A 252,187-nucleotide genomic window follows, 5' to 3' on the forward strand; every position below is an offset into this window, starting at 1 on the left:
CTCATTATTATTATTGTTAAAATAATTGACCCTTAATAAAGCCCAAATTTATTATTGTTATTGTCATTATTATTATAAAAAACCTAGAACATAGCAAGCAGGACTAGTGTAGGAATCTAGGTTTACTCAGTCCTTGCTGCACTTTCCTAGTATGTTCAATTAGCCATGCTTTCTATACTTTATGCATGTTACCTTAGCAGTAATGAGCCATATACTTAATTTTTTTGCTGTTTTGTGTTTTATCTAAATTTATCAAGAAATAATTCACAAAATATTGTATTAGTTTAAGGTTCATGATTTAATGCTTTCATACATGTATATGTTGCAGAATAATTACCACAGCAAATTTAGTTTAATCAATCACCTCACATAGTTACAATTTTCTTTCTTCTGATGAGAATTTTCAAGATGTACTCTCTCAGCAACTCATAGGTGTATAATACAGTGCTGTTAACTATCATCATCATCTTGTATATTACTTCCTCAGAAATATTTATCCTATAAGTTTGTACTTTTTCATTTACCATTTTCCCCACTCCCCCCCCAACTCAGCTGATCACCATTTGTTCTCTGTTCCTCCAAGTTTAGTTATTTTAGATTCCTCATAGAAGTGAGATCATACAGTATTTGCCTTTCTCTGATTTATTCCTCCTAGCATAATGCCTTTGAGGTCCACTATGTTGTCACAAATGGTAAAATTTCATTTTTTATGGCTAAACAATGTTCTATTGTGCATGTATTTTTATGTAAATACCACATTTTCTTTAACTGTTCATCCATTGATAGACACACTTAGGTTGTTTCAATGTGTTGGCTAAAGTAAATAGTGCTGCAATGATCTTGGGACAGCTATCTCTTTAAGACAGTGATTTCCTTTCCTTAGAACATTTACCCAGAAGTGGAGTTACTGGGTCATATGTTAATATTAGGTGTAATTTTTTTGAGCACCTCCATACTGTTTTCTACAGTCATTCATTGATTTATATTCCCACTAGCAGTGTTCAAGGGTTCCTTCCTCTCCATATCCTCACCAACACTTATCTCCTGCTTTTGATGAGAGTCATTGTAACAGGTATGAAGTGATCCCACTGCGGTTTTGACTTGTAGTTCCCTTGTGATTAGTGATACTGACTACCTTTTCACGTACCTGTTGGTCATCTGTATGTCTACTTTGGAAAATTGTCTATTCACTTCCTCTGCCCATTTTTTTTAATCAGATTGGTAGCATTTTCCTTTTGAGTTCTGTGAGCCCCTTATAAGTTTCGAATGTTAACCCTTTACCAGATATCTAATTTGCAAATAGCTTTTCCCATTTCATAGACCTCCTATCATTGTGCTGATGGAATGATTCCTTTGCTGTGCAGTTTTTTAGTTTGATATAGTTCCTCTCGCTAATTTTTGCTTTTATTGTTTTTTCCCTTTTGTTGTCAAATTCAAGAAATCATTGCCAAGACCAACATCAAAGAGATTATCCCTTAGAATTTCTTCCAGGAGCTTTTTCTTTCAGGTCTTACATTCAAATCTATCATCTATTTTGAGTTGATTTTTGAGTTTAGTATAAGATGAGGGTCCAATTTTATTATTTTGCTTGTGAATATCCAGTTTTCCCAATATCATTTATTGAAGAAACTATTTTGTCCCTGTTGTGCATTCTTGGTTCTTTGTTAAAAATTAATTGATGAGTGGCGCGGCGCGGCGGAAGAGGTTTTGGTATGAACAGGATTCGGATTCACGTCTTGCCGACCAGTCAAGGGAGGATCACCCCAGTGCCCAGATCTCAGGAGCCCCTGTCTTGTTCGTTTACTCATCGTCCATGTTCGCAGCCTCGTCTGGAGGGGCAGGAATTTTGCATTAAGCATATCCTTGAAGACAAGAATGCGCCTTTCAAGCAGTGTAGCTATGTATCGACGAAGAACGGAAAAAGATGTCCCAGTGCTGCCCCAAAGCCTGAGAAGAAAGATGGGGTATCCTTCTGTGCTGAACATGCTCGTAGGAATGCCCTGGCACTTCATGCGCAAATGAAAAAGACCAATCCAGGGCCTGTGGGTGAAACACTCTTGTGCCAGCTGAGCTCATACGCTAAGACAGAGCTGGGGTCTCAGACTCCAGAAAGTAGCCGCAGTGAAGCCAGCCGAATTCTGGATGAAGACAGCTGGAGTGATGGGGAGCAGGAACCCATTACTGTGGATCAGACATGGAGAGGTGACCCTGACAGTGAAGCTGATAGCATAGACAGTGATCAAGAAGATCCCCTAAAACATGCTGGTGTCTACACAGCAGAAGAAGTGGCCCTGATTATGCGTGAGAAGCTTATTCGTTTGCAGTCTTTGTACATTGATCAGTTTAAACGACTTCAGCATCTGCTCAAAGAGAAGAAGCGACGTTACTTACACAATCGCAAAGTGGAACATGAAGCTCTAGGTAGTAGTCTCCTGACTGGCCCAGAGGGACTTCTGGCCAAAGAACGAGAAAACTTAAAGCGTCTAAAATGTCTTCGGCGGTATCGTCAGCGCTATGGAGTGGAAGCCTTACTACACAGGCAGCTGAAGGAGCGCAGAATGCTGGCCACAGATGGTGCCGCCCAACAGGCCCACACCACTCGTTCCAGTCAGAGGTGCTTGGCCTTTGTGGATGATGTTCGTTGTTCCAATCAGTCTCTTCCAATGACCAGACACTGCCTTACCCAGAAAGATGCGACTGCCATTGGTGACCTGTTAACTCTTTACTCTGGTCTAATGGAGACAGCCCTGGACTGAAAGTGAAGGACCCAGTCTCTAGTTATATTTGTCAGGACACGAATCAGGTTCTCTTCAAATGCTGCCAGGGATCTGAAGAGGTACCCTGCAACAAACCAGTTCCTGTAAGCCTTTCTGAGGATCCTTGCTGCCCACTGCACTTCCAGTTGCCTCCTCAGATGTATAAGCCCGAGCAGGTACTGTCTGTGCCAGACGATCTGGAAGCCGGCCCCATGGATCTGTACTTGAGTGCTGCCGAGCTTCAACCCACTGAGAGTTTACCTCTGGAGTTCAGTGATGTAAGTTAGAGAAGCTCTGCTCTGGTTGGCCCTTGAGGCAAGGCCTTATTTATTAATGGTGAGACTAGGTTAGTCATTTGTGGTTTAAAAAAGAAAAAAACTGATAAATTTTTTGAAATGATATGTATGGTTGTGTTTGTATGTTAACATTCATTTAGAGACAGTTTAAATTTACAGAAGTTTTTCTGAGGGCCTGATAAGGCAAATTATAAACTAAGAGAAGTTGGAGGGAAGTTTCTTTGTGATTGGATTTATGTAGCTGGGAAATTTGGTGCCCATTCACAAGGTAATTCACTAGAATCTTAACATATATAAATGAATTCTGATATCTGTTCAGCAATGCAAAGTGTTTTGGTTGTGTAGTCAGGGTTATCATTTTTAGATTAATGTGTCACTCCCAAAAAACAGCCCTAAACTTAGCTCTGCCTATTGTTTTTCATTTTTGATAATTGTTAAAAGATTCTTTTGTGAAAGGACTCAGATATCAGTGAACTCTAAATATTTACTGTGACAACCTTCCAAGTGTACACTTCATTGCTTTTTTCAGCCTGCTCCTCAACTGGTCCCAGCTCTTAAGCGCATCTCTGATTGTATTTGCTTCCCTAATTAGCACTACCCTACTGTGTCATTCACTTTAGGGATCAATTGACGTTCCTTCTCTTTTGGCACTTGCCTTAATCTTTAGCTTTCTGAATAAAGGTTTTCATTATTTATTATGAAGATAAATCTGAATTTAATAAATAAGATGTCTTGTATATAACCGTGGCATATTTAAAGTGACAAATCTAAATAGAAAATTTAGTAAAGGTTGCAGTATTGTTTATGTAGGGGTAGAAGCAGTATTTGGATGGCCTACAGTGTTGCTCACTAAAAAGATACATCAGGAAAGGCTAATATCTTAAAAAGCGGTACTGATTCAGTAAACTGATTCAGTGAATCAATAAGCTGATTTCACGGAATTCCGTGGAGGTCCAGTGGTTCAGACTGGGTGCTTTGACTGCTGTGGCCTGGGTTCATTGCCTGGTTGGGGAGCTAAGTTTGCACAAGCCAAGTGGTGTGGCCCCAAAAGAAGAGTTAACTGAATAAATTTCCTTCCCCTCTCTTTTGATTGTATACTGTCTGTAGGCTTTTTTAAAAACAACCTGATCAAGTACTACGTTGCCAGATTCCCTTCACATAATAATGTATATATGTAGAAATTAGCACGTGTTTTATTTAGATGTACGAGATTATTGTTAATTTTTATTTCATGTGATTGTTAATTTCTAGAGCCATTTCTGTTTTGACCCTTTTGTTTCCCCTTTCACTTGTTTTTGTCGTTAATTTTAAAGAGTTCTCTCTCAAACTTTTGATGATTTAGATCTGAGAAAATGTGACTCTTTTTGTTGAAGATTATATTGTTTGCTTTTCAGAGAATAATAACACAGAATGTTAGCGATTATGAGATGTGAAAGAATGTATGAGAAGTAACTTTATTTTTGAGAATCTAATGAGTTTTTAAGAGGGACCTTTGTTGTTAGAGGCTTAAAAGTGATAATTAGCTATTTGTACTTGATCATCTATTATGTCTGTATTAATGTACTTTAGATGAACCACATTAGTCGTTTAAAAAGTAGTTTTATTCTTTGGAGGTAAAAAGTCTCCAGAAAATGTTGAAACACATTCAAATTCAGTTTTATAAAAGAATTTTTGTCCTCCCGTAAATTCTGAATATACTAGTCTTCTGGGAAAAAATAGTTTCTTTATGTGAATTCCACCCAGCAATCTACCTATGTTCTTTCTTAGATATCATTTCTGTAACTTAATAATAATTTCTGGTAACTTGTGGGAGGACCAGGTATCAGACATTAATACTTGCCTGTTTTCTGTCCTTTGATGTAGGAATATTTGACAAATAATAATTTAATACCTTAATCCTAAAAAAAAAAAAAAAATTAATTGATGACATATGCATGAGTTTATTTCTGGATTCTCTATTGTGTTCTATTTGTGTCTTTTTATGCCAATGCCATACTGTTTTGATTACTATGGTTTGTAATATAGCTTGAAATCAGGAAGTGTGGTTCCTCTAGCTTTGCTCTTGTTGATCGGGATTGCCAAGACCACACTTTTCTCAGAGTTGAATATTGAACAAGGATCTATCCATCTCTGATCCATGAGGATAACTCCAGTAGACAATCCAGAGCTCCCTGTTGGGGTAAGAAGACTTTACCAGGTCTCCTTGGCTGTTGGGGTTTATTCCTGCCCAGTCTTGTTTCAGCAATTTTTATTTTCCAGATGTTTGCACTCCTAACTCCATTTCAGTATCTGCTACCTAGAAAAGCCAGGGAACACAGATAGTACTCAAAGAAGTTAGCAAAAGGAGACCATAAAATAGGATTTGGTAACTGAATCTTACCATCTGATGGGTCTTATAGTTCCCATTCATTTTGTTATGTGAAATATGGACATCTCCTGGCACAACTGAGAAGTTCAGTAGTAAAAGCTTTCAGATGGTGACCAGGAAATAATGTAGCCCTGGTGGGAAAAGTCTGGATAGTGAAATGATTCAGGTATTGAAAGGTAGGAAGGAAGATGGGTTGATAAATCAAAGAATAATAGAATTATACAGTTGTTACTATATTACTTTGATCCCTGCAGATAGATAACAAAAAGGTGACCACAGTCAACACCATAGAAAACTAAGTATGAGAACCAAAGAGTCTTTCAGAACTTCACAAGAACCCTCATCTCTTGCTGTGGCTAAGCAGAAAAAGCTAAATCAAATCCAGGGATTTAAATGGCTAGACTTCAAAGACAGTTGAATGCTTAATCAAGAAATGTCTGTTGTGCCAAGGTTGGAGTTGGAATTGGAAAAAATCTAAGAGTTTGACATATGGATGGGAAATCTGGATAGATGTCTCCAAGGACTTTCCCTCCAAGATATCTCTGAACCTTCTGATGATTGAGAACTTGCCAATCCCTCCCCATTAAGAGCAGGAAGACTACATAAGGTAGATTCAGGAAGATAATCATGAATTACCTTCATCTCTGCTCTAGGAATCCAGGCCTATTAATACAGTTAAGTCATATAAACCCAGTCAGAGACACTAGACCAGATAATGAAAAAAGAGGCTGTATCACAAAGGAACTGCAAGATCTAGCTGGCCTATACCAATGGAGGTCAGAAAAACCCATGGTACTGGAGCCTGAGGGTACTGGATCAGGTGGCTAGTACTGTACATTAGACTGGAGAAGGAGAGTTTGTTGCCTTGGACTGCAAAGAAAAGAAAGAAAGTTTGGCAGTAAGGAGATCTAAGATTGATACATGTAGATGGACATATAGAGTAGGCATGAAGTGTGATGATCCTTGTGTCCTACATTAACATCCAATCAAGTAGATTAAATGATTCAGCCAGCTTCTGTTGGCAACAGCCAAGTGATGGCCTATATGCATGCATGAGTGTGTGTGTGTGTGTGTGTGTGTGTGTGTGTGTGTATCTGAAGGATATAGGTCTCTAACAAGGTCTCTGAACACATATGTTTAGTTGACTGTCCGCCTGGGGAGCCAGCTTTGAACCCAAAGAGAATGTAGATGGCTCCCCTGAATGCTACAATAGTGCACAGACTACTCTGAAAGTCAAACAGTTCCCATAAGGAGAGGAATTCAAGAAGACGTGAAACTACTGCTTGTTATGTTTATTACAGGGGAAGTCAAACATCACATTTATGATCAATCTAGACAGCATGTTAAAAAGCAGAGACGTTATTTTGCCAACAAATGTCCATCTAGTCAAGGCTATGGTTTTTCCAGTAGTCATGTATGGATGTGAGAGTTGGACTATAAAGAAAGCTGAGCACTGAAGAATTGATGCTTTTGAACTGTGGTGTTGGAGAAGACTCTTGAGAGTCCCTTGGACAGAAAGGATATCCAACCAGTCCATCCTAAAGGAAATCAGTCCTGAATATTCGCTGGAAGGACTGATGTTGAAGCTGAAACTCCAATACTTTGGCCACCTGATGTGAAGAACTGACTCACTGGAAAAGACCCTGATGCTGAGAAAGATTGAAGGCAGGAGGAGAAGGGGATGACAGAGGATGAGATGGTTGGATGGCATCACCGACTCAATGGACGTGAGTTTGAGTAAACTCCGGGAGTTGGCGATGGACAGGGAGGCCTGGAGTGCAGCAGTCCATGGAGTCACAAAGAGTTGGACACAACTGAGCGACTGAACTGAACTGAACTGAAACATCACATACTCTCTGAGATATTTAAGATGATCTTTGTTCTGAGATACTGAAACTTGTGACAGATGTGTCATATTTGAAGTCAGAGAAAAGTGAACATCCCCTATAACTGGCTACACCAACATGTCAAGAGATTCCTAATATCTTGTGAGTCCCCTGATCCAATCATTTTATTGACATGGACTATATCATGAAAGAGCTGAATACAACAGAGCATTCTAGGCAACTTGGGCATGGATTTTTGAAAAAACAGTTTATTGAACAATCTCTTCCACCCAGATCCCTCTTCCCCTCAGATCCCTCCTAAGATTTCCTCTCAGGGACTGTTCTACTACCAGCTCCTGCTTAACTCTTGTGCCTGTCCCGTCCTCTAGGTCTGCTCCAGGACTTGAGACTAACATCTTACCTCAGATTGCCATATTCTTATCAGTTAGAAAAGTATTATTTAGCACTTATTCTATCCCAGGCCCTGTATGAAGCAACTGGAACACAGGGGTGAAGAAATTCATATAGTCACTACCCTTGGAAAGCTTGTATTATGGAGGGTAGCAACCAAACAGTACAGAGATCACACATTTATTAATAATTATATAAGGAAAACTCAAGCTAATAAGATCCTTATAATGGAAATGAGAGAAGTAGAATCTACAAAACGTATCTAAAATCAGCCAGGCAACTGTAAATTCAGAAGCAGAAAGAATATTAATCCTGTCTTTTACTACAGTTTCAAGTTACCTATGTCAAAGTGATACAAAGCCCACAAGAGGAAAGACTCAGCAGCATCTCCTCTAAAGTCTCTAAGCCACGTGTGTGGGTCACATGCTAGCCTCTCAGGGGACACTTCATAGTCAACCCTGCGGTCATCAGAGAGACCTGTTAGACCCTCATCCATAAGATGTTATCCCAGTATAGGTACTTTTCTTCATCCTCCATGTTTTCTCTGCTTCCCACTGTTGGGGAAGGAAGGCAAGTGGAACTCTTCAGAGGTAAGGGGGATGAGGATGATCTGTCTTTAGAATAAAATGTGAAAAAAAAAACAGATTTTATGCTGTGAAGATTAACTTCTTTGAAGCATTTGTCTTACATTAATCCAATTAAGCTAAGAATATCTGCTCTTCCTCACCTGTGTCACGTTATAGACGTTTCTGACTGTTCTCTTGGCAACCAGGTGCAACTTATCATGAGGAAAATAAAATCCCATTTTGATGCATTAAATAAAATTTAATAAAGGACTATGAGGGGAAGGACAGGATGTTCGAAAGGTGAGTAATGTGGGTAGGGTAGTTGTGGTTTGGGGAGTCAAGGATGTCATCTCAAGGGAAGAACATATTTTAAGGGGAATATAAAGAAAGAATATGAATTAATCAGTAGCAAAGTGGAGTGAGAAAAACATATCAGATGAGAAGGAAGGCATTTTTTACCAGCTCCAGGCAAGAATGGGATAATGACTTCATAAAACTGAAAGCAGACATTGCACCAGAAGTGGGTAGATGAGTGGATGACTGTGTGTGGGGGCAGAAGTGTAGCATGAATTAACAGAAAGAATGGGATCAAATCAAGCTGGGCTCCATAGCCATGTTAAGATTTTATTTCCTACATATCGCAGAAACCCATTGAGATATTTTAAGCAAGAAGAGACATCGTAATTACATTTTGAAAGTTCACCATTTTCCTCTCCACACTGATTATAGTTGGAAATTTTGGTGTCACCTGCAAGGCCAGGAGAGCATGATTTCAAGAATCACTGGCTGCCATGAGGTTGAAGCTGGTGTTTCCTGAATTGCTACTTTTTGGAGTAGAATTATAAACTAGCTATATTTTGTCTCAGTTGGTACCAAATGGAGAAACAATGTAACTCTGAAATGATCACATATGCATCAAACTTTGAACCTTACCAAATCAACTTCTATTCCTCCCCTGGGATGGAGACAGAGATCAATGTGACTTCTGTGATCTTCCGAAGTTAGTGATCACCCAATAAACTGTAAATTCATCAAGGTCAGAAACTGTATTTCCCCAGGCACAGTCTCATTAAAACTCATCTTAACAAAAACTCATTGAATGAATGAATGAGTATATGCCAATGAATGAAAGTGTATGCCCCCAAAAAAATAACAAAAATCAAAACAAAGCTGTATATTTGGCTTGGGTTTAGGCTTCAGAGATTTTTTTTTCCATAAATGGGCTTATTTAACTGGCCCCTCTAAGGGCTTTGAGAAGGAACCTTCACTCAGAGACAGCATTTGATTAAAAAGACTTCCAAATGCCTGTTTAATGCCCTACTGAAAAGAGGATTATACAAGATTCAAATGTTACTCAAACTGGTTACGACCACTTGATGATGAAATTTCTTTATTGTGTGTGTGAAATTCCAATTTCACGGTTTCACGCTCCACTTTTTTGGCACAGGCTCTAGTAATCACAAATTATTTCTCAGCTGAATAACAATGGAAATAGTTTTTATCCCTTTATTACCACCCCTGGAGCAGAAACTAAAGATGTAGATAATCTACATCCCATGATGTAGATTCAAAAATGCACTCCCCTCTCTATGTACAAATAGCAACATTAAAGGAGGAAGCAAGCATTACATGCTCCAAATGTTGCAAAATGAGAGATTATCCTGAGGAAAATCACACCATTGATGATATGACTCAACAACCTTAGAAAATATGCACAAAAATCACTTCAGTTCAGTGCAGTTCAGTTCAGTTCAGTCGCTCAGTCGGGTCCAACTCTTTGCAGCCCCATGAATCGCAGCACGCCAGGCCTCCCTGTCCATCACCAACTCCCGGAGTTTATTCAAACTTATATCCATCGAGTCAGTGATGCCATCCAGCCATCTCTTCCTCTGTCGACCCCTTCTCCTCCTGCCCCCAACCCCTCCCAGCATCAGAGCCTTTTCCAATGAGTCAACTCTTCGCATGAGATGGCCAAAGTATTGGAATTTCAGCTTCAGCATCAGTCCTTCCAATGAACACCCAGGACTGATCTCCTTTAGGATGGACTGGTTGGATCTCCTTGCAGTCCAAAGGACTCTCAAGAGTCTTCTCCAACACCACAGTTCAAGAGCATCAACTCTTCGGTTCTCAGCTTTCTTCACAGTCCAGCTTAGTTTCCCACATCAAAAAAAAAAAAAAAGAACCATCCTACATGGATAAGCAAAGTGTCTATAATCTGAGACTATAAAGGGAAATTTAACAAAAGTCTCTAAAAACTATGGTCTACAAGTGGAGAAAGATACTAACAGTATCAAATGAGACTTTAAGAAGTTCCCATGGAATTCTCTGGTCCCCAAAATTGGGTGACTATGGGAAAGTATCAAGAGAAATTCTGTTTTGAATTATAATCTGTGTGAGACCCTTAAGTAGAACAGTTTGGTTCCCCCCAAACAGCTAAATTTTGTTTACATATTTATGGAAGATTCTCATTGCAGAAAGTAAAATCTCATCTATTTTTCGGTCTCTTGAAGCTCTACCCTATTACAGTGAGCCTTTGGATAAGTTTGAAGAATTACAATGATTTGAAAAGTAATTCTGCCATAACCATTAAAATGTATAAGCACATATACTCTATATCCATCAGACTCACTTTGAGGAATCTGTCATATAGAAATAAAATAGCAGTACATATGAACATATGGAAAGAGAGAGAAAGTGTAAGTGTTAGTCGCTCAGTCATGTCCAACTCTTTGGGACCCCATGGACTGTAGTTTGACAGACTCCTCTGTCCCTGGGATTTCCCAGGCAAGAACACTGGATGGATTGCCACTCCTTTCTCCAGGGGATCTTCCTGACCCAGGGATCAAGCCCAGGTCTCCTGCATTGCAGGCAGATTCAATACTGTCTGAGCCACCAGGGAAAACCATGAACATATGGAACTAGATGTTTATTGAGCCTTCATCTTAATAACAATAATCCAGTAATATCTTGGATATTTATAATAGAGAAACAGATAAACTGTTGTATTACATGTTATCAAAACATATTATCAATAAAAACTCAATGACAACAATCAAAAGAGAGAAATTCCTAATGTATTGTCAAACTTGAAAAACTAAGCAAATTATATATGTTCATGCTGAGAAATGCAGAATGTTTGGTCACCTGTTAAATTTAGTTAGAGTTCCGTTGAGCAGTGACCAAATACGCCATGCCTTCTCAGCACAGTCAGAATGTACGTAAGTCCATTTTTCTTCTCCATAATTTCATCAAAGCTCTTTTCATCTCACTGTTTCGCAAGCTATAGATCAGTGGATTCAGCAGAGGTGTGAGCAACGTGTAAGCCAAGGACATCAGCTTCTTGGTTTCTGGGGAGTAGCCAGATTTGGGTTGTAAGTAAGTCATACTGGCTGTGCCATAGAAGAGGGTAACAGATGTGAGATGGGAGGCACAGGTGGAAAAGGCCTTTTGCCTCCCAGTGGTTGATGGCATCTTCAGGATGGCAAAGAGAATTCTCATGTAAGACAAGAGTATCAACACAAAAGGAACCATGATAATTAAAATGGTGCCAGTGAATGCATAGATCTCAAACAAAAAGGTGTTTGCACATGCAAGCTCTAACACTGGGGGAGTCTCACAGAAGAGATGATTAATTTCATTGGGGCCACAAAAGGGAAAACTAAAAACCCATGATGTCTGCGCAGTAGCCACCATGATCCATGAGACCCATGAGAACATTACTAATTTTATGAAAACCCTTTTGTTCATAGTCACTGGGTAGCTCAGAGGATGGCAGATTGCAACAAATCGGTCATAAGCCATTGCTCCCAGGAGAAAACATTCGGTCCCCCCAAAAAGAATAATGAAATACATCTGTGCAAAACAGCCTGCAAAAGTGATCCTAGCTTTTTCACTGGAGAGGACCACCAGCATTTCAGGCATGATGACTGCACTGAAACCCACTTCCACCACAGACAGGTTCAGGAGAAACAGATACATGGGAACGTGGAGGCTCTGTTCCAATGAGATGACAACTATAATGATGGCATTTCCCAGCAGAGTCACCAGATAATCAACCAAGAACACTCCAAAAAGCTGCACTTGGAGTTGAGGAAAATTAGAAAAGCCCAAGAGGATGAAGTCAAACACAGCACTTTCATTTTCCCTTTTCATTTCAGAAGAGAAGTATGTATTGTTTTTATGGACCATGTATGTAAATTATAAAGTAAAAATCCAAAGCTGAGAGTTCGAGTATGATATTCTTGGCAGACGATACAATGATGAGTTCATTCTGGCAAATCAAGTTGGCAGTTTTGAGAATGGCTAATAAACTGGAATAGGGACTCTTCTAAGTACAAATAAAGAAGTGAAGCATTTTGGCTCAGAAATCTTGTTTCAAAAGTACAAAATAACAGCGGATGTTCACTAGTAATTTTTTGCTAGGTGGAAAATTAATCTTTTCCTTAAAATATACACAGACATTATATTATTTAGAATCTATTGTCTATGATAATACTTTAATGTATGCATCTCTGGTCTTTTCAGTTTCATGTTTATATATGAACTTTTAAATTAAGTATTTCAAATAAACAAATAGCAAAAAACATCTGGAAAAATATTATAATTAGTAATTCAAAATTAAAACAAAATTTTGGTGAATATTTACTATAAATGCCAAGGTTCAAAATTAATTTATAATAACTTTATTTTTAAAAAATATACAAATAATATACCCCAACAAATACAGAAACACTTAAAAGAGGTTGGATTTAAATGCACTTATCTCAGATAAACCTAAGTAAATTGTTTCAAGCACTCCAGTTTCTAGTCAGAGTAGATCTGACTAATTATACTGAAATTTGCCTGAATGATAAACTTTAGAGGTCCATTCTCCATGGCCTATCCTTACAACTGTTGAAGTGACTTTCAAGGATATTAAAAAAACACCATTTTTTTGTCATTCTGATCCTGTGGTTTAAACAACCACTCTCTCTTTCAATCTCTCTCTTTCTCTCATTTCCCCACTACTCTCTACCCCATCATTCACTGACTCCCATCACCCTAAGTTCTTTTCTGCCATAACACTCATCACCAACTGAAATACCACACACTTATTAGAGTTTTATGCTTATTGTTTAACTCCCCCTTCTGGAACATAAGCTCCAGGACCACAGGAACTTTGCTCTGTTGCTCACTGTATTCTCAGTGCTGGAATAGATGCTAAATGATATAATAGATAATAAACCAATATTTGCTGAATAGGTGTAATAATAAATACTAAAATTAGGAAAACCCATGGAATGGGTTTTCTGCCCTTAAGGAATGTAGTATCTAAAGGAAAAATCAAATTCAAAATGAGAGCCCCAGAATTAATCCATGGCTTTTCTAGAAGTTTGAGACTTCTTGTGGGATTGGAACTACCACTAGATTGGCGGAATGAGTTCAGACTCTGCCAATACCTCCAAGATGAGTCCTTGCTTCTCTCTGCACTCAGGTTCCCCTGTGTGGTTGGGAGCAGACAAATAACCCAAGACATCTCTTCCGGTTCTGACATGAGTGTTGCTCTGATTAGTTCTTGGAAAACTGCAGCCCGCAAAGCTTCCCCTCCATTCAGATCACACACAAGCTGAAGGAAGACTGGAATCGTGGTGGATGAGCATGTAGGAGGCATACATGCTGTCTGCGTCCTATGGCCGAGCCAGCCCCAAGCAGAGCTGACCATCCTCCTCCCAATCTTCCTGAGCCCCTCTCTGGGCAGAGCACCTCACTTCTCCCCTGATTCCCCCTCCAGTCATCCAGACCAACTCTCCCCTGCCTCTAGCATCCTCCTCACTTTTGGAAGCTTTGATCTTTAAGATCTGGAGTCCCTCTGGGCTCAGCAAGTTCATCCCTACTTTCATTGCTCCATCTCACTGTCTCTTTTCCTCTCCTTTCAACCTCCTTCCCATCATTAAATGGCTTCCAATCTGACTTCTCCAGGTTTTGTAACTTCTCCTCCAATCTCTCCCTCATACCCCTGCCAAAATAACATCATCCTCCCTCCCCAAACCTTCAGAGTCTCCTTCTGTCAGTAAAATAAAATGCCTTTTCTCAGCCTGTCATTTAAGGGAAACCAGAGTTAGGACAAGTACTCTAGAAATTTAAAGAGGGAAATATTACTTCCGAATGGAAAAGGAGAGTGAACAACCATAAGCAGAGGATGTCATGGTAGAAGGGCCATAAAGTGGAAGGAGGAAGCACGGTTTGATGAAATCAAAGGTATTTATTCAATGACATCTTAGTACTAGAATTGGCCTTTGGAGGGTGCTTTGAAAACTAGCAGAATTTCACTGTAGGACATGAGGAAGCCAGGACAGAAAAACAGGCAAGCTAAAGACATGTAATGTTGTCTTGAGCTCAGATCATTAGGGCAATAGCAGAGAATAAAAGGCAAGGTGATTTACTGAATTTAGCTATAGTGATAAATTAAAATCAAGTGTTTGTATCAACTTTAATAATTATATTTTTTATACCAAAAAAACCCCCAAATTAGTAAACTCTACAGGAAAAATAAACTTTTTAAGTATCATTTCTAGTAGGCAAAATTATATATTAAACTCCAGGTGTGTAAAACCAAATGAGTTTTAAAAATAAGAAAATTTAGAGTATATTAAAAATATACAAACTCCTGGTGCTGATAAATTTAGAAACAAATTTAAATGTGCTGCCTTCATTTAAAAAAAAAACCTAAACCTGAATGGTCCATCTTTTCTTTTTAATATAAGCTAAAATGATGGCCTAATTCACTGACATGTTCCTCTCACTCGAGTGTTAACTTTCTGTAAATGACCTTGGGTAAATTACTTCCTCCTCTGGATTTCATCTTTCTCCATGACTAGCCTTATTTACGACCATCTGCCACTCCAGCTACAAACCTCTATGAACTGATGATTAGGGCAAGCAATCATCAATTAGAGCTCTGATTATTGCCCAAACTTATACATGAATATGAAAGGCGGTGTAGTAGGCATTCTTACCTGAGCACTGATAGACATCTCCAATTATCGTCGAGAAAAACTGTAAATAGTAAACCCACTGACAGGTACATAAGTAGACTCTTCAATTCCTAACCTAATGATTGCCTCAATTTTCATCTCATTTAAACTTATATTTCACTTCTTTAGTTGAGAAATGCTCCCATAAACACAACTCAGTGATTCAATACGCTGATTTTATATTATATGGCCAAAAAATTGTTTGCCCTAGGATAATCTTTCTCTAAAGAACTTACTCCCACTTTATATAGACTTGCCCATAAGACTATCCCATATGGACCTAAGAAAATTCAATTGCACAAACTTGGAGTAACATTCTCAGTTTCTATGAGGAATAAACACCTCTTCACTCAAGAGGCTCAATTCCACCATGACCTCCCCAATTAAGAAATTCTCTAGTAATAGGAAACACATTAAGTTGATTGAGGTTACTTTGTAGAAAGCCTGGATGTCCTTACCAATATGTTTGATATTTTCTAGTACAAATATGGTAATACTGAAATTTTAATGGAGAAAAAGTCATTCAGATGATTTTATAATTGGGGCTTTTTAACTTGAAATCAAAATATCTGGACTAGTTTTATGACTGAGCAAATAAGTAACTTCTCTGTCTCTATTACATTTCTGCTAAAATAATGTTACTAATTTCACAAGGTATGTGTTAGAACCAGTGTTCAGTCTATGCTGAAATGAACACCCAAATTATCATGTTGTACACCTTAAATTTTCACACTTTTATATGTCAAATGTATTTCAACAACAACAACATAAAACCTCACAGTAAATAAATAAATAAATTTATTATCATTACTGCTGCTATAAATTGAAAATTGTCATTACATTTATATTTTACTTATATTTATACAATATTTATGTATATTATATGTACAATATATTAACAATTAATATACACTATACACATATTCAATATATACTATATTTTATAAATATGCCTATTTATATCTTAAATATACTCTATTTAATATATTATTTATATATATTTGTATAATAAGTTTATTATTATATTTAAACATATATAGTAGTAGCAGTTACAAGTCTTATCATCTCTCTAAAGTACTATTATTATATGGTTTTAATTTTATAATTTTTATGAATTTATAATTATTATTTTATAATACTACATATTTTAAAAACTGATGCTCAGAAAAAATAAGTAACTTAACAAAAACATACATACATGTAGAAAGTGGCAGTACCAAAATTTGGAACTAAGTCTTTTTAGCTTTCACTGAGTGTCCAGTAAATCACTCTGATTTTCACATCAGTGATATTTTATGTATATTCAACTAGCAACAGTGAGAACAAGTAATTTATATTTATCATTTCTAGGCCATCAAAAATGTTCTACTATCTTTGGTTGAGTTGACTCGTTGTAAAAGACCCTGATGCTGGGAGGGATTGGGGGCAGGAGGAGAAGGGGACAACAGAAGATGAGATGGCTGGATGGCATCACTGACTCGATGAACATGAGTTTGAGTAAACTCCGGGAGTTGGTGATGGACAGGGAGGCCTGGCGTGCTGCGATCATGGGGTCTCAAAGAGTCGGACACGACTGAGTGACTGAAGTGAACTGAATTGATCTTTGGTATGGTTTTGACATGCTTATGACACCAACATAAGTTATTTTGTTACATTTGATTTTGTCACAGGTAAAATTCATGCTGAGGCATCATTTCTACCTGGGGAAGCCCTGATATATCTCTGTTTTATTGTATCTGTCCACAGAGTGGTGTGAAAAGGACACATTAAAAGCAGGAAGCAGGAAGAGCTGGGTGACCTTTCTCCCTAAGAACCCACCACCTCAGATATCTGCCAGTCACTTCCTACACAGTAACCATGTCCCAAATGTCATTGGACAGTACAGGCTACTGTCAAGTGTAGCACACTAACCCAATCTCAAAGCTGTGTAGATTTACTTACATGAATTCAGTCTTTTCCTGGCAGTTCAGTTCAGTTCAGTTACTCAGTCATGTCCAGCTCTTTGCGGCCCTGTGGACTGCAGCACGCCAGGCCTCCCTGTCCATCACCAACTCCCAGGGTTTACCAAAACTCATGTTCATTGAGTCAGTGATGCCATCCAACCATCTCATCCTCTGTCATCCCCTTCTCCTACAGCCTTCAATCTTTCCCAGCATCAGGGGCCTTTCCAATGAGTCAGTTCTTTGCATCAAGTGGCCAAAGTATTGGAGTTTCAACTTCAACATTAGTCCTTCCAATGAACACCCAGGACTGATCTCCTTTAGGATGGACTGGTTGGACCTCCTTGCAGTCCAAGGGACTCTCAAGGGTCTTCTCCAACACCACAGTACAAAAACATGAATTCTTCAGCACTCAGCTTTCTTTATAGTCCAACTCTCACATCCATACATGACTACTGGAAAAACCATAGCCTTGACTAGATGGACCTTTGTTGGCAAGGTAATGTCTCTGTTTTTTTAATATGCTATCTAGGTTGGTCATAACTTTCCTTCCAAGGAGTAAGCATCTTTTAATTTCATGGCTGCAGTCACCATCTGCAGTGATTTTGGAGCCCCCAAAATAAAGCGTCTCACTGTTTCCACCGCTTCCCCATCTATTTCCAATGAAGTGATGGGACCAGATGCCATGATCTTAGTTTTCTGAATGTTGAGCTTTAAGCCAACTTTTTCACTCTCCTCTTTCACTTTCAGCAAGAGGCTCTTTACTTCCTCTTCACTTTCTGCCATAAAGGTGGTGTCATCTGCATATCTGAGGTTATTGATATTTCTCCCAGCAATCTTGATTCCAGCTTGAGCTTCATCCAGCCCAGCATTTCTCATGATATATTCTGTATAGAATTTAAATAAGCAGGGTGACAATATACAGCCTTGATGTACTCCTGTTCCTATTTGGAACCAGTCTGTTGTTCCATGTTCAGTTCTAACTGTTGCTTCCTCACCTGCATACAGATTTCTCAAGAGGCAGGTCAGGTGGTCTGGTATTCCCATCTCTTTCAGAATTTTCCACAGTTTGTTGTGAGCCACACTGTCAAAGGCTTTGGCATAGTCAATAAAGCAGAAATAGATGTTTTTCTGGAACTCTCTTGCTTTTTCGATGCTCCATCGGATGTTGGCAATTTGATCTCTGGTTCTTCTGCCTTTTCTAAAACCAGCTTCAACATCTGGAAGTTCTCGGTTCATGTATTGCTGAAGCCTGGCTTGGAGAATTTTGAGCATTACTTGACTAGTGTGTGAGATGAGTGCAATTGTGCAGTAGTTTGAGCATTCTTTGGCATTGCCTTTCTTTGAGATTGGAATGAAAACTGACCTTTTCCAGTCCTGTGGCCACTGCTGAGTTCTCCAAATTTGCTGGCATACTGAGTGCAGCACTTTCACAGCATCATCTTTCAGGATTTGAAATAGCTCAACTGGAATTCCATCACCTCTACTAGCTTTGTTCGTAGTGATGCTTCCTAAGGCCCACTTGACTTCAATTTCCAGGATGTCTGGCTCAAGATGGTCACACCATCGTGATCATCTGGGTTATGAAGATGTTTTTTGTATAGTTCTTCTGTGTATTCTGATAGACAGAGTGCCTGATGAACTATGGATGGAGGTTCGTGACATTGTACAGGAGACAGGGATCAAGACCATCCCCATGGAAAAGAAGTGCAAAAAAGCAAAAGGGCTGTCTGAGTAGGCCTTACAAATAGCTGTGAAAAGAAGAGAAGCAAAAAGCAAAGGAGAAAATGAAACATATTCCCATTTGAATGCAGTTTCAAAGAATAGCAAGGAGAGATAAGAAAGCCTTCCTCAGTGATCAGTGCAAAGAAATAGAGGAAAACAACAGAATGGGAAAGACTAGAGATCTCTTCAAGAAAATTAGAGATACCAAGGGAACATTTCATGCAAAGATGGGTACAGTAAAGGACAGAAATGGTATGGACCTAACAGAAGCAGAAGACATTAAGAAGAGGTGGCAAGAATACACAGAAGAACTGTACAAAAAAGATCTTCACAACCCAGATAATCATGATGGTGTGGTCACTCACCTAGAGCCAGACATCCTGGAATGTGAAGTCAACTGGGCCTTAGAAAGCATCACTACGAACAAAGCTAGTAGAGGTGATGGAATTCCAGTTGAGCTATTTCAAATCCTGAAAGATGATGCTGTGAAAGTGCTGCACTCAATATGCCAGCAAATTTGGAGAACTCAGCAGTGGCCACAGGATTGGAAAAGGTCAGTTTTCATTCCAATCTCAAAGAAAGGCAATGCCAAAGAATGCTCAAACTACCACACAATTGCACTCATCTCACAAACTAGTCAAGTAATGCTCAAAATTCTCCAAGCCAGGCTTCAGCAATATGTGAACCGTGAACTTCCAGATGTTCAAGCTGGTTTTAGAAAAGGCAGAAGAACTAGAGATCAAATTGCCAACATCTGCTGGATCATCAAAAAAGCAAGAGAATTCCAGAAAAACATCTATTTCTACTTTATTGACTATGCCAAAGCCTTTGACAGTGTGGCTCACAATAAACTGTGGAAAATTCTGAAAGAGATGGGAATACCAGACCACCTGACCTGCCTCTTGAGAAATCTGTATGCAGGTGAGGAAGCAACTGTTAAAACTGAACATGGAACAACAGACTGGTTCCAAATAGGAAAGGAGTATGTCATGGCTGTATATTGTCACCCTGCTTATTTAAATTCTATGCAGAGCACATCATGAGAAAAGCTGGGCTGAAAGAAGCACAAGCTGGAATCAAGATTGCTGGGAGAAATATCAATAACCTCAGATATGCAGATGACACTACCCTTATGGCAGAAAGTGAAGAGGAACTAAAGAGCCTCTTGATGAAAGTGAAAGAGGAGAGTTAAAAAGTTGGCTTAAAGCTCAACATTCAGAAAACTAAGATCATGGCATCTGGTCCCATCACTTCATGGGAAATAGATGGAGAAACAGTAGAAACAGTGTCAGACTTTATTTTTGGGGGCTCCAAAATCACTGCAGATGGTGACTGCAGCCATGAAATTAAAAGATGCTTACTCCTTGGAAGGAAAGTTATGACCAACCTAGATAGCATATTAAAAAAACAGAGACATTACCTTGCCAACAAAGGTCCATCTAGTCAAGGCTATGGTTTTTCCAGTGGTCATATATGGATGTGAGAGTTGGACTGTGAAGAAAGCTGAGCACCGAAAAATTGATGCTTTTGAACTATGTTGTTGGCGAAGGCTCTTGAGAGTCCCTTGGACTGCAAGGAGATCCAACCAGTCCATCCTAAAAGAGATCAGTCCTGGGTGTTCATTGGAAGAACTGATGTTGAAGTTGAAACTCCAATACTTTGGCCACCTCATGCGAAGAGTTGACTCATTGGAAAAGACCCTGATGCTGGGAGGGATTGGGGGCAGGAAGAGAAGGGGATGACAGAGGATGAGATGGCTGGATGGCATCACCAACTCAATGGACATGAGTTTGAGTAAACTCCGGGAATTGGTGATGTACAGGGAGGCCTGGCATGCTGGGATTCATGGAGTCGCAAAGAGTTGGACACGACTGAGCGACTGAACTGAACTCCATGTATTCTTGCCACCTCTTCTTAATATCTTCTGCTTCTGTTAGATCCATACCATTTCTGTCCTTTATTGTGCCCATCTTTGCATGAAATGTTCCCTTGGTATCTCTAATTTTCTTGGAGAGATCTCGAGTCTTTCCCATTTTATTGTTTTCCTCTATTTCTTTGCACTGATCTTTGAGGAAGGCTTTCTTATCTCTCTTTGCTATTCTTTGTAATTCTGCATTCAAATGGGTATATCTTTCCCTTTCTCCTATATTTTTCACTTCTCTTCTCTTCACAGCTATTTGTAAGGAGGCATCTGAGGAGTCAGAGAGCCGTTATGCTTTTTTGCATTTCTTTTTCTTGGGGATGGTCTTGATCCCTGTCTCCTCTACAGTGTCACAGACCTCCATCCATAGTTCATCAGGCATTCTGTCTATCAGATCTAGTCCCTTAAATCTATTTCTCACTTCCACTGTATAATCGTAAGGGATTTGATCATACCTGAATGGCCTAGTGGTTTTCCCTACTTTCTTCAATTTAAGTTTGAATTTGGCAATAAGGAGCTCATGATCTGAGCCACAGTCAGCTCCCAGTCCATCTTTGGCTGCAAAGAATATAATCAATCTGATTTTGGTGTTGAGCATCTGGTGATGTCCATGTGTAGAGTGTTCTCTTGTGTTGTTGGAAGAGGGTGTTTGCCATGACCGGTGTGTTCTCTTGGCAAAACTCTGTGAGCCTTTGTGCTGCTTCATTCTGTACTCGAAGGCCAAATTTGCCTGTTACTCCAGGTGTTTCTTGACTTCCTACTTTTGCATTCCAGTCCCCTATAATGAAAAGGACATCTTTTTTGGTTATTAGTTTCCTGGCAACCCTTTTCCAAATACTCCCAAGAATACCCAGGAGCCTTCACATCTTAACCTGCTATAGATCCTCACAAGTTTGTGAGTTGTACAAGAGGTCTCTTTCCTTTTGAGTCCCAGGGAAGGCAAGGAGAGGTGGGGGTGGATTTCAGTGGTAATTGGAGCTACAGCAGTTGATACCTTACTCCACCTGGCTCAACATCTACCACCTGTTCTACCACAACCCTCCTCCAAATGGGGTGGCCAGATTGAGCAAATAAAAGCACAGGATGCCCAGTCTGAACCTGAGGTTCAGATAGACAACAAATAATTTTTCAATATAAGTATGTCCCATGAAAAAAAAGATATTCATTGTCCATCTGAAATTCAAATTTAACTAGACTTCTTATATTTTGTCTGATTCACCTTCCACCTGCCAGTCTCAAACCCCACTCTTTCAGAAAGGACCCGAGAGCTCTTTCCTAGGAACAGAGTTCTTTCGTTTTGACTATAACCTTTTCTTTCTCGTGGCTCACACATCCCAGCCCACAAAGGGAAGCTAAGTAAGGACCAGATGAGGAGAGCAGCCAAGAGACTAGAGAGAGGCCCAGAGCTTCCTTTTAAGAGACCCACTTCCTTTTAAGAGCACACCAAAATCAGATTTCTCTGGTGGCTCAGTGGTAAAGAATTCACTTGCCAGTGCAGGGGACATGGGTTCGGTCCCTGGTCTGAGAGAATCCCACATACTGTGGAACAGCTAAGCCAGTGCACCACAGCTGCTGAGCCTGTGTTCTAGAGCCCAGGAGCCACAGCTACAGAAGCTCGGGCACTCTGGAGCCCACGCTCAGCAACAAAAGCAACCACCACAATGAGCAGCCCCCGCACCACACCTAGAGAGTGGCCCCTGCTTACCACACCTAGAGAGTGGCCCACACAGCAACAAAGACCCAGCTTAGCCAAAAATAAATGAATAAATAAAATTGCTTTTTAAATACTCATTAAAAAAGAGAGAGAGCACACCAAAATCACAACTATCTGCAGAATAACCATCAGTGAAAAAGATTGGAACCTACCAGAAAAGATCTTCCACAGCTAACGACATAGAGAAGAAATGAGACCCAGACCCATGGTGGGAGGGACCAGCCCCAGCTGGGAAACCCACAGACTGGAGAATAATTGCATCACAGAGGTCTTCCCACAGGGGCAAGAGTTCTAAGCCCCAACATCAGGTTCCCCAATCTAGAAGGTCTGGCATTGGGAAGACGGGCCCTCAGGTATTTGGCTTTGAAGGCCAGGAGGGCTAAATTGCAGGAGCCCCCCAGGACCAGGGGAAACAGAGACTCCACTCCACAAATTCCATGCACTCTGGGACTCAGGGCAGGAGCAGTAATTGATAAGAGCCTGGGCCAGACCTACTTGCGGTCTTGGAGAGTCTCTTGGAGAGTCTCCTGGAGAGGCACCTGCAGCTCGCCGTGGGGACACAGACACCAGCAGCAGCCATATTCAGGAGCTCGTTCTACCCTCAAGGAGGAGCTGACAGGCCGACGCCATTGTGTGGGCTCCTTCCTCCAGCATTTAGGGCCAAGACCTGGCCCCACCTAATAGTCTGCAGGCACCAGTGTTGGGATGCCTCAGGCCAGACAACTAACTGAGCAGGGATACAGCCCCAGCCTTCTGCAGACAGGCGCCTAAAGACCTTCTAAGCCCGCTGTTACCCTGCCCACCAGAGGACCGAGACCTAACTCCACCCACCAGTAGACAGGCACAGGCCCCTCCCACCAGGAAGCTTGCACAGACCTCTAGACCAGCCTCAACCCCCAGTGGGCAGACACCAGAATGTAGGCCAGACCCTCCCCACTAGCAGGGCAATGCAAACTTCAGGACACTCCAGATCTCATCAAATGAATCAATCCTGAAGAAAATCAACCCTGAATATTCATTGGAAGGACTGATGCTGAAGCTCCAATACTTTGGCCATGTGAGGCAAAGAGCTAACTTTTTGGAAAAGACCCTGATGCTGGGGAAAATAGAAGGCAAAAGGAGAAGGGGGTGGCAGAGGATGAGATGGTTAGAAAGCATCATTGACTCAGTGGATATGAATCTGAGGAAACTCCGGGAGATAGGGGAGGACAGAGGAGCCTGGCAGGCTGCAGTCCATGGGGTTTCAAAGAGTTGGACACGACTTAGCGACCGAACAACAGTTGTGTTCAGTTGACCCCATACACAACTGTGTCAGGAACCACCTCCCCATCTCCTATAATCAGTCTGAAATGGGCCCTGAGATCCCTATGCCCTGCCGCCAGGCTCCAGGAACCAGCTCTGCCTGCCAGTAGTCTGGTACTAACCCCAGGCCCTGGTTTCACCTGCCAGTGGGTGGGCAGCAGCCCCAGAGTCTTCAAGACCCTGACTCTGCCCACCAGTGAGCCAGCAGTAGCCCGGGGGCCTCCTAGACCTGACACCTCATTATCAGGCCTTGCTAAACAGCAGCCAGCAGCATTCCCACAAGGCAGAGTCTGACAACCAACCAGACTAGAGGCCAACCAAACCTTTATCTGTGTACAGTATGTATATACTTCATCGGTATGCAGTATGATATATTGTCTACTCAGAATCCTTTCCTTAGGGGACCCACTTTTTCATTCCCTTTGTTTCTGGAGGTGCTGGTCCTTCCTTACTCAGCCCATCGAATGTGACCTAGGACATAAGAGTCGCTCGGGTCAGAGTTCATTGTCCAGACCAAAGAGATTGTTCAAGGCTTGACACCTGCTCAGGGTCAGGTCAGAATCCTTCTCCAACTTCCCTGCAGGAGCTATTCATAGAGACTATTCCCTCCCTATGGAATTATTGGCTGTAAGAATGGTTTAGGTTGATGCCCCTTGTGGCCATCTTCTCTGACAGATAAGAGCAAAAGGCAACTATAGAGAGAGCAACAGAGGGGAAAGAGAGTGGAAGCCCAGATAACATTGTTAGAAAGAGCCAGACAGCCCTAACTAGAAATCAGCTTTAAAAAAGAAAAGAAAGAAAATAGTGGGTCTTTTAATTTTTGCTTAATCTAGTTTGATTTGAATGTGAATCCTATGTAAAATAGCATGTCTAAACTTTAGTTGGATATTACATTCATTTTTTTTAAAAACAGGTCTCCTTGTTCCCATGAAAAACCAGCAACATGACTGGACACCTGTTTTGTTGTTCCCTAAATCTCTACGACTCTCAGGAGTTGGTCTGCTGAGACCATTCAAACTCTCTAGTGGCCAACACAGACTAGCTAAGTGGGTTCCACTAGCCTCTTCAGTAATCCAGTACACACTGCTCTTTAATTAAGTACATGTGCACACGTTCAGGCTTCCCAGGTGGTGCTAGTGATACAGAACCCACCTGCCAGTGCAGGAGACATAAGAGATGTGGGCTCCGTCCCACATCTGGGTCAGGAAGATCCCCTGGAGGAGGGCATGGCAACCCACTCCAGTACTCTTGCCTGGAGACTCCCATGGACAGAGGAGCCTGGCGGGCTACAGTCCATGGTGTCGCAAAGAGTTGGCCACGACTAAAGCAACTGAGCAAGCACACACACACACACACCATGCAGTTTCTTACACAGATTCTGTATATACACATAGTCTATGTGTTCAACAGGTATGTATATAATTATCAAATGTGGAGCCACCAAACTTTCTGTGTGAAGAGCTCATAAAAATTAGTGTCATGGGGTCCCACAGTGATCACTCAAGGCTGAGTTGACTTGGATTCATATATCTGAGCACGTCCAGCAGCTTTCTGGAATTGGTCCATGTGAACTTGTGAGGAGTCATAACAGCAATAAAACTGTGTGAAAGGCAAAACGAGGGGCGTCTGAGGGCCCGAGGCAGTGTTAAAGCTCTCAGCTGCCCTGGGGCTCTCGGCGACTGCAGAATGGGGTTAGGTTGGCGGCACATAGACAGTCTTTGTAGACCTCTGCTCTACACCATGGGCTGAGGTGTGGGAGACGAGAGAGCTGCCTGAGGAACCCCAGAACCTGAACTTCAATTTCCTCATCTGTAAAATGAGGGCTGGCTGGCTTCCCTGGTAGTCCAGGGTTAAGACTCTGCACTTCCAATTCGGGGAGCATGGATTCAATCCCTGGTTGGGGAAATAAGGTCCCACAAGCCAGGTGGCATTGCTGATGAATATATAAATAAATAAATAAAAATTTTAAAAAATAAAATGAGAACTGGGAACTGACCACATCTACATCTAGAATTCCCTTTTTCTACCTTTCTCTACAGAGGGAACCAAAGCAGACAAAAGAAATTATGAGTTAGCACTTAGAACTGACTGATATTTCCAGAAAGAAAAGTCAGTTAAAGGCACCTCTGGGGCTAGTCATGATATGTTATCAGCATGGAGCTAAGTCAAGTAACAGTAGGCTTCCAAGACTAAAGTGAAAAAGCCCTGGCTCGTTTCCAACATGGAAATTTGAGAAGTTTCTCGAAATTTGTGAAGCCACTATTTATGTAAGCTGCAATTGATCACACTACACCACAGTATAGACTGGGCACTGTTCTGGGCACTTCTGAGACCTCTCTGCCTCTCTCTATATGACCTTCAGCCAAGAGCAGACAACCAGCAAATTCCTAGAACCTGACATGCTTTGTAAAGAACATCATTTGCTCGCACAATGTCAAGGGCATTTCTACCTTGCTTCTCATCTGTGAAATAGGAGCTTAAATAACTCCTCTTCTTGTCCTCAGAGAAACCTCTGAGAATGTGGTCAGAGTGTGGTTGTCTCAGCAAGGGCTCTGGATTCCACGAAGCCAGGGTTTGGGTGGTGATGAGAAGGGAGGACCTCGGCAATACTGTCCTCCTGATTCAAGGGCGCAGCACTTCCTCCTTGGGACTGGACCTCAGCCTCTTCAACCCCTCTGCCCAAGGGCTCCTGCGGCTCATCATAGCCATCCAGAATGAACTGGAGCCACTCCAGCTGCCTCAGAAGCCCTGTGACAGCTGCTTGATTGTCCCTACAACACCAGAGGAGGAGCTGGTCCAGTTTGCCCTCTGCCAGCAGGGCCACACATAAGGACCCCATTCTACAGCTCTCACACATTAGACATCATCAAACCAGCCTGGGTACAGGGTGCTAGTGGTCTAGTCCAGCACCATTTTTCTGGCCAGGGTTATCTTTCCTATGCCAGCTGACCCCTGTAGCGCCACTCTGGGTGGGACCTGGGAGGGCTCTTCTCAAGGATCAAATAGAGCCGGCACTGTGACAGAATCCAGCTCCAGCTCCCGGCTGGAGCAGGGAGATGAGTCTGGGCTCCCTGAGCTGCACGTGACCACCAGAAGAAGCTGGTCATGGTTGCCATTGATGCCCCCTTCTTGACCCTCCTGTAGGTGGCGCACACGCTCTCATGTCCATAATCTGTGCTAGACAAGTGGGGTGTTAGGTAGTGAGATGGGAATAAAAAGAAATGCTGGCCTCTGTCCTTTATTCTTATCTTCTGTGCTCCACTCTGAAGATTATACTTCTAGCAACATGAAGAGGGCCCACTTCAAGTATGTACATGTGAGTGTGTGTATATATGTGTGCCTGTGCATATACGCATGTGTGGTGTGCTTGTGCCCAGCTATATGAGTGTGCAAGGCTGTGTACTTGGGGTGGGTGACTGGGTGTTTGCACGGTGTGAGTGAATCCTTACTTCCCCACATGCTCATGAAAGTGTGCTATGGAAGTTTGTGTATTTTTGCAGAGGGAAGGCATCAGTGTGCATCAGCACATATGTGTATATGCAAAAGTCACTGTGTGTGTGAATGTCTGAGTGTTCATGTGAAATGTCCCCATGTGAATTGGTGAGGACAGAAAGAAGAGAAAGGGAAACTGGAGAATGGTGACTTCATAGGAGCCCATTCCTGGTAAAGGTAAGCCAGGTGCTAAAGATAAACCAGCTCTGAGCAGGAGCCCCCCAACTCCTAGTGTACAGAACCCACCTGTCTTTGTGTCAGAGGAGCTCTCAGGTGTGAAAGGAGCCTGTGGAGGAAGCACTGGTTCCACAGACCCTCTGTTCTCAACCAGCACCCTAGAAGGGATGGGGGCTGTTTAGGTAACATGCCTGCCCCGCCCTCTAGGGGGCATCGGTCCACTGGTTCCTTGTGAGAAGCAGCCTGAGATGCCTGTGTCAGAGAAGCTGGGGAAAGGTCTGAGCCCACTGCTTGAGGCTGCTTCTTCTAGTTAGCAGAAACACCTTCACCAACACCACCCCCAACATCTAAGCTCCTCATACTTTCTCCTCCTCTAGTATGACAACTGGAGACTGAGAGGGCATTATAATCATAAGATACCCTAGTCTTTCTATTAATCACTCCCTACCCTCCACCTGGCAGTGATCATGAAGCAGGAGATAGATGAGCCCCAGGCTGAGGACCTGAAGTCTGTTCCCTGTGGACAGATGTGTGCGTATATGCTTAGTCACTCAGTCGAGTCCAACTCTTGGAATATAGCAACCTCATGGACTATAGCCCCCCAGGCTCCTCTGTCCATGGAAGTTTTCAGGCAATACTACTAGAGTGTGTTGCCATTTCCTACTCCAGGGGATCTTCCCGACCCAGGAATTGAACCCATATCCCTCCCATTTCCTGTATTGGCAGGCAGATTCTTTGCCACTGAGCTTCCTGGGAATCCCCTGTGGGCAGATATTCCAAGATAAACATAATAGCAGGGGCAGAGAGGAGCCGAGTCCTGCCCAGATAAAAGATAAAGAAAATACATATTTCTCAATTATTGAGGTCAAAGAGACTTTCCCAACTACCCATGCACAGAAAAGCTCTTGGGGGATTAAAAAGGGAGGGGGTGTCACCCCATAATAGATGGTGTCAACCTTCCCACAGGCCTCTGCACTGGAATCCACCTTGGCTAAGAGTGGAGGACCCTGAGCCAGGCAATATAAGATGATTGGTCAGAAGAAACCCAGAAGAAATGCCCCATATAAAATACACAGAAGCACAACTCTCTCTGACCCTATCCATGTGTGCCTATTCACACGTACTATTTTTACTTCCTAATAAACACTTGTTTCACTAGTTTCCATCTCTTTGTTGAAATTCATTTCTACCAAGCAGACAAGCCAGGGCCTTGCCACTAGCCACTGGCCCTCATGGTCTATTTAGTGGTTGGAATTCAGAGCTCTCATTGCCATGGCCTGGCTTCAATCTCTGGTCAGGGAACTAGATCCTGCTTCCTGTTACTGCTGACCAAGGCCAGCCAAAATCAGACAGAGCCTTCAGCTCAAGGCCACTAGGACCCTGAGGCACTGGGGCTCCTAGGCAAGAGCAGAGAGCAAGAGTGAGAGAAGGCAGGAATTATAGGTTAGGGGGAGGGGAGTCTCTGGAAATACCGTGGACCGAGGGAGAGTCCCAGGGCCTCCTCTGTCCCCTGCTGCACTTACCATCCAGACAAACATGGCTGAGCTGTCCATGAGTTCCAACAGGATCATGACCATCGAGACCTTGAGCACCACTTTCACAGCCTCCTGGGCTCCATACATTAGCTTAGAGTCAATGCAAATCCAATCTAAATTCATCTTCATGAACTTAATACCAAACCCAGACCCATTACACTCATAAATTTAAATACAAAAATCCTAAACAAGATATTAGCAATCTGAATCCAGTACTGTGTGGAAGAAGTACTATGTAGTAAACGAATTGGGTTTAGCTCAAGAATGGGAGACTGTTTTAATTTTTTTAATCTATAAATATTAATCTCATTAACAATTAAAGAAACAAAATGTATAATCATAATTAAGCAAAAAATTTTATAAAATTGAAAACTATTCATAACTCTTTTGAAGAAACTTTCTTAGTGAACTAGATATTGTAGAGAATTCCTTAAACTCATTAAGAATTGTAGGGAAAAAAAAAATTGTAGGAATTACCTAACCTCATCAAAGAAACCTACAAAAATACCTCCAAGAAACATTATTCAAAAGGGTAAAGATTAGAAAAATTATTCCCTTTAAAATCAGGAACAAGACAGGCACGGTTGCTATCACCACTTTAATTCTATTGTTCTAGAGTCTGTAGCCAGCACAATAAAAAAAGTGGAGGGGGGAGGACAAAGGCATAATGATTAGGAATGAAAAAAATGAAAGCTATTTTCTGCAAATAATGATTATCTGCATAGAAAAACAAAAAAAGTTAATAGATAAATTACTAAAAGCAACAGGTGAAATGAGTTGACAGATGAATAAACTGTTGTACTTTTAAGAATTAGCAATAAAAAATTAGAAAATATAGTACAATATCTACAAAAGCAACAAAAATATAAACAACAAAATATGTGTATACTATACACAAAAAAATTATAAAATTTTACAAAACTACATCAAATAAGACCTAAATAAATTACATCCCATATTCACAAATAGGTCAGCTTAATATCACAAAGTTGTCAGTTCAGCTCTAATAGATCTTTAGAATCAATGCAATCTAAATCCATCAAATTTTACAAATTTGTAAAAACAAAAGTAAACAAGTGGGACCTGATTAAACTTAAAAGCATTTGCACAGCTAAGGTAAAAAGACAACCCGCAGAATGGGAGAAAATAATAGCAAATGAAACAACTGACAGAGGATTAATTTCCAAAATATACAAGCAGATACAACTCAATACCAGAAAAACAAACAACCCAATCAAAAAGTGGGGAAAAGACCTAAACAGACATTTCTCCAAAGAAGACATACAGATGGCTAACAAACACATGAAAAGATGCTCAACATCCCTCATTATCAGATAAATGCAAATCAAAACTACAATGAGATATCACCTCACACCAGTCAGAATGGCCATCATCAAAAAGTCTACAAATGATAAATGCTGGAGAGGGTGTAGAGAAAAGGGAATGCTCTTGCACTGTTGGTGGGAATGTAAATTGATACAGCCACTATGGAAGACGGTATGCAGATTCTTTAAAAAAAAATAGGAATAAAATCACCATCTGACCCAGCAGTCCCACTCCTAAGCATATACCCTGAGAAACCAAAATTGAAAAATTCACATGTATCCCATTGTTCACTGCAGCACTATTTACAATAGCTAGAACATGGACGCAACCTAGATGTCCATCAACAGATGAATGGATAAAGAAATTGTGGTACATATACACAAGGAAATATTACTCAGCCATAGAAAAGGAACACATTTGAGTCAGTTCTAATCAAGTGGGTGAACCTAGAGCCTATTACACAGAGTGAAGTAAGTCAGAAAGAGGAAGATAAATACCATATTCTAATGCATATATACAGAATCTAGAAAAATGGTACTGAAGAATTCATTTACAGGGCAGCAGTGGAGAAACAGACATAGAGAACGGTCTTGTGGACATGGGGAGAGGGGAGGAGAGAGTGAGATGTATGAAAAGAGTAACATGGAAACTTATATTACCATATGTAAAAATAGATAGCCAACAGGAATTGGCTGTATGGCTCAGGAAACTCAAATAGGGGCACTCTATCAACTGAGAGGGATGGGATGGGCAGGGGATGGGGGGTAGGTTTAAAAGGGAGGGGATAAATGTGTACCTATGGCTGGTTCATGTTGAGGTTTGACAGAAAACACCAAAATTGTGTAAAGTAATTATCCTTCAATAAAAAAATAAATTAATTTTTAAAAATTTTTACAAATTTACCCTAAAACATATAGGAAAGAACAAAAGGCCAGGAACAGCCAGAACACTTTTAAAGAAAAAGATGGCAGAAGGGAGGGAGAACCTGCCCTACCAAACACTGAGACATATTCCAAAACTACAGTAATGAAAACAACCTATTATCCAGATTTCAAGACTTTTTTTTTTTTTTTTGGCTATATTGTACAGCTGGCAGGACCTTAATTCTCCAACTAGGATTCTAACCTGGGCCCCCAGCAGTGAAAGCCCAAAATCCTAACCACTGGACCACCAGAGAATTCCCAAGACTTATTCTAAAACCAGAGATATAGTCATTAATAAATCATTATATTTGTGCATAATAGACAAAATGGAAAAGGAAAAAAAAGAGCCAGAATTAGTACCTGATATTTATGAAACTTTGATCTATAAGTATCATGGCAGATCAATGAGGAAAGAAATAGCAATTGAAAAGGCAAAATTTTTAAATTCCAGATAAATTAAGGGGTTAGAACAAAATTTTTTAAAAAATTAAAATATAGAGAAAATATATGCCTATCTTTATGATATTCAAATAGGAAAGATTTCTTAACACAGACCTGAAAAGCTCTAACCATAAAGAAAGTATTAACAATTTTTACTATACTACAACCAAGATTGGTTCTTCAAAAAATATCTTATCAGAAGTGAAAGGAAAATCTATAAATTGGCAGAATGGATTTGCAACATTTGTGACTGATAAGAGATTGGTATAAAGGTATGTAAAGAAATCCCTTTTAAAAATAAAATAAATAATATGTAAGTAAATAAATAAGCAACCTAATAGAAAACAGAGCAAATGACATGAAAAGATTTTTCATAGGCATCAAATACACATGGCCACTGACATACGAAGAGATACTTTACTTCATTAGTAACCTGGAAAATGCAAATTAAGCCCACAAGTAGATACCATTATATATTCATTCAATTGGGAAAAATTAAGATGTGGCAGAGTTCATTCATCAGTGAGTACTTTTATATATTGCTAATATGAGTGTAAATTGGTAAAACCCCTAGGAAAACAAGTTGCTTTGGAAGCTGGAAGTCTGGGACCAGAATGCTGACAAGGTCAGTTTCTTTTGAGAGCTCTCTTCCTGGCTTACAGACAGTTATCTTCTCACTATATCCTCACAATGTGGACTTCTTATAAGACCACAATCCTATTAAAGTCCCAACCTCATAACCTTATTCAACTTTAATTATCTCTTAAAGACCCTATCTTGAGATAAAGCCACATAACCATTGGGGTTTAAGGCTTCAACAGGTGAATTTTGGGAGGCCACACCTGGACAAGTAACACCAGTTACCAGGTGCTCAAGGTCACATATACAGAAGGATGTTTAAAGCAGTGGTGTTCATAATACCAAGAAATGCAAGCAACCCCATGCCCACTCAATAAGTTGGAAAATAAATTTTGATATATTTAAACAATAAAATATTACACAGCAAGGGAAATGAATGAACTATAGTTAAATGCAATACCATGAATACATCCTAGTGAACTGAGGTTGGGAAGAAAAGATAATTCCAGAAGTTTACTACTTTCAGTATTATACTTTTATAGAGTTCAAAAGCTAGCAAAATTAAAGAATATATTATTTAGTCATATATATATATATACATAATTTAAATAAAACCATGATTTTAAGCAAATGATGATAGACACAAAATTCAGGTAAAGTGTCATTTCTCTTTCTCTCTTTTTAGGATTTATTGATTAGCTGCTTTGGATCTTAGTTGCAGCACACAGATCTTCGATCTTCATTGCAGGATTCGGGGTCTTTAATTGTGATGTGTGGGATCTTGTTTTTTTCTTAGTTGTGGCATGTGGAATCTCCTATTGATAATTGTGGTATGTGGGATTGAGTTCTCCGACTAGGGACTGAACTCAACCCTCTTAGCCACTGGACCACCAGGGAAGTCCCTAAATAGTCATTTCTAAGGTTTGGGCAGTGAGGCAATGAAATATTGGGAACGAAGACATAGTGTATATAAAACAGAAATGCTAGAGCCAACCCATCCTGTCTCACAAAAGCCAACTGTTAAATTTTCTGGAATTTTGAGAGCCAGTTGTTAGACTGCTCATAGTTTGCAATTAACCATGCTGGGAGTATATACACCACGAAAATAAGTAAACACTAAAACCAGGGCCGTATTTTTTTTTTTCAGGTAGCTGGCTGTTAAACACTTAGTAGCATACCACTGTCTGCACCTTGGCATGAAGTCAAGGGGGTTGGCCAGGCTCACTGCTGCTAGAATCTAAGCACCCTGGAGAGGTAGGAGTCAGGGATGGTTAAGGTTAACAAGCCAGAGAAAGAAGCTACACTGACCCAGAACCAGGGGGAGGGAGGGAAGGCCAGAGTCAGGTATAGAAACTAAGATATGACTATCAGAAAACCAGAGAATCGCGCAAAGGGAGTGCCAAGCCAAGAAGACAAGAAGGAGACAGGCCTTGGAGAGCCCTGGATACAGGCAAGTGCTATAAGCCATGGGTCACCTGGTGAGGCTGGCTTTTGACATGGTGACCAATCAGCTGATGGGGTTTGGTTGCTGTAGAACATTCCTCCCTGCAAGAAGCAGGTCTGCAGCAGCCACTGACAGTGCCTCCAGGCAGAGGGCTTTAATGTCACTGAATTTCAGTGTAACAGGAATGTCTCAGGCTAGTGGAGCCTGGCTGAGGAGCCTGGCTTCCTGAAAACTGCCTGGAGTGGTCAGGGACCAACTGCTGGTGGGTGCCTGGGCCAGTCCCAGTCTGCAGAATCATGGGGTGACTGTCCACTAAGGAGGGCTCCTGGGGTCTCGCCCCTCAAGGGCAGCCAGAAAGTGGAAAGTGTTAGTCACTCAGTCGTGTCTGATTCTTTGTGACCCCATGGACTGTAGCTCACCAGCTTCCTCTGTCCATGGGATTTTCCAGGCAAGAATACTGGAGTGGGTTGCCATTTCCTTCTCCAGGGGATCTTCCTGACTCAGGGATTGAAACTGGGTCTCCTGCATTGCGGGCAGAGCCTTACTGTCTGAGCCACTGTCGGGGAGTGGTTCCTGTAACTCTGTTCCACAAGGGCAGCCCAGCTAAGTCCCAGTTGCAGAGTTGAGAGGGCCTGGGGTGCCCCCTTGAGGTTCTCTCATGTTGCTTTTTTTATTCAGCAGGTCAATCTTGTCTGACTTTGCAGCCCCATGGACTGCAACACACCAGGCTTCCCTGTCCTTCACTGTCTCCCAGAATCTGCTCAAACTCATGTCCATTGAGTCAGTGTTGCCATCCAACCATCTCATCCTCTGTCTCCCACTTCTCCTCTTGCCTTCAATCTTTCCCAGCACCAGGGTCTTTTCCAGTGAGTCAGTTCTTCTCATCAGGTGGCCAAAATATTGGAGCTTCAGCTTCAGCATCAGTCCTTCCAATGAATATTCAGGGTTGATTTCCTTTAGGATGGACTGGTTTGATCTCCTTGCTGTCCAAAGGACTCTCAAGAGTCTTTTTAAAGCACCACAGTTCAAAAGCATCAATTCTTCAGTGCTCAGTCTTCTTTACGGTCCAACTCTCACATCCGAACATGACTACAGGAAAGACCATAGCTTTGACTATAGGGACCTTTGTCAGCAAAGTGATGTCTCTGCTTTTTAATATGCTGTCTAAGCTTGTCATAGCTTTTCTTCCAAGGAGCAAGCGACTTTTAATTTCATGGCTGCAGTTACCATTCACAGTGATTTTGGCGCCCAAGAAAACAAAGTCTGTCACTGTTTCCATTGTTTCCCCTTCTATATTCCAAGAAGTGATGGGTTGTCACTGAAGCTGGGGCTCCCTTCACTCCAGCCATTACCGGGGTGGGGGATGGGTGCACCAAGCTATAGGTCCACCTTTAACATGAGCCTGCAGCTATGACCCTGGGCTTGTCAGGCAGGACTGGCAAGCATGTTCCTCAGGACAGCCAGGAACCCACGTGTGATGGAGAATCTTATGTGTCAGTTTTACTGGGGCACAGGATCCCCAAATATTCAATCATATGTTTTTCTGGGCGTGTTTGTGAGTGCCCTTGGATGAAATGAACATTTAAATTGCTAGACTGAGTAAAACAGATTGCCTTCTGTAACACCAAAGGCTTGAACAGAACAAAAAGGTTGACCCTCTCTCAGATTAAGTGAACTCTCCAGGCTAAATGTTGAGTGAGTCCACGCTCACGCTCAGTCGTGTCTGACTCTTTGTGACCCCATGGACTGTAGCCTGCCAGGCTCCTCTGTCCATGGGATTTTCCAGGCAAGAATCCTAGAGTGAGTTGCCGTTTCCTCCTCTGTCTCCTGCATTGCAGGTGGATTCTTTACCCGCTGAACCATTAGGGAAGCCCTTATTGAGCAAGAACACTGGTCTTTCCAGTCTTCAGACTCACATTGAAACCTGGGCTCTTGCAGGGTCTGGAGTCTGCCAGCTTTGGGGCTAGAAGTACACATTGGCTCTCCTTGGCTCCAGCTCATCCACCAAAGATCTTAGGACTTGTCAATCTCCTTAATCACCTGAACCAACTCCTTACCCTAAATATGTATTTCCTGTTGGTTCCTCTGGAGAGCCCTAAGACTCCATCCACTATGTACGCAACACATTTCCCATGTGTAAGGGGACAGCCCATTTTCTCTCTCCCCATGCCTTCTGCCCTTCTCTAATAAACCTGGACCCAAAGTTTCTGTTTATATGGTTCAGCCTGCCTAGATCCCTCAATCAGCCATTAAAAAGCCAGCATCTGGATGTATGAATGCCCTTGTCCCAGCCAGTCAGCATCCTTGAAAGACCACACCAATGATCCCTCTCCTCCTGCCCCTGAGCAGAGGAAAATCACAAGATTGACTGGATCTTTGAGATCTCTGGGATAAGCTGGGTCCTCAGATAATGGGTTAATGCCTCTGAGGACTCACTGTCTATCTCTCTTCCTAACACTGTCCATCCCCCAAGGTTGAACTCGACTTTTGCCTGGCCATTCTCACCAGATGGTCTTGCCTCCACTTCCTTGAGAAAAGCATTTGACAGAAGTTCCTGCAGTGTCCCTTCTCTCCCCCATTCAAAGTGTCTCTGAATCTTGATTCATCCTTTTCTCTGTCCCTCCAAAACAAAAAGGGTCTTTAAGCCCCTGATATAAAAGTTCCTGAGGGTGCAGTGTCCACAGCCAACTCAAATCTACACATGGAGATAAGGTCCCAAGGTTCTGCATGGTCATTTGGGAGCAGCAACACTTCACTGGAGTGGTTTCTGCCTCTAGTCTTCTTCCCATAGGATGATCTCAGGGGACCAGCCCTGGCTAAGGCAGACTGTCCCCCCACCACCACCACCAAGCACGCAGAAGGCAGGCCAGAGCCCAGGGCAGCCTCTCGAGCAGGTCCCTCATGCCATGCAAGACCATCCCTCCAAACTAGGCTTTTCCCATCTGGTCCTCCTTCCTCCCTTGAAGACAATTAGCCTTGTTCTCACTTGTATATTCAATCTTTCTTTCTCCTCCAGATCCTTACCCTTGGTTTAAAATACACTTAAAACTCTTCCAGCCTAAATTGTCCCCATCTCAATCCTGCTGTTCCCTCTGTTACTGCTTTAAGCGTCTTCTTTCCTTCCCAGGCAGTTTCTTGGAGAGAGTAGCCAGGACTCTTACCATGAGTCAACCTGACCCTTCCCTCACTCTTGAATTCTGGCTTCCATATCCAACCCAACCTCAAGTCCACTGGCACTGCTCTACAGGGACTGCTAAGCATCTAAGTCATCAAATGCAAGAATCACTTCAATCCTTCTGAGGTTGGCTCTTCACCTGCGTTTGGGGTGTCAGCTTAAAAAATATTCACAACATAAAAGTTAAAAGTTATGTTTTATTCAATGAGAATTTTTAGGACTTCAAGCCCAGGAGGCAACATCTCAAGCAACCCTGATAGAACTGCTCCAAGGAGGCCAGGCAGGGGGCCAGGTTACACAGTTTTGTAACAAAGGGCTGGTAAGTCTGAATAACAAAAGATTTTTGTTAATTAAAGGAAACCAGACATCTCAAGGAATTTAGCACTTTTATTTGTATGGGAAGATGCAAGAGTCTAGGCTCACTGAAATCATTCCTTTGATATGCATCCACCTATCTGAGGCCAGTATTCTGTGTTTTCACATCCTGAATTTCCTCAGGGCTCACAATGGGGCGTGGCTACAGTCAGAGGCTTTTAAATGGCAGGTATTCTTTCCTTCCTAAATTCCCTCAGGCTCATCAGCTCACCGTCAGTGGTGGCTGCAATCGCTAATGGCTGTGACTTCCTTTGTTTAGTGATATGTCAGGAAATATTCCATTTCTCGAAGGGAATGGAAAGAAAGAATGTACCCAAAATACCCACAGGAGAGCAGGATTATGGGAATTCTAATCACAAAAGGTAAATTCAAGGAGAAAGCAGTTCTTGGGCATGAGAGTCCGGGCTAAGAAGTTCAACCTCACCCACCCACCTTGCCAGCTGGAAGCTGGCACATGATCCAACCAAAGGAATTGACAAGTTTCCTCTTAGGCAGATCATACCCCTCACACAATAAAGGAAACTGAGGCTCCAGAAGTTAAAATAAAAGCCCTCTAGATTGCCCAAAGTTACACAAGGAGTGAGGATCAGAGCTCCTTCCACACATAGTGTTGCAGAAACCAGTACTCAAGAAATCAAGCACCACACTCGGAGAGTTGGAGAGCTCAGGTTTGTTAAGCCAGCGGGCCCAGAGGAGTTAACTCTCCAAGCTCTGAGCCCCAAACAAAGGAGTTACAGAGTTTTTACAGACAGACTATAGTGGACAGCACTAGCTGCCAACAGGCTTGTTTAAACTACGGTGTTTCACATGTGCGGGAACAGCGGTCAAAACGGGGAGATGAATGGCTGACCTTTATATGGACAGGCATGATTAAGCAGGATTGCAGGGGCTGGGCAATTGCAAAGAGCAGGGCAAGGGTGTGTGAGATAAACTCTAGTTCCTCGGATTGTAAGTCCCCACTTTCAGAGACTACATGACCTACATGATCCAGACTTTGCAAGGAGCAAACTGAGTTACAGAGGCAGAATGAGCAGGAGGTTATGTAAAATTTTAACTTTTCCTCTTCACTAATACATTCTATAAAGTACTTATTTGTCTCTCTCTACTAGAATGTAAACTTTTCAAAGACAATGGTCTTTGTTTTGCTCTCAGATATCTCCTAAAAGTGTCTGGCACATATTCAAGTTCTTTAATGAATGATACACTGTATGGACACCTTAGGATGCATTCAAGAACAAAGCCCTTTCCTTGATGCCAATTATCCCAATGAAGTGCCAGCTGCGACCTTTGCACCGCTCTCTAGCTCCATCTGGTGGCAGTCTCTCTCTCCTCCCAGGGCGGTCCCAAGTTTCCTCGGAACTTCTTAGCTTGGTTCTCGCTGAGTGCGCATCGGACCAAAATCAAAGAGCACAAACTCAGAGCAGGAAATTGAGGAAATTGTAACTCTGAGAGGCATCATCAGTAGCCAGTAAGCAGAAGCACTTAGTTCACGTGGTGCAGGTTCAGCCTATGGCGCTCCTAATGTTCTCTAACTGGCTCTCTTCCGGTTCTGGCTCCTTCTCTCTCGACAAGATGGCCACACCGGCAGTACCGGCGAGCGCGCCTCCCGCCGCCCCATCCGAAGCCCCAGCTGCGGCCTCATCTCCGGCCTCGGCCCCGGCCTCAGCCTCGGCCCCGGCTCCAGTGCCGGCTCCGGCCCCGGCTCCAGCGCCATCGCCGGCTCCCACGTCATCCTCAGACCCGGCAGCGGCTGCCACCGCGGCTCCGGGCCAGACCCCAGCCTCAGCGCCAGCCCCAGCGCAGACCCCCGCACAGTCTCTGTCAGGCCCTGCTCTCCCAGGCCCTTTCCCTGGCGGCCGCGTGGTCCGGCTGCACCCGGTCATTTTGGCCTCCATCGTGGACAGCTACGAGCGACGCAACGAGGGAGCTGCCAGAGTAATCGGGACCCTGCTGGGTGAGTGGTCAGGGGAAATTGACGTTCTCTTTTACTTCCCACCTCCTTTTATCTTGTTCCCCTCTATTCTCACTCCCTTGTAGTTACTTGTTGAGTAAGTATCGTGTGCCGAGTGACTAACATTTTATTTTTAATCTTCGCAGTAGCATTTCGCTTCGAGTATGATTAGTCCCAGTCACCGAAAAATGTGTTCACACCCTTACTGGGACGTCAAAAACGTTTGACTCCCTAAACCCAAGTGACCAAGTTTTTTCCCCTTACCTGCTACTGGTCTTTATTTTCCGAGTGTTAACCGAGAAGTTTTTTCTAACTAGTTGGCAACGGAGTGGGGACATCTTGTAGAAAGATATCCCTCTCAGCAAGTAAACCAGTTTGGCAAGAACCCATTTGAATTTCAATATTCTGCTTAAACGTCTAAGCCTGATCCTTGTTTCCTCGCTCTGTCTAATACTAGTCACCAGTGAAATATAGACCCCCGTTCCCCCAGTGTAGCCTCTGATTCTTGGTTTGGACACAAACAATTAATACAGTACAAATTTATTCTTTGTATTAACCATCACATGGAGAAATAACGTTTTTCCCTGCCATGTTCCAAATTTGAGGAATGGGTATTTTATGTTAGAGTAAAACCGAGAAGCCCAAAAAGGGATTTCTGACAATGTATTCTTTTCTCTGGGGACTTCTGGTCCCATCAAGTTAATTTTCACTCCATCTTGGTCACAGATATGGGGCACTTTTGTGATTCCACTTTAGTCGCATTTATGCTTTCTCTTTCTTAACCCTTGAACGTGTAATAGTTTCCATTGTAGAAGACAATTGGTGTATTGAGAAGAGGACAATAGTTGTAGCCAGACTTCTGCAAACATTAGGGAAGTCTCTTTCCTTCAGGGACTTGCTGAAGACGTCTGACTGTGCTGACACAGACTAGGTATGAAGCAGCTGTTGGTTGCTGTCATCCACCACATCAGGCACACTCCTGACACACACATTCTCTCTTTTATCTTTGAGACTGTAGCATTTTACAGAAACTTTAGTTGATTCATTTTTACAAACATTGCCATAGCTATCTCAAACCAAGCCTTTGTATTCTCTTTGCTTGTTCTCCCTGTTTTTTTCCTTTAAGTTCCATTCATTTTCCAGGTTCCCAGGAAAAGTTTTCACTCTGTCCTTCATCTCCCATACCCCCACCCTCACCTCTATTTATAATCTCCCAAAGTGTGAAAATGTTAGTCACTCAGTCCTGTCGGACTCTTTGCAACCCATGGACTGTATGGTCTGTAGCCTGCAGGCTCCTCTGTCCATGGAATTGTCCAAGAATACTGGAGTCGGTTGCCATTTCCTTCTCCAGGAGATCTTCCTGACCCAGGGATCGAACCCAGGGCCTCCTGGTTGTAAGCAGATTCTTTACAGTCTGAGCCACCAGGGTGTCCCAATCTCCCACAGTATGCCAGAATTCTGTCACGATGCCCTGCCTTGAGCTTCTATAATAAATGACTCTTGCATCACTGACTTGGCTCTCAAGAAATACTATTATATTCTTTCGGCTACACTGTCAGATTTCTCAAATTCACTAGATCTGTTAACTAAAGAAACAATTCTCAATTCTCCACCCTAGATTTGTACTCGGTGCCCCCAGATATTGCAGTGACCCAAGTTAGACCAACTGTAATCTAGATTTTCAGCTCCTCTTCCAGAATGGAATCATGGTACAATGCTAGATGTTACAGAGGCAATGCTTACTGAAGAATGAAGCACAGAATCTGCTTGCTAGGAATGTAGAAATTTTAAGTTAGAAAGCAATTCATGGGACATATTCCATTTGGTTAAATTAAATCACTAGTACCTTTTATGTGCCATAAAACTATTAGATACTTAGAATTCAAAGGCTGATAAAACCAATGCTACTCTTAACCTTAGATTCAAGATGAAGATATACTCTTATATGCAAGTAACTAGAGTATAATGAGATAAATGCTTTAATAGAAGGGTGCCATAATGGCATGAAAATATAGAAAACTTGACTATTTCAGAAGCTCAGAGTGGTCAAGTCTGTTGACAAAAGGTCAAATAAGATATAGAGTATGTATGCATACTATTATATATAAAATAAACAACAAGGACTTACTGTACAGTGTAGGGAACCATACTTAGTATTAATGGAAAAGAATCTGAAAAAGAATATGTGTGTGTATACAGGTATAACTGAATCACTTTTCTGTACACTTGTAACATTGTAAATCAACTGTACTTCAATTAAAAAGAAAAAGTATCATTGGTTTTGGGGATATAGTTTCAGCTAAGAGGGCAGAAACCACAGTGAAGTGGGATTAAACAGACACTGATGGGTCGGGAGCAACACTGTAGTCTGGTGGAGAGGGAAGCACCGGAAGCCTATGGAGAGGGACTAGTAGGTTAGGGTAAAAATGGAGCAGTCAAGGGACTGGGAGTCTTAGTGAGGTCAAGAAACAAGGTAGCAGGAATAAAAATACCAGAACTCGAAAAATAAAAGTTTGTGGTATGATGTTTAGGGTTCACAAGGAGGCGTTTTCTGGATGGTGGTAGGGTTAAGGTTATGACTGGGACCGTATGGCTGCAGGGAGGTGCAGGGGACGCTCCCTAAAAGTGTGCTCTGAGGATGGGGCTGCTATGTGCGTGGTCTACATAGACACGGTTAGAATCCCCAGGCAGCTCTGCAGGTGAAGTTCTATTGAGAAAGTCCAGAGCCTGAAAGATGAAGATCTTAGAGTGAAGATCCGGCGTAGGACAGGTAGCAGGAAGTGACGCAAAAGGAGACCCTATGAAGAAAGAATAGACGCTGTTTGCTGATCGTTAAAGAAGAGAGTTGGAGATAACTCTGGGGTTTCATTTCTCTGGAAAATCCAGGTTCCATTGGTGCACATGGCTGAAACTTGGGAGCTTCTGAGTCCAGTTTGGATTTTTGTTGTTGTGCCTTGACTTCGAGGAGACCTCTTGAAAGCATTTGGGGCAGTTGGAAGCCCAAGGTTTTGTAACACTTGGACCATTCTCTCTGACAGGAACTGTCGACAAGCACTCAGTGGAAGTCACCAATTGCTTCTCAGTGCCACACAACGAGTCAGAAGATGAGGTGAGTGGGGATTTGAGATCCCCATATGGTCTGTAGCTATTCATTTGCCAGACTCTCTGTGAGGCCCTCCTACACCAAGGGTGTCGTGCTCATAACTAAAACTGCTGTTCTTTCAAAGAGCTTTGTCCCATTTGGACATACTTGCCAAGCGTCTTTTCTTTGTTGGGAGTGGCCTCTTGTCTTGTTCACCCATTTTGCTGTGGACTTGTGGCTTCTTAGCTTTCTTTCTTGCCCTTCTTCTTAGGTGGCTGTTGACATGGAATTTGCTAAGAACATGTATGAGTTGCACAAGAAAGTCTCTCCAAACGAGCTCATCCTGGGCTGGTGAGTTGGGACGGGGGTGGAACGTCTCAGTGGTTGATTGCCAGTGCCTTTTGCCACCTGACTAGGTAGCGTACTTCCTTTTTTGGAGACAGGGTATTGAATGTGTATTATCTCAAGGAGCTGGCAATTCTGTGTGTTTTGTTGGCAGTTCTGATCCTGTGAGGCCAAGAATACTCATTTTGAGCTGCAGCTTTTGCTGAGCAAGTCGTTTTTACCTCGCTGGTGACTTAGAGTTTTTCATGAGGTTTTAAGTCAGCCTTGTTTTATTTGATTTAATAAAGTTATCAGTGTGCTTTTTTTTTTTTTTCCTTCAATGTTGTCCCTGGGGGTATAACTACCACAAGGGTGTCAGGTACCCAGAGACACCCATGCCACCATCCTGTTTAGTGTTGATGTCACGTGTAGACATGAGTCCACAGCTCTTCCATTTTCCAGGTACGCTACAGGCCACGACATCACGGAGCACTCGGTGCTGATCCATGAGTACTACAGCCGAGAAGCCCCCAACCCCATTCACCTCACAGTGGACACCAGCCTCCAGAACGGCCGCATGAGCATCAAGGCCTATGTCAGGTGACCAGGGGCTTGGGCCGCAAGGACATGAAGCCTCCTTCATCCATGCTAGCCCTGGGTGACACCCGCCTCCACCCCATGCCGGTGTCATCCTTCGTTTGCAACTTGCTGCCTCCTGAGGAAGCCCCTGCCTCATTCTCGGCAGTTATCACTGGAGAGGTTTTACTCAGAAAGAAACTGTCCCTGAAGTTACCACTTGCTGACCCTTGCCTGCCCAGACTTCTACTCATTGCTCATAGCCAGTTTCCAAGGGCAGCCCTATAGGTATTTGAGCAAGCTTGTTTTTCCTGTCATCTTTTCTAGAAGCTAACTCATACACAGCTCCTACCGCTGATCCTCACATGGTGTGCTGGCCAGGATTCTTCTCCATCTTCACTGATTTTCTGAATTGCCCTTAGGTTTGTCATTATCCCTAAAACTGTATAGAACACAGGGCAGTACAGATTAAGAATGGCTGTCTTTATCTTGAACATGTCCGTTAATCTTGGTTATAGTACAGTTTGAATGACAGTCATATTACCCTGTTGGCACATTGAGCTTGCAGGCAACTAGAATGCTGGGTGATGGGGGATGTTGGGCTGGATGATGGGAAAGGCTCTAGTGGCATGCCAGAAAGGCGGCAGCTATAGGAGTTGAAAGGATTATATTTTCTCCTTGGAATGATGCCCTTTGTTAGTGCGTCTCTTACTGCATTTAACTTTATGCTGTTTCTGTATCTGACACTAAAGTGGCTGGTTAACCATTACGTGGTGGACAAAGGTGGTACATGTCAGTTCTTACAGGGCCAGTTATTATACCACTAAGCTCTAGCTGTTGCCTGATTTCTTAGCCTCTCCAAATATTTCAGACTCCTGCAGATGCAATGAAAGTGTATAGTTGACTCAGTAAAGGCAGTCACCTTTACTGAGATTAATTATTGCACCCAGTCTAATCTTGATGGACCAGAATAGATTTTTTTTTCCAGTTCTGATGAGTACTTTTCGGTCCCAGATGAGACCTGTCCTGTCACTTCTTTCTGTGGGAAGGGTGTCTAGGCACCGAGTTCCACAGGGATATTCAGTTTCCTGTCCTCTTCACTGAGATTTCAGTGTGTGAAGTAATCCTCTGGAAAAGGGTCCAGGCCCCGTCCAAATGCTGAGTCCATTCTTTCAGGCCAAGAGTTTGGTGTGTGGAAAGAGCTAAGGGAAGAAAGTGGCTTGTTCTCTTTAGACCTCTGGGCTTCATCTGGTCCAGCCTTCTCATCTCAGAACCTTGGAAACCATACTCTTGATATGACTGCTTTCCTAGCCGGGACCAAACATGGAAACTGCCCACCAAAGCCATCTGTTAACCTTGACTTCTGTCTCCCCAGCACTTTAATGGGTGTTCCTGGGAGGACCATGGGGGTGATGTTCACCCCTCTGACAGTGAAATACACATATTACGACACTGAACGCATTGGAGGTAAGTGACCTCCCCATTTCTAGGTCCTGGAAAGGGAGGGGATTTCTATATAACAAGGATGGAAGACCTTAGGTGGGTTAAGAGCAACCCTTGATCTAAGGTTTGTGTGGGACTAGAGAATTATTTGAGAAATTGTTAGAGGTGGGAAATCATCAGCCCCAGAGGCTACGTGGCCATTCATATAAGACCAAAACCAGCGATTAGCATCCTGGGTGCAGGGGTTGAACTCTCTCAGAAGGAAGAAAAGCTAGTAAGGGCAGAGCAGGGGGAGTTTGGGGAAGCTAGCAGTCCAGAAGGAGGTAGTTTGAGCTCTGTTTCCTGATGGGATGGCTGAATTTCTGTCTCTTCTACCCCACCCACTCCCACAGTTGACCTGATCATGAAGACCTGTTTTAGCCCCAACCGGGTGATCGGCCTCTCCAGTGACTTGCAGCAAGTGGGCGGGGCTTCCGCTCGCATCCAGGACGCCCTCAGCACAGTGTTGCAGTATGCGGAGGACGTGCTGGTGAGGATGGGAGGGAAACAGGAGGAGGAGGGTGTGGGTCTCCACTGTGAGACGGCAGGGGCTGCGCTGGCGAAGTCACGGTCTCAGAGACAAGAATTAACGTGCCGCATTGACTCTCTTGGTGCTCAGTCTGGAAAGGTGTCAGCCGACAATACTGTGGGCCGCTTCTTGATGAGTCTGGTTAACCAAGTACCCAAAATAGTTCCCGAGGACTTCGAGACCATGCTCAACAGCAACATTAACGTGAGTGTTGTCCCTGGGCTTCTGGGAGCCTGCGCCTCAGCCCGTACACGTGTGAAGGGGGGTGGGGAGGTGGCCTGGAGAAGAGAGGAGGCAGGGCAGCGCCTTTGGCCCCCTCGCAGTCCAGGCTGTGAGGAAGAAAGCACAGGTGTTCAGAGATTCTCCTCCTGCTATTTCTTTGCTTCCCATGGCTCAGGTGTATCAGAGATGAAACGGTGTTCTCAGGCATTTCCTTTTTGTCTTCCTCCTACTCTTGATCAGCCTCTCCCAGCTTTCATTTGCCCAGGACTGCCTTACCCTCAGTGACCATCATACAGCTGGCCAGCCTTTCCGCTTACTCTCTACCCAGCCCCGCACTCATCCTGGACTCCTTCTCTTCCAGGACCTGTTGATGGTGACCTATCTGGCCAACCTCACACAGTCACAAATTGCCCTCAATGAGAAGCTTGTGAACCTGTGAAGGGGCCACGGGCAGCCCTCCTGCCACACTGGGCCCCAGCCAACCCCAGATGGAGTGAAGGAGAAATGGTGTCTTTGTGATCTGAGTCACACTGAGTCAATCAACTGCTTGTGACTCTAAATAAACATAGACTACCTTTTGTAAGTGAATTCCATCTAATGTGAGTTTCCCTCTGGGTGGAAGGGAAAAGGCAGTTCTGGAGCTCACCCAGGAACCAGGAAGTGAGTACTTTGGTGGAAGCTGGGTCGTGTTTGTGTGGCCTGAATCCAGGTCTGGATTTTTTTATGCCACTATCTGCTTCATGGTTTAGTGGCCCAGTGAAATAATTGCTCTCATAGAGCAAAAATACGACATGATGGGAACATAAGGGCTGACCAGAGTCTGTCAAAGTCTATGTAAGACATGATACCTGAGCTGATGTTTTTTTTTAAAAAACAGGAAATCTGGAAAGGGTGATTGGGACAAAGGAAGTATATGGAAAATGGCTTAACCTGTTTAGAATCTAAGAAGGCAGGAGCCAGACCATGAGGGCCCACAACCTGTGGAGGTTGGATTTTTATCTGGGAAGTTGTGGGAAGGCATTGGGTAATTAGATTTGGATTTCAGAAAGATTACCGGATACTGGTGTAGAGGTAGGAGGGAAAGGGAGAAAAACAGAAGGCATAGGGTCGCCATGATTGTCAAGAGATGACGCAAGCCCAGGTTCAGGCTGGGCCTTGGGGATGGTGACAGAGACTTGGGTTCAGGAAGCAGACTCCAAGGAGGACCTGGAGTCTGGCTGACACTTGGATGGTGAGATGGGGGCAGTCTGGGATATTGCCTGGTTTCTGATAAAGGTGATAGAAGGGCTGGTGATATATGAAAACCCTGGCTACTCAAGAGTGGTGGAAGCTGAGAATGCAGAGGTAGGGTTACAGGGTAGTTTACCAAATGATGAAGTCTTAAGTGCAAATAAATATGACTTATTTTGTAAACTGGGGCCACATCAGGTGTTTTGAGGAAAGGCTGGAGAACTCAAGTTACGTGTTGCCTCATGTATTACTTATCAAATGCTAACCAGTATGCTAAGCAAGAGGTCCTGGTGCCTGCTTAGAACCTGTAGGGGATACAAAGACACCATCACTTTGAGAATCATGAGATGTTACAGGTCGTGGAAGACTTCCAGTTAGGAAATGAAACCTAAGCTGGACTTGAAGAATGAGAAGGAGGCAGATTGAAAAAGAAAAGAGAGGAAAATAAGCCATTCTAGACAAAAAACAGCATGTGCAAAAGCCTTGGAGGAAGACTGTCACCTAACGTTGCTCCGTTGTTGCCCACCCTGGCCACAGAGTTGTCTATAAGACAAGAACACTCCTCTGTGCCTGCAAGGATGCTTGATTTTTTTTTCCCCAGGCTTTGCCTATATGTGCACAAGTTTGTTTTTTCTATGAAATGTGTTTTCACACATTCTCTTCGTGGTTGTGCCTGTGCTGAAAACACTGCAGTGTCTGGGTGTGACGTGTAACTTGAGTCCTATGATACCATACTTCCCTGATTTTCTCCCAACACCCTTAACAGACTGGTCCTTCCTCCTCTGACACCCCCCTATCCCATCCCACCTCCAACAAGTTCCATTCCCCAGGGTTCCATCTTGGGCCCTCTGCCTGAAAGAGCTCAGGAAAGCCTGGGACTGATTACTCCCTCTGTGTTGACAATACCTAGGCTCCAATGCTGGCTGAAATTCAGAACTGGTTTCCTGGTTCCAGAAATACCATATCTCTCACCTGGATGTCTCAGAAGCATCTTAAATTCAGCATGTTTCATATTCAGTTGAGTGTCTCTTCCTCCCCAACAAATCACTTCCTCAGGGAATAACACAACCATGTATGCAGTTGTTAAAGCCTAGAAAGCTTGGGTGAATCCTTAATTCTCCCACCCACCATCATGCCTCAAACAGTTCATCACAACTCAGCCATCCTTGCCATTTGTGATCCTGTGATATAATAAATTTTTTCATCCATGTTGCTAGATTCCTGGCATGCAGTTCTTAAACCTGTTGGAATTTCTTAAGTAATAAGACCTATAAAGATAGAGAATCTTATCTCTGACCAGCTTCTTTCAACTGCACCTGAGTTTATGCTAATGGAATGATGTTTGTAAAGCACCTGGATCACCACAGAATGGGGGCTGGTTGCCAAGTAAATCAGCCATGTGATTAGAGCGTATTACATTCAGCTCAGGGAGGGGAGAGGGGCTGAAGTTTGGATCAATCCATGAATGACCACTGGTTTAATCAGTTGTGCCTATGTGATGAGGCCTCCATTGAAAGCCCAGAGTTTGGAGAGCTGGATTGGTGAACAGGAACGTGTCCAGGAACAAGACACATACCAGGAAGACAGTGCACATAAACTCCACAGGGACAGGGACCTCTGTGCTCAAGACCCTCCAGGCTTCACGCTGTGCCTCTTCATCTGCCATTCAGTCACATCCTTTAATGTCTTCTAACAAAGCAGTAACAGTAGGTAGACTTCCTGAGTTCTGTGAGCTGCTCCAGCAAGTTGACAATCTGAGGAGGCAGTTGTGGGAACCTCCAGTTTATAGCCAGTGGACAAGAAGCTCTGGTGTCAACCTGTACTTGTAATTGGCATCTGAAATGGAGGTGGGAGAGGGATATGGAGGTGAGGCAGTCTTGTGGGACTGAGACTTTAGCCTTAGGGTCTGGTGCTGACTCCAGGCAGATGGTGTCAGAACTGAGTTAGATTGGAGAATGCTCAGCTGGTGTCTGGGCATCGCTTGGTGTGAGGAAATCAGCTGCACTTCTGGTCATAGACGTGTTTGATGTGGTCAGTGTGGAGTAGAGGGAGACGGCTGCCCTGTTGCCCCTCTTACATCCCTTCTCACAGCAGCCACACTGCCCTTATAAATCCAACCAGGACAAACTGATGATGAAGTTCACAGGCGTCTACTGCCAGGGTGAAGTCACACTTCTGCCACAGTCTGTAGGCTCAGCATGGCCTTGCCTGGCTCTTAGGCTTCATCCGTAAACTCAGGCTGGACTCCCTCTGCTCTGCCCTCTACCTGGAATACATCACCTCTAGCTGGCTTAGTACTGCTGCTCTAGGTTAGTCTAGATGCTGCCGCCTCTTGGAAAATGCTCCCGTGCCATGATCCCACAACTGTCTCCTACTTAGCATCTATCTCACCATTTTGGACTTGTCTGTTTACCCTCTGCTAGAACATAAGCTCTGTAAGGGCCAAGACTGACTGTTCTGTTGGCTGTTAGATACCAGAACAACCCAAACAGATTCAGTTCTCAGTAAATGTGTGTGATACGAATAAATGAATGATGACTTGTGAGATAATTACCTCGAGACACACTGGACGTACTAAGCTCATCGGGGGCATTGGGGTCCTGTGGAGAGGGCCAGACGGAGGGGGCACACCAGACAGGCCATTCGTTTAACTCAGCCTACAGGTGTCAGTATTGCGTGATGTTCGTTTGTACCAGACGTGTCAGAAGCTGGGGGTACAGAAGTAGGTGAACCATGTTCTCTACCCCCTGCCCCGAGTTTCAGTCTTAAAGTGGAGAGACTAAATAGGACAAAATGGATTAATTGCTATTAACAAAAAAGATAAAAATGTTTTCGGGAGACACAGTAGAGGGCAAGCTTAAATCTGCCTGAAAGCTAGAGAGGGACTTCAGTCTTGAAAAACACTGGGAATTGACTGGGCACAAAAGAGGAAGTGCTTTGAAGAAAGTGGGGTAAAGATCAAAATATTACTCAGTTTTATAATGGTCTGTGTATAGGGAGCTGTGTTTCCAAGGATGTAGCAGCCTAGAGGTAAACAGAGTTGCCACAATAGCCACAACAGTTTCTGTTACCCCGTCCTCTCTGGGGACACCTGCTTCCTCAGATCCTCCCAGAATCTCAAGTTCTTTGAATCAGGAGTCAATTTTTTTTGACATTTCAACTAGATTTTATGAAATGTGGACAGACTAAATAACTTTTTTATGTTGGACATGTGGGTTATTTCCAATCTTGTGCTGGCATTCCTTGGTGAACGACTGTGTGTGCAGACGTGACTGTCTGGCTTTACACTTTGGGGTGATCTGTGTCCCCTACTCTGTGACACATGTTGTCACCCAGGAAGTCCACACAGTACCGCCCAGCCTCTGCAAGGGGAAGAGACTGAGAATAAGTCACAGCTTCCACTCGCCCTCTCCCTGCTGTGGAGGGACGGAGTGAGAGGCTGAGGGGACCCGAGACCATATGACCCCAGCCTCTGCCCTCCATGGGTCCGTAATCATACACCTCTCCTCCGTCAGCCCAAACCAGAGTCCTTTTGGGGGAAAATACATAGCTTTGGAGAGCATGGGAGGGACGTGGGAATCTGCACGCGGTTCCCTGTTCTGACTCCAGCCTGCCTCCTCAGTTGAGCCCGTGGGCTGCCTGGCTACAGGCAAGGCCTTGGGCTCTGCTGGAGTCCCTGGAGAGGGATAATTCAGAGCTTCGTCCCCGGGAAAAGTGGGCTAGGCAAGTGCTGGGAGGCCTTCACAAAGAGGTCTCTGGCAAGGACCAGAAAGCTCTGGGTCCTGTGAAGAACATGGCCCACAATCACTGGTGGACCTGTGAGGGAAGCGGGCATAGGGTCTTACTGGATTCTTGCTCTGGCCAAGAAGGATTGAACAGATACACTGAGTCACCCCACCTCCTAAGGCGGGGAGTCTGAGGCAAGGCTTCAGCAGGAGGTGGCATCTTGTTTGGCTCTGCTCAGCCCATTCTAGGCAGAAAGACCATTTCATCTTCCAGCACCCACAGAACTAGAGATGGTCAGGCTGTGCTGCAGCAAGCCCTGCTGTTGCTGCGACTTCATTCACATCTGATGAAATCAGCATTTCTCCCACATACTAGCCATGGTCAGCATTGCCAGGAATGTTCAAACAGGGCCCAGCTGCTGGAACTGAGTTGCCTTTACACCCACTAATGTCTAGGAATCCATTCAAGCTCTTAGAGGGCTAATAAAGGCCTGCTTTGTCCCCCTTTTCCCCAATGATGTCTCACAGAAGGGAAAACAGTTGCATTTGGTGCTGATCTAGACTATGATTAGGTCAGTTTGTTCCGTGATGGTCTGTCTGGTCCATCTTGGTCTATCTTCTGCCTCATTCAGGCTCCTAGTCCTGTGTTGATGTTTCTGTCTCATCATGATGACCATCAGTTTTGTAACAGTCTCTGTGTCCTTGATAACGGACCACTTAGTCCCACGAGGAACACTGCTGTAAGGCTGAGGCTTTCTGAGTCATGGCCACCAGAGGGTGCCCTGGCACCAACTGAACTCTTGGTTGCCAGTTTACAGTTTTCTGAATAGGTTTACCAAGGGCCTGGTAAAGAAAGAGCACCTGCTTTGGAGAGGCGAGCTTGGTACAAAATAGGTGGACAAAGCTCCTGGAGATGCTGCTCTTAAGTCTCCTAGGGCCCACTTTCATTCCCATCAGATTGTAATCTACAAATCCTTCTATACAAAGATGTTAGAGGTTCCACTTTTCAGGAGGAGCTCTCATCCAGGGCCCGACTATCAAAATGAGGTTTCTCGGGCTTTCTACCCAGGGTAAAGAGTGGTACCGAAGCTCATGAGTAGTCCTGGGCATCCTATGAAAGAGCCCAGCCTGTCAGTATGTTACTAGAGTTTGGGGCAGGTGAGTGAGGAGCCCTCTCCAAACTCGAGGTTGGAATAACATGGTACGAGGTAGGATCACATCCAAACAGTCCCAGGTAAGACTACTCAGCTGATGGGTGTGTGAGAGATGTATTGAAGTAAGGGGTAGCTGAGAAGCCCCAAATTTGGACCTAAAATGCGGCTGGAGAAGGGACCTACTTAGTTTGAGTCCTCTGAAAGTAAAATGTGTGGCAAGGACTTGGGGGTGGGAGGGAGGTAGTTGATGGGGAAGGTGATCTATTTTAGATTCCTAGAGTTGTCATTTAAAAAGTACCACAAACTTGCTGTCTTACTCTCGCAGTTCTGGAGGCTGGAAGTCTGAAGTCAAGGGGGTTTATAGGGTTAGGTTCCTTGTCTTTTCCGGCTTCTGGTAGGCCCACCTGTCCCTTGGTTTGCAGCTGCAGCACTTCAGTCTCTGCCTCTGTCGTCATATGGCATTCTCCTTGTGTCCTGTATCCATATGTCCCTCTTGTAAGGACACTAGTCATATTGGATTAGGTCTCATCCTACTGACCTCATCTTAATTTGATGACATCTTCAAAGGTTCTATGCCAAATAAGGTCACATTTGCAGATACCAGGGCTTAGGACCTCAACGTATCTTTGGGGAAGAGGAGGGCACAATCAACCAATAGTATCCTCCAAGAAACAAGTCAGTGGAGACAAGGAGGGGAAGAAATAAAATCTCTGGTATTAAGCTGGTCATTTCCATCTCATTGAGAAGCCTCTAAGGAACTGTGTAAAGTACCTCTTGAGAATTATCCTGCAGAAAGACTTGAAGACTGGGACATTTAACCAGTTCTTCCATTGGCTGAAGAATTTCTTAAGAGATTAACTTCCTCATACTTGCAGGCTGCTTGCACAGGTGGACTGAGCATACTTTTCCAGCTAATTAGGAGAGCTTGAAGTGGGATGCAAGCACTTTGTGAAGAGCTATCCACAGCTGTGCTGAAGTCAGGAAGATTATGGGCTATGGCACAGGGAGCCAAAAGTGTCTGCAAAGATAAACCCTTTGCATTGCTCAGATCTGCTCATGACCCACAATAAGTCAGTCCACTCTGTTGTTGACTATTTTTTTGGCTGTGCTACACAGCACATGGGATCTTAGTTCCCTGACCAGGTATTGAACCCACTCCCCCTATATTGGAAGCAGGGAGTCTTAACCACTGGACTGCCGGGGACTTTTAAAGGCAGTGGTCAGCTGTAAGCTCCACGTTTATTTTGTTGTTGTTGTTGTTTTTATTTTTATTTTATTTTATTTTTATTTATTAGTTGGAGGCTAATTACTTCACAATATTGTAGTGGCCTTTGTCATACATAAGCTCCACGTTTAAAAAGAAAAACTTTCAGCAGAAGAGTCAGTAGAATAAAGTATAGTAAGTGTAGTTCCCCTACTGTGGTTGCTCCTAAGACAACCCAGCCGCCAAAGGTGGTCTGATTGCTTGTCCTGAGGGTGTGAGCCTTTGACTTTGCCATCATCAGGTGGTGTTGGCTGTGGTTGCCTAGTTGCTGCCATCACCAGACCTGAAAGCACCAAGAGCCACTCCAACATCCGGGTGTCACATGACGCCTCCTTGACCCCATCAGAGAGACTATCCTTACCTCTTCTGGACAGTCAGGGGTGGTTGCTCCCTCAAATATAGCAATTCTCTTTTACCTGATGGTCCACTGGCACGGAGAGCCCAAAATGGAGAACTTTCCTTGTTAACCAGTGGAAGACGTCCCCCCAAGGACCAGAACCAGTCACAGAAACGGGGAACTTAGTTCGTGCAAGGAAGTCCCTAGGGTGATGATGAAAGGGGTCAGTTCTACTTCACCCCTTGACTGCTTGGCCCCATGTGTTCTAACTGCCAGGGACGCAGCACTGTTTATCAGCTGATAGCTTAATACACGTACTACATCCTGGAGGACAGTGACCTGATCCACGGTTGTCATCCCAAAGCTGACTCCTAGGTGAAGTCTTTGAAAGGGCATTCCCATTTTCCACCCTTGGCTTCCAGGTAATGAAGAATATGGTAAGACCCCTTGTTGTACAGAACCATCGTCACTATCCTTCACCATTAAACACACTCTCCAACTGAGATTTCACTCTGCAGGATCCCGGGTTGATAGTAAGACATTCTGTAATATAAATCACTGGAGAAAACAGCCGGGAAGATGAGTCCATTATTCAGAAAAGCTTTCAGTCCCAGTCGGGACACCCTGCTGCCCTCTGCAGGGTGGTGAGAGTCTGATGCAATCAGCTTCCCTGCTGTTGGGGCAGTCTCCTCAAAGAATAACAGCATAATGAGGATCCAGCCTCTGCAGTGAGCATTCAGCTGTAGCAGTACGCAAATCTGTCTGGGTGAGAGGAAGCCCTGTCTCAGGGCCTAGGCCGAGCTTCCATCTCTCACCTTCCCACTCTGTTCGTGGCCCAAACTCTTAGTCGAATATAGAAACTGATACCCACCAGACACGTCATTCTTTGCACCTGGTTGTTGAGGGCCCCCTCCTCTGCAACAGACGCTTTCTGATGAGCATTGAGATTCAAAAATCTGCCCAATCTGAAGCCACTCCTGTTAGTCCATCCACACCCCTTTCCCCCAGACTTCCTTCTCCAGTATTCCAGTCTTGCTTCATCCAGGCCTCTGACCACCCAGTTGAGTTACTCCCCACTGCCCAGAAGTCCATGTGCATTCTCCCCTCAGGCCATGCCTCCCTACCTGCAAAGTGTACTGCTCACGAGAAGGATTTCCCTCACCACTCCTCCTGAGTGAGTGTGTGATATTGCTGCAGTTCATTTTTGTTTGCACATCGTATGAAGCCAGCCCATCCATAGGTTGAGGCTCAAATGTTTGTCCTCCTATAGCTATGGCAGTCAGAAACACCCCCACAGGTGTGAATGTGAGCTGAGAGTAGGTTGGTGCAATAGGGGTATGACATGGAGTCTAAACCACCTTTCCTTGCAGCGTCCTTGCACTCTGTGAACCTGCCTCAAAAGTACCACTGTCGTCATACAATGAATCGTCCATTTAAGGCTAGTGAACATAATCACCCCGCTAATGACTGGGCCAGCTTAACGACTGCTGACCCAGACTGTGATGGGTATTTCTGGTCATGGTGTCTTGCTATCCTATTTTCAAGTCTTTACAGGCCATACCCAGGCCCCGTAGCACACCATGAGCTGCTTTTTCAAGTGAGTAATTCTGTGTTGCCGAAGGCATGGCTTAGCTCTCAGACCTAAAAGATCTCCTACTGGAACTTTCCACAGACTCCACTCAGTGTCCTCATCTAACACAGAGGCCTCTGGCACTGTTGGACTTTCGGGTCATTGAACCCAAGACTCAAGGCAGCTGGGACCTCAGCTTGAACCTGCTGAAAATGCCTTTCTTGCTTTAGTCCACATTTAAAGCTAGAAGAGATAGTGCATTCTCTGGTCTCATATAATAAATCCTACCTCCCAAACCCCCTGTCACTCAATAAACTGCCAACATAGTTCCTCTCTAAGGCTGAGTTCTCCACAACCAGACTCTGAAGCACAAGTGATTTATTAAGGAAGTGCCCCCAGTGATGTGATGGTAAATGATCAACACCCAGCCCTTTGGAATGAAAATACAACCTGGATATATGTGTACTAAGGCGTTTCAGTTGTGTCTGACTCATTGTGACCCTATGGACTGTAGCCCGCCAGGCTCCTCTGTCCTTGGGATTCTCCAGGCAAGAATACTGGAGTGGGTTGCCATGCCATCTCCAGGGGATCTTCCCAACCCAAGGATCAAACCTGCATCACTTATATCTCCCACATTGACAGGCAAGTTCTTTACCACTAGCGCCACTTTCCATAAATACTTCCACCATGGTAAATGCTCCCACCATAGCCAATTTAAAGCTTCAGACATGATGTTTCTGACCATGAAGTTGGGAAGAGATGCTAACAATTGGCTCTTGGCTCTGGTCAGCTCCAGCATGCTGCTGAAATGTTGCTACAGGAGACAAGGAAAGGAGTGGGTGCAGGAGGACAAGGAAGTAAAGCAAGAGTGTGATCTCAAAGTCCCACCAAAGTTAGAGTCACCTGATCCTACTAGCAGGCTCCAGTGCACAAGTTTCACCTCAGTGATACACATGGCCAAGACAAGGATGGTGTACTTTCATACCCATGCACCTATTAACTGTTAGGCAAGAGCCACCCAGCATGGAAGTAAATTCCTAGGTACCTATGTCTCTGTGTAACTTCATAGTATGAAGACAGTCCCCTGAGGAAGAGGCACAGGTGTTGGAGTTTAGAAGCAAAAGTCCATCAAAGCTCTTGGTCAAAGTGAAAGGTGGGCAGGACACACAGAAATAGGAAAAAGGGACCCAAAAGGATCTGAGTGAAGCACCAATGCTGTCTGCACCAACTCACTGCAGAACCATCACTATATCCAAGTTATAGGGAGCATAGCATCAGGGCAAACATACTAGACCAACTCCAGCTGCCCTTGCCTGAGCATACAATTCTGACTCATGGAGAGTACTCCCAAGTCAGTAAATTCTCACCTGTCTAACCTTGTATTCCAACCTCCGCACCCCAATCCTAGCCCAGTACCCTCAAGATCTGCTCCTGCACTTGTTCTCCGTGTTCCTACTACTATGTATCAGACAGGGTTAATCAGAGAAGGAGAACGCTTTCTGCAAAAGAGAGTGCCTTACTGAGGTAGTCATCCCTGTAGTAACTGGGGCTCACTCTTAGAAGGAAACCATGAAGAGCCATGTAGAAAGGCCACCCCCCAGTCCCCCACTAACTGGGTGTTTGTCTTAGGGTAACTCTCTTATGGGCTTCCCTGGTGGCTCAGTTGTAAAAGAATCCACCCACAATTCAGGAGACCTGGATTCGATCCCTGGGTCAGGAAGATCCCCTGGAGAAGGAAATGGCAACCCACTCCAGTATTCTTGCCTGGAGAATCCCATGGACAGAGGAGCCTGGTGGGCTACAGTGCATGGGGTCACAGAGAGTTGGACACGACTGAGCAACTAACCAATAACAACTCAGACTTCCAGGCAGCACCCGTGCCTGTCCATGCACTGCACTTCCTTCAGAGAAATTTCTGAGCCAGAAAAAGCAGAAACACCATGCAGTTTCTTTAGATGGGATGCTGGTAAAACATAGAACTCCCCACCACAGCGGCACTGAAATCAGGTAGGTCCGGGGGTGGAGGGCACGAGGTACTATGAACATTTGCTGCAGAGGGCTTGTCTCCAAGAGAATTTTGTCATAACAGTCCAGGTATCACTCACGGCTGGGAGGAAGAAAGCTGCACAAGGCACAAGGCCTCGGAGAGACTTGGGAACAAAGGCAAGGTTTAAACTCAGGATTCCTAAGCTTAGACCAGAGGTACTTTCTGAGGGTCTGCAATCTAAGCATGTGTTTACCAAAGGGAGAGGGGTTATGGGACACACATTTTTAACAGCAGGGTTGGGTGGTGCTGCCAGCACGTCAGGGGTCTAGGATTCTGGGGTTTTCTGCCCTGGTAAGTAGAGACAACTTAGCGACTAAACAACAAACAAAAGTTCTTATGTCTCCTGCATTGGCAGGCGGGTTCTGTACCGCTAGAGCCACCTGGGAAACCCATCATTCGGATCTCAGCTCAAAGGTTACTTCCTCAGGAAAGGTTTTTGCATCCTGTCAAACTAGCTCCCCAAATCCCACCTTCTTGCACGCATATTCTCATAGCATCCAATACTTTCTTATCACAGCTTTAAAATTTTTTTAATTATAAAAAAATTTTAGGCCTTGCTATGCGCCTTGCAGGAGCTTAGTTTCTTAGCCAGGGATCAAATCCATGCCCCCCTGCATTGGGAGCATGGAGTCTTAACCACTGGGCAGCCAGGGAAGTCCTCTTACCATACTTTTTAAACACAGTTTCTAATAATATACTTGAATGCAAATGTCACAGTAATAAACCTCAGGTAAGCAAAAATATAACTTTCCTTCTATTTCCCTCTTACAAACAGATCTCTAATACCTATTTCTACCAGTGATAGAAAATTTAATCTTTCCAATTCAGGGTAAACTCATGCTCTTCTGGAAGTAACTCAATCCTACTTCAGTGAATAGTCAATTCAGAATTTTCCTTCTGCATAGAAAGGAGTAAGCAGCAATAAACCTCTCTTTAGGAAGGGTGCTTGCAAGGTTGGTGATTGGCTAGCATCTGGGAATTTGGATCTCAGGAGGGGTCCCTCCACTTCCTAATAAGAACTGCTCACTGTCACTAATGTGTTTGCAAACAATATAGTATATGCTTTCTTTGGGGATTCCAAATTTTGTTACATGCTTGGCAAAAGGTGCCTATATAACCAGCCCCCAATAAAACCCCTGGGCGTTGAGTCTTTGGTGAGCTTCTCTGTTAGACAACATTTTGCAGATGTTGTCACAACTTATTGCTGGGCATTTAGCTGGTCCCATGTGGAGACTCCACTGGGAGAGGACTCCACTGGGAGAGGAGCCATGGGGAAGCTCATGCCTGGTTGTCTCCAGGCTTCATCCCATGCATTTTTTTTTTTTTTAATCTGTTGATTTTGCTTTGTATCTGAACAGAAAAGAGCTAACTTAGCAGGCCTAGTTAGCTCAAACCTTACACATTCCAAAGAAAGTCTCATTTTCCAGGCCTGGTCCTTAGCCTGGATCCTGGGAAATAACCTTTGGCCCCTTAGAATATTCTGCCTGATAAGAGGTTTCCGGCCATGCTTCACCAGTTTGACCAGGTAATTTCATCCTAATAAGATGATTTATGTCAAAAACTCTTTCTGCTCTGGAGAGGCAGGGAAATTGTCATGGTAGTTCAGTCTTACAGTCATGGCACATCGATGTGACTTCCCCTCCATCATAAACATTGGCCACCAAGGATTGGGTGAGATTCTCTAGTTGGCAACATTGTTGCTGGGAGAATTACATGTGCTCCCATGGGATTCCACTGGGAGGAGTCACCTACACACTTGCAGGTGATTTCTCTTGCTTCCCCTCAACACCTTTTCCTTGGACTGACTTTAATCTGAAGCGTTTCACTGTAATAAACCATAAAACCAGGAGGATAAGAACTTCTCTGAGTCCTTCAAGTCCTAGTGGATCACCGATCCTAAGGGTGGTCCTTTGGACCCTGACATAGTATCCTTTCCCTATAATAAATGATAGCAGTGAGTATTGTACAATGAACCCTGTGAATTCTCTTAGCAAATCATCAAAATGGGAGTGGTCTTGGGGATCCATGTTATTCTCCATCACCCTTCTTTCCCACACTCCTGAGAAAGAGGGGTTTGTTTATCGTCCTGAACTTTAGGGAAAGGAAAGTATCTGATCCATGAGCATCATCTCTGTAAGAGCTGACTTATCTAGTTCTTGTGGCCACACCAGTCAACTGTGTTCTTGTTTGCCACCCCACTGTAACCTCTCTGGTCACCTGATCCATGTACTCTGAATCCTCCTCAGCCAAACATTTAAGTCCATTTGGGTCCTCCAGGCCTTTTAGCCCTTTCATTTCCCTTATAGAAAGCCCAGAACTTTCCATGGGATTTTCTGGTGCCAGACTAAGGAAATGAAACTCTGTGAGCCCCTGGTTCCAAGACCAGGGGAGCTAGTCTTAACTCACCCATTATTGATATTCCCACCTCTGGCAGTGCATGCTGGGAGCAGGGTACCTATTTCTTACACATTAAGATTCCTACAAACTTCACTGGGGTTTCTGTTTTCCTCCATATTATTCCACCTTGGATTATTTATATCACCATAAATAACCAGAAAGAATGCAATGTTCTTTCTAGTTATCTAGCTACTCAATATTCAGATTAACTTTCCATTTATTTTCAGATTTAACTTTTTGAAAATTCTCAATAATTGATACATTAATTTAAGAGCACTCACAGTTATCATAAATATTGTGATGCAGAGTGATGCAATTATAAATATACATGGTGGAATTTCAACCTATAAAGTACATGAAGTGATTTTTCCCCCAAGTTCTGCCTAGAATGTTTGTCAATATTTGAAAGCAAACATTCAGATGTTAATAATACATCCAAACAAGGTGCCTTCTTCATACTCTGGATGTTATATTCAAGTTAGAGGTGATAGGACCCCCACAATCACATGATTGTTGATCATTCACAAGTTCAGGGATGTCAGATGTGACATTTGGTGACCTGGCCTCCAGTAAAGCTGAAGTCAAACTGGAGTTTATACATAGTTCCTGTCACTGCTTTTTCTAGTGAGAATAAAACAAAAAACAAAAGTATAACAAGAACAACAAAGTGTGTAGGCAGATATTTCTCCCAAACCTTTTTTTTAATGTCAGACCCTGAACTCCTGATGCTCGACACACCTTTTCACTGCATAAATAGTCAGCTCTTGCAATTGCTCTCGGACTCTCTAACAAAACTTGTAAGAGCATTTTTTGTTGTTTCTCTTGTTGGTTTGTTTACTTGTTTTGGAGCTTGAGGGTTGAACACTGACTTTGACAGCTGTCTTTTCACAGACGGCCTTGCCTGCTCTCTTGCTCAGGCTTCCAAAAAGCTCACAAGTATCGCCCCCATTCAATAAGAAGCAGAGCTATCAAGTGTGAGGTTACTTACCTGGGAAGACATAAAGGTCTGTTCCTGCCTTAGACAGTGGAGTCAGGGGTGCTAAGAAAAATTACTTGTCAACTTGTGTTGACTTCTTAGATCCCCATTCCCACCCCTCTCTTCATTTACAGAGAGCCCTGAGCACCCAGAGTAGAGCTGAGCAGATGCTCTTGTGAAGATGTTCCTGCCACTCCGCCCCTTTAGGATGAAGAGGAAACAGGCGGAGGTTGATGAGGGAGGTTGTCGTGTGACTGTTCATTTGGGCCTCTGAAGGTGAAGCCACTATTCTGCAGCGTGAGAGTGGGGATGGTCCATCACCTCTGTAAGGTCATTCAAAGTACCAGTCACCCAGAGATGAGGCCCAACTCTCTCAAATGGACATCTTCACCTCTTTACCTTAGGCATGCAAGTGGCAGGATGACTAGGAAAGAAATCCTGTAGGAGAGTTTGCATTTTGGAATCAGAATATAGATATCTACAGATGATCAGAGGGACCCTGCATTCATACATTTCATTGATGGCTCTGCTTATTTTCCTGTGTTTTTTCCTCGAAAATTAATGACATCGTTAAAAAGCTGGCCTGTTCTAGATCTATAAACCCAGGGACCATATCCATCAGGACCAGAGTGTTAAAGGGGTGGCACTGCCTATTAGGCTGACATGGGGATAGCAGTGGGAGCCGAAGTTGAAGGGAGAGGATGAAACTTCAGGGCACAGTGGAGGGTGCACCTGGTTCTAGCCAGCAGGACTTCCTTCCAGAGTTTTATTTTGGAAAATACTCAACTTGTCTTAGGATCAGGAGTCAATGCCTTACATTGCCTTTCATCCCTGTTACACCAGAGGAGTATTCCTTCCAGGTGTGGTCTCTGAGATGCCGACTCCCAGGTCCCTGTTCCTCACTTTGCCATGGTGGACCTTTGGTCCTGGGTCCTCTTCTGGATTTCTCTTTGCTCTCCCTGAAATGAGTTGGATGATTTGGCCTTGCCCAACTGAGAGATTCCGCCTTCCTGGAGGGTAGCCAGGACCCCAGTTCCAGGACCACTTTCCTGCACTTTTTCATAGATAGTCCTAAGTCCTTCAGCCTATGAAGGCTACACTTTTCTTCAAAATGCAAATAGACTATTTCTAATCTATCTCCTTTTATCTGGGGAAGTCTAGCATGCCCTCTGTAATTTGCTGGAGGACTTCCAGGAAGGGGTGTGTTCTCTTGGTCTTTGTTTTTGCATCCCTACTCTGAACTTCATTCGCAGTCTCCCACGAGCTGCTCAGCTTGCTGTCCTTCTGCTCCACTTTCGCTCACGTGTGGTCTGTGTTCTTCCTTCTGCATTGTCCAAGCATCATTTCAGCAAGGTGATGATGCATACACATCAGACTTCTACTGAAGGCTTGGGGATAACAGTGCAGCACCGCGGAACAGGAACCAGCTTACAGTAGCATGTTAGACATCTTTGTTCTTCAGGTGCCCTGGCCATTCCTACCCAGGGATTTCTCATCAGCTACATTCCCTCTTAGACTCTAGCCTTCTGCCATTCTCCCTCTCCATCCCCAAGCTTTAATCCCGTATTCTCTCTCCAGACTTATTCCTCCCACCCATCATTTAGCTACCCTACAATAGCAGGTAAGTTCCTAATGTCTTACTAAGCAGGGTAATCAGTAGCCTTGTTGTAACTCTTGCATGCAGATAAGCTGAGACTCTTCCTCTCATAAGCAAAAGGCTCATTAATCAGCTTTCAAGGAAAAAGCGCCAGCTCCTTTGAGATGAATTCTTCCTGCCTGGCTATCTGTGATGTAAACCAGCCACTATTACAGAGTGCTCACAAGTCCTGTGGGTCAGGTGAGGGCAGGGCAAAGACAACTTGTCTCTCCTCCATGTTGTCTGAGGCCTCAGCTGGGGAGACTCAAACAGACTTGAAGGGGTAGAGGATGTAATCTTCTGAAGGCTTCTTCACTCATATGTCTGGTGTTTAGTTGTCGTAAATTGAAGGCTAGGTCAACTGAGACTGTCAGTGGAAGCATCTACATATGACTTAGAGCTTTTTCTTATAGCTTAGGCTTCCTGACAACATGGCAGCCACTTGGAAGCCAGACTTTCTTACCTAGTGGCTCAGGGCTCCAGTGAACTGAATGGCCTTTTATTCTGTAACCTCAAAAATCACATAAGCATCCAGAAGCAAAATGAGATAATACGGATTTTAGTTCTCAAAGAGAAGAATGTCAAAGATTTTGTGATCATGCTTCAAGACTGCTGCATAGCTTCCTCCCACAGAAAGCTGACACACAGCTCATGGTATTGGTGAGTCTAGAGCCCTTTCTCTGGGGCTTTGTCAGGCTCTTCCTTCTGCCTAGTCCAGGGTTCCTCTAGAGTGTCTGGGCTGTAGCTTCCCTACAACTTTCAGCCCTGGTTCAGGACAACTGGTTTTGGGCTTCTTATCTGTACTTATTGGGGTGTCAGGACTGGGAGGTGGAGGTTTGGGAGTCCGGTACACCTGTTATTGGCTCTTACAGCCACAGAACTCTTGTCTTGCGCCAACAATCTGGTTCCTTGAAGAGGTAGAATATGTATTTATTATTACTACCTCCACGGGCCTCCCCAAGGCAGGTTACAGGGGCCTGACAGCCAGTGCCGGCTGTCAGTGTGACTGCTGACTCAGTTCTCATGGGTTCAGTGGGTGATGCTGCCAGAGCAAGTCCTCTCTTATCATGAGAGTCCCTTCTGAGGTCCTATTGCCCTTCCATCAGTCCTTTGGAGGAAAGACATCCTTGGAAGCTTGTCTTATAACACAATGGTCAGGAGCAGTGACAGGGTCTATGGTGTGTAAGTTAGTCTCTCAGTCGTGTCCAACTCTTTGCAACCCCATGGACTGTAGCCCACCAGGTTCCTCTGTCCATGGGATTCTCCAGGCAAGAATACTGGAGTGGGTTGCCATTTCCTTCTCCGGGGGATCTTCCTGACCCAGGGATCAAACTCAGGTCTCCTGTATTGCAGACAGATTCTTCACAGTCTGAGCCACAAGGGAAGCCTATGGGGGGGGCCCCCACAAACTCACACATTCTCCAAATAGGAAAGTTCACCCATCACCCCTACCCAAACAATGAAATAAACCTTCACAGAGTCACAATGGGTGATTCTGGAGTCCCAATCCACCACTCCTGAGGTTAGGGGTGTGCCAGGAGTCTCACCATCAAGATGTGGTTCAGAAGCAGTAGTTCTGTTTGGGAAGCAGATCGTGCATGTCAGCCTGTAAACCCCCAAGGGAGAAACAGTGTCTGCTTGCTGTATATAGCATTCTGCCGAGCACCTGGCCCTTGGCAAATACAGGTTAATGATGCTTTGGGGCAGCTCTGAGTGGTTACAGAGATGATCAAATTGCACAGTGTGGCAAATTTCAGAGCTATAGGGACCAGCAAGTTATGTAAGTGAGAGAAGCTGGCTGCCTGAGAGGCTGATGGGAGAAACATGCTCCTGTAAGGACAGAAGCCACTTCTCTGTTCTGTACCTACCATGTGGAAGGAAGACCCAGAGTTGCCAGGTATTCTTAGTTTTTAAGACAGAACAAAAGCCCAATCAGACAAATTTCCCAATTTTTGTGTCGTCTGCTTGCTGCTGCTGCTGCTGCTGCTAAGTCACTTCAGTCATGTTCGACTCTGTGCGACCCCATAGACAGCAGCCCACCAGGCTCCTCTGTCCTGGATTCTCCAGGCAAGAACACTGGAGTGGGTTGCCATTGCCTTCTCCAGTGTTGTCTGCTTAGTTACTGAAAAAAAAAAAAAAAAAAACAAAACCCTGCTCAGGACAAATGAAAATACGTTTGTCAGCTGGATGCAATAGGTGAGCTGCCAGTGGCAAGCCCTGTGATCCAGGAGGTTAACAGGCAAGGCTAGTTTCAAGGGAGTTGACCCCGATCCTCGGATTAGCGTAGGTTGGGCCCCACGGCGGCGCACTCCACCTCCAGGGACCTCGACACCTCCACCCGGACGCTGCTGCCTCAGCCTGTTAGCGCAGCCTCCCCACAGCTGAGGCACTGAAAGGTCCTTCTTAGGCTTCCACGACCTCTGCAAGAAGATTATACCTGTAAATCCCCAAGCCAGGAGCCCGGGGTGGGGAAGGGAATGGAAGGGGGGCGGGGCAGAACCGCGGCGCGGTCGGCTCTCCCCAGCCCTCCCCACCCAGCGGGCTCGTAGACACTCGTCCTTGGGCCACCCTCAGCCAGGTGTAGACGAAGTTAAGCCAGTATACCTGGGTGTTTTTGTTTTTTTCCCAAAGGATTTTGAGTGGTAATGGAGAGAAAGCATAAAGGAAAATAAACAGAAAGCGATGGCCCTGAAGTGGGAGTGTTTACAGAACTTGGTCTTCAGAACCCAAGGGGGACACAGTATGCCAAGGGAATCTGGCTGGGTTAGAGGGAGGAAGAAGTGGATTTTCTCTCGGGTAAGGAGGAGGCTGAGAAGCGACAGTTTTAGGAGAAGGGGCACTCCAGTGGTTAAAGGTTGTCCCTGCTGAAGGCATGGGAGCGGGGACACGGCGGGAATCTTTGAAATTCCGAGAGAGGTATTCCCTTTCCTGAGAAGGGCGGCAATAGACCGTAACAGGTTTAAAGGATAAAGATCCCACGCAGAAGGAGAGCGATGGGCCGGGGGGGACATCTGTCCAGGGTGGTCTGTGTTGTCGGGTGTTCATCCCGGCCTCCTACGCCCGCAGAAGGAAAAACCTCTAAGTAGTCCCTGTCCCGGGAAGGTTTGAAAACAGCGGTGCCCTTGTGACTCCGGAAAAGATGGAACGGTTGCTATGGCGACGTAGAGCACACATCGGAAATAAATAAATAAGCAGTTCTGGCTGCAGCAGCCGCGCCCCCGCGGGACTCTAGCGCGGGGGAGGGGGCCCCTGCGGGCCCGGGTCCCCGCAGCACGCGCGTCCCCGCCATTGGCAGAGCCGGAGGGGGGGTCACCCCCCCGGAGGGGGGGGGGGGGCGAATGGTACAGTCCTCCGCCCGCGCCCTGGCCGGGCAAGCTGCAAGCAGGCGAGCTCGGATCCCCGCGCCGCCGCGGCCGCCACCGCCGCCAGCGTAGTCCGAAGCAGAGTCGGGAGGCGGAGATGGAGGGAGTCAGCAGCCACCGGACCCTGTCCTACAGCCGCTGGAGCTACGACAGGTAGGGCGGGCGCCTGGAGGATGGGCATCGCAAGGACCCTCCGGGCGGCCCTGAGTGGGCGCTCTCCAAAGCTCGCACTTTTGCGGGAAAAGCCGGCCCTCGCGGGGTGAGAGCGGGTGTGATCGCCCAGACCACCCCCCACCCCCAATCAGGGTGCACTCGGACCCTTGAGTATCCGGGACGGTTGAACGGAGAGCCTCGGATATCCGAACCCGGAGCCGAGCGAGAGTGTCCTCACACTTGCGGGGCAGAACTGTCGGAGGAGGGCTCCGGGGCACTGGGACCCGCGAGCTGGCACTCACCTCCCACCCCTCCCCCACCCTACCCCGGCTGCCCTGCGGGGGGCGATCCGCGCTGAAACAGCGCAAAAGAGCTTCCAGGGACTACGGGGCGGGGCGGGCGGGCCCGCGGCGCATGGGGCGAGAAGGGGCGCCCCTCGAGTACGGGCCGCGCCCCCCTTGGCACTGCAGTCGCCGCCTGGGTCTGCCCCGCAGGGCCTCGGCGGGGACAGGGCTAGCCCAGGGCGAGTGCCCCGGGTCGCTGTCGGGGACCCGCTAGTCGCTGCCTGCTGGGCGGATAGAGGTGGCAGCCCGAGGCCGGCTGCTGGGGCCCCAGGAGAGGTACCCGCGCCCGCCGGGTTGCCAGGCTCGGTATCCGCCCGGCGGGGATGCAAAGCGGCTGCCGGCGTGGGCGGTTTAGAGCCGCGCTCCCCACGCACTCCTCCGGGAGGAGGGGATCAGCCATCCTGATGAAATGAGAAAAATAAGAGCAACGGAATGAGTCGGTCATAAAGCAGAGTAGATTTATTCTGAGATTTGGTTCTTTTTTTCGGTGTGTTAACTGTCACCCCTCTTGTTAAAATGAAGTCATGGTGATGGTAAATGGATTTTTGATGTTGCTTTTGTTAAAGTTCATAACCCCTTGTCAGTCTCGAGAAAGCTGAAGTGAATTGCTCTGATCCGTGGCCCTTATGGTGAGGGCTGGAAGAGAAACTTCCTTAGCCGGGCTGCTCTCATCTCCCTGAAGTCTTACTTCCTGCCTTCTTCCTCTCTCCTCTGCTTAAAACCTTCCTGCATCTCCAATAGCCCTTGTGTTCAAAGATTCAGAGGAACAGGTGTCCCTCCTGCCTCAGGCTAATTCCCCTGGGACCCCTCCTTCCCTCCCTCCCTCCCTGGGTCTCATCTCCCACTGACCCCTTCCATCTTCCTCTTTCCCTCGTTACTGGTCACCTCCGTCCAGCCTGTAAACCTCTTCAAATCTGTCTTGTCTCCCTCCGCAGGATAGATGCAGCTGGGTCACCTCTTTCTGGGCTTTCATTGCCTTCTTTAAGGAAAAAGATCAGTTTGATGCAGTTTCCTCATCCACCCTTCATTGCACAGCCCTAGCAATCAGCCTGCAGTTTGCCTCACAATTCCAGTGAACTTGCTCTTTTGAAAAGCAGTGCTATCTATGGAGATGAACTCTAAAATGATTGAAATATTAACCCTAAAATAACAAAACTTTCCAGCATGTTGTTCAGATCCCAAACCACACATTCATTCACTTAATCAACAAACATGTATTGAGTGCAAACTAAGGGCCCTGGAGATAAGGATATAAAAAAGTACATTACTTCCTTCCCCGACTTAAGCTCACAGTCTAGATTCTCAGAGAAATACAGGGTAGCACATGCAGCAATTGCATCTTGGGACGAAAAAGCGTGATCCATCACCCTTTGCTTGGATTCTGTCACTTGGATTCTCTTTTGTCCCTTTTCCTTTCCATTTGGCCTGAACTTCTTTCCCCCGCCAATATCCCTTGGTGCCAAGTGATTGTTGTACCATAGTCTTCTGGAAAGCAAGCTCAAACTCCTGCTATATAATCTGTAACATTAACATGAGACTATTTGTAGCTTAATCTTCCTTAGCCCACTACCACCACGGTAGTAGGCTTTAGGTGGTGTTGTAGTGCCTATTGATTAATTCAACTGTTTAATTATCATCTTTCTTCCTCGAATCTATTTGGCCTCTCAAATGACCTGAGATTTCTGTTAAAAAAAAAAAGTTGATGTTACTGTCTGTTGTATAAGAAATTAATAAAATTATCTGTTTGATTTGGGGTAAAAAAAAAGAAAGAAATACATAGTAGCATTATATCAAAAGTCTAATACATATATGGGAGGAAGTATTTAAATTAAATTAATTCTATATAGTAACTAAACTTTTTTCCCCCTGCATAAACAAACAAACAAAAGCAGCTAGTCTCTAGAATTACAGAGCCTGAATTCAAATTCTGACTCCACCTAGCTAAGCTTAAACACATTATTTTTCCTCTCTGAACGTGTTCCTTCATCTGTAAAATAGAGAAATATCATGAACTAGATGGATTAATAAACATAAAGGCCTTAGCATTCTGCCTGGGACGTAGTAATAAGTGGTACCTATTGCTGGGAACCCCCTGTAGCTCAAATGGTAAAGAATCTGCCTGCAATATAGGAGACCCAGGTTTGACCTGTTGGTCAGGAAGATCCCCTGGAGAAGGAAATGGCAACCCACTCCAGTATTCTTGCCTGGGGAATCCCATGGACAGAGGAGCCTGTTGGGCTACACCCCATGGAGTCGCCAAGAGTCGGATGCGACTAAGCAACTTTCATTGCTGTTTTATTAATAAATATTGTAAACATCTCCTGTGGGCTTCCCAGGTGGCGCTAGTGGTAAAGAACTTGCCTGCCAGTGCAGGAGACAGATGCAGGTTCAATCCCTGGTCGCAAAAAGTTGGACATGAATATAACGACTGAACACGCATGTATTGTAAATGTCTCTTGGGAGCCCTGGTTTTCCACAGAAACTCAGTTTGAAAATCATTATTCTCCTTTATAGGCCCCCCACATTAAAATATTTCCAGGGATCCTGTCCTCAGAACTCTTTTCTTCTCACTCTGACAACCATGACACCTGGGGAGCTGTGTGAAGAAAACAGGTTCCCTGGCCCTTGTCCAAAGGAACTGAATCTGAATGCCCAGGTATGGGCCCTTGGAATCAATACTTGGGTAAACCTTCCCAGATGATTCTGGTACAGCTGAAACCACTGATATATACCACCCATTTCCATTTTCTAGTTACTACTTAGTTTTCAAAACATAAGAATTGAATTATTCAAAGAAGTTATTCAATCCTCAAAAAAGCTGTTAAAAGATTACACAATCAACAAATGCAGATAGTACATAGATATTAAAAGTGAAGTTCAGTGATTCTGTAGGCCCCCACCCCCAACTCCTAGGAGAAAACCACTGCTAACAGTTAACCCTCACTTTCCAACCCTGTTCTAGCCTCTGTCCCCACCACATCTTTGAACCTGGGAAGGTACTCTCCATCACATTCCCATTGAAGTTGACCTCTGTGCTGTGTGTAACCTATTCATATAAGCTGTTTTCCCCCTTTGCTTCTCCTTTTTTGTTTGTTTGGTTTTGTTTTTTGGATTTTTTTTTTTTTTTTTTTTGGACCATGTCCATGCAGCTTGCTGTATCTTAGTTCCCTGACTAGGGATTGAACCTGGGCCCACAACTGGGGAAGTGCTGAGCCCTAACCACTGGACCACCAGGGCATTCCCTCCCCTTGGCTTCTGAGGCCATTTATGTATCAGTTATCCATTGCTGTAACACATCACTGCTAAACTTAATGGCTTAGGATAGTAACTGAGTTAGCTCAAGATTTTGTGAATTAGCAATTTGGGCTGGGCAGTTCAGCAGTTTTTGTGGTCTGGGCCAAACTCAGCTTTTTTTGACTACACTGGCTCACATGTTTGGTGCCTTAGCTGTGAAGGCTAGTCCACCTGGGGCCTCTCTCCTTCAAACAGGCTAACTCAGGTTTCCTTACATACTACTAGAAGGGTTCCCAGTGCTAGAAAAGAAGCTGTAAGGCCTCTTGGGGCCTAGGTTTAGAACGTCACTTTGCCACACTGTTACTGGCCAAAATAAGTCAAAGGGTAGAGAAATAAGCCTCACTCTCAAGGGAAGAGCTGCAAAGAATTCAAGGCCATTTGTTACAATATGTAACCTACATTTTAAAAATTGTTGCCTCCCCTTGTTCCCACCTTCTAAATGTGAGCACAGGCCAAAGCTCTCTCTCCTCTTTTCCATTCTGTTCCATTTCATTCTATTCTCAGTTATCAACTCAATGCTTTTAACATAGCAATCCATATCTTCAACCCCAATCTTTTTAATAGATTTTTTAAAAGAATAATTTTTTTGTTGCACCAGGTCTTTCATTGCTATGTGAGGGCTTTCTCTAGTTGCTGCAAGTGGGGACTACTCACAAGTCCAAGTGCATAGGCTTCTCATTGCAGTGGCTTCTCGTTGCAGAGCACAGATTCTAAGGGATGCAGTAGTTGTGGGTTGTGGGCTCTAGAGTGCAGGCTTAGTAGCTGTGGCATACAGGCTTCGTTGCCTCACAGCATGTGGAATCTTCGCAAACCAATGATCGAATCTGTGTTTCCTGCATTGGCAGGCAGAGTCTTAACCTCTGGACCACCAAGGAATTCTTCAACCCCAGGCTTTTTGTTGAGTCTAGCCCTACATCTCTACATGCCTTACATCTCTACATCTCACAACTAAGTCAAGATATTAAAAATTGGACTCTTCCCTGATAAATCTGTATTTTCTATTTAGATTCTCTGATAGTCAAATGAACACCTCAGGACTTCGACACTGACCTTGAACTTTCCAAGTCTAGTCATTTCAGCTGTCTGTCCTTACCTCTACAACTGATTATTAGGAAGATAAAATGAGACAATATATCCAAAATAACTGGCACAAAGTATCATTAACTCCATATGTTCTCAACAACTTGGCACTTGGCTGACTACCTTGTATCTGTTGAGGCTCCAGTCATTATCCCTGGAGCTTTCAATGCCCATGTCAATGACTAAACCAGTACTCCTGCCAATTTTCAGATCTTCCTATTCTAGAGGCTTCTCTTCAGTTATTTACAGGATACATTCCTAGATCTTGATACCTGGAATTGCTTGACTTCTGCTATCATACACATGATCGTCCCATTCTCTAGGATGATACTATGGGGTCCTTTAGTGCCTCATCTCTGCATATTCTCTGCAACCCTTTCCTGGCGTTTCTTCTTAGCTTCCCAGCCATGGGAAGATCATGAATCACTCACTCCCATCACTTGGTATTTCCTCACACATGCTCACCACTACCCTAGCCCTGTCTGGATCTCTACCCCCGCTTTCTTATGGTGGCACTAGAACCCTATCACATAAACTACACAGCTATGCGGGTTGTCCTCACTTTCATGATCTTCATCACAGCTTGGCTATCTCCATCATCTCTCAATCTTTTCATTTCTCCTGGTTTACCTTCACTCTCATTTCCCACAACAGCTTTTCAAAAGCAAGATGACTCCTCCTCAAGACTCCTCTCACTTGACCCTCTCTCCATGTCCCCAGACTCTAAGCAAATGATATTGCCTTTGAGAAAAATCGGTTACATCCAGCTTGATCTTCTGTAACTTCCTGCCTCCACATCACTTCTACTGTACTTCAGTCACTCCCTTGTGGGGACTTTTTCATTGTTTCCACATCTTTCTGTTAGAAACCATTCCATGATAAACATCCTTTTTTAAGACAACAATTTTTTAAACTTTATTTTTATTTTATATCTTTAAAAATATTCATTTATTTGTTTACTTGGCTATGTCCAGTCTTAGTTGCAGTACGCAGGGTCTTTGATCTTCTTCATGGCATGTGGGATCTTCAGTTGCAGTGTGCAAACTCTTAGTTGTGGCATATGGGATCTAGTTCCCTGCCCAGGGATTGAACCCAGGCCCCTTGCACTGGAAATATGGAGTCTTAGCCACTGGGCCACCAGGGAAGTCCCAGATAACATTTTTTTCTCATGATTGATTATTTGATTAGAAGAGGGGTTGTTAGTTTCAGATTTGGGGATTGTTGACAGATTTTTCTCCAAAAGGAATGAATTGATTTGTATTCTCACATTAAGTCACTTTAATTGCACAGTTGTATGATTATCTATTTGTGAGTTTGACCTCCCAGACTCTGAGACTATGTAGTATAATTGTTCAGAATTAGGATTTTGGGTCCAAAGTGACCTGACCTAGAAGCCCAGCTCCCTCAATTATTGGTTATGTAATTTTAAAGCAGTGACAACTTCTATCTACAAAGAAGATAATAATAATTGTACCTGCCTCTTGAGTAGGCCCATTCATTTAATATGTATTTATTGAGCATCTTCTAAAAGCCAGACAATATTTTAGGCATGCGAGACAGAGAAGTGAACAAAACAAAGTGCTTGGTCCCAGAGTTCTTACTGTCTAGTGGGGGGAGATAGACATAGACCAAACTATTATATATATATAAAATAATTATAATTATAATATTTTGGTCTATGTTTATATATGTGTGTATCAGTGCTAAGTGAAACATGATCTGGTTAGTGTAAAGAAGAAAAATAAAGCAGGATAAGGACAGAGTCTGACTACATGGGGGTTGGGGTGGTAGTGAGTATGCTGTACTATTTAGTGTGGTCAGGCCAACTCTTTCTGATAAGGTGATGTCTCAGCAGAGACCTGATAAGAGCCAGAGAGTGAATCGTGTGGCTAATGGGGAAAAATGTTTCATGGAAGAGAAATAGCAAGTAAAAAGGTCCTGCAGTAAGGAGGAGCCTGGTGTCTATTTAGGATCAGCACAGAGGCCAGTGTTTCCTTGTGCCTCTTTGTAATGTGCTATGCTCAGTCACTTCAGTCGTGTTTGACTCTTTGCAACCCCATGGAATATAGTCCACCAGACTCCTCTGTCCATGGGATTCTCCAGGCAAGAATACTGGAGTGAGTTGCCATGCCCTCCTCCAGGGGAGCTTCCCTACCCATGAATCAAACCTGCATCACTTACATCTCCTGCATTGATGAGCAGGTTCTTTACCACTAGCACCACCTGGGAAGCCCATCTCTTTATAATTACTTACTTCCAACTCCCCCTCCCCCACCAAGTCCTACTCAACCCATCCTTAGGGAACTACTGGTCTGATTTCTTTGTATTTCCTAGAATTTTGCATAATGGGAATCATTCAGTATATACTCTATTTTGGTCTGGTTTCTTTCATGCAACATAGTTACTGTGTTATTCTTCTGTGTTTTACATGGATCTGTAGTTCATTTCTTTTTGTTGCTGAGTAATATTCCATTATATGGAGATGTCATAGTTTGTTTATCCATTATCTGATGGTAAACACTTGGGTTGTTTCCACTTTTTGGCTATTACAACTAAAGGTTCTGACTATATAAGTCTTTGTGTGGACATGTGTTTTTATTTCTCAGCGGTAAACACACCTAGAAACAGCCTGGTTGGATCATATGGTAGGTGTACATTTAACTTTTTAAGAAACTGTGCAACTTTTCCAAAGTGGTTGCAGCATTTTACATCCCCACAAGCAGAGTCCCAATTCCTCTGCATCCTTTCACAAACTTTGTAGGGTCAGTCTCTTTCATTTTAGCCATTCTAGTAGGTATGTTGGGCTTCCCTGGTAGCTCAGACGGTAAAGCATCTGCCTACAATGCGGGAGACCCGGGTTCTATCCCTGGGTTGGGAAGATCCTCTGAAGAAGGAAATGGCAACCCACTCCAGTATTCTTGCCTGGAAAATCCCATGGACTGAGGATCCTGGTAGGCTAGAGTCCATGCGTCGCAAAGAGTCGGAGTAGTATCTCATTATGATTTTTAATTTGCATTTATTTACTGAACATCTTTTCATGTGCTTATTTGCCATCTATATATCTCCTTTGGGGTCCCATTTTTTAAATTGGGTTTTTCCTTATTGTTGAATTTTGAGAGTTCTTTGCATATTCTGGATACCTTCCTTTATCAGACATGTGACTTGCATATATTTTCTCCAAGTCTATGGCTTTTTTTTTTCATTCTCTTATGTATTTTGAAGAGCAGAAGTTTTCACTTTCAACGCAGTCCAATTTATCACTTTCTGCTGTTATGGATTGTGCTTCTGGTGTCATATCTAAAAAATCATTGCCTCACTCAAGGTGACAGAGGTTTTCTCCTAAGAGTTTCCTGGTTTCAGGTTTAACATTTTGCATCTGTGCTCCATTTTGAGTTAACTTTTGTATATGGTAGGAAGTTCATTTTTTAAAATGAATATTCTGTTGTTCCAGCACCATTTGTTGGAAGGACTACTTTTTTCTCCTTTATCATGTGTCTCTATATTTATTTCTGTATTCTCTGTTCTGTTGATCTTGTCTGTCTTTTAAACCAATTATTTATTTATTTAGTGAGTTATTCATTTTTGGGGCTGTTCTGGGTCTTCGTTGCTTCGTGGGCTTTCCTTTGTTCGCGGCGAGCGGGGCTACTCTCTAGTTACAATGTGTGGGCTTCTCACTGCAGAGGCTTCTCTTGGTGTGGAGCACAGACCGTGGGACCGACAGGCTTCAGTAGTTGCAGTGCATGGGCTCAGTAGTTGTAACTCCCAGGTTCTAGAGCACAGGCTCAATAGTTGTGGCCCATGGACCTAGCTGCTTGGCAGCATGTGGGACCTTCCTTGAGCAGGGATCGAACACGTGTCTCCTGCATTGCCACATGGATTCTTTACCACTGAGCCACCAGGGAAGCCTGATCTTGTCTTTATTGATGCCAGTACCACACTGTCTTAATTGCTATAGCTTTATGAGTCTTGAAATCAGGTCATTGAGGACCTTCAACTTTGTTCTTTTTTTTTTTCTTCTTTTTCAAACTACAGTACTCATCTATTACTCCACAGTTGTGAAGATTTCTTTCCAATTATTACAGTGTTTGTGGTCCTGCCTGGGGCCCATCCCCAACCCAGAATCAAGCTACAAGGCAGATAAATTCCGGTGGTTTCTTGGAGAGTGTGGAGTCAGAACCATGTGAAAAGGATGATTTGGAGATGGCCTCTCATCTAAGCCCTGGAGATACCAGGATGTTCTTTTTTAAGGTTTTGGCTATTCTGGGTCCTTTTGAAAAATTCCACATTAATTTTACAATGAGATATTCAAGTTCTACAAAAGCAAAACAAAAGCCTACTGGGATTTTGTTTAGGACTGTAGATCAATTTGAGCTTCCCAGGTGGCACTAGTGGTAAAGAACCTGCTTGCCAGTGCAGGAGACATGAGATGAGGCTTTGAACCCTGAGTCGGGAAGAGCCCCTAGAGGAGGACCTGGCAACCCACTCCAGTGTTCTTGCCTGGAGAATCCTTCGGACAGAGGAGCCTGGGGGGCTACAGTCCATGGGGTCGCACAGACGTGGACCCCATCGAAGTGACTGAGCATACACAGAAAATGTATGTAACATAAAATTAGCCATTTTGGCGATTCCCAAGTGTATAATTCAGTAGCATCTGTTACAGTCACAATTTTGTGTAACCATTACCACTATAGATTTCTGAAACTGTTCATCACCCCCAAACAAAAACTGTGTGCTCATTAACAAATAACTCCTCATTACCCTCTTCTCCCAGCACCTCTAACTTACTTTCTGTCTCTATCAATTTGTCTATTGTAGATATTGGATATAAGAGGAATCATACAATATTTTTTCTTTTGTCTCTGGCTTAGTTCACTTAGGATAATGTTTTCAAGGTTCACCCATGTTGTAGCATGTATGAGATTTCATTTTTTTTTTAAACAAAATTTTTGTAAAAATTATTTATTTGGCTGTGCCTGGTCTCAGCTGCAGTAAGCAGGATCTTTAGTTGCAGCATGTGGAATCTAGCTCCTGGACTGGGTATTGAACTCAGACCCCCCGCATTGAGAGTGTGGAGCCTTAGCCACAGAACCACCAGGGAAATCCCTTCATTCCTTTTTTGGCAGAACAACATTCCATTATATGGATATACTGCATTTTGTTTATCCATTAATCTGTTAATGGACACTTGGGCTGTTGCCACCTTTTGGCTACTGTGAAAATGCTACTGTGAACACTGGTGTGCAACATTTTATTCCAGTCCCTGTTTTCAGTTCTTTTGGATATATACCTAGGAGTGGGGGTTTCCCAGGTGGCGCTTGTGGTAAAGAATCCACCTGCCAATGTAGGAGACGTAAGAGAAGCAGGTTAGATACCAAGGTCAGGAAGATCCCCTGGAGAAGGGTATGGTAATCCATTGCCTGGAGGATCCCATGGACAGAGGAGCCTAGTGGGCTACAGTTCATAGGGTTGCACACGACTGAGCAGCTAAGCAGAGCTCAGCGCAGGTGTACAACGTGATATTTTGATATACATTTATATTGTGAAACGATGACCACAGTCAAGCTAATTAACATTACCTATCACCTTGCACCTCACATAGGTACCATTTTCTTTCCTTTTTCTTTTTTTGTGGTGAGAGCACTTAAGATATAGTCTTTTAGCAAATTTAAGAATTCAACACAGAGTTGATAAATGTAGTCCCCATGCTGAACATTAGAGCTTCAGGATTTGTTCTTCTTGCGTATCTGAAACTTTGTACCCTTTAACTAGCAGCTCTCATTTTCCCCATCCCTCCAGCCCCTTCCAATCACCATTCTCCTCTCTGCTTCACTGGCTTTGACTGTGTTAGAGAAATATATGTGATACCATACAGTATTTTTCTTTCTGTGCTGGTTTATTTCAGTTAGCATAATGTCTTCCAGAATTTATCCATGTTGTCCCGAATGGCAGAATTTCCTTCTTTTTAAATACCAAATAGTATTCCCTTATAGCTATAGATATAGATATAAAATCTCACATTGTTAGCCATGTGTTGGTCCACAGACATTTAAGTTGTTTTCATATCTCGGCTATTGTGAATGATGCTGCAATGAACATGGGGGTGGAGATGTCCCTTTGAGATCCAGATTTCATTTTTTTCTGGATATACTCTAAAGTTGGATTGCTAGATCATATGATAGTTCTATTTCAAGTTTTTTGAGGAATTTCCATTCTGTTTTCCACAATGGCTATACCAATTTATATTACCATCAACAGTGTACAAATGTTCACTTTTTTTAAATAATGTTCTTTGAAGCACAACAGATTTTCACTTGGACAAAGTTAAATTTATCCCTTTTTCTTTTGTTTATGCTTTAGGTGTCTTATTTAAAAATCCATTGCCAAATCCAAGGTCACGAAGATTTACCACTGATTCCTTCTAAGTGTTTTGTGGCTTTAGAGTTTCTACATAGGTCATGGATTTATTTTGAGTTACTTTTTGTTTATGATGTGAGGTGGGAGTGCAACCTCATTTCTTTTGGAAATCCAGTTGTTCTGGCACATCTGTTAAAGAAACTGTTCTTTCCCCATTGAATGGACTTAGCACTCTTGTGAAAAATCAATTGACCATATCTCAATTTTGAAAATTAAAAAAAATTGATTGATCATAGATATATGGATTTATTTCTGGACCCTCAATTCTATTCCATTGATCTATATGTCTATCCTTATGCCAATACCTCACTGTTTTGATTACTGCAGCTTTGTTATAAGTTTTGAACAGGAGACAAGGGAAGGGAAGCAAGACATGATCTGTTCTAAACATTTTAGGAAGAGCTGTGACTCCTAAGGGACTGGCTCACTAAGATGGCACAAAAGGGGCAGAACTTGAGCTTTGGTATTAGACAGACCTGGGTTTAAGTCGCAGCTCCACCTCTTACTAGCTGTGTAAATGGAGCACAGTAAGGGAAAATCCTTCTTGTTTTGGTTGATTATAAAAAATCATACTGCCACTTGTGAAAATAACAGAAACAAAGGTTGAAAAGTTTAGAAGTATTATCAAGTAGATATTTAATCTTCTTTAGTCTTAGTTTCCCCATCTGTAAAATGGGGTGATGATTTTCTTATAGTGAAGGGTCTTGTGAAAATCGGATGAGATAATGCTTGTGTTCCCTTTCAGGTGGGCTGTGGATTAGCAGAAATAGACCACACTCATATCCACTATAGGATTAGATAGAATGGACTTCCTAACTTAATTGGCCTAGAGATTATTGGTGACAAGGGACCGTACTGGCTGGGGTCGCCACAGCATACTTTGCTGTTTGGTTCCCACAAGGGCATGAAGCTTCTGGTGATACTCTGCCCAGGTAGGTTTCTGTCAACTTGAGAAAGCAGCCAAATTCTTGGAAAAATAGCCTTTTTGTATTTAAGGCTTACTTTACCATGCTGAGAGAACATGACATGAACAAAATATGTGCTTCTGTTTTCAAAAAGTAGGCCCTCCTGTCACAGGGAAAAAAATTAGTCTCTCCCAGTTCTTGAATCTAACTTGATGTCAACAAAACCACATACTTTTGGTGGGGAGGGAGTGGGATGGGGGTGGGGAAGTCAGAGCCACGTCTAGATGTTTCTAAACTTTGGCTTTTTCCTCACAGTGTTTGGATCACTTGCACAGTACCTGAGGGACCTTGGAAAAGCTCCTTAACTGTTGTGAGCCTCCATTTCCTTATCTTCAAAATGGACATAATAATAGTACTTATCTCATAGCGTTGTTGTGAGGGTTAAATGAGTTAATGTATGGAGGCTTAATAAATGCCGAGTGCTTAGGACAGTGCCTGGCACATAGCAAGTGCTATTTAAGTGTTAGCTGTTGTCATTATGAACTGGCATGTAGCAGGGCTCTCTGCTAAAATCAGGAGTTTTCTGTCCAATGGAATCTGAAAGTTGGGCCATTCCTAGCCACAGGGACAGGTGTGGTGACCCAGGCAGGAGAAGCTCTGTGAGGAGAGAGGGCAGGAAAGGGAGGAGGCAGAGATGGGTCAGGAGTACATGGAGGGAGGTAGTCCAGGGGTTACAGAGGCTAATGAAGACCCAGTGGGCACCAGTTGAAACCAATTGGATGAGAGGACACAGCTGTAGGAACTCCGAGCCAGGGGCAGATGGACTTGAGAGTCAAGAACCTTAGCCAGTGCCTAAAGTGTGGGTGACAAGGTTCAGCTTTCCCAAGAAGGACTGGGGCTTGGCCTTACCACTGGGCCTCAGTGGAGAATCCACAAGTACATCAGGACGTGGAAACAGACCCCTCTTTGAGGACCTGGACCTGTGCCATCACTGTTGAGAGACCCCTGCAGAGGGATCTGTAAGGATGAGTCAGTTAATCCCAGTCCGCAATGCTGGTGGGCCAGAATCAGCAGAGAAGCTAGAAGGGACTGGGCCGGAGCAGGGCCGACCAGGCCTGGGGGCTGATCCCTGTAGCTTGTGAGTTCACAGGCTGCTTATTCCAAAATAAGGGTGGGATCCTTCTGCTGTCTATACATGGTTTTATGAAGATGTGTTGCACACAGCACTGTTAAGGGAGTCAGGAGTCCAGGATTTGAGTCCACCCCATTCATTCCCATTCTGTCTCTGGGCCAGTCCCTTGGCTCTCTGGGCCTATTTCCCCTGTAGAAGGAGGAGGTGGACTGGGTACTGAAGCACTCTTATAGTTCTGGTGTTCTGTGAGTACATGGCCTACGGCCTCAGTGTGTGCTCTGTGATTGGGAAGGCTGGGGTGGAGAGAGGAGGAGAGGGTGGGCTGGGATTGTGACCCTGGCCATGGCAGCGCCAGCTTAGGGGTTGCTGGGCAGGGGAGGCTGCAGTGGCCACCAGAGGTAGGTGACTGAAGACCTGCTTTGTTCCAGAGCTTTTAGCGTATAGCTTCTTCTTCTTCTTAAGATGAATTTGTAGCTGTACAAGATCGAGAGAGCTGGACTGGGTGGGTCAAAGGTGAGAGATGGTCCAGTGGTCAGTGGAGGAGCGCTCTGGAGGAGGGTGGTGAGTGTGGGATGGTCTGTCTCCCATGTAGTTGGAATGATTGAGGCTCAGGGTGATTAGGGGGTGGGGAGAAGAGTCAGTCATGGCTGAGGGCTAGGACTTCTTGAGGACTTTAGGACTTACTCCCACTCAGGTTTGAAGTCATCAGTCACTGGGGTTTCCCAGGTAGGGTTACTGGATTTATTTCTACTTAGTGTGTGCTCAGTCGCTTTGCAAGGACTACAAGGACTACAGCTCTCCAGGTTTCTCTCTCCATGAAATTTCCTTGGCAAGAATACTAGAGTGGGTTGCCAATTTCCTCCTCCAAGGGATCTTCCCAACCCAGGGATCAAACCTGGGTCTCCTGCATCAGCAGGTGGATTCTTTACCACTGAGCTACCTGGGAAGCCCTAATATCATTGGATGCATTTAAGCAAAAGCAGAAAGACCCTGAGACAGAGACATATCTGTGACCAGAGGAGGAAGGAAGAGCCTGCTATGCCCACAGTTTGGAGGACAATTGCCAACCTGGGGCCCTTGGGATAATTCCTTTATCCTGCCAAAATTGGTGGCCTGTCAATAGATAAATGTCAGCTGAGCCCGGGTCCCCTCTGGGAGATTCTGGTCCAACGTGTGCCTGGGTGAGATGTCCATCTGTGTGCCCTCCATCCCCATCAGCTGCCCTCTGAGGTCTCAGGCAGATGATCTGGTCTTCTAATGTGAATATGAACAAAAGAAACCCTGTGTGTGTGTGTGTGTGTGTGTGTGTGTGTGTGTGCGTGTGCGTGTGCATGGGTCTGTCATGCTTTAGGGAACATCCTGCCCATGCTGTTGCCATGGAGGCAGACTTCTGAAGGTGAACCAGGCCAGACAGACCCCAGTGGAAGGCAGCATTAGAATGAGGGGCAGAGTGCAGGTCAGGCAACCTTTGCAATCAGGGAGGGCCTGCAGCAGGGTAATGTGGATCTAGGGTTATATTCTGACCAAGTGCCCCTCCTCAGCAAAGACTTCATCCCAGCTTGGCTGTGCTTCCTCTCTGCCCTTGCTGGCACTGCAGACCAACTCACCCTCAGGCCAGGAAGGCCCAGGCCCCTCCCTCCAGTCCAGTTGGTCCTGGGTGGGAGGTTCTGGGTGGGGTCCTCTCCTCTCCCACACCAAGTGGCAGAGAGCAGATGCAGCGATGGGTTGGGCTCCACTGGGAGAAGGCTTCTGTGAGCGTGTTTCCCTGCACGTGCAACTGAGTGTGCGCACCAGGAAGAATGTATCTGGGGTGTGTGCCTGTCGTGCTGGGGAGTGTGTGCACCATGGTGCCTGTTGATGAGGTTGTACATCTTTTCGGGGAAGAATGTGTCACCACCGAGAGTGGCTCTCCTTGGATGTGAATGGAAGTACTGTGCTGGGGAGGACTGATTCTATGTGGGACTGGCCAGCTTCCTCCCGGTCTTCCCCCTCCCTCCCACCATCTTTGGCTCCTGCCTCTGGTAGGGATGATTGGGAAGTGGAGGAAGACGGTTCCATTGCCCTTTGTCTTGGCCCAAGACAAGGCATGGTTGGGCCAGGAGCCTGCTCTGACACGCCTTGCCTGGGCACTTTCTGCGGGGCTGGTGGGCTGTAGAAGCGCCCGCGGGACCCACTGAGCCGCTCCCCTCCCCACCATCCCCGCCCCAGGTGCCCGCTTAGATCAAGGTGCAGGTGTGACTGTGGGCGGTGGGGGCCGGGGGCGGACCCCCACCCCCACCCCACCCCACCCAATCCCAAAGGAGTCGGAGCCAGGACCCTGCGTCTTCCACGCCTCGAGGGGCTCTGGGCAGTCCGTGGCCGCATCAATGTTGGATGAGCCAGCGCTGCCTCCGCGCGGCCTCGATACCATCTTGCTGGGTCTCACTTTTAGTGTAACTGGAGCGCCCAGGGCGAGCTGGTGACTCGCGAGCTTCTCGAGACGCCACCTGCGGGATACCAGGCCGGGGTAGGGAGGCTGGCGCAGACTCTGGTGCTGTGTCCCGGGACGGGGACCGGGTGGGTTCCCGCCCGGCCCGCGCTCACGGAGCTGGGGTCGGTTCCAGCCTGGCCGCTCCTAGGCCCGTGGGGCCCGGTGCCGGGTTACCGGTCCTCCGCGCTCAGGCCACCTCGCCCTCCCTGGGGTGTCATCTGTCTGGTGGCGGCTTCGTGCCCTTGGGCCAGTTCAGTCCTCTACCCCCGCCTGGCTTTGGGGGTTTCCTACTCGGGAAGGAGCTGGAGGGGCATCAGCTAGAGGGAGAGAGATCCCCCTGGGGAAGGTGGGGGAGTAGCTGCCGCTCCGGAGAGCCTCTCCCTGCAGGTGAGTGTTGCGTGCTTGGGCGGAGGGGAGAGGAGGGCAGGACTGAAGCCTGGGGGTTCGGGTTGGCCAAGCGTCTCACCACCCTGACCTTCTCTACTCCAGCCCCTGCTCCTTAACCCTTGTGACACCACCCTGGCCTCCCCCTGGGTGGCAGGGGAGCAGTGGACTGGTAGTCTATTGAGCATCTGTACTTGCTGGCAGCCTTGGGGATGAGCTTGATCCTGGGCCAAGTCCTGGGTGGTGGAGAGTGGACCACCTCTCTGGAGGGCAGCAAGTTTTGACTTGTGCAAACTATGGTCAGCGGGCAGGCAGCCTGTTTTGTAACTAGTCTGATGGAGCCCAGGGATGCCTGTTTGTTTACGTATTAGCTGTGGCTGCTTTCAGCTACAACCTCAGAGTTGCACACTTTTGGCTTGCAAGCCTAAAGTACATACTATCTGGCTCTTTAAGAAAACCATTACCCCTCTGAGCTGTCCCCCAGGGCAGGCTCTCCTTCCCACTCCACACCTGTCTTCCTCGCCTCCAACACTTGCATCGCCACACATCTGGCTCACCCCTGGCTGAGTGCTCTGCACACCTGGGAACTTTACTGTTGGGACCATTCACCTCATGTCTCGTCACTGCTTCTTTCTCTGGCAAGAGAGGAAAATGACAGGGGGCAACAGGCATCCCAGAGTCAATATGATATCTGAGAGCTAAGGGTTGAGTGCCTGCAGCACCCGTGCCTGACCCCAAGCAGAAAGTGAGCCCTTCCTAGGCCCCAGGAATGAGGTAAGTCAGCTGATGGTAGCACAGCGCCTCCGGGACCCCCACGTCTATCACGGCAGCCAGCTCTGGGGTGGGGGCTTCCTGTGGGCCAGGCCAGGAGCAGGTGGCAGACAGGCCCCAGCGGTGCAGTGCGGAGACACTCCTGAGTGAGCAGGTAATTAGAAGGCACAGGTAAGCCCTGGAAGGAGTCAGGGAGCTCCAGAGAAAAGGCCCCGCCCCTGCCTGCTACCCTATGGCAGACCTGGGGCCCCTGTGCCCTCTTTTCTCTAAGCCTTGAGTCTTCAGAAACAAAACTAAGCCTTTTTCCTTGGTTCTCCTTTGCACAGTTGAGTTCAGGGGTCTGTTTTAGGGGAAGGACACAGCAGAGAGAAAACGCCGGGGCCTGAAAACGGAGCTGCAGTCCTGCGCACTGCCAGTAGGTGGCACCCGTGAGGTACTGGCGCCCTCTGGGGAGGGCCCTGTGTGTGCTGCCTCTTGCCCTCTGCTCACCTTCCAGTTCCGGCCTCCGTGTGGTCACACGTACTCGGAATCCTACTAGGCCTGACCTGCTTTGCCTGCCCCCTGAGGCAGCGCATCAACACCTCCAGACGTTGTAGTTCAGGGCGTTTTACTTGGGTTGTGGGGAGAGGCCTTCAGGGACAACCTGCAGTTGTGATGATTGACATCACCTACCTACTTCTCCTCCCCAGCAGGGCAGCTTGAGGGCGATTGATTTTTTTCTCCTCTGGGCTGCAGGGCCTGGCACAGCGGAGGGGCAGAAGGTGTTTGGTGGGAGATGACATGCAAACAAGAGAGAGTCTTGCCATAACTGTTTACCCCTGTGGTGTGTCTGGTGCGTCTTTAGTATCCAGCTAGCCTGCTGGGAAGGAAAGGTGCGGGGGATTCAAGGGAGGGGGGAATGGAGTGGCGTGGAAGGGGAGGGAGAAGGACCTGGGCACGAGTGCGCCCTGGGGAGGGAGCTGGTCCCCCTCTGCCCTGTGCTGGGTGGGGCCAGCATTCTAGGGGTTCTCTAAATGGGATGAGGGATGCTGAGGAGATACAGGCCAGGGCCAGAGAGTGCTGCTTGTATCCAGGGAGAGCCAACTTCCTGGCTCTTGCCTGGCACCGGGAGCAAGAATGAGCTTATGAGGGATGAGACAGGCTGGGGTGGGGTCTAGCGCCTGTGGCAGCCTCATCCCTCTCTCCTGGCCCTGGCTCAGCCCATTCCAAAAGCCATTCAGTCTAACAGGGAACAATTGTGTGGCCCCCCTAGGGGTCCCAGACAGAGGCTTAGAGAGCTACATCGGTATTGGGGAGGTCCCCTGTCCACCATGCAGCTGCTTCTGACAGCTCAGGAAGATGTCAACAGGGACCCGATCCAACCCAAGGGGGATGGACAGTGCCAGTGAGGTCTGAGGTCTGATTTTGTTTAGAAGCTGTGCATATTGGGTGGACGTTTCTTGGAAGAAGAATGGGTATTTCTAGTGACTGTGTCCTGCAGGATCAGTGGAGGCCAGGCCAGCACAAGGCTTGTGTTCTTGGGAAAGGGCTACTTGCAGAATACCCTAACTAAAGGGCTGACACTGACATGCAGGTGCCGTTTCCCTGCCTCGAACAGGCTCCAGAGTGAGACTGGCATCGCTCACCGGGGTAATTACTGGTTTGGGTTCGATTTCCATTCAAAACAGTAATCCCAGCCTGAGCTAGTGTCAGATCTGAAGGTTGATTATTAGTAACATTTATCAACAGCCTCTCAGCTTCAGGCAATTACAGCTAATCTGCCATTCCTTCTCCCATCCTGCAAAACTGCCAGCCTCTTCCCCGCCCGCCCCCTCCACTCCCCTCCCCTCCACTCTCCTTAGCAGCCAGCCTGAGAGAGGCCAAGAGATGGGGGCCACCTCTGAGTCACTGTCACTCCCGAATGTAGGGGACCCATGTATGTGCCTGACATCTGTGCTCCCTGAGAGCAATCTTCATGCTGCAGACTCTTGTAAAAGCTGAATCTGGCTCTATCAGAGCTGAGAGGAATCCCTGCAGTTTAGTGAACCCATGTCTCCTGGTGACTTGTCACATGGTGATGTTTTCAGTAGGGTCTCTCCTCCCTTCCAGGCCCCAGACTAGGGTGAGGCACTGAGGCCTTTACCACAGATAATATCTTAACACAATGATTTTTAAAAACCAAAAGGAATGCAAAAACATCCATAGTGAACAAAATAAAAATTTTAGTAAAGACAGAATCCAGTGAGTTCCCAGGCAGTCCGGTGACTGGGATCCCAAGCTTCCACTGCATGGGGCTTGGGTTCAATCCTTAGTTGCAGAACTAAGACTTCACGGACTGCACAGCCAATTAAAAAAAAAAAAAATGACAGGATCTAACCATGGATAGCAGGACTTGGCCTCACTTGCCTCACTCTAATTCCAGCTTTATAGGACCCTGTCTTTGTTTACAATTGTGATATTTTATCCAGGATATTTTTGCATTCATTTTGATTTAAATATAATTTATCTTGATCACTGGGTTTGGGGGCACCTTCTTAAATTTTGGACCCCAGGTGAGTGCCTCCTTCAGCTCACCCCACCTCCTGGCCCTGCTCTCCCACTTCCTGTTGGGCCCCCCACCCCTGCTCCCTTCAGTTCTCACTGTCCACTGCTTCAGGTAGGGGAGGTTTCAACTTACCTCTGAGTGGGAGCCCCTACCATGGGCCATCCTTCCTGGTGCCCTGCCTCCACTCCATCCCTCTGGACCCTGCTTCAGCCTTCAGGCATCACAAAGAGTGCCTCGAAGTTGCCATGGTAACTGCTGTGGTAACTGCAGGACAGAACACTGCTGGTCTTGCCCCACTCTTATAATCCTGTCCAAGCAGGGACAGATAAGTGCAGACATGCCTAACAATGTCCCTGATGCATCAGTCTCAAAAGAAGTTAAAAACATTGCTGGACGTGTCTGGAGAGAATAACTCCTCCCCGGGCAGGAGTGGGTTAAGAAAGGCATGTGGCTAAAGGAAGACTGTGATGAGCTGTTTGTGACAGGAAAACATGGATACTGGCCAACCAGCCTTCTGCAGGGGGCAGATCGAATTCACTGAAGGGCTTTTGTTTTGCTGAACAGGGCCTCTGAGCCCAGGGACACTTGTCCCCACTGCCCAACACTCCAGCTGTGCACAGTTTGTCTAAGCGCTAAATAAATGTTTCAGAAAGATCAATGTTGAAGGGCTGGCCAGGACACCAAATTGTATCTGGACTTGAGGCAGTCATGTCATGGTCCAGACCTAGGTGGCTTGACCACTCAGTGTCCTGATGCTGTCCCAGTGGGAGGTCTGAGGGTCCCAGATGAAATGCATGGGAAGCACTCCCACCCATGCCGTTCTGCTGCAGCAGGTCCCAGCTGAGGCTCCCTAGCCCTGCTGAGCTGCACGCTCTCCAGTCCCCCAGTCTGGCAGTTGGTCACCCCATGCCTGCTCTTCTACTTACTGGGCAAGTCACTTCCCCTCTGAGCCTCAGTTTCCTCTCCTGGGAAGCAATCAATGACAGCGCCCTCCTTTCAGGGATGTGGTCACCAGTAAAAGAGCTAATGTATATAAAAGAGGTCAGAAATGGCCAAGTACTGAGATGGATGTTCTGTGGGGCTCTGCTGGACAGAAGGAGAATCACGGGGAAGTGTGTCTGGGCTTAAAGGGGAGAAGAAATTGCTGACTGCAGGTGGAGGGACTGCTCTGGAAAGAATGAGCATCCTGATGCTGGAGGCACCCATGGAGGTTTTATAATTCCATGTCGGTCAGCTTAGCTTCCAAAGGGCTTCCGGCCCTAGGAGGTGTGACCCTAGAGGGATGCAGTCTATCCAGCCCCGAGGTTCCATGACTCCTTTTGTCCGTCCTTCCCCAGTCCTCTCCCAGGGGGTTGTGCCGCTGGGCCCCACAGCCAGCCATAAAGTGAGAATGGCCTCCTTGGAGAAAGCTGGCTTCACTTACAGTTGATAAGGTTTTTCCTGGTCCACATTCCTATGGGCCAATGTATAAACCTGAGAGCTTGGGCAGGAGGGGGGGCCACCAGGGATGCTGTGCTTGGGAAAGTGCTGGCCTGAGCCTCAGCTTTGAGATGCCCTTTGACTCTAGCTGCAAAGTTGCATTCTGCCTGAATCAGGACAGAAGACATCTGAAAGAAGTTCCTGAGATGTGGAGGGATGTGGTTTCTGGTTCCAGGTGGCCACACACGTATACTCGCCCTCCTGGAAGTTGCTGTGTGCAGCATGTCTGCACACTACACTTGTGCTGCCTTCCTGCACTGGCTTTGGAGCTTCGAGGCATGTGTCAAAGTGGAGAGAGCAGCAGACTGAGAGTTGGGGAACCCAGCTCTGACCCCTCCTCCCACTGAGCCATCAGTGATGCAATGGGCAGGGTATGAGATGCCTTCTCAGTTGACAATCTGTCTTCTATTCTCTGGGGGCCATCAGAGTTGATAGAATGGACTCATCTTTGCACTTTCCTCCTGGGCCATTCACAGTCTCCCCACAAGTCTTTCTCTGTCTGTTTGTCAGACCCAGGGGCCAAGGGCTCCAGGGTCCCATCAGAAGTGCCTGGTTTTGCAACTAGGCATCATTTCCTGCTCGGGAATTTGAAATTGAAGCCCAACGATTCCTAATACTATCCTAAGCTCTCATTGAAAATCTGAGTATAATTTTTACAAGAGTGTGGCTGAGGATGGATAAGAAAGGGAACAAGTTGAGCTGAAGGTGACGTGAGCAGGAGGCAGAGAGAAGCCTGGGAGTGGAGGAGGTTAGAGGGGCCGGCAGGACTCGGACAGAGGGAATCAGCTTAGATTCTGCCCTGAGGCAGAATGTGGTGCTTCTGAGGGGTTTACGCAGGACCAGGAGGCATGATCAGACTTGCATTTAGAATGCTCACTCTTCAGGAGGGAACTAAGATGGCGGAGGAATAGGACGGGGCGACCATTTTCTCCCCTACAAATTCATCAAAAGAACATTTGAACGCTGAGCAAACTCCACAAAACAACTTCTGATCGCTAACAGAGGACTTCAGACACCCAGAAAAGCAGCCCATTGTCTTCGAAAGGAGGTAGGACCAAATATAAAAGCTAAAAAGAGAGACAAAAGAGTTAGGGACGGAGACCCGTCCCGGGAAGGGAGTCTTAATAGAGGAAGTTTCCAAACACCAGGAAACCCTCTCACTGGCGGGTCTGGGGGACATTTTCGAATCTCGGAGGGCAACCTAACTGGGAGGAAAAATAAATAAAACCCACAGATTAGAATGCTCACTCTGGTGCTAGTTGGAGGATGGATTTGAGAGAAGTTGGAAGCAGATGCCATCCTGATGCCTAGATCTGGGCAGCAGACGAGGAGGCCTTACAGAGGATGGGGGTCCAGGCAAGGGGGAATGGGGAACTGAGTGATACTGGGTCAGTAACCTCAGAAGGGCTTGATGCTTGTCTGCATTGGTCGAGGAATGTGGACAGGGAAAAGAGGAAGCGATGACCGCACCTGGGGGGCTGGATGTGTCACTCACAGAGAGAACATATAGAACAAGTGCTCAGAGTCACAGGAAGTCGCAAGCTGTGTACCTCAGTGTGAGGTTTTGCAGGACATCCAGGGGGATGTGTCCAGAGAGCAAGTAGACGAAAGGGTTTGGAGCTTAGGAGGAGGTGAACCCATGATGCAGGCATGGATGTTCTTTATGGCAGGGCGGTGGGACTTGAAGCCCTGTGAGGGGATAAGATCACTCGGTACACTCTAGGTGGAGTGAGAGGACAAGAGGCTGAGGACACAGACTAGGAAACTTAGATCCCCCAGCAGTTCCTCAAAGGCACACTGTGTGTGTCCCATAGCAGGGTCTGCCACTGACCCCTAGGCCAGGGCTGACCACAGAGAGGACATCAGTGAATGTGTCTGACTGTGGTTCCCCCAGATGAGGTCTTTGTCCTTAATGTACCTGGATCTGCCAGAGTTGCCATAGTAACCACAAATGCAGGGATACATGGTCTCTGTGTTGTCATGGAAACAAACACTTGCATGTCTGTCAGTGGCACGGCCACTGAGAACTTGAGGATTCAGTCTGCCCTGAAGGGTTTGGGAGGGAGACCAGCAGAGAGGGTTTCCATGTCCTAATGAATCAGTGATGGCGGCTGTTAGCCTGACTGTTGCCACGGTGATGGAGAAAGACACCCAGGTGACTGGTGCTAGCTTCAGTACTGAGCTGGTGAGATAAAGCATTGCAACGGGCTCCAGGTCTTTGTGTGCAGCCTGAACAGGACCAGACCTCAAACTCACCCCACCCTCTGGCTGCCATGGGGACCAGGACCTCTTTGCTTTCTCTTTGGGTTTGCACCCTTTTGCCAAGACAGGGATTTTGTTCCCAGGAGGCACTCCCCGGCCCATGGGATCTCAGCATTCAAAGCAACACAGGAAATCTGGGCCCCTGAAACGGGGCCACCGAAGAGATGGGTAAGCACGCAACACCCTCTCCTTTAGCCCATGGACCCCCCACCCTGTGTCCACGGCCCCCATCATGACTTCCTCCCTTTCAGTCCCAAGGCCCTCCCTTCCCCCACCACGTGGGTTCCCATGGCTCTTCCCTCCCAAAATCTCAGGCTCTGGACAGGTCAATGGGCACCTTTGCGCCTCTGCTCACCCAAATCTCAGGGGAATCCTCCACCACGGGTGTGAGGCCTCTGCTCCTGCCCTCTGCCTCCACTGCGGCCTCCACCCCGCCCCCGGGCTCCACTCCGCTGACTTTGGTCATTATCGCCCTCCTTCTGGGCTGCCTGCCTGCTGTCCCGGGCCCCACAGAGCCAGCACCTGCCGGAAGTCCCTCCAGCTGATCCCACTTAACTCCCACCGGAAGCAGCTGGGACTGAGGCCCTGGAGGAGGCCTTGATGAGTGCCCAGTCTGGCCAGGTCAGGGGCAGGAATGACGAGGTGAAGTACAAGGCCGTGGAGTCACCCCTGCTTTTTGTCCTCAGGCGAACAACCAGGAGGAAGTACTGGAAGGAAGGAAGGGAGATCGCTCGGTGAGCTGGCAGGGGAGGAGGGAGTGTTGGCTGGGGAGAGGCCCCCGGCAGAAGCCTGTGCGGGGAGGGTGTGGGCAGGGGAGGGCAGCTCTGTGGCCGTGGACCCCATTTGTGCTGGGCTCCGTGCGTGGGAAATGAAGTCCGGAGGAAGGTGTGACCCCGAAGGGAAGTGTGCCCTCTGTGGCTGTCGTGGCCTTGATTTATTCCTCCTGGAGATAAAAGGACCCTCCTGTGGTCCTTTTGCCCAACTCCAGCCTGGTGATGCTGCTGAGAGGGTCCAGGGTCCTGAGCTACACTCCCCAGCCTGTCCTGGGTCACTCGGCCAGGCGTTCTCAGACCCACACTATCCCTGCCGTAGGCTGGCGTCCCCAAGGCCTGTCTTCACAGTCCGGAGATGGGTCTTTTCTAGGACTCCTGACCAGAGCCTCCTCTGTGCTTTGCTGATGGCAGGGCCCCTGGGATATATATCCTAGCCCAGAGGACAGGCAGGAACAGCTGCCTGTGAAGGAGGGAGCTTGCCTCAGAGGTGAGGCCAGATGTGGGATCCCCTTCCCAGGTGCGATGTGGCTGCCGAGGGTTCCCGGAACCTGCAGAATGCATCTGGTCTTCCAGGGACCAGGCCAGAGACATAGAGGGGCATTTGGGGCTCTGGTTTGCACCCTCTGGGATGTTGGTCCTGGTACTGATGAGGTCTCTGATGAGCTGTCCTCAAAGAGGAGCTCTGTGGAGAACCATGGGTCTATGGCCCTCTGTCCTCCTCTTCTGCACACGGCCTAAAACCAGGTTGGCTTTTTAGCATAAAGAAAATCTCATGAAGAGAAAGGTGGGAGGCAGGGGAGGAGACGTGGTCCCTTGAGCCTACTTCAGAGGTTTCTGGGGGTGGGGGAGGAGGAGGGGTGTAGGGATTGAACCCCAGGGGGCAGACTCTGCTGTATGACGCAAATGAGGTTCAAGGACTTCAGCTCATTTGTCTTCCGCAGCTGGTGCATTTTGAGTGATGTGAGCTGAAGAGGCCCCCTCTGGCACCCACCACCCAAACACTGTCAAGGCCACAAGAACCTCTGAGATCACCCTTTGATTAACAGCAAAACGGAGGCCTCAGGGCAGGGTCACACTGCAAGTTGACAGCAGAATCAGGACTAGAACCCAGGCGCCCTGCTCATGGGTCTTTCTCTGCACTGCAGGCCTGGGAGCCAGCCTCACTGTGTAGCAGTCAAGAGGCCTGCTAGGAGTGAGTGGTCCTTTGGTTATGACCTTTCCTCCTGTGAATGGAGGCCCTGAGCTTACTGTGGGCTGTATATCCACAGCGGATGCCTGGCTGGCAGGGACTCCTGGCCATACCAGGTTTCTGGGATGACTCTTTCTGGGGTTAGGTACCTCGTTACTTTACCCAGGGCCTCCTCCCACCACCACTACTCTGGCTGTTTCGTGTTGAAAGGCTCTGCTAGTATCCCTTTAAAGCTGTGTTATTCAAGATGGTGCCAACAAGCGTGACATTTTGCTCCCAATAGCCAGTCCTGTATGGGCTCGCGGGGTGGAGAGTACATGGATGAGGGAGCCAGGCAGTCTCAGTGTTAAGGCTGAGTTCTGGGATGTATCTCTGCAAGTTGGCAATAGTCTTAATTGAGGATAAAGTTTGATGGCCCAGCCATGGAAGGACATAGCCAGAATAAAGGTATCTTGTCACAGTGTTTTTATTGCAGGTTCTCCCAGTCATCCTGGGAGCTTCCACGTCCCTGAGGACATTCCTCCATACCCTAGCCTCAGAGTTTCTTGTTTTCCTCAACTCATTGACTGTCACCTTTACTTCAGTCACCCATTACTGGGATCTTACCGTCATGTAAAACTGTTCCATCTCCAAAGCTTTAATCTCTCTGTACCTCCGAGGCATTGGCTCCCTTTGCTCCACTGTATCAGTTCACAGAGACCTTCAGGCTCCTGCCTCCTAGTTTTTTTCCTGGCCCTGAATCCACCCTTGTTCCTATCCAGTCTGGACCCTATGACCTTGCTTCAGCTGTTTACCAGTCACCACCTGGCCCCTTAGTCTCCCACACCACCCCTGGAACATGGTAACTGACTGGGTCTTCTTTAGTCCTGACTTAAAAGGAACGGGGGCGGGTGGGAATCCCTTCATGAATGGACACTAGTCCAAATTCACGGTCCATAGCCTCACCTGAGCCCCCAGCAGTCCTCCGGCCTAGGCCACTGCACTGCCCCCTCGGCTGTTTCTAAGCTCTAGCATAATCCCTCTGCTTGTCTGTACCACAGTTTCCCCTCTTGCTCCTAGCAGTCACCCGAGGCTCTCTCTTTATAAAGAAAATCTGCCAGGAAGACATTTCTTTTTTTTTTTTAACTTTTTATTTCATATTGGCGTATAGCTGATTAACAGTGTTGTGATAATTTCAGGTGAACACAAAGGAACTCAGCCATACATATACCTGGATCCATTCTGCCTGCCCCCAACCCCACCCCCAGGAAGAAATTTATTTAACCTCTGCTCTGGGCAACATTCCTGCATCCATGCCTATCCATACCTCTGGCCCCCATCACACTGAGAGATGGGTGTTCCTCTTCCAGTTAGCCTCTCCACAAGAGATCTGGGGACCCTCCACCTTGCCTCTCCATCCAAATTCCCCCCTCTGTTGCTCATTCCTTCTCTCCTCTCCTGGCTCCTTCATTTGTAACTCAGTTAAGAAATGAAACAGAAGTACTTTGACTTTATAGCCTCCTCTCTCTCCTGCCCTCTCAGCCAAGCCTATTAAAATCAAAGTAAGTGTTTATTATCTCCACTTCCCCACCTGCTGCTGAGTCTTTAATCTACTACAACCTGGCTTCTGCCCCCATTTCACCACCTGAGCTGCTCATCCTGTGTCTCCAGTGGGTCTTGCTGTAAATCCCCCTGAAGCCTTTCAGTGCCTAGTTGACCTCTCAGCTGCATTTGATAGAACGGAGCGCGCTCTGCCTTTAGAAGCTCTCTTCCTTGCATTCCATGACCACACACTCTCCTTTTCCGCCTGCCATCCTGATAATTATTTCTCAGTTTTCTTCATGAGATCTTCTTCTTCCATTCATCCTGGAAATGCTGATGTGGTCCAGGAGTCTGTCCTGGTCTCTTTTCTCCCATAAACTTGTTCCTGGTGGTCTCATGGATTACCCTGGCTTCAACCTCATCTCTCACTGGTGACTAGAGCTGCTCCTCAGACCTTTCTCCTTAATTTTACTTTTTCTTTTTAGTTCTATAAGTTTTTGCTTCATGTGTATTGAAGCTTTCTTTATAGGTACATAAACATTTAAGATTGCTATGTCATCTCAAGAACTTAACCCCTTCATCAGTAAGAAATGTCCTTCTTTATCTATCGCAGTACTTCTTGTTCTGAAGTTCCATTGCTGCTACTGCTAAGTCACTTCAGTTGTGTCCGACTCTGTGCGACCCCATCCCTGGGATTCTTCAGGCAAGAACACTGGAGTGGGTTGCCATTTCCTTCTCCAGTGCATAAGAGTGAAAAGTGAAAGTGAAGTCGCTCAGTCATGTCTGACTCTTCTCGACCCCGTGGACTGCAGCCTACCAGGCTCCTCCGTCCATGGGATTTTCCAGGCAAGAGTACTGGAGTGGGTTGCCATTGCCTTCTCCATTGATCTGATGTTAATTTAGTCACTCCAGCTTTCTGTTGATTAGCATTTGCATGGTGTATCATTTTCCATCCTTTTATTTTTAATCTCTCTGACTTTAAAGTGGGTTTCTTTTAGGAATCATATCATTGTGCCATTTTTATCCACTCTGACAAATTTGAATTTTTAATTGGAATATTTAGAACATTTACATTTACTGTTATCATAATATGGTTGAATTTAAATCTACCATCTTGCTGTCAGTGTTCTATTTGTCACACTTGTTCTTTTTTCTTCTTTTCCTACTTTCTTTGAGATTCGCTGTCTCTCATGATTCGATTTTATCTCTGTTCTTAGCTTATTGTAACACATTTTTGTTTTTCTTAGTGGTTGCTCTGTTGCTGTTCAGTCAGTCGTGTCTGACTCTTTGCGACCCCACAGACTGCAGCACGCCAGACCTCCCTGTCCTCCTCTGTCTCCCGGAGTTTCTCACACTCATGTTCATTGAGTCAGTGATGCTATCCAACCATCTCATCCTCTGCCTCCCCCTTCTCCTTCTGACTTCAGTCTTTCCCAGCATCAGGGGCTTTTCCAGTGAGTTGGCTCTTTGCATCAGGTGGCCAGAGTATTGGAGTTTCGGCTTCAGCATCAGTCCTTCCAATGAACACTCAGGACTGATCTTTAGGATGGACTGGTTGGATCTCCTTGCAGTCCAAGGGACTCTCAGGAGTCTTCTCTAGCACCACAGTTTGAAAGCATCAGTTCTTCAGTGTTCAGCCTTCCTTGTGGTCCACCTCTCACATCCCTAAGTGGCTACTGGAAAAAGCATAACTTTGAGTAAACTGACCTTTGTTGGCAAAGTGATATCTCCACTTTTTAATATCCTGTCTAGGTTTGTCATAGCTTTCCTTCAAAGGAGAAAGCTTGCTCTAGGGTTTACAATATACACCTTGTACTTGCCATAGTCTACCTTAAAATGTTATAGTACTTCACGAATATCATAAGAAACTTACAACAGTATACTTCAGTTCCCCCTTCTTGTCTTTTGAGCTGTTGTTGTCATGCCTTTTTCTTTTACTTATAAACCCAACTATCAGTTTATTATTTTTGCTTTAAACCATGAATTATCTTTAAAAAACAACTTTGGGGGGATATAACTTACATACCATATAATTCACCTGTTTATAGTATACAATTCAATGTGTTTTAAGTTGTGCAACCAACACTACAATCAATTTTAGAACATTTTTGTTTACCCCATCTCCCCAAAAAAACTCATTCCCATTAGTAGTCATTTCTCTTTCCTCTACCCACCCCTAGCCTTGCACAACTGCTGATTTACTTTCTGTGTCTGTAGATTTGCCTGTTGTGGATATTTCGTATAAATGGAATCATAAGTGGCCTTTTGTGACTGGCTTCTTTCAAACATATCACAAGTGTTCAAGGTTCATCCATGTTGTATCATGTCTCAATACTGCATTTCTTTTCATTGCCAAATGATATTCCATTATCTGGATTTACCACATTTGTTTATCCATTCATTGGTTGATGGACATTCACATTTTTCCACTTTTTAGCTATTATGAATGATGCTGCTGTGAATATTTGCAGACATGCTTCATTTCTCTTGGGTACATGCCTAGTAGTAGAACTTTTGGAAGACTGTATGTTCCACCTTTTGAGCAACTGCCAGGCTATTTTCCAAAGTGGCTGAACCAATTCACATTCCCACCAGTAGTGTATGTATAAGAGATCTAGTTTCTCCACTTTCCTGCCAATACATCTTTTAGCTGTGGTATTGACTAAATAATCATCCTAGTGAGTCTAAAGTGGTATCTCATTGTGGTTTTGACTTATCTCTCCCTAATGACTAATAATGAGTGATAATGTGCCCATAGGCCATTTATGTGTCTTCCTTGGAAAAATGTCTATTCAAATCCTTTGCTCATTTTTAAATGGACTATTGTTACTCAGTTGTCAACATTCTTTTTGTATTCTAGATGAAAATCCTTAATGAGATAATGATTTGCAAATATTTTATGTCATTCTTTGGATTGCTTTTCACTTTATTAATGGTGTCCTTTACAACACAAAAGTTTTGAATTTTGATGAAATCTAATTTATCTCTTGTTTTGCTGCTGCTGTTGCTTGTGCTTTTGGAGTCATATCTAATTGCTTAATACAAGGTCACAAAGATTTATGTTTTCCTCTGAGAGTTTTATAGTGTTAGCTCTTACACTAAGGTCTTTCATTAATTTTGAGTTAGTTTTTGTATATATTGTGAGGTAGAGGGATCCCAGGTTTTTCTCATTTTGGATATTTAGTTTTTCCCAGTATCATTTGCTGAAAAAACTAATTTTTCTCCTATTGAGCAGTCTTGGCATCCTTGCCAAAAATCAACTGACTGTAAATGTGAGTTTATTTCTGGACTCTCAGTTCTACTGTGTTGATTTATGAGTCTGGCCTTATACAGTCTTGATTACTGTGGTTTCATAGTAAGTTTTGAAATTAGGAAGTATGAGCTCTCCAAATTTGTCTTTTTTCAAAATTGTTTTGGCTGTGTACTGGGTCCCTTGAATTTCTTTTTTTTTTTTTTTTTTAAATTTCTATATGAACTTTAGGACCAGTTTGTTAATTTCTACAAAGAAACCAGCTGGTATTTTGATTGGGGATTGTGTTGAATCTGTAGGTCAATTTGAGGAGTATTGCTATCTTAACAACACTGAATCCTCTGATCCATAAACACAAGATATCTTTTAATTTATTTAGGTCTTCTTTAATTTCTTTGAAAGAAGTTTGTGGTTTTCAATGAACAATCTGTACTTGTTTTTAAAAAAATTCATTGTTAAGTATTTTTTGATGCCTTTGTAAATTGAGTTATTCTTAATTTCATTTTTTGGATCATTCACTGTAAGTGTATAGAAATGTTACAAATTTTGTATACTGGTCTTGTATCCTGCAAGCTTGCTGAACTTGTTTATTAGTTCTATGGTTTTTAGTAGATCCCGTAGATTTTCTTTATACAAAGTCATGTCATTTGTGAATAGAGATAATTTTACTTCTTCCTTTCTAATCTGGAGCCTTAATTTCATTTTCTTGCCTATTCATCTTGGCTAGAACCTCCAGTACAGTGTTGAATAGATTTGTTTTGATCCTATTGGGAATGCATTCAGCCTTTCACTTTTATGTGTGATGTTAGTCTGGTTTTTCATAAGATGCTCCTTGTCAGATTGAGAAAATCCTCTGCCATTTTTTTCTTTGTTCCTGTTTGCAGTATCTGCCACCCCATCCATTTTTCTGGCTGCTTTTAGGATTTTCTCTTTATCCTTGGCTTTCGACAGTTTGATGATGAAGTATCTTGGTATAGTCTTTTTCATGTTCTGCTTGAGGTCTTACTACCATGCCATGTAACTCTGCTAAGAACGGTCCCATTCTCTCATCCATTTAAAAATTGGTTTATATACTTTACTGTTGTTCGATTACAAGCTCCATGAAGGCAGGGGCTGTGTCTGTTTTTTCCCACTGTTCTGTCCTCAGCCTGTAGTGTATGTACACAGTAAGCACTCAATAAACGTTGACTGGACAATAATAACTGACATTTCCTGAGGACTTAGTGTGCTAAACCCTGAGGACTTACAGTGCTAAGCCACTTACATATATTAACTCATAAAAAGTCGCAACTACCCTATGAGGTGGGTACTGTTGTCATTCACAATATGAGGTGAAGAAACTGGGACACAGAGTGGTTAAGTAAATTGGTCTAGGTCATATTGTCATATAAGTAGTGAGGCAAGCTTTCAAACCATTATTGAATGAATGAATGAATATTTTGATATATAGTGTCTACAAAAGGGGACCACAATAGGTAAAGGTATAGCTCCTAAAACAATCATCAGAACATCAGACTTTCCATAATTTTGAGTATCCATACACAATGTTAATAAATATCTATTATATATGTATAATATTAAATATAATATTCAATTAAATGTAGTAGTTCTATAAGTATTAAGTGTTAAGTAATGCTCACATATAGTATATATCATCACTATTAACATTGTAATCCTACTGCATGCCAGGTTTTGTGTTAAGTGCTTTATATAAATTGCTTTATTTAATATTCATAATTCAGTGAAATAGGTGTTAGAATCCCTGTGATATAACTAAGGCTCAGAAAGATCTGCCCAGGGTCACAGAGCGCATCACAAAGCCGGATTTGAGCCCCTGTCTATTTGACGCCGTATCTGTGCTCTTAAGGGCTTTGCTGTGCTCCCCTCTCGAGCCCGGCTGAAGCAGGGGCTGCCTTGGGCTCTCCAGGCTCTCGCTCTCCCAGGAAACTCCCAAACCCTAGGGCTTGGTCCCCACTTCACAGCACTCTCCAAGGGGACTACCTGTGCCCCAGGCAGTTTCTCCCAGCCCCTGTCCAGTAGGGAGACATGACACTTCGTCAGTTCAGACACTGTGGTGCGTCGTCCTAGTCCCTTGGAACCCATCCTAGACCAACTAAACCAGAACCTCAGGGAGGAGGCACAGGAATCTGAATTTTTAAACAGCTCCCCAGGTGACTCTGATGTCTAGACTGGTTTGGAAGCCACTGGCCCAGGCTCAGGAAAGAGGAAATGGATACTCCTTAGGAAAAGAAGTGGGGGCTCTTTCCCAGACCAACTTTACAATGCCTTTTAGAAACATGATGTCATCATGTGGTATGAACATATATTGTAAAATAATATTAGAAAACCTTGTAGTAAGTTTGGAATACATAAAACAATGTAAAGAAGGACCATAAGGTTATCTATAATCCTAACACCTAGAGGCAACTCCTGTTAACATTTTGATTTACTTCTCTTTTTAAACTTTTTTGAAGTGTATATTTGTACACATAAAAATGCACAACTATTAGGGACACAGCTTATAATGAATTTTCATGGCTGAACACAGTTATGTTAACAAAACCCAGACCAAGGAACAAAACATCAAGAGCACTCAAGAAACTCCCTTTGAATTGCTTTCTGGTAACTTCTCCCTCCAAAGCAATTGACAGTGAAAGTTGCTCAGTCGTGTCCAGCTCTCTGTGACCCCATGGACTGTAATTCTCCAGGCCAGAATACTGGAGTGGGTAGCCTTCCCCTTCTCCAGGGGATCTTCCCAACCCAGGGATCGAACCCAGTCTCCTGCATTGCAGGCGAATTCTTTACCAGCTGAGCCACCAGGGAAACCCAAAGCAGTTAAACCGACTTCTAACATTACTAGGTAATTTTGCCTAATGTTGTTCAGTCATCAAGTCATGTCTGACTCCTTGTGACCCCATGGACTGTAGCACACCAGGCCTCCCTGTCCCTCACCATCTCCCGGAGTTGGCACAAACTCATGTCCATTGGATCAGTGATGCAATCCAATAATCTCATCCTCTGTTGCCCTCTTCTCCTTCTGCCTTCAATTTTTCCCAGCATCTGTATTCTTGCTGTGAGAACCCCATGAACCGTATAATTTTGCCTATGGTTGATATTTAAATAAATGGATAATTTCTTATCTCCTCTTTGAATCTGGCTTATTTTGCTGGATATTATATTTGTGAGCTTCACCTGTGTTAAGCTTGTATAGTAGTTCATTTATTGCTTCTGTATAGTATTTGTGTGACTGTAACACAGTTTATGTGTCCATTTTAATGTTGATGGCATTTAGGGAGTTGAAGGTGTTTGGCAGCAGTGACTAGTGCTGTTATGAACCTTCTTGTACCTTTCTCTTGCTGCACGTGTGTTTGCATGCCTGTGAGGTATGTACCTAGAAGTGGAACTGCTGAGTTTTACATTCAGCTCTAGCAGATGCTGCCCACGTTTTCCAAAATGGTGCTACAGATGCACATTTCCCAGCAGTATGAGTTCTGCTTGTGCCACATCCTCACCAAAACTGTCTTTTATTTTAGCCATCCCGGTGAGTGCATAGTGTGTGGTATTGTGGTTTTCCTTTGCATTTCCTTGGTGAATACTGAAGTTGAGCATCTTTTCCTTCATGGTTTTTGGTTTTCTTGGCTACAACTTGCGGCTTATGGGATCTTCATTCCTTGACCAAGGATTGAATCTGAGCCCATAGAAATGAAAGCACCGAGTCCTAACTACTGGACCACCAGGGAATTCCCACCCTTCATGTATTTCTTTTTAATCTTTTACTTTGTGTTCACCTCTGGCAACCCTTAGTTCATTTAAAAAGAAAAACAGAAAAAGAAAGAGAGGAGGGGTAAGGCCAAACCATAAACAAAAGAAAAATCTGATAAAGTAAACATAAAAATCAGAGTAAAGTACTATGTTGTTTTTCCCTTCAGTGAAGTTTGTCAATTAAAAATAAATGCTGTCTGACTTTCAGACCTTAAAGAAAATATATATTTTGCTATTGTTCCATCTCTTAGCCCTTTATTCTGTGCTTCTCTCAACCACTTAATTTTCACTTGCTTTACTGACAGCATTTGTATCTTTGGGAGTGGGGGATGCAATTTTATAAACTTTGCACTAATATTCTTCAAAGAAAAGTTATTGTGACAAAGGAGAAACTTAAATTCAGTCTGAGAGAGGGAAGCCTTGGGTAGCCAGTGCCCAGAACAAGTTACTGTCATTCCCATGAGAACAGTAGAAGCTTTGCAGAGTGAAGTAGAAGTCAAATTGTGGACACAGCAGAGCGAATTCTAGAAATAAGGTGGTTTTGTTTTGTGCTGCTATGCAGAAGTTGTTTGTTAATTGAAAAATGGATTTAAATTTTCTTTAGATGCTTTAGGAAAAAAAATCTTCCTGGGAATTATCTGAAAAAAAAAATAAACAGATTGAATCTACACACAAGACAATTATTTATGTTCATGGGCACATATATCCTTTTCACAAAGTTGTGTAGACTGACATCTAAAGTTTTCTTGTAGCATGTCTTCCCATATCATTTAACACTTAAAACTTTTAGTATCTCTAGAATAGAGCTTTTTTTAATGGACTTACTGAAATTTAATCACTCTCCTGTTTTGGTTATTGCAATAGTTTCTGAATTCTCAATGATGAACATCCTTATTGTAAATTTCCATGCTCACTTAGATTACTTTCTTAGAATAGCTTCAGAGATGTGAGATTAATGGCTCAAAAGAGTGAATGTCTTTAACAGTCTCTGATACATCAGTGTCAGACATTTCTTCCGGAAAGAGCATCATTCAGCCATATATGACAGTAGATGACACGCCACCCCCTTGGATGACCACCAACTTTGCACTCACTTCAGTTACAGTATCTCTTGCCATATGAGAAGACTGCTATTTCAAACCTTATAAAATCAGTTTGGCTTCTGGATTTAGGAACTTGCTTAGAGCAGCTCCTCTACTCTCTATGCATGATTAGAACAGTATTGTCTAATATTTTTTCCTTGTAGAAATGTTTTCCGTTTTACATAAACCTTAATCCATCTGTTATTTGTTTTTGTGTCTGATATGAAGTAGGGATACACTGTTTTCCCCCAGATAGCAAGTTGATCTCTAAACCATTTGGCAAATAGTGCAACATTTCTTCAGCCTTTTGAAAGGCCATCTTTATCATAAACCAATTTCCTCTACAGACATGGGTCTCTTTCCACACTGCATTTGTCTGTTTGGTCATTCTCGAGCCAGTACCACTGTTTTGGTTATTTCAGAGTTTTAGTACAGTTTGAGAACTGGTATGGCGAGTGCCTTCTTATTCTCGTTCTTTTATAAATTTTTCTTTGATATCTTGGGAAAATTGGCTTATTTTTTCCAGGTGAATTTTGGGATATATTTGTTCAATTAAAACAATTCTACTGCACTTGTGATTAGAACGTATCAAACCTATAAATTCATTTGTAGACATGAATACCAAAATTATAATACCAGACAGGAACAGAGGATTCATCTCCTTAAATCAGGAGTTTTTGTATAGGTAAGATTTCTTGTGTTTTTTTAGAATTTTAGTATATTTTCATGTATGTGAGACATTTCTTGTGACGTTTTTCTGGATATGTGAATAGGCTAGAATCTCTTGTTTTGTATTTGTAACTAGATGTTTCTGATGTGTAAGATAATTATGTAAGTCAACGTGTCAGAACTGGAGTAGGTGTGTCAGAACTGAAGGATCAGGGTGTAGCCTCATCCTCAGTGAACCCAGGGGACCCTGAGGCCTGAGAGGTAGGGTCTTGTCTCTAGTCACAAGGTGAATCTGGAGCCCAGGAGTAGATTCCCAGCCTGTGTCCCCTGGAAACCTCCTAAGTTAGATGCAGAGAAGGGCTCATTGTAACTCAGTAATCAGGGAGCCAACTACTGTTGCCATGGAAACCTAGAGGCTTCATCTTCTGAGAGGACCAGAATGTGGAGTCTAGAGAGAACAGACTGCATTAGGATGGGACCAGTCTAGGGTGTGTGTGTGTGTGTGTGTGTGTGTGTGTGTGTGTGAGAGAGAGAGAGAGAGAGAGAGAGAGAGAGAGGTGGGGGAGAGAGAAAGAGAGGGAAACACTTTTTAAAGAGAGAGATACCCACCTCATCATTGTCTACTAAGGTCTGGTGCCGTACTCTAGATTGGCACTGGGTGGTGCTGTAAGAAGGGGTGTCCACGGCTGCTCTTGGAGTGAGCTGGAGGCACTCTAGGCAGAAGTGCTAGCATCTGCCCATCATAGGACCCGGAGTCCAGCTGGCATCTGCTGGACGCTGGTTCCTCCTCCCTCAAGGCCCAAAGGGAGGCCCCCACCCAGGCCACACAGACCCTGGGATGATGACAGACGAGAACTGACCTGTCACCGCAGGACTCATGTCCGTTAATAATGGGCTGGGTGGCAAGGACAGTGCAAGAGTACACAGGGTGATGGTCAGGAGGAGTGGACAGGGCTTGACCTTCAGATGGAATTCAGGGTTGGGACAGCGAAGGCCAGCATGTGATTCTTTCACAGCCTCAGTCTGACAAGACTCAGGAAGGGGAGGCCCGTGAGTCCTGTGAGCATCTGTGGAGTTTGTAGCTGGGAGTCCTGACTTCCCTGCTCGCCTTGCCCCCTGCTACTGCCCACCTGGGTCCTGAGCTTCCTGCTTCTCTGATCCCTCCCTGCCAGCCCAGGAGAGCCTGAGCCCAGAACTAACTGCACCTGCGCAGGGGCCGCAGGCCCCAGGGAGGCTTTCCCCAGGCAGGCATGGGATGAGCTTCTGGAAGCAGGCGGGGTGTCTTCATCTGGGAGGTGGGGTGCTGGGGAGAGAGGAAGGTGGTGAGCTGCTAAGGCCCCCCGTGGCGCCCGAGGCTGGGTCAGAAGGACCCAGAAGTGTTGAGCGAGCAGCACTTGTCCATCCTTTCCCTGTCCCCACTCGTCTTCGTGTGCCCCAGGGAGACCTGACCTCCGGGAATGGAGATGTGACCCCAGGGATGCTCCCTCCAGCTTTCCCACCCCTTGCTGTCAGGGTCACCCTCATGATTGATCTGGGAGGTGGGCTTAGAGTTCTGGCAGGGGTTGGGGGAGTCTCCTGCCTTGGAATGTGGGGGTGATATGAGCATGCCTGAAGTATGAGCTGTGTGTGTGAAGTGGCTGGTGTGAATGCCCGTGCTAAGTGATCATGGGAAGAGATGCGGCAGGGGATGGTGTACATGTGTGCGTGGTCTGTGTGTGTATGTGCGGTGGGGAAGGAAGTGTGTGTGGTGTGTCTGGAACAGTGGAAGCATGTGATGGGCTGGTATGGTATCCATTGATGTGTGAAAGGCCTTGAGTAGGAGGCTGACAGGTCTTTGTTGGAGGGTATGCACATATGAAGTACATGAAGGAATTTCAAGTACATATGCATGTGTGGGTATTGTGTGTGACAGTTGGGTGTATGGATAGTGGGTGTATGTGCAATAGAGCTGGAGGCAAAATATGTTCGTGGAGTGTCTGAGGTGGCGTGTGGGAGGCAGCTCTACACACGTGAGCCTGACTGTGCCGGAAGAGCTGGCATGTTGTTACATGTGGCTTGGGAGGGGGAGGGCTATATGTGGATCCAAACCGCCTGCATGGTGTATCCCAGATAGTGTGTGTCGGAGGAGTAATGAAAATGAACTAGCATGTGAGAATGCGGAGTGTGTATGAAGAAGGGACAGGCATTGGTGGCCGTGGTCTTCCTTCTCCAAGTTGAGGAAGCTGAAGCTCACGTAGGGAAATAAACATGGCCATATGCCTAGCAGCTCACAACCCAGGCTCTTGAGGGTTGAGGGGAGAGTGGCCCCTCTGGTGGCCTGGTGCTGGTGGGTTATGGCCGGTCACGTTCAGTCCCTTAGGGTTGTTTTCCTGGAGCTGGCTCCCACACGCCAGGAGGATCAATTATACAATAAAGAAAACATTTTGTAAGCCAGCTGGTAAATATAGCTGTTATTGACAAACAATGTAAATGTAAAATTAAATTATGTTTTTAAAAAAGGTGATAAATACTCAAAACTCCCCACTTCGTAAGTTTTTTTCCTATGTTGGACTGCATCTTCACCAGCCACTCTGTGGCTGGTCTGTTGTGAGGCACTGCCTTGCACTGTTCCTGACTCCACATTCAATCACGTCTCAGAATCCCAAGTATTCTTTCCCCAGAAGTGAGCAGATGCTACAATTTAGACTTGGTTTATTCTTTTGTTGATGGTCTAGACTTCAGAAAGGGATGGAAAACAGTTTTGTGAGTGTGGATCAGATTTTCAAGTTTGAAATGTCTGTGGCTGCTTCATTGTCAACAGCACTAACTATTGAACAATTTTTTTTTAAGTATTCAAAAGCTGTTTACCAATTCAGCAAAGAAGTCACTCAAATCACTGGTGAACGGCTGACGTTTTGACACATCTTCGTTGTTTCACCATCTTACTTGTTAAAGAAAAATATCAACCAACATGCACATCAGAACTCTACCTGTTTGTCACTGTAGCCACAGGTTGGCTCCAGCTAATGAGGAAAGTGGAAATCAATGAATGCATTGATTTGGGGGACATCAACTGGCTATATGGAATTTTTATTTGTAAACTATGTGCTGTACATCCTTTATATCAGCAAAATTTATGATAAGCTTATGTATGTAGGCATGCAGACATTTTCTGGAGAGCCGGGTGTTAAGCATCGCTGGTTGGAGCTCTCAGTAGGTTCTGCCCCCTCCACACACGTCTCCCTTATTGTGCACGAGGTGAGGGGAAGAGGGCAGGTGCAACCTCAGAGACACTGGGAGCCACTTCTCAGATTTCCAGACAAGCTGCAGCAGCTCACCACCTCCTCCTGCTCCTGGGCTTTGGGGCTCACCTGGTGGCCCCATTTATTCAGCAATAGCTACCTAAGCCCCTTCTCTGCCAGGTGCTGGGCATTCCCAAGGAACAGGAGGACATGGTCCCTGCCTACATGGAACTTACAGCCCAGGGGAGGAAACACCCAGTCCCAGCCAGCCACTCCCTTGAGAGCATGGGGCAGAAAGGAGACCCCTCACCCAGCTGGAGAAGGAGGGAAGCCGGGACAAGCTGTCCTGATACAGACGCTTCTCAGTACTGGGTGCACGGTACCCATGGGCTCTCTGTTAAACAGGCGGAGGCTCTTTCAGGAGGTCTGGGCAGTCTGGTGCCCAGGAGTCTGCAAGGTACTTGGGTGTGGCGGGGCGGGTGACCCTCAGGCTACACTTGGAGAAGTCTTGATATGGGGAGAGAAGGGGGTGCAGATCTGTGCAGAGGCAGAGGGATGAGAAAGACGAAGTCATGCTGGGAAATCTGGAATGAGACTTGATGGGGGCAGCGGAGGGGAGAGGGGGCTGGAGCAAAGTGGAGGTGGGCCAGCCTGGAGGGGAGGGCGAGGGGAGAAGCAGGAGGCAGAGGGGGCAGCTCACACAGCCTCACAAGGGGTTTGGATTCTGTCCTGTGGAATGAGGGGCTGTCGAAAGGTCCTGGTTAGCAGAGAAGTGATGTGCTCAGATTGACTTTGGAAAAGTATGGTGCCCTTAGAGCTGGCAGGACTGGAGGTCAGGATTCTGGAAGGAGGCTGGAGTCACCTGAGGCCTCAACCCAGACAGAAGCATGGGGGACAGAGGAGAGGGACCTGCAGGAGGGCCTTGAAGGTTGAACTCACAGGGCCAGGTGAAGGACTAGGGCGAGGCATCTGAGTGTTTGGGGGTGAATGGGTAGATGGCAGGGCCATTCATGGTGCCAGGAAACACAGGAGGAGGAGCAGGTCTGGAGTGAGATGAGTTCAGTTCTGGACCTGGAGAGCTGGGGTGCTTCTGGAGGGGGCCCAAGACACTTGGAGCTCAAGGGAACCCGCAGGAGGTAGATTGGGAGCCCCAGAAAGTAGGTGGGGGGCTGGGGTGGGATTGGAGAAGTTCCCTGGGAGAACACACAATGAGAAGAGCCTCTGAACAGGTGTCTGGATCCAGTCCTGAAGGGCCAGGAGCTCAGGTGCCTGACTTGGTCTCATTTCTGGAAGAGGTGACCCAGACACCAGTCCCTCCATTCAAGAGAGCCAGAGACGGGGCTGGAGAAGGCTGGAGTAGTTCAGAACCATGAGCAGGTGACTGCCTTCCACAAGAGCTGGAGGTCACAGCACTTAGGAGTCTCAGGGTCTCAGTTCTAGCTCCAGTCCTAGTTCTATTGCCAACTTGCTGTGTGAACTTTGGCAAATCACTACCCACTCTGGGCCTCAGCTTCTTTATTTGAAAATGGGGAGGTTGGACCAGACCAGTGGTTTTCACATGACATTTGAAGCCGCAGGGTCACCCAGAACTAACTCTAGGGCATCCTAGGAGTGGGAGGGAGAGGCTGAGGGTGAGGCACACCAGTCCTTGGCCTCCCACAGCTTCATCCAGAGCTTTTGTGGTTTCTGTGTTGGTTTCCACCTAGAACCACTGGGTAAGAGAATCCCGAGTCTGTGAAGCCTTATCCACACAGACACTATGGAGACTGAAGGGTAATAAAACACGATGAGAAAACGAAATAGCCTCACTCAGATGCTGTGTGAGTCTTGATGCCTGTTTTCCCATGTAGCGCAGGCGTGGTCATGCCCGTGCTTACCCAAGACTTTGCGTGGCTGTGGGCAATTTCAGCAGCTCAACTTACTCCCTCCTCCTGGCCAGTGGGTTGCTAGCCCCGACCATCAGTTCTCCCCCGTGGGGGTCTGTGTGACACTGGCCCTTCCCCACAGCTTCTGGGGACAACACAGTGTGAGGTTGGTTGTGAAGCAGCAAAGGGCCTCCATGCCCCTTGATTATCTGTCTAGTGTCACTGTAAAGACAGAACAAAGATTCTCTGAACAGGATGGAAAACACCTGGGTTCTCCATAAAGTCTGGTCTTCATGATGATGCCCATTGAGTGCTAGAGACCTCTGCTGGTTAAGACTTCCCCACCTCACCCAGCTGCCCCCCAGTGCCCCTCAAAGCTGGGCACTGTCAGCAAACTGGAGGGAGGCTGGACCTAGACCTGTGTGCAGGAGGGAGATGAGCAGGGGTCAGAGACGGGAGCAGAAATGTCCCTAACAGTGCCCCCTAGGGAAAACTCAGACCCTTCAAATCTGTGTGCCCTCACATCCCCGAGAAGCCCATGCCTGGCTTCCCTCTCTCCAGGCAGGGCCCCTGAGCTGTGGAAGGCCCCTGCCCACACCTTGGCTCTGGGATCCTGCCATGAGGTGGTCATCTGGGAGGGGCCTGTTTGCCCCTTCCTTCTTCAGCCCAAGCTCATGGCCCAGTATGCACCACCCTCCCATTGCTGGGAAGGTGGTACTGCCCCTGCCCCCACCTCCTAAGGCATCCAGATGCCCCAGACCAGGCCACACTGGGCCCCAGGATCCCAGGCTTGAAGACTGTGCCTTTGGGGAGCTCCAGGGTCCCCAGGTCTCCTGCTACCTTGGGAACAGTTTGGAGGAAGAGCTCAGCAGAAGTGGCCTCCTCCCTGTCACCCCCTCAGTGTCCTAGCTAGGGCTCAGAAGCTTGCTCCAGGACCCCTGGGATGAGCCCCACACCCCCTCCTTATCCCTCCTCTGCTTTCTGGGTTCCCCAGGACCATGGAGGCCACTTCATCAGTTGCCACTTGGCAGGGTGGTTGGATGCGGGCGGGGTGACGACTCTCGGTGTTTCTGACAACAGGCTGGGGGACTCAAGCACCAATGTGAAGCTGAAGAGAGTCGTGGAGACAGGGGGCATTGAGACCGAGTCTGCCCAGGCCACGCCCGTGGCTGGGGTGTGGCCCTGGGCCTGGGGAGGGTCACTGTTTGAGAGGAGGACGCAGCTTTATAAAATGACTCCGTAAGTATGGCCTGGGTGGGTGGGGCTGTAGGCCCCTCTGCCCCACCCTGGGACGTGGGAGTGGACCAGGAGCAGCTGTAGCTGCTTGCGGCAGCCCGGATAGCCGGGGTGGGGGGCTGCTGGTGTCAGCGATGTGCGGTGCTGTGGCCAAGGCTGGGGGTGGGGAACTAGTCTGTGGACAGCTAAGGAGCCTAGTTCCTACTTCAGGGGCCTGTGGAGGACCCTCTGAGGCGTCCTAGGCTACTGTGCTAGGGCTTTCCCTTGAGGGTCGTGTGGGGTGGGGAGGCTATGGTCTCTGCTGTGACTGCCGACTGCAAGCTGGCCTTTGGTCCAGATAAGAGCCACGTGAACCCAGGAAGACAGGCCCGTGACTTCTTTCTTAGGCATGAGAGGCGCTAGGACAGTGATTTGCCTCATACAGACCTTTGGAGAGTTTATACATGTTCCAGGCCCTTTATACATGTTCCCAGGCCCTACCCCCACAGAGTTTTGGTTGGGGCCCAGGAATCTAGTTTTTGAAAGCCCCTCAGGTGATTCTGATGGAGCACTGTAGCTGGGTGAGGACTCATATCCCGGCCCAGTCCTACCACAGGCAGGCCACTGCCCACAGTGCCAGCAGAAGATAATCATGCTTTGACTCTTAGAGACATTATGGTCACCCAGAATCTCATGTGAAGGGTGGAAGACCTCTTCAGAACCTCTTCCTGAGGCCCAGAGGAGAAAGAATGGTGCATGTGGTGGGCCCTTGAGGGAAAAAGACTAAGGAAGAGAAGGATGACGCCTGAAAGAATGGGATTCCTGCACCTCAGTGTCTGGAGCCTCATGCCTAGTCTTGTGGTCCTCACAGCCTGCTCAGGGCCCAGGGCACCCAGGTCCACACCAGCTCTCGCACTGCCCCCATCCGGTCCCCAGGGTGAGCCTGACTCCTTCAGCAGAGAAACTGGAGAAAGGAGGTTCAAGAGAGGTTGTCTTGGAAGGCGAGCATGCCCAAGGATCATTATGGAATTTTGTCAGTAGAGTTCATTTTTTAGTATGTTTAATGTCTTTTGAAAAATGACCTTTAAAAGCTCTCCTGATTAACGTGAAGGTTACTGACTTCACTGAATCAATGTGAAAGTAACACGAAGTAACTAACTGAATGTTTGCATGGTGGAGCTGGAGTCTGAGGTGCTGTGAGCTGGGCCGCCTCCCATCTGGCCTGCCCGGTGCTGCACGTTCATTTCCCTGACCCCAGGCACGTCCACACCTCCTGGCTGCTGAGCCTCTAAGCTGCTCACTCGACCCAGTTTGCTGAGTCACTTCCCAAGGGCTGAACCTTTGGGCCCTTTCCAATTTCTTGCTATTATAAATATCACTGCTATGAATATCTCTGTACAAATTACTTTCTTAGTATTTTACTGGGAAGCAATCCCCGAGTGGAATCACTAGGTCAAAGGACGTGCACAATTTTATAGTTCTTGTCACATATTACTAGATAGTTCTCTGGAAATATTGAACCCGTTTACCATGATACCGATTATGTATGGCCAGTCTACACAGCCCTCCAGTAGTAAGGTTCATTGTTTTTATTTGTTTGGAGATGTTTTGGGGTTTTTTGTTTGTTTTTTATTTTTATTTATTTTTAAAATTTATTTTATTGAAGTATAATTCATTTACAATGTTGTGTTCTTTTCTGCTGTACCACAGAGTGATTCAGTTTTATGTGTGTGTGTGTATATATATATATATATATATATATATATATATATTCTTTCTCATATTCTTTTCCATTATGGTCTTTTGCAAGATAATGAACATAGTTCCCTGTGCTGTACAGTAGGACCATGATGTTTATCCATTCTATGTATGATAGTTTGAATCTGCTAATCCCAGATCCCAAACCATCCCTCCCCCACCCTCCCTCCTTGCTGGCATTCACAAGTCTGTTTTATTTTGTTTTGACTTTTCCTGTCTTGCCATATTGGTTAGGAATGGTGCTGTAAAGTTGTTCCCATATGTATTCCCATAATGACCGGTGGAGCTGGGCATTCTCTGAAGGACCCTATGTACCTGATAGGCAGGGATTATGGTGGGATCAGTCCTGAATCAAAGAGCTAGACTAGGACTGAGAAATGGAAAATGTTGGTTTTCTAGACTTCATCTTTCTGCCCCCTCTGGTAGGGCACCTGGACCACAGTTCCACTTGCTCTGAGGCTGAGTGATGAGTGACTCATAGCTGCCTGTACCAGCTGTGGCCTTCTGGGTGCCTAGGTTACCATGTTGTGCTTGTGGTTGTGGTCCTGGGGTTAAACTCTGGGCTTTGTAATCTACTTGCCTGTTGTTTGATCTCAGCCACCACTGGGGAGCTACACCAGGAATTTGTCCACTGCCTATCAAGGCAGGGCTTTGACTGTGGCCAGCGAGGCCATCTGGGTAAGGCCAGGAACGTTTGTAAGATCTGGGCTGCCATGCCTTGGCTGAGCTTCAGGCTTGACGAGTTTGGGACAGTCTTAGGGAGCCTTGAACCCACATCAAGGTCTAGCACTGCAGCCTGCAGATAATGTCGGGAGGGCTTGCCAGTGATGTAAGGGGCTTTCAAGACAGAGACTGTGAGGTTCGAGGGCATGAAACCCGGTGATGGCAACTGAGTAGTGTGGTCATTGTGGGCAGGGCCACAGGACACCCTGGGATCTCAGAGTGAACAGGCTGGAGTGAGGGAGGAGTCCAAGCAGACCTGACTGGTGGGCAGCGGAAACTAGAGTGTGAGGCTGGCAGTCACAGTGAAAAGTGCTGAGAAAATTTGAGAACACAGAGTCACACATGGATATCCAAGGGTGTCCCGGGTAGGATGGAGTTACAGGGCAGTTTGTAAGCCAAGGGCATCTAGGAGTTCCTGTACCAAGGGCCTGTCTGTGATGAAGCAGGATGCTGGGGGAGGGGAGGACACAGGGCCAGTGTGTGATACGGACAACAAGGGCCGGCCTCTTGGAGGGGAATTGGCAAAAGCTGGCCAGGGATCAGTGTTCCAGCCCAGCACATGAGTTTGGATATACTGAGGGAAGGCCTGGCTTATGGACATGGGGCTGAGGCGGGGGAGCTGGGAGCTGTCCTGGGCTCTGGGTCCTCTGGCCTTTGGGCCGGAAGCGAATCTCCTTTCCCTCTCATTCCTGGCCTGATGCTCATGGACCCAGGGCTTGGATAGGGCTGAAACAGGTGATCATGGACAGGGGAGACATGGCCCCAGGACCCCCAAATGGCAACTAGACAGAGCTGAGAAGTGGCTTGGTGCAGCAGAAATGAGGATTCAGATTTGGATAACCTGGTCTGATCCTGGTGCTGTGTGTTTCTGTGTCACCTTAATTTACCATCTCCCACCCTCTACTTCCTCTTCTGTAAAATGGGAATATTCATTATAGGGTGGTGGAATTACAGAGGAATTCAAAAGAATTGAATTAGAAAGGAAAGTGCTCAGCACAGACAGTTGTTTCTTAACAAATGCCAGTTTCTCTCCTTTTGCCTCTTTTAGCTTCTAGAGCAGGGCCATGTGTGTCTCAGGTGGGCATCTGCCCTCAGCAGGAGGGCCCGGGGGGAGGGGCTGGGGGAGGGGAGGGGGCAGCATGTGCGCTGGCAAAGCCCTGGAGCAGAGCTGGAACAGAACCTCAGCTTCTGGGTTAATCTGACCTGCGGGTTATGGTGACTTTAGCCCAGTGGATAGTTAAATCCTAGCAAGTTTCTGGGCCTCTCTTTTCTCATCTGAAAAATGGGTTTATTAACATTTTGAATCCAGAATCACATGAGGAGTCACAATGATGTGTGGAAAGCACTCACACCACTCATGCACATAGTAGGTCCATTCATATGTGACAGTGTGGTTTCTGTGACTGCTGACAGCTCTGTGACCCCAGGGTCACAGAGAGAACAGAGTATATGCATGGTGGTTAGTGCTCCAGCTGGTGGCTAATTAATCTGTGGCTAGCATGTTGTCCTAGAGTTGGCTGAGGAGGGAGGACACAGCCAGATGCTGTCCTGAGGCTCCGGGACCTGTGGGGCTCCAGGGTCCTGCCAGGGGCAGAACGGGCCCTCAGCGGTTCTCTCTCTCCCACTGGGTGTTCCCAGAGTGGCAGAGCCAGCAGGTCTGATCAGGATTGGGCTGAGGTCTTGCCTGGCACGGCATGGAACCACCTTTCCCCTGCAGGAGCATCACCAGAGGTAGGCAGCATAGTGAAGAAGGGAGTCAGGAGCAGCACAGCATGGGGTCAGGATGGGGGCGGGCAGGCAGTTCCGGTCAGTCCGGAGTGAGCTGGGTTCAGTCCCTGGATGGGTCAGCTGCCTGTGCCCAAGCTCTGATCCCAGGCTTGGTCCATTACTGTGCACAGGGGACCAGGGGATGGACTGTTCTTTGGAGGCAGGAGGACCATGTAGAGGATCCAGACATCTGGGGAGAGTCGGGCTGAAGCTGCTTCGGGCTTCCTCCAGAACCCCCCTGCACACAGCCCTGGAGCAAGAGGATTCCAGGGTCCTGAATCCCAGTCTGTCATCTGCAAGTTGGAGATCCAGGGCAAATCTAGCCTATGTGACTGTTTGTATCCCTTTCTGGAAAATGTGCTCGGTTATCAGGTGCTGTGCTTGTAGCCTGAATCAGACATGATCCCTGGGTTTGGAGTCCTCGGTCTAGGAACTAGCCTGTAAGTTACACCAGTAATAACTGCAGGTGTTTGGGGACTTCAGCGGTGGTTACAGAAGCGCGCGGAAGGGGTGTGAAGCCCCTGCACAAGCCCCACCCCTTCCAGGTGTGCAGCCCCTGCACTTGGCAAATGGCCCTCAGTCCCTTTCCCCCCAGGACACCTCTGGACCTGCCAGGATCCTCTGGGCAACCTGTGCAGCCCATCACCTCTCTGCAGCACACACACACTCACACATGCACAGAGCCATCACTGCGTAAAGATAGGACCCCTCCCTGTCTCTGTCGCTGCCCTTCATCCTGAACCTCTCGCGCCAGCAGCTCCACTCTGATTTCCTCATCTGATTTCTCTGTTCTCCCAGTGTCTGGCTGCATAAGATACTGGTTTGTCGATGGCCTTACCCCACCAGTCTTACACTAACTCGGTCCTGCATCTTTGGCTCGTGCCTCTGCCTCCCCCTGCCTCCAGCAAGATCTAGGAACTGTCCCTCTTGATGGGCCACTTGGGAGTTAGTGCGATGGGGTGGTTGATGGGCTGTCCTTTCCCAGTTTCCCATCCTGTTCAGCCAGTGGCAAGGAGTCACAAATTCCCAGGTTTGGACCCTGTCTCTTCTCCTTCCTAGCTGTGTGAACTCGGGCAAGTTGCTTTACCTTTGAAACCTGTTTCCTGGTCAGTGGGAACACTGATAGTACCTCCCTTGTAGGGCTTCCATAAAAACTCAATGAGACCCCGTAGAAGCAGTTTTTAGCACAGTGCCTCTCACATAGTAGATGTTTAATAAACATTAGCTTCTGTTATTACCTTGTGGCTAAGAAAATATATGGAGTAGATAGGAATGATTATTTATATACCCCGCAAAGAAATATTGATCTTTGTTCCAGCACTGCCCTAGGTAATGGGGATAAACTGGGGAGCAAAGCAGAGGAAATCCCTGCCCTGGGAGCTTTCGCTCTGATGGTTTTCACCCCCACAAAATCCCGCTGTTCGGTCAGCCTCTTCTCTGCATCTTCCCCTGGGGCAGCCTCTCTGCCCTCTCTCCCTCAGCCTCCTCCCTCAAGACTCCCTGAACTCATCTCCTGGCCCATCCTCTGGATGCTCTTCCACTTACCCAAAATGTGTGTCCTACAGACATGCAAACCTAGCAAATCTGAATTGGAACTCACATGTCCAACCCCGCTCCCACACCTCTTCTCCCACTGTGTTTCCTGTAGGGATCCCTGCCCCACCTCCAGCTAGTCCTCGATCATCTTCATTGTCATCATCACTTCTCATGGAGCACTTACTATGTCAGGCACTATTCCAAAGGCTTTCATTTATTAAATCACTTAATCTCCCGAAATCCCTAAGAAATAGTTGCAATTGTTTGCAGATAAGAAGACTGAAGCCAAAGTGGTTACATGAATAGTTCAGAGTTCCATGACTCTAAATGGCAGAGCCAGGATTATTAGCAAAAAAAAAAAAAAAAAAAAAAACCCAAACTAAAAAATATTCCAAACACAAAAGCTTGAGGCAGCCTGGCCTCAGAAGCTATCTCCAAAGGCTCTGCTTTCCCTCTGGTTGTGCGCCCTGCCCGGAGCCCTTTCTCAGTGGGCTGACCTCAGCTGTGCCACTCACCCTGGTCCCCTTCTCAGCCAAAGGCCAGGCCCCTCTCTTCTGGGCTCTTGAAGAGCCCTCTCACCTGTATCTCTGCCTCCCTCTTGCTTCACCCCAGACCTTGCTCTAAGGGCTGCCTGCGATCTCCCTTACAAGCAGGACCATGTGTCTCCCCACCTTCCTGTTGCTGCTAAGAGATTCAAGACCTCAGCCTGGCCCCGAATAACCTCCCCATTCATTCCATACACCACCCACCCACCCCAGTGCTCTCCTGCCTCCCGTGTCTCCCTCACTCCTTTTCATTAAACCTCTCTCCAGCCTTGAGTGGTGCCTCTGCTGCAAAGCTCTGCCCGACCCTTGGCCAGACTCTCCTGCCCACCCCTATGCCCCCACAGCGCTGGACCCCACTGGTCCAGACCTTCACTCTGCTCGGGATGATCACTTGCTGTGTCTGTGCTCACCGGTGTGCCCCACTGCCCTGTGATTCTCAGAGGCTGGCACCATGTCTTACTCATCTCTGGGTGCCAGAGACTAACAGGGCTCGTGGCAGAGGGAGTCTCAATGCTCAGATGAACAGAGCCAACCTCCAAAGTCACTCAGCAGTTTGGGTCAGGAAATGTCTGAGGGTCTTTCTTTTCTTCCCATCACATCCTGCAGTAGAAACCAGAGATGGGGGATGATTCCCCAGATTGTCAATCCCAGAAGAAGGGCTGAGCTGGAAGGGCCAGTGGAGCTCATCTGTGTTAATCCTTTATTTTTGAATTGTTGGACTGAGGCCCAGAAAGGGGAAGACCCAGTCCCAGGCCGATCATCAGTGAGAAGTTGTGGCTAGAATTCAGATCCCAGCATACTTCCTGCTTTGCTGAACTGTTAGGTTTTTTTTTCTTTGCTCTTTCTCTACATAAACTGCCTGCTGTGGTAACCCCAATTTCTTCCACTAAAAATCAGCCAAAATCTCAAGGCTCTGGAATGTTTCCCTCTCCTCTTGCAGATAACCCCATGTACACTTCATTTTATACAGTTGTCATCACAATTTTGCATTCCTATTTTCTTATTTAGTACTTTTTGGGTAATAGTTCTTATAGAAAATGGGGTATGTTTCTGGGTTGCTTGTCTTTGTCCACTGAAATTTCATGTGAGATTCCTATCTATCAGTGTGCTGTTTCAGTTGGTGTTGCTTTATAATATATTTTAATATCTAGTGGGACTGGCCCTCCTCTCATTAGCCATCATTATCAGAATTTTCTTTGCTTTTCTTACTTACTTTTCTTTTCCTCCAGATAATTTTTACCTGGGTTATCTAGAGGAATGAAGGGCAGGAAAATAGTTTATCCCAGGCTGCCCTTATCTTGGGCATCAACGCAGGTCAGTTGAATTGTGTGCTCAACTCCGGCTCTGAAAATGAAAAAGAGGCCCATTGACTGGGTGAAATAGGCAAAAAGGGAAGTGGTAACACCAGCTCCCCTTGCCACTGCCCCTCGCCTACCGTCCTGGGAGGCAGGGCAGGATGGCCGCACAGTGATAGACGTGCTCCCTCAGGGTGGGTGTAGCTGGTGGTGGTGATCACTCCACACTATGGGTTTGCCTGAGCCCAGGAGCCTATTGGCAGCTTCCTGAGTAGGGTGTGGAGTCGGGGGAGCAGGCCCAGCCCACGCATCCTCTGAACCTGCACCGCCAGCCCTGCAGCCTTCCCACCTCCTCAGCAGGGGCCCAGTCTGTCTGCACCCTTAGCTCTTTGTGCTCTGGTGCAGGAGTCTGCCTCTCACTGCCCACTCTTTCAAACTTGGTACCTCAGAACTAACACCTCACCTCTTATTAGCCCAGTTACCCTTCAAAACACTTGAGGTACAGAATGGACACCTAATTTTATCACTGACCCAACTGCTTTGTAAGACAAAATTTAGGAATCCTCTTTGTTAAAAAAATTTTCATTTTATGTTGGAATATAGTTGATTTATAATGCTGTATTCACTTCAGGTGTATAGCAAAGTGATTCAGTTATATATATACATATATCTATTCTTTTTCAGATTCTTTTGCCTTGTAGGTTATTACAAAGTGTTGAGAAGAGTTTCCTGGGCTCTACAGGAGATCCTTGTTGATGACCTGTTTTTGGGAACACTGCTGATTGGCACTAGTCAGCAAGGCAAAGCGACTACTTTGCCTTTCTTGTCTTGGAAGCCTGGTTCACAGACCATCTTGGCCTGTGCCCTCCTTTCCTCAGGTCATCACCTAAGGGAATCTTAAGAAATCCCTGTACATTATCAAGTTTCAAAATTCCCTTCAATTTTTGCTTTGAATTAAGTGAAGTCTAATTTAGGAAAAATTGCTATCTTTAAAATACTCTTCTTATCAGGTAGGAATATATTAGGAATCTCCATTCAAGTTCTTTTTATAAATCTCAATTATATTGCATAAAGTTCTTCATATTGATCACAAATAAGTTTCATTAATATTATTTTAAAACACATAATCTTTCCATTGTAGATGAGAGATCTTTCAAGCTGTAAATGATTATTATAATAGAAATGTTGACTATTTTATTTTCATCTTTTTATGTGGTGACTTTATTGAACTTTCTGATTCTAGAGATTTTCTCATTTATCCACTTTAGTTTTCTTAAGAACCCAGTACAGAGTGCCATTTGCAATAATGTAAATTATTACAGGTTTGACCCCTGGGTTGATCCCATTTGCCACAATGTAAATTATGACTCTACTTTCTAATATAGTAGACTAACAACTGTTATAGGCTAATATATAGTCTAATATAGTAGACTAATGACTGAAGAAGAACTAAAGAGCCTCTTGATGAAAGTGAAAGAGGAGAGTGAAAAAGTTGGCTTAAAACTCAACATTCAGAAAACTAAGATCATGACATCTGGTCCTATCACTTCATGGCAAATAGATGGGGAAACAAAACAGTGGCAGACTTTATTTTGGGGGGCTCCCAAATCACTGCAGATGATGACTGCAGCCATGAAATTAAACGATGCTTGCTCCTTGGAATAAAAGCTATGACCAACCTAGACAGCATATTAAAAAGCAGAGACATTACTTTGCCAACAAAGGTCCATCTAGTCAAAGCTATGGTTTTTCCAGTAGTCATGTATGGATGTGAGAGTTGAACTATAAAGAAAGCTGAGCGCCAAAGAATTGATGCTTTTGAACTGTGGTGTTGGAGAAGACTCTTGAGAGTCCCTTGGACTGCAAGGAGATCAAACTAGTTAATCCTAAAGGAAATCAGTACCGAATATTCATTGGAAGGACTGATGTTGAAGGTGAAACTCCAGTACTTTGGCCACCTGATGCGAAGAACTTACTCACTAGAGAAAACCCCGATGCTGGGAAAGATTGAAGGCGGGAGGAGAAGGGGATGAGAGAGAATGAGGTGGTTGAATGGCTTCACCCACTCTATGGCCATGAGTTTGAGCAAGCTCCAGGAGTTGGTGATGGACAGGGAAGCCTGCTGTGCTGCAGTCCATGGGGTCACAAAGAGTTGAACACGACTGAGTGACTGAACTGAACTGAATAACTGTTCCTCAATGTTGCCTTCAGGAACTTTTAAAAACTGAAGGTACTTGGTTTGGCTCCATCCCAACTAAACCACCACCCTAGGTCTCAGCAATAGAGCCTTGAACTAGAAGCAGGGAGGGTGGGGGGTAGATTCTAGACCTAAGAGACAGCCTCTGCTGAGGTTGGGAGAGTGTGATCCTGGCTTGTCAGAAAGCAGACCAGTATGACTGGAGAATGGAAACTTGATCGGCTGTATGGACACTTAAATTTTTTTTTCTTTTTTTAGTCTGCAAGCACGGGAAGTCGGTGAAGGATTTAACGCAGCAGGTGCAATGGTAGATTTGCATTATGGAGAGATCACTCTCGGTGCCATGTGAGAACAGACTGCAGGAGAGCCAGAGGGAAAGGGGGTGCAGCGCATTATGTAACAGCAGCTAACTCATACATCTCCTTACAACATGCCAGGTGCTGTTCCGAGTGGTTTCTGTATATTAACTATTAAGTCTCCAAGTACACAGAGAGTTTGTGGCAGAGCCTGGTTTGAAGCCACAGATCTGGCTCCAGAGTGGACACCTGAGGCATACATGGTGACCTCATGTACCTCAGATGAAGTAACATGGACCAGGGTGGTGGCATTGGAAATGGTGAGAAGATTGATGAAGGGGACCAATTGGAGAGATACTTAGGAGTTAATAGCCACAGGACCTGGTGGATTTCATGTGGTAGGGTGGTGGGAGGAAGTATCATGGTGCCAGTTTTTCCTATGTACTTGTGGTCATTTGGAGTTTTCGTGGGACTTGTCTACTTTTCTACTGAGTTATTTGTACATGCTTATCACCTCTACTCGTTGTCTGGGGAAGGAAGGAATTCAGATCCATTGCCAGGGTGCATTCTGCATCCCCCATGTGTCTTCTGGGTGTGCAGCCAGGTGAGGGATGGCCTCTGTTCATTATACTTTTGCTTAAGGGTGTGAGAGCAAAGTGAACCTGCTCTGAGTGTTCCCTACTCAGCCCTCCCAGAGCATTTAGAGTGGGAGGTGAGAAATGTGCATCTTTTCCATGTAAATTGTCAGATGGGACCCTGGATACTGGAACTCCAGTGATATTGGGGGCCTTAGGCATTATCTAATCCAGTACCCTCATCTTACAGATTGGTACATTGAGGCCAGAAAAACTGGGAAGAGATTTGTCGATGGTTAATGAAAGGAGGCCAGGGATTTAGATTCAGGTCTCCCAACATCCAAGACACTAAAAGTATCTTTGGATGAACGAGGACATTAGCCAGCAGTGTCAGCAAGTGTCCAGTCACCTGCTCTGGTGGGGATCCCCAGGAAGATTCTACAGTGTGTGAGAGCCAAGAAGTGGGATGGGGCAAAGTAAAAAACAGTTTGGGTTGAGCCAGAGAAATGGGTACCCATCACCCATGAAAACCAGACAGGCTGAGGTGTTAGTATGCAGAGGTGGGACCCAGCAGGGAGGCCTATGGGATTTTGGATCAGGTGTTCCAAGAAGCTGGGGAAGAGTGGAGGGTGACATAAGCTAGAGGAACACACAACACCTCTCTGAACTCTGCCTGCCTGGGAGAGGAGACCTTTGAAGCCCATTCCGAGGGCCAGCCCAGCTTGCCCATCTCCAAGGAGATCCCAGAAGTAGTGATGAGTATGAGGGCCTGGACAGGGCCAGCTAGCCTGAGAAAAATCAAGCCAAAATCCAGGGCCTCGTCCTGCTGAGCCGGGCCCCTCATTCCCTGCCACCTGCCCCGTGCCGGCCTTAAGGCCATGGAAGGGGCCAGCTCTCCAGCAGCAGGGAGATGGTGCCTGCAGCAGAGATGTGAAGGAGGGTGGCCTGGGAGGAGGACTGAGAATCAGGGAGAGAGATGCAGAGAGGCTGGAAGCAGCCTGGAGTTGGAGAAAGGCATAGGTGGGTTCTGCCCCACCCAGCCCCACCAGCCCTGGGCACTGTCTCGCTGAGGAAGTCTAGAAGGAGCTGCCCAGAGCTCGGAGATGCTGAGGTGGAGCAGCTCTCTCCTCCCTGCAGAGCCCAGGCAGGGCAGCAGCCACTGGGACTGCCTGTTCTCATCCTCCTCTGAGATGGGCGCATGCCCCAAAGCCCAGGCTTCCGCCAAGGCGAGTAAATCCTTGCTGTTGTGACCACCCACAGAGCTTATGCTTCCTTTCGTGTAATAGCTCCTCAGGGTTGCTGTGAGCAATCAATGAGATAATACAGGTGATGCTCAGCACAGTGCTGGCTCCACACCAGGGCTCAATAAGTGGAAGCTCTAATTGCTATGTGTTGTCACATCTCTGTGGTGCTTTGGAACACAGTGATCGCAGGTTCACATTCCTTCTCTGCGTTCAGTCTCACACACCCTATGTAGCAGGCAAGATGCGCATTGTCCCCACATAACAGATGAGGAGACTGAGGTGAGCCCTGCAAGCGGTGCTTGGCCACCCATGAGTTAGCAGCACAAAGACAAGAGTTCAATTCACGTCGTGTGTGTTTTCATTGCTGTGTATTTCTTTTATAAAACGCAAGATTTTTATCCTTATTTCAGAGTTGAACAAATTCTAATCACCTTCTTTTGTCTCCTAACAGCCCTGCTGTAAAGAGTTAAAATATCAGAGAAATGTGTAGCGCTGGAAGGTAGCCTTGGAGAACATCCCACCCCCTGAATTTCTGGAGGCACAGAAAGGCAACATACTCACTCAGTGTCACACAGCATATTGACAGCAAAGCCAGGACTGGAATTCTGGGTCTGGTGTTCTTTCTTCTATACCTGCTGCCTCTATAGGTCTTGGTGACTTTTCTCCCCATTTCAGAGATGGGAAAACTGAGCCAGAAATGTAGAACAGCTTCATTCCAATCCCATGGCTTTTTCCTTAGAGGACACTGCTTCTTCAGTGACCTAGTAGCTTTAGAATCTGATTAGAATTTGTTATTTATGAACCATTAGCAGCAAAAGAGAAGGGCCTTGGAGCAAAAAGGTGGTATGTTAGGGGTAATAAACTTTGCAAATAGTTTAAATTGCATTTCAGGGTCTGATTCCTCTTGCTCGAGAAATGGGTTAGCAAATTCAGAGTAGGGTTGTTTAAAATGCATCTCACATTTTAAATAACCATGGTGTTTTCTTAGATGAAGGGGGAGAAAAAAAAAACAGGTCAAAACCGCAAACTCATAGGTTTTCTGAAAGGTTACAAAATAAAATGTTCTTTGCTGGAGGATATAAAGGCAGTGGCTCTCTGTTTGACAAAGGAGAGAGCTCTGCTAGATAAATCTTGCATTATGAACAAATGAGAACTCGCTCCCTCTCTTCCTGATCAGCTTAATTCATTGTTGCTTATCTGCAAATTCAATAACACTGATAAAATAAACCCCTCCTGCAGGCTGAGCACGGGGCCTGGGCCCTCCTCCTCAGAACCTTTTCCTATTTCTAACCTCAGCCCCTGCTCCTTGGATGCCCTGTGTGGAAGTGGGCTGAGACTGTGTGCCTTGGCTCTGGGTCCCCCAGCCACACCCCACCCACGTCTGGGTCCTCGGAGCAGAAGATGCTCAGCAGATCCTCAAGGTGGAGCTGGTAAATTGAGCCAAGGGCAGGTATTAAGCATCCTTCCCACACTTCCCCACCCCCTCCAAGATAAATCATTTAATACCTGGCTCAAAACTGCAAGGATTTTTAATGCCCACGTGGACTGGAGGGCGGCCACCTGGGTGCCATCTTGGTAACAGATCATACTGCATAGGACGATTAAAGATATTTCAGCTGTACAGCTTTAAGAATATTATTTATTAATTCACTAAACCCATTGTGTACCAAGTGTTCATTTACTGTCTGTCTCCCCAACCACACTGGCAGGGTGCTGTCTATGCTATGGAGGGGTCAAGAGGAGAGCTAAGGAGCCAAAAGCTAGAGTTAAGAGGTAGCCAGCACCTGGAAAGTAGTCCTAGGGTGTCTTTGCTGATGGACTAGACTGTGTCTTTCTCACCCTGGGCAACTTTTTCTGAGACCATGTGTGCATATTGCCAGTGTGGAGCTTCTTTGTAGGATATTATACTTTCCTACAATATTGTATCTTACCTCATAAACCTCTTCCTCTGTTACATTCCTCCTAAAAGATACTTAGAGATCCATCCTGTGAATGTAGACTCATTGACCTAACCAAGTCCCAAATGACACATATTTTGTTACCCCACACCCCTCCTCCCCAATTCCTGCCAATTTCCCCCATAGAAATAAAGCAGGGATGACTATCTCTGTACATAAACTTTGGCTCCAGTGCGTGTTTCTCTTGGCTGAATTTCTAGGACAGGAATTAATGAGTCAAAGGGCTAAGCCTTATCACTGGGTTTTCTCTAAATGATAGCTATTGAGCTGTGGTCTCTAGAACTCTGTGCTGCCTGAGTTTGAACTCTTTCACTTGTTATCTGTGGGGCTTTCAGCAGGTTATGTAACCTCCAGTTTCTTCATCTGCAGAATGGGGATAATAATAGTACCTACCTCATAGTGTTGTTGTGAGGATTAGATGAGAGAAACCATGTGTAGCTGTTGGGTTGAATAGGCATGACTCATGAGATGGAATCATAAAGCCAACTTTATTTTTGTCTCCCATTGTCGCTTTAATTTTATTCTTCGAGGCTGTTTCCCCCCCAAAACCTGAAGGTAAGTCCCATGACTTTTCTGGCCATTTCCAGGTAACCAAAGGTTGTCCAGTCAGTCATTAATATGTTCTATCTATTGTGATTAAAAAAATCTTTGAACTCCAGAGTAACATCAGCTTCTCTTGTCCACCCCAGCTTGCTTCAGGCTAGCTGCTTGTAGGCGAGGGTCCACTCAGCAGTTCTGACCCTCTCCAGGGTCCAAGATGAAGGTACAAAGCGGGGAGAGAGGAGAGGAAAGTTCTCCCTGGCTGATATGATATTCTGATGAGCTGGTGTCACACTCTCTGGGCTATCTCTCTGCGTGGGGTGTTTTTGTGGATTCTTGGCGATCATTCCATCACTGAGGTGTCTCCCCAAGTACAGCTCCTTTGATGTGGCTGGTGCTTCTGCTCTATGACTCACCCCATGGACCCATTCTCAGGCCTTGGGAAGGTAGCTGGACTCACCCCTTCCCCCACTGTGGCCTCCCCTAACAAGGGGGCCCTCTGACCTGGGATCTAAGACAATCACACTTGTTCCTTGTGCTGGGGCCCACACCGTATCCATCACCCCGCTAACCTGAGAGCACAAGCTGACCCTGGGGCAGCAGCACCCTCTCAGCCATCAGGGCAGGTGTGACTCAGATGCCCTAGGACTGTGGCCCCATACTGGGTTTCCCTGGTGGTTCAGGAGGTCAAGAATCTGCCTGCAACACAGGAGATCAAGGTTCATTTCCTGGGTTGGGAAGATTCCCTGAAGGAGAAACACCCACTCCAGTGTTCTTGCCTGAAGAATCCCATGGACAGAGGAGCCTGGTGGGCTACAGTCCATGGGATTGCAAAGAGTCGGACACTAAGCTCTCATAGGGGTTTCCATCTAGCTCTACCCTTCAGGTTGGAGATGAAAGGCATAGTACTCTTTACCCTTCTTACTTAGGGCTCACTGGACCCTGGGGGCTCTCCCTAAAATTCCTGTTGAACCTCCCAACAACCGTTTTTTTTCAGCCTGTTTTATTTTATATGTATCAGAGATGTGCCAGCTAATGATACAGCCTCTTTTCCATGTCACATTTGGTGGTGTCCCACCTCACCCTGGAATGTGATATCTATTACCTCGGAGCCTCAACTGCATAGTTCCATTTCATCACCGTTTTGCTTTTATGAAACACGCAGAGGGTGCCCAGCATAGAGAGCATCCTCCACAAATGATAGTCATGTCCGACAGTCTTATAGGCACTCATTTACACTGACTTTCTCACCATTACATTTGGTTTTCTTCCTATTACTTTGTTTTATACTTTCTGAGTTTTATGTTTCCTTTAGACTATCATTTTTTTCTTTTTTTTTGGCCGCACTGTGCAGCATGTGGGATCCTAGTTCCCCAGTCAGTAACGGAACCTGCATTCTTTGTCTTGGCAGCACAGAGGCTCAACCACTGGACCTCCAGGGAAGTCCCTAGACTGTGATCATTTCTGTTGTTCTGAAGATTTTTATTTGTTATTCTCTTCTGCAGTGATTTGGAAAATAGACATATTGCTTTTAATTCTATGAGTGGTTACTCTACATTTTTTTCACAGACATCAGTAAGCCTGTTTCTCTCACTTTAATCATGTGTAATGGAGCAGTGGTCTCTGTATATTCGGCAGTTTGAATGGGAATTTCAGAGGGCTTATCTGGCTGCCCACACATGTGCTGCCATCTTGCCATGATGTCTGCCCCATGGCTTTGCAAAGCACTGGTCCCTGGTGTAGGGCCTTTTGTCTCTGCCCTGGATTTCCCCATCCACCATCTAGCAGGTTTCAGTACCTCTGGGCTTGTCTCTCTTTATCTTCCATCTTGTTCCCAATTCTCTCTTTCTAAAAGGTACACGTGGGCAGGTTGTTGTTATTGTTGTTCAGCTGCACCCCAGTCATGTCCGACTCTCTGCAACCCTGTGGACTGCAGCACGCCAGGCTTCCCTGTCCCTCACCACCTCCCAAAGTTTGCCCAAGTTCATGTCCTTTGCATTGGTGATACCATCCAGCCATCTCATCCTCTGACACCCCCTTCTCTTCCTGCCTTCAATCTTTCCCAGCATCAGGGGCTTTTCCAATGAGTCTGCTGTTTGCATCAGGTGGCCAAGATACCAGAGCTTCAGCATTAGTCCTTCCAGTGAGTATTCAGGCTTGATTTCCCTTAAGATGGACTGGTTTGATCTCCTTGCTGTCCATGGGACTCTCAGGAGTCTTCTCTAGCGCCACAGTTGGAAGGCATCGATTCTTTGGTGCTCTGCCTTCCGCGGTCCAGCTCACAACCGTATGTGACTACTGGGAAGACCATGGCCTTTGACTGTATGGACCTCTGTTGGCAGAGTGATGTCTCTGCTTTTCAACACACTGTCTAGATTTGTCATTGCTTTCCTGCAGAGAAGCAGTCGTTTTCTGATTTCATGGCTACAGTCACGTCCACGGTGATTGGATTACCCTTGGCTTAAAACCCATTAGTGGTTCCCCACTGGCTACAGGATAAAAAAAAAATCCAAGCCCACCAGTCAGGTGCTCTGAGGGCCATGTGATCTGGTCCTACCTTAACTTTTAGGCCATTTTGCCACACCAAACCACTCACCTACACGCTACCACATTAGGTGATTTGCACTTAGATTTTCACATGCGTTGGTCAGAGACTCTCACATCCCTGCCTTTGCTCATGTCATCCTCTCTGTCTAGAATGCCCTTTGGTAAAAGAGCCCAGAGCCATGCCAAGCCAGTCATAGACTCTCAGGAATTGTTAAACTTCACCCATTCCTTCCTCATCTGTCTATCAAAACCCTCCTGGGGACTTCCCTTCCTGACAAAAACAAAAACCTGCCTCATCCATCAAGGCCCAATTCAACTGTCATCCTTTCTTATTCTCAGGGAAGGCTTATCCTAACCTGACGTCCCTCCCTTCAGAATCGCTGGCTGCTCCCAGCACTTTGTACACCTGGGCTGTGGTAGTGGCACACTGGTACTTTCTGTCTCTCCTGCCAGACTGAGAGCTCCCTGAGAGCAGGGTTGAGCCTGACACCTGCTGAATTGCTGCGAGGACCCTTGAGCCCAGTTGGGTTGAGTTGATGTTTGGTCGATTGCACTGTCTTCCTCAGAATACAAGGGTACTTACTGTGCCAAGCTATGAGGCAGGGGGGACACCTTGGGACTTGGTGCCCAATCTGGATCGGTGTTCATTTATTCTTCATATCCTTTTGCTTCCAAAATTGACGCAAGGTGGCCCACACTCAAACTGTTAAATTAGGAACAGAAAATTTATGATTCCACATGGAAGTAGCAAGGTGCCAGCATGCTCACCTTCTTCCTTAAGTGAATGAGCTTTACTGAGGGGAACTTGCGCTGGGGTCCAGGTGGGTGGCAGCTGGTGAAGGTCTCCTGCAGGTTGTTTCTCTCCCCATGTATTCTTTCTCTCCCTTGACAAACCGTAACCATGTTTGAAAATGCCTAACATGCCATGAGGAGAATTTAAATTCACAGCAAATACCTCATCTTTGAGGAATGGGACAGGTGGTGAGGAAGGCGTGTGGGCTGCTCTGTTTCAGTAGAGATACCCTTGTTCCTGGGCTAAATTTAAAAAGCTTAGGTACTTCTTCAAGGGTCACCATACAGCACAGCTGTATTTTAACCACAGTTTAGCACAATATTCTTCTCATGCCTTTCTGGAGTGGTTTTTTAGTAGAAACCAAGGGCATACGCTTAAAATGTCAACCAGGGACGTCGTCTGAGCAGCAAAACCCATCACCAGTTCTGAATTGAGTGTGAAACTCACACATCCCTGTAGAACTCACAGAAGTACATGCTTAGATCCTCCTCATGCATACACATAAGCATCTCAACTAACAGATGTTCTTGTGCAGCTCATTCTGATTGCAGGGACACCTTACACACACATGTGCACACACACACACATGCATACATGGCACACAGCCCCTCTGGCTCCCCCACATCCCATGGGTGCACACAGCCTTCACAGAAAGAGACATGGAGAACTGTCTTTTTTCTTCACCTCACTCTGCCTCCCTTAGGACAGAACTTAAAGTGTCTATTTAATAGATTCAATTACTCCAGGCTCCTGAGACCTTCCAACTTGATTCTGATTGCTTTAAGGTGTCAGGTAATTTGGGAAAAAAGGAGGAAAGTAGCCTCAAGTCTTGAAGAGGCAGTCTTCTCAGCTCATCTCTGAAGTGGTTGGTAGCTGCTGATGGTCTGGAGGGTGGTACTGACCTCTTGCTTCTAGGCAGTGTTCTGACAGGTCCTGACAGACAGAGGCCTGGGGTAGTGATTTGCTGTGCTGCTTCGGTCTCCAGGGCAGGGACCAGCCCCTTTCTGCAGCCCTTCTTAGGAACCTTAGGAGTGAAAGCACAGGCCCAGGCCAAGGGTCCCAGCAGACAAGGAAACCGCCCTACCTTCTGCCCCCTGCACCCTACTCTGGGGTGAATTTTTTTGTCTGCTCCCTGTTCTCATTGACAGTGATAGCTCTTGGAGGTTGATAAATAATCAGAGATCACAGCCTTTGGCGAGCATTGATGCTGCACTAGACAGAGATGGATCTGACTGCCCTGTGTGCCAGAAGCCTGAAGAGGGAGGCGGCGTGCATATGTCTGTGTGTGTCTGTGTGTGTGTCTGTGTGTGTGTGTGTGTGTGTGTGCGCGCGCGCGCGTGCACTGCAAGAACTGTGATAGGCAGGAGGAAGCTAAGGACAAGGGCTGTGGGCACTGGTGTGTGGATCCTGGCTTCACCATTGACCAGGTGTGTGACTTCGGGCAAGATCTGTCTTCTCGGTGCCTATTTCTTCTGCTATAAAATGGGTATAAGAGCACCTACCACTGTGTGGTTGTGAGAATTACACAAATTCTATAGCTGGCACCTGATGCGAAGCAAACGTGCCCCCTCCCCCCCCACCCCCCCCGCCCCGGCCAAGATCCTGGTTACTGTTTTTATAGTGGGGGGACTCCTGGGGTGGGGGCTCCTGGTTGTGGACCCATGGGCTGCAGGAGGGGCCCTCCTATGTGGGAGGACAGCGGGCTGCCCTCCTATGTGGGAGGACAGCGGGCTGCCCTCCCACGCTCTCGCCATTAGCCAGGCAGTCACGGACACGCCCCTGGCCTGGCTGGGGGATGGCGCTGCTGAATCCAGGGTGCACGTGAGGACACCCACCTGCAGTGTGGAGACCCCCTCCGCGATCCCCGGGTCTCCCCCAGCTTCAGCCAGCCCTGCTGTGGATTGGCTGCCCTTCACCTCAACACGCTTTGAACTCGGTGCTCGTCACAGCCAGGACCACTTCAGTGCTCAGAGACTGTAAGGTTATCTTTGTTGAGAGGTTTTGCCTCCGTTTAAGTGTAGTCCTTAGGGCTTTGGAAGACAGAGATGCTGGGAGCTTTCTGTCTTTGGACATCTTAGCCTTCCCGAGGCTTTATTCTCTGGGAAACAGCAGCAACTACTTGCCTCTCAAGGCTGCTGCGGAGATTAAGTAATATAAAATTTAAGGGCTAAGGATGCACTGGACCATGCTCGGGACCTGAAGGTTCCCTTGGACCTCTTTCCGTCTTTGGGGGCATCATTCCTTTCCTACACAACTGGATCCCACCCCCTACTTCTCCTCTCCCTCACCCCATTTAAGCAACGGTTTCCCATCCCTTAGCTGAGATAGTTCAGGTAGGTAGGTAGGTGTTAGAATTATCCCCGTTTCACAGAAGGAGAAACTGAGGCTTGGAGGTCGGGGACCCGACCGGTGGTAGCGCCTCTATTCACCCAAAGTGGGCGCAGGCGCTCTCACTTGCGCGGAGCCAGGGGACCCGCGCTATCTGCGAGGGGGCGGGGGCGTTTGGGACGCCGGAGCCGATCTGGGGGTGGGGTCTCCGCCGGGGGCGGGGCGGAGCGAGGGAGGAGGGGGCGGGCCGCCGCTGCCACGCCAAGGCCGGGCCCCCGGCGCGGGCCTCAGCCCCTCTGGCGGCGGGGGGCGGTGCGGGCGACTTCTCCCGCCTCCACGCGCGCGCACGCCCGTGGCGGCCCCGCGCACTCAGCCGCTTCGCCCATCGCGCCGCGCAAGCAGTCTTTCTCCGAACCCGCGGCCGGGGCCCTGGCGTGCAGCGCGGGCCTCGGCGGGGCCCAGCGCCCCGGCCCGGGAGGATGCGGCCCTGGGCGGCCCGGGAGCTGAGCAGGGCCCCCGCGCCGGCCCTCAAGGGCCCCGGCCTTCCGAGCCGCAGCTGCCGCCCCGCCCCCGAGAGACATGACTTCCAAGCCGCATTCCGACTGGATTCCCTACAGGTACGCGGACGCCGGCCCTCACCTTCACTTCCCCCACGGGGCGCGGGTCTAGCCCACCACCCTTCAATACTGAAGGCTCAGGGCAGGGTCGAGGGTGCTGGGTCGGGATGCCCACCACTCCGAACTCCGGGAGCAGGGCTGGTTGCGGATGCAGGGCTGGGGCGCAGGACAGCTGTACCCTCCCCATCTGGCCCTACCCTAGGGGCGCGGGTTGGAGGCGCTGGGCCTTCCTACCACAACTTTGGGCGCCCCAGTGCCTGCTCTGCCGTCCCCACATATAGGCCGGGGTTGCTGGAAGAGGCCAGTGCTCTGGGCCTGTATGGGCCTTGTTGGGGCGGGCAGCGCCATGTGGTTGCCTGGGGAGGGAGTTAACCGTGCTGAGCCCCCTCCTAGGCCCAGCATACTGGTCACACGTCAGTATAGCCGCGTGCACACACATACATCTGCAGACATGCACCCATAGGACGTCCACTGGACCAAAGACGCTCCTGCTGGTCGGTTCACACACTCAAAAGAGCGTGAATTCCTGGAGACAGTCATTCTGAACCTAAAGCACAGGCTGCTTCTATATTCATGCACCATGTATCGCTGCGCGCGTGTACACACACACACACACTCACTGATTCTCGGGCTCACACAGGTGCACTCCTGCCTATCTGTACACACACACATCCTGTATTTGGGGGAATACCTGCCTCCCACTACCCAGACACAAGTACCACTGGTATCTATTAAAGACACAGAAATCCACTTAATCCACTAACTGGTTTAAACACTTGGATACAAACCAACTCAGTACATGAGAACTGCCTTCACATGCACAAGAGAATGAACCTAGGACCCCGGGCACACTCAGGGAAGCATGGCCTGCCTGTGTTCCCCGATGCTGTGGTCTGTCCCAGGGACAGTTGAGTGTTCACACCTGTGTGAAGGTTGGGGGGCTGGGAGGGGGGAATCTCTGGGGCTTGCCCAGGTGCAGGCCTTTCCCCATCCACTCTACTCCGTTCTCTCCATTACCACTGGAAAAGAGCTCATCGCCATGGCAGCACCAGATCCTTGGTCACCCATTGGCTCCTTGGTTGCCATGGGCTACGGGGCTATCTCCAGGCCTCCCCTGAGAGGCATGTGTGTAAAAGGGGTGCTGAACTTCTAAGGTCCACTATGTTCTTGCCAGCCTAGATGCACATGCTTGTGGCTGGCAGACACAGACTCCAGACCTGCCTGTAACACAGCCTGCTCTTAAAGAGACCTGATTCCAGTCACTGATAGAAAATAATTCTGACAGGGCTCTTCGATGCTGTCCAGACAGCATCCAAAATGGAAATCAGCTGAAACTGCCTGAGGCTTGTTAAAAGCAGATCCTGCTACAAACAAGCACCCATCACTGGCCTGAGACTTCACAGTTTTCTCTTTGAGAATTGTTGTGGTCTCTACTCTCAGGTTCTTTGGGGGCTTCAGGGCTTCCCAAGTTAGAATTTGTGGGTGTCCCTCCACCAATACACACACATCAACCCAGGATTTCCTGTGGACATATGCAGTCACACTGCAGTCTCATATAGACCAGGAGACAGTCCCATTAGGGGACTGGGGCTCTGTACTCAGAAGGGTTGTCACCCCACACAGGGCATCTTGGCTGGGGGTACAAGTATTTTCTGGAGCATCCTGGCCTTCTTGACACCTGTGTGCTGAGGGCTTTCTAGAAGACACTGCAACTCACAGAGTATCATTTACCTCTTCTAACCACCCAGCAGAGATGCCTGGGCAGTACCTGTGAGATAGAGGCCGTGAGTGCTGTGAAAGTACCTGCCCAGGTGCTGATGGCAGGGTGTTGGCCACAGACTGATTTACGAGGAAGGGAGAAAAGGGGAAGCGCATGGAGCTGGAATGTGATGGCGTGTTTAAGATCCGCAGGCTGGGGACCAGGCCAGATCATGGTTCAAGGAAGCCTCTCCCAGGAGCCAGGAACCACAGCAGCTTGTGAAGGGAGCGCTCAGGTCTTAGAGAAAGTCGGCCTCATGCTGGGGAGGCTTAAGCCTGCCTCTGGGGGAGAGGGCACTAGGGAGATGGGGCTGTCTCCCAGAGATGCTTAGTCTTCCCACGAGTCCCAGGCACTGGCATCCTGCAGAGAGGGATTTGGCACTTGCACCAGCCCAGGCCCAACCACCCCATCCCCTCATTCCTTTCCTGAGCCCACACACTCCATCTGGAGCACAGAATCCTGCCACCCTGAAGCCCAGACCCGAGGAACATCTTGGCCCCCTTGTGGCCCTGCCGTGTTCACTATCCCATCGCTCTGCCACCCTGCTTTCTTGTTCTGTGGCAGGGAGGGTAGGTGTCTAGCTGGGGGTGGGCTGGAGTTGGAAGTTGTCGGTCTCTCCCGCCTTGCTGGGGTCTTTATGAGCCTTTGTGAGCCTAGGAAAGCACTGGACTTGGGTGTAGACTTCCAGAATGAGGTGATATGGCTCAGAGGAGCAGATGCAAATTGCCTTTTGCACTAACGGGGCTGCTGATCGCAGTCACAGCCACATGCCTGCCTGATCACAGAGGAAACTGGGGCAGAAGATGGTGAGGTGAGGCACTTTGGAGATGAGGAGGAGGGGCGAGTGTGCACGTGCTTTGGTGTGAGGTTTCCCTTGTGTCACAGCATGTCGGAACTGGAAGGTATCATCTGGCTTGGGGACCAGAGGTGGGTCAATATCTTGTTAGCTCTCCTGGTGGGAGTTCTGCTGCCTCAGTGGTGGTTTGCACCTGCATCGGCTGGACCTGGCTCGTTTTCTTTGAAGCTGTGACAGCTGGTGATAATCTTCTTAAGGGTAATTGTGACTCAATTTGTAATGATCATGGATTAACCTCACATTCTGACTTAGGAGGGAGTCATTTAGTTTATAAAGTGTAACAACTGTTATAACTTTTTGGGTTTTTTTCCCCCATATTATTACTACGGCTGATTTCTATCTGCCATTCTTCCTTCACTTGTGTTCTTGAGTGTTTACTGTCCCTGGTTCATGATTTCACATTTTATGGGCTGAAGGAGGAGCAGTGAGTCAGGAAAGCCTGCTGCCCGCAGGTGTATTGGAGGAAGGGAGTGATGACCAGCCCTGTCCTCTGTGCTCTGTCTGCGCCGTCCTGTGGCCGCTGCCTGGCGTCTTTTTCACCGGCCGGAACTCCTGGAGAAAGGGGAATGCACCTGAAGAGCAACCATGTGCCTGGCATGACCCTGCATGGCCATGGTGCCCACCGCTTTGAATCAAAGTGGCATTCCCAAGTAGACTGTAGGCCTTCCTGGCTTTCCTGGCCCCGCACCTGGCTTCTCAGCACCCAAGGGCTGCAGTACTCCCCTCGCCATGGGGCTTCCCGAGTGCCACTGGCTAAGCACAGTTCTAGGTCAGAGAAGGAGAGTTTCACTCAAGAAGGGCCCTCACAGACTGCCCAGTCTTCCGTGTGAACGCTCCCCTCAGCACGCCTGCCAGCAGCCTCACTTCTGATGGACGAGACCGTTAGAAAACTCTCCCTTAGGCTGAGCCTACTCCTGTCTCTGGTTTCCCCTCCTCTTGTTCTGTGTGTTAGTCACTCAGTCATGTCCAACTCTTTGTGACCCCGTGAGCTGTAGCCCCTCGGGCTCCTCTTGTCCACGCAGGCAAGAATACTGGCATGGTTAGCCATTCCCTTCTCCAGGGGATCTTCCTGACCCAGGGATCGAAGCCAGGTCTCCTGCATTGTATTACTCTCTGAGCCACCAAGGAAGCCCTTCCCCTCCTTTTGGCCCTCATTAAGATCCTCCTGCTACTGCACTTCTCACTGCTTCCTGGGGAGAGGAATGACTGCTCATTAGGTGAGACTCCTGATTCGCTCAGTTCTGCTTCAGGTGCCCAGACTCTGGCCTGCTGCTTTGCCTCTGGCCGCAGGAGGGAAGAGCAGACCCTCTGCCCGTCGTTCCACAGGCAGTTTCTCTCCTCTCCCACCCCGAGCGTCTTTGGGAAGTCTTCTTGCTGCTGCCCGGGGTGGAGGGAGCAGGAGCACAAAGTTGACAAATGATCCAGGGAGCAGGGAGCCTGTGGATGCGCTCAGATTGGTCTCTGCCCTCCTCCACCTCCTGGAGCCGCAGGCAGGGTCCTGGCTGTGGCCTGTCCAGATGTCCAGCATCGAGCAGAGTGAGGCTGTTATTTCCTCACAGTGGACCTCTGCCCTCCAGCCCTTACCACCCCCAGGGGATGGCTTTGATACTGACCGCTCCCCTCAAGGCCTCTGTGAGCAAAACTGCAGAGTCTTTCATCAGGCTGATGTCAAGCCCTGTCTTCTGCATTCTGCCTGCGTGGGAAGACGGGGCGTTTGGGGACCCACCTGTAAGACTGGACCACTTCCTGTTAGGCTTCTAGGACCTTCTGAATGCACGCTCTCTTAGTGAACAGTTAGTATCTCTTCTACTTTGTTTCACCTGTAAGTCTGCTCAGAGGCCTGCCTTGCGTCAGCTCATCGAAAAACCTGCTAACCAAGAGAAGCATGATGCTATTAATAGAAGCTTCCTTTGATGATGACATGACCGATTGTTGCCAAAACCTTTATCCATCTGACTGACCTAGCACACCACTTACGTGGCTTCGTCCTACCCACACGGTGGTGTCACTGGTCCCTGCAGCTACATGCGGAGGCCTGGCTGTACTGTCCTCCCGTCTTGTCTGATAGGCCCGAGGACATGTGCCCTGACTTACCAGCATACTTGGCCTTGCTCCTAATGGTCACATCCTGTCTAGATATTCAGTTGACCCCTTCCACAGTCTTGCCTGGGGCCACCCTGTTCTGCACACTATATTTTCCCGCATCTGAACAGAAGACTGTGCTTGCATGCTTCCAGCCTTAGAGCAACTTCTCAGTTTCTTTTTTGTTCTTTAGAGATCACAAGCTCTGACTCCTGGTCTCTACTTGCATGGCGGAGCATTATAATCACATGTGTCGTTGGCTTTGAAAAAGAAAAGTGTGAGGTGGGGGATTGATTCTGGGACAACCACCCCAGCAGGTCTGAACTATCAAGTCAGGGCTGAGTGCCCCCAGCAGTTGGGACTCACCTGGTAAGTTTGGGAGCCAGTGGCTGGCATGGAGAAGCCTCATCCTGGGAGGCTGAGCTCTTGTGAGCAGTGTGGTCCTCTGCCTTCTGGGGTTGCCTCTGTTCCCACCTCCACCGTGTTGCCCACAATGTCCCAAGCAGCCACTGGGCAACAGAAGCCACAGGTCTGGACGTGCTGGGGAGTGGGGAGGTTCCAGCATTGGGCACAGAGTTCACAGCCAAGCAGGTGGTCTTTCCTCCCCGGACAACACACTTGCCTGACTGCCAGAGTCCACAGGCCCCGCTGTGACTGAGCGGGAGGAAAGGGAGCAGGGGGCAGGGAGTGGGCACGGAGACTGAGTCTGCTCCGAGGCTGACCTGGCCTCTCGGCTCTGTGGATTAGCTGGAGAATGGAGGTGGGGTCTAATGAGAGGGGGGGACCTGGGTTCCTAGCGACGTTGGCCAAGTGTGGCTTTTCCAGCCCCTAGAAGAAGTATCCCCGACCCTTGCTGTCATGCACAGTTCGCTTTCAGGTATCTGTCCGGCAGCTTTGAAGAAGCCGGGGGATGTGGAGGGGCTGTCTTCTGGGAGGTGAGGGGGTCACTTGATTGGCCTTGGGCAGAGCAGATGGATGGATGCACACTGCAGACCAGGTTTCTCTGGCCTTCACGAGCCAGTGGCCAGTGCTTCCCCCGGCCTCGCTGGTGACCATCGTGAAGGAGCTGCCGGGGTCAGCTGGAAGACCCGTCCATCAGTGCCCTGTCTCCTGTCCGAGTCTCCTGGCGGGGCTGCAGCTGGCAGCCTGGGCTTGGCAGTGATTCCATAATTGGAGCCCGAGTCATTAAAAGGCCATTACTGTCTCCTTTCATGGTTAGCGTTTAGTGCTGTCTAGAACAGAGGCAGGAGGAGGCAGGCCGGGGAGCGAGGAAGGAAGATGCCTGGGAGAGGTTCTGTTGGGAGGCAGGGCTGTCTGGGGGAGGTGCGGCGGGAAGGACTGGCTGGGCTGCTGTCGGGGTGAGAGAGGAGCTCTGGTTCTGCCCTCCCTGGAGACGGCCAGCATTGCTGTCATTGTTCAGCTGTGTGCAGGGGGTTCTTTGTTATTCACCAGCAACAGATGCTGTGCGCTCCGGATACATTGTTGTCAGGCAGAACCACCACCCGCTGCCAGCTGGCTGGTTCCAGGTGATTGTGGTCCACCCTTTGCCTTTGTGGCTCTCAGGGAAGCACCCTGCTGCCCCGCAGGGGCGGCTCTCAGAGCCTCCTCGTTTAGCTGGATTTATTGTCGGCCCTCCTGGGTAGGTCTTGCTCAGCCAGGCATGTTCTTGCTCACCAGACACATGTTGCTTCTCCCCAGTTGCCGCCCCCTGCCCTGCATCCCCCACTCCCCTGCATCCTTCACTCACACAGCGCTCCTGGTGGGGAGGTGGAGGGGGGTGGCTCTCCAGGCACTTCTGGGGTATCTGAGTTTCTGGAATCTCTTCAGAAGCCTCACCCTTGCGTTCATCCATCTTTCTCTGAAGGCCGGTGATTAAGTCCTTTCTACCTGTAATCATACTTGGTGCAGCTCTTTGTCATTCTCCCCCTTTGGGGGGTGGAGGTGGGGACAGAGGAAGAGGAAGTGATGGAACAGAGTAGAAAGTCCATGGCAGTGGAACAGATGTCCTCCCCACGTGGATGAGGTTGTTAGGGCGGGGGAACACTGAGCAAGGAGGCCACGGTGGCAGGAACCACTTTTTGTCAGTTGAGCAACCACTGTTGCCCGCAGTTCGGAGGTGGCATTGCTGATGTGAGCTTACCTCTCAGCGGGATGTTGCCCTTTCACGTTAGGTGTCAGCTCCTTGCATGGTATCAGCACCATGGAAATAGTCAACTGTGTCCTGCTCAGCCAAGCCCAGGGCCAGGGATGACCTAGATGACTGGCTCGCATCATCCCAGTGAGCCAGGAAACAGCCTCTCCTGCTGGCAGGAAGGGGAGGCAGCACGGCCTTGCAGAGGTGGCCAACATGCCTGAGATGCAGGCTGCCCCACTCGTGCCAAGGCACAGCTGGCGTTCAGGCCCCGTTGCCCCTCTCGGCCAGGCTGGGCTCTGTGGACCACGAGGACAGTGGTGTTGGCACCCTGACCCTTTGAGGCTGTGTGGCCCTTGTGCTCTCGTCAGGCCATTGGCTGGAGGCAGAGAGACAGGAGGAGAGTTATAGCCTCTGGACCTGGCCGGACTCCCAGGCATCCTGCTCACCTCCTGCCCCGCCTGTCCCGTGTGCGGCCTCCTGTGACAGGACCCTTGCTGTCCCAGCCCCTGGGATTTTTCAGAGCTGTTCCCTGTCCTCTGGGCTTAGCATTGCCCTTGGGGAGGCCCATGTGCAGCCGCGTGCTCTTAGGCAGGTGGGCTCTTTTAGGTGGACTGAGGCCTTACTAGAAGCATGTCTGAGTAGTGTGTTCTCCTGTGCTCTGGCCACTGAGGGTTTGGTGAATGAGGCTGTTCTGTGCAGGGCCCCAGGTCACAACCAGGCTCTTCTTGTGTGTAGAATAGCCCATGGGCGTCGGGCAAGTCCTTCCCAGATGTCAAATAGGTAGGACAGCTGCTAGTTCAAAATAGGCAGTCTTCACAGGTCATGGCCAGGGAGGTGGTGAAGCCAGAGGGCTGGGTGATGGGCCGTCGGCAATCCGTGGACTCCCCGCCACCCGCTGGCCAGGCCCCTGCAGCACAAGCAGTGTGCTGAGCTGAAAGGACATTTCAGGTCAATGATTGTTCCAGCTGGGAAGGGCTGCTGCTGTCAGGAGGAGGTGGATCGCCTCACCTTGCCTTCAGGGTGATGTGACCTCCTTATATGTGACTGTGTTCAGCTACATTCAGGACACCCACCTCTGACATGGTGTCTGCATGCATGCATATCCAGATATGTGCTTACACATGTGGACATGCTTCCACACATTGGGACATCTTCCAGTGTGCACACACACATGAGATCCTCCTACCGCCTCACACACAAACCCAGCACACTTGGACATAGCTGTGCAGGCACCCACACAAGGTCTGGTTCAGGGGCAGGCCCTGGAATAAGGGGGCCAGGGCATCCTGGGGGTTCCCAGAGCTCATATCCTCAGGCTCCAGCCCCACACCATGCAGCTGGCCTGACCTTGGCTTTATAGGCTTGGGTCTAGGTCTCATACTTGTGTCTTAGACTAGAAAGAAAGCTTAAGTGGTTGGCGCTCCCTCTTCATGCCCTGCCTTACTTGAAGGCAGGGCCAGTCTATGTGAGACGAGGCTGCCGGTTCCACGACCTTATTAGTAGGATAAGGATTTGAGGCCCTGCAGCTGCTTGCACCATGTAGGTGGCCAGGGAAGGACCCGGCGGCTGGTTGCTGGGCTGTGCCTCGATGTGCTGTGTCCACCCTGCAGACATCTGCACCCAGCCCTCACTGTGCCCCGAGGGACTGGTTGGTGTTTCCGTTTCACTCTCCAAAATGAGGGGTCCTCTTTACATGGGGTGGGGGGGGTGGGCAGTGTCAGCATCTTCACTTTACCACCTGGAGAGCCAGGAGTTGGCCTTGAATGGATGGCGAGAGTCTGCCCCAGAAGACCCAGCTCCCACCAGATGGATGGAAAGATGGAGGGGTGGAGCCGGAGGGGCAGGCCCTTGGGTCTGAAGCCCCGCCTTGGGCCCGGCTTCTGACTGATACCCCTGGATCTCAGTCAGGCCGGGCCCTAATGGGCCCAAGGGGAGAGCTTCCTCCTCAGTTTACTGGGGCGGGGTAGGCTGGGAAGTCCTTGGGCAGCGGGGATCCCAACAGGAGGTAAGTCCCTGAAGTGGCAGAAAGACGGCTCGTGTCTTTATGTCTCTAGGCGGTTCCCAGAATATAGCTTGACCCTTCTTCCCCGTCCCATGCCCAGCAGCCATGACAGGAGGGGCTTAAAGAACCCAGACGTGCCGGGAGAGGGCTCGGGGTGGTCCTCGTGGGCCGGCCCTGAGTGCCCCTCTCTCCCCCTGCAGTGTCTTAGATGATGAGGGCAGCAACCTGCGGCAGCAGAAGCTTGACCGGCAGGTGAGTGAGGCTGGAGCCAGGTGGGGGGGGCGGTCAGCACGCGCCATCCAGGTCGGAGTCTGGACGGGGTCTCCAAGGGCAGGGGGTGGGGGAGCCGTCCTCCTTCCTGGGTGATCTTGTGTGGTGGAGAGAGGGGGCCCTCCCAGGAGAGAAGTGGTGAGCTCTCTCCTTCACCAGCTTGTTATTAGCACCACCCTGGCATCTAGGGCTCCTGCTGGGAGGCAGCTCAGGTCATTGTGCTGTGACCCTGCCGGGCAGCTACCTGGACTGACCCTTGCCGGCTTCCCTTGGACCCCAAGCCCTGGGGCACAAGGACACGAGGTCAGAGTGGGCTATGGACCCCACTGTGACCTCTGGAACCACACGGAGCCAGAAGGCCCCCCCTCCAAGTCCCCATCTAGGCGTCTTCCCTTGGGGAGGCAGTCAGCCCGCTCAGGGCCCACCAACCCGTGTGTGTGTCCGCTGCCTCTGTAGCGGGCCCTGCTGGAGCAGAAGCAGAAAAAGAAGCGCCAGGAGCCTCTGATGGTGCAGGCCAATGCCGACGGGCGGCCCCGGAGCCGGCGGGCCCGGCAGTCGGAGGAGCAGGCCCCCCTGGTGGAGTCCTACCTCAGCGGCAGCACCGGCTACCAAGGTACACCCCACCCTGGGGCTGCTCACGGGGGCCCTCAGGGACTTCCTGCTGACCTGGACAGGCCAGTGCCCATCCTGTTGGGGGTGCCCAGGTGGGCAGAGGGGTGGGGCAGGCGGAGGGAGGCTGGGATCTGGAGCCTGGGGCTCCCACGCCAGGTGTGGGGCCAGAAGGTAAAGCTTTGTGGGCCTGGGACTTCAAAAGCCCGGGTTTCTGATCTGAAACATTTCCCTGAAAGCAGGAGGCAGCTCCCAGGAGCAGAACAGTCTGCTCCCCGCCAGCTTTTGTCTCTCGAGAGGACTCTATCTCACATGCTGCCCACCCATTCCTCTTGTCACAGATAGACAGACACCTGTCGCCTCCCCTCCCTGGGTTCCCCAAACCCTCAATGTGCCCTACTTCTGGCCCGTGGGTCTCTGCACGGAGCCGTGGTGACCAGCAGCCTCCAGCTCCTAGCTGTGTACACACTGGTTCTCAGCGGAGTCCCCTGGGAAGGGAATTCTCTGGGGCTCATCCTGGGGGCGGGGACACGTCGATTTCACCCCAGTGCTCAGGACCCGCCTTCCTGCTGAGGACCCCAGGCTGGGCAGAGGCTGGGCCTCTCTGAGCCTGAAAGGAAGACTGAAACTCAGTCCCCACTGCCCCCTGTTGGTGGCCAGTGATCACGGCAGCTCCTCCATCGAAAAGTGACTTTAAGAAGGTTGCAGGCCTCTCTCTGGCTTTGCAGTTGGAAGGAAGCGACGTGCTCCCCTCCTTCTGGGCTTCCTCAGGATGTGCGGCCTCCAGGCACTTCAGACGACTGGTAGTTGCCTTTCCTTGAGGCTCCTTCACAGTAATGCCCCTGTGTATGCTTCAGTTCAGAACCTGGGCCGCAGCTGATGTGTCTGCTCTACCTGAGAGGCCCTTTAGAGAAGGGGACAGTGTGTGGGAGGCAGTCCCAGCTGCTCCACCTGGCACTGGCCCCCGACCCCAGCCTTACCTGGAAGCCTTCCCCTCTCTCTTTGTCCATGGGTGCTGCTGCAGTGTCTTGCAGAGAAGGCCTCCGACATTCTGGGTTTGGTGGAGTTCAGTCTGTATCTATTGGAGCCCGGCATCACTGCCCCAGCTCTGCCAAGTCTGGCACCTGGCCATCTGAGGCTGCCCGTGGCAGGGGAGCCTGCTCTGGGGACTTCAGGCCCTGCCAGTTTGTGCCAGAGCCAACATCTTGAGGCTTTGAGAGGAGAGTCTGGCAGGTCACATCTGTGCAGTCACTTTGGCAGGGGTTTCTTGAGCACTGACTGTGTGCTGGGCCGGGCCAGGCCTGCAGAAAGACGGCAGCGGCTCTAGGGTGCATGGCCAAAGTAGAGACAGAGCTTCTGGTCGTGCGGGTCACCTGCTCACTTGTCACTATGAGCAAGTCACTTACCCTCTCTGGGTCTGTTTCCTTCCCTGTAAAGTGAGGAAAGATCTGTCTCAGGGCTTTGAAGGTTGGAGCAGCTATGGTGTGTTGCAAGGTCCAGCCAGCAGAATGCTGTCCCCTGCCCAGACTCCGGACCAGGCAGGCTGAGGGCAGCTTCTCCAGCCCAGGCTTCCCCAGCTCCAGGAGGCTGCTCACCCTGCTGGCCGATGTGGGATTTGGGTTTCCAGGAGCCACTCCTCCTGCAGCCTCGCTGCCTCTGCCCTGCCGTCTGCTGGCTGTTGGTGTTAAATACACAGGGATCATTCCCAGAGAAAGATGTCAAAATGTGCAAGTGTTAGTTGCTCAGTTGTGTCTGACTCTTTGCAACCCCATAGACTGTAGCCCGCCAGGCTCCTCTGTCCATGGGCTTCTCCAAGCAAGAATACTGGAGTGGGTTGCCATTCCCTTCTTCTAGAGGACCTTCCCGACCCAGGGATTGAACCCAGGTCACCTGCATTACAGGCAGATTCTTCACCATCTGAGCAACTAGGGAACTCCAGAAGAAGAAGATGAAATAAATCAGAACCAGTATTTTATCCCAGTGGAGAGTTTTTGACCTACTGGCTGTGTTCATTCATGTTAATATTTATTGAGAGCCTGTTTGGGTTAGAGGCTGGGGGTCCAGGGTGAGCACAAACCGATGCAGTCTCTGTTCTCTCATGGCCCTTAAGATATAGGAGGGGAGAGAGGATGAAACAGACTGTCATAGGTGTGGGTTGCGGAAGGAAGCCAAGCTCGGCGAGTGGATGGCAGAGTAGTGGCCAGAGCAGGGTTTCCCCGAGGAGGTGATGTCTGAGCTGGACCTTGCAGGATGATGGGAGTTAGTGGGAGCAGGGGCTGTGTCGTGAGGGCAGTCCAGGCAGTGAGACAGCGAGAGCAGGCCTGTGGCAGGCAGGAGGGAATCCAGGGCCTGCCTGGGACCTGGGATACCCAGGAGGTGACGAGGACACAGTTAGGCAAGAGGAAGGCCGGGCTTGCAGGAGGACGTTGGTTGTCATCTTAAGAGCAGTGAGAAACCACTCATGGGCCTTGACAGATTGGGCTTCTGACAGCTGGAGAGGGTGGAGATACCCAGCGGTGGCCCTTCTGAGACCTTCCACTTGGCAGGCAGCTCTTGGGATCCATTTATTCTCCTGCTTCAAGGGCTTGTCCCAGGAGAACAGTCCAGTCCCTGGGGTGCTCGCCCTCACTCTGGTCTCTTCTGGACATTGCAGCCTTTTCTGTCTTCACCCACCGTCATTGGTGACCCCCGTTCTCGCAGACACACTCCCTCCGCCTCCCCAGCTGCTCTGCTTCTGGGGTGGTCACACTGCAGACCAGGCTGTTGACTTTATCACCCTGTTGGGTTGGGGGGTGCCACCTCCTTCCGTCCTGGCCTGCCCTGCGCACCTCTGCCTGGAGGGATGATGGTACAAAGGCCCTGGTGGGGGAGCTGGGTGTGTTGTGCTGGAGCTCTGGTCTCACCTTGCATGCATTTCTCTCTCTCTCTCTCTCCCTGGCTAGTTCAAGAGGCCGACTCACTTGCCAGTGTGCCCCTGGGAGCTGCCCACCCCACAGCACCAGCCTCAGCCAAGAGAACCAAGGCGGCCGCCGCGGCAGGGGGCCAGGGTGGGGCCTCTAGGAAGGAGAAGAAGGGGAAGCACAAAGGTTGGCTTGCCTTCACTGCCCTTTCTTCGGGAGGCCCGGCCTCCACCATGGGGCTGGCAGGAGTCTTGTCTTCCAGACTCGGGGGTGAGGGGCTGGGTGAGAGGCCTCGGGGAGAGCCCCGACTGGCACTCAGGAACCCCCAGCTGGCTCACAGGCCTCCTCCCACTCACATGGGACCGGGCTGGCCCATGGGCATGGGCAGGACTCTCCTGCTGCCCCAGGATGTGAAGTCCAGCTCAGCTGTGGCCCAGGAAGCCCCACCCCGCCCGCCCGAGCACCCTCCACCCTGATCAGGACACTCCCTGGGGGCCTCAGTGTCTCCCGGGCGACCTGTCTCCCCCTTGGGCAGTGCTCGGTGGTCTTGTGGGCTTCCTCACTTCTCCAGTCCCATTTCCACCCTCTTGGCCCACAGACCAATCTGTTCCCTCTGCTCCTGCCTCTCCAGAAAAGATCCCTGGAGACCAAGGCCAGTTACAGTGGCCCTGCCCTGAGTCCCGTCTCTGCTGGCCACCCTATCTCCTCAACCCTTGTTCCTGGGAGTGGCTTCCAGGCCTCCGCGTCATGGTCGGACAGTGGTGTGTTGGGTCTGAGGGCCTGTGGAGCTGACCGTGGCATTTTAGGCCAAGCCCAGATGTGTGGGCCAGGCCTCGTTTCTGGTCCCGAAGCTGTGGCAACTTGGGCAGGAAGGTTGATGGGGGAGGTGGGAGCCCCTCCATTTGGGAAGGCAAATGTATGCCGACCTGTCTTTTTCCAGGGGCCCTGTGTGTTTCACTGATGTGTGTGAGTCTGTGTGCGTGTGTGAGGGAGAGAGAAGGCTGGCACTGGCAGTACAGAGCTGGCCATGTCCGAGCTGAGTGGTGGCCTCGCTGTGTCAGACCCAGCCTCGTTCTCCCTCCTGTCCTGCTCACCATGTAGTTGGAGCTGGCTGCCGGCTGCCTAGGGACGCGAGGCATTTCAGTCCCCCCCTCGGCCACAGATGTGGGGGAACAGCAGAAGAAATGGAGCCCGTGCCCCTTCCTAGCTTACCCACTGTTAAGAGGCTGAGAGCAGTCATTCATTTTTTTAAAAAATCGGTTTTGCAAATAAAGTTTTCAGAGGTGCACCTGTTCTTCCCTCACACTCTTCCTGGACACCTGGGGATCCAGGCTGCCCCGCCCCCTCCGCACCCCTGGATGGGACTCAGGAGTGTCCATGGCCTGCAGGCTCCGGCGGGTCAGCAGCATCGGCTGAAGACAACTCTGAGGCCCGAGGCCCTGTGCAGATCCTGACTGTGGGCCAGTCCAACCAGGTCCGGGACGCGGGGGAGACGGCCGCAGGTGGCGGTGCACAGCCCGGCGGGCAGGACATCCGTGCCACGATGCAGAGGAAGGGTGAGCCCCGTGGGGGTCCAGAGATACCCCCCAAAGCTCAGCCCCAGGTTCTCAGATGCACCTTTCTCAGGGAGCATGGCCATCCTGTGTCTGTTTCAGCCCCTCCCAGGCCATGGCAGGGGGCACACTTGGAGACCAGTGAGCAACTTGGGCAGGGACCCCTGAGAAGGCTGCATTGAGGGAGAGAAGTGTGGCTAAAGGAACCCAGCCAGCCCACAGCCCAGCCCTGGGTCCCCATCCCCGTCTCCTGCCCGCAAGGAGGCCCAGGTTTGGGGACAGATTTCCTTTCCCTTTGGTCCATTTGAGAAAGTTCTTTTCTTACGAAATGTCCCCACTGAGCTAGAGGGAGCAGGGCCAGGAGGCTGAGAGGCAAGGCAGACCCTCCCAGGAGACCTGCCGCTCAGAGAGTGAGCTCTGCCCCAGGGAGGTGGCGGAGGGAGAGCCTGCAGTGTACATGTTCTGAGATGTCACACAAGGGACAGCCTCCTGGAGGAAGACTGCTGAGGCTGGGGTGAAGATGTGAAGGCATGTAGACGCGGCGGGTTTTGGAGAGGATGGGCTGCCTTGGTAGCTCAGTTGGTAAAGAATCCACCTGCAATACAGGAGACCCTGGTTTGATTCCTGGGTCAGAAAGATCTCCTGGAGGAGGGAATGGCTACTCACTCCAGTATTCTTACCTGGAGAATCTCCACGGACAGAGGAGCCATGGGTCGCAAAGAATCGGACACGACTGAGCGACTTTCACTTTCTTTGGAGAGACTTGGTGGGCCCCGAGCATCAGGCTGAGTGAGGAGTTGGGACTTTTCTCGAGATTTTATAGACTTGGCCAGCCAAGGCCTCCAATAGACTTGAGGCCAGAGATGGAGGCTCCCAGGCAGGGCCAGCTCAGTTCAGGCCTTGCTACCCAGGAGACAGGGCACCCTGGCTGCCAGACAGCAAGGGTCTGACAGCTGAGGCTGGGAGGGGGGCTGCACCCGGGGACAGTGACCAGCCCCAGCTCACATATGCACTGGAGAATGTCCTAGTGTGCATCTGAATGTGTGCGTGGGAGTGTGTGGATGCACGTGTGTACGTGCCACTCCGCGTGTGTCTGTGTGTGTGGTGTGATGGGTGATTTGGAGCCAGTGAACGTGTGACTGTCTGGTGTGCCTGTGTGACCGCTTGTCCCCTCCCACTCCTCTGCCTGGCCCAGGCATCTCCAGCAGCATGAGCTTCGAAGAGGACGAGGAGGAAGAGGACGAGAACAGCTCTAGCTCCTCCCAGCTCAACAGCAACACCCGCCCCAGCTCCGCCACAAGCAGAAAGTCCGCCAGGGTGAGTGAGGAGCTCCGGCTCAGGAGGAAGGCCAACTGCAGTGTCGTCAGCTGGGAGGGGAATGAAGTGAAGTGATGCAGAGTTGGCGTGCCTGTCAAGAGCTGCTTCCCCCGGGGCTCTTCTGTCCTCCCAGTCTTCAGTCAGGCCAGAGGACAGAGGAGCTGGAGTCAGACAGCATGGCTTCTGAGAGGCTGCCTGTTCCCTCCATCCCCACCCTGGGGTGCTGAGCTGAAGGAAGGGCTAGGAAGCCAGCTGCTGGCCCAGGGCTGGGATCTCTGTGCCCACATCCCAGGGTGCAAGCCCTGTCTCCCACCACCACCACCACACGGGGGCAGCTTTGGATTCCAGACCACCAACTTCAGCAGCTTGGGGTCCCTGCCTGGAGCTCAGGCTCCTCCTCTCTCCTGGGCAGGAGGCAGCCTCGGCCCCCAGCCCCACAGCCCCTGAGCCGTCAGTGGATGTTGAGGTCCAGGATCTTGAAGAGTTTGCCCTGAGGCCGGCCCCCCAGGGGATCACCATCAAGTGCCGCATCACACGGGACAAGAAGGGCATGGACCGGGGCATGTACCCCACCTACTTCCTGCACCTGGACCGCGAGGACGGGAAGAAGGTGAGGTTGGCTTGGATGCGCAGTTTGACGCTGTGGGCTTAAGGTCCTGGGGGCTGGAGTGGCACTGGAAGCCTCAGGTCCAGCACTGACCTGCCAGTTCCCCCAAAGAGACAGAAGCCTGTGTGCCCCGTCAGTGCATACGTGTGCGCATGTGTATGTTCAAGAGCTGAAGCGAGGGGGATCACTTGTGTGAGTGAGGGTGTGTGAGTGGTCTTGGGATTGCATGTGGGCTAGAAGCTGGGCCTGGAACATGCTTGACTTTGCTCCACTCCCCAAGGTGTTCCTCCTGGCGGGAAGGAAGAGAAAGAAGAGTAAAACTTCCAATTACCTCATCTCCGTGGACCCTACTGACTTGTCTAGAGGAGGAGACAGCTACATCGGGAAACTGCGGTACCAGCATGCCCCCGGGCGGCCAGCAGGGGTGGGGCAGGAAGGGGCAGGCTGTGTAGAGGGCAGCTCCTGCCCCTGAAGTAGGTCAAGCGTCAGATCTTCTCCCAGGCTCCTCTCTGTCCATCAAATCAACCACAGGCTCAGATCTGTGCTAGCCTGGAGCCAGGTTGGAAGATGAGCCTCACTCATCCTACCCTAAGCTGCTCCCAGGCAGAGGAGCACAGGCCCTCTAGGGGGACAAATCAAACCCCAGGATGTCAGGGATGATGTAGGCCACCCTGAAAGAGCCGCCTTGGTCTCACGGTCAGTGCCAAGGGGCAGGAATGGGCCCTTGAAGAAAGAGGAAGCAACCTTGGGTTGGGGCAAAGGCTCTGAGCTAGGCCTCAGGTGAGGGAGGGTGTGCTGAGAAGTGTAGCAGATTCAGGAGCATAAGTCAAGCTTAGAGCTGGAGTTGGGGCTGGACCATAACTCCCAGGCTGAACGGGACAGAGCGGATCATCTCCACCCTCCATGGGGTGTCGAGTCCCCTCTGCAGTCTTGCCAGGTGCCCCTCTGGTAGCTCACCTACCACGAGGGGAGCCACTCCAGTTCCTCCAGGGAGAGTTTCTGTAGCACTCCAATTTCCCTGAACTCAGCTGAGATGCCCTTTGATTAAACTCGGAGCAAGTCGAGGCCCTCTGTCCATGAAGCGCCTTCTGAGATGATTCTGTGAACAGTGTACCCCCAGGTCCGCTCCTGGCCCAGCCCAGAATGCTTTGTAGGCACCATGTAAGGCAGCCTCTGAGCTGCTCTCTGCCCACAAAGGTCATGGAGGTCCCTTCCAGTCTTTCCTCCCTAGGACAGCCTCTGAGCTAACTCCCTGCCCAGGGACAGAGGATGCACGACCCTACACTGATTGTGTCTGTCCTTCAGGTCCAACCTCATGGGCACCAAGTTCACCGTTTATGATAATGGAGTCAACCCTCAGAAAGCATCAGCCTCTACTTTGGAAAGTGGAACCTTGCGTCAGGAGCTGGCTGCTGTCTGCTACGTGAGTCGTGGGCCCTGGGTCTCTGGGCTTCCAGTTAGACATGACACTCAGGACTTGCTACCTGTCTGTGACCTATTCCATGTACTCTTATGGGGCAAAGAGGTGCCGTGGAGTGGCCCCTGCCTGGCAAGTTCTGGGAACTAGGGCTGCCTCTCTGCAGCCCAGCCTGGATGCCTCCTGGGAAGGAGGAGGCAGGAGGCCTGGGTTCATGTTGGCGCAACCCTCCAGTCTTCCCTCCAGTATTCAGGTACTAAATGGACTATAAGGCCCTTTGCATAAGCATCTCACTGACTATTCAACCTAAGAGCTCGAGGCGATCTTCTTTATTATATAGATGAGGAAACTGAATATCAGAGGTTGGGTCCCTTGCCAGTGTCACACAGCTCATAGATACCGAACTGGGATATAAACACAAGGAATTTCTCCATCTAATTTCAAAATGAGGGACTGGTACCATTAACTTGGGACTTCATAGCTGTTTCGTATGATCCAATGGTGCCACCTGCTGGTCAGCTCTGGGGAGGCAGTCTGAATCTCTTCAGGTGGTACTTAGCCCCAAGTGCCATTTGAGGCACTGAGACAGTAGTGAACAAAGATACACCCTTCTGGGGCTTGAACGCTGAGTGGGGGAGGTAAGCTATAAAACATCTATGTGACATTCAGAAAACTAAGATCATGGCATCTGGTCCTATCACTTCATGGCAAATAGGTGGGGAGACAATGGAAACAGAGACTTTATTTTTGGGGCTCCAAAATCACTGCAGATGGTGACTGCAGCCATGAAATTAAAAGACACTTTCTCCTTGGAAGAAAAGCTATGACCAACCTAGACAGCATATTAAAAAGTAGAGACATTACTTTACCAACAAAGGTCCGTCTAGTCAAGGCTATGGTTTTTCCAGTATGTATGAATGTGAGAGTTGGACCATAAAGAAAGCTGAATGCTGAAGAATTGATGCTTTTGAACTGTGGTGTTGGAGAAGACTCTTGAGAGTCCCTTAGACTGCAAGGAGATCCAACCAGTCAATCCTAAAGGAAATCAGTCCTGAATATTCATTGGAAGGACTGATGCTGAAGCTGAAACTCCAATACTTTGGCCATCTGATGCGAAGAACCAACTCATTTGAAAAGACCCTGATGCTGGGAAAGATTGAAGGCAGGAGGAGAAGGGGACGACAGAGGATGAGATGGTTGGATGGCATCACTGACGCAATAGACATGAGTTTGAGTAGGCTCTGGGAGTTGGTAATGGACAGGGAGGCCTGGCGTGCTGCAGTCCTTGGGGTTGCAAAGAGTCAGACACGACTGAGCGACTGAACTGAAGAAGGATAAAATAAAGCAGGAAGAGAGCTCAGTTCAGTTCAGTCGTTCAGTCGTGTCCGACTCTTTGCGACCCCATGAACCGCAGCACGCCAGAAGAAGAAGAGGGCTATGAATATTCTTTTAGGAAGGATGGCAGGGAGGGCCTCACTGAGGTGGTGCTTGGATAAAGGCCAGAAGGAAGTGAGCGCCAACCGTGCAGGTGTTGAGAATATGGTGAGCAAAAACGCTGGCATGTCAGGGGAGCAGGAGGAGGGCAGTGAGTGTAGCGGAGAGTAGGTGGTGAAGAGAGGGGGTGATGGGCCATATTTCATGAGGCCTTGCAGGACGAGGTGGTAAGACCGTCATCTTTTACTCTGAGTGAACTGAGAAGAACCACCTGACTCACCAGGACTGCTCAGCACTGTGTGGAGAACAGATGACAAGGAGGTGGGGTGGGGGCTTAGGAGATGAAGAGTCCAGCTGAAGGCTGGTCCTTGCTCTTGCTGAGAGATGGTGGTGGTTGAAAAGTGGTTGAATTCTGAGTGTAACCTGAAGGAAGGGCTGACAGCATTTGCTGATGGGTTAGAAGTGGTATGTGAGGGTGGGGGGAGTTAAGTTACGACTGCAGGTAGTTTGAGCAGATGGAAGAATGGAGATGTCATTTACTGGAGCAAGGAAGATGGTAAGCACAGCTTGTTTGGGCAGAGTGGAGACTAAGGAGCCGATTCTGGACATGGTAAGTGTACAGATGCCTCCTGTACATTTGAGTGGTGATTGACTAGCTCATCTTTATCCCATCCTCCAGTTTGTCCAGCAGGTAGGTAGAGTCTTCAGATGGCCAGTATTGAGCGAGCTTCTCTCTTTCGCAGGAGACAAACGTCCTAGGTTTTAAGGGGCCGCGGAAGATGAGTGTGATTGTCCCGGGAATGACCATGGTTCATGAGAGAGTCTCTATCCGGCCCCGCAACGTGAGTCTCCACCCACCCCACCTGCTTTCCCTGTTCTCCCAACCCCTTCACGCACTTCTGAGGGCACAGCTCCAGCGGGGGTGTGTGTGTGTAGACAACGTGAGAAGCCCTGGGGGTCTCAGGGAGCTCTAAGGACCCCCACCCCGGGGCAGATCATTCTCTGGGGCGGTCATGGGCCCGAGGCCCGGGCCTGGCTAAGCCGAGGCTGCCCTCCCAGGAGCATGAGACGCTGCTAGCGCGCTGGCAGAACAAGAACACGGAGAGTATCATCGAGCTGCAAAACAAGACGCCCGTCTGGAACGACGACACGCAGTCCTATGTACTCAACTTCCATGGGCGCGTCACTCAGGCCTCGGTGAAGAACTTCCAGATCATCCACGGCAATGACCGTGAGTGTTTCTGCCCTGACTCATGACTGACCGAGTGACACCGGGGCCCTTAGCTTGGGATTTAGCCCACTCAGCCCTGCCTGTAAAGGTCAGAGTTTAAGGACATGGGTTATTCGGTTAGTAAAGTACTTTCTAACCTTAATGACTGGGAGGCCCTGGAAGAACCTCCTCTGGAGCCCTGACCCTAGATTCTGTGCTCACGGCAGAGTCTCAGGCGCGGGACCCCCCTTTGAATGGACTTCCTCTCTTCTTCCCCATCTCCTGGTGTGTCTGTGTCTTGTCACCTGTTCCATCTCTCCTACCACTTCTCCCATTTGTCTGCGCTTTACCTCCTCTGGGGTTCTCCTGGCATCTCTGCTTCTGGCCTTCTCTCTTCCCTCTCATGATACGGGTGTCTGTCTGTCCTTCCACATCCCTCTTCTGCCCTTCTCTCTGTCCACACTTCTGCCTGGCTCCAGCGGACTACATCGTGATGCAGTTTGGCCGCGTAGCAGAGGACGTGTTCACCATGGATTACAACTACCCGTTGTGCGCGCTGCAGGCCTTTGCCATTGCCCTGTCCAGCTTCGACAGCAAGCTGGCCTGCGAGTAGCGGCTGCCTCGTGCCCTCTGGGGTTGCCCAGCCTGGAGTGGAGCCGCCTGCTTGCCTGTGGAGCAGCCCCACCGACCCCCTGTACATAGGCCCCCTGCCAGGTGAACCTTCGGCTCTCCGTGGGCCCCCGGGTTCAGCCATCCGGGGAGTGGCTCCTCTGCCTTTGCTGCTGAGGCAGAGGAGTGGGGGGCATGAGGGGACCAACGCAAATCCTTTCTGTGCCCCCACTCTCGGGTTAGTATCCTGCTGCAGTCATGTTTGCCAAGCGGAGCAGCCTCTTCAGCCGGGGAGGTGGGAAGAGGTGGGGAGGGAGAGGAAGCACAAGGCAGGGCTGCCGCGGCCCAGCGTCCACTCAGCCCGGAGTCAGATGACCAGGGGGCCCCAGCAGTGCGGGGCTCGGTGAGTGTGTGTGTGTGTGTGTGTGTGAGCGTGTGTGAGTGTTGGGGCACGTCAGCTTTACATAGCACAGGCTTGGGTAGCTGAGCCTGGCCTTTACAACTGCAGAAAGTCCTCGAGCATCAGCTGGCCTCTGCCAGGCCTGGGAGGAATTGGGGTGGAAAGGTGAGGGGCAGGGCCCGGCTGTGGCTGTAGGAATTGGCTGGCGGCCTGGGGTTGGGGCTGTTTGATTTCTCTAGGATTTCTTTGTGTGCACAGAGGCGGCAGGAGGCCGGCCCCCAAGGCCAACCATCTTAGCAGGTAGGGCCTGTAGGATCCATCCAGGCTGAGCATCCAGGTGGCAGGTGGGCCAGGGTTGACCCAGGGTACCCCAGGAGGAGCCCCAGACTGCACACAGGTGGGTGTGCTTGGGGCTGCTGCCTCTGCGACAGCTCCCTGCAGTCAGCCTAGGCTGTGGCCACTGAGGGCGTGTGTGTAGTTGTGAGCTGGGAATGGGAAAGGGTGAGGAGAGCGGGAGGTATGTTAGAACCACAAGGGATCAGAGGTGGCAGGACCGACCCTTAGAGATCACCTAGAAGATGGACTTGCCTGGGCTCACCTGGCTGGTTAAGGGCAGAATTTGGATTTCAGCTCCCTTCATTTCCTTGTTCCCACCATCCCCCCAAAACTCTCTCGCGCCTTCCTGGGGCGCAGTGTGCATTCCCATGCACCTGATTCCAGACTCAGAAATGTCAAGAGGTGGTGAAATTGAGACCTTTTCAGTGGGAAACCGGACAGTTCCCTGCTGAAAGCTGTCTGGATTTTGCATGTCCATCTGACCAGGACTGGCCTGTCTGGCTTCCCCCACCCTGAGGGCAGTCTTTAGCAAGGCTGCTGCCCAGTTTTCTATCCAGGTGTGACAGGTGGTTGTGAGTGGCCTGACCTCTCCCTCTGCCGCCCTCCCCATCGGATGGCACCATCCATGCTGCAGACTTGGGAAGGCTTGCGTATGTGTCATTCGCCCTGACAGAGGCTGCCGGCCCAGATGGAGATCAGAAATCAGCGGGAAGCAAATGAGAGTCGTTCCTCACTTCAGAGGAGATGGATGTCCTTGGAAAGACTACACAGAAGTTGGGTTTTTTAAAAGTCACACTTCAGACATGTTAGCAAGGCCCTGAGTGAAGTGGTGCAGCTGTTTTGACTTCAGTGGAACTAGGCTGTTCTCATTTCCTGGGAATCTAGGTTTTCACCTGTTGAGTGCTTCAAGTGAGGCCGCCTGTCCTAGCAGGGACCTGGCCACACCTGGGGCTTCCGTCTCTGGTTGTTAACATCATCTGGTAGCTAGACCACCCTGACTTGGGACCTTCTCGAGGGCGCTGTAATTTTCTGTCCTGGAGCAGGTCCACTTCCCAGGAAATACTGTTGTGCTGTCCTCCTTTCCATAGTCCCAATTTGGCTCTTCCTGTCTTGACTTTGAGAAGAGAGACCTACTGACATTTGGAATGACAGAAGCTAGATGACCTCGAACGTCTAGTCGTTTCTCTGGGTCAGTGATTTTAAGGTAGAAAGGTTGATTCTGGATCTTTGAGAGAGGGAGGATCCTGGTGGCAGAGTGGAGAATTCATCAGACATACAATGGAAAATGTGTCTCCTGCTCACTCTAGTACGCAGAGGATGGGTTGATGGGTGTTTCATTAGGGTCAGGAGTGTGGCCTGAGAGTTCCAGCCTGGCAGTGGCAGAGGGTAGCTCAACGACAAAACCCTCTGTTAGGTACGGAGTGACAGGTGAGAGCACTCATCACTTGCTGGAGACCCAGCCTCGCAAGGTCTTTTTTAAGACCCCATTCTGGGTGATGCTGGTTTTCCTTAGCCATGGGCCCAGACTCCTAAAGCTGCTGGGACCCCTGGAGATCACTTGGGCTCAGTCTCTCCCCCACAGTAAGAGTCCTTGCCCTTTGTACCCGCTACCCAGATGGTCCTTGGTTGGGCAGGGAACTTGGTGATGGAACAAGCACGCCCCAAGGGAGTTGGGTAGCCGGGGCCTTAGGCAGCTCCTCCTGGGGCCACACCCCATCTCTTGCCCCACACAGTTCTGCAGAGCAGCAAGGTTCACATCCCTAACTCTTCTCCAGTCCTGGCTTTTCCTTCCTTATGGCTCTAAGGTGCTCTGTGTCTGTCTCTTTGTGTGTATTTGGGGCCAAGGGCAATTGGTGAACAATCAATTAAGGTTTCCTATTATGATCATATTTCTGTGGATGAATAGGAAAGGAATGAGGATGTAGCTATGATCACCTGTGGATTTTGTTCTTTCATTTCATGCCCTTGATCAGAAAGCGTACCTGGGAAAGTACCAACTCCTTCTCCGGAGGTTCTGCTTGGGAAGACACTATCCAAAAAAGTGTAGTTCTTCAGTTTCCACTCTGTATTACCTGGAGAAATTGGTGTGTTGCATGCGTGCTTTGGATGAATTTGAACTTATTCTAGTTGAATGTGCCTTAAAAATCATGACACTAATCCAGAAGGAGCATGTGAGGTCCAGACCCATGCTGAGGACAGGTGTTGAAAGCCAGGGAGTGTTATTGTCACAGGCTAGAAGAGAACCTTTGGGGCCTGCCTCCTGCAGTGACAAGAAGGAACAAAACTGTAAAAGCAGATGTCTTTTTTTTTGCTCTAGAAATAGTGGGGCATTTACCTCAAAATGAATTTACCATATATTCAGAGGTAGTTCTGAACTTAACAAGCCACAGTGATGATTTCAAACTAAGATGCCTGTGCTTTCCTTACAGCAAGTGAGGGGGGTGGGTCCACGGCTCTGTTAACGCAAGCACAAATTCCGTCTCCAGGGTGGGGTCCCTGGCTTTCCCTTCCTGTGGGAACACTGGCCTTCCCTTCTCTACAGTTCCTTACCCCAGCTGAGATAGCCCTGTGACCTCAAGATGCCAGGGGGCGCTCAGAGCACACGTTTCCTGAGAGCTGAAGGCGGCTGCTTGCTCTGGTGCCCAGCACTGAGGGGGGCCTGACTCCCTGGCACTCAGGGCCCAGCGCCGGGACCCTACACTGCCCTGGGCCCTGGCCTGTATAACTGGAGTGGCCCCCAGAACAGGCCAAACTATGGGCTCTTGTTTTTGAGTTTATTGGTCATCTGTCCTTCCATGCCTCTAGTCTTGCAATTTTTTTCATCTCAGGATATGGGGGGAAAAGTCCAACAGAAGTTTTGGGACAGGTTTGGTTTTTGAATTTTCCAACCAGGTTGAGAAGCAAGTTGGTCTTACAGAAAGCACTACTGCACTTAGTAATCAAGTGATTTCAAGCAAACCATGTGATTTTTCTAGATCTGTTTTCTCTCAGAATAAGGTTAGACTGTCACAGCTTGCGGTAGGATTCAGGGTGAATGCAAGTTGGTCCTTGCTCATCACTTTCTGGCTCATCACTGTGCCTTTTTTCTTTCCTGAGAAAGATGTCACACCTCTTTCCTCTTCTGTTCTCTTGTCCCTCCCTGCTTCCCTCTCAAGATCCAGGCAGAGCTGGAAATTAGGCTGAGATCCAGAGTTTCCTAGAGAGTAAGTAACAGAATGACTTAGAAAGGGAAGCCCAACTCTGGCCTCTTTAGTCCTGCATTTGGTGACAAAGGGGACTTAGAATGGTGACACTTCTCTTGCTGAGAGCATACATTTAGCCAGTTTGCATAATGCCTAGAATGTGTATGTCTGTTTGCACAAGATTGTCTTTTCCTATTTTGGAGTGGTCAGACATTTTATTTTTGTTCAAAATTATCGAGTTTTAGAGAAACTTGCAAAACTGTGCTTTTATTAAGTGATTTTTTGAATAAACTCTTTGGTATTCTGGAGCAAATGTATTTATTTATTGGTATGTGCAATGACAAAGTTGGTATTTTCCCATGTTGACATTATGTATGTTGTAGAACTTAATGTTTGTCTAAGTACAGACCATATATCAACAAATTAAACTTGAACTGTTTCAACACTGCTGTGCACTTTTTTCCCCCCTATGAAAGAAAAAACATTTCTTACCTAGAAGTTTTTTTCTACAACATTCATTCCTTCTGCCCCAAGAGCCTCAGGGAAGGGCAGGAGGGTGGTGGTAACAAGGGGATCATAGCTGGTTTGGAAACAATCACCTGTGGGAGGAAACTGTCTTTCCTCTGGCTATGCTCCTCAAGTTTAAAGATGGTCAGAACCCCACATGCAGAGGCCGGGAAGGGCTTGGAAGAAGGGTAAAGACAGGAGGTACTAAGCTAGCTCATCCTTTGCAGGCTCAGCTGTGCCAGCCGGAAGAGCGGGCTGCTGCTTCCTAGTAAACCCTGTAGGCATGGCCCCGAGGAACAAACACAAGGCTGTGGAGCTGGAAAAAGGTGGGGAAGGCCAAAGTGGTAGAAATAACATGAAGACCCAGACGCTGGGTTCCTCTAGCCATATGCAGGGCAGCTCGACCTGTTTAAACAGAACCTGGACACACTACACGCTTGGGAATTTTCTTTTCAGCCTGTGGCAGATCTGAAGTCAAGAGGAAAGGAGGCTGCAGTTATGCCTGACAGCTACAGGTCTGGTCCTAGGTGGGGCGGTCAAAACTGAAGTCACCCAGTGACTGCAGCACCTGGGCTCTGGGCCATTCCTGGCAGTCAGGATAGCCTTGGAGTGTCAAGTCCAACAGCCCGGCAGCGCAGGAACTTGGTGAGTGCTATGCTGTTGATGGCACTGGCCTGGGCACCCAGCACAGGCTACACCCTGGACAGATGCTATACATAGCATCTCATTTCATCCCAACAGCTCTGCAAGGGGAGAGCTTCCCAATGCAAAACTGAGGAAACTGGTACTTAGAGAAGTTAAGGAGTAATCTAAGGAAAAGGAGAAATTTAGCCTATTTAATTTGTATAAGAAAATGGGAAAGGAAAAACCTAACGTTAGGTACATTTTAGAAAGATTTGTATGAAAATCATCAAGGCAAAGTCTGTGATACTTTGTTTTTCTCATTTCTGGGTAGCTGACGTGTTCAGTTTTCCTCTGGAATGTAGCCTGGGTTGAGGGAATTTAATGTGGTGATGAGTAGTGTTGGTTTATTACCCCAGATCAAGAACCTAGCTGGACTGTGGCTGCTCTCCATGGCTTTGCCTCTGGGAAATAGCATATGCAGGACACTACTATGACAAAAAGGAAAGAGGATTTTGTAGTTTAGTGATCAGGTTAAAGATGATCTCTTCAACAGCTCTGGACAGGGTCCAAGGAGAGTCCTGGTTGATAGCTATCATCCTGGTGTAATTATTATTAAAGCTCCCTTTTCCTAAAGTGTCCCAGTTTGGACTGTAAGTCGTTGGATGACCCAGGCCATGGAAGCTGCATGGGGTGCTCACAGGCATCTCTTCCAGAGGCCGTACGGGCCTCCACTCCTCACTGCAGCTCTGTCCCTGGCTCCCGAGCTCCCACGGCACTGGTCCTGGAGCTAGGGAGGTGCTCTGCTTGTGCTCCTGGTCTGACCAGGGAAGGGCATCTCCAGGCCAGATCACCCACCTGAGTTACTAAGCATGGCCCCACATGATGCAGTTATTTCCTAGGCCAACTATCTGACCCCAGAGGTATGACTCTGTGTTCTGCCATGGTGCCCAAAAGTCACTGCAGACCTAGTGCCAGGGGACTGATCAAGTTCTCAGCCCAGATCAGTTCTGGAGAAACGAAGACCAGGAGAAAAGAGATGACAAAAACCAGGCCCATGACTTTGGTCATCCTGGACTCTCTATATAAATATAATCTCATCCCTGAAGAATAACATAATTCTGAAAAATCCAAAAAGGACTGCCTAATCTGAAATGACTGAAAAGTAAATTTTTAAAAATATAAATACATAAATATTTTCCTGTTATATAAGCCCACCAAGAATCAGGGCAGCAAGAATCATCATGAGGTCTCAGTACTTGGGGCAGGAACTGTTTCTACAAGCCAATTTCGCCCAGAGATAAACATTCCAAATAAAGAGTTGGTTATGTGACACCTTACATACCAGCCTCAAATATCAAAATACCTGAACATCCATTTACTTTCACACCTCATTGCTCTACCACCTCTCTTTCTGCCAACTATCCTTTCTCTTCCTTGCATATCTGGAGAAGTTCATAGCATCCCTCAAGACCCATCTCCTCTGTGGAGTTTCTTGGAAGTACTTTAGCAAAAGTGACCTTTTCTTCCTTTGCGCTCACGTGGATTTGGGTCCATATCTCAATTATAGCATAAAATCTTGCACAATAAAGTAGCTACCGCTTGCCGAGTGGTGATCCTATGTGAGATAGGACCAGTGCTGTTTTATAAGCAGTGATGATTTCACTTAATCTCCGTAGCTGTGGATTTAATCCTCATACCCTGTAAGACCTGGGCTCTGACTCCCCAGCTTTAGCAATGAGAAAGTTCTCACGGTTAAGGAGCTGGCCAGATTCTACAACTAGAATAGACAAGGATGGAACTGTGACCAACACTTCTCTGCCTGCAGAACTCACCATCTTGAGCCTTTTTACAGTTTACAGTTCATTTTAAAAAATAAACTGGATCAGGCTCTCATATTCAACTGAGTGTTTTTTTCCTCAAAGGCAGGAATTGAGCAGTGGTCTGCAAGATGAATAAATGAGAGAATAAGCAGAAGGAAACAAATATCCACCTCTAATAAGGGAATCATATCCTAAGGGAAAAAAGAAACTTGAACCAGAGTCCCAGAACTCTCCTCATAAATCAGCCCCTCACTGTGATGAAGAGAAAGAACATGGCAAATAGTTTATCGAAATAGGAAAGAGCACCTACATTATTTTTTACCTTCAGCATTATATTACATCTAGATTGTTCTCAGTACATTTTAAACACCTTTCTTTACAAGTGAATCTAATGTTCCACACAGAGATAGACACAACATGCTTTCTATGGACTCAGTCTTCATTGACTTTTCTCTGTAGTCATTAACAAGAAATGCACGGCTGCAGATGACACATCATCTTAATATGATGCTGTGACAGTAGTGTGTATGCTTATATGTGATTTAACAGTGACTAAATTATTTTCTTGGCCTCTGACTCATTCCAGGCATAGTGGAACTCTAAAAGCCAAGTCCACCTTTACATGATTTCTTAGTTTTCAAGTCTTCTACATTTCGTGGTCCTCAGGAATGTGTCCTCTTGAAACTCTTAGGTCTTACCTGTAAACTGAATTCACTCATCCTTACTATACAGAACACATCTTACCTCAAGGAGACACATGACCGATGGCAGCTCAGAAATTAGGCTCTGGGTTTGGTCACAGTCCTCCCTGTCCTAACCTACCTCCCACTTTGCCCAACTTTCTCAATAGACTCAGATTATCCAAATACAGAACATGTGGTCTGTTCCCAGGCATTGCTATATTGGGTCCCTGCAACATAGGGACCCAATAGCTTGGGTCCAAGGTCCTTAGACCAAGGACAGCACATGGTCTGCAAGTTCAATCCTCCTCATTTCTGTTTTAATTTGTTGTAAGAACAAATTCCCCAGAGGACACAACATTCAGAAACAGCATTTAAGCAAGGAGTGCCTGTCAGTACATGGGTTTACTCTCCGTCAGCCGCTCCTTGGCCTTGTGGGCATCTCATGGCAGGACCTCCACCCTTCAGCAGCCTTTCCTGAAGCTTCAAACCTTGGCTCCACAGGGCAAGGACTAAAGTCTCTATCTCAAGCTTCCTCTGGCCATGGAAGACCAGAGGTGTGAAGGTGCTTCTACACTGGGCAGTTCTGTTAAGCAGAACAAGGATAAAGGAAGCTAGAGATCCAGGCATTATTAGAGAAAAACTGTTTCCTGGCAAGCCTGTCCCTGTAGAAGGATATGGCCACCCACTCCAGTATTCTTGCCTGGAGAATTCTATGGACAGAGGAGCCTGGCAGGCTATAGTCCATGGGGTCACAGAGAGTCAGACACAACTGAGTGACTAACACTACTACTACTATTACCAGCAAGCCTCTAGGCTCATTCTCAGGTCAATGGGAGTCTTCTATGCTGGAGAAAAGTGGAGGTTTGAGGCAGCCTTGGGGCTCTGCAAAAGGCCCTCACTGTAACAGGCTCCTCAAGAGGCCCTCGCTGTAAGTGGCTTCAGCTCAGGCAAGCGTCCCTGCTCTGGCCCTACCATCCCCACAAACAAAATGTTCTCCTTCTTAAACCCAGCAGATCACTAACCTGCTCAAGGCCCAACGAATAAGGCACCTTGGACTCAAATCTTCACTCTTGCAACCTTAAGTCCTCATCATGTGTAATTTGATGTTCGTCACAGGTAAACCATCTGCTACTTCTAACACAGAGAGTCAGACCTCTGCCCTGAGTGGTCCCATCTGTAATTATGATAGATCAAAAATTACTCAGTGGATCAAATCTCTGATGGAGCAAAGGAGGAAGAGAAAAAGGGAGGCTGTCTTGTGTTCATACTAATTTCTATGATGTTTTATAAGGTGACAGGTGTGCAAGCACCAGGAAGGATACATGATATCCATGGTAGTGGCCTGATTGGCTATGATACTTAAACACGGAGAATGAAGTACAGGGCACAGGGCCAAGGATGAAATCAGAGAGAGAAAGGTCACCTTGGGACTACAGTAATGGTCCTAGACTGACTGTTTTCTCACTCTAAACCCTGGGGATGCCGCTTCCTCAGCATGCCAACTGGATCTGCTTTATCTGCACTGATGCCTGACACTGCATCTCTCAAGTCATAGGGCCACACTTCACTGGTGGTTTCCTCCTGCTCACTGTAACTGTTTGCACCAAATCCAGCATTCTCTGCCAAGACGGCGGGATCCTCTTCTTCAGGAGACCAGCAGGAACATGGTTCTGGCTCTAGGTCACATGAGGTAACAGAATTATCTTCCTGAGCTCTAGGCTCAGTAGGCATTGCCCAACCCACACGGTCTGATACTTCCTCTTCTAGCACTCCCATTCTTTCAGCCATTTCTTCAGCAGAGGGCTCTTTTGAGTCAGGGTAATCCACCAGGATGGTTTCTTGCCTATGTTTGATGCAATCTGAAAGGTCATAAATTGGATAAGTCTCTTCGGGATAACCTAGAGAAAAAAGTAGCACAAAGGTCTTACAAAGAATGTCTCTTCCAAATAAACAGTGTCAGGCTCAAAGAGGCTTCTCAGGCAGCAGCCATCCTATCCCAACAAATCCATTCAAGAAATCTCTAAGAGGACTAACAGTTCTCAAGTTTCACTTGAGCAAATTCTTGGTGATCCGGCTGACTGTCCACCAGCTCTATGAAATACAAACTAATTCAGCTGAAAATCCCTTCTCAAGTGCAGGGTGCTTGGGGCAGAGTGTAAGTCTCACACCTCAAGCTTCTGCAGTAGTGATGAAGATTAAACAAACAACATGATCCTCAGTTTGAAAAAAAAAAAAAGTGCCAAACACCAGATGGAGAGAGCATAGCTCAAGGCTAATGTTTATAATTTCTATTTGGAACCATTTCCAAAGCTTCCCAGGGGCGGGGTGGGAGTGGGGGAGAAGGAAAGGAATGTTGCGCTCTTTGAAAAATACACCACAAAGCCTTCTACTAATCAGAGCAATTGAAATGGCTTGCAAGTGTCAGAAATAGAGCACAGTTGAGCAAGACATGCCCAAGGTCCCCAAGGACAAGGACTGCATTTTGAGAAGAGAGAATTCCCATTGTTGGCTTCTTCGCCTTCACGACAGGGAACAAAAGAAAACAACAAACTGGTAAACAAAATGAATCCCAGCAACGATAATGAGGAAAGAGAAAATGTTGCCAAATTAAAGAATGAAATGAAATAAATCTATGTCAGCCAAGCCGCGCCTGAGCAGCAGATGGGCCGTGCTGGAGCTCATATGCCGGTGCTGGCAACAGCAGCCGTGCCCACCATACAACGTGAAAGCCAGAGAATTCAAAACCCATTTGCACATTATGAGAATTGGCAAGTTGAACCCTAACAAACCATTTTTTTTTGCCTACAAATTCTGAAAAGTTAGGGTCTTTTTTGGTGCCATGCACAGTGTGGAGACACATTTTTACAACATTTATGATCAGGGGTGGGGGGGGAACAGTCAAAGTCACACAGGCTTATTGTAGAAAATCTGAAAAACCCAGACAAATTTTAAAAGAGAAAACAAATCACCTAGAATCCCATCACTAATAACAACGTGTTGTACTACCTCTGGCCTTTTTATCACTGCAAGTGCTATTTTTCTGTTTTTTAACAAAGAGGGATCATACTGTACATAAAATATTGTACCCAGATTCTTTTCCCTCAACATTATATCATGAGTACTTCTTCATATTATTAGGCATTTAAAAGTTGGCTGCAAAATATCCCATCATACAGCTACATAACTGACATGATTTACCATGCCCCTTCTGTAAGACATTCAGATTCTTTCCAATTTTCCATTGTAAGTTTCATATTAGTTAAGATCTCTGAATATAAATCCATGTCCATTTCCCTATTTTTTAAGATAGACTTTTAGAAATGTGAAAACTAGACCAAACGGGAGGGACATTTTAAAAGCCTTTTTTATACTCTGCCAAATTACTTTCCAGAAGAATGGTATAAATTTTTAGTCCTACCAGTGATATAAAAAAACTGTCCTCCTTTCTCACATCCTCACCAGCACTGTAGTAGTGTGTCAAGAATCTCGCCAATGCAGCCTTAGTTCCCAGGCTTAACTTACTGCAGACAGTATGCTGAGTAAACTGGAGCTTAGCTACCCAAGGTCCTCACAGTCTCTTTGGTCAAAGGCAGAGGCTGGGGAAGTTAGCTCTAGTTAGCTCCTAGCCACTGAATGCTTAAGAGTGAAATCTGTTTTCTGGCATGTTTCTGCCTCTCCTTACACCAAGAACAAAGCTTAATGTTGGAATTTCATGACTATCTGCCTTGGTTTAAGATGGGGAAGTCTGCTGAAGAAAATCAAACAGTGACTCACATAACTACTTGAGTAGCCCATATCAGCCAACGTACTGATTACCTAAGAACTTCATTAAAAACATAAGCAAGAAACAAAAACTCACTGGTCCTACGAGGAAGTCAGCACTCCAAAATGGGAACCAAACTAAGCAAACTAAAGTGAAAGTGAAGTCGGTCAGTCGTGTCTGACTCTCTGCGACCCCTAGATTGTAGCCTACCAGGCTCCTCTGTCCATGGGATTCTCCAGGTAAGAATACTGGAGTGGGTTGCCATTTCCTTCTCCAGGGGATCTTCCCAACCCAGGGATAGAACCCAGGTCTCCCGCATTGCAGGCAGACACTTTAACCTCTGAGCCACCAGGGAAGGTCAATCAGCTTTTAACTGACATTTCCAGTAATATTCAACTGGTTATTGTATGTATAAAACCAATCAGGCTTCAATATAAAAAAAGGAGCAAACAGAATATAAGAAAGAGCTGTCAGAAACTGAAAATCCTAATTGCAAAAAAAAAAAATTTAACCTGAATAAGGAAGAAAAGAGTAGGTTGAAATAGACATGACTGAGAACCAAATTAATATATTATTAGAAGTTCAAGGTGAAGAATTCTCCTAGGACAAAGATAAACATGACAAAGAAATGGAAATTATGAGAAAAAAGACAAGCTGCACAGAAGACCTATCCAAGATCCAATCTTAGAATTATTACAATTCTACAGTGAGAGGGCAGAGTAGGTTAAATGGGAGCAATAATCAAAGAAATTATAAGAAAATATTTTTGAGTTGAATAAAGTCCCAAGTGTTCAGATGGATAAATGCTAGGTAAAAATACTTTGAAAAATCCATACATTAATACATAGTCAGATATATGCTGATGAACTTGTACAAATTCAAACTTTTAAGTATAAAAAGAATACGAATTTCCAGACAGAAAACAGAAATTAGCTAACCAAAAACAGGTTGCCCATTGAGAAAAAGAATAAGACTGGGATAAAAGTTATCATTTTCAACATCAAATGAAAGTAGAGAATGAAGCAATGTTTTCAGACTTATAAGGGAAAACGGCATCATCATATAATTTTATACCCATCCAAAAAATTATTTGTATCAAAGTGAAAAATGGTTAAGTCCAATACTTAGAAAGCACACTCTTCTATTTTGGGGGAGCTGGGGGAAGGCCTTAAGGAAGTATTCTGACAGATACAAAAATTAATCAAAAGTTTAAATTAAAGAAAGAAAGATACTGTATATAAGAAAGTGGTAAAAAATGAAATCTATAAGAATTATCAATGTAAAATAAATAATTATTGATAATGTGGTTAGAAATTTAATGACATTGTTAAATACTAAGAAAATGCTAATATCTTTAAAAGCTGCATAAATCATTTGGAGCTAAAATTCTACATAATTTCAACAAAACCTAAGTAGTAGGTAGAAAATAAATAAGAATAATTTTACCTTATTTGGGAACAGGTTATATAATGAAGATTTGCAATTTGGAAGGAAAGAAGTAATTCCATTTTTCATTTCATTGATTACTACTGAGAATGAAATAATTTTTCTTCTGTTTTGTAGCCAGTTGAACTTTTTTCTTTTGTGCACTGCATAGCTAGGTGGATATCAGTGTTTCCTAAATTAGTTGTAGAACTTTTTATATATTAAAGATATCAGCTTCTTTGCTGATTACATTTGCTACAAGTATTTTTCCAATTTTAGTGTAGGCTCTGAAAACTTTTCGACCTTGTATGATCTACAGAAAGTAAAAGTTTTATGTACACCATGTAAGTTTTATGTTATGCTATCCTGTCCCTTGTAATTTCTTGCATTGCTTTTTTAAATGAGTTTTTTATTTTGTGTTAATTGTAGATTGATGTGTAGTTATAAGAAATACAGAAATCCCATGTACTCTTTATCTAGTTTTTTCTAATGACACCTTACAAAACTATACACTATAATATCACAACCAGGATGTTAATACTGATATAGTCAGCATACATGAACATTTCTATCACCACAAGGATCCCTTATATTGCCCTTTAATGGCCACACCTACTCCCTCCTGCCCCTAATTCCCTCCTTAACCTCTGGCAACTACTAGTCTGTTCTCCATTTCTATAATTTTGCCATTTCAAGACTGTTATATAAATAGAATCACATTACATAATAACCTTTTACAATTAGTTTTTTTTTTATTCAACATAATCTGGAAATTCATCCAAACTGTTGCATTTATCAGTAGTCCATTCCTTTTTATTGCTACAATCTTTCCCAGCCATCAGTCTTTCCAATGAGTTGGCTCTTCGCATCATGTGGCCAAAGTATCAGAGCGTCAACTTCAGCATCAGTCCTTCCAATGAATATTCAGGATTGATTTCTTTTAGGATTGACTGATTTGATCTCCCTGCAGTCCAAAGTGAAACTGAAGTTGCTCAGTCATGTCCAATTCTTGGCGATCCCATGGACTGTAACCTACCAGCTCCTCTGTCCATGGGATTTTCCAGGCAAGAATACTGGAGCGGGTTGCCGTTTCCTTCTCTGGGGGATCTTCCCAGCCCAGGGATCGAACCCAGGTCTCCCGCATTGCGGGCAGATGCTTTATCATCTGAGCCACCAGGGAAGCCCTGCAGTCCACAGGGACTCACAAAAACCTCCAACACCACAGATCAGAGGCATCAATTCTTCGGCGCTCAGCCCTCTTTATGGTCCAACTTTCACATCTGTACGTGACTGCTGCAAAAACCATAGCTTTGACTATATGGACTTTTGTCAGCAAAGAAATGTGTCTGCTTTTTTAATATGCTGTCTAGGTTTGTCATAGCTTTTCTTCCAAGGAGCAAGCATCTTTTAATTTCATGCCTGCAGTCACCATCTGCAGAGATTCTAGAGCCCAAGAAGATAAAGTGTGTCACTGTTTCCACTGTTTCCCCTTCTATTTGCCATAAAGTGATGGGATCGGATGCCATGATCTTAGTTTTTTGAGTGTTGAGTTTCAAGTCAGCTTTTTCACTCTCCTCTTTCACCTTCATCAAGAGGCTTTTTAGCTTCTCTTTACTTTCTGCCATAAAGGTGGTGTTATCTGCATATCTGAGGTTACTGATATTTCTCTTGGCAATCTTGATTCCAGCTTGTGCTTCATCCAGCCCAGCATTTTTCATGATGTACTCTGCATGTAAGTTAAATAAGCAGGATGACAATATACAGCCTTGACATACTCCCTTCCCAATTCTGAACCAATCCACTGTTCCATGTCCAGTTCTAACTGTTGCTTGTTGACCTACATACAGGTTTCTCAAGAGCCACAGGTAAGATGGTCTGGTATTCCCATTTCTTTAAGAATTTTCCAGTTTGTTGTGATCCACACAGTCAAAGGCTTTAGTGTGGTCAATGAAGCAGAAGTAGGTGTTTTTCTGGAATTCTCTTGCTTTTTCTATGATCCAGCAGATGTTGGCAATTTGACCTCTGGTTCCTCTCCCTTTTCTAAATCCAGTTTGTACTTCTGGAAGTTCTTGGTTCACATACTGTTGAAGCTTAACTTGAAGGATTTTGAGCATCACCTTGCTAGCATGTGAAATGAATGCAAGTGAGAAAAACACAGTATGTCTCCCCATTTAATTATTTATAGATCTTTGATTTTTTCATTAGTGTTGTATGGTTTTTCAGCATGCAAATCCTGTACATGTTTTGTGAAATTTACACCTAAGTCATTCATTTTTTTTGAATGATTACAAAGTTTTCATTTTGATGCCACCATGTTCATTGCTAGTGTACAAAAATACAATTGATTTCTGTATGTTTATCTACCTCGCTGAACTTATTAGTTTTAGCTTTTAAAATAGATTCCTCAGGGTTTTCTATCAGACCATCATGTGATCTGCAAGCAGGCCTTTTATTTCCTTTCCTTTCTTCCTGTACTACCAAGAACTTTCAGCACCATGCTGAATAAAAGTAGTCATCCTTGCCTGTTCCCAATTTTAGGGAGAAAGCATTCATTGTTCATCATTAAATATAACATTAACTGTAGGTTTCACAGATTCTCTTTATCAAGCTGACAAAATTCCCCTCTTGTCCTAATTTCTGTTTTTATAATGAACAGATCTTGCACTGCTTTTATGCTCAAGAAATTTTTTCCTGCTAAGAGTGAATACCCTATTCACAACTATTTTTTTTCTAGTTTTTAAGGTTCTTCTCCTCCATCCTTAGCTATTTAATATACCTAGGGTTATTCTGATGTTAATATGTACGCTCTTACTTCTGCTCTGGCAATAATGAAGGCATGAGGATTCCCCTGTTAAACAACTAGAAAATCAAAAGATATGAAGAGCCAATTTTCAAACATTACATAACAAAAGTAGTCATGGATCCTGAGAAAAGGGAAGCAGGGCCCAGTGGTCTCACAGAGCTTGGAAGGCAAAGTTCAGGGAGACCAGAGCAGTGAGAATATATAGGGAAAAATACTGGAAGGAAAGGAGCTTCGCAAAGAGAGCTCCAGAGATCTATAGAGGGAACTCCTAATGTTGTTAATTGTGTTCAGATCTGTGCAGATATGGGATAAAACTAACCAGGGCCAGGAAAAGAAATGATAAAAGCATTAGGCCTGTAAATTCCTGGAGCTCACACATGGCTAGGAACAGTTCACATCCTTACCAGCCAAAGTGGAAAGACCTTGTGAAGCATCACGCAGAGTCCAGAGAAAGATGCTGCTTTACTAACAGGGCTAAATTAGCCACAGAATTAAAGTTGCTTTGGACCCACTCTAACAAACCTTAAAAACAAGCACTGAAGGATCCAACTGATTTCTGGTAACTTAACTGTGTATTAGAAAGAAGTCCAACATTAAAGTACTAAGACAAAATCTAGCATTCCACAATGTAAAACTCACAATACCCATCATCCAATCAAAATTTACCAGGCATGCATAAAGGGCAGGAAATGAGGACCCATAACAAGGAAAAAAATATCAATAACTAGGAAGAGATCTAGAAATGACACAGAAAATAAGATTAGCAATCAAGTCTGTTAAGAAAGCTGTTATAAATATGTCTCATATGTTCAAGAAGGTAGAAGAAAATATGAATATAAGAGAGAAATGAGAGACATAAAAAAAACCCAAACAGAACTTCTAGAGATGAAAATACAATATCTGAGATTAAAAACACACTGAATGAGACTTAGGGCAGATTATATACTAGGAAGAAAAGATTAATAAAGCTGAAGACATAGGAAAACGATCCAAAATCAAGCATGATGGAAACAAAAGACTGAAGGGGAAAAAAAAAGAGGCCATATGTGACCTGTGGAACAATATAAAAAAATCTAACAAACATGTAACTGGAGAATCAAGAGAGCACAGAAGCTCAAGAGAACTATCTCATGAATGAAACAATGGCCAAAAATAGATCAAGAATCTAAGCTTCCACCTTAAGAAACTAGACAAAGAATGTCAAATCCTAAGTAAGCCATAGAAATCAATGAAATAGGAAATAAGAAAAAACCCGAACCACAGCATAGTTCTTGAAAAGATCAACAGTGTTGATAAACCTCTGATCAGTCTAATCAGGAAAAAAAAATTACAAAAAGGCCCAATTACCTATATCAGGAGAAGAACAGGACACATCCTTATAGATCTTACACATATTAAATAAATAGTGGAATATTATAAATAATTTTATACTAATAAATTTGATAATGAGAATAAAATATGTAAACTAATTGAAAGATACAATCTATCAAAGTTCACTCAAGAAGAAATAAACTGATACAGTGCAATTCATGTTAAGAAATTAAATTCAGTCATATAAATCTTGCCACAAAGAAAACTCCAGGCCCAGATGGTATCACTGGAGAAATCTGCCAGACATTTAAGGAATAAGTAAGTAATCCTACACAAACTCTTCTTTACAAAAAAAAAAATCAGTATAATTCACTAACTTAAGTCACCAAAACAGAAAAATAATATGATCAGTTCATGTGATTAACAAAAAGCATTCATAAAATCTCAATACCTATACATGATGAAAAACTCTCAGCAAAGTAAAACCAGAAGGAAGCTTCCTCAACTGAAAAAGAACATCCATGATAAACCAAGAGCTCACATCATATTAATGGAGAATGTGTGAGCACTTTCTACCTAATATCAGGAAAGCAAGGATGTTTGCTTTCACCACTTCTATTCAATATTGTGCAAGGAAGTTCGAGCCAGTGCAGTAAGCCAAGAAAAGGAAAAGACCTATAGATTAAAAAGAAGTAAAACTGTCTTATATAAATAATTTGAGACTGTCTACATAGCAAGTTTAAAGAAATTTAATCTTAAAAAATCTGAAGAAAAAAAAGGAAGCTACTAGAAGTGTGTTTAAGAAAGTCACAGGATACAAGATCAGAAAACAAAAATAAATTGTGTTTCTACACAGATAGCAATAAGCAATTTAAAAAATTTTAAATATCACTTATGATATAAAAAATATGAACTTTAAGGATAAATTTACAAAATATGTATAACACCTAAATACTGAAAACCATAAAACATTGCTGAGAAACTAAAGAGCTAAATAAATGGAAAGATAAAAATGTTAATGGGATTGGAAGATTCAATATTGTTATGATGTCAATTTTTCCAAATTGATCTAAAGAATCATACAATGCCAATCAAAATCCCATCAGGTTTTTTTTTTTTTTTTTTTTTGTAGAAAGTAACATAGAGCCTCTTGATGAAAGTGAAAGAGGAGAGTGAAAAAGTTGGCTTAAAGCTCAACATTCAGAAAACAAAGATCATGGCATCTGGTCCCATCACTTCATGGGAAATATATGGAGAAACAGTGGAAACAGTGGCAGATTTTATTTATTTGGGCTCCAAAATCACTGCAGATGGTGACTGCAGCCATGAAACTAAAAGACACTTAATCCTTGGAAGAAACGTTATGACTAATCTAGACAGCACATTAAAAAGCAGAGACATGACTTTGTCAACAAAGGTCCGTCTAGTCAAGGCTATGAATTTTCCAGTAGTCATGTGTGGATGTAAGAGTAGGACTTATAAAGAAAGTTGAGCGCAGAAAAACTGGTGCTTTTGAAGTGTGGTGTTGGAGAAGACTCTTGAGAGTCCCTTGGACTGCAAGGAGATCCAACCAGTCCATCCTAAAGGAGATCAGTCCTGGGTGTTCATTGGAAGGACTGATGTTGAAGCTGAAATTCCAATACTTTGGCCACCTGATGTGAAGAGCTGACTCATTTGAAAAGACCCTGATGCTTGGAAAGATTGAAGGCAGAAGCAGAAGGGGACGACAGAGGATGAGATGGTTAGATGGTATCACCAACTCAATGGACGTGAGTTTGAGTAAACTCCAGGAGTTGGTGATGGACAGGGAGGCCTGGCATGCTGCGGTCCATGGGCTCACAAAGAGTCAGACATGACTGAGCGACTGAACTAAACTGAACATACTGATTTTAAATTTATATGAAGGGCCCAAAATTACAAAAATAATTTTGGAAAAAAACATAGTTGAAGAACTTGCCTTACCAGATTTCAAGACAATATAAAGACATTGTGATATTAGTATAAGTATAGACACAAAGATCAATGAAACAGAAAAGAAAATCCAGAATACACCCACCTATACATGGTTAAATGATTTTTCCATTTTCCAAAAGGGAAGGGTTGGTTGATTTCCAATCAACACACCAAGATAATTAAATATAACAAAATAAACTGGAACAATATCAATATGGAAAAATATTAACCTCATCCTGATACTGCACACCATATATAAAAACTAAAAAACAGATCATGGGCCTAAAAGTAAGAGCTAAAACCATACAATTCTACAAGAAGGCAGAAGACTTTGGTAACTTTGAGTAAGGCAAAGATTTCTTAAAAGCCCACAAAGAGAGTGAATCATAAAAGAGAAAATGAAAAACTACACTTCATCTAAATGAAAAAAAAAAAATTCTGGTCTTTGAAAGATACCACTAAGGAAATTAAAAGGCAAATCACAAATTAAGAGAAAATATCTGCACAATTCATAACTGACAACTTATATCTAGAAGAAACTCTTGCAACTCAGTAAGAATATAACCAACTCAAGAAAGTGGCACACAGTGTGAACAAACACTTCACCAAAGATATCAGGTGACAAATAAGTACATGAAAGAATGTTCAACATCACTAGTTACTAGGGAAATCCATACTACACTCACAAGCTAGATACCACTACACACTCACTAGAATAGCTAAAATTAAAAAGACTGATGATGCCAAGTGATACCAAGGATGTGGAATGACTGCAATTCTCATACACTGCAAAATGGGAAGGTAAAATTATTTTAGAATAATCAATCTGCTTTCCAAAGTTGAAGATACACATATAAAACTCAAAAATCTCATTCTTAGAGATATACCAAAATAAATACAAATATATGTTCCAACAAAAGTGTGTATGCAAAAGTTCATAGCAGCTTGATTCATAATAGCTCAAAGTTGGCAGCCCCAAAGTTTCTAAACTGGTAAATGGAGAAATAAACTATACCCAGACAACATAACACTACTCTGCAATTAGAAGAAAGAACTACTAATACACTCAACACATGCAAAAGCATTACACTTAAATCAATGAAGCCAGAATACAAAAGAACATGTTGCAATATGACCCATTTATACAGAAAAGGTAAAGCTAGAGGGACAGAAAGCAGTTCAGTTGTTGCCAGGGCAGAAGGGGATTAGCAGCAAAGGGGATGGTAACTTTCTGCAATGATGGAAATATCATGACTATTTCATGACTGTGGTATAATTACACAACTCTACATATCTGCAGAGCTCCAGTTGCGCAATCGGTTAGCGCGCGGTACATATAATACATATCTGCAAAACTTACCCAACTATACACTTAAAATTGATGAACTGTGTATATCTTATACCTCAGTAATAAAGCTGATTTTAAAAATTCTGTTAAGATCTCTTTTCTGGGCTGATGGTTAACAAAGAAAGAAGAAAACACTGTTTACCTTCCCAGTCCTCCATATAAGGGGCCTCCTCAGCTTCTTTCTCTGGAGTGGATCTATCAATGAATTTCCCTTCTTTCATGACCCTGGTGATTTCTCGGAGCTGATGCAGCAATCGTTTTTCTTGGTCAGAAGTCACAGTCTGTGCTCTGCTTACAAACAGCAGACAATCCAGCTAGTTAGTAGTAAATACTCCTAGGCAATGAACATAAACATTACTATGATCTGTCTGGACTCTAGAATAGGAAGTTCAATAGCAACAGATAATTACTCTAGGAATTGATTCTGGAACTGCATAGATGGGGACCAGCGATGTTAGTTCAATGTTTTGATTTTATAAATAGGAAAACTAAGGCCTAGAACAGAGCAAGTGATTGTCCAAGGTCCCAGAATGATTTAATGTCAGTTCTGGGACAAGACCCCAGATGTCTCAGCCTTCAGGTTCTTTCACAGTACACCTCACTGCCCCGATTCCCTATCCTCAAGCGGTTTCACCATTACTTACATTACTCCATTTACTACAAGCCACTTTTCTCTGAAGAAATGTCATCAAAAGAAAATGTGCTGGACAACTCGCCTCAATGAGGGAAAAATATGCTACTAGGCCAACCCTAGAATTGCCAGGCTGAGCCTCCTTGTGCAGAAATAAAGACATATCCTAAAATGTGAGAGCTGGATCATTCTGACAAATCATCTAGACCAAAGGAATTGGGGAAACTGAGGCCCATGGAGAGGAAGTTATATATTTATTCATATTGTTAGTTGATGTCAGCACTCTACCTAAAACTAGTCTCCTAACTTGTAAAAGCATTCGGTGCAATTCCTGAAGCACAGTGCTCAAGTTCCACAGTTTAGAAAACCTGGATGTGATCCCCTCATCAGCTGTGTTGGCTCTGGGGAAATGCTTGCATGAGTAAGATGAGGCTCAAGGATAATACGTGACTATTTGAGAGGGAAGCGCTGCATCGTATCGACAGGCAGGCAAAGCCCCACTCGGAACACTGAGAATTGTCTGCTTTGGGGCCAGTTTTATCTACTGGCAGGATTTAACAGAGGCTACTTATTCTCTTAAAACCCCAAAGCACTTGAAGTCAATGTAACACTCATGAAGATGAAGGAAATGATATGTTCTGTACCAGCCTCATGGAGGTGTCACCAATCTTTCCCAGTCCCAAGCCTATGTTTCTTTCTGCATTTAACCTACATTATGTTACCCTTAATGACTGACAGGGAAGAAGAGAAAACTGCTTCTCCTGTCAACATTAAGATGTTAACTGAGGAAAATGTAGGTGCAAGATTTTTACAATCTCAGTGGGAGGAAAATAAAAACCCCAGGAGCTCCACTTTTTCTACAATAAATGGTCTCAAAGCTATGAACTGAGGAAAGCCTGTCTATCCTACATGCATGTGAACAACTGCTTGATACTTTCCATCAGCAGAGGAGTCCTGACTCACCTTAACTACTCATCTGTTCTATAACCCCTAACTCTTACTGTTATGACAACTCATTTTGTGGGAGGCTTCTGGGGTAGTTGGGTCACCCTTAGCTCAAAGAGCCTATGTGATTATCACAATATGTTGCATGTTACTTCTCTGGACTGTACTTAGTACATCCTGAATTTTACTGAATGCAACAGTCTTAACTTTGTTTTCTAATTCACGGAAAATCAGAGCCCTTAATTAAAAGGGATATGGATAGGCTAAGAAAAGCAGAAACAGAAGAGAGCAGCTTTCTTAGAGAATTCCAAACTAAAGTGTCCTCAAGTGTACTCAGTGTCTCTATCATGCATTAGGCAATTAATCACGGTCCACTTTACATCTTCTGAATTTATTGCAATAAGCACTTTCATGGATTCCTCATTGTCTCAATTTGGTTTGATAATCCTGGATGTCAAAGGTAAGTTCACTACAGTATAGGCACACTGCCATGAACATTTTAACTGCCCAATAAATGTGTTAGCTTGACTGGTCCCCACTTCCTCACCGTCCATTTTCTTCTACCTCCCTGAAATCTGGCTGCCACTCCATCATTTTACCAAACCTTGTGAAAATCAATGACCACTTTATTTTTTTCCCCTTTTGTCACACAGCATACAGGACCTTATTTCCCCAACCAGGGATCAAACCTGTATTCACTGCAATGGAAGCATGGAGTCCTAACCACTGAATCACTAGGGAATTCCCCAACGACCACTTTACTCTTAAGTCCAAAAGTCTTTTTATCACATTTCATTCTTCTTCACTTCTCTGTACTACAGTCCATCTTCTCCTTGAAATGTCCTCCTCTTACAATATGGTTTTCCTGAAGGCTCAATCCTAGGGCTCCTGTTTATCCACTCCTATAGGTATGTACTCAGGAAGCAGAGCCAATTCACAGACTAAACCATCACTTCTACATACATGATGTTCAGACTCTACCTCTAATCTTGACTTCTTACACAAAGGCCAGTCTCATAACTCCAGTTACCTCCTGGGCATTTCTACTTGGGAGGCCTTGTCACTATACTAAAGTTAATCTTAAATTCACCCTTTAAAACCATGTCCTAGTGGTCCAGGATCATTAGTAACTGCATGAACAGGTAAGCTAAGTGAGGTTGGCTATGGCTGATTCCAAGACATTAGAAAAATAAAAGGTCAAGTTGGGAGATAACTCAGACCTTTGAATGCTTCAAAACTCTGAGGAGTCATCAAGTTCTGAATCCAAGAGTTACACAGAATGAAACAGTTTCTTACAACACCACTCAAATGAGAAAAGAAATCAGACCAGCAGAAGACTGCTGGCAATGGCCACATGACATAACATGCTTCAAGGATTTGGTAATCTCATCCTTTCCTCCTCTTACTCCCAGCCAAATGGACACTTCCAAACTTGTGTCCTTTGTTCTGACCACAATACCCCAATTTACTATTGCTGCTATATATCATACATGGGCGTTCTGTTTTTTTCTTTTCAAGCATATTATTTTATATTGGGGCAGAGCCGATTAACAATGTTGTGATAGTTTCAGGTGGACAGTGAAGGGACTCAGCTGTACATATATAATACACGGATGCGCTGATGTTTCTTCAACCATACTCAAAGCTGAACTCATGACTCATATTGCAAAGCCTTATCTTCATTCTTCTGTGCTTTATCTTGGTTGATGCCATAATATTCCTACCAGTTTGGGCTGTATTCTGGATAATCTTGGAGGACACAATGCATTTATGAAGGTCCTTAAAAGTAGAAGGGGGAGGCAAAAGAGGCTAAAGTCTCAACTCACTGTTGCTGGCTGTGAAAGTAGAGGAAAAAGTTCATGAGCCAAGGAATACGGGCAGCTTCTAAAATCTGAAAAAGGCAAGGAAAGATTCTGCCCCAGAACCTCCAGAATGCAGGGAAAAGTCTGGCCTACACCTTGACTTTAGCCCAATGTAGGACTTCTAACACACAGAACTGTAAGATAACCATGTATGTTGTTTTAAGGCATTAAGGTCAGGTTAATTCATTACAGCAGCCACAGAAAACTAAAACACACTCCTAGAGCACGTCTTTTCTCTCTGAGATGCAGGGCCTTACAGAGAAAATAATACTTGCAAATGACAACCATAGAGGGTTGTACAAATCAAAATGGGTGCCAAAAATATTCTAATTGTTGCTGAAAATGTCTGCTTCAAAGTACTTTCTTTACATCCACCTCATTCATTCTTTTAAGATGTGCAGACACTGTCAAATGTGCCAGCATTAGGAATGCAAATCTGAATAATGAAAATTCCCTGTTCTCAAGAAGGTTATAAGGCATTAGGGAAGACAGAAAAGTTAATAGAAGATAAGGAAGTAACATGATGCTTACAATATCCAGTACATATAGGTGGCCTGGGAGCATGTAGGAGGAAGATCTAACCAAGTTGTGGGTCCAGGGAAAGGCTCTCAGAGGAAACGATGACTAAGTTGAGACCTCTACGACAAGTAAGAAATAAAATAAGTGTCTGTGGGGAGGCGGTTGGGGGCAACAACCAAGCAAAGGAAAAAAGTATATGCAAAGTCCTAGAAGCAAAAATGCACAGGTACTTCAGAGGAAAAGCAAGTACTCAGTGTGGCTGGATCATAGACATGGAGAGAGAGTAATGGGGAAAGATAAAGCAACTGAGGTATGCAGAGCCCAGACTATGAAAGTCATGTAAAACATTCTACTCTTAATCAAAAGCAACAGGGACATAATGAAGGGTTGAAAGAGGTAATCCACTGGTTTGGAAAGCAGAAAGTGAAGCGAGGCAAATTAGAGGAAAGAAACCACATGAGATCGTTTTGACCTATGTCAAAAGTAAAGGCATTCTCAGGACTTTCCTGACAGTCCAAAGACTCCATAATCTCAATACAGGGGACCCAGGTTCAATCCCTGGTCAGGGAACTAAGATCTTACATACCACACAACATGACCAAAAAAAAAAAAAAGACACCAATTTCTTTAAGGAAAAAAAGTTAAGGCATTCTCCATTTGCTCACTCATTCTTCCATTTCAACTAATACTTTTCTAAAGCCTACTACTGTCCTTGTGCTAGGCACCAGGAGTAAGAAGGATAATGCCTGCCCCGGTAGAGTTTAGAATGTTTTGCAGGGAGACACTTATTAACCAAGAAGAAATAACAGGGCAGGTAATTAATGAGATATGGGAAGTGAAGAAAAGATGAATCAAAGATGACATTTAATTTCTCTTTTGGGCAACTAAGTAGCTGGTGGAGCTGTTTACTGAGATGAGGAACATGAAGGTAGAACAGGCTCATCTGTGGGTAGATGATGAGCTTTGTTTTGGATGTTCATTCATAGGACATTTACTGTCTGATGAGGAAAAGAGCAGCTATCTATGTGACATGTCCTGTAGAACCCTGAACACAAAGATCAGGAAAGGAAGAGAAGGATGTCAACAGGGAGCAGGTAGGATTTACTCTTCTACCATGATAAGTACAGATGCTTACCTCAAATGACTATATACTCTTTCAATGGCAAGTATTTACTTAGTATCTGCCATGTGAACGCAGTGGACAGACAAGAGACTAAGCCTGTCCTCAAAGAGTTTATATCCCAACGATGCCTGCCAGAAATGTGTAGTACCACATACATATTCAACATGCCTGCCAAGGTGTCTGCTGCCAGAGGTTGCACCCTCATGTCTCCTCTTGGGGCACTCCATGCTTCTAGGTAAATAATTACAGCTGCACATGCTGCTCCAGGAAGGAAATTTTGCTGATCACAAGGACGAAATAAGGACACCTCAATTCTGGTTCCAGATCCTTTCCTTAGTCTTTGTGTCCTGGGACTAGAAAGTTTGCTTAAATCAGACATAACATGGCATAATACCAACCTTCTAGGAGGCCTAATTATTTTTAAACGTGTGCAGACTTATATTGCTCATAGGTGAAAGCTTTCTGAAAAGTTTCACTGGGTAGTATTATAATATTATCCCATATTCTTTCATAAGCACTAAAATAAAGTATTAGAAATGGCATATATTGGGAATTTTAAGCAAAATCTTACAGTTACGGAGTGATATTATATAAAAGGACTTGGAAGGCTGCAAATGAACATGTCTTCTTTGTCTTAAATCCTCTCCTTGACCCCCAGAAGCCTGGCAATGTGACAAATCTTGATCTGATAGAAAAAATACTGGGTTATTTTGGGCTCTTCTAATAACCTTAGAAGCACAGACTTGTAAAGAACAAATGCTACAGAAACTAAGGTTAAAGGATTTAAGTATAAAAAGGACAAGAATATAAAACATGTAGCTACTTAGCCCTTGCAATTTTGAAGGTGTAAGACCCATAGGGCCTACCTATAAGGATAAAAGGTTTTAGATTAAGGAGTTTCAGAGAGAAAGTCACCTCCTGTGGACTGGAAAATGAGATCTGGGAAAGGGAGACACAAGCTATGCTCTCTTGAGTGAAAGGAGAGCTGATCCCTGGTTCCTGACAGGTACTGTGGAAATATTTTACACAATCGTTGCCATGCGGCAGTGCAATCCATGTGTTCTCAGACAGTCCCCACTCCAGCATCTGACAAGGAGTAAATAATCTGAGCTAGGGCCTACTGCCCCAGAAACAGTGATGAGGCACAACTCCATATGCAATGGTGATGGCAGGGTGGTGGAGGAGACACACAACTCCTCTGCTTTTGCACATGAAATGTGGAGACGCAATCCTGGCTGGCACAAAGAGGATAGACAGTAGTTAGGAATCACAGTACCACATCCCTAGCTTACACAATGGACAGATGGGATGCATGGTAGCATTATGTGATCTGAGCTAAGGGAGTCTGAACAGCAGTGAGTAATATCTTCAGATATTATCTGAAAATATCTTCACAAAGTTTTTTATCCCAAGGCCCAGTAATTGGGTCCCCCAGGTGGGAGGCCCTGCCCACAGATACTCTCCGATTGTTTTCTGACCCTTAGGTGCTGCCTAGGGCTTCAAACAGACCAGGCCAGGGTACAATATTTTCTGAGGCACAAGATCTATAGAAGTCTGGTACTTGCCTACCCAGACTGAGTGGTACAGGGCAAGGGCAGAAAAGGCCAGAAACATATAGTTGCACAAACTAGTTTAGTCACACTCATATGAAACACTGAAATAGATAATGTATGTAAAGTATTTAGCTTAGAGCTTGGTTCTTAGTGCTAATAACACCAAATAGTATTACCCACTCACACAGATATATTCATGTAAAGATAAGAACACCTATCTTGACTGCTCTGGAGAAGGCCAGATGGTCACTCTGCTTTCTGGACCGAAAGAAGGTCAAGGGTGCTGGGCCCAGAGAGGCAGGGATTACTCTTAAAAAGGTCACTTCAGCAGCAATGTAGACATTGCAGGGAAAAGCCAAACCAAGGGACTATAATTTAAAGATGTTTACTCTTTTTATACCCAGCCAAAGATGGGCAAGGCAGGAGCCAGAAAGCAGGGAAAAGAGTATGGGGCGCTAATAGCACCATGGACGGCAAACAGAAGGGGCCAAGGTGGAGCAGTTTTCTGAGGCAAAGACTCTACACTGAGCCCCTGGGTCTACAGGAGGGACCTTTCAAGACATCCTCCTGCATGGGACCTCCTGCATGCCATTCACCCCAGTTCCTACTCCATCCTTGTCAGAAGGCCTAGCATGAACCGAATCCCTCTTTGTCCTCAATCTCACATTCTGGTTTATCCTCTCTAGCCTTCCTACACCTGTGTTTTCTTAGCTGATGCCCACTTCCATTAACCCCCAAAGCCACCGTTTCAGATCCTCAGCCAGCCTTGTAGCAAGAGGAGTGTGTCTTCGCCGTGGGGCATCCTAAAGGGATAGTTTGGCTCCTGACACCTACTTCACACATCCAGTTCTGTTCTGGCACAGTCAACATAAAACAAATGCCTACTCTGAGCATACTTGGGCTCCTTGCATTTTGTCTCCAACAGAAAGCACAGCATTTAATAATCTTGTTTTACTTAAGATAATGCCATTCTTAGACAGCTAGGAAAATGACTTCCTTAAAATGCAGTCGTTTTACCTTGTGGCATCCACTCACAAATTTACTCACTCTCACAATAACGTTGCACAACATAGAACATATGCTCTTGAAAATGACACTTGAAAGTGTGAAAATGGAAATGTTAAGTGAAATATGTAAATGACTAATATGATAACAATGATATAAAGTGAAAGCAAGTGGGCCAGAAATCAAAGAAAAATAAAATTTTGGATTAACTCTCTAAATGGGCAACAGTCTGATCCCTGTTATGTGAAAACATACCTCTCACCATTAGGCCCCACTCTGTTGATTAATTTTTCCATGGCTTCCTCTGTTTCCTTCAGTTTTTCTTGCAGTTGAACAAGCTCAAAATTGGCTGAAAAATAAGCATCAATCTGAGAACCATCATATACAACTCCTTAAGCTCTTTTCTGAAACACAGCTGGCTGTGACACCCTACAATAATCCAGGCTGGTCCTGAGACTCAGAGAAGAGACTGACAGTCTCTGCAGCTAATCCAGTCAGGACACAAAGGGTACTGAGGTCTAGGTACCAAAATCTAAAGGATACACGTTTAGAAACTGATGAATAAATCACCCTCTCTTACACACAGAAACACAGCAGGACCCGCCAAAGAAACACCTACAAGTGAAAAACACAGCCCTTACACAGTCAGCCAAGAAGAAATGAAGATAAACATCATCTTTCTAATTCAAATAATACTTGAGGATGAAGTACCAAATCTGGTAAAGGTCTTCAGAAAAGGTATTAAAAGTCTTGAAATGAGCACTAGTTCATCTGTGCCTAAGATCTGAAAACATAACGAAGATGACAATTTAATTCTTCAAAAGGAAAATACTTGAGCTAGGGCTGACATTCCTGGTCCCAGGTTTCCTACTTCAGTCGTCTGTGGTTGAACTGGGTAACCTTGCCCCCAGTCTTCTCAAAAAAGGTCAGAAAGGAGCACATCTATTGAAACTAATGTTAAGGTCCGAAAAGTAAAATAAAAAAGTAAATCACTCAATCAGTACATGAAATAAACTTTAAAGCAATAGGAAAATAAAATGTTGTTCATGTCTTTCTGTTTCATATCTGAGCGTCATCCTACACAGATATATTTAGAGGGTCACTATAAAATATAACATTTCAAAGGCTTTTTAGTACTTTTATAACATATTCTTCTGCATCCAATTAACACCTGTGCCATGTAAATGCTTGGGTTATTTTTATTGTGTGTATGATTCAAAATCAAAGTGGAAAAAGTTGATACAACTGCTACTATATCATAAGACAGCTGCTCTTAGGAATTCATTTTATTCACTTCTTTCTGTTTTAAATGCATTATGTGACATTATGAATTTGCTACTCTTTAGCTCACAAATATTTTTTAAAAATTTTATGATGTGTTTACCATCACTTTTGGTTAGACACTATCTCAATTAAGAATACAGCAAGGATTGCAGTCACTTGAATCTGAATATTTAAGATTTCAGGATACAGAAGCCACTGGGATATCTATTTTCACAGTGAATCCAGAGTAAATGCAAACAGCAACTATGGCTGAAGGCAGATGCTTTAGTGGCGCAGACTTTCTTCATTTGGATGACGTCTTTTAAAAAACCTCTGATGAGGCTTCACTATCCACAGGATAGTTTGGCCTCCAAGGCCTTCAACAATACAGCTTAACTGACCTACTCTTCATGCCTTCTTAAGCATAGCTGCCCTGTTTCAGGCTGTGTCTTACTCAAGCTCCCCATCAGGCCTCCTCCACAGCTAGACACGATTTCCCAGAAGGCTCTCACCAACTCCCCTTTTTCCAGGCAATAAACTTTTCACCAGTTATATTTTCCTAACATTCATCCTAGACTATAAATTCTCAGAGCGAGGAGCCATGCCATATACATTTCATTTTTCCAGAGAGCACAGAATATGCTAGTTGGTCCATAAATATTTGATGATCATGTTTCAAGAGTCAGAATATTAAACTCTATCCCTAGATCTAATAACTGACTTTGGCAACTGACTTGATCTCACTGCCTCAGTTTTCCTCTATGTGAAATAAAGAGATTTGCTGCCAATACTCTGAAGTCTGGAAATGACAAGAAACCTGTCCTAAGTGTAAAACATTAATTTGTAATATATGTTAACAAAAAACTGAACTGACAGTTCTGTACTTTTCATAACAGCCTGTCCCTTAAAAGCCCAATATCAACATGGAAGCTTTTGAGAATTCCCAGTGTGTGTGCGTTAATCACTCAGTCGTGTCCAACTCTTTGCAACCCCAAGGACTACAGCCCATCTGCGGAATTCTCCAGGCAAGAATACTGGAGTGGGTTGCCATTTCCTCCTCCAGGGGATCTTCCTGACCCAGGGATCGAGCCTGGGTCTCCCCCACTGCAGGCAGATTCTTTACCATCTGAGCCACCAGGGAAGCCAGCTAAGGTACAAACACCATCATATTAAACTGGGACAACTTTTGAGAAATGCTTTTAAGGCACATCCACAGACTGTCACTCTGGCTGCTTTACAGCTGTCTGACTCAATGGAACTTATGAAACACTGAAAGGGCACTTACTAATTTTCCTGTGGGTACTTCCAGGGGCGGCAGTAGGGCACGTCCGATCCTCTGGAGTGCTCTTCCCCCTTGAGAGCTGAGAAGTGAAGGAGGCACAGCACATCAGCAGCAGCTCAGAACCTCAAAGTCACGGAACCCTCACATTAATGGGAAAAAAAAAGGTTGGGAGAAATCAAACCAAACAGCAACATCAGAGAAACATCTCAAAAAACAAAGCCAACAGAAGGTTCCCAAGTTAAAAGTTACTAAGGCACAAGAAAACACTCTCTTCACAAGTGATGTGCTTTGCCCATGCTCATTGAAGACTCAACCTGGGCTGCCAGTAGAATTGCTAGGCAGGGGAAAGGTGGCCTCGTACTCCAGTTAGGAGGGCAAAGTGAATCTGCTTCCTCTGCTTGCAGTGCTAAGGCCCACGGCCTGCCTAGACATGGAACTTAATTAGGAGTCTACTTTCAAAAGGACCCAAATCATGTCTCCTCAGAGCTAGGAAATATCAGGCTTAGTTTCAGGATGTGGCAGTTCTGTTTCAGGAGGATCACTACTATTAGGACTTCCCTGGTGGCTCAGATGGTAAAGGGCCCGCCTGCAATGCAGAAGACCTGGGTTCAATCCCTGGGTCAGGAAGATCCCTTGGAGAAGGAAATAGCAACCCACTCCAGTATTCTGGCCTGGAGAATTCCATGGACAGAGGAGCCTGGCAGACTATAGTCCATGGAGTCACAGAGTCAGACATGACTGAGTGAATTACTACAACCGACGTGGTGCTGGCACAGTCACTACTTGGCCTCACAGTGATTGCCTGGAAATCACAGTGCCAACCCTAATGATAAAGTTCTTCTTAGAACATCTTTATGCCTTTACAAGCTTGCAAAGATGCCCAGTCAAGAAAAAAACCAGGTAGGGCAGCAAGAGGGCAGGCTTTGAACTTTATTGCTCAATAGATTAGGAATTAGAAGGATCCAGGTTCAAGCCCTGCTTCTACATTTTTAGTTGTGAATTCTGGGGCAAATTATTTGGGTTCTGAGTGAAGATTTTCTCATCTATGAAACTGAGATAACAGCTATCTTAAGTATCTTCTAAAGAAGAGGCAAAATTTAAAGAGACGGTAGATTTGAAAAAGGGCTCCGAAATACAAAGGGTCTTAATGCTGACAATGATTCTTATTATGATGATAATAGATTTTCATTGATGTAATACAATCAGGATGATTCCACTTACCTTAAACAGAATGTACAGTATATATAAAAAAATTCCAAAACCATAGATGGGAATAATTTGCCCCATCAGGCCTCTTCCACCACTTCCTCCTCCAGCACCTCCGCCTGATCCCTTGGCCTTTGCAAAGGCTTCTGCAAGGTGAGACCTCTGGAAACGAGCCCCAGGGGTCTGGCCATCTGAGGGTGCCTGCTGCTGATGCATCACAGGTGGAAATCGACCCAACTTCCCTGAGAAAATAGATTAATCAGTCTTTATTTCTTCTACTATTTTAAATACAGCTATTTTGAAACATGTCACATACTGAGATACAAATAATAGAAGCCAACTCAAACAAGTTTAAGAAAAAACTGGAACTTAGATTATAAGGATATACAGGTATCACTAGAGTATCACACAGATAATAAACACTATGTGGCAATCTCTAGCTGTTCACCAAACCCATTTTCTCTTCCTTTTTTGGTCCACAGGTAGATGACATTTTTCAGCTTCCCATACTTAAATGTGGCCATGTGACTGAGTCCCAGGCAAAGCAATGTGAATGACAGGTGTCAGTTCAAGGCCTGGTCTATACAACTTCTCATGTATTGAATTCTGTGTTCATTTCCTTTCTTCAGGCTTGATGCTGACACCGAGGGAGGCATTTGGGAGTCAAGTGTTGAAAATGGCAGAGCCTCTATCAGCCCAAGTTCCTGAATAACTGTGTGGCACAGAGCCTTCCAGTGTCACCATCCCACCAACTTAGCACCATCTGGACCTGTTCATGTGAGTAAAAAATAAACTTCTATTGTGTTAGGGCCATGATATACTGTGGAATCTATCTGTTAAGAGCAGTTAGCCACTCCAACTAATACATGTAAGGAAATGCAATATACATAATTTTGGTTTCAGAAGAGAACACAACTGGAAATTGGAAAGCCATTGGGATTCAAGACAGCTCCTCTCACACTGTACCTCAATCATTCTCCCTCTCTGTGGGGCCAGAGGCTTTTTTCCCCTGTTACTTTGTTTTTTCTCTGTTACTTTGTTACTAGCTTCTCCTTGAACATGAAGATGTTCACCCCCAAACCCTTCCATTTGCATGTCCTTCAAGGGGTCAGCAGAGATTGGTCATAATTCCACATTCCCTGCAGGAAGATTCTGAGGGCTCAGCTTGGGTAGGTATGTGGCACTTTCTAATCAGCTGCAGCTGAGCAGACAGGATTCATGTGCGACAAACAGGGTCACAGGAGCTCATCTCTGTGGGTGGAAGAACAGGGCTTAGAGAAAGGAGCACACATCAATTTTCTCACACTGTTTTCCTCCGTTGGGGCAGCCAAACATTAACACCGTCAAGCCTCCTCCAAGTCATAGGTGAGAAAGAAAGGAAGGACATCTCTTCAAAAGCCATGTAAACAGGCTTCTGTGGATAAACCACTGACAGAAAAGACTAAGGAGCAGAAAGACTTCCTGATTCAGGCTCTGAGAATACAGACTATATGGGGAAAAAAAAAAATTGGTGGATTTGATTTCAATAAAATGGTTGATTTCTGCTCAATAAAGAATACCATGAACAGGGTTAAGATAGATGACAGACAAGGAAAAGCTTTTGCAGTATCTAAACTTGACAAGGGATTAAACCTCTGGAATAGACAAGGAATTCCTACAATTTGATATGAACATCAGGAGAAGCCCAATAGAAAAATGCCCAAAAGATATGAGTAGTGAACTCACAGAAAGAGAAGCTCAAACAGTAAACAAGTATATTAAGAGATGATCAAAGTAAAACCAATGAGAAAAATACCAATTTAAACAATGAGATAGCACTATACCTATTAGAGGGGCTAAAATCAGAATGGTGGGTAATAGCAGGTACTGGCAAGATGTGGGAGGCAAGCACACTTGTGCACTATGGGTAAGAGTGCAAACGGACGCAGGCATTCTGTTAGGTGATACAGCCGTACTTAGCGATGTTAAGGGTATATCCTACGATCCAGTGATCCCACACTGATGGATAAGTTCCAGACAAATTCCCAGATAAGGCTGTCTAAATCTGAATTCAAGCAATAGGCTTTATAGACCTGTGTGAGAATGTTCACTGTGATGATGTTGTAGTAGGCAGCCTGAAGGAACTTTGATCTCCATAACTGTTAGAATGTAAAATCAAAATGGAATAGATACAAGCATGGAATTCCATGTAGCTTTCAGAAAACACACTTTACATGAACCTACAGAAGCATAAACATATTTTTAAAAGCACAGCACTGAGTTAAACAATAAATAAGCAAATACCATGTGTAAGTTAGACACACCATAATTATACTACATATCTTTCAAACAAATATGTAGGCATAAGAACATAAAACAGACACATCAGAGTGGGCACATGTGAACAGGAGAAAGGAACAGGCATACAGACTGAAGATAAAGGATTAAAAAGAAAATAATGGAATAAGAAAGCAAGCTTGCACTGATGATGTTAATCAGGTGTGATTAACTTAGGACTATCTTTAAGTCAACTTGCTGCTCCTGAGATGAGAGAGAGTGGGTGGGCAGGCAGAGAGTGAGACAGCTAGCCACTGGCCAGGAGCTGCCCGCGGCTTTGTATCTTCTCTCAGACAAGCTCCACCCCAATAACCCTCTTTTCCCTCCTGTTAATGACTTTGGAGGACATGGAAATTATGAGAAGAAATGCTTCTTTTTAAGAGGAAGTCAGCAACAGAAGCACAGCTTCAGACAACAGATGAAAGACAGCAGGTCACTACCCCTCGTTCCGGGTGCAGTGCTCATGCACACACTCGCTCAGTCGTGTCCGACTCTGTGACCCCATGGACTGTAGCCTGCCAGGCTCCTCTCTCCATGGGATTCTCCAGGCAAGAATCCTGGAGTAGGCTGCCATTTCCTCCTCCAGTTGATCTTCCCAACCCAGGGCCCGAACCCAGGTCTCCTGCATTGGCAGGTAGATTCTCTACCACTGAGCCACCTGGCAAGTTTATTCTGGATGCTGGTGACTGTTTTGCTACTAAACTGTCAAGGATCTTAATAGCTTAAATAGTGACTACTAGCTTTAAGGCTATCATGCACTTTGAACAAATACTTAGCCAGCATCCAAAAAGCTAACCATCTTCTTGAGTGAATCTGATATATCTGGTGGTTAGTGTAGATTTACTATCTGTAGTAATATGTTGTTGAGTTCCATCTTACTGTACTGAGAACACCATTTTCAAAACTTTGCATAAAACAAAATATAAAAAATTAAAACCAAGTAATGGCACAAAAGGCATTATTTTGCATTTCTAAAATTGAAAAATGATGATGATGCTAAACATCACACATTTCCCTCCCCCCAAAACTTATACAGTTCCATCAACCAAGAAGATGTACTGGACAGCTATTATTACTCTGTACTGTAGGTAGGAAAGGAGGAGAGCCATAAGTGAAACAGAAACAATGGTTCCCACATGAAGCGAGGCTTTTAAAAAGTAGTATACCCAAAACAAACAGCAAAAAATGAACAGAGTATCATGGATCTTATTACCAGACAAACTAAATGTCTAAGTACTGAAAAGAATGCCAAAAAAAGGAAAGGAGTCAGACGGGCTCAATCACTGGAGGGAATGCGATTGAGAAGAGAAGAGGAGCAAAAGCACAGTAGGAGAAGAGGAGCGTGAGCAATGAGAAAAGGACGAGAACAAAGAAAGAATGAACAAGGCCAACTACCGCATCCTCTCAGGGAAGTAACAGGAGACAAGGAAAGCAAAGCACGGAGATTAAATGCTAACTTGTGTCACATGAATTTAATACTGTGGGTCTAGGATCAGGGAAGTGATTTAACAAGAAGGGTGTTTGAGGGGGATTATTCTAGCAGTTGAGTAAAGACCAAACACAGAAAGAAACTAGGGTCTAGAAAATCAGCAAGAAGACAGCTATACCTATAGAAAGGAAAGGATGGATCCAAGGGCTTTTACCTTGTAATGATCTGCAGTATTTAACAATGAATGAGGAGGGCAGTTAAGAAAACTTGAAGGTTGGTTTAAGATACCAAGAGAGAACAACAAGGAAAACTGAGAGGGCTTGTGGTTAGGGGAAGACTGAACACCTATTTTCACATGTTAAATTCTAGGTGTTGGTGGCACATCCAGAGGAAATATTTATTTGATTGTAGTTAGGCTTGAGAAGAAACTCTGAGCTATCTAAATGACATAGCTAATAAATAAAATTAAGTTGAGTGAACAGTCCCCATGCCAAAAAAAGGTGGAGGGATATGTGAAGTTATGTGCAAAAGGAGCAAGGAAAAAAAAAACCCTGAGCTGGTCAAAGGCGGCCAGAAGCAAACCAGTATCAGAAAAGTCAAAGGAGGATAGACATGAAAGCAACTGAGAAATCTAGAACAAACTGATAAAAGACTAATAGTAGCTATCCCTGCTTTTAGACACAACGTATCCTTGGGAAAAGGATGGCCAGCATATGAAATCCTGACTGTCCATCTGTTTCGATAATAATGGCAGTAACAGAAATCAATATGATACAAAGGATCATAGAAACTTCAGAGTCAGAAGGAGCCTTAAAAGCCATTCAGTCTTTCAAAAAGCGCTATGAGGACAAGACATCCATAGAAAAGAATGAGTTGGACCCCCTGCCTCACACCACATTAAATTTCTAAAAATTAACTCAAAATAGAGACTTAAAGATATTAAGAGCCAAGACCATAAAAGTCTTAGGAAAAAAACATAAACATAAATCTTTGTGACCTTAGATTAGGGAACATTTCCTTAGATATGCCTCCAAAAGCACAAGCAACCAACGGAAAATTAAGTGGGCTTCATCAAATATTAATGCTTTTGTACTGCAAAGGACACCATTAAAAAAAAAGTGAAGACAATCCACTAAATGAAATAAAACATCATATCTCATAAAGGTCAAGTATCCAAATATATATGAAGAAGAAATGTAAAGTAAATAAATCTACAATCAGATACAACTTTACACCCACTAGGATGTTATAATCAAAAAGACAAGATAATAAAAAGGGTTGGTGAGGATGTGGAGAAAGGAACTATCATACTCAGCTGGATGGGAATGTAAAATAATGCAGTTGCTTTGAAAAATAGTCTGGCAGTTCCTCAAAAAGGTAAACAAAGTTTCCTTATGACCCAGCAATTCTACCCAGCCTCTTCAGGCTGCTGCCACCAGAATGCCACCAAAATGTGCTTACACAAAAAATTATGTACAAATGTTTAAAGCCAGCATTATTCATAACAGTAAAATGTGCATCAACTGATTAATAAACAGATGCGCTATATCCATACAATGGAATCGTACTCAGCCATATAAAAGGAAAGAAGTACAGACACTTGCTACAGTATGGATGAACTTTGAAACCATAATGCTAAGTGAAGGAAAAAAAGTCAGTCATGCAAGACCACATATGATTCCATTAATATGAAATGTCCAGATTAGGCCAATCCATAGAGACAGAGTAGATTCACGGTTGCTTGCTGGAGACAGGGAGGGAGGGTGCAGAGGGAGCAAAACAAAGTGACTGCTAACAGGTGTGGGTTTTATTTTTCCTTGAGGGGTGGGTGATGATTAAAATGTTCTAAAATTGATTCCGATGATGGTTGTACAACTTTGTGACTATTATTAAAAACCACTGATCGTGCAACACAGTATGTGACTTATATCTCAGTAAAGCTGAAATTTTTTAAAAGAGCCATCTAACCACTATGTTCAATACCCTCAACTCCCCTTAAGCGGTGGTCCTGACTCTGCCAAATACCAAACAGAAAACTCAGTATGCCCTCCAGGAAGCCCATGCCACCTCTGTACGGCCATGACTGTTAGATAGATTTGTCTTCTTTATATTGAGTTAAAGGGTGCGTAATGGGAGGAAGAAAGGAAGTGTAATACAGGGGTTTAAAAAGCAACACTGAAGGATGTGGCTGGAAGTAGAGAAACATAATAAAATTGATTTTAAAGGAGATTATTGGTGTTTATGGGCTTCCCAGGGGGCGTTAGTGGTAAAGAACCTGCATGCCAATGCAGGAGACTTAAGAGACGTGGGTTCAATCCCTGGGTCAGGAAGACCCCTGGAGGAGGACATGGCAGCTTATTCCAGTATTCTTGTCTGGAGAATCCCCACAGACAGAGGAGCCTGGAGGGCTACAGTCCATAGTGTTGCACAGAATCGGACATGACTGAAGCGACTTAGTATGCACAAACTGGCCATTACAATTAGAATCAAAGAAGCACTAAATGGACTTCCCTGGTGGCCCAGTGGTTAAGACTCCCTGCTTCCACTATGAGGGGCACAGGTTTGATCCCTCACTGGGGAGCTAAGACCCCTAGGAAAAAACACTGAAAAAGTAGAGAATACTATTTTCAAAGGCAGGAGGGGGAATTGACATCAATGAAAGAGATAAGCTAGATGGTAAAAACATATTTTATATCCCAGGAGAAATCTGTGCATTTTATATTCAATGTAACATTTTACATATTTACTACTGAACACTTAACAATATGCCAGACACTGTGCCAGACACAGATTAAAATAAATAAAAAGAACTTCTGTATTTAAAGAGATTATAGACAAGAAGTATAGTTACAGCAACATGGTAACGTACCACAACTATCAAGTTTAATGGCTTTTACTCAATTCTCACTCATAAGGTTCCTTTGCTACACAAGAAAACAATCACCACAGTCATTCAATAAATACTGGATTAATCTGAACAAATCTCTCAAACTTTCCTGCCTTAATATCTGTGGCATATCACTCTCCTGATCTTGGCCCACTGACTTGTCTGTTAACCTATTTCTTTCCATGTCTTTCACCTGTTCTTTAATCCTCTCTCCTCAAGATTCAGTTTCATCTTTTGTTTTTTCCTTATTTTTTTTCCTTTCCATACATTATGTATGTATTATATATTTCCTTTCCTTTCTATACATTATAATTTCCAAAATGTACAGGCTCTAGTTCTAACCTTTCCTCCAAGTTCTTACCTCTTATCTCTGAATCCCATTAGTATATGTCTTTTGGTGTGTCTATCAACTCAAAGCTATGAAATGAAACCCGTTTTCACCTTTCAAAACCTGTTCTCCTCCTGTATTTCTTTTCTTTGTAGAGTCAATTAAGCTTTGGATCTGTAACCCCTGCCACCTGTAACCACAGGTACACTTGGGATGGCAGGCTAAGTTAAGAATGCTGAATCTGGAATAGATTTTTCCATAAAATTAACTGTTTTCAACAGGGAGTAACCTGACCTCTTGAATCTTGGTACCACCATATTTCTTAGAACTGAACAGCCCAGGATGCCTACAAAGTCAATGGCAAGCAAACACTTGGAGATGTCTGGTTGAAATCATTTTTTAAGAAAAAAATTTACAGAAAAGACCCCAAGTATACAAAAAAAATCTATAGATGATAATACATGAGCACTTGTATTACTACCTACCACACACATGTTAACTGGAGCCCCTTGTGTCACTTCCTTCCACCATCGCTGAGATAGCCACATCTCTGAATTTAGTTCTTATTATCAGAATGTATGCTTTTAGGCTTCACTATGCAAGTATACCTGGAGAAGGCAATGGCAGCCCACTCCAGTACTCTTGCCTGGAGAATCCCAGGGACGGAGGAGCCTGGTGGGCTGCCGTCTATGGGGTCGCACAGAGTTGGACACGACTGAGTGACTTAGCAGCAGCAGCAGCAAGCATATATCCATGAACAATATACAATATTGTCTGAGTATTATAAAACTTTATATGATGAATGGATGGTGGTTGTATAACACTGTGAATGTACTTAATGCCTCTGAACAGTGTACTTAATGGTTGAAATGATAAATGTCACGTATATTTTAACAATTAAAATAACCTTTATATTACAGTATCACACTGTACTGATGTTTCTGCAACTCTCTTTTTTTTGCTTTTTCTGGGTGAGGATTAATATTTTGACCTAGAAATGTAACCAGATTGATACATGTAGCTCTAGTTCATTCACTCAAACTGCTTTATAGCATCTCCTTATATATCTATGTCACAATTTTCCACTATTAAAAATGTTACAAAATATTAAACATTACTTTACAGCTACAATATAGAAGAATTTTTGGATCTTTAAAGATTTGTGGATTTAAAGATTTGTGTTGGTTTACAATGTCATGTTAGTTTCAGATATATAGCACAGTGAATCAGTTTTATACGTGTGTGTGTGTGTGTGTATATATATATATATATATATATAAACATATATATATACATACACTTTCATACTTTTCCCTTATAGGTTATTAAAAAATATTGAGCATAGTTTCATGTGCTATACAGTAGGTCCTTGTTGGTTATTTTATATACAGTAGTGTGCATATATTAATCTCATATATATAGCAATATATACACAATGAAATATTACTTGGCCATAAAAAAGAATGAAATAATGCCATTTATAGCAACATGGATAAACCTAGAGATTATCACACTAAGTGAAATAAGCTAGACAAAGACAAATATCATATACCAGTTATATATGGAATCTTTAAAAAAGATACAAATGAATTTATCTACAAAAGAGAAACTCAGACATAGAAAAATGTATGGTTACCAAAGGAGAAAGGGAGAAGGAGAGGGATAAATTAGGAAGCTGGGATTTGTGATTTAAAAAAAAAAATGCTTTAAAACAAACAGCTAGAGAGATCAGAACATTAAAGATGTTAGAACATTAAAATTGCAGACCTTCCAAAATAGAAAACAGCTGTGTTGCCTGTCTCTATATGTACTTAAGTATTCTATAAAGTGGACTTGACTAAATCCCAATTGTTTATTGAAAGCTTTCCCCATATTTAGGTTTATTTAATTATTAAAATTTCACTTAGCAAATCATTTAAGCTTGACTAAAAACTTAATGGATTTTACAGAGTGAAGCTCTACTTTCCCTTGTTAATAACCACCTCCACTGCTAAAAACAAAAACAGAAACTCTAGCACTGTTAACAAAGAGCTTTCTGAAAGCAACATTAAACCATCTGCAGCATTTCATTCTCAGGGCAAATAAATCAATAAAGAACTGGATGTGTTTATATTTCTGATACTGCAAAACAAGAAAGGTCTTAATGGCCAGTCCTTTAAGATATGAAAGCGTCTCCCTAAATACTGAGGACATTCTCGCGGCCATATTTAATTCAGCATTACTTAAGGTGGCGGCTCCAACAATAGCTGACTGTTTCTTTCTCACCAGTCTCCTCAGAGGGCCCATCTTGTCACATTCCCCTCCTACCTAACTCAACTTAGCTGACCACTGCCTTAATGTTTTCTGCCTGTTTAATCAGATTTTCTTCTTCATCTCTTACCAACCTCTCCATTCCCAATTCATACTACATATAACTAAAGAAGATATTTGTGGGTCTAAGCTGCTTAGCATAGGATCTGGTCCACATACTCAATACATGTTAACTATTACTGTTTGTTATTGGAGTAATCTTCCTGAAGCATAATTTTAACTAGTCTTGCCATATCTTTGATCAAAAGCTTTCAATGGTTCCCATTATCAACAAGAGACTGCATTGTGCAGGAGGCGGCAGAGGGAAGTAAAATGAGTACCACCATTTCAGTCAGAGATTCTCACTGTGCATCCAACATTTGAGTGGAGGTTAAATCAACCTTTCCAGAGCTAATTTTCATCATCTGTAAAATGGCTATCATGAGACCTACTTCTTAGAGTTGTTACAAGGGTTACAGATTAAATAAGACAACATATACAAAGCACCCAGCACACACAGTAGGTATTTAACAAATTCTGATCTTCCCTCCTTACAACCTGAACTCCTAAACAACCAAATCCCATAATCTAGCCCAAAAGTACCTCTTCACACTTCTTTCCCATTACATTCAGCCAAACTAGACTTCTCACCAAGCTTTGAGTCTTCCTTCTGATTTCCTGCCTCTTAGCCTTTGCTTATTCCAATGGTTTTGCTTCTCCCTCCAACTTCACATACCTAAATCCAACTTATTCTAAGCCCAGGCCAAATGCTGCCGTTGTCCCTGAAGCATTTTCTCTTATCATCTCCATTGCTAAGAATACACTGTCTGAACTTCTTTAATTACACTTTTAACACCTGGCCTTATTCCAGAGTTATATTGAAATTATGTGTCTTATAGCTCCTACTTGAATGGACTGGAACAGAAATGGGTAACAACTCCCACCAAGTACCATTTCTACTCAACTTTAGTTAGTGCTAATTGAAACCTACAAATCACATCTGAGAACAAGAAAAGATCTGGTGTTGTTACCAACTGGCCTGGCACTCACAGTTAGCTCTTGGTATTCTCTTAAATGTAGGCAATTTCAGACATCAACAGCAGACAAGGCCATTCTGTGACCATGACAGATCAAGGCAAAATAAAAAACAACAACAGCAACAACATTCTGCAATCTGTCTGAACACACACAAAACATGAACACTGCCTAAAGAAATATATATATATATATATATATATCAAACAGCCCTTATTCCTAGATGATGAGTGATTGCTGCCACTTTGTTAATTATAGCTATAGCTTTGCTATAGACTGCTGTCTTTACATAAACTCTACTAAGACACCCAGTCACAGAATTTGCCCTACTTTCTTACAGCACCCAATCCATAGCAAAGACCCACATCCTTGAACCTTCTTAAAAATCACCTAACACAAGCCTCAATCTCTATAATAAGACTTTTCTAACACTCTTCTTGCTGAGATACTGCGTGCTTCATCATGGTATACATCTTCCTTTGCTGAACAAGTAATAAATCCAATTTACTCAACTACAGGTGCACTCCTGGTGCCCTGGCTGGAGGATAAACTATGAACTTCTTGGATAAAGTCTAGTATTTTCTTTATGCCTACAGGGCATGTTCTGGGTCTCACAAGCTGTACACTTTGTTGAATTGATCTGAATGACTTATACTATGCCTGTTGGCCCTTTCTGGAATCTCAAGACCCAGCCCAGTCACTCTCAAGGCTAAACATTCACTTCCTTATCCTGAGTGTTTTCAACTTCACAGTTTTGAGAAAAGAAAACACCAGTCAAGGAGACTGATCAAGGTGCTCCACACCCACACACCTCTGAGTTTTTTAATTTAAAAAAGTGTCTAATTCACATGCATTCAGTCTCTCAAATTGTCTCCTCTCTTCTTTGTGTATGCTTTCAGAATAGATGTCTGATGTTTCCTTAGGAGAAGAACAAATAAGTAAGGGACCAAAATAATTTGTATCAGGCACTTACAATTATGTGTATATGTCAATGTTATATATGTACATAACATATGTATACACAAGATTAAGAGTCAGTGAGTAGGACTCACTTGAGAACACGGAGACAAGAGGAGTCTGAACTCTTACAGAGAAACAGGGTTCCTGAGGAGGGGATGGTAAGGAACCTTGTTTATAGGCATTCAAAGTGAGATGCTCAATGGAAAACAGGCAGGCCAGGTCAGCAGGAGAGATACCAGGTGTGACATACTGTTGAGCACCACGGGCCCCACCCAGTGGAAATGAGGGCAGGACTCGCTTGAGGTCAACTTTACCACAGACGCAGCACTCTGTCATTGTTGAAGACTTCAAACACTCTGGCACATGTGCAAAGCCTTAAGTCAGCTAACTGAGAACAGCTGACAAATCCCTGAACTAGAATGCTGACATTTTCATGTTCCACAGGTATGTAAGATGAGTAGGAGAATGGCTATTATGGCTAAAGAAGAAAGTGGTTGATGAAATGAAAGGAGAACCATAGGAAAAAGAGACCATATCATCGTAGAATTTGTGGCAATAATGTAGGGGTTGTATGGTACAGGTTCTAGTAAGGCAGAATTGAGAAGTCCTAAAAATAAAGCCATGTAGTTCCATGGCAAGAAACTCTAAAAACAAAGCTCTTGAAATGCACTTTTGCTTGGATATTTAGAAGAGCTACCAATACATCAGATGTACTGGTAGCTCTTCTAAAAGAACAGACAGAAGATCAATAGAAGAACACACAGAAATCAGAATGAAAGAGTAGCAAGACTTGGAAGAACCATACGAGGAGGCCAAGGTTCAAAATAAGTTTACAAAAAGGCTAGCAAAAGCAAAAGGGGTATTTTTAGAGTGAAAATACAAAATTTATGTAGAGTTTTGGACAGACATGTACACACTGCTCTATTTAAAATGAATAACAAGGACTTACCACATAGCACATATAACTCTGCTCACTGCTATGTGGCAGCCTGGATGGGGGTGGAGTTTGGGGAATAATGGATACCTCCATACATCCCTCTGAGTCCCTTCACAGTTCACCTGAAACCATCACAATATTGTTAGCTGGCTACATCCCAATACAAAATAAAAAGATTAAAAAAAAAAAAACTACAAACAATAAATGCTGGAGAGGATGTAGAGAAAAGGAAATCTTACTACACAGTTAGTGGGAATATAAATTCATACAGCCACTATGGAGAATACCATGGAGATCTCTTAAAACACTAGGACTAAAACTACCATATGACTCAGCAATCCCACTACTAGGCATATACTCTGAGAAAACCGCAATTCAAAAAGATAGATGTACCCACAATGTTCATTGCAGCACTATTTACAACAGCCAGGACATGGAAGCAACCTAGATGTCTACTGACAGATGAATGGATAAATAAGATGTGGTACATATATACAATGGAATATTATTCAGCCATAAAAAGGAATGAATTTGAGTCAGTTGTAGTGAGGTAAATGAATTTAGAGCCTGTTATACAGAGTGAAATAAGTCAGAAAAAGAAAAACAAGTATCATATATTAATGTATATATATTTTATGTAGAAAAACAATATGGATGAACCTATTCACAGGGAAGAAATGGAGATGCAGACATGGAGAATGGACTTATGGACACAGCAGGGGAAGGAGAGGGTAGGACCAACTGAAAGCAGCACTGACACATACACACTACCATGTGTGAAATACATAACCAGCGGGAAACCGCTGTGTAACACAGGGAGCCCAGCCCATACATATAAAACTGATCCACCTTGTTGCATGGCAGAAACCGACACAACATTATAAAGCAATTATCCTCCAATAAAAAAAGAAAAAGAAAATGCAAATTTACCTGATAATAAAATGTAAGGCTGAGAAAGCAGAACTTTTCAACCTCTATTTTACTTCCATATTCTCTATCAAAGGATATGAATTTGGGGTTAAATGGAAGAGAATTAACAATTATAGAGGGGAAAAAATGTCCCAGATGGGTGAGGCAAGTAAGTTCAAGCCATTCACTGATTAACTTCCACCAAGAAGACTGGTAAAACTTGCAAATAAGGTCACTGAACTAAAGAAAATTTTAGAAATTAAACTGATAAAAATTTTGAACGAATGGCAATAGATAACTATTGTTCCAGTTTGCAAAAAGCAAAAGGTGGACAGTGGACTTTTCAATTAATAGAGAAGTGAACATATTGTGTAGCTCTTGGACTCAATTCTAAAAATGATTCTTCCCTTTTTTATGGGGTGGACATGAGAGGGAAGAAACTTTTTTTCTGGTTGTAAAAGAAATGCATACCTATGGAAAACTGAGAAAATACAGAAAAGTATAAATAATGACCACCTATAATTCCTAAAATAACCATTGTTAAAATGTTGATCTGCTTCTTTCTTGTGACTATGCATAGTGAACACAACTTTACTTTTTATTTATAGCATACAATTTTTGCATATCATTTAGAACTTGTCATGAGGAGAAGAAAGAAAAAAGGAGAATGAAAATGTACTAAAAGAAACTATGGCTGAAAACTTCCCAAATCTAAAGAAGGAAACAGATATCCAGGTACAGGAAACATAGAAGGTCCCAAACAAGGTAAACCCAAACAGATCTACAGCAAGACATATAATAATAAAAATTTCAAAAGTTAAAAATAGGATTCTAAAGCTAGCAAGAGAAAAACAAGGAGTTAATTACAAGGGAACTCCCATACAGCTATCAGCTTATTTCTCTTAGAAACGTTGCAGGCCAGAAAGGAATGGCAAGATATATTCAAAGTTCTGAAAGGGAAAAATCTGCAACCTAGGATACTCTACCAAGCAAGATTATCATTTAGAATCGGACAGACAAAGAATTTCTCAGATAAGCAAAAACTAAGAAGAACACAGCAATACCAAACCTATCCTAAAGGAAATATTGAAAGATCTCCTCTAAATAGAAATGAAGTTATAAATATATAGGAAAGACAAAAATCACCTAAATCACTTATTTAGGTCATTTGGAAAGCAAATGACCTAAATAAGCCAGTACACAGGGAACTCCCTGGTGGCCCAGTGGTTAGGGCTTCATGCTTCCACCACCTGGGACCTGGGCTTGATTCATGTTTGGGGAACTAAGGTCCTGCAAGCCATGCAGTATGGTCAAAAATTTCAATTAAAAAAACTTCAATATTACAATTTAAAAAATAGATAAACAAATAAGGCCAGTGTACAGATTTTTAAAAATTCAAAATTTCTGTGAAAGTGATGATAACCATAATGAAGAACAAAAGGACACAAGAAGATGTAAGAAGAAGATATCAAAATCATACAATGAGAGGGGACAGTAAGAAAATGTAATTTTTCTTTTTCATTTCCTAGACTGTGTCTGAGCCCATATGACCAGTCTAAAGCACACAGAATTAACATACTTGAAAAACAAGAGTAACTACAAAAACATAACACATTCACAAAAACCAAAAAAAAAAAAAGAGAGAGAGAGAGAACTGAAGTATAATGCAAAAGAAAATCAAACCACAAAAGAAAGAGAAAGAATAAATATAAAATCAACAGGAAAATACAGCTTAAAATGCAATAAATTCATATTTATCAGTAATCACCTTAAATGTCAATGAACTAAATGCTCCAATCAAAAGACACAGAGTAGAAGACTGGGTTAAAAAAAAAAAAACAGCTACAATATGCTGCCTATAAGAGACCCACTTTAGGGCAAAGGACACAGACAAAACGAAAGTGAGGGGACACAAAAGATATTTCATTCAAACAGAAATGAGAAGAAAGTGGGAGTTACACTACTCATATCAGACAAAACAGACTTTAAAACAAAGGCCACAGAGGAATATAAAGGACATTATATGATAATAAAGGATCAATACAAAAAGAGGACTTTACACTTGTCAACATATATGAACCAAATACATAAAACAAATTCTAACAGACATAAAGGGAGAAAATAACAGGCATACAATAACAGTAGGAGATTTTAAAACACAACTCACATCAATGGATAGATCTTCTAGACAAAAAACTCAATAATGCAACAGAGATCCTAGATTATACAATAGAGCAGTTAGACTTAGTTGAAATTTCCAAAACATTATATCCAAAAAACCAGAATACATATTTTTTCCAAGTGCACATGGAACATTCACTAGGACTGACCACATAGTAGGGCACAAAACAAGCCTCAACAAAGAGTATAGAAATTATCTTAGGCATCTTTTCCAACCACAATGTCATGAAACTAGAAAGCAACCACAGAAAAGAGAAATGAGAAAATAAACAATCACACAGAGACTAAAAACAAGCTACTAAAAACCCAATGGCCAATAATAAAACCAAAGAGAAAATTTAAAAATATCTTGACAAATGACAATGAAAACACAACCATACAAAATCTGTGGGATGCAGCAAAAGCAGTTCTTAGAGGAACGTCATAGTGATAATCAGGAAATTCATAGTGATACAGGCCTTCCTCAAGAAACAAAAAAGTCTCAAATAAACAACCTAACCTTTCACTTAAGAGAATCAGAAAAAGAACAAACAAAATCTTAAGTCAGTAAAGGAAGGAAATAAAGATCAGAGAGAAAATAAAGTAGGGATTAAAAAATTGAAAGAAAAAAAAATCGATAAAACAAAGAGCATGTTCTTTGAAAGGATAAACATGACTGACAAATCTATGACCAGGTTCACTAAGAACAAAATAAGAAATAAGGAGGCTTAACAAATAACACTGCAGAAATACAAAAAACCTTAAGAGAATACTTTGAAAAATTATATGCCAACAAATTTGACAACCTTGGAAAAATAGGTAAGTTTCTGGAAATAAACAGCTCACCAAAATTGAATCAAGAAGAAACAAATAATTTGAGCCGACTGATCACTAGAAATAAAATAGAATCTTTAAAAACTCTGTACAAAACAAAAGTCTGGGACCAAATGGCTTCACAGGCAAATTCTACCAAACATATGAATAAGAACTTATATCTTATATCTCTTCCAAAAAACTGAAGAGGAAGGAACACTCCCAAAGATATTCTATTCTATGAAGCCACTATCATCACCCTTATACCAAAACCACATAAAGACACCACCAAAAAAGAAAATTATAGGCCAATATCTTTGATGAATATAGATGCAAAAGTTCAACAAAACATTAGCAAACCAAATTCAACAACACATAAAAAAGATCATATACCACAAGCAAGTGGGATTCATCCCAAGTTCACAAGAATGGTTCAATGTACACAAATCAATGTGATACAGCAAATAAATATGAGAAGACAAAAACCACACGATCATCTCAACAGATGCAGAAAAAGCATTTCACAAAATTTAACATCTGTTCATGATAAGAAAAAAAAAAAAAAACACCTATTACCAAAGTGTGGTACAGAGGGAACATATCTCAACATACTGAAAGCTACTTATGATAAGCCCACAGCCAATACAACACTCAGTGGTGAAAAGCTGAAAGCCTTCCCACTAAAATCCAGAACAAGACAAGGATGTCCACTTTCACTTCTTCTATTCAACACAGCATTGGAAGTCCTAGCTACGGCAATCAGACAAGAAATAAAAGGTATTCAAATGAAGGGAAGAGGTAAACTTGTCATTATATGCAGATGTCATGATATTATATATATTAATAGAAAACCCTAAAGACTCCATACAGGTTGAGAAACCTGTATGCAGGTCAGGAAGCAACAGTTAGAACTGGACATGGAACAACAGACTGGTTCCAAATAGGAAAAGGAGTACGTCAAGGCTGTATATTGTCACCCTGCTTATTTAACTTATATGCAGAGTACATCATGAGAAACGCTGGGCTGGAAGAAGCACAAGCTGGAATCAAGATTGCCGGGAGAAATATCAATAACCTCAGATATGCAGATGACACCACCCTTATGGCAGAAAGTGAAGAGGAACTAAAGGGCCTCTTGATGAAAGTGAAAGAGGAGAGTGAAAAAGTTGGCTTAAAGCTCAACATTCAGAAAACTAAGATCATGGCATCTGGTCCCATCATGTCATGGGAAATAGATGGGGAGGCAGTGGAAACAGTGTCAGACTTTATTTTTTTGGGCTCCAAAATCACTGCAGATGGTGACTGCAGCCATGAAATTAAAAGACGCTTACTCCTTGGAAGTTATGGCCAACCTAGATAGCGTATTAAAAAGCAGAGACATTACTTTGCCAACAAAGGTCCGTCTGGTCAAGGCTATGGTTTTTCCAGTGGTCATGTATGGATGTGAGAGTTGGACTGTGAAGAAAGCTGAGCACTGAAAAATTGATGCTTTTGAATTATGGTGTTGGAGAAGACTCTTGAGAGTCCCTTGGACTGCAAGGAGATCCAACCAGTCCATCCTGAAGAAGATAAGTCTTGGGTGTTCATTGGAAGGACTGATGCTGAAGCTGAAACTCCAATACTTTGGCCACCTCACGCGAAGAGCTGACTCGTTGGAAAAGACCCTGATGCTGGGAGGGATTGGGGGCAGGAGGAGAAGGGGACGACAGAGGATGAGATGGCTGGATGGCATCACCGACTCGATGAGCATGAATTTGAGTAAACTCCGGGAGTTTGTGATGGACAGGGAGGCCTGGCATGCTGCGATTCATGGGGTCACAGAGAGTCAGACACGACTGAGTGACTGAACTGAACTGAACTGAAAGACTCCATATGTATAAAACTAGAACTGAGAAATTCAGCAAGGTAGCAGGACATAAGATTAACATGCAGAAATCAGATATATTTCTTTCAACAATGAAATATCAGAAAGGGAATGTAAAAAAAAAAAAAACCCAATAACTTTCAAAATTGCACTCCCCAAAATAAAATACCTAGGAATAAATCTGAGCAAGGAGATGAAAGATTCACACATTAAGAACTATAAAACATTAATAAAGGAAATTGAAGATGACTCAAAGAAATGGAAAGATATCCCATGCTCTTGGATTGAAAGAATTAATATTGTTAAAATGGCCATACTACCCAAAGCAATCTATAGATTTAATGTTATTCCTATCAAAGTGACATTTTTCACAGAACTAGAACAAATAATCCTAAGATTTATTTAGAACCATAAAAGACCCAGAATTCCCAATGCAATCTTGAGGGAGAACAATGAACTAGAAGGCATAACTCTCCCAGACTTCCGACAATACTACAAAGCTACAGTAATCAAAAAATCATAGTATTAGCACAAAAACAGACCATTGATCAATGGAACAGAATAGAGAGCCCAGAAAGAAATTCGTACATGTATGGTCAATTAATCCTCAACAAAGGAGGCAAGAATAACAGGGGAAAGACTGTTTCTTCAGCAAGTGGTGTTGGGAAAACAGGACAGCCACATGTAAATCAATGAAGTTAGAACACATTCTCTTACCATACACAAAAATTAACTCAAAATGGCTGAAATATTTAAACATAAGACATGACAACACAAAACTCCTAGAAGAGATGATAGGCAAAACATTCTCTGACCTAAGCTGTATCAATGTTTCCTTAGGCCAGTCTGCTGACCTAAGGCAATAGCTGCTGCTGCTGCTACTAAGATCACTTCAGTCGTGTCCGACTCTGTGCAACCCCATGGACTGCAGCCTACCAGGCTCCTCCGTCCATGGGATTTTCCAGGCAAGAGTACTGGAGTGGGTTGCCATTGCCTTCTCTACAAGGCAATAGAAATTAAAACAAAAATAAACAAATGAGATCTAATCAAACTTATAAGCTTTTAACAGCAAAAGAAACCATAAATAAAACAAAAAGACAACCTACAGAATGGGAGAAAATATTTGAAATATAGAAATCCCACTTCTGGGCATATATCCTGACAAAAGTCTAATCCAAAAAGACACATGAACCCCTATGTTCACAGCAGCACTATTCACAACAGCCAAGACAAGGAAGCAACCTCAGTGTCCACTGACAGATTAACAGATGAAGATGCGGTCCATACACACAATGGAACATCACTCAGCCACTAGAAAGAATGAAATAATGCCACTTGTAGCAACACAGGTGGACCTACAGATTATCATACTAAGTGAATTCAGAAAGGGAAAGACAAATACCATAGATATCACTTATATGTGGAATCTAAAATATGATGCAAATGAACCTATCTACAAAAAAACAGACTCACAGACACAGAGAATAGAGTTGTGGGTACAAGGGGGAGGGCTGGGGGAAGGATGGAGTGGGAGGCTGGGGTTCGCAGATGCAAACCATTACACATGCAACAGACAAACACGGTCCTATTTTACAGCACACAGACCTATATTTAGTATCCAATGATAAACCGAAAAGGAAAAGAGTATTTAAAAATGTATATACAGGTATAACTGAACCACTTCGAAAAGCAGGAATTAATGCAATACTGTAAATCAACTATACTTCAATTAAAATAGTCTCAAAAATAGGTGCACAGTATCAGATTCAAATCTAGGTATAACTAATTCTGTATTTGTATTGTCCACCCTGTTTATAAATCAATACCACTGCTTTAGTGATTCCAGAGAAATCGATATTTTCTCCCCTTTGATTTCAAAGAAAAACAAACCTGGCCACACACACAAAAAAATACTTCATGAATATAACTTACTGGAATCCTAACAGTCTATCATATGCATGCACAATATGAGATGCAGCCACAAATAATAATAAATGGGAACCCACTCAAGTATTCTTGCCTGGGAAATCCTGTGGACAGATGAATCTGGCAGGCTACAGTCCATTGGGTTGCAAAAGAACTGGACACGACTTAACAACTAAACAACAATAATGGTTTATAAATGTTAATAGAGGAAACCATGATCTTTGGGAGCCAATATTCATTAATTTAATTCTCTAATTCTTTAATTTATTGATTAAATTCTTTAATGATTTTCTACTGTGTGCAGGCCTGATCTAAAGCTGGAGATACTGCAGTGAACAAAACAGAAATCCTGACCCTCATGGAGCCTCCTATCTCAACCAGAAAAGAGATGATACACGAGGTAATGATAAATACTAAGAGAAAAAAATGAAGCAGGTAAAGGGGATAGGAGGTGTTGGGGGAAAGTAAAGATTTAGCAAGAGTATCAAGAGAAGGCTCGGGATATGTCTTTTAAGTTAAGACATAAAGAAGATAAAGGAAATGCACACAGCTCTCTAAGGAAGAGCATTTCAGGCAGAGGAACAAATGCAAAGGCCCTGAGGCGAGAGCGCACCTGGAGGTTCAAACCATAGTGAGGAGGCCAGTGTGGTCAGAGCAGGAGGAGAAAGCCGGCAACGCAGAAGGAAACAGAAGAGGATTAAGTAGGCCTTGTAGGTCGCATACAGACTTTGTCTTTTCATCTGAGTGAGTCAGGAAGCCACTGGAGGGTTCTGTGGAGGGAGACTTAAGCTTTAACAGGATTAGTATGGATTCTATGTTGAGAATACAAAGAAGAGGGAAGAAAGAAAGCACGCAGAACAGAATGCTACACTGGAAAGAATAAGATGGAGTAAAGCAATCAAACCAACTGGCTGAATGATTGTACACAAATGGGTTTCAATGAACAGAATGGGGTGACCTTATGAGCAGTTTCAAAAGACAGACAGATTTTTTTAGATAATATGAATGATCAAGAAGATATGCTAACCACAATCAAGAGAATTCATGAAGAAAAAATGAGGCAGTGAGAGAAATTTGAATACGGATTTCATGACATTAAGGAATTACTGACTTTCAGGTGTGATAATGATATTGTGCTTATATTTTTAAAATAAATTTTGTTTTCTTATGCTTTAGAGATGTATACAAAAATACTTAAGGATGAAATGAAATCCCAGTGCCTGGGATTTGCTGTTTGCATAGGGGGGAAAGTAAGTGGGACTATCCATGATACAAGATGATGGTTGTTGAAGCAGGAGGACGTGGATTCCTCGTATTATACTACTGTATTTACTTTTTCTTATGTTTGAAAATGTCTTCAACAAAAAAAGTTTTTTTAAAAATCAAGAATGATATATAGCTGAGATGGTAAAAACAAATACAATGAATGAAACAAAATGTTCTGAAGAAATGTCAAGAGGCTAGAATTCTGGATCAAATTGAGACAAAATGCAACAAGGAAGGCTATATCGCTCTATTTGGTTCCAAAACACCAAGACAATGTACAAAATGGACAAACCTATAGGAGTAGCTCCTTTGAAAAAAAAAAAAAGGAAAAAAAGAAGTTTAAAATTCTAATACACAGCAAAATCAGCAAGTAAAATACCCACAATCTAAAGCAACCCCCATGATGTATTAATAGAAGTAAAGAATTTTAAAAAGGGGGATATGCGTTTAGTCACTAACTCAAGTCCAGCTCTTTGCAACCCCATGGACTGTAGTCTGCCAGGATCCTCTGCTCATGGATTCCCCAGGCAAGAATACTGGAGCATGTTGCCATTTCCTCCTGCTCCAGTAGCTATCCCTGGGTCAGGAAGTGAGTCTCCTGCACTGGCAGGCAGATTCTTAACTGCTGAGCCACCAGGGAACCCCCTAAAAAGGGGGATGGGGCATGCAATAGGCTGCTCTTCCATGAGCTACCCGGCTTACACTTGCTATTGTTTGCCTTCTAAGAGGGCCATACTTAGATACTTGAAAACTATGTCACATGAGGAATGGATGTGGGACCTAGGGATGTCACAAAAGAAAAAAGATGGAAAAAGGAGACGTGATACTAGTCTACAAATTTCTGAACTCGTTGCCTTTCCCCTTTAATCTATTTTGCTTCATTACTATTTTGGTAAAGGGTGTCGCCATCTATATAGTCACCTAAGCCAATAAGCTGAGAATAATTCAAGATGCCTCCGTCTCAAATTCCACTTCTAGATAAAAATGTCTCTTAAAATTGTTCCTGTCCCTCCTGTTCAATGTGGACACTTCCCCTGCTCCATTTACTCCTCCTTCTTCCAGTATCCCTATTTCCCTCTGGGAACCACTCCCAACTACACAGTGGGTCAGCATATTCTTTCTACCCAGAGCATTGCAAATAACTTTACTCAAGTCAATAAAATGGATGGATATGTTAGCTGGAACTACTGGGAAAGAACTGGGGGTGGGGGGATAAAAGTGAGATGGGAGAGAAGGAAGAGTTCAAAAGAAGAGAAACATTCTTTCTCTGCACTATTAAATGTGAGGTGATATCTGGAACTGTTGCAACTATTGTTGCTACCCTGAGAGACAGAGCCAACATGAGAAGAAACCCAGAAGTAAAAAGAACAAAGAACATCAGACAGAAGTCCTGATGGGGTTGTGAATCTCTGGATCAAACCAACAGGAGGCCAATTTTAACACAAAGTCCTTTCATGTGCACTAGTCAACACATCCTCCTTTCAACTTGACAACTCACCTGAATTTTCTGTTACTTATCATGAGAACCCTAAACTGAAGAGCCCAAAGACACTGGCTTAATGATGTTCATGATGTCTCAAATGAACTATTGCAACATTATTTTCCCTGAAGAAACCCTCACTGATACAGCCTCTACACTGCCGTCAAGATGTCCTTTCAGATTGTTAACTTTCTACTAACAAACTCACAATGGCCTCACCTATATTTAGAACAATATCCAAACTCCTTAAGTATGGCATGAAAAAAAATCTTTACAGTTTGGCCCCTGGTCTCATCTCTTACAACTCTAAAGCTATTTCAAAGCTCTGGGTGTTGATTTTGCTGTGTTCCCTCTGCCTGAAATATCCTTCGTAATCTGGCTAATAAAAACACGGTAGAATTACCTCCTCAATTTAGTAAAAAAAAAAAAAAAAAAAGCAAGGTTTTAACATGCAAAAATCAATTATGTAATGTATCATACCCATAGAATGAAGGACAAAAACCTCATGGTCACTTAACAGACAGAAAAAGCACTTGACAAAATTCAATTCAATCCCTTCATAATAAAAATACTCAACAGACCCCCTTTTAAAAATTCTTTAGTTCTATTAATGCATCCATAGCTAGCAGTATCCTTAATGGTATGAAAGCTTTCTTAAGATTAGGAACAATCAAGGATGTTCACTCTTCACTATTTCTATTTGACGTTGTACTAGAGGTTCTAGCCCCGGAGAAGGCAATAGCAATCCACTCTAGTACTCGCCTGGAAAATCCCATAGACATGGATGAAGGAGCCTGGTAGGCTGCAGTCCATGGGGTCTCGAAGAGTCGGACACGACTGAGCGACTTCACTGTCACTTTTCACTTTCCTGCATTGGAGAAGGAAATGGCAACCCACTCCAGTATTCTTGCCTGGAGAATCCCAGGGACAGAGGAGCCTGGTGGGCTGCCGTCTATGGGGTCGCACAGAGTGGGACACGACTGACGTGACTTAGTAGCAGCAGAGCTTGTAGCCCAGGCAGTTAGGCAAGAAAAAGAAAAGGCCTGTAAGTCAGAAGGAAAGAAGTAACACGATCTCTGTTTGTAGACAACATGATCATTTACCGCAGCCAAGAAACAATTCAGCAAGTCTACAGAATACAGTATTAATACACAAAGACTGTTTCTAAAACTGAGTAATGAATAGTCTTAAAATTAATAAAATAATTCAATTTACAATAACATCAAAAAGAATGAAATACTTAGGGATATATTTAACAAAAGAATTCTTGTACACTGAAAACTACTGAAAGTCGCTCAGTCGTGTCTGACTCTTTGTGACCCCACAGACTATATAGTCCATGGAGTTCTCTAGGTCAGAATACTGGAGTGGGTAGCCTTTCCCTTTTCCAGGGGATCTTCCCAACCCAGGGATTGAACCCAGGTCTCCCAAATTGCAGGCGGTTTCTTTACCAGCTGAGCCACAAGGGAAGCCCAAGAGTACTGAAATGGGTAGCCTATCCCTTCTCCAGCAGATCTTCCCAACCCAGGAATCAAACCGGGGTCTATTCATTGCAGGCGGATTTCTTTACCAACTGAGTTATCAGGGAAGCATGAAATCAATTAAAGACCTAAATAAATTTTTAAAAATCCTATTCATTGATTAAAAGACTTATTGTTATTAAGATACTCTTAATACTCTTCAAAATGATTTAGATTCCACACAATCAAAATCCCAGCTGGTTTTTGCAGAAATTGACAAGCTAATCCTAAAATGTGTATGGAAATCCTGAGCCACAGCACTCAGAAATCAATCTTGATAATAAAAGAACACAGTTTGGAGACTTAACAATTCATGATCTCAAATTTTAACTACAAAGCTTCAGTAATCAAGGCAGTGTGGTACTGACATAAGGACAGGTATATAGTCTATATCTGATGTTTATCAATGGAACAGAATTAAAAGTCCAGAAAAAAGCTCTCACACTTAGTCAACTGAATTTCAACAAGGGTGTTAAAAAAATTCAATGTAAACAGAATATTCTTTTCAACAAATAATGCTGGGATAACTGTATATCCATATGAAGTTGGACTTTTCCTCATATCAAAAGCAAAAATTAACTCAAAATGCATCAAAGGATTAAATATGAGTAAATACTATAAAACTTGAAGACATGGGCATAAATCTTCATAACCTCAGATCTGGCAATTATTTTTTTAGATCTGACACCAAAAGCAGAAGAGAAGAAGGTAAATAAGTTAGACTGCGTCAAAATTAAAAACTTTTCTTAAGAGGGCACCATCAAGAAAGTGAAGAGTTGAAGACAATATTTGCAAATCACATATCTGATAATGAACTTGTACCTAAAATACATAAGGAATTCTTATAATTCAACAATAAAGAAACCCAATTTAAAAATGGGCAAAAGTCTGAACAGACATTTCTCCAAGCTGTTACACAAACGGCCTATAAACACATGAAAATATATTAAAGTTGTTAGTCATCATGGAAATACAAAAAAAAAAAACCAACCTACAATAAGATAGCACTTCACACCTGTTAGGATGGCTATAAGAAAAAGGCTGGCAATAACAAATGTCAGAGAGTATGTGGAGAAATTGGAATCCTCACACATTAATGGTGGGAATGCAAAATGATGCAGATACTTTGGAAAACAATCTAGCAGGTCCTCAAAACTGCTCACAGAGTAATAATATGAGCGAAATTCCACCCTTAGTTCCAGCCACACTAAAATGTTCACATTTCCCAAATGCATATATTCAAGAGAAATGAAAGCATATATCCACACAAAAATATGTACACAGATGTTAACAGCGGCATTACTCATAATCATCAAAACCCCAAATGCTCAACTAATAAATGAATAAAATGTAGATGGAGTATTCCACAGAATGGAATATTATTCAGCCATGAAAAGTAATGAAGCACTGATACACACTACAACATGGATGAAACTTAAAAACATCCCATGTGAAGGAAACCAGTCACAGAAGATCACATACTGTATGATTCCATTTACATGAAATGCCCATAGCAGGCAAATCTATAGACAGATTAATGGTTGCCTAGGAAGCTCCAATACTTTGGCCACCTGATGCAAAGAACTGACTCATTAGAAAAGACCCTGATGCTGGGAAAGACTGAAGGCAGGAGGAGGAGGGGACGAGAGAGGATGAGATGGTTGGATGGCATCATCGACTTGATGGATATGGCTTTGAGCAAACTCAGGGAGATTGTTCTGAATGAAGGACAGGGAAGCCTGGTGTGGTTCATGGGATCACAAAGAGTCAGACACAACTGAATGACTCAACTGAACTGAAGGCTGAAGGGGCTTGGGGTGGGGCTAAAGAGGTTAAAGATGGCTAAAGACGGTTTGGGGGGGGGCAGGAATGATAAAGTGTTCTAAAATTGATAGTGGTGATGATTGCACAACTCTGTGACCATGCTAAATACCAGTCACACACTTTTTTTTTGCTTACTTTTTTATTGATGTATAGTTGATTTACAATATTATATTCATTTCAGATGTACAGCACAATGATTCCACATTTTGCAGATTATACTCCATTATAGGTTTTTTACAAGATAATGGCTATAATTCCCTGTGCTATACAGTATATCCTTGTTGCTTATCTATTTTATATTTAATACATAGTAGTTTTTATCTGTTAATCTCATACCCTTAATTTACCCCTCCCCCCTTTCCTCTCCTGTTTGGTAACCACACGTTTATTTTCTATATCTGTGGTTCTGTTTCTGTTTTGCATACACATTCATTTGTGTTATTTTTTAGATTTCACATATAAGTGATATCACATAGTATTTGTCTCTGACTTTTTTCACTATGCGTAATATTCTCAGGTCCATTCATATTGCTGCAAATGGTTACTGCTTTTTCTAAAATTTATTTTTAATTGGAGCATAACTGCTTTACAATATTGTGTTGGTTTCTGCCATATGCCAACATGAATCAGTCATTGGTATACATATGTCCCTTTCCTCTTGAACCTTCCTCCCACCTCCCACCCATCCCACCTCTCTAGGTTGTCCCAGAGCACGGGGTTGAGTTCCCTGTATCATAGGTAAACTTCCGCTGGCTATCTATTTTACATACGGTAGTGTATATATGTTTGCATGCTATTCTCTCAATGTGTCCCACCCTCTCCTCCCCCATCGTGTCTACAAGTCTGTTCTCCATGCCTCTGTCTCCAATGATGCTCTGCAAATAGGTTCATCAGTACCATCTTCTAGGTTCTATATATATTCTCTTTTTGACTTACTTCACTCTGTATAATAGGCTCTAGGTTCATCCACCTCATTAGAGCTGAGTCAACTGTGTGTCCTTTTATGGCTGAGTAATATTCCATTGTGCATGTGTACCACAGCTTCTTTACCCAAGCATATGTTGATGAACATCTAGGTTGCTTTCATGTCCTAGCTATTATAAATAGTGCTACAATAAACACTGGGGTACATGTGTCTTTTTCAACTATGCTTTCCTCAGGGTATACATCCAGTAGTGGGATTCTGGGTCATACAGTAGTTTCTTTTTTTTTTTAATGTGGTACACATATGCTTAATTTTATTAAAATGCATTTACCAAATTGTTTTCCAACATGGTTGTACCATTCTACATCATTACAAGCAATATGAGAGTTTCAGTTGCTTTGCATCCTCATCAGCACTTGGTATGGTCAGTGTATATGGTAGTTTTACTCCTAGTTTTTAAAGGAACCGCTATACTGTTTTCCATAATGATTGTATCAGTTTACACTTCCACTAACAGTGCAAGAGGCGTCCCTTTTCTCCACAGCCTCTCCAGCATTTATTGCTTGCACATTTTTTGATGATGGACATTCTGACCAGAACTGACTCATTGGAAAAGACCCTGATGCTGGGAAAGAGTGAAGGCAGGAGGAGAAGGGGACGACAAAGGATGAGATGGTTGGATGGCATCACCGATTCGATGGACATGAGTGTGAGCAAGCTCCGTGAGTTGGTAATGGGTGGAGAATCCTGGAGTGCTGCAGTCCATGGGGCTGCAGAGTCAGACATGACTGAGTGACTGAACTGAACTGATTCTGACGAGTGTGAGTTGATACCTCATTGTAGTTTTGATCTGAATTTCTCTAATAATAAGTGAGGTTGAGTATCTTTTGATGCAGTCACACAGTTTAAACACATGAACTGCATGGTATGTGAATTATATCTCAAGAAAGCTATTACCAAAAAAAAAAAAAAGAAAAGGTTCTTCTCTTCTATAACACTTTTCTTGAGACACCAATAAAACAAACCATTCTAACATGTGTCTCCTCCTTTCCCTGCGAGGATTTGAGTACCCGCAACTGATACTTCTTTGCACTTATTCAATGTTTTTCCTCCTATAGTAAACTGTGAGTTCCTCAAGGCAGGGATTTGGCTCTTTTTTTTTTTTAAGAATTAAACAGTATTTATATACTGTGTGTAAGCTATGTTAAAGGGTACATCATTAATATTTGCTAAAGACTATCTTAATGGCTGTCATGTGGAAAAGGGACAATGCTCATTTCATATATGCCAATGGGCAGAGATAGAAGCTATAATGACACAATTTTAAGACACGGATGACATGAATTTTCAAATAATCAGGGCTATCCCTTTCTTCAGAGCAGGGGTTTCTGGATTCTGTGGTTTCTCTGAGTTGATACTCAAATTCTTGATGTATGTACAAAAAGTATGGGCATTTTTCCTGGGGGAAAAATCCATAATTTTTATTAGATTCTTAGAGGGATAATGGTTAGAGGTTATAATGGATAACCCAATGATGGTTAAGAATCACCATTTTTAAAATGTCAGTATACCAAGACAAGGATTTTAGTTAGCAAATTTCAGTTGCTGGAATACATCAGTTAAGGTAGGCTTTTACATAGATTATGGTGGCTCAAACAGTAATGAATCTGCTGCAATGTAGGAGACCTGGATTTGATCCCTGGGTGGGGAAGATCCCCTGGAGAAGGGAATGGTCACCCACTCCAGTAATTTTGACTGGAGAATTTCATGGGCAGAGGGGCTATCTGCAGGCTGCAGTCCATGGGGTCGCAAAGAATTGGACACGACTGAAAAACTAACACTAACTTACTTTTACCTAGATTATACTACTTTGGTAATGAATGCAAAAAGAGCATTTTACTCATTTAAAATTACTGACGGTCCAGTATATGCCAACTGCTAAAGAAATAGCTTACACTCTACAAAGCAGAGACAAAAAAAAAAAAAAAAAACTAGTAAAATATGTAAGGAAATGTCATTTGATACAATAACGCCTTCAATCGAGAAAATAAAACATGGTGGAATAGGAAATTATGGGAGTGTAAAAAGTGACTTTTATTAGAGTCATCAGGGGAAGTCTCTGAGGAGATTACATTTAAGCTGAGCAATGAGAAGGACGCTGAGGAACTAACACTTCAGGAATGAAGAGAACAAAAACTGCAGTTTCTAAGATAAGAACACTATTATTACTTGAGTTCTTCGGAGAAAAAGCCATCTCTGATCGTCTCTCTATACAACATTTAGAAGAGTATCTCCCACCTGCATTGAAGAGAACTTATTCAAGACAATTTAGCATGATGAAAATTTAACATGGTAAGACACTATTGTAAACGAATCTTTAACCACTTAGGGTCATCGTGAATTTACTCTTCATTATCAAGAGACAAAGTGAGTAAAACCTTCAGGGTTTTGTAATAAGAGAAAGGAAAAAAAAGAAAACCCAACAAATGAGGTAGTTTGCTTTTTTTAAGAAGTTTCTCCCAGGGAGATAGTTTTACAAACATAAAGACTATCAAGCAAAGTCTATGAACAGAATTCTGGGTTGGATCTGCCCTTCACCCCTAGACCTTGGTGTTTTGCATTTCTTGTGTTTATCATCTATGATGTACAAGAGGGTGGAGTTACAGTCAATGTGCACAAATCAGAGGGAAGTACGTTTGAGTTCAAGGAGCTGTCCAACATCAACAGGTTGAATACTAGTGGAAGCACGAAAACTGTAAAACCGTGTCTCAAAGATGTTATACAGACAATTTCCAGAAGAAAGTTACCAGAACTTCACAATCTACAGAGAACTGTGCTAGTTCCTTCTCCTAGTCTTTGGCATTCCTGCCCTGTTACACTCACCCATTATGCAAACGCCCCAGAATGCAAACCACAGGGTGGATTTTTAACCACCACAAACATCATGCCAGTAACAAAGGATTAACAAATACTTGTTCAGGTAACGGGACACAGAACCATGTTCATCTCAGTAACTGAAATTCGGATTGTTAAAGTCTTCAAATTATATTTACGAGGCACAAAAAGAGCCTGAAGCAGTGACACCAAACTGAAAATACACAAGAAATTAAGGTTAACAATACCCAGTCCAACTATTTCATTAGAAAGCACGAGAGAAAGCACACGGACACCCTAACAAGGGGAATTCAAGTGGGAGACCTCCTCACTCAAAGCACTTGGGCAGATAGTGACTAGTTGAGTTAGGCCAACGAGGGGAAGGGGTGAGAGCAACCGGAGGGAATGTCCAGGCTCATCTGCGCGCGCTCCTGCAGGGGAAGGCCCGGAGGGATCTGGTCCAGCCGCTGCCCGCTGGGGCCAAGAGGACCCTGGCGCTTGGCACCTCCCAAACTCCGCGGGGCCGCAGACACCCCCCCCCCCCCCCCTCCCCGCGGCCGCCCTCCATCCAGTAGGGCTCTCGGCGCTCGTGCTCGCCCAGCGGCTCGGGGTGGCGGGGCCGGCCCGCGCTTACCTTCGGGCGCCGGCGGCGGCTCCTGCCGCTTTCCACGGGACAGGAAGGCCTTGGGCAGCAGCAGCGACACAGCCAGGACGAGTCCCGAGGCCAGGGCCACCCTCTGCACCGTGGAGTACGCCATGACCGCCCGCCCCCGCCGCAGGTGCGGGCTCCCGCCGGAACCGGAACCGCAGCGCCCGCGGCCTCCGCCGACCCCACCGAGCGCTGCGCGGACGGCGCCGCGCGAGGGACACGCGAGCGCGGCGCGTGGGGCTGACTCGCTCTTCCCGCGCGGTCCCCAGGTGTGCCGAATGGTACCCGCGCCCTCTCATTCGTACCAGCTAGAAACTCCTCCCTGTAACCCACGCCCACAGGGGCGTTCTACACCTAAACTACCGGTGGCCGCGCCCTTCCTTTCATCCCCATCACTACACTGCTCACTCCCCTCCTCAACCGCCCATCAATTAACTGGTTAAGCTTCCAGCCGCTCAAGCCCCGCGCATTCATTCTCCATCTGCAGCCCAAGGTGATAATGCTAAAACTCAGGTGTAAAGCGTTTAAAGCTCTCCATAGCTTCAAATCTTTGAAAAACTCCCCTTTATTCTCATATAAAGGTCCAACTGCTTTCTGTGACCTCAAGGCCCTCCCTTATCTGGTTCTACCTATGCGCCGTTCAAAATAGATCATTTGCTATTCCCTAACATATTTCTTGCTTTCCAGGAATCTTTGCTTATCCTGCTCACACTGCCTGGAAAATTCCTAACACATCTCCACTGCTAAAAACTTCTCTGAAGAATAGCTGAAAAGTACTGCCTTCATAAAACATTTTTAGCCGGCTTCTCCTTCCTCTGTGTCCCACAGTTCTTGTTACTGTCCTTATGAATTTCTTTAATAAACATTCTTTTGGTTCTTACTTTGTATCAATCACAGAAATGGCACTACAGAGTCTGATGAATAAGATAGGTTCCCTATAGGGTAGATAATCATAGAAACAAGAAAATGCAGCAAGTATTCTGGACTCTAGATCACTCAGTTCACTGAAAGGAGGAGAAATAAGGAAAGAGCTTCTGAAAGTAGGTGAAATTAGAGTGAGTGTTTAAAGAATGAGGAAGTTACTAGGCAGACAGGTGAGAGGAGTTCGAAGGATAGTCCAGGAAAAGTTTGCAAAGAAAGCAAAGACATGAAAGCTTGAAGCTTCCTTATATGCTGTGGAAACTATTAGTAATTCATTTTGGTTGTAATTCATTTAGGGTCAGTGACATAAAGTGATAAGGCAATATAAGCAGGAACTAGGTTATGAGAAGCTTAGATATAATTCCCAGTTAAATATGGCAGATGAAGGGCTTCCCAGGTGCTCCCAGTGGTGCAGGAGTACCACTATGGCCCTCGTGCCAATGCAGGAGATATAAAAGATGCAGGTTTGGTCCCTGGGTCAGGAAAATCCTCACGAATAGGAAATGGCAACCCACTACGGTATTCTTGCCTGGAAAATCCCATGGATAGAGGAGCCTACAGTCCCTGGGGTCGTAGAGTTGAACACAACTGAAGCAACTTCATGTGCACACACTCATGGCAGATGGAGCACACACATTTATCTTTGCTTTCTCCAGACACCTCACAAAAATGAAAAAAATAGTGTATCAACTAAAATACTAAAGAGGATGGGAAAAACCATGACAGCAGATAAAAATGTCAAAGTTTTTATAAGATGCAACATTATCTGATAGAAATAAAATGCCAGTTACTTATGTATTGGGTTGGTCAAACACTTTGTTTGGATTAAAAACCAGAGCAAAATTTTCAGTAAACCAATAATTTAAAATTTTCTAGTAGCTACACATTTAAAAAGTGAAAATAAACAGATGAAATTAATTAACCCCAAATATTATCATTTCCACATATGTAACACTAGTCACTCACATTTCAATGACTTAGTAGCCATATGCCTAGAGGCTACCATATTGAACAGTGCAGGTTTAGAGAATAAAAAGTGGAGTGCCTACAGAGAGAAAGACTCTAAGAAGCAAACCAATTTGACTTTCAGAACCTATAAATTCTTAGGAATTGAAAGTACTGAGTTCCTTTAAAGGCAAAGATGTAGAGTGGGATTGAATGAAGAAAGATTGGTTGAAAGTCTATGAAGAAGCAGTTGATATCCTCCAAGTCCTCAATTACTGTAGCCAGGGGACGCCCCTGCTAGCATCACTCAGGCATCATCATTATTATTGTCATCAATAGTACTAAAAGTTATTGAGCTTTTCCTATTGTCCAGGTATTTTCCATATCATGACAACTGATTCTGTTAACTTTATGAAGTAAGAAATATTATTATTTACCCACTTTACGTATGAGAAAACTAAGGAACAAAAAGCTGAAGCAACTTGCCCACAACTGCACAATATACATTGAAAGGTTTTATTTGAGTCCAGGCAGGCTTACTCCTGGAAATGGCAACCCACTCCAGTATTCTTGCCTGGAAAATCCCGTGGACAGAGCCTAGTGGACTACACTCCATGGGGTCTCAAAGAATTGGACATGACTGAGCACACATGCTTACTCCAGGACTTGCCCTCTTTAACTACCAGTTTTGCTTTCTGGAACCAGAGAAGCTCTGGGCTCACAGAGAGCAGATGCGTCTTAGGAAGGTGATGACTGATAGGATGTATCTTCTAAGAGACACAGAGGAATCTCAGATTACCCCCAAATTCTTGCTTGGGTGATTGGATAGACATTGACTTCATATAACAAGATTTTGAGAGCAGAAGAAACAAATTTATGAGAAAGATGAGTTCAGATTTTGACAAGTTGAGTTTGAGGGTCCATGAAGTGTCCAGGTGGGCTTCTCAGGTGGTGCAAGTGGTAAAGAATCTGCCTGCAAATGCAGGCAGACTTGTGGATCCAGTCCCTGTGCCGGGAAGATGCTCTGGAGAAGGGCATGGCAACCCACTCCAGTGTCCTTGCCTGGAGAATCCCATGGACAGAGGAGCCTGGAGGTAGCTATCCAGTTGGATAGATGGGTCTGAAGCTCAGAAAAGATGTTTGGACTGGAAATAAAAATAGAAATGATCAGTCCATCAATTGTAAATGAAGTCTGGGAGAAGATAACATCAGCCAGAATGCTCATGTAAATAATAAGCCACAATGGAAATTTGGGTTACACCCTTTTATTGAAGTTACCAAGTATTATGACAAAAGTGGGATGGAAAAGAAGACAGTGATTTAGGTGTTAAAGTTGAATGAATGAAGACGCTGGAAGGTGACAGGAACAGAGAGTATAATGAGCAGTCAGATGACCTTCTCTTTAAGGAGTTGCAGTTGGTTTTTAGAGTAGGTGTAGCAGTGGTGGTGGGCTTTCCTGGTAGTTCAGTGGTAAAGGATGCAATGCAGGAGATGTGGGTTCGATCCCTGGGTCAGTACGATCCCCTGGAGAAGGAAGTGGCAACCACTCCAGTATTCTTGTCTGGAAAATCCCGTGGAGAGAGAGGCCTGGTGGGCTACAGTCCATGGGGTCACAAAGAGTCGGACATGACTTAGCGATTAAACAATAAGCAGTGGCTGCAGTGACCACTCAGAGGCATACTTCTAAGTGCTTTATGTACAAAAATACATTGATGTTTATACAGAACTTCCTGAATATTTGCCAGTTCTTATCAGTAACTGCATGCATGCAAAGTCATTTCAGAAGTGTCCAACTCTTTGCGATCCAATGGACTGTAGCCCCCCAGGCTCCTCTGTCCATGGGATTCTCCAGGCAAGAGTACTGGAGTGGGTTGTCATGCCGTCCTCCAGGGGATCTTCCCACCCAGGGATTGAACCCACATCTCTTAAGCCTCCTCCATTAGCAGGTGGGTTCTTCACCATTAGCACCACCTGGGAAGCGCTATCAGTAACTACTTGGTCTAATTCTATTGTTTGTGGTTTTACACTCAGAACAAACTTTTTTCCCTTTCACCTGCAGTCCCGCTGCCGAGGAACTTGTAAATTGTTCCCTAGCAGCTCCTCCTATGTTGCTGGCATTCTTACCTTCATGATAACTACCTTCCCAATACTCCTGATTTACCTCCTTTCGTCTTTCTTAACACCCAATTTCAGAACAGAAACAAACCGCTCATGGGCCACAAGATCCAGGGAAGAGAACCTACCTTCCTCTGACGTGCAGTAAGTGGTTAAGAGGGGCTCTCTCAGCCTTAGGCCCTATAAGAGGGGAGCTCTTTTTGCCTCCTCCTTGGAATCTATTTCCATTCTGCTTTGTGATGACCAGCAGGGCTCCCTGATATGAGTCCCTCAAGGCCCTGCAGCTGGAGGCACTTAACTGCAGCTGCTTCCAACTGAGCCTCCCTGGGAGGCCTGAACTGTTCCTCCATGAGGGACATCAAAAAGCCACTCAGCCTTAAGTCATATTCATAGTCGTTGATCATAGCCTAATGTTTAGCCTGCTGTCAGTAAGCGGTTGACTTACTTCTGTGACTTATATTAGTGATTTTCAAACTTGATTTTTTTTTTTCTGATGACAGATCTTGAATCCAGAAAGCACAGTAAGGAGAAAGTTTGGGAAGTCAAGGATAGGAGATGGAGTCAGAGTGAAATATGTGCTGAGCAGTACACCATTAGCTCTGTTTCTCTGGGGAACTTTAATACGGTGACTTTGGCTATTTCTGAAAATGTAATTCTTCTATTTTTGAGGCTTCTTTGTCCCAGGGGAGACTCCAAGGCAGTACCTTGGCCTCTGAAAACAATTTTAAAAAGAGCCCATAAGAAACCATGGCAAAAAAAAAAAAAAGAAAGAAACCATGGCAGCCCACTGTAGAGTCACAGAACTTATTAAAGGCAGAAATCAGGGTGGTGAGCAGGGAAGTGAGACCCAAATATCCAGAACACTGAGCAGAAGGGAAGAAGGCATGTAACTCCAAAGCACAGAGTGGAAAGGCTAATGGAGGCAGGCAAGAGATGGGATAGGACCCACAGGAGAGGCTATATTGGACCAGGGCCTTGAGAGATGCATGAAATTTCTATCAGGGATAAGGAGATTTGATAAACACCTTTTGAATACTCTTTCTTTGTCAGATGTTATCCACATAGAAAACCTCACTTTCTCAATGTTGAATCCAACAAACTGTATTTCCCCTGGCCACTGGGGTGCCCATACGTAACTCTGTTTCCCAGTCAGATGAACCCAGATTTCAGTTTGGAAGTTATCTATGAGAGGAAATGTCAATAACAGCAGCCTGGGCTACTTTTTAAGATATGTATGTATTTTTTATATATATTTATGTATATATATATATTTCCTTACTTGGCTGCTTGGGATCTTAGGTGTGGCATGCAGCATCTTTCACTGTGGCATAGGGGCTCTAGAACATGCACGCAGTAGTTGCTGCAAGTGGGCTTAGTTGCCCCATGGCTGATTTTAATTTCCTGACTAGGGATTGAACCTGAGTCCCCTGCATTGGAAGGTGGATTCTTAACCACTGGACCACTGGGATTGTCTCTAGGCTGTCTTTTTTTTTTTTTTTTTTTTTTGATGGCTGTAGGTGGTAGCAGAAGAGGATATTCCTGCAGTTGGTGGAGGCCCTACGTAGCTTCCTAAAGACAGAGCGGTGGCCCTGCAGGTTTGGGGCCAGTGGCAGCTCCCTTTCAAGGTTAGTTCTGTGGAGTTCTTTCCAGCTACCTCTGGGGGCTATTCCAAACTTCAGAGTGCCAGTTTTCTCACCTGTGAAATGGAGTCTATGTCACCGCCCTCCCCATTCTCCCTCCTGTGAGCTAACACATGTGATGGAACCTGGAAGGCAACTGTGTGTGAGACAAAGACAGCAGTAGGATCTACAGCTCAAAGTAAATCCAGTGAAAACAAATTGGAATTGGGAAAGGGTAGATGGTTTTGCAGGGAAATGTATAGGGAGGAAGCTTCTAGAAGGCCCACATTCCTCACCCTGAAGCTTTACCGAACTGGAGATGCGCAGGTGAAGGTCAAGGGCATGAAGATCCAGACTTCCTGGTGGCGAGGGGTCGAGGTGAGAATGTCCTTACTGCTTTGCTACCAGTGATCCTCGCTGGCCCCTGCCTCTGGTGACACAGAGCAGAAAGAAGTCACAGTTGGATACCTTGGGCCTTTCAGCCTTCAATGAGAAGAAATAGTCTTTGGCTTCAATTAATTAAGCAAACTGATAGAAATTCCCCACTAAAGTCACACTTTGCATATCCATAATCTGTGCATTACATTTTCTGTATACTTTACCCCTGGGTAAAAATTGGTGAGCATTTAAATGCTTCCTCACATAATCTTGCTAAAGCACACTCTTGCCTATAAATATTCATGCCACTGCCAAAACATTTGCAGGCTTTCCCCAAAGGTGAAATGTGTGTAATGTACTTTGTCTTCTGGGTATAAATATTATCCAATACATTTTAGTTAATATGAATACACTAATTATTCCTGTAACCCTTTTAAAAAGGGTCATCTTCATGATGTGAATTTTTAAAAAATGTAATTACAGTAATTGGATACTTAATCTAATTAAAATTTGCTTTATCTTTAATGGGAATTTTTCTAAAGAGGCTGAACGACAATTGGCTTTTTGATAATGACTGTTTTCTTTCTACAGGGAGATCAAGTTGGTGAAAACTGGCGAACCAGGCTGTTTTGTGTCTGTCAGTGACTTTCTCCTTACGACTTGGTCCTTGAGTAGTGAATGGCTTTGGTAACTGAAGAGGATGGAGGAAAGGACCAAGGAAACCTTTCCCATTCCAACAGCTGAAGCTCCTCACCTTCCTAGGAAGCAGCCCTCTTCTGGCCCTATGTCTGGTCCATCATGGGCATGTGACCTAAGCCAGCTAGATCAGGGTTCCTCCAGGGCTTGCTGGACCTGGAGCCAGAAGAGAGGCAGCTCCACACTGCTTTGGGGACCATGGCACTGGAAGGAGTTGTGGATGTTACACGTGTGCCACCATATCCCTTGACACGGTGACTCTTGAGGTCATCTGCTGAAGATCCTATAAGCCATTTGGGTATCTCTGTGTCTCTCTGCATAAGGCCATTCTCTGGTATGGGGAGCAAGCTAGGCTTGCTAGAGAGCTCCCATTCCCAGAGCAACTCTCAAACAATGAAGGAAAGGAGCTGGTAGGTAGATCCATGCCTCAGCCTCCTTGCTCCAGGTGGACAATCTGAAGGGTTCTCCACACATTCCTTCTGAGGCCTGCTAGTGGGATTGGACTCCACTCCAGCTGTAACTGCTCAGCCATACATCCATGTGGGAGCTGTCCTCCTTTGTCTCACTTCCCCACTCCCTCATGATATTTCTTGAGATCATCTCCCCAGTAGAGCGAGCAGTGCACCCAAACTCTTGCCTCGGGGTCTGCTTTGGGGGAGCCCAAACTAAGACAGATGCACGGTTGGAGTTTCCAAGTAACTATTCTCCACTGTGTGGAATAGGCTTTTCTGAAGGAGGAGAGTGAAACCAGAGGAAATGAGCAGAAACGGGGTGGATAGAGAGAAACTGGTGGTATTGAGCCTGGTTCTACCAGAGGACTCTCCTTGCTCCTGCTCCTCTGATTTCTTGAGCTGTCCTGAACCCTTCCCACCATATCAACCAATATTTTGGTGTGTGTTCAGCTTGCTTGAGTTGGACTTCCATCTCTTGAAACTGAAAGTATCATGACTCTTGCAACCAACAAGTGACTTTGCATGCAAAACATTTAGAATAGAGCTTGCCTCAGTTTAAATGCTACTACCATGACTGCTACTATTATTATTAACTGCCTATAATTATTATTCAAAGTCTAACCTGCTTCCAGAAATGACTATGGATCAATGACCTAGAGCCTAGAAAGGAGTCATAAAGAAGTCAGTTTAATTCTAGCCAATTCCCTCTCTTTTGTCTTTTTTCATAATTTGATTGGATTGATGTCCACTTTCTCTCTCACTGGGAGTTATTTATGTAATCAATAACTATAACCTTACTGTCTTCTTATTGATCACTAACAACAAGCAATTAAATATTATTCTATCTTTTAAAGGATCCCATTGGTTTTGCTGTCATTTTGTTTCCAAATCTGAGTGGCTTAGACAGACTTCTCAGCATGAATGCCCAGTTAAGGTTCAAGTCATGGCAGCTCTGACTGGCTGCATGGTTATAGTAGGACTGTTGAAAGCCCCATCTAATTTTTAACTATGTTTTATGATTGCACTGCCATAAAGACAAATATATTAGTGTTATATATTAAGACACTTTGGGAACTTCCATGGAAGTCCAGTGGTTAAGGCTCCATGCTCCCTGGTTGGCGAGCTAAGATTCCTACATGCCAAGCAGTGCATCCAAAAAAATATAAAGACACTTTCTACCTAAAAATTCTTCTTTCCTTCTAAGAGAAATTAAAACATTTTAGTAACATTCAGTTCAGTTCAGTTGCTCAGCCGTTTCTGACTCTTTGCTACCCCGTGGACCACAGCACACCAGGCCTCCCTGTCCATCCATCACCAACTCCTGGAGTTTACTCAAACTCATGTCCATTGAGTCGGTGATGCCATCCAACCATCTCATCCTCTGTCGTCCTCTTCTCCTGCTTTCAATCTTTCCCAGCATCAGGGGCTTTTCAAATGAGTCAGCTCTTCACATCAGGTGACCAAAGTACTGGAGCTTCACCTTCAACATCAGTCCTTCCAATGAACACTCAGGACTGATCTCCTTTAGGATGGACTGATTGGATCTCCTTGAAATCCAAGGGACTCTCAAGAGTCTTCTCCAACACCACAGTTCAAAAGCATCAATTCTTCGGCACTTCAGCTTTCTTTATAGTCCAGGTCTCACATCCATACATGACTACTGGAAAAACCATAGCCTTGACTCGACGGACCTTTGTTGGCAAAGTAATGTCTCTGCTTTTTAATATGCTGCCTTGCCTAGGTTGGTCAAAACTTTCCTTCCAAGAAGTAAGCATCTTTTAATTTCATGGCTGCAGTCACCATCTGCAGTGACTTTGGAGCCCCAAAAAATAAAGTTAGCCACTGTTTCCACTGTTTCCCCATCTATTTGCCATGAAGTGATGCGACCAGATGCCATGATCTTAGTTTTCTGAATGTTTAGTAATGCAGCTGCTACTTTTTTCCCCTGTTTTCCATCACATATAACAGATTTTAATAGTATCAAGCATCCTAGAAGTAAAATGTTGCCATTTTTAGAGAAGTTGCCAGCAGATGTGTGTGTGTTTTGGGCATAGCAGAATACTTGATCTTGACAGAGGAAAAATGCTTCCATGAAACTTTTGGTTAGGCACAGGCAAGGCCCAGAGGGTAGTCTGAACTGGAAACAATGAAGACCAAGGGGCTTTTCTGAATAAATTCAAGTGGTGTTTTCTTTCAATGAGAGGTTGCTATACTGACTCTTTCTGGCAGCCCAGAGACAGGAATTTGATAGCCTCAGGTCTGAGTAAAAGAAAACAATGTTTGAAGGTTGGTGATTTGTGGAGGAGCTTGGGTTAATAGAGAATTAGCTGGGAAAGAACTCCTGGGATGGGCGATGCCTGGTAGACTATGGATTTATTATGGTGATATCCTAGTTTTCCTCCTGCATTGATTCCTCTTATGATTTCTTCAAGCCTTTAGAAAAGTCTATGACATACCATGTCTGTGTCACTGATGCTTTGAGCAGGGACATGTCATTTTGTAAGGCCAGGGCAGAGGTAGCAGCATTTTATCAGGGGAGAATTCTAATCCCTGGTGGCTCAGTGGTAAAGAAACTGCCTGCCAATGCAGGAGTCTCAAGAGACGTGGTTTTGATCCCTGGGTCTGGAAGATCCCCTGGAAAAGGAAATGACAACCCACTCCAGTATTCTTGCCTGGGAAATCTCACAGACAGAGGAGCCTGGCAGGCTATAGTCCGTGGAATTGCAAAGAGTCGGTCACAACTTAGTGACTAAACAACAACAGCCAAGGTGACCTGAAGCAATGTGAATGGAGGGCTGCAGGCTACTCAGGTGAATGCAGAGAAGCAGGCTGCAGTGTGTCTGGTCAAGAATGCACTTAAGACTAATTCTGTTTCTCCCAAATGCATGGGAAGATGGTGATCCCTCCAGGGAAGAGGCAAAGAGAGGGATTAGATCCTGCTCTGAGGTTAGGGGTCCCAAGCAGCCCGGGTTCATAAATATCCTCACCTTTCTTAGCACATCTCCTGAGAGTCTCTACCAGCTACTTGGCCTCCTTGCTGTCACTCACGTATGCCTGGGCAGTGTCACCCTGAACCCTTGCACTGTGTTCCCTCCTGGGATGGTCTTGCCCCAGATATCTGCATGGCTTGACCCCTCACCGCCTTCAAGTCTATGCTCAAATGTCACTTTTATCAGGAAGACTTTCCCTGGCCAATCTTTTTAAAGTAAAACACTCCTTAGCCCCTGTTGTGCTTTATTTTCCTCTATGCCACTTGTCTTAGTTTTTTCGGGCTGCTGTAAGAAAGTTCCAGAGACTTAGAAACAACAGAACTCTATTTCTCACAGCTCTGGAGATTGTAGCTCTGAGAACAGGGCCTTGGCCTTGGCTGATTTGGTGTCTAGTGAGAGCCTGCTTCCTAGTTCATGGATATCTGTCTTTTCTGTGTTCTCACGGGAAGAGTCAAGGGACCTCTTTGGGGGTCTCTTTCATAAAGGCACTAATCTCACTAATGAAGCTCATCACCCTCTTGATTTAATTACCTCCCGAAGTCTCCCCATCCAAATACCATCACACAGAGGGTTAGGTTTCAACATATGAATTTCAGGGGGACATATTCAGTCTATGAGAAGGGCACAGCAATCCACTGCAGTAATCTTGCCTGGAGAATCCCATGGACCAAGGAGCCCGGTGGGCTACAATCCATAGAATTGCATAGAATCGGACGTGACTGAAGCCACAGAGCGCATTCAGTCTCTAACATCAACTTACCACATTCTTCAGCTTTTTATTAAATACTTTCGGTTGTCTCCTGCCCCTCCCCTCTAGAGTACAAGCTGCCTGAGGGCAGGGAGTTTGCTTGCTTTGCAAGTTATGCTTGCTTGCATAACCAGTTTCTAGAACAGTACCTGGCACATGGTAAACTTCAGTAATCTTCGGATGAATGAATGAAGATGTGTTTTGGGAAAACTAAAACTAAATTGACTGGAAATAAGTTTATATGCCTATTATATACCAGTTGAAAACCACAGCTGAGTAAATAAAGTGGTAACAGGTTTACACAGAATGACTGATTATCCACATTCTCATGTTTGACTTAAATGGTGTATATCATGCTGTGGCTGGGGTGGGGGCTGGGGGGCATGCGTGCATGCTCAGTCGTGTCTGACTCTTTGCAATCCTATGGACTGTAGCCTGCCAAGCTCCTCTGTCCACAGGATTCTCCAGGCAAGAATACTGGAGTGGGTTGCCATTTCCTTCTCCAGGGGATCTTCCCTACCCAGTGATCAAACCTGTGTCTCCTGCATTGGCAGGCAGATTCTTTACCACTGAGCCATCCAGGAAGCCCTGTGCTGTGGCTGGGTGGTTTATAACGATGTTCTGTAGAAAGTCAGGTGCTGCAGGGCTTCCTTCGATGTGTATTCTGAATTTTATTTTTAGATATATTTTTAACTACTTGAGAATAGAACAGATTTGAATGCAGTATACATTAAATTTGAATACAATGACAATTTCTGATGTGTTAATGAGCACTGTCAGGTTAACTCATCCAAAAGAAGTATAGCCTGAGGATAAAGATTCTTCATTCTTCTGCCATTGATATAAATATATTTGGACTTCTTATAAATGTGTTCATAAAAGATGATAAGTTTGGAGTTCTTCATTTGTGACACTTTATTCAATAAGGAATGCAAACAGATAACTTTGGTGATTCTCTTTTGAAAAAAGTTTTCTACTGTTTACTTTCAAGCTTCTGAAACAGGTTAATTGAAGATTATCCTGAGGTTGCAAGGTGAACTTAAAATATATTGTCATTTTCACTACATTCCTCTAGCATCAGAATGTTCTGACTACTATGTGATCAAAACAAAAGGCAGAAATAAATTGGGTGCCAAAACCGGTAAGAGGCAGAAACTCTCCTCAATAGCCCTTGCTTTCAGTACTTGTTGAAATTGTAATTATTTGGGTGGTCTTCTTTTGTTTTTGTTTTTCTTAGGAAACTGATGCAGCTATGTGGACGGATAAACTATTGCCACCACAAGGCTACAATCTCATGTTTTTATAAAGTCTTGGTACCCTATAGATCTTTATACTCTCCCCCACTTTCTGGGTTGATACAGCTGTTCATTTCCATCAGGGCTTTGAATGTGGAAAACTGAATCATGGGTTTGTTTGTTTGTTTTTAAAAATTGACAGATGTAAAATTCACTTTTGTTCCTGTGAGTTTTTACAGGTGTGTGTGTGTGTGTGTGTGTGTGTGTGTGTGTGTATGTGTGTGTGTTTAGTCACTCAGCTGTATCTGAGTCTTTGAGATCTCATGGACTGTACCCTGCCAAGCTCCTATGTCCATGGGATTCTCCAAGCAAGAAAACTGGAGTGTGTTGCCATTCCCTTCACCAGGGAATCTTCCCATTCCCAAACCAGGAATCGAACCCAGGCCTCCCAGATTATAGGTGGATTCTTTACTGTCTGAGCTACCAGGGAACGTAGATTCTTATAACCACCACCTCAGGATACAGTTCTAGCATTCCAGAGAATTCCCATGTGCTGCATCTTCGTTTTCAGATCCTCACTCTATACCTTCTCCTGGCAACTACTCATTTGTTTTCTGTTTCTATGCTTTTGCCTTTTTTAGAATGTCTTATAAATGGAACCAGGCAGTAATCTTTTGAGACTGATTTCTTTCACTTAACCAAATGCATTTGAGACTCATCCAAGTTGGTGTATCATAGTTCATTGCTTTTTATTGCTGAGTGGTATTCTCTCATATGGATATAGCACATTTTAGCTATTCACCCATAGAAGGACACTTGAGTTATTTTCAGTTTTTGGTGATTAAGAAATGTTGCTATGAGCATTTGTGTACAGGTTTTTGTGTGAACATGGTTTTCATTTCTCTATGATGAATACAAAGAAATGGGATTCGGAGAAACTGCTACACTACGTTTTCCAGAAGATGGAATTATTTTGCTTTTATACCAGAAATGTTTGAGAGTTCTAGTTGCTCCGCAGCCTCATCAGCAGTTGGTATTGTCAGTTTTTCTTTTTTAATTTTATCCACTCTAATCTGTATATATTAGAGTGTCATGATATTTTGAATTTATATTTATCTAATGACTAGTGGTATTGAAAGCACATCCTTTCATGTGATTATTTGGTAAAGTGTCTATCTAAAACTTTTGCCATTTGAACAATTATATTGCTTTCTTATTGTTGAGTTTTCAGAATTCTTTTCATATTCTGGGTACAAGCCATTTATCTGGTGTATGATTTGCAAATATTTTCTGCCAACCTGTGGCTGATATTTTTCTTCTTTTAAAAGTATCCTTTAGAGAGAAAAAGTTTCTAATTTTGATAAGTTCCAACTTATCAGTATTTTCTCTTCTGGGTTGTCCTTTGGATTTTTTATCAGGAATTCTTTGCCTAACTCGAGGTCAAGCAGATTTTCTCCTTTGTTTACTTCTGTATCTTTTATAGTTTTACATTTACGTATATTATCTATTTTGAGTTCATTTTTTATATGGTTGCTTTTAATTCTTGACATTTCAAAGTGATCATTTGTTTTAATTGTTTACTTTTTATTTTTTAATTTTTAAAAACTTATTTACTTTTTATTGAAGGATAATTGCTTTATAGAATTTTGCTGTTTTCTGTCAAACCTCAACATAAATCAGCCATAGGTATACATATAGCCCCTCCCTTTTGAACCTCCCTCCATCTCCTCCCCATCCCACCCCTCTGGATTGATACAGAGCCGCTGTTTGAGTTTCCTGAGCCAGACAGCAAATTCCCATTGGCTATCTATTTTACATATGGTAGTGTAAGTTTCCATGTTACTCTTTCCATACATCTCACCCTCTTCTCCCCTTTCCCCATGTCCATAAGTCTATTCTCTATGTCTGTTTCTCCATTGTCGCCCTGTAAACATTTTTTCTAGACTCCATATATATGCGTTAGAGTGCAGTATTTATCTTTCTCTTTCTGACTCACTTCACTCTGTATAATAGGTTCTAGGTTCATCCACCTCATTAGTACTGACTCAAATGTGTTCCTTTTTATGGGTGAGTAATATTCCATTGTATATATGTACCACAACTTCTTTATCCATTCATCTGTCGATGGACGTCTAGGTTGCTTCTATGTTCTAGCTATTGTAAATAGTGCTGCAATGAACAATGGGATACATGTTTCTCTTTCAATTTTGGTTTCCTTGAGGTATATGCCTAGGAGTGGGATTGCTGGGTCATATGGTGTTTTTATTCCTAGTTTTTTAAGGAATCTCTATGCTGTCTTCCATAGTGGCTGTATCAATTTACATTCCCACCGACAATGCAAGAGCGTTTCCTTTTCTCCACACCCTCTCCAGCACTTATTGTTTGTAGACTTTTTGATGATGGCCATTCTGACCAGTATGAGGTGATATCTCATTGTAGCTTTGATCTGCATTTCTCTAATAATGAACAATGTTTTCATCTTTTCATGTGTTTCTTAGCCATCTGTATGTCTTCTTTGGAGAAATGTCTGTTTAGGTCTTTTCCCCACTTTTTGATTGGGTTGTTTGTTTTTCTGATTTTGAGTTATATGAGCTGCTTGTATATTTTGGAAATTAATCTTTGTCATTTGTTTCATTTGCTATTATTTTCTCCCATTCTGAGGGTTGTCTTTTCACCTTGCTTATAGTTTCCTTTGCTGTGCAAAAGCTTTTAAGTTTAATCAGGTCTCACTTGTTTACTTTTTGCTTTTATTTCCATTACTCTAGATTATACTGCAAAGCTACAGTCATCAAGACAGTATGATACTGGCACAAAAACAGAAATATAGACCAATGGAACAGGATAGACAACCCAGAAATAAACCCATGCACCTATGGGTACCTTATTTTTGACAAAGGAGGCAAGAATATACAATGGGGCAAAGACAGCCTCTTCAATAAATGGTGCTGGGAAAATTGCATATCTAATGTAAAAGAATGAAATTAGAACACTTCCTAACACCATACACAAAGATAAACTCAAAATGGATTAAAGACCTAAATGATTTACTTTTTTTTAAAGATAGGGATTTTGTTTTTATAAAACTAATACATGTCTATTTTAAGAAACAATGCAGGGTACAAAGAAGAAAGCTAATATCCATTCTAAACTATGCTAATTTTGAATAACCAGATTTTGTTGAAGAAGAGATTTCACCTTGTTTATAACCTGATTTATTAGACTTTCATCTAAGGCTTTGGGGTTATATGCTTAAGAAAGCTTTCCTCACTTTAAGAATTTGAAAAGCATCCATCCATGTCTCCTCTTGGTATTTTTATGATTCTATGCTCCACAATTATATTAGATCCACCTGGAATTTACTTTGCTAATTGAACAAAGCAGGAATCCTGCTTCTTCTTCCCATCCTCCTCCCCACCCACTCCCAAGGAAAGACTAGCTAGTGAATGAGCACTCTTTATTGAATAACACAATATTTTAATCACTGATTCAGAATTCTACCTTTATTATAAATGCACATATATGTTTTGACTTCTCTCTGGACTCTCCATTCTGGGTCAATGCTGCTGCTGCTGCTAAGTCACTTCAGTCGCATCCGACTCAGTGTGACCCCATAGACAGCAGCCCAACAATCGTCTATCATGCCAGTAGTGTACTGTTTTATTTACCAAAGCTTTATGTTTTATTTTCTGGTAGAGCTCATTAATTCTCTTTTCTCTTGTTATCCAGAGTTTTACTGCCTATTCTTATATTTTTCCAGATTAACTTTAGAATCATTTTCTAAACTGATTGTTAGCACTGGTATCACAATTAATGTATCAATTCATTTATTAATGATTATAATCTTTATAAAATTGAATTTTTCCAGCCAAATACCAGTATACTAGTTGTATCATTCATTCTAGTCTTTTAATTCCTCAGGCGAAGTTTATAGTTCTGAACATTTTCTCTTAAATGTATTTCTTTGTTGTTATTTGAATGTGAACTTCTCCCCAGTGTTTTTCTTTAACTTGTTGTTTTTCACATAGAAAGAATATGATTTTATATGTCAATTTTCTAATTGTCACTTATCATTTTTTGTTTCCATTGAATTGTCTGGATTTTTCACATTGTTTAAAAATAACCATAATTTTACCTCTTCTTTCCAATCTTATCTTGTATCAATTTCTCTTGGCTATTTGTATTGGTCAGTTTTGGCCCCCAAAGATGGCGGAGTTGAGGGACCTTGGGCTCAGCTTTTCTCACTAGCACACTAGGGATACAACTAACTGCTCAACAGCTACTGATGGAAGGACTGGAGCCTGCCCCCAGAGATGTTCTGCATCCAAGAATATAAAAAAGAAACCACAGTGGGATGGTAGGAGGGGTTCACTTGCAATATGGTCAAATCCCATACCCCCTAGGTAGGCAATACACAGGCTGGAGAAGAATTATATTGCAGAAGTTCTCCCATAGAAGTAAGAGTTCTGAGCCCTGTGTCATGCTCCCCAGCCTGGGGGTCTGGCACGAGGGAGGGGAGGAACCCTCAGGACACAGTAGCTTTGATGGCCAGCAGGGCCTGATTAGAATTGTGGTGCTAAAGGAGACCCCTGAGAGTCCCTCAGACAGCAGCGAGATCAAAGCAGTCAATCCGAAAGGCAATCAACCCTGAATATTCGTTGAAAGGACTGATGCTGAAGCTGAAGCTCCAATACTTTGGCCACCTGATGCAAAGAGCCAACTCACTGAAAAAGACCCTGATGCTGGGAAAGACTGAATGCAGGAGGAGAAGGGGGTGACAGAGGATGAGATGGTTGGATGGCATCACTGACTCAATGGACATGAGTTTGAGCAAACTCCAGGAGATGGTGAAGGACAGGAAGGGCCGGCATGTTGCAGTCCATGGGGTCACAAAGAGTCGGACACGACTGAGTGGCTGGACAACAACCATCTCTGGCCTGTAGCCAGACTCCAGGAACCAGCTCTGCCTGCCAGCAGTCCTGCGCTAACCCCGGGCCCTGGTTTACCTGCCAGTGGGTGGGCAGCAGCCCCAAAGTCTTCAGGACCCTGACTCTGCCTAGCAGTGAGCCAGTACCAGCCCCAGGTCCCCAAAGTTTCCACAACCAGCCACTTTGTGGTTAGGCCCTGCTTAAAGAGCAGCCAGCAGCATGCACAGGAGGCAGAGCCTGGCAACCAACCAGACTAGGGGCCAACCAAGCCCAGCAGACCACCCACATAGTCAGCCCAGCACAAGAGATGGAACCACACCGCCCTCTCAGGGGGAAGGGAAGTCGCTCAGTTATGTCCGACTCTTCGTGACCCCATGGACTGTAGCCCACCAGGCTTCTCCATCCATGGGATTTTCCAGGCAAGAATACTGGAGTGGGTTGCCATTTCCTTCTCCAGGGGATCTTCCCAACCCAGGGATCGAATCCAGGTCTCCCGCATTGCAGGCAGACGCTTTAACCCTCTGAGCCACAAAGGAAGCCCAACCCAAGAGCATATAGCTTGGGGGATGAGAGTGGGGGGTGCACTGCTGGGATGTGTAGGATGCCTCCTACAGAGTTGGCCAGTTTTCCAAGGAAGAGAAATAGAACTGACCTACCACAGACATAAAAATACAAATAACAACTTAGAATGAGGTGGCAGAGGAATATGCTTTAGATGACGGAACAAGATAAAACCCCACAAGAACCACTAAGTGAAGTGGAGATAGGCAGTCTGTTTAAATTAGTCTATAACTGCACAACAGTGTTAAAAAATAGTAGTGATAGAGTATATTCTGGTCTTATTTTTAATTTGATAGAAATTATTCTATTGTTAAACAGTAAACAACAATAAAAATGATGCTAACTTTTAGTTTGAGGACATGTATCTGGATGTGTTAATATGGTAAATTGTACTTTCTAATTTAAAATCACACTTGCATTTTCTGGCATGCATTTCACTTGATAATCGTGTAATATATGCTAAGTTCTATTTGCTAATGTTTTATTTAAGATTTTTGCTTTGTTATTCAAAAGTGAGATTAATCTATAGTTGTTTTTGTGCTTTGTCCTATTTTGCTATCAATAATTTATTATCTTTGTTACAAATAACCTGGAGCTTCCTTTTCTTTTTATGCAGTAGAACAGTTCAACTCCAGAATTATTTGTTCCTCAGAGGTTGGAAAAAATTCACTTCTGAAACTGTTTGTATACATGCAAGTGTGTGTATACATACAGGAGAATCTCTTTTTTGACAATTTTCTCAATACTTTCTATGATTATTAACATATTGTTAGTCAATGTTTATAATAGCTTCTAGAAGTAATTTCACAACTTTAAAAATATATTAGTATATAATTGTAACATTTAAAAATTATAATTATTTTAATTTTCTACTTACTTGTGGTTATTTCCCTGTTTTGTATAGTATTTCTTTTTAAATCTGATTATTTTATTTTAGTCTTTTTGTCAATTGGGCAGTTAATAAGTTGTTCTTAATGAATTAATTTCTACTTTTATTATTTTCTTCTTGCAACTTTTCTTAGGATATTTTTTCCTAGTTTGTTTAGTTGGATGCCTAAGTCATTTATTTTAATTGTTTCTTGTCTACTGTTTAACATGTGGCTGAGACAGTGCTCACTGGAAATGTATGTGCTATTTACCTACATATCACAGAGCCCTTGAAGTTTGGTTTCAGCCACTAGATTTGCAGCTCTAGCCAATGGACTGTAAGCACAAGTGATGTATGTTTAGTTTGAACTGAGCCAATATGTTTTCTCCCTCCTCTTCTTTATGCTTTTGCCACAGTCTTGTAGGCCTTGTATTCTAGGTGGCTCAGCTACAAGGCAAAAATCCTGTAAAAATCCTGCATCGCTAAGTAACTGAAACAGGCAAACAAGAAATAACCTTTATTGTGTTAAACCACTGCAATTTGAAGGTTTGTCTATAGTGCTAGCTTTTAGTTACTTATCTTGTCCAGAAATGTATTTGAGGCTATGACTCTTCCTCTGAGTATAGCTTTAGACATATTCAAATATTTTGATATGCAATTAAAATACTGAATTTTTTCCTGCTCAAAGATACATGTCCCATTTGCTCAGTCTCACAGCTGCAAGATACATCTGCTCAGCTTAGTTCTTCAAATCCCAGTCTGGCCAGAACTTTAGGTCCTCCCTCCACTTAAGTCAGTCTGTAAATGCGAACTGTGATAGCCGAGCAGACCTCTCCTGAGCCTACTGCCTCTGTGCCTACTTGCTTCTGCTTGAATGCCATGCCCTGCCAGGTTACCAGTTCGAGGCTCCATCTCTTCTTCACAAATCTGCTTCTTCTCCTTTGGCCTTGGCATTTTCAATCTATGCCTCTGGTGACTTGAGGCTTTCCTATAGATTACCTTGGATGTGGCTCACTCCTTCAGATGGCTTCAAGCAGCTGGTGCCCCAGCCCAGCCCGGCCAGCTCAGGAAGGAGGCGTGGGGAAAAGGCCATCCTCAGGTTTCCCTGCAGGCCGCCATCCACTCTCATTCCTCTTCCTTCTCATGCATTCTCTATTGGGAGCATGCTGCAGTGAGTGGGCGCTTGGGGAGGTCTAGGTGGTCCCAGCCCTCAGTCTGGTATAATGACGGCTTTCTGCAGCCCTGGAGGGAGCCCCGAAGGGGGATGGAGACAAGAGTGCTGCAGCTGCCACCGTTTTCACAGCTTTTCAACAATCTGTATTCTTGGGCCTTTTCCTTAAGAGGGAGTGTGAGAATACATATGATTTATAATGTAAACAATATACACTGACAGGATGAGAATGAATAAAAGATGAATAAATAAAAGCACAAGAATAAATAAGCCTCCCACCTTGGCCTCGCTCTGAGCATCAAGGAAACCAGTAGGAACTCACAGCAGGACAGGGCAGCGGGTGGTGGCTGCTGCCTCAGCATTCTTACTCGCCAGCAGGCTAGGAGGCCTCCCACCTCCTGTCCCAGAGCCCCCTGTCTTTAAGCAGTTCCTACGATAGGAGCTGACCTCTTCCAACTGGGGCTGAGTGGTACACAGAAAAAGCCCAGGACAGACACACACTAGCATCGCAACCTGAAGTAGGTCAGCAACCCTCTCCTCTGCTCCCCTCCAGGCCTCACTTTCCCATCCATAAAGGAAAGGATTAGACTAGATGTCCTCTGAATCCTTCAGGAAGGTGCTTTCCTAGCTCTTCTTATCCAAAAGCTTAGTGTGATGGACCTTATTTCTGGGCCTCAGTTTTCCCATCCATAAAGTGGGGGTTGTGGGAAGTCTCAGAGGCCTCTTTCCTCTCTTCCCTGCTCTACTGTGTGGCTCTGACTTCCCTGACTTCCTGGCAGAGTTCACAGTTGGGGGCACACTCTGCCTCACCCCTCCTGGCTTCAGGTGCAGTTGGCTCTGGCACGGGCCTGGACCTGTGGCCAGGCAGCCCGTGGGTTGACTGGAGGCAATACATCCGTGTAGGCTTCCCTCCAGACCTATGACAGGTTGAACCCTGTGGCCCCCTGCCCCTTGCCTGGCCTGGTCTGGCATGACTGAGGGGACAGACATCATCTTCTGCCCGAGGGGCCACGTGCTCCAAAGCTCCTACTCTGAGCCTCTGCCTCCACGCTTGAGTGGGAATCCATCCTCAGGCAGTAACTATATAAAGTAAGGAGCTGGGGGAGCGGAACCCTGGACGGAGGGGTGGGTACCCAGAACGGGTGTGAGAGACGGTTTGGGAGGCCAGAGGAAGCAGGCAGGGAAGCTGGGACTTTCCGGCTGGACTGACAGGTGAGAGGGGCTTTCCTAGGATGTGACTTTTGGTTCCTGCTCACGCGCAAGGCAGCCCCGAATCACTTCTCCGTCCTCCCAGCAGATGGCGCTGTGCGTATGGGAACCAACGCAACAGTTTCTGGGATCGCCAGCCAGCAATTTTGTAGGCAAGAGGGCAGGAAGAGGACCACTGTCCCTCTCGTCAAAAAGCTGAATAACCAGTTAAGGGGTCTTCTATCCTGCTGAAGAGACACCAACCGCCCTGGTGAGCTGCTCAGGGGAAGCTTGTCCAGGAGTGCTGAGCCCAATGATGGAAGGTCCCTTCTCTCTTTCTCAGGGGTCAGCCCCACATGCCCTGCCCAGTGCTTAGGCGAGTGTAGGCCTGAGTGGGGTTAGGATTGGCCACAGGTACAGGGCACCCCCACTTAGGGATGCCAGCTCTGTGGCTGCCGCTGCATCCCAACCCTCAGATTAAAGCTGCTTCTCCCTGTCCATCCACTCCATCCCGTCTCCTAGTCCTGAAGTGTGGGTGGGTCGTGGGCCCTTACCCTGTTCTCAGGAACCCCTTCCTTAGTCACAATCTGTATGTCCCTCATCGTCCCCTGAAGAATGGGCCCAGAGAAGCAAACAGTGGCTCTTGTTGTTCTGCCCCTGGAGCCCCGCACTGGCCCCCAAGCCTGGACCAGAGAGGAGGGGACAGATGGGCATTGGTGGAGCCCATCTGACTTTGAGGCCTCAGATGGTGGAGGATGAGCTTTTCTCTTACTCAGGGGTCTTTAGTGCACAAGGAACAGAGCATCCAAATAAGGGAGCCAAAAAGCAGGGGATCTCTATCTTCCAGCAACTCAAGGACAGAACGCTAGTGGTGCAAGGTGTCAGGAGCCTGGCCGGGGAGGTGTCAGGTCCCACGTGGCTGATCTGCACATTCCTCACTGTAAGGCTCCATTGCTAACCCTGTGTGCCTGCCTCTCCTCTCCCACACACCATCTGTATGCCCGCGGAGTTTCCAGCTCCTCTCAACTTGTACTTTCTGAATTTCCACTTGCCTTAACCCTCAATGGCCCTTCAGGACTCCTGACCCCACACTCTACTGCAAGGCCTTTCTGGATATATCTTTTTACCTTCTTACTCTTGCTACAAAGCAATTTTCTCCATATTTTATAATCCAGATTGCCAAAAGCATCTCCTGGTCAGATACCAAAGTCTTGTCCAGTTGGCCGTGTTGGAGTTTACACAGTACAACACTTGCTGCCTAGAGGGGGTGATATCAGACAGTGGGATGGCATGGAAAGGGGCTGCTTATGGTTGGGTGAGGGGGGCCCTGCCCAAGAGTGCCTGGCTGAAGGGGCAGAAGGGGGCTGACATTCCATCCACACTCTTGAGCAAACCATACAGCTTTGTATGGGGCTGCACCAGCCCAGAGGAAGGAAGAAGATGGTGCCTCCAGCTGAAGAAAAGTGGCTCCATCAGATACTGTGATTAGCACATAATATTTTTATCACTTAGGACAATGCATCTCTTATTTATTCTCCATACCACCCTATATCAGCAAGCTTTTGCTGCATAACAAATCAACTCTTCCTGCTGTGGACTGAATGTTTCTCTTCCAAATTCACATGTAGAAGCCCAATGTGCCCAGTGTAATAGCATTTGGAGGTGAGACCTTTGAGAAATAATTAGGTCATGAGAGTGGAGCCCTCATGATGAGATTGGTGCCCTAATAAGAAGAGTCACAAAGAGATGACCTCTCTCCCGCGTGTGAGGTTATGACAAAAAGGCACCCACCTACAAACGAGAAAGAGAATCTCATCAGGAACCAAGTCAGCCAGCACTTTGATCTTGGACAACTCAGCTTGCAGAACTGTGAGAAATATGAACTTGCAGTTTAAGCCATCCTTTCTCTGGTCTTTTGTTAAAGCAGCTCAAGCTGACTCAGACACTCCTCCAAATCAGTGATTTAGAATGGCAGCCACTTATCATTGCTCATGAGTTCTTGGGTTGGCTGGGTATTTGTGATGATTTGCTCCTTGTTTCATTGCTCTAAGCTAAACTTCTTCATATGTCTGCCCTCAGCTAGAGGCTTAGCTATGGGCTGGATAACCCAGGATGGCATCACTGGCATGGCTGATAGTTCTGCTTCTGGACATTGGAAGGCTGTCATTTGAGGGAACAGTGGCAACTGGGCTACATGTCTGTCATCAGCTAGTAAGGTACTTGTCCACATGGCTGCTCAAGTTTCAAAGAAATCAAGTGGAAGCGTGCAAGGTTTGGTCTAGGCTCAGAATTCATACAATGTCTCTTTTGCCATATTCTTTTGGCCAACAAGTTACAAAACCACCCCAGATTCAAGGGTTAGGGAAAAAGACTCTTGGTGGGAGGTGCTGCAAATCACATTTCAAAATGGCAACTAGAGGACAAATGTGCAGCCAGGTTTACAACCTACCACACATCCCGACTCTGACCATGAGCTCCACGGCAGGCAGAGAGATGGTGACCAAAGGGGACCTAAGCATAGCCCAAGGGAGCTCTTATGCTCAGAAACACATGCAACTGCTCCTAAACCTTGTATTCAAATCCAGTGTTTTTAGATGTAGGCTTAACTGGGTGTCAATGGTGGGAAAGGAAACCAAGGAGATTTTTTTTTTCACTAAGTGCTTCAACTTTGCTCTCACAATTCATATACATGAAATTCTCATAGTTGTCAATGGCTTCTTGAAACTGATGTCCCTGAGAACACATGCTTAGCCATCATGGGGGTTGGGTGAGAAAATCTAATATCTATGGGGACCCACTCAAAACCCTGGCCTCTCAGTGTCTCCACCTCCTTCCTTCATCTGCCCATCATGCCATCCCTCACCTACACACTCCTTCTCTATAGCCACACAATTAACCTTGCTCTTACCCCAACTGCTTTACTTACTGAAGCTTGTTCTCTAGTATTCATCTCTGACCATAACCTCATATTTTGGGGTATTCACATGTCCTTGCCCCTGCTTCTACTGTCTTGGTCCTTATTGTGCCTGGCAGCTCTTCAAGTCCTTTCCCTAGAAGTCTTTCAGTCATATCCTGGTTTTATTACCTCTTGATCTTTCCAGTGATCCATCACTTTTACCACTGTCTTGCCAACACACTTAACCCCATTGACCTCTGTTTTCCCACTGCCCTTGTTACAGTTCATGGATGCTGAGTAAGTTATTGAGTAGGACTAAATTTCTCTCTTCAAAAGACCCTTATAGTGACCGAGGGGACTTCCCTGGTGGTTCAGTGGTAAAGAACCTGCCTTCCAATGCAGGAGACATAAGAGACACGGGTTCGATCCCTGGGTCAGAAAGATTCCCCTGGAGAAGGGCATGGCAGCCCACTCCAGTATTCTTGCCTGGGAAATCCCAGGGATCCTGGCAGGCTACAGTCCATAGGGTTGCAAAGAATCGGACATGACTGAAGTGACTTAGCACATACACATGCACAGTGACCTAGATCTGGAGGTTTGGGGCCCAAAGAAGGCAAGGCTCTCCATCCTGCTGTCCTCCAGGGATTAGCTATTCCTGCTCTGGCATCCATGCAGCCATCTATCTGGGCCTCAAGCAAACAGCGTGGAATCTGAAGCCTCCCTCTTCACCAGCAGCCTCCTCTGGACTGCTGTTGTCGTCACTGTGTACAATGTTGCTGACAACCCAAAGGGAGGGCAATGCACAACACCAGTATCTGCTAATCAATCACTCCCTTTTGAAACACTACCTAACACGGAAAGGAAAGCTATAGTATGCTAGGTACATCTATTTCTTGTTATTCGAAGCCATTCAGTTGCATATAATTATGTCTTCATGGACACTTCACAGCCTTTTTCAGGTGATCTGGAGGGTGACTCTAGATCCAGGGAGGTGGTACCTCTCCTAGCTGAAACACACATCTCATGGAATGATGGTTCTTCTCACTCTATCCTCCAAAAAGACCTAAGTTCTAGTGCTTTGCCTTGATAGGAAGCTTCTGGGTTTGTCTGCTCTCTACTTCACCCCTCCAGCCATGTCTGATCTGTATTTAACTCCCGGAGTGAACCTAGTGTGGGGGGTCAGACTGGGAGAAGAGAGTGTGAAGAATCACAGTCTAGCACTCAAAGGCTCGGCAGGACCCGAGCAGCCCCTTTCCTGCACACCATCCTGATTCTGGAGCCTCAGGCACCCCTGCAGTCAGGCCTGGATTTATTCATCCATTTATTTAATAAGCATTATTGAGCACACAATATGCACCAGGTTCATTCTGACCACTTTTGTTGATTGAAATGTGAACTACTTGTGGGAACATTTTGGTAAAAGGTGAAGTATCAGAGTTGGATGCCTACAGAATCAGAGCTCTTGTTCATCCAAAGATGGCACCTGGCCCCACTGACTTGCTCCATAATCTGGGTAAATTATTTCATTTCTCTGTGCCTCATTTTCCTAATGTGTAATATGTAGAGTAATAACCACAGTAAGGATCAAATGAGATCTGAGGTTGAACAATATGAAATTGCCACCAGCTGGCTCTTTTGAACCACAAAAACACCAATGTTATACAGTTTTAACTTAACAAAACACTTAGCACAGGACTTGGTACAGAACAATTGTTAGTAAGTAGTACCTTCACTTCTTATTTTCCAGAAGGTACAAGCTAAACAGTGGGTTCCTTTACCTCACCTGTTTGTCTCTGCTGACACTTGGAGACGAAGCTCTTTCTAGCACCACCAGGAAGGTTTTGACTCAAGGTTTACACACTCAGTGGATTTGTTTTACTCAAGACTGGGGACAATCACCTTAGATCAGGCAGTGACTGCCACAGCTAAAGACTAGCCAGGGAGCTACCTAACTGTGTCTTGGAGTTGACATTCCTTTAGGTCTTATTCAGAGTGGTGCATAGTTAAATATAAAGTTAACTACTAATGCTAATTAATATCCTCAATTATTTTAAGAGTTGTATTTCCAGGAAATCATAATGGAATGGGAAGTGTCTCTACACTTAATCACAGATAACATGTCCATTAATCACAAGTATGTATTTTTTTTCAAACCAGGAAAAGGCAGAAGCAGGAGCAAATTCATTGTGAGCAAAGAAGAATGCAGTCCTCAGTCCTGGAGGGGCAAGAAAGCGGGTGGACAGAGGGATGAGAGTCTTCTTTCCAGAAAGCTTGAATCCAGGAGGAACACAGAGCCTGGAAGCCAGGGCTGTGGACAAAGGCCTCCTTTCTCTGCATCTTTTTCTCTTGAGTGACCTACTCAGGCAGCACTGTCACTGGAAACATCAAAGACCCTACCATGCCAGAAACCAGCCCACCTAACCCCGTGTCCAGGGCTCCTCCCACATCTCTGCTCTGATGCAGAGCCCCAGGTCTGCAAGGCAGACTTCTCAGGACTTCAGGGATTTTCTCAATGTCCTCGGGCTCTCCCTGCATTTCCTCCAGCCAGGGCCCAATTCCTAGTTGTCAGGGAAGTGAGGCAAGGCTGTTAGCTCTGGAGTCTCCTGGGGATTTTGGGCTTGGCAGAGCAAAAACATACCGATACCTGCTGCAGCAGCAAGCCCCTTCCTATTTTTCCTCATCTCCCTCCTCCAGCATGTTTCTAGTCCTTAGAGTATGACGTGGACCCTGAATCTCATTTGACTTTTACCAAAGAGGCTGTATTGTTATTTACAGAGTCAACAAGCAGAGGCAAAGAGAAAGCAAAAATGCACTGCAGTTTGCCAGTCATTGCCTGGGGCTGGGAAGTCCCACCCCAACATGTTGCACGTGAGACATTGGAGGTTCAGAGAAGGGGAGGGGCTCGCCCAAGGTCACACAGCACATCTTTTTTTCTTGCTCTAATAAGCTTTTCTTTCCACAATTCTGTATTAAGTGCCAAACTGTAGGCCACCCCCAGAGAAGAAGAAGGAGAGAACCGATCTCAAAGCCTGCATCTCAGCCACAGAGCCCTCTGTGTTACGAGGCCCTAGGGAAATGCAACCCCCCAAGTTTGAAGTGAGGAGGCCCCCTCTTGAAAAAAAATCAGTTAAAATGCCTTCCTTTATGCACATGCCAACTTCGACTTCAAAAAGACTTTATTCCCAAGGATAAACAACCCCATGTTTGTGTAATATAATTAAGTGAAGGCATCTTTAAATGTCATACTAGCTTGTGCCCATTTCAAATTGTTATGCATCAACAGAACTTAACGAGATAGCCAAGCCTTCTCCTTGCTGTGAGACGGAGATAAGCCACAGCACTGTGGGCCCTTTAATAGATTGCCAAAATAAAGCATTTTCTATGCAAATTATTCATGCAGTGGGACAGCTAATCGCTTGCCAAAAGCCCGCCCACCGCCTCTCTGCAATTAGTCGTGAAGTTGAGGGAGCTCCAAACTCTGCAGGGGCGCTTAGAGCTCCTGCTCCCCTGGCTGGTTTTCAGGGGAGTGGGACTTCCTTTCAGCTGCTTCTGGGGCCTGGACTCCCCCGCCATGGAGACCTGGGAGGGGTGTGAGAAGGTGGGCAGTAGGTGGATGGATAAAGGTGAAAGAGAGAGTTCCTAGAGTGCCAGCCCAGCCCAGCCCTGACCCCATGTGTGTAGTGTGTCCTTGGGCAGCCTCAGTTTCCTCATCTGTAAATTGGGGTCAACACTGGTCCGAGGTTCCCAATAGTCTAGTGTTTCAAGGACAAGTGGCAAAGGGGATTGGGAGTAAGTTCAGCCATTTTCCTGGGCTTCCCTGGCAGCCCAGCTGGTAAAGAATCCACCTGCAATGCAGGAGACCCAGGTTTGATTCCTGGGTTGGAAAGATCTGCTGGAGAAACAATGGGCTCCCCACTCAAGTATTCTTGGGCTTCCCTGGTGGCTCAGCTGGTAAAGAATCTGCGTGCAATGTGGGAGACCTGGGTTCGATCCTTGGGTTGGGAAGATTCCCTGCAGAAGAGAAAGGCTACCCACTCCAGTATTCTGGCCTGGAGAATTCCTTGGACAGTATAGTCCATGGGGTGGCAAAGAGTTGGACACAACTGAGCGACTTTCACTTTTCAGCCCTTTTCCTGCTCAAGAAAGAACTCACTTTGGGCTTGAAGGAAGCCAGTGACTCAAGATCAGAACAGAGATTTGGAAAACCTGCAGGGTCCCAGCCTGCTATGACCTGTACCTTGGCAACTGTCATCATAGACACAGCAAGTCTCTGGGGCAGCCAAAGGAGAGTCCAGATAATTTAACCAATGGTGAGTTCTCCCCCAACTCACACAAACCAATCAGCTCCCTCCGCCCTTCTCCTGTCTCTGAGTCTCTCATTCTTTCCCACCAACAGCTGACTATGGAGGCCTCTGCAAAGGGGGCCAGCATTCAGTGACCTCTTGAAACCAGAGCAGATTTGATCTGGGAAAGGAAGATTGGGGTGTCTTGCTCTTGCCCCAGCTCATGCAAGGCAGCACCCTTGATCTGGAATCACGTGTTCACACCCCAAAGGGAGTGTATAGCCCAGCCCACCTTTGGCCTCCAGTCCCAAGATCTGATGAGATGGGCCAAAGCCAAGCTGCCCAGAGGAGCAGACTTGCTCAGTGAGGAATTAAGGGTCACCATGAAGGCACACACACATGTGTGTGCACATGTGTAGGAGAAGGAAGGCACTGTTTTTGTTGTACTGGGCAGTTTTAGAAGCGAACTATTCACTTAGTAGGTTAGGGCCTGGGTTAATCCATGGGTTCTCAAGTCAGAGATTTGCTTACATAACAGAAAGTTATTTTCCTTATTAGGGTTTGTACAAATATCAAAATGGCAGTCATTTAACCTAGCAGAGTGACAGATGATGGGTATTTACCTTAGCTATTCTTCGACAGCCTTTTGATGCACCAGGAGCCCCAGAGAAGGCACTGATGAGGAGTGTTTAGTCAGGAACCGAAATCTCAGCTGTGTTCCTTTCAGTGGGGCATGCCAGTAACCTCCACACAGATGGAGCACATATCTGAGCCTCTCCCAAGGCCTGGGCAGCTCTAGAAATGCCTGTTAGTCCTCTCACACAGAGGCCAAGGCCCAGAAAGACCCTGGGGTCGAAAGGCCCCTGGAAATGACCAGGGGGGAACAGCATGCTGAGCCCTTGATGCTGAGCCACATTAAAGACCAAGGCACTGCTCGGATTGGCTGCTCGATACTTCCCTTCCTTTCATCAGCCACTTTCCCTCACCTGTGGCCTCTGAGGGGCCCAGGTGGCATCCCTCTGTTCTCACTGGGCCTCAGCCTCCAGCCCCGGGCTGAGCCGTTTATCCTAACGTGTTAGGAGGCTTGTGGCTCCACCAGGTCCCCTGCTCATTGCTTAGAGCCGCTTTGCCCCACAGCCCCCCCACAGCCCCTGTGGCTGGGGCCCCGTTGCCTCCTGATGCTCAGTCCTCCTTGCACCCGGCCCTGGCTGTGAATTCTACCACCAAGCTCCTCAGCCTGCAGATCCCTTCTTCACTGCATGGGGTCAGGGCATTGAACCAGAGCTGGGTTATGCCTGGTGATTGGCCCTCCCTGTGGCCTCCTGGTGTCTATTGCTAATTCATGGCTAATTCTCACCCAGCCCTGGAGAGAAGCTGGGGTGCAATAAGGGCAAGGGACTTTCCCAACCTCCTCATCCTAGGGGGGCTCCAAGTCCAGGTCCCCCAGAGCCCTCCTATCCTCATGACTCAGACTCTTTCATATGTAGAGACATGACCATGTTGCTCCCTGAATACTTGGAACTCTGGACATGTGTGTCTGGGCTGGGGGGAGGGCAGGTTTCAGAAGGCTGGGACTCTGAGCCCTGCATACGAAGGCAGACTGGAGAGGGTACGATGATGAAGAATGGCCCAGTAGGGTGAAGATAGAAGATGGGGCAGGATGGCACATGGAGGAACCTGCCCACTCGGAGAGCAGCTGAAGCCCAACTCTATGTTGTGAGCCCAGAGAAGAGAACTGACAAGTTTCTTTTCTATCCTTTTCTTCTCTAGCTCTGCCTCCTTTTCTTTTCCCCATCCCATGGCCCCTTCTGCTAAGGAGATGTGCTGAGACAGCCTCACTACGGGTCTCAAAGTGTCTAGGGATACATTCTCCCATGAGGAACATCAATTTCTATAGAGAATGCATTCTGAATACCTAATGGCTCCCAAGTGGGTTCCTGGAGCCCAAACCCTGTGTAGCCGGAGCTTGTCTGCACCGTTGCAGCCTTGCTCCATGCTGGACAAGTCCTCCCCACCCAGCACCCCTGCCCTGGGAGGGCCTTGACAGTGGCAGCCTGTTTCCGTGCCTTTGTGCCGGCCACTCCTTGTGTTCCCAGGGTGTCTTAGTGCTCAGGACACACGCTTCGGTGGGAATCTGTGTATTTAACTATCCCCCAGCTCAGGTAATTCTAAGACAGCCAGGAGTGGGAACTCTGGTGTTGTCAACTGCTTCTCAAGCTTTAACAAGCATCAGAGACATCTAGAGAACTTGATTAAAGCCTAGATTTCCAAGCCTTCTCTTCTGATATTCAGATTCAAGGCCTGAGGTGGCAGCAAGAATTTGTATTTCGAACAAGCTCCGGGGTGATGGATGCTGCAGGCCCAGGGACCAGGCTTACAGTTACAAAGACCTGATTCAACCTCCCAGCAAAACAGGGTAGGGGACGCAAAGACCTGTCAATGGGCTCAGCCTCCCATTTGAGGAAACTCAAGCCAGACCCTAGCAGGCCATGTTGCCACGTGTCAAGCCACTGACCTGGCCCAGATGGCCGGGGCATCAAGAGTGTCAGTCGCTGCCATTGGCTGGTCCCTCATTGACGGGTTGTCATCGACGGCAGAAACTTGGCCAATGGCAATCAGTCAGGGGGCCCGCGCTGCCTTAAATACCAGCAGAGCAAACAGTTTCAGACAAAGCTGCGCCATATATCAATTACCAAGAGGCTGCGTGCTCTTCTGGGCGGAGGGAGCCGGAGCGAGCGGCCAGGGCTGCTGCCCCAGCTGATAAGGGCCTGCATTGTTCGGGGACAGCTGGCGGCCCGATAAGGGCCTGCTCGTCCGAGATAATGGCAGTGGGCAGGCGCCTAGCGGCAGTTTAGAATTTCTTGGGTCTCCAAGAAAGGTTCTATTAAGCCCACTGACCCCAATTGAATATTAATTAGCTAATTAACGGATTTATTGTTCCACGCCATTTCTGGAGAGGCCATTTTTTTCGAGTGCCATTATTTTTGTAAATGATTTTTCGCATTGTGCATAATTGAATCTTTGCAGCTGCCAGCATCTTCTGCATGATTTGGCAAAAAAAAGGAAGCAGAAGCACTTAGGGTTTTCTCCCCCCTCCTCTCTCTCTGAACAAATGTTTTCAGCCCCTCCTGCTAATGCTGGAGCGAGGGGGGGGGGGGGGGGAGCGGGTTCTGTTTCACAGGTTTGTTTTTTAAGCTGAACTGCAGCCTCCGCACTCCTCCTCTCCTCCCTTTTGTAGGCAGCTGAGGGCCTAGGCACTCCGGGCGGTCCCGCACCAGGCCTTTGTCTGACTGTCTTCAAACTGGCCAGACTTCGCTTTTTGCAGCCCAAACTCCTTAAAAGCATTGTGCTTTCTATTAGTGGGTGGGGAGAGGGAACAAGGTCCAAGCCTGTCCTGCCCAGAACTCCAGTGGAGGGAGGCCAGCTCTCACCAGCGGAGCAGCACCGCTTGGAGGCTCTGCCTGGTTTCCTGCCCTCACCTGCCATCCCCCAGCCTTCCCTCATCTGAGCCTACCGGGGACTGGTTGCTCTGGGGGGACAGAACCCCATCCCAACATCTCTCTGCTGTTCTTCAATAAGTCTGCTCTGAATTCCACGCAAGGGCTGTCTGACTCCCTGGAACTGACACCTGCCCATAATAAGTTGACCTAGGTGGTCCCACAGGCAAATGGCTGATTGAATCAAACCCATTCCTCAGCAGACGGTCTGGAACTGAGAGGGGTATGTGCACTGGGGTGGGGCTCACGTGGAAGGCTCAGCAATATTTTCAGGCAGCATCGGGGAGCCCGTTGGACCTCCCAGCCCCCTTCAGCATCATTAATGAAGTTGAGGGCAGACAGAGGCTCCAGGAATATTAGTCAGGGGCCCCTGGTGGGTGGGTCTAAGGAAGGCTTGTGCCCAGGACCTGGCCCTGGCCACCAGGGGCTGCAGAGTTTTATTGGGATTTTTTATTAAGCCACCTCTTCCTGCCCTTGTTCCTGTCCCTATCCTGCTGCTTCTGTTTAGAAAGAGGAATTCTGAGGGCTTTCTGAGCAAAGAGATGAGTCAGGAAGACGGTCTTGCACCCCTCTCTGCAGACACTGGCTGGGATCATGCCATCTGCCCATTTCTCTTCCTCTGGGCTGGAATAGAGTCCCAGTGGACAGCCTGACAGATGTCATGGGCATCCCCACCAGCTGCACAAGTTGTAGAAGGGACCCAGAAGTCTGCCTAAGAACTGGAGATGGCCCTTAGAGTTGAGGAGGGAGGGTCATTCAGCTTCTGTTTGAAGACCTCCCGGGGAGGGAAACTTTAATAGTAAGGGTCCTCCTATATGAAGTCTGCATGCTCCTCCCTGCACCACCTCCCCCACCCAGAGTCTCCCCTCCCCTTGTCAACAATTTAGCTCTAATAACAATAATCATAATAGTATCTAATGTTAATTGAGGAACTACTATGTGCCACACGTGCGTGTATGTGTGCATGTGTGTGTACTTGGTTGCTCAGTCACGTCCAACCCTTTGCGAGCCCGTGGACTGTAGCGCACCAGGATCCTCTGCTGATGGGATTTCCCAGGCAAGAGTATTGGAGTGGGTTGCCCTTTCCTTCTCCAGGGATTGAACCCAAGTCTCTTGTGTCTCCTGCACTGGCAGGCCAATTCTTTACCACTGTGCCCCCTGGGAAGCCCTGCCTCACGTAGTACTAGGCACCTATTATGCACCACCTTATTTAGTCTTCCTAAATAAGTGGGAGGGAAGTGGGATTCTGAGCCACAGACACATGATACTACCTAGGCAAGGTCATTCATGAAAGTAACAGCATCAGACACCAAACCCCACTTTGCCAGACCCCTACTTTTGGCCACTCTACTCCGCAGACAGGAACACCATGGCCCCGAGGCAGGTCTTTAGCAGTTAATGCCGCAGATGCTCCTTGTCTAGCAAGGTCTCCCTTCTTCCTGCCATCCTGGGCCTCCTTCCTGCTGTGCAAATCCCAGAGGTGGTCTGGCCAGGAGAGAGAAGAGTGAGCCCATCACCTTCCAAGTTGTAGACACTATACTGTGTTAATGCAGCCTCGAGGGCAATGAGGTTCTCAGCAAGGATCCCTCTCTTCCCCAATACTGCCTGTTCTCCAAGGTTCAGATTCATTGTTCTGAAAAGGAACCAAAAAGAATAAAGACACCAGAAGTAGGGTGGGACCCCAAGTTGGTCAAAACGTTCGTTTGAGTTTGCCATGCCAGTGCTCGGGAAAACCTGAATGAACTTTTTGGCCAAGCCAATATGTACTCCCGGTAGACTTAATGAAAGTCATCAAGAACATAAGTGTTTCCATTCCTTCATTCTGCCTTCCTGGGTGTCAGCTTCATTCTAAGGCTGGTTTCCTTTGTAGTTGTAAGATGCTTCCAGTGGCAAACAGAGCTTGCCCTTGGGACAACTTGGATGCCTACTCACCGTGGACCAATAATTGGTGTCAGGTGGACTCTTTTGATTTAGACTGATCATCTGTGGGATGGAGGTTGAACCAAATATCCACCAGAGAGGGTGTCTCTGGGTTCCCTGGTTCCTCTGAGAGAGAAAAGGATATTGCTGCTCTGGTTCTGCTTCAGTATCTCAACCAGACATACATGGCTTCTCCCTGGATTTACCTAAGAGAAATTTGTCACTGCAACATAGCTGATTCTCACCAGAGGAATGCATGTTCCTCCTAATAACCTCATTTTTATTTCTCTCCCATAATTATGACCTGGAATTACTGTGCTAAGGAAGTGTTTGACTCATTTCTGATCCTGCTTTCCCAGGCTTCTCCATTCACAGAAAATGCTCCCACTTGAGTCATTTGGGATATTGGCACCATTCTCAATTCCTTTCTCTATGAGCCCCAAATGTCTTCTCTGGTAATGGAGGGGGTGATACTGAGGAGCTGGCCACAGTCCATCTCAACTCACAAAAAATTGTTTACGCAATGTGAACACTGTTCCTTTGGCCATTTTATTCTCTGTGCTTGCAGATGCCCTGGGAACAGAACATGGGTAAAAGTCCTTAGGAGGAGATCTGAGAGGCTGGATTTTCTGAATAGGGAAAAGGCAGACCTTGGAAGGGAGGGCAGGTAGAGCATCTCACCTCTGCATCCCCAGGAGAGTTTGAGTATATGTTTTTTGAATGGGTATAAACATAAAAAATCCCAGCAGGGGCCCGTGAGGAGCAAGTCATGCAAAACTCATTTCTCACCTGGGCAATTTAAACCACAGGTGTTCCAACCCCTGGGGTCTGCTCCTTCTGATTCACCCTTTATGTCACTCCAGAATGATCTTTCAAAGAGTGCAGATCTGATCATGTCCTTATTCCATTTACAAAGGCCTGACATTTCCCTGTCGCCTCGAGGATAAAGGTCCATCTCCCCAGCCCAGGGTGAGGGCTCCCACCAGCAGCCTGGCTGCTTTCCCTTGGGCCTCTGTGTTCCATGTGGCAGGCACACTGAGCGCTGGGCTACCCTCCACCTGAGCTCATTCTCTCCCATTTCTGGGCCTTTACCCACTGCCTGCCATGATCATCTTCGCTTGTGTGATGGTTGAAGCGTCGCTTCCTCAGGAAATCTCTTTCTCCCAGGCCCAGTTAGTCACCTTCTCTTTCTTCTTTCTGAAGCTCTATCATGACACTGACACTCTGAGTTATGACTTTTTCACTGGCTGGCTCCTGCCTCCCCTCCTTTCTGTGAGAGTTTTTGAAGGCAGTTACTTTGCTTCATTTCTTTTGTATCTCCCTTGTCATATCCTGTATTAGATGCTCAACATACGTTGGCTTGATAGAGAAGTGAATGGAAGGGGGAATGGAAGTGGGGAGGGATGGCTGGAGAAATTAAAACAACCTCATTTTTTTCCTGCCTACATCACACACACTTAGGTGTCTGAAGACTTGCCCCTCAAAAGCACCAAATATAGTAGCCTGATAGGAGGTGCCTAGTGATCAGATACAGAACTCTGTCCTAGGCCATGTCATGCCCAATTTTTAGTCACAAGAGTGACCCTCTCTGCTTGCAATCAGCATTATTATCTCTTGGGAGAGGCAGCATTTAAAAATATCACCCCATGGTGCTGAACTCTGCCACCTGTTGAACTCTCTGGTCTCTCAGACCTCAAAGTACTCCCTAATAAAGGGCACCCCCTGACCTTAATCAACAGAGGGCCCAGGGCTTGCACTATGAAGGCCTGGAGGTCCCCAACAGGGCAGAGCACACTACTCCCCCCCCCCCCCCATTCCCACTTTAGCAGGTTATGGGCTGAACATTGGTGGACATCTATTGCTGCTAGGGCTGGGAAGAGAGCATTCGGTACCACCACATGTCCTTTGAGAGGGGAATCAAGGGCTCCCAGAATGTGGGAGGGGAGGGATCTCTAGGATTATGTAGCAAATCCCCCAGTGAACTCAGGAAAGCAGAGCCAGATGGAGTTGGGAGCCCAAGTCAGAGGCCCTAAATTAAGGAAACAATGTGAGGGCATCTCCCTATGTTATTTAAAATAAATATAATATCTAAAGTGCAAAAGAAAAGTGCATTTTTGAGATGAAACAAACTTACATATATGACAAAATTAAGATTGTCCTTTGGGAATTTCCTGGTGGACTCTGCGCTTCAGGGTGGGGGTGGGGGCAGGTAAGGCCCTTGGTTGGGGAACTAATCCCACAAAGTGTGCCCCCCCCAAAAAAGAAGATTGCCCCTTTTTAGTTTGATTTTTCCACCTGCACGTTCCAGGCAGGAGGCAGAGAAGAAGATGGGTCACTATGAAGGGCAGTATTGGCCATCATTCCCCAGAATTAGAGAGGCCTGAACAGGGGTCTCCCTTCTTAGACTACAGCTGCTTCTGCAGACAGTGAGCACCTGTCTTCCAGACGAAGGCTACATCGTGATACTTGGAGGTGCTTTCCACCATTCTTTCCACTCTGGGTAGCTGACGGAACCAGAGAGCTCAGGCTCAAAAAGTTCAGAACCATGGAGAGCTCCAGGGATCGCTGTAGCCCTAACCCCATTCTCTCTTCTACAGGGCATGTTCAAGCCTTGGGTTTGAGCAGGAAAAACTTGAAGCTCCAGAGGGGATGATCGCCACCATTCAGCCCTGCTTTTCCCTTTATCCCTCCTCCTCAATACCTTCTCTCCATCCAACCCTACCAGTTTGGAACTATCCTGCGCAGTCTCCTCCAAGCTTAGCTTTTCTGAACTCTCTTGGACATTTGCCTGGAGGGAGAGGATCCTCCGATGATGCTCCCATTGCCTCCCTGCTTCAGAGCCTGGAAAGGCATCTGTAAAAAGCTACAGCCTGAGGCTAGGTGGGAAGACAAGGAGCAAGGTCCCTCTTCAGATGGGAAGTGGTGGTGATTAGCCTTACCAGGGAGGGAAGGGTAGCCCATTTCATTACAGGGAAATGAGATTTTTAAATCGCATTTTAAGGGCTGCATCAGTTCTAAAATGGCCTGTGGTGGGGCCTCAGAACAGTTGGTAATTAGCTCTCTTGTTTACAATGAAAGCAGAGGGGCAGGAGGAGGGGTCACCTAATGAGCACAGGGATCAGCTTCCAAATAGGCCCTGGGTAAGAAGACAGGTGCAGGAGAGGGGTGAAGGCCAGGCCAGGCCAGCTGGGTCTCAGGATGAGGGGCGTCCAGCCTGTGCAGACTTGGAGAAGGGGGTCCAGTGTCTCCTGAGCCCCACAGAACCAGTGCCTACACCAACCCTACTTTGTGAAACTTCCCCTCACTTCTTCACTGCGGGCCGATAGGGCTGGGTGGGGGCCTAGTGTCCCTCATCTAGAAGGGGGATTCTGGAAATCTATAGCCCTGGATGAAAGGCCAGGATGAAGCAGGAGGGGCATCTCAGGGGTCAGACAAAACCACCCTTCCTTCAGGGGGTGCCTGATGGGGTGCACCGTTGGCAGCAGCAGGAGCCCCCAGCCTCAGCTCTGTGACACACAGTCAAGAGAAACCCAGCTCCATTGGCCCCTCCCTGGGCCACGTCAGTCCAGTAAGAGCCCTGAGACTGAGCCCTCAGAACAGACCAGCAGAGCTGAGGGTGGTGAGGGTCTGGAGAAGAGGTAACGGATTGTCCTGTGGCCTTCTGGGCACCACAAATTTCTGCTTTTAAAGCACCTCTTCTTCCCTGGAAAACTGGTCATGCAGAGTCTGCAGAGAAACCTACTTTCCTGATGCATCCTCTGTGGAAGGCAGTAATTCCAAGTGTTTAGAACAATCAGACTAGAATCCCCAGAAGCCATGGATCCAGCCAGTGTGTCCCAAGTTAGTGGTATTACAATGCAGGGAGATTGGTGATGGCAGCCAAGAACCCAAGCCCAGTTTCTTGGTATTTTAAGGAATACTATTTCTCATTAACCTAGAAAACAAAAGGAGAGGAGCAGCGAACAAGCATCAGGGCTGAGAGATGCTCTCTGTCCTCCAGGCGTTGTGTCCCAAGGAAGATCCTTGGCTGGAATACAGGTCTCAGGATGCAGGAGACAGAGCCCTGGGTCAGGCTGAGGCCCAGAAGGTCAGGCTTCCAAACCAGTCTGGCTACAGTGTGCTTGCTTTCTTTTCTTTACCACTGAGCCACCAGGGAAGCCATAACTCTATTAGGGAGGTGCCATTAAGTGCTAGAAAGCTAAAGACATTGCTTTCTTTCTGGGCCTCAACTTCCCCAAAGTGAGCTCTTTGATTAAGATGGTCCATAAGAGTGGGCAAGAAGAGGCTATTCCTTCCCACTCTGTCTGAAGTAAGCCTCCCTCAAGCCACTTGACACTATATTTAGCTTGTTATTGATCCATTTGTTTATTATTTGTCTCCCCCACTAGGGTGTAAATGACACAGAGAGAAGGACGCTATAGGCCTTCTCCAATGGCATTTCCATTCTTTGTACCCAAAACCATGCCTGGCATGGTTCATGATTCATGGATGTCGACTGACTGATGGGCTGGCTCCCTGACTGAATGAATGATGATGCATTGAGGACTGTCTCACTGAGAAACCTCCAGCTCAGGGATTGGGTAAATGAGAAACCTCCAGCCTTGGGATTGGTGACTAAGAAACCTCTAGCCCCAGGAGTGGATGAGCTGCTGGAGTCTAACCATTGCTCCACCTTGCACTGCCTCTAATCCATCACCTGGAATTGCTCCGTTCCAACCCAGCACCCAGCACAGGCCAGGCCCAGTGACAGGCTCAGTTAGGATGTGCAGTAAGGGACAGAGGGCCATCCTTACCCAAGAAATAAGTTCTCATTTGGAGGATGGGTTGTGAGACACAGGGGCAGTCTGGGGAGGTGGAAGTTCAGGGGCTCTGTCATAGGTAAAACCAACTGTGTACTCTCAGATCCTTTCACTGTATGAGGCTGCCTCTAGCTCTCGATGCCCGAGAACAACCAGTGGGGTGTGGCTAGAAGCTGCTGTGGGGAGCCCAAGCCTCCTATGAGAGGGCTCCAAGCCTCAGGACCAGACCTAGACATGGCTGAATGCAGTGAATGTTCCAGCAGTAGAACTGCATGTTCTGGTATTTACCATAAGCCTGCTGCAGTTCTAAGTGTTGTCCATGTGATGACTCAGCTAATGCTCGAGGCAGCTCTGAGAAGTAGGTACCATAGACACACCCCTTATAAAGATGAGGAATGCCTCATCTGTAAGCTAAGTAAGTTGCCCAAGGCTGTAAGCTGCCAAGAGGAGCATCTGAACCCCCACAACTGGCTCCTGGGCCACATGCCACACTGCCCTCTGCCACCATGGTGGCCCCTACCCCAAGTCTTCCCCGCAGTTAGCAGATTCTTCCCAGACTCTTGCCCATTGTCTCTCCCGCTCTGGCTCATCTCTTTTCATCTGTTTCTTTCCCCCACGTCCCCTTCCTCCTCCCTTTCCTCCCTTCCTGCTCCCTCTCTTATTCCCTGTCCCTCTATCTCGGGGAAGTGATCCCTGATCTGCGTTGGCAGATGGGGAGGGAGGAGGAAGAAGGGGAGCCTGGGTCCTCTAGGGAAGCCTTTGGCCCCTCTATGGGGCGAGCCCCCATGTCCCCAAGTGCAGCGGGAGACCAGGTGGAACAAGAGGTGTGGCCTGGAAACTGCCTCCGTCCCTCAGCATCTCAGACTCTGGGAGCCAACCGTGGACTTGCCAGAACTCTAGGAAACTCCAGTCCGCTCACAAAGCAGATCTAGGGGGTACGAGTCTGTAAGTCAAGCAGAGGGAGAAGTCCTCGTCTTAGCTTCTCTCTGGGAGCTGGTTGTGCCTGCAGAAAAGGCAGGAGAATGTACGAATGCAGACCCCCGAACTGCTACAAGCAGCCCAAGGGACTCAGCCTTTCTCTGCCAAAGTCATAGTCTCTGTAAAGCCCAGTGCCGGTGGGAGGGACTTGGGACCGGCTGCTTGTCTTGGGCTCTGAGCATGTGCAGAGAATCGGGGCCTGAGCAGCACCCACTGGAAGCCTTGGGTAGCTGTGGAGCCTGGGCATCCGGAGAGCAGGAGCGACCGGTGTTTTGGGAAACCCAGCAGCACAGAGGGCTTCTATCAGTTCTCAGAAAGGAGAAGGATGTGGCCCCAGAATAAAACACATCTTGTAGAGTCCAAAATATTTGCATCCAAGTTTCCCCTGCCCCTAACACTGAAAATAATTTCTCTCTCTGAGCTATAGGGTTCCCTCCTACCTGAGGCCTGGTCCAGCCTCTCCTTCTTCCTGCTACAGCAGTTTCAGAGTAAAGCACCTCTCACCTCTGCCCCACACCCCTGATGGATGCCGGAGCAGCAGTGGCGTTCTCTTTCCTTAGGTGCAGCCCTGAGACCCTAGAGAGGGTTGTGAGGGTCTAATGCAGAGCCACACCACCGGAGCCACCCTGATCCAACAAGAAGGGTGTAGGCAGTGAAAGGGAGAAAGCACAGGGTGGAAAGAAGTTTGCTGTGAAACTTATTATGTGAACACTGGATCCAGTCCCAAGGGGAGAGTTGGTGAGTGTTGGAGGCCACTGGGTCCTCAGGGGCTCAACATGGTAGCAGGAACAGAGAGGTGTTGGTAGACTGGGGGCAGACCCACTGGCTGGAGGGGTTGTTGGTGGGGGACAAAAAATGGCCCCAACAGGAGGGAGCTTAAGAACAATCTACTCTGGAGGTACCAAGAGTCGGAAGGAATCTGGACACCCCGCAAACCTTGCATCTGGGAGTAGGAGGTTCCCAGTCTTGCTGGGATAAACTAGCCTGAGAGTCTGCCCCAGGGGCCAGGAGCAGAGATGAGGTTTGCTCACTAGGTACTGATAAACCAGCACTTTTTGCTGGATTTTAGTTCTGTGTGTGGGTGTGTGTTCGGTTCATTTGATCATTTTCTCATGATAAACCAGTCTGGATCAAGTATTTTTCTGCACCAACTCACCTTCATGTCAGCTCTTCTCTATTCATTATTAGGCAATTATAGTATGGGAAGTAATATATAGCAAGCTTTGGCCACCTGATGCGAAGAGCCAACTCACTGGAAAAGATCCTGATGCTGGGAAAGACTGAGGGCAGGAGAAGAAGGGGGCAACAGAGGATGATATGACTTGAGTTTGAGCAAATTCCTGGAGATAGTGAAGGACAGGGAAGACTGGAGTGCTGCAGTCCATGGGGTCGCAAAGAGTCGGACACGACTGAGCGACTAAGCAACCACCAACAACATATAGCGAAATAATGATTTGCAGGTGGACAGAATTTTCTCACTGGAGTTTTCACCAAGAGTGACACACAATCTCAGCTACAAAGCCTCTTTCTTGAACCTACCCTCACCTGGTGGCAGCATCCCCAGGTGGGTGATGCTGGGGATCCCTCAGTGCCAGATTCAGCCTGCCCTTCACTATCTCTGACAGCTTTAAGGGAAATAGCAGCTGTCTCCATGTAGAAATGAGATTTCCTAGGCAGAGATTTCATGTGGATTCCACCTGTGGCTCCTATGTGTCTCATGGTATGGGGCATGGTTACTGGGCCATGTGAGATTTCAGGATGGGCCCTATAGTAGTCTCAAGGCTAGAATCAAACTTCTTCCCAAACACAGACTCTGTGGTCCAGCTTCAGACCAAGCAGCGGGGCACACGCACGTTCCATGTTCCACGGGCCCCAGGCCTTTTGTTAGAGTATTTTTGACGCCAAGCCACTAAGGAAAGCAGGAGGGGAGATGGGGTCCCATGGGCTGGTTGGGGATAGAGGGGATTTAAGCACCACTACAGTGAAAGGCCTTCCATATCCCCACCACCCACAAGCCCCAGGCTGAGGCTTGAGCCTCTATTGGTTCATGTTCAGTACAACCTGGCTTCTCTAATCCATTCTTCTGTGGTGGGAGGCAGCCTCAAGGAGAATCAGGTCAGGACCATTCATGCGCTATACTTAACCAAGTTTCTCCTACACAGTGACCAGGGAAATGGAGAAAATCAGGATCTTCCTACATCTCCCCTGGGGGGTTGCAAATCCTTTCCAGGCACATAATGCCTGGCTCCCAGTAGCCATTCCAGCCCTAGCTTGGTTGCCCTGGTACAGAGAGATTGGACCCCTCTCTGATTTGCTCTCCTCCCCATCTATTGGTTCTACACCTGTGGAGGCAGGCCTTGTGTGGCCTCTTCATGGGGGCAGCTGTGAACTGCTATGGGTCTTCCTGGGCAAAAGGTCTCCTACTCAGGACTTCATGATGTTCAGGATGGTGACCCCAGCTCATGTAAGCACAACACTTCACAGTGTAATCTCTGCCTTGTGGCTGTCCCAGGAAACAGATCATCCCCATTTCCTGGAGGAGGACAGTGAGACAGAAGTAAGTGGAGCCATGATGCTGGACTTGGAACTTTCCACACCATGTTAGGCTGACGAAGCACCCCGGCAAGGTCTGCATCAGGCAGAGTGGGGCTGGGGTCATCT

The 252,187-nt window shown here is 45.5% G+C and overlaps 5 protein-coding genes, 1 long non-coding RNA gene and 1 pseudogene across 10 annotated transcripts; 3 read left to right on the top strand and 4 right to left on the bottom strand.

Moving 5' to 3' along the window:
* The first annotated feature begins 1,692 nt into the window (after nt 1–1,692).
* Nucleotides 1,693–2,856, top strand: LOC139037134 (KAT8 regulatory NSL complex subunit 2 pseudogene; annotated as a pseudogene).
* An 8,574-nt stretch (nt 2,857–11,430) lies between these two features.
* LOC110148072 (olfactory receptor 10A3-like) lies at nt 11,431–12,375 on the bottom strand. Its single transcript, XM_020909960.2, has one exon. It carries the CDS (start codon nt 12,373–12,375, stop codon nt 11,431–11,433), a length of 945 nt encoding a protein of 314 aa, XP_020765619.2.
* A 13,745-nt stretch (nt 12,376–26,120) lies between these two features.
* NLRP10 (NLR family pyrin domain containing 10) lies at nt 26,121–29,129 on the bottom strand. Its single transcript, XM_070472801.1, is given in 7 exon segments — nt 26,121–26,197; nt 26,200–26,214; nt 26,217–26,523; nt 26,525–26,686; nt 26,689–26,996; nt 29,031–29,054; nt 29,057–29,129. Coding segments are annotated over 7 exon segments (966 nt in total).
* Nucleotides 29,130–38,851: 9,722 nt separating this feature from the next.
* Nucleotides 38,852–46,059, top strand: EIF3F (eukaryotic translation initiation factor 3 subunit F). The gene is made up of 8 exons (XM_020909956.2): nt 38,852–39,259; nt 42,295–42,365; nt 42,610–42,689; nt 43,125–43,262; nt 44,614–44,705; nt 45,074–45,210; nt 45,340–45,453; nt 45,833–46,059. The coding sequence occupies exons 1-8, from the start codon at nt 38,878–38,880 to the stop codon at nt 45,908–45,910; spliced, it is 1,092 nt and encodes a 363-aa protein (XP_020765615.2). The 5' UTR covers nt 38,852–38,877; the 3' UTR covers nt 45,911–46,059.
* A 34,746-nt stretch (nt 46,060–80,805) lies between these two features.
* Nucleotides 80,806–84,874, bottom strand: LOC139037135 (uncharacterized). The gene is made up of 3 exons (XR_011489955.1): nt 84,773–84,874; nt 81,856–81,980; nt 80,806–80,977 (listed from the first exon to the last, which is right to left on the bottom strand). It is a non-coding gene; the product is annotated as an uncharacterized lncRNA (long non-coding RNA).
* A 3,518-nt stretch (nt 84,875–88,392) lies between these two features.
* Nucleotides 88,393–152,767, top strand: TUB (TUB bipartite transcription factor). Its single transcript, XM_070473352.1, is given in 14 exon segments — nt 88,393–88,434; nt 88,437–88,549; nt 89,068–89,115; nt 136,681–136,732; nt 137,207–137,363; nt 140,302–140,445; nt 141,648–141,815; nt 143,008–143,129; nt 143,542–143,739; nt 144,017–144,129; nt 145,042–145,159; nt 147,331–147,429; nt 147,647–147,818; nt 148,277–152,767. Coding segments are annotated over 14 exon segments (1,680 nt in total). The 3' UTR covers nt 148,411–152,767.
* RIC3 (RIC3 acetylcholine receptor chaperone) lies at nt 151,973–210,608 on the bottom strand. Of its 5 annotated transcripts, none has more exons than XM_020870820.2 (6): nt 210,327–210,580; nt 179,966–180,192; nt 178,748–178,823; nt 176,455–176,548; nt 168,704–168,849; nt 151,973–157,817 (listed from the first exon to the last, which is right to left on the bottom strand). In XM_020870820.2, exons 1-6 carry the CDS (start codon nt 210,448–210,450, stop codon nt 157,420–157,422), a joined length of 1,065 nt encoding a protein of 354 aa, XP_020726479.1. In that variant the 5' UTR covers nt 210,451–210,580; the 3' UTR covers nt 151,973–157,419. The 5 variants fall into 5 exon arrangements, with proteins under 5 accessions (XP_020726479.1, XP_020726478.1, XP_020726480.1 ...); XM_020870819.2 differs by having other exon boundaries at nt 151,973–157,856; nt 210,327–210,571; XM_070473353.1 differs by lacking the exon at nt 151,973–157,817 and adding an exon at nt 160,710–163,267 and having other exon boundaries at nt 210,327–210,592.
* Between the last annotated feature and the right edge of the window lie 41,579 nt (nt 210,609–252,187).

Source organism: Odocoileus virginianus, chromosome 10 (assembly GCF_023699985.2).
Source record: "Odocoileus virginianus isolate 20LAN1187 ecotype Illinois chromosome 10, Ovbor_1.2, whole genome shotgun sequence".
Classification (NCBI taxonomy): domain Eukaryota; kingdom Metazoa; phylum Chordata; class Mammalia; order Artiodactyla; family Cervidae; genus Odocoileus; species Odocoileus virginianus.

What these genes read in the sequence shown, in the direction of transcription:
- LOC110148072 (XM_020909960.2), bottom strand. Translation starts at nt 12,375, where the DNA reads ATGAAAAGGGAAAATGAAAGTGCTGTGTTTGACTTCATCCTCTTGGGC.
- EIF3F (XM_020909956.2), top strand. Translation starts at nt 38,878, where the DNA reads ATGGCCACACCGGCAGTACCGGCGAGCGCGCCTCCCGCCGCCCCATCC. An exon ending in AGTAATCGGGACCCTGCTGG is followed by an intron (nt 39,260 to 42,294) that starts GTGAGTGGTCAG and finishes TCTCTCTGACAG; the next exon opens with GAACTGTCGACAAGCACTCA. An exon ending in AACGAGCTCATCCTGGGCTG is followed by an intron (nt 42,690 to 43,124) that starts GTGAGTTGGGAC and finishes TCCATTTTCCAG; the next exon opens with GTACGCTACAGGCCACGACA.
- RIC3 (XM_020870819.2), bottom strand. Translation starts at nt 210,450, where the DNA reads ATGGCGTACTCCACGGTGCAGAGGGTGGCCCTGGCCTCGGGACTCGTC. An exon ending in TACTGTACATTCTGTTTAAG is followed by an intron (nt 178,824 to 179,965) that starts GTAAGTGGAATC and finishes TTCACTTCTCAG; the next exon opens with CTCTCAAGGGGGAAGAGCAC. An exon ending in TTATATGGAGGACTGGGAAG is followed by an intron (nt 157,857 to 168,703) that starts GTAAACAGTGTT and finishes TTTTTTCTCTAG; the next exon opens with GTTATCCCGAAGAGACTTAT.